This window comes from Pocillopora damicornis, chromosome 4, assembly GCF_964200805.1.
Source record: "Pocillopora damicornis chromosome 4, jaPocDami1.2, whole genome shotgun sequence".
Lineage (NCBI taxonomy): Eukaryota > Metazoa > Cnidaria > Anthozoa > Scleractinia > Pocilloporidae > Pocillopora > Pocillopora damicornis.
In genome coordinates, this window is record NC_142673.1 from 14625307 (window position 1) to 14883612 (window position 258306).

Below are 258306 nucleotides of genomic sequence, written 5' to 3' on the forward strand. Positions count from 1 at the left end.
AAGAAGATCACTTGAAACTGAAAGAAGTAGGAGTCAGTTTGTCACGAGGAATAGACAAACTGAATTCAAAAGAGGAGACTGTCCCTCCCGACAAGTCTGCGAGCGGTAATTAGGCTTCAATTGGAGTTTAAAGCCCTTTTCGATAGGGTAGTAAAACCAAAGCTGAACAAAGGTTGATACTCTGATAGCTAGATTATGACGATTATAACGACCAATCATAACGCGTGTAGTATTCGGTTCACAACGCTATAGAAGATGGCTTAATTAGCAGCTTGAAAAGCATTGTCTGATGCTGTTTCTATAATTACTAAAAACGTAATAACATGGGTTGTACTTATAATCGTTTGTTTTCATCTTCAGGACTCCACTGGAAATTGCCCGTAGCTGTTCTGCTTCTTGCAGCTGTATTGTTCCTTTATGAACAATCTTTTGGAGAATGCGGCATGTTCCATTATTGGTACTCCAGAGCAGGTAGATGCAAACACTGAGATACTTTTCACCTGTTTCATGGCACGCCATTGCTATCCACTTGTCAGTGTTTTAATCCACCCTTATTATGAAAAGTTAATGGCTCCTTGATTTTACGAAATTGTAACATAAATTAAGAAGCAAAGAGAGATAGAAGAAAGAACAAAAATAGCTTGTGGAAAAGAAAAGGGAAATAGTTTGGCACCAAAATCCACACATTGACAAACGTCGTTTAGGAAACAAGTTGTTGTCAATATGTCAGTCTACACAAACTTCGTTAAGTTAAAGGGTGTGGAGTCTACAATTGAGAGTTGCGAGGAGTGACCTAGGTTCAGAACTCCAGGGCCCAGTCGTTCAAAGTGTGGATAACGCTATCCAACGGATAAATCGCGATCCAGAGGATAACTGCCAAGAAAACGTACTGCGCTATCCAACGGGTACCGATTTATCCAGTGAATAGCATTATCCAAACTTTCAACAACCGGGGTCAGATAAGAAACGGAAATTGGAAATTCCTATAATCATCGTCATTACAGTCATGACCATTAGAATCTAATTGCACCTGTACAAGGTTGCGATTCTGTCGGTTCTGATTTGTTTTCATTGTGTGGCTCTCGTTTTATCCGTGTGGGAGACGCGGTTCCCCAACAGTTAGTCTGCTGGAGTCAGGGTAGAGAGGTCTGGGTTCGAGACCTAACTGAGTCAATGTTGTGTTCTTGTTCAAGACACTTTACTCTCACAGTGCCTCTCTCCACCCAGCTGGAGTATACATGGGTACCGGGAAGGGAGGGGAGGGGAGGTTGAGGGGGGTCGAACACCTTACAAATGTACTAGAAGTAACTAGACACTTTGTAAGAAAATCGTCAGGGAAGCCTGATGAAACGCTGGGGGTACCCTTGCGATGGACTGGCACCCCGTCCATGGGGGTGTGGTGATACTCTTAGTCGCTTCATGACAAGGGAACTGGGATAAGTTCCGGCTGGTGGGGTCACTTGGCTCGAGTTCAGACTTTGTTGTTGTTTTGATAGATGCATTGCAACAGGTAATGAATGTTGTTTTATGATTTTTTTTTGTCTCAGCACTCTTTTGGAAAATTGTGGTGGTTATTCTCCTCGTTGGGATTGTGATCTTTCTGTATCAGCACTTCACCCGCGGAACTAAGCTTCGCTACTGGTATTGTAACTGTGGCTGTATACCAGGCCATAAGCTTTCGTTTGTTTACAAGACATTTGACAGACAGGTACGATACGTGCAGTTAATCTTTGAATAAATGCCTCGCGGCACGATAATTTTGCAGAGCAAAGATATTTTTGTTCGGTAAAGATGACAACAGATCATTAATACAGAAAAAAACGCGATGTTGCCTCATCTTTGAAGACAATTTTCAAATTGTTAGGTTAGTCTTAGGAATCTCTAGACGCAAAAAGTGGTAAATTTTTAGATACGCTTTTTAATGGTGGGGATGAAAATGTTTTTGGTTTCCGAAGCGTAATTCTCCTTTAAGTTCTGGGAATAGTGTACCATTCAACGGTAGGTGAAGCCATATTTGCGGCACAGGATTGGCCATTTCGGCACCCTCGTGGAATCCCAAACAAAGGAAGGGATCTGAAAAAGAGTCTTCTTGGGTATCAGGGCGTTTTGGGGGATACAGTTTTGTAGTTCATCACCTCTTAACCCATTAGATTCTGATTCTTAATTCTCTCTCTTAACTGCTACATATTTCCTTGTAAATTAAGTAAGAGAATTTGGTGTTAGATCAAGATAACTACTTCTATCTGATAAGTTTGAGTATTCTCATTACCTTTTTTGCTGAATAATGTATGGATATCGTTTGGAGAAGTTATATGCTCATCACTTCTGGGAAATAAAGGGTTAAATGATGGCAGATCAGGAATCTGAAGCTGCTTTATTCGATGATTAACAGTGTTATCTACATCATAATTCCATTGCTTTAGACGCCAAAGGTAAATGGAATAGAGTTTGATTGGGAGAAGTTAAGAAACAAACTGGGTTTGACATTTGAAGCCATGGATCGTCCAGGTATTTTATAATTTAATCTCGACTAATTCGTTCTTTAAGACCCAGAACAACAAAAAACGAACAGAAAATAAAATAGAATAGTGTATTCTGAGGTTATAAAACAAAAATCATCAAAAGGGAGATTTCTCACAATGGCACACATTACAATGCCTTAAGTTGTGATCAGAGCACTGCTGCTGATCATGCGTACATGAAATTACCTAACCACATTTCAAGGAACGAAATATCATTCGCTTTTGTTCAGTTGTACCGACCTGTGCTCAGGACTGAGCCAAGTTAAGATAACAAAGAAGTTATAGGGAATCTGATTGCTCTTTTTCTGTAATCGGATTCATCTGCTTTGTGAGGGTGAACCTCGAAAAAAATAATCGCATTGTAATGTGGAAGTCACCAAAATGGGATCCCCTTAGTTGATGGAACTGTCTAGACCAGCAGTGTTTTGAAATGTTCTCTATAAGACAGTTAACTTCACAGTAAGGCGAATGCACCATATGGATGATTAGGATAAAGCTATGGTGCTAAGATGTGAACTCTATGTCAGGGGCTATCTCGCCCACTTATCAGTCATTCAGTGACTTGTTTAGGTTAAAACAAAAGCTAGAAAATCGATCTTTCCAACAAAAGGTGCCTTGCGGTCCACGTTTTTCTAAGTGGGCACACGTGTTTTTATAGACGAAGCGAGAGGAAGAGTCAAGTTGTTATTCTTAAACAATTTTAAGGCTTCCTTAATCAGGATGGATGGGGAAGGAAACTCTTTCTATATTTAAAGTAATCGCTGCACTGACTCATTTCCTTTCCTCTTTTCTTTAAGGGATGCACTACTACCTCAACATAGACCGCTGTGCTTACGGAGGCGTTGTTCAAGTGGCCTCTTGGTTAGATAACATTCCTCAAGTAAGAGGTCCAGAGATCTTTGCGGTAAACTCTGAGTACACTCAAGTGTACTATCACGACGACGGCGAGTGGCATCCCTATATAAGTGCAAGAGACATCCGTTATACTACCGAACATAGATAGATTAATCAGCAGATTTATTTGAAGGGGACAGAATCCTCATGAAGAAAGCATTAATGTGTGACAGCTTAGAAAACTTTTCTTCAACTGAAATGTTGGAGGAAATTTATCGCGGGCGTGGGTTAAAAGGAAAAATCTCTAATTTGTAATGCAGATTTGAGTCCTCACCCTTTGAATACTGTGAGATTGTCCACTACTAGGCAACACAGTGAGGCAAGTGAGACAAAGCTACTTCTCAAAGGAGGATGTGGAGTTGTAGGCGCTGTAGTTATGGAAATGCAAATGTTGCAACTAGTTAAAGAACTGAGTCTTTAGAACGTTTTGATAAATTTAGGATTTTCAGGTCGTCATTAATGATTAATGCACAAATTCAGTCCTGGGGCCTTCTCTTCTTCTCTCTGACATCGTCGCCTACCTCCCATTACTAAGGTTGTTGCGTGGTCCTTGCTGCTATAAATAGTTAAAAACTATTCACCCTTGCGGAATTAGCTAGTGAGATAATATAGCACACAAAGACGATTTAAACTCATTTATTCCTGTAACGATTGCAATATTTTTGGCACAAGTCCCACACGAGTTGCTTGGAAATGGATAGCAAAGAACATTCGGAGTTTTAGTAGCCAATCAGAATGCATCTTTTTACGTTATCCACTGTTTTATCATATACTGATTTGACTTACACCTGGAAGGTATATCATCTTATCCTAAGAGATATCGGTTTCCAGCGAAAGCCACTTTTCTAAAGAAAAGCAAAAAGCATTCTCGAATAAACAACGTTTTTTGCACAGTGCAACTACTTTCGTAAGTGACTTCAATTTTTTCGTAGAAATCCCGTTGGGAGTGGGGGCACTAGCTCATTTAACCTGAATAAGTATATATGTAAAAACATGGTATAAAATTTCACTGTTTCATCTCTTGTACAGAGTGCCTTTCTAGACTATAAGTCTTGGTGAGGAGCCGGTGGCTTGCGGCCTGGAGTCGATACGCCACAACAGGAGCCCTTTACTATATAATGGGCACGAGTTAAGGGCCTTGGCGACCCACCCTCCCCAACCAAACTTCACCAGTCCATGAAAGAACTCTTGTACACTGTTAGAGTGATGTTTCCTTCCGAGAGATGTTCATAATAATCATGACCATTTTCATAATCATTTTCCTTCCAAGAGATGTTCATAATGACCATGATCTCTTGTTCCTTCCTACAACAGCGAGACGAAAGCGAAAATTGAAAAAGACAAATAAACAAAGAAACACAGAAATAAATATCTAACGAATTTATACTCATTGGTAAAATGCGGTCTAAAGAAATTACATTGACTGTTACTTGCAATCATTCACAGGTCAAAAATATGACGTATTTCTCTTAAAGGCCAGCTGTTTGTAAAGGAAACATTCGGTCGGGGTTTCCTAGTCTTTCCGAGAGCCAACCCAAGCCCTCGCTTTCATACATCAAGCAAGAAACTAGAACTGAGGACCTGTTGAACTGAGGTCCTGTTGAACTGAGGTCGATAGGTTTACCATAGCACTTATGTTCCCTCATTGTAAATATATTCCCTGACGTAATGTGATACAGTGGCCAATCATATCCTGTGATCTCTCAAGCGACACGCGGCTTGGGACTGGTTAAGAGACTCCGTTGTAGTTCTGTCTTCAAGCAAAGGTACTCATTCAAGGGGGGTCGGGATAAGTGGGAAATTCGACCAGTATTTTCCGGTAACAACGGATGAGCAACCTCCAACTTATTTCAAGAAAACTTACTATCTGTATGGTCATTACGAACCGGATCATTGGCCTCTCTCAAAATTCGAGGTAAAGATAGGATATGGGAACTCCGGGTATTATTCACTCGTTGCATGAATGCTCAGAATTTACCATGTTTTTCTCGAATTCACTGATCAAATGGAAAATCGGGCTAAAGATGGCATATGGGAACTTAGCGCATTGCTATCACTCGCGGGATAAGTTAGCAGAATTTACCCCGTTTATCTAGAATTCATTGAAAAAAAAACATGGAAAATCGGGTTGAAGATTGGATATGACAACTTAGGATCTATTTCATCGGGAGGATGAATTTTCAGATTTTACTCCGTTTTTCTGGAATTCTCTGAAAAAATGCAAAATCGGGGTAAAGATAGCATATGGGAACTTAGGGTATTATCCACTTACTCTTGTTTTATTTTTACCTTTGCCTTGCTCAAAAATATGAAATTGTGCTCTGGACAACGTTGGATTTTGGGGCACGGTGCTGTGATTTCTAACAGTATATTTATTGCGATTACTGATGGTGAAGGAGTTAATTAGTACTTCAATGATAAATGTAAAGAACAAAGGGAATCACTGAAACAATCAATGTCTAATCATGAACTAGCTCTTTGTCAGTGACAAGTTCACAAAATTAATATCAGTGAAGGTTTCTTCATACAACAGTTACTGTAAACCACCATACCAAAAAACATGGCGACTGGTACATTCAACCAGAACTCTTTGCACAAGAAAATCCTGGAACCGCTCATAAAAACAAGCAGAAAAGTTCTGAAAAATTTAAACCTTGCATACATAATGTTGTTGTTTTGTGAAATATTGCTTTCTACTTGTGCCTTACCCTAAGAATAATGGTAAAATGTAGGGGCGCCATCTTTGTCTGTAAGTGGATTGAATCTATTGGGCAAACACCCGAAAAAATAATAATATTGATACAAATAGACTGAGGGTTTAGTATAGGTATGCTGTGGTTTAGTATAGGTATGCTGTCGTTTAGTTTTATCCTTAGTTAAATTCTTTTAATTTTAATAGAGGCCAAATTGATAGTGACATATCATCTCACCATAACTTAGCTAGGAGCTAAATTTTACCTTTCTTTACACAAAATGCATTTTTCATTCACATCATCAACAAAACCAAAGGAAAATGATGTGACGTAACATAGTCTTGATCCTCTTTCCACTTTTCCTCAGCCAGCAATCTATTTGAATAATTGATAGCAATAAAAAGTCACTCTCGACTCAAATAGTGATGTTTTTTCCCATCACCAAAGCCGCAACTACTTCTGGTCCACGCAGCTGTAAATTAGTGTGTCATTTTTTTGGAGGAATAAAATTTTTTTATTTTCCCAGACACAGAAAAAAAACCAAGAAGCATTCATTTCTGTCTCCTTTTCAGCGTTTTTTTACGTAAATACAGCAGACTGCTTCAAAGGCAGCCGTAAATTAATTCATTAAGTGTGTAAGTTAAGTTGTTCTTAAAGTAAAGAACAAAGAACATGTTCCACTTGATCTAAACGAAGACCAAGTAGTTGCTGCTGACAAAGTTACACTCTCCATTTACAATGTTCTCATTCTGGGTGGTTTTTGACTCGTATTCGATCAAGTCAGGAAGCTTTTGCATAAATGCTGATTGCATGCTTCGACAAGGCTATTTTTACTTTGATAGCAGCGACCAAATTTTCTTAACAGCTGTCCTGTGATCTTCACTAGCGACAACACCATGCTAATGCAGGAAACCGTAATTAGTTTTGAAGATATTGTGCTTACGAAACTGAAAGTAAGACTTTGCATTTCTCGATCTTCTACGCAGTCTTTAACTATTGTAAAAGAGACTTGCTTTTCAAGCAAAGGTTTTCTTCTCTAACTCTTGATTTATCGTTAGGTTTCGTAGTCTTCGACGCTTACTTTTAGTATTTTACTTTTAGGTACATAACAAACTACGCATTTTGTGGGTAATCAGCCGAATTATATTTAAAAAGCATTGTCAGATAGTTTTAAAATAATGTCGCGCCAATTAATTCATCCTAAACGCGAAGGATAAAACAAAGTAAATTATTAGAGAGATGAGAAAATATAAGACAGAGAATAATGGATTTCAGATGATCTCTTCAAGGATTCATCTTTGAGATTATAAAATGCAAACTCATGTGAAGTTATTTTTCTGTGGTTCTGCCCAAATGATCATGAAAAATGACCTCCGGCGGATAATAATCTTCTAGAATACCAAGCAAAATTTAACGATAAAACTATCTGGTTTGAAAAGCAGGATCCTTTTGTGAGAAACAGCTACTTTCCCTATGAAAAAAGTAGATACTTTGGTTCACTTTGGCTCTGGTAAACCAAATGTAGGAAAACTTAAGTTATTATTCTAAATTCTTTACTTCGTGCGGTCATCGTCCAACTTAAACTGGAGTTTTATACGCTTATGATCGTACTGCACATTTAATTTAAGCTCGTTTATTTTAGGTTCATCAATTGCAACCAGTGATTAATTGAGATCTAATTAACTTGATACGACCATTAGAGAGCACTTCGAGAAGGTAAAAGCAAAATTTTGTCTCTCTGATTCGTTCGGACCAATGAACGTATGTTAGTTCTAAAAATGAGTTCATATACAAAAGAAATTTCCTCGTGGCTTCCATTAATTTGGCAGTGCCTGTCTCACTCTGTTGTCAACTGGCCTCGCTCTGAGTCTCTAAGTTTTCTCATCACTTTCAAGTTGATTGAGTAGTTCATTAAAACTCTTATAGTTCATTTGAAACAAAGCTAGAAGAAAAATTTAAGTGGTATTTGCGTTTTGATCGTGAACACAGCTGGATTGAAGTTTTCGTATTCAACTTCCCCGCAAAGTTGTTTGTTTTGAGATTATTACATCAGTAAAATTTTAACTTTCTTTTCAGCAAGTGAAATCGTTTATGTGTTACCTTTACGGTCAAACAAAATTCCTCTCTTAGTCTTCTTTATTGTTATTGGATGTCTTTGAATCATTTCGCAACAAGGAAAACTTTTGGAAAGTTTGTAAGTCAGTTAGCCATGAATGACTCTGTGGTTATTTAATTAGTTGACTTGAGCGACGCATTATTTTTATATTGCAATTGAGACTTGCTTTCAAGCAAAATTCTTTTTCTCTGACTCTTGATTTATCGAAAGACTTCGTAGTCTTTGTCAGTTACCTTAAATGCTTTGCTTTTGGGTACATAAGAAACTACGCATTTTGTGGGCAATCAGCTGAATTATATTTAAAACGCAATGTCACATAGTTTTAACATGGTGCCGCGCCAACTGATCCTAAACGTAAAGGATACAACTAAATAAATTATCAGAAAGATATAAAAATATAGGAGAGAAAGTATTCAACTAAAATATATGCGTGGATGGCAGATGAACTGCTTCAAGGATTCATCTTTGAGTTAAGAATGTGCAAACTCATGTGAAGTTATTTTGCTGTGGTTCTGCCCCGATAATCTTGAAAAATGACTGTTAGCAGATAATTATCTTCCAGAATACTAAACAAAATTTGAGGATAAAAATCTCTGGTTTGAAAAACAGGATCCTTTCTTGAGAAACGGCTGCTTTCCCTGTGAAATTAGTTTCCACTTTAAGTCAAGCGTTTGGAAGAAGGAATTTAATTTTTCATACAACAGAGTTAACTCGGTAAGATGCAAATTGTTATTTTTTTATTTATTCTCACTGTTATGCACCGACCGTTCAACTATCACGCGATAGAAATCTCGAGCTTCTAATCTAACTGTTTTAAACAGAGTTACATCTAAGAGTTAATAAAGCTTCTTAGGAAGAACCCAATCAAAAATGAAAAAGAAAGAAAGGAGGCATGGAGATCTGACTCGGGTATTTCATCATTAAATATCATTATTGTAGTCTGTAATGTTTTTCGTCTGTGAGACATTATACCTTGAACAAATTAGCGGAAAGACCAAACTTGAAGGATTCAATAAAATATATTTGATAAGAAAGCTGGTAAAATACAAGGGAGAGAATAATCAACAAAAATATTGACATGGATTAAAGATGAAATGTGTGAAGGATTGATCTTAAAGCTTTACGATATGCAAAAACTGTAATGTTCTCATTTTTTTAGCTTTGTGGGGTTCTTCCCAAATGGTCATGCAAAAATATTTTCCGCAGTACTGATCTTTTACAATGCCAAATACAGTTCAACTATAATAATATCTGGTTTGAAAAACAGGATCCTTTTGCGAGAGATGGCTGATTTCTCAAGCAAAAGTCATTTTCTGCTTTAAGTCGTACATTCAAAAGGAAGACTTAAATTGTACAGACACCACAGTTGAATGAGTTCGATGCAAATTTTTATTGTTTCATTTATTCTCACTGTTACGCACCGACCGTTGTTTGGAAAGAAAAAGATCCTGAAGAACTTCTGTCTGATTGTAGATTGTTTGCTGGTTTCAGGAAAATTTTGACAGGTGTGACTCACATACAAGTACACAGGTACAGACAAAATAGTAAAGTTATTCACTCCGTAACTTTAACTTAAATAACCCGTTGTTGACTTACGGTATTTCTCTCGCGTAAATGCGTATGATTACGAATACTTTAACACAAGCCTTTGAAAATAAGTGTATGGTGAAGATATACTTGATACATAAGCTACTTTTTTTCTTTTTTCAGGACGATTGCGTCGCCTCTTCACGAGCTCCGGGTGTAATTATTTCGTTTGAAGGACCGTTCTCGAGAAGATCATGTGAAGGGTAAGAAGATTCATGAAATATGAATTGATGCGCACTAAAAGGTCACTTTATTTAAATTTCATACTTTAGTAAGAGTCTGTTTTGTACTCAGACCAGTTGTTTTACTACCAGCAGTCGTTACTGATCTAGATTAAAGGGACAGGGAAATGCTTTAGTTAAGATTGGAACACGTAATGCGTATCAGTGAGGGCGGAAATTGCTGTTTTCGTAGGCGACAGGAAACTGAAAGCGAAACCCTTTCTTCGCAGTTCGATTTCCGTCGCTAAAGAATGACTTGCCTTCTCCAATTCAATATGTTTTCCGAGAACTCGAGTTAGGCATTATTTATCGATGATATTTTTTCGACAAAATTATTGTGCCTTTAAATTCAATCTGATAAACCATAGGACAATTGTGATCACAAGTAATGTTTGGGACAAATCGTCCAGTCTTAGTTATAGTTAACTAATTTTCCAAAAAATGTGGCTCTTATTTGGTGCATATAAGCAGATAAATCTAACAGTGCTAAAACATAATATTAACAGAGAGGCTTTCTCATACAGAAAACCCAAAAAGATAGGGAATATTTCCATAATAAATAACCATGGAAGAGGGTGGGATGGAAAGAAAATGGCGACTGAGGTTCAGTGTGCACTGAAGAGGCTATTGAGCATTTGTGCTTCAGCATATAGCTTTACTTCACTAGTAACAGGAACCACTGAATAGTCTGCAGATGTTAAATTTATGCAACAGCCAATTCGAAGCTAAGTTTCCCAAAGACTATCAATATTTTCCTTCGCAGTTTGTCGAATGACATATTTACATATTAGCTTTCCTCAGTTTCCAGTTTCAACGTGCTGACTGAAGTTAGCAGACACATGCAGTATCCATGAATTGATATATCTGAAGGTTTTACCATTATAGGATTCCTCTTGAGTTCAATTATTTTCCAACAACCCCTTTTGAGCATGATCGAGTGAAACAGCCTTATGTTGTTTATGTCTTTCAGATTATCCTAAAGCTTTCTTCAGTTCATTACACTGTTCAATAGCAACAATTACTGCCTTAACCCTTTAACTCCCAGATCCAATTTGTAATTCTCCTTACTGTCAGTCATACAATTCTTATAATGTTAGTTCATCGAATTTAGCATTGGATCAACTAATTATCCCCGAATTGATATTTTTCTTAAATCTTGTCACTTATTTGGTTGATAACATATTTATATTGTAAGGTGAAATTTGGTCTTGGTCACTCATGGGAGTTAAAGGAATAAATATAGCATCTTCAATGGAATTTTTGTGACTGTCAATATCTCTCACATTTGATTAACATTTACCGTAGTTATTCGGTTATAAGGCGCACCGTTTTTTTCAAGAAATTCCTAATTTCTACTAAAAATTACCGCCAAAGTTTGGGTGCGTCTTATAGGCGAATATTTTCCCGAAACAACTTTTTTTGATCACAGTTACTGGTACGATTTCAAGCAAATAAAATGACACACACACATTGACTTTTATGAATATGGTGGTTCTGAAAAGACAAGCGAAGTCAAATTTGCATAGATGTGATACGTACTCGAGAGCACGTGCCTAGTAATTTGATACGTCACAAAACGAAACGAAAATAAACAAGCGAAGAGGTAAATACCTTCTTCATCCTTTCAGCCTTTTTAGTGCACTGAGACCTGCATTCTCGGCGGTACATCTTGTTTAATCAAGGCTTTTGTTTGTGTGCGTGGTCGCGTGTGCGACAATTCTGCTTTTGTTGATTAACGGTGAACTAAAATCAATACGCGACTTTTTCGCTTTTTTGTAAGTTTATGAAAGAATTTACAATAAACTTGACCGATCTTTACTCCCCAAACAACGGTGCGCCTTATAACCAAGTATTTTAGCGATTTTCTCAGTTTGAAAACATGCAATAATGAAGTTACCGAATTGGGGGTGCGTCTTATAGCCGAGTGCGCCTTATAACCGAATAACTACGGTTTTTATGTTTTTCTTTTCCAGTAATTATTACATGTCCATCATTTTCTGACTGCTCATGTTGTGATTTTTTGAAGGCAGGTAATCTAAACAGGGTAGGTATATATGTTTTTTTTTTTCCATTTTTTCCCTCTTTAAATATGATACATATATGTAAGGATTTTTTGTGTCTTATTCTCATGAGAATGAAAAATGTTCATGTTATTATTTTCTATTCTCTTTTTTTCATGAATAGTATTTTGCTTTGAATATGAAACATAGTGGTAAAGTAGCAAGATGGGTCACTAATTAAATTTGCATCAATCTTTACCCAGTGGTTCAATCCTTTGAATTTATGCTCAGGAGTATAAATTGGATGTTGTCATCCTTCACTAGTGCTTGACACCATGTCTTATTATGTTGCACCTGGCAGCTGAAATGCATCTAATGATTAAAAAGTTGCTTTGGTCGTTACAGGTGTAATGACCAATGTAGGATGCAACTGGTCGCTGTAATGCAAGGTTCTGTATTTGTGACCCTTTATATGGACCCTTTATATGATTTTTGGGAGAAGGGTGATAGCAAGCTCACAACATGCTTCAACTTAAAAATATTTGTGTTAATAATTATCAACTTCCTGATTAACAAAAACAAAAACAAAGTTGGAACATGTGGCTGCGAATGAGTTCCATTAGGATTTAAAGCAGACACTTTAATTACTTTTTTCATGTGGAGGTTACTTTTGATGATGTTTGTAGCATGTTGAAGCACAAAATCTTACTCAGTGCTGGAAAAATTGTGACGATTGTGTAAACAATTCAACATGTTCAAGATATTCATAAATTGCCATTACATATAGCTATTAATTATAACAGCCAATTTGTTCAGTTTCTGTAAAAGTATATCTCATCAGATGACCAGATTGACTTTTAGGGGATGATAAAAATAATGAAAACCATCATGGCCCACATCATTTTACAACTGCTTAAATGGTGAAATTTAAAATTTTTCATATCCGTCCCAATCATGGATTTTTGGAATAAGAAGACCCTAAATTGTTTAAAAAATTGTAATCTGAAAGTTGACTTTGTGGGAAATGGCTAAAAGAGACTGTTTATTTTCGTCCAATGAAAAGTGTGTGCTTATTTAAACGTTGAAAATGAATGGAAATAATACACTATCATAAGCCATTCAGTAAAAATTATAATAAGCTAGTTGATTCAGCTGTAAATAAGCGTATCATTGGGTGGTCTTTTCTTATAGGTAGAATTTCGGTCACCTTTTCCTCAGTGTGATCGTGAATTCGACATGGAGACAGATGTTTTTACGTCTGCACTCACAGTGTTTTGTCATTTAGAATCGAAGAAACTGAATTTCAGTGTTTTGACTGCCTCTTACAGTATGTATCAATATTCTTTAAAAATTATACATGAGTATTATAGTTCTGCATCTTTTTAGTGATCATATTGAGCCAAGCCAGGGTCAAGTAAGTCCCCATTAGGGAAATGACTCAAAATTTTTGACAAGTATCTTTGTTCTTTGAATAGGGAGCTTTATATTCTGATAACATATGAATTGATGTGTAGGGGTTGAATTAGTGCTGCTCATACATCTATCAAGGAAAGTTTCCTTTAAAATTTGAGAATGCAAGAATCTGATTGAAAAAAAACTTAAATTTAATCAGATCTGCTTTAATTGTTTCCAGCAGTTTGTCCTAAGTTGGCAAACCATGGATGAGCTAAATCCTGAGGAAACGCGATGGCTTGTGGTTGGAATTTGCATTTTAAAGGTTCTTACACCTGCAATTAGGAGTGTCATTGGGAAAGAAATACGTCAATTGTATCAGAAAATGGTTCTTGAACCAACTTACATTCATTTACAAACATCCTCTTATTATCATGAAAGATTTCCACCTTCTACTGTGGACCTTGAATATAAGAACATCAACAACAACGCAAAACATCCATCTGATTGCAACTATGATCGCCGTGTTAAAGATGAACTGTCATTAGCTAAACTGTTTGTGACGCCATCCTCGTCGGGTTTCACAGGTTTTGATGAAACAATGGATTCATCTGCAGCACTCTCGATTCTATGTGCAGCACCAAACTATGTTTGTAATGGAACTAGTGTTATCGCAAGGGATGTACGTAAATTGGTTCGTAATGAATGGGGCCATTGTAAGATTGCAATTTGGACTGAAGCTTATTACCAGAAGTGTTTTCAGCTTATGAAAAAACTGATCTCAAAACTGAACCTTCCTGAAGCATCGAAAAAAGATTTTTTGAAAGACTTGCAAGAGTGGAGACAGAAAGGTGAGTGACATTAAGGAACATTTTAGTTGGGTATCTTTTGTAAAGTACGTTTTGGTGAATAATTAACACGTAGCGGACTGTGTTTGACAAAATGTTGGGATTTGTCCAACGAATATCTCTCCTTATTATTTAAGGGATCGAGATGTGTGGCGGACAACAGATCAGCAGTGAGGTGTTAAAGCTTCTTCACGAGGAAATGGCAGCATTATGGACATCTGTTGACGAAAATAAAGAATCCTGGGGAAAAAGCCACAAGGGACTGAGGGACAATCTTAGCAATTTGAAAGGGCGAGTCAAAGAACTTGAAGCGAAACATGCTGATTTGAAGAGAGGTCTAAACTTCGTTAAAGAAGATTGCTTGAAACTGAAAAAAGAAGGAGTGATTTTGTCACAAAAAATCGACAGGCTGAATTCAAGAGAGGAGACTGTCCCTGCGGACATGTCTGCGAGCGGTAATTAAGTTTTAATTGGAGTTTCAAGTCCTTTACGATGAAGAGTTGTAAAACCAAAGCTGAACAAAGTCTGATACTCCGATAGCTAGATTATGACGATTATAACGACCAATCATAACGCGTGTAGTATTCAGTTCACAACGCTATAGAAGATGGCTTAATTAGCAGCTTGAAGAGCATTGTCTGGTGCTGTTTCTTTAACTACTAAAAATGTAATAACATGGGTTGTACTTATAATTGTTCCTTTTTCATCTTCAGGACTCCACTGGAAATTGCTCGTATTCGTTCTTCTTCTCGCATTTGTATTGATCCTTTATGAACAATCTTTCGGAGAATGCGGCATGTTCCATTATTGGTACTCCAGGGCAGGTAGATTCAAACACCGAGATACTTTTCACCTGTTTCATGGCACGCCATTGCTATCCACTTGTCAGTGTATTAATCCACCCTTATTATGAAAAATTTAAGGGCTCCTTGATCTAATGAAATTATCACATAAATTAAGAAGCAAAGAGAGATAGAAGAAAGAACAAGAATAGCTGGTGAAAAGAGAAAACATGAAATAGTTTGGCATCAAAATTCACACTTTGACAAACGTCGTTTAGGAAACAAGTTGTTGTCAATATGTCAGTCTACAAAAACTTCGTGAAGTTAAAGGATGTGGAGTCTATATTTGCGAGTCTAACGCCTTACAAATATACCAGAAGTAACTAAGCACTTTGTAAGTAAATTGTCAGGGGAGCCTGTTGAAACGCTGGGAATAAGCTTGCGATGGACTGGCACTCCGTCAAGGGGGGAGTAGTAATACTCCTAGTCTGGGATAACTTCCGGCTGGTGGGGTCACTTGGCTCGAGCTCAGACTTTGTCGTTGTTTCAATAGATGCATTGCGACTGGTAATTAATTTTTTTTAATTATTATTATTATTATTATTTTTGTCTCAGCACTGTTTTGGAAAATCTTAGTGGTTATTCTCCTCGTTGGGGTTGTGATCTTTCTGTATCAGCACTTCGCCCGTGGAACTACGCTTCGCTACATATCAAACTCATGGGGTACAAATAGTCTTAACATGAATATAGCGACCACGCCCAGTTCAACGCCCCACTCAAATCGAGTGTAATTTTCGAATATTTTACCATCGTGCGAATTCTCTACGGAAAAAGCACTCAATGTACCTCTGAAATTTTAAACTATAATATTTTGGCTTTCTATTTCGCTAATTTTCTAACTTGAAGGTAAAGTTTTTCCCCCGTCATTTTTACCTTTTCTCCGAGCGGTTGCGTGAAATTAACAAGGCGTTTTTGATCAAAACACAACCAAGCGAAGGGTTTCAAACGATATCTCTTTTACGCAGGCGCAAATTAAAAATGTACCGCCAGAATCAAAAAGAATAACAAATTTCCTTTGTTTTGATATGTAAAGTGTCGAACAAAAAGCAGATTTACCCCCGTCATTTTTACCTTTTCTCCGAGCGGTTGCGTGAAATTAACAAGGCGTTTTTGATCAAAACACAACCAAGAGAAGGGTTTCAAACGATACCTCTTTTACGCAGGCGCAAATTAAAAATGTACCGCCAGAATCAAAAAGAGTAACAAATTTCCTTTGTTTTGATATGTAAAGTGTCGAACAAAAAGCAGATTTACCCTCGTCAAATGGCGTTTCAAAACAGCTGTATCTTCCTCCTTTTGATTTTTTCCTGTTTTGTAAGCGTGAAAGCAGTAGGAGAGGGATCTGGAAAATCAGAGAGCGCTTCGGGAATTAATCTGCCATCGTTTACTTACGAGATAAACAAGTAAGATTTGTGAAGTTTGTCGCAGTATGAAGTCTAAATAAATGCCTTTTCTAAGCTTGTTGGCTGTATTTTTCGTAAACTTCCCCGATTAATTTTTCGTTTCAGCTTACTAATCTATACTATTTCAAAGCAATATAAAGACGAAGACGGAGAAAACCATGAGTCGGTCCTTTCAACAATCGTAAACAAAGTGTTTGAGCAATCAGGTATACGAGGTGTAATAATCAATAGCCGCATTTCAGAAGTCTTCAGAAAGAAAATATTCAGCCTTCAGAAAGCTGTCAAGAAAGCTAGTAATCGTGGCGGAAGGCAATTAAATGCACTTCTTAGCAATTTGGAAGCGGGCCCTCGGTATCGATTTAAGGTGTATTACAACGAGGTTGATGTGCATCAGCTTAAAGATGAGAACAGCCAGTTAAGGGGAGAAAAAAGAAAATTAGAAGAATCGTTGGTACAGGAGAAGGCAAAGCGATTGCGAGTGGATGAAAAAGCCCGAGAAGCTCTCGAGAAAGCTGAGAAGAAAGGGGCCTTCTACAAGAAAAAAATTTATTCAATTGGCCAAAAAAGTGATTAAAAATGGGAAAAAAGGTAGAGGCCCTGCTAAGAAGAAGTTTTATGACTATTCTAAGCACCATCAAAAGAGAATTAAAAACCAACTGAAGGACGAGTACCAAACTACACTCTTTTCTTGGGCTGTACAATTTTGTTGCAACCAAAATTGAAGTCCTCAACACTGAGACTAATCAATATGAAACTTTCAATCTTGTTGGAGAGGGAGAGCTACCATTTACAGAGTCTGACCCAAAGGCCCTTGATAATTATGACATTGATAACATAAATATGTGGCTCTACCTCAAAGATAAATTCAATATTTCAAATGAAGCCTGGCATGAAATTGCCATTAAGGCTAATGGTCTCCCCAATACATATTCCATCAAGAAGCGAATTAATGAGCTAAATAGTAAATGGAACTTGAAACCAACACCAGGAGATGCTGAAGGTGTTCAGTTAGGATTTGCAGAAAGTTTGCAAGATCACATTGTTAGGCTTCAGAAGAATGGAGAAATCAATGATGGAGAAACTATTAAGATCAAGCTTAGCGGTGATGGTACAAATATTGGAAAGCGGCTTACAGTTGTCAACTTCACATTTACTATTCTCAATGAAAAGGATGTGGCAATGGCTGAGAAGGGAAATTATGTACTTGCTGTTATAAAAACTACAGAGACATATCATAATCTGAGAGACAGCCTAGCAGACCTTCAAATGGAAATGTCAAACTTAAAGGAGATAAGTGCAAATAATTGCACCTATAAAATTGAATACTTTTTAGGTGGAGATTTGAAATTTTTAGCACTGGTATGTGGTTTAGGCAGGGCAAATGAGGATTATGCTTGTGTGTGGTGCAAGTGTCCCAAGGAGCAATGGTGGGACACAAGCAAAACATGGTCAATTAATGACCCCAAATTTGGTGCTAGAACTGTCACCGAAATAGCAAGGTTTTCCACTGGAAGGAAATTAAACTGTAAGGCACAACCATTATTTGATTTTATACCTATGGACCTTGTCATCATAGATATATTACATTTTTTTCTGAGGATTTCAGATGTTTTGATTAACTTGTTTACAAGAAAAAAAACCTCTGATAGATTCCCAAGAGATAAATATAAACACATGGCATGTTATGAAGAATTTATCAAAAGTATGGGAATCACTTTTAATTTTAGAATCAACAAAGAGAGCAAAAAGCTGGAATATAGAGATCTTACTGAACCAGAAAAGTTGAAACTCTTTCAGAATATAAAAATTCTGACCTATGCTTGTCAAAACAAAGACATACAAGTGATCTGGGCTAAATTTATGGACATAATTGGTGATTTGAGGCTAGATTTTACATCTGAAGAGGGTATTCTTGAACTGCAAAGAAATAGCAAATCATGGTTTGAGCACTTTCTCAAAGTTTACCAAGCAAAAGATGTCACTCCCTACATGCATGCACTATGTTATCATGTTCCTGAGTTCCTGTCACTTTATCAGAACATAGCATTTTACACACAGCAAGGCTTGGAAAAATACAATAATAGAGCTTCTAAAGATTTCTTCAGATCCACAATTCACAAAGGGGTTGATGCCCTCAAACAACTGTTTCTGAAGAAAAACAGGATTCAGTTCCTGGAGGCAGCAGGTTATGAAAGGGTTTAAGAACACCTACAACGATGAGCTTGTATTCAATGATTGGACTTCTTTGTCCCAGCCGATACTAAATAGTTCCTGGAATTACATAGGCAAAATCTTCAGCTACATTTAAAATTCTTTCATCCCACTTCAGCCCCAGATATGAATCAAGCACCCTATTTGACTCCGATTGGTAAACCATCTTCCCTCGTTGAAGAACACCGGGCAAAACACTCCCAACACCTTCCATGAAAACATCTTGGTCAACATTAAGGTCTATGTTTATATCAGGGTCCTCTCGCCGTCCAGACCAAAGCTTTTTCTTTATTTCACGAGCAAGTTGGCCATGGAACGATTCTTTTCTATCCTCTAGAGAGTTTTCCGAGGGAATGAACAGCTTTTCGCTGCGAACAAACGGAAAATATCCAGATCCTCTATCGGCCCTCAAGGGTGTCCATTCATCGAAGCATGTGCTATAGCCAACGTCATGAATTTTCAACCTCTCTTGTTGATTTTGTCAACCTCCCTGATCTCAATATCATACAGTTTTGTATCTTTCTATTGTGGATTCGCCTTTCTAACGGGGGTTTATGTCAAGTATTTGTTGAAAAATCGCTTTGCTTTTTTTATTTCCCTCTTTAGCCTGTCCGCCATTTTGAAAATTCGCAACAGAGAGCATGTTTGTGCATCACGAAGGCTTAGTGGTCGCGTACACCTGGAACCGAGAAAAACAAATGTTCGTCGCGCTAGGGAAAGAGTTTGATATGTGGTACTCTAACTGTGGCTGTATACCAGGCCATAAGCTTTCGTTTGTTTACAAGACATTTGACAGACAGGTACGATACGTACAGTTAATCTTTGAATAAATACCTCGCGTCATGATAATTTTGCGGAGCAAAGATATTATTGTTCGGTATAGACGGCAGCAGAACATTAACACCGACAGAAACGTGATATTGCCACATCTTTGAAAACAATTTTCGAATTGCTAGGTTAGTCTTAGGAGTCTCCAAAGGCAGAAAGTAGAAAACTTTTAGGTACGCTTTTAGTGGCGGGGATGAAAATGTTTTCGTTTCCGAAGCGTAGTTCTCCTTTAAGTTCTATGGTTTTCTGAGAATAATGTACCATTCGGTGTCATAGGACTGGCTATTTCTGCACCCTCTTGGGATCCCAAACAAAGGAAGGGATCTGAAAAGAGCCATTTTGGGTAACAGGGCGTTTTGAGGATACAGTTTTGTAATTCATCACCTCTTAACCCATTAGATTCTGATTCCTTATTCTCCCCCCCCCCCCCCAGCTGCTACACATTTTCTCTTAAATTACGTGAGAGAATTTGGTGTTAGATCAAGATAACTACTTCTACCTGATAAGTTTGGGTGTTTTCATTGCCTTTTTGCTGGATAATGTATGGATATTGTTGGGAGAAGTTACATGCTCATCACTTCTGGGGACTAAAGGGTTAAATGATGGCAGATCAGGAATCTAAAGCTACTTTATTCGATGATTAATAGTGTTATCTACATCTCAACTCCATTGTTTTAGACTCCAAAGGTAAATGGAGTAGAGTTTGATTGGGAGAAGTTAAAAGACAAATTGAGTTTGACATTTGAAGCCATGGATCGTCAAGGTATTTTACTACTTAATCTTGACTAATTCGTCCTTTAAGACTCAGAACAATAAAAAACGAACCGGAAATAAAATAGAGTAGTGTATTCTGAGGTTACAAAACAAAAATCATCAAAAGGGAGATTTCTCACAGTTGCACACATTACAATGCCTTAAGTTGTGATCACTGAGCACAGAGCACTGTTGCTAATCCTTCGTAAATGAAATTACCTAACCATATTTTAGGGAACGAAAAATGATTCACTTTAGCTTAGTTGTACCGACCTGTGCTCAGGACTTAGCCAAGTTAAGATGACAGAGAAGTTATATAGAATCTGATTGCTCTTTTTCTGTAATAGGATTCATCTGCTTTGTGAATGTGAACCCGAAAAAAATTATCACATTGCAATATGGAAGTCACCAAAATGGGATTCCCATGGTTGATGGAGCTTTCTAGACTAGTAGTGTTTTGAAATGTTCTCTGTAAGACAGTTGACTTCACAGTAAGGCGAATGTACCATAGGGACGATTAGCATAAAGCTGTGGTGCTAAGATGTCAACTCCGTATTGGGGGCTATCTCGCCCACTTATCAGTCATTCTATGACTTGTTTGGGTATAACAAAAGCTAGAAAATCGATCTTTCTGACAAAAGGTGCCTTGCAGTCCACGTTTTTCTAAATAGACACACGTGTTCCCGAGGGTGAAGCGAGAGGAAGAGTCAAGTTGTTATTCTTAAACAATTTTAAGTCTTCCTTAATCAGGATGGATGGGGAAGGAAACTCTTTCTACATTCAAAGTAATCGCTGCACTGACTCATTTCCTTTCCTCTTGTCTTTAAGGGATGCACTACTACCTCAACATAGACCGCTATGCTTACGGGGGCGTTGTTCACGTGGCTTCTCGGTGGGATAACATTCCTCAAGTAAGAGGTCCAGAGATCTTTGCGGTTAACTCTGAATACGCTCAAGTGTATTATCACGACGACGGCAAGTGGCATCCCTATATAAGTGCAAGAGACATCCGTTATACTACCAAACATAAATAGGTTAATCAGCAGATTATTTGAAGGGGACAGAATCCTCTTAAAGAAAGCATTAATGTATGACAGCTTGGAGAACTTTTCTTCAACTGAAATGTTGGAGGAAATTTGTCGCGAGCGTGGGTTAAAGAAAAAATCTCTAATTTACAATGCAGATTCGAGTCCTGACCCTTTGAATACTGTGAGATTCTCCACTGATAAGCCACACAGTGAGGCAAGCTCAGACACAGACAACTCAACACAGACAATTGTGTAAGACAAAGCTACTTCTCAAAGGAGGATGTGGAGTTGTAGGCGCTGTGGTTATGGAAATGTAAATGTTGCAACTAGCTAAAGAATGGAGTTTTAATAAATATACTATTTTCAGGTTTTCAATAATGATTAATATACAAATTCAGTCCTTGGGTCCTCTCTTCCTCTCTCTCTGACATCGTCGCCTACCTCCCATTACTAAGGTTGTTTTGTGGTCCTTGCTGCTATAAATGATGAACAACTATTCACCTTAGCGGAAATGACTAGTGAGATAATATAGTACACGAAGACGAAGGCGCAAGTCCCACATGAGTTGCTTGGAGATGAATAGCAAAGGACATTCGGAGTTCGAGTAGTCAATCAGAATGCATCTTTTTCTTTCGTTTATCGAGTAGGCGTTGCCTCTTGTTGATAGATTTACTTAATGACAAGAATCGTGATTGACATTAATTCTATAGATTGATTTAAAAGCGTTAGATTACTATGTTTCAAGTTAGTTTTTGAGCGGAATCGAAGTGAGAAAGAAGTCATTTTGTTATCATTTTTTCTGTCTCTAAATCCGCTTACCTGGAGAATCTGCTAACCTGTAAAGTGAGACTGTTGTAACGACCCTCCACAGAAGTAAGTTTACAGTGAAGTTTTTTAATTTAGCTACGAGATTACGACTTGATTTGCGTTTTTTCTGACTGCGAATTATAAATTTATTTCTTTTGAATCGAATAATTATTAAAGCTTGGCTCGATATTATGCGGTTTGTGGTGATCACACTAAACATCAACGCACGCAAGGCCTGCGGCCACGACACCATAACTCCGCGGCTTCTTAAGGAATCCGCTTCTGTGATATCTGGTCCACTAGCAGAGTTAATGAATGAATCGATCAAACAATGTAAATATCCTTCTCGATGGAAAATGGGGCAGGTAACACCTCTTTTCAAGAAAAATGATGAATTGAGCAAAGAAAATTATCGACCAGTTACTGTTTTACCGGCCCTAAATAATGTTTTTGATAAACTCCTTGCTTCTCACCTAGACCAGTTCTACACTGAACTATTGTCTGACTACATCTCAGCGTATAGGAGACACTATAGCTGTGAAACCTCGTTAATGAGGTTAACAGAAGATTGGAAGCGTAGTCTGGATAACAAACAAATTGTTGTAGTGATATCAACGGATTTATCTAAGGCTTTTGACACCATACCGCATGGACTTTTGCTGGCGAAGCTGAAGGCTTATAGTGTCAACAGAAGAAGTTGTATGCTTTATAAAGATTACTTACACGGTAGGATGCAGCGGGTGAAAGTAGGTGATACAAGCTCTGATTGGCAAGAAGTCAGGCGAGGAGTACCTCAAGGCAGTGTTCTTGGACAAATGTTTTTTAATATTTTCCTAAATGATTTATTCCTTCAAATTAAAACTGTACAATTAAATATGTATGCAGATGATGGTCAACTCTACACTGCCGATACGGATCCGGTATCTTTGGAAAGGCGTATCTCGCGTGAGGTAAGCTCAGCAAATGCCTGGTATGAGATCAATGGAATGATAGCAAATCCCAGCAAACACTAAGGGATGATACTAGGAAAAACTGATCATCAGTTTAATTTCTCGGTAAATGACTCAGTGGAACTTTTTGGCGTTACAATTGATAAAGATCTTACGTTTAAGCAACATGTGTCCTCTAGATGTAAAAAGGTAAACAATCAGTTTAGCGTTATGACAAGGTTCGGCAAACTGATGTCTACTGAAACCATGCTACGTCTTTATAAGGCATTTATACTTCTTCACTTTCATTATTGTTCTATGGTGTGGCATTTCTCTAGTAAGCAAGATTCTGATAAATTGGATCTTTTAAACAAACGTATTCGATTTATTTTCAAGGATTTTAACTCTGAATACAATAATTTACTTAAAAGGGCAGGAACTGTAAACCTTAAGGACAAGCGTTTACAAAACATGATTCTTACTATTTTTAAATGTCTAAATTTTTCTGATTATCCAAGATATTTAAAAGATATGTTTCGCTTGCGCTTTAGCACCTATTTTTTAAGAGGACATGATATACTCTGTTTGCCTAAACCATTGACCACTTCTTATGGTATCAATTCCTTTAGTTACTTAGCAGCAATATCTTGGAATTCTCTTCCTGACCATCACCGCCCTATTTCTGATTTGACTTCTTTTCGACGACTGTTATCTACTTGGTACAATAATTTACTTAAAAGGGAAGGAACTGCAAACCTTTCTACATCAAGATAATTTGCTAGTTAGTTTTCTAGGTAGTTAGTTACCCTATTTGTTATAGAATTAATCTTTTTATTATAATTATTTATTAATGTAGTTTGCTCGAAGATATTAGCACCCGAGGGCTACACTGTAAATTCGAGGGTAAATAAAGTTTATTGATTGACTGATTGATTGATTTGATCTAACCAGTTCCGAGTAAGGAAACACTTTTTATGCTATCCACTGTTTTATCGTATACTGATTTGACTTATACCTGGAAGGTGTATCATCTTATCCTAGGAGATGCCGGTTTCCAGCGAAAGCCACTGTTCTAAAGAAAAGCAAAAAGCAATTTCAATTAAACAACGATGTTTGCACAATGCAACTATTTTCGCAAGTGACTTCAATGTTTTCGTAGAAATCTCGTGGGGAGTGGGGGCACTAAGTCATTTAACCTGAAGAAGTACGTGTGTAAAAACGTCGTTCACTGTTTCATCTCTTGTACAGGGTGCCTTTCTGGACTATAAGTCTTGGTGTGGAGCCGGTGGCTTGCGGCCTGGAGTCGATATGCCACAACAGGGGCCCTTTACTATATAATGGACATGAGTTAAGGACCTTGGCGACCCACCCATCCCAACCAAACTTCATTATTCCAAGTAAATTACTTGGAAAATGAAAGAAAACTTGCACATTGTTAGAGTGATGTTTCCTTCCAAGAGATGTTCATAATAATCATGATCATTTTCATAATAATTTTCCCTCCAAGAGATGTTCATAATGACCATAATGAACATTTCATAATGAAATGCAGTCTAAAGAAATTACATTGTCTGTTACTTGTAATCATTCACAGATCAAAAATATGACGTATTTCTCTTAAACGCCAGCTGTTTTAAAAGGAAACATTCGGTCAGGATTTCCTGGTCTTTGCAAGAGCCGACCCAAGCCCTCGCTTTCTTACATCAAGCAAGAAACTGGAATTGAAGACCTGTTGAATTGAGGTCGATAGGAGCCCAGGTTGATCCAAGAGGTAGGTATTTCCAATGAAGAGCGTAAATATTTCAATAACCTCTAACAAAAATTGAAATCACACATGGAAAGTCTGACTTTTCTGCCTGAGAAAAGCAGTCAATAACCAACTAAAGAAACACACCGAGACGCGACTCTCGAGGTTTTCGAGAGCCTGTTGGATCGAGGAACTCTATTATTAATTAAACGGATCTTTGCTGTTTGGCGATTTCTGTGTTGCGGGCGCAGGTAAACTGCCTTTATTTTTATTCTTGGAGGATAGAGAGCTTTGAGGGCTTGTTATTCAATTATCGCCAGCGTAGCCCTGTACTCAGTCTATAATGTCTACTTTGGAAAATTAACTGGAATAGGGAAGTGTGTCAGAAGGCGATGGACAACTCCAATAATGTGAGGGTCAAAAAGAGAGTCGAATGATATTCAAAGGAATAATCTGTCTGATAGAGAACACAGTAAATGAAGAAAAAAAAGGGGAAAGGGAGTCGCAGATAGAATGAACAAGGCTGTTTGGTGGCCCAGTATAAGATCCAAATCATGAACTTTCTTAGCCTACGTGTAGCCGCACCTTCTCCGCTAAGGAGTAACGGAATGCCTTGGCGGGGGAGGGTACGGCTACAGGTAGACTAGGACTTTCTTGTCACTTTGGCATCTCATCCCAGTAGGGTTGGGCTTTTTATTTAGTATGTGGAATAACCTGGAATATGCAGCAAGCAGGGTATGGCTTGGGTATCTTGAGGTTTTATCAGAGCATGCAAGTTTACCATATAACATCTTCAACAGAGGGTCCTCCTGGACTGGGAGTCACTTCAGTTAAGGTGTGATAATGGGGGTGTCCAGTATGTGCATGTGATGGGAAAAAAAATGGATTTTAATTACTGTTCAAATAAGTTAGACACAGCTTAACTTCACCTCCTGAGTTGAAAACACTATGATGGCTGGATTTTGTCTTAAACAGAGTCAAATGGTGAAACAGAGAATTAACTCTGTAAGTGTAAATTAAAGTGCTATTTAAACCCATGAATAACCCACAGGGCGTTAGCCCTAATAAAGGGAAACAGGGAACCACACGAGGCAAAGAAAAAATCTTTTGACCTCGGTGGGAATCGAACCCACGACCTCCGGATTAGATCTACCGTTACTCGGCCGACTGAGCTACGAGGTCGCACAGAGAAAGTCGGGGACGATTTAGGATGGTCAATCGCGGCGAAGAGAAAGTAAGGGTACATATGAATGTTGTGCCGCGTAGCACTGGGAACACAAATGGTGAAACAGAGTATTAACTCTGAAGTGTAAATTAAAGTGCTATTTAAACCCATGAATAACCCACAGGGCGTTAGCCCTAATAAAGGGAAACAGGGAACCACACGAGGCAAAGAAAAAATCTTTTGACCTCGGTGGGAATCGAACCCACGACTTCCGGATTAGATTTACCGTTACTCTGCCGACTGAGCTACGAGGTCGCACAGAGAAAGTCGGGGACGATTTAGGATGGTCAATCGCGGCGAAGAGAAAGTAAGGGTACATATGAATGTTGTGCCGCGTAGCACTGGGAACACAAATGGTGAAACAGAGTATTAACTCTGAAGTGTAAATTAAAGTGCTATTTAAACCCATGAATAACCCACAGGGCGTTAGCCCTAATAAAGGGAAACAGGGAACCACACGAGGCAAAGAAAAAATCTTTTGACCTCGGTGGGAATCGTGGTTTCGATTGGTTTCGCACTGTTCCCAGTGCTACGCGGCACAACATTCATTAAACAGAGTCAGGTTGGTAAGTACTAAAACATGGAACAACCTAAAACCACCTAAAACCACCTACACCTAAGTACCACCTAAGAGCTTTACAAAATAAACTATCAAGTTACAAAAAGTAATCAAGTAAAATAACAAACTTGTAGTCAAGACTGACTTGACAAGGCTTTTTCTACCCTGGGTACCAGCAGACGTTTTGACTCACGTCTAGAAAAAGTATGAGTAAGAATGATCATTAGAAATATTTCAAGCGAAAGTTGCTACGAAAATGTGAGAGTACAAGAATCTGAGGGAAAAAAACTTAAATTTAATCAGATATGCTTAAGTGTTTCTTGCAGAGAACACTGAGTTGGTAAACCATGGATATGCTGAAGGCTGAGGAAAAGCGATGGCTTGTGGTTGGAATTTGCCTTTCAAAAGTTCTTACACCTGCGATGAGGAGGGTTATTGGGAAAGAAATGCATCAGTTGTATCAGAACATGGTTCTTCCACCAACATGCATTCATTCACAAACATTGTCTTCTTATCTTAAAAGACTTCCACCTTCTACTGTGCGCCTTAATTATGTGAACATCAACAACAATGCAACACAATCATCTTATCACAGCTATGATTACTGCGTTAAAGATGAACTGTCATTAGCTAAACTGTTTGTGAAGCCATTCATGTCTAGTTTCACGGGTTTTGATGAAACATTGGATTCATCTGCAGCGCTCTCTATTTTATGTGTAGCACCAAACTTTGTTTATGATGGAATTAATATTATTGCAAGTGATGTACGTGATTTGGTTCGTAATGAATGGGGCCATTGTAAGTTTGCAACTTGGACTGAAGCTTATTACCAGAACTGTTTTCAGCTTATGGAAAAATTGATCACAAGACTGAACCTTCCTGAAGCATTGAGAAAAGATGTTTTGAAGGACTTGCAAGAGTGGAGAAACAGAGGTAAGTGACATCAAAGAACATTTTAGTTGAGTAATGTTTGTAAAGTACTCTTTGGCTAATAATTAACACTTAGCAGACTGTATTTGACAAAATTTTAGGAGTTGTTAGGGGAGGGCACACAAATTGTTTGCCTCAGCCTTTGGCTTTTAGGGATAATTTATGAACTTCAATATTTTTCAATAACAGTGTTTTATAACTATTTTTGTCATTTTGATCCTTAAGTGTTTTTAAATCTATATATTTTTTTAAAAAATTACCTTCAGTTCTGAAAGTCTAGCAAAGAAGTTAGCCCTTTTCATAAGTCAGAATAGCCCTGATACAGCTACAAATCAAAAGAATACCATTTAATAGCCTACTATTTGATGACATTTAACCATTGAATGTTATTGATACATTTGTGACTAAACCCAGACCCCCACTCAACCTTAACCCTTTAACTCCCAGATCAAATTTGTATTTCTCCTTTCTGTCGACCATACAATTCTTATCATGTTACCTCAGAGAATTTAGTATTGAATCAACCAATTATCCCCTAATTGAAATTTTTCTTAATTCTCATCATTTATCTGGTTGATATTGTATTGATAATGTTAGGAGAAATTCTGTCTTGGTCACTCAGGGGAGTTAAAGGTTTAAGCAAATTCCATAATTAGGAGTGCACTTTAGACTGTTATATGTCTTCAATTGGTTAACCCTTTACACTCTTATATCAGTCTCCATATTCTCCATAATATCCATTGTGCATTTCCTTTGGCACTGACAGCAAGAATTCATTTAACATTCAAAGCTTCACAGGGTGGTGATCATTTCCTTTATTCTCATGATTGTTATGAATGATTCAGCATTATTATTACTAAATGGAGAAATTAGATGCTGGTCAATTTTAGGGTTACTAGGGTTAACCACTAGACAATGATACTTAGTAAATAATCCCTTTCATGCAGATGGTATGTCTCCTGAGGTTGAGATATTGTCCAAGAATGTAATATTTGGCTGAGAAGTAAAGCTTTTAGGGCAAATGTGAAATTTGACTGATCAATATCAGCAAGCCAGAAGGTATGAAGAATGATAACCCTCCTATTCATTTTTGTAATTTGCAGTATTTGAGATCACTAGACTAATAGGGGGTTATAACAAGTACTATAAGACTTACTATCAAAACTCTGATCCGTTAAGAGCACCCAGTCAATGTGCAATAGCATTTGAAGTTGACATGATAACCCAAAATCTGCAGCAGATATTGGGTTATCATGTTGAGTTCAAAGTCTGCCTAGTTTCCCAACCTCTAGTCAGTGTAGAACTGTTTGTAACCTTTGGTAAACTCACAGAAAAGTGTGTTCTTTTGTAGATTGTCAAAAAAATGTATTATAGTAAAACAATTTTTGAATTAAGTTTTTGCATGATGTTATGAATTTTCAACCTCCTTTCTTTTTTATCTGCCTCAGCTTTTGGTTTTGGTAGATAACTCCAACCATGGCATTGATAATTCATGATATCATGCTCAACCTCATCCAATAATCACTTGATATTCATGAGATGGTAACACCTTATTTATCATTTCAAATACAATACTAGGAACAAACATGTGCTTTGGACAACCTGTTAATGATGATGTGCTGAAACTCGTACAAGAGGAAATGGCAACATTGGTTATATCTGTTGAAAAAAATAAGGAAACTTGGGTGCAGGATCACGAGGGACTAAGAAAGAATCTGCAAAGTTTGACACAACTTTTTGAACTTGACATCAAGCGACTTGAAGCTAGCCATGTGGCCTTAGAAAGTGGCCTCAGTGTCCTTAAAAAGGATCAGTTGAGGATGAAAGAAACTCTAGTGGAAAATGAAATGATAGCATCATCAAATGCATCTCTCATACAGCATGTTAAAGATAGTTACGAAGAGAGGCACAAAGGTCTTCAATGTCAACAAGAGGTTTTGGAAGGGAAAGTTGCTGGTTTGTCTCAAGGAATGGAAAAGTTGACTTCAGAAGGAAACAATTGGCTCACAAGTGGTAAATTTATGATTGAAAATTAGTCAATGTCATTAATAATTTTTGAAATTGTTTTAGTGTAGAAGAATAGCAAGTTTTTAAACATCCCTTTGACCTGGAGGGGTCATTGTGTTGTGCTTTTGGTCAAGACTCTTTCCACCCAGGAGTTTAAATGGGTCCTGGGGATCTGTCAGGGAAGCCTGATGAAATTCTGGGGGGTAACCTTGCAATGGCTGGTATTCATCCAAAGGGGAGTAGTAAATTTAACTCTTTGTTGCTTCATGCTACTGAAACTACGATAAAGGTCTGGTTGGATGGGCAACATGGCTTGAGTGTAGACTTCACCTTTCAGTTATGTATTTGGCTATTGAGTAATGCTATGTACTGTAGGTAATTTGGATGATCATAACGTTCTGTGAATAACAATACATGCTTCTGAAAAAATGCCAGTATTGTCATGTAATATGGTACTGTTAGAAGTGTAAGTACATGTATGTTACTATTGTAACTTATATGTGGTATTCAGTGCAAAAATAAATGTTCAAATCTTGTTGATTCACTTATTGCTATTTCAGGACTCCATTGGAAAATCCCTGTAACATTAGTGCTGAGTATTGTCATCATTCTCCTGTATGAGTATTATACTCCAGGATCTAAGCTTCGTTATTGGCATTGTAGAAGGGAAAGCATCCAAGGCCACACTTTGTCTTTTGTTTTCAAGACAAATGATCACCAGGTAAACTAAGTGTTGAGGATAAGATAATTCCTCCTCTGTTCTTAAAACTCAGCCAGCTCTTGTGTTTGGGTTTCACCCTACAAACCCTTTCCCAGGCCCACTCAGTCAGGGTAAAAGTTACTGAAACTCTTATGGTTGACTGTAAGAGTAAACTAAGGGAGAGAAACTGATTGGAAATTTTGTAGAAGATTCCACAAATAACTTATTTACTCAATAAGAACAACAGGTATTATCCTGTAACTGACTTCTTCAAAATACTAAGGTCTGATTAACCTAATTAAATTGAATTCTTTGTCAATAGACAATGATGTGAAATTCAAAGGTGAAGTTAAAATGCTATTGTTTTTCTGAAGCCTTTAGCTTGCAAACAGAGATTACTGTTATCAACTGATTAAATCAGCCAATGAAATAAATATGAATGGATTGTTATTTAAGTATAACAATTAACTGTCACGGTCAGACTTTACATTCTGTTGGTTCAGAACAGTTTCGTTACAAGACGTTTTATTTATTAAGAGGAGCTCGTTTACATAACTATTACTCTTATTGTTACATCTTAACAGACACCGTCAGTAAATGGAATTGAGTTCAGCTGGGAGGCTTTAAGAAAGAAATTGAACCTTAAGATCCGTCCTCATGATGAGCCAGGTATTTATTTTTATTAACTTCGCAGCCAACAGCATGCTAACAACCTCAGTGATTTTCAATTACGTTTTTGGCAACCTTGGAACAGTTTTCGAGTAAGCATCGAAAGTAATACGGGATAACTTTCTCAGTAAGTTGTCTTGAAAACTCGCGTCACTTTCTTAACCAATCAGATTTAAAACTAAATCACGACTTGGTCACCCGTGTTTTCCCGCGCTTCAGGATGTGTAGTTATTTTTACCTTGAGTTCTCATTGGCTCCTTGTGATTTTTCCTTTGTTGTGATTGGCCTTTTTAAATACTTTGGTTCTGGTTTTACGGCGCTCAATCGAAAAGCGCACTAATCAAAGAATTCACAACGTCTAATCAGAAAAGGGAAAATTATTGCGAAGAGCCGATAAGAATTGGAGTTAAGAGAAGTAAAAGGACTCAAACGTGGGAAAAAGTCCACTCAGTTGATTTCCATCTTTCTGATCGATAGAGACGATGGTGCAAGATTTCTAGAACAATCGCAGCACGTATTTAAACTAAACCTTTGGAATCTCAGATTATATTTGACATTCGGACAAAAATTGCTCCAGGAAACAACAACATGAAATAGATAAAGCCTCTTTTCAAAGGGCTGAATTGCACGAAAACGAATTTACTTTGTATGAAGAAAATAAAAAATGAAATAAAACAGCAGGAATAAAGTGCTCCCAGATGCATGATTTCGTTGAATTATTCTATTGACAAATATGTTACATCACATCTAATGAAAGGTTTGTAGTCCCAGTATTCAAGCGGGATTATTACCTTACCCTGAGTCAGTTGGTCTGCAGAGTATATGAAAGCTCGGAGAAATCAAATGCGTTTCGTCAACGATTAGAAGTCCAAAATTAAACACACGCACGCCATTTTGTGTAGACTGACCGACCAGAACCCCTCCTCAAAAATATCCTTGTGAAAGATTATTTCATATTTCACGTTTTCTTTATTAAAGGGGTGCATTACTACCTCAACATCGATCGCTGTGCATACGGAGGTGTCATACTTGTGCGCTCACTCCTGGACAAGACTCCTCAAGTGTGGGGGGCAGAGGTTTTAGCCGTGAACTCTGATTGTTCTCGAGTCTTTTACCATGATGACGGCGTCTGGAGTCTTTACCGAAGCGCAAGAAATATCCGTTGCATGCCTGCAAATGGATGATGCAGTTCGTTTGTTTCAGCAGTACCCGTTGTCCTGAGGCGTAAATAAAGAAAGTAATCCTAGACGATATCCCTGATTTTCCCGTTTGCACTGATTTTGCTGAAGAGTTCGGACTAAAGACGAGCAGAAATATGAAATTTATTTGAGTTATTTTAAGAAGACAGTAATTTTATTTTTCCAAAACATATTTACGACCGCTAGTTTTGATACATACATATACCTATATATATAGAAAGTAGTTGGGGTTGTTTAAGAATTCTAATGGACAAATGTACTTTACTACTTCAGTAACAATACTACTATATGTAGAGAAATACAATGTATATGAAACATTCGATTTTAACATTATCAATATGACAAATCGTTGAAAAGACAATTTTTACGTTTACCATTTTTTATTACTAACCGTTGATGTTTGTCAATTTTTACGCCTCTCGGCCAAAGTTTTGGTCGTTTTATGGCTTACGGTTATCCCCATTGAGACCCTCTTAACAAGGTGTATAACTAGGGTTAGAAAAACTTCTGCTAAGATGCCTTCCCATTAGAGTGCTCTGCTAGCAAAAGGTTGAGAACAATGCGTACAATTTGAAGCATTCAAAACCTCTATTTTTATATAAACTTACCAAAAACGTTTTTTATTTTTTGTTTTATTCTAGTGTAAACGTATTTACCTCGCATCTGATAATCTTTTCGAAGTTTTTCGATTAAAACTCAGTTTATCATGTGCGTGCATATTTGAGTTTATGTGTGAGCGATATATTTTTGTGATAATCGGTAGAGCGGATTGAAGATAGCAGCTAAGTCATGATATTCTAAGTCTATGTTTTCGACGCCCAATATTGTTAATATTACCTTCAATTTACAGGGAACTACTAAATATCGCTTTACTAAGACAAAAAAGCACCAGAAAGGTAATAATGAGGGAAGAAGAAATATAAATGATTATTGGAGAAGTATGCTATTGAAACTGTATGATTTGTCTCGATTTCAATAAATTGTTTACGATCTCTCTACGAATGTCGGCACCAAAGAGATCCATTTAGATCACTGATCACTTCAGGTGCACCTCCACCAATGTCATGTACTGCATAACTTGCGCTTATTGCAAAAAATTGTGCATTAGTGAAACAGGAAGACGACTAGGCGACAGATTCCGAGAACACCTTCGCGACGTAGAAAGAAATGACAAGGACGCATCCAAACCAGTCGCTAACCATTCTAAGCAGCATATGGCAGTTTGCGGCCTTTCCCTACATCTAAGCAGTTCGCCAAGCTGCAAAACTCTAGAACATTAATTTATCTCTCAAATCGGCGCTCTTAGTTCCCACGGTATTAACAAGCGCTTTTCATTCAAATAATTTATTCCTATTTTCTCGTCACCACATTCCCACCAATAACGTAGCTCCATTTTCTGCAGATAAACACACACACAACCCACACCCTACCAATCGCTCCCTGAAGAAGAAGAAGAAGAAGAAGAAGAAGAAGAAGAAGAAGAAGAAGAAGAAGAAGAAGAAGAAGAAGAAGAAGAAGAAGAAGAAGAAGAAGAAGAAGAAGAAGAAGAAGAAGGAGAAGAAGAAGAGAGCGAACCCTGGGATCGAGGTTGCCTCAGCCGTTTGCTTGTGACGTAATAGAGTCTTGATCCTCTTTCCACTTTTCCAGCAGCCAGCCAGTTTTTTTGAACAATGAAGAGCTACAAAAAAGTCACTCTCGACTCAAATGATGATGTTTTTTCCGAATACCAAAGCCTCAACTGCTTCTGGTTCACGCGTTGTGGTTTTGTTGGTACGGCCAAGTTACTAAGGTACTCTTCTCGATGGCAGCATCCAATTAAAGACCAATATTCAGCAAACCTGTAGACAATCCAGTCGAACGATTTATTAGTTTGGAGTTGTGAACCACGGTAAGTAGTCATTTGTCATACACTCTTTTTAGTGACAGATATAAAAGCTATGAGATTCTTCGAGCACGCGGATCGATTACGCATGCGCAACACGAACCGTGACGAAGCCCCCTCGTAGATTCGCTCTTATACAACAATACCGGTAAACACTTGAAGCAGATCCAAATCCGGAAAAACTAGCTCGTAATTATTATAAGTCGTAAGGCGCCAGTGTGGTAGATATTATGACATGCTAAGAATAATTGGTGATTCTAAAATCCGATTTTTCTGAGGACCGCGTGCACAATATGGAAGGAATTTCTTAAAAGGAAAATAATAAATCAATAGACTGCATATTTGCGGGCATCAATATGATTTGAGCACGACTCACAATCATTTCAGTTTGAGTCACAAAGCGATGGCTAGAATGAACTTTGACAGGTGCCCAGAACAGATTTATGTACAAAAACATAAATTTCTATTACTATCACTTTAGAGCGCACTGATCAAATAATAAAAAAACAAAAACAAAAACGGTTTGAACATTTACTCGAACGTGCACGCGGGCTGAAATACATTTTAGCTCGCCAAGATCTCCATTATAACCCGCAAAACGCGCCATAATGCCCGACAAAGTGATGACAGTAGATATTTACCGAAAATACATTTGCATTTTGATTTAATTATCTTATAAATTGATGCAAATTTTGACGCCTCTGTAAACAAGAAATCAAGTGAGTTAGTTGAGTGGAAGTCATGATCAGGGAAGCGATCAATTTCAGTTGCAAAAAAAATCGGAAGAAAAATATGGGGAAAGGACTACAAAACTCAATTTAAAACTATTCTTTCCTCTTCTTCTGATACGGATTGTCCCTCTTCTCAACAATAACAGAATAACAGAAAGGAAAGGACCTTTTCAGAGATGAAATCCGACGGAAATTCTCTGTTATTAGAAATTTTCTTCGCCCATATGCGACAAAGTAACAGACATTCTGAATTTCGTGAACCAAACAACATCATTGTAATTAGTAAAGTGCACACAAACGAATTAAATTTCCAGGCTGGCACTGAGATAAAGGGTACTTTCAATCTCTGAGTGGTCTTGGGCATTTTTCCAGGCTTACCATTTCATTAGTTCATCAACAAATTATGAGAATAAAGGTAAAGACAGACCGACAAGCGCTCCCCATGTGGCTTTTGTGGTCGCGTCGCATTATCGCCTTCAAATTATATTTTTGCTCTTACAAACATGTCTTTAAGGGATTTTCCCCTCTTTTTGTAGGAGATGATTGGAGGTTTTGTGAAACTTGTTTACAGCAAGGGCTTATTGTGTATCACACTCTAATGTTCCATCAATATTTGTTTTAAATTTTTAAACGGCCGAGTGGTACGTTGTGACAAATCAATAAACGTCCGTGACCTTTTGGCTTTTGTGTATGTGTAAGAGCCGATTGTCCAGAGACAAAGTTGACCCCTGACAGAGACCTTTCTATGATGTATTCTGGGTACCCTCTTGCTTTCAGGTGTTGTTTGAATTTCAAAAGGCCCTCTTCAAATGTTTTTTTGAAAAGTTAGTTCTAAGCAGTCTTATTGCTTCGCCTTTAATGAAACCACATTTTACGCCTGGTGGGTCGCACGAGGCGAAGTGCGTAAATTGGAAGGTCTCGGTCGGCTCGTAAAGAGTTTTGATGGGTTTTGATCATCATTCTCTTCATTCAAGACATTCATTTCTGTCATGGTCGTAGTTTTCGTCATTGGGAAGATAGTCTGGCGTCTTCGGTGGTGAGATATCGTTTTTATCTCTCTTGAGACAAAGGAGAGAAATCGTAAGAAGAGGCCGTGATGCTAAAAATAAGCCATAAATTACACGACGTTATCAGATATTAGGTTTGAGAACTGTTTAGATTGTTTCGCTAAGCTGACCGAAACGCAACATCATTATATGTACTATAGTTTCAATAGCAGCTTCACTAACCTCATATTGCCTGCAATATTTTTCTGTTAAATATAAAAAGGGAGATTAAAAATTTAAAAAAAAATACAAATTGCCTTTTTTTCAGGTGAAAGTCGTAGATTACAAAAAGAAACAGAACGTTTTCTCGAGACGTCACATCGGCCGTATTAGTAGGAAAGGGAGAGTCGGGGTGGGATAGAGAGTGAGAACTTCTCGATCCCTTGTCCTATACTCTTCATGCTTGCCTTCCCCAGATGTTGCCGGTACCACCCTCCTCACCTACCTCCTCCCACCTCCTCACTACCGGCCATCTTGTTAGTGCAAAGTACTCTTTGAAAGTTGAACGCTGCTTTTTGCAGGCACTTGCGTTTGCTCGAAGAGGAACAATGCTTGCTGTCTTGCTGATTCCGAGGGTGAAAATGTTCTAAGAATGCCTTCGTTGAGACCTTCCCCAGTTTCCTTTTAACGGAATAGATTTGTAAACGTAACCTCAGAACCGTTCGAATTGAACCTATCCTTGTGAAATTGCGAAAACGAACGGTAGATTTTGCGGTCGATTCGTGAGAGTTAAGCGAGTTAACGTGTACGTACACCTGTGGCTTTTACATCCGGGCCATGGTTTCTTAAAAATTCATGATCATGCGCAATGTTCCTTGGGAGAGCACGAGAAAGAACGCGGCAGTGAGGTTAGTTCTTTCGGCGTCCGATCACCGTGTGCAACCCTGTCCATGAGCAGCTCAGGCAAATTACTCTAAAGTCAACCAAAGATGATAAAGTTTGGCAGTAGGAGTAACCTAGAGGGAGAGTTTCAGTGTAAAATCAGCCTTCTAGACGATACGGAATTGACATGCGATTTTAAGGTAAGATTTTTGTCTCGAGTAAGTAATAAAAGACGAGCTGTATCAAAGTGATCTTTGCTGCTTCCTTCTGCAATTATGGCGGTCAGACTTGCATAACTTACCTGTAATCTTTCCCTGTTTTCTCTCAACAGATCCTGTAATTTAGCTTTAGTCGGGAAAGCGCTTATTGAAATTTTAGTAGGGATCATTAAGGCTTAAACCTCAGACACACTGTGCGTTTTCGAAGGACCGGAATGATAGTAAACAAATACGAATACGTTTCGTGGAATAAATTTGCAACATGGAGTGGATTCGGAGCAAATGCCTCGAAATTCGTATTCCCTTTTTATAGGGAGAGATAAATTCGAATTTTGCGTGTCTTCAAACTTTGTTTGTGTCGATCGTTCGTGGAATCTCGCCTAATTCATTTTTATTTCCCTCTACACTTCGAAAAGTTTGTTCGTGCATGAGCAAGAAACATCGAACTGCCATATATCTTTCATTGTGTAAATTTGTCATGACTAGCATATTTTTTGTAAATCGATGGGATTTACTTCTCTCCTTGCCCTCCCGATATTTGCAGAATTTCGGAAACTTTTTGTGAATAATACTTTCCCATCGCGGTCGCTTTGTAAAATGCGATTCATACAAACACACTCTGGAGTGGTTAAAACCATTTTTGTTCTAGGGAAAAACTAATTAGCATTTTCAACACGAATGCGTTTAAAGTCCGTAAGTTGTTAAAGAAAAGCTTAGAGTCACACATTCGAAGAGATGGCAATATTGGCAGTGACAGAAATTTCACGAACTATAGCGACGAAATGAACACTAGCTGAAGTTACACGCGATCGTCTTAAACTTGTTCAAGCGTGACTTAACGAGGTTGAAGATTTTTGCTCGTGGAGTTACTTTATTCGATCTTGTCTTATTTTATTCAGACTACCTGTCAGTATTTCTTACTTAGTTAGTTAAAAATTGAGTGTCAAAGGAAACATGCTAATGTACAGTGTCGGATTGTTTGCGTACGATGTTTGGGTATTGATCTTTGTATTCTGCAGTGAGCACGTGAAACCAGAGTGCTCACAAGAATTTCCACCTCGAGGAACCTTAGTTTGAAAAAATTCTGGTTTATTGACAAAAAGTCGTGGTCAATATCAAAGTAGAAACAATCTTTGTCTTGGGGAATTGCACCAAATCACAGTGTGTCTCTTTTCATTTACCTCGCCGGCAAACATCTGCATATATGTTGTCAGCTTCATCAATTTATGCAGCTCGAAGCCCCTTCGAAACTTAAATAATATGCAACGTCCAGCTGGTTTTTATCAACGGTGACATGTTGTATGTAGCTCAAGCGAGTTGATTTGGCCGGTTTGTGAAGCAGTAGTGGGTTGTATCCTGTTATCCTGAAATGTTGTATTTTTGGGCTTGGTGCTCCTGTTCACAGTTCAAATATAAAGATTAATTATCAACTCTTCTTTGTTTGTCTGTAAATACAGCGAGACGTGAAGGGCCAGGCAGTCTTTGATGAAGTTTGCAAAACCCTTGATTTGCTGGAGAAAGATTATTTTGGTCTTCGCTTTGTTGATGATGCTAAACAACGGGTACGTATTTGTGTGCAAATTACTTTGAAATCTATTAGGTGATGTATACTAGTTGCTTGTTTTATGAACTTTAAGAGGTTTGCCAGTATTGTTTACGGCATGGCGTCTTTTGCAGCTCCTAATATTTAGGTTTTTCTTTGTTTGTAATTGTGATCTTTTCATTCCCCTTTTTCCGCTAGTTTTAAATAAAAAAGTTAAAGTCCCACAGCGGTATTAATTAAAAGGGTCTTGATTTGTGTCTTACTTAAATTCAACGCCCTTTCTTGCACTAATTTCCGTGATTGCTCAGGAGATAAGCTTATCTGCACATTGATTTTTAATGACACGTGCTCAATTGAAGGACTTTGTCACACAATGAGCCTTGAAAATCATGCTCTAAATTGTCATTATTGCAAGTGGATTAGCTTTTAGTAAATAAGTTTTGATTGCAACCCATGATAACTTCACCATAATTTCTGTGTTCAACAAATGTTTTCCTGTTGTGTACTTAACAAAGTACCTTGCATCAGATTGGTAAAGAGCAAATGCACTAACTCTTTAGTCCCCAAGAGTGACTAGCTTCGAATTTCTCCTCACAGTATCACCCTTAAATCAAATGTAAAAGTCATGAGAAGAATAGAAATGATCACCAATTTATTTTGACATTTTCTTTTTGTTTGTAGCATTGGCTTGATCTTAATAAGAGTGTTATCAGACAGATGAAGAGTAAGTATTTTCTAGTCCTAATTTTTATTCAGATTACCTTCAGTATTTCTGGTTAAAGCAAAGCAGAATTCTATACTATATGGTTTTTTTTGGGCTGAAGTCGAGGTGGTTTTTTTCAACCTGTATCACCCTTGTTATGGCTAATTCAGAGCAGTTTGTTGTTCCTGGCTTTTTTAAGATCTGAACTGACGGTCTTGTTAGGATTAAAGTTGGGGCAAGTGTTGTAGAACACCAGCCACTCGTTTTTAACTTGAAATTGCAGCATTTTTTTTTTTGCACAGGATATGATCACTTCCAAATACACTTGAAAAGTTCCAAATATATTCCAGAGAGTTTGGACACAATCTTCTCTCCTCAACTCTCTCTCTTTTTTTTCTTAATCAAGGTTTTTGTGGAAATTAGGATGATTGTCATGGTGTAATGTTTTTTTTGTCTAGTTTTGAGTTTATTTAGCTTGTAATATTAAAGAAAATGTAATTTTGAAGCTGTAGTCATACAAGTTTGTTTTGTCAGTGACCAGAGATCCATTATAGATCACTTGGGGATGATGGGTTGGTGTTTGTATGCTTAATATTTAAACTTTTTGTTTGTTTTTCTTTACTTGCAGCTCTGAAGCCTCCCTACAAGTTGTTTTTCAGGGTGAAGTTTTATGCTGTTGATCCAAGTACTCTCCACGAGGAAATAACCAGGTGTGTTATACAGGTTAATGATAATTGGAATTGTATTTTCTGTAATCCTTTCCATAAAATGAAAATTTGGCAGGGGAAATTAGGAAATAAAACGGTTAAATTTTTTGGTAGATGGCCTCCAAGGACCTGAAGGTGAAAAATAATAGGAGTTTTAAGCCTCCAACTCCCACAAGTGACCAAGATAATTTTTTTCTGTACAATATCAATACCATATCAAGCAGACAAGGGGATAGGAGTGAAATGTTTGAGTGTACTGAAACACTTTCCTCATTTTCTAAGAAGTGATTTGTTGAAATAAAATAATTCTTCTATATGTTAACTTAGGTATCAGTTTTTCCTTCAAGTGAAAAGGGATATTCTGCATGGCAGGTAAGAGATGTACACCAGATTTGCTGGTTCTCTGTTAGGCTGTGCTATTGCTAACCTGGAGGGCAGGTATAATTTTGGTAAACAATGCTCTGTATTTTCTTTACAAAAACTATGGCCACTGTCTTTGATTTCAATTGTAGCGCAAGGCTAAGGAGAGAAAGCGATTTGTACCAAGAGGGCAATTGATAGTCAAAAATAAGGAGAGGGGCAGGGGATAGGGGAGTGAAGATTATGCCTGCCTGAGGTCAATGTTATTTTGCAAAACTCTGTTCACCCATGAACAGTGTTCCTGATTGGTGCAGTTAAGCTCTAGCTGTCAATCACAAGCCAAATGTGTCATTTGGACATTTTGCTCCTGCAGGAAAATGTAAATGATGGAGTTGTTAGTTTCAATTTCGCTTTGGAGGAGGCAATTGAGCATTTTTCGGAATTTAATATGTCTTGTATATCCAAATTGGAACCAAAAGAAGCAATTTTTACTCTGGTTCTGGAAAGGATCTACTGGTCTTGTTACTAACTGGCTTTGGGAAAAGCCTGATATTTCATGTGTTGGTTCATGTGAAAGAAATTATAACAAGGAAACCTTTGTGTGTAGTTGTTGTTTGTCTGCTTCAACTAACATATTGTATATGATCAAATGGAATAAGCATCTTCAATCAGATTAATGCTAGCATATAAGTATTCTAGTTGATACAATTTAGGAAGTGAATGATCCTGTCACATTGATTAATCATAGAATTCTTTCAATGAGTGGGCTGTCTTGGTGGGCTTCTTCTAATCAATAATAAGCAGAATTATTTTCAGATGACAAGATTTTTTTTGTTCACTTGAGGCGTGTCTTTGCGGATGTTTAAGTATACTCTCTCTCCACTTCTCACGCAAAATTCAATAACATCATGTTATATGCTTCACTCTATTTAAATAAGAATTTTCTCAATTTTATTTGTAACAGACTCCTTTGCTCATTTAATGATTTGGTTGAACTGGGAGCCTTCATTGTGCAAGGTAATTCAGAGAATAAAATTATCATTCTATTATCACTGTGATTTGATTTACTTAATTATATAAACTGAATTTGGCATAAGTGCAAGGGACCTAGATTTACCTGATATGTAAAGGAAACCACACAACTAGCATTGAAGGGGAAGTTTATCTTCCACTGTGCACAATAATATCTCTCACAAGTGGTTGAAATAAACAAGTATAAGATGTTATCAACAAAAGCAGATCAAATTGTATCAAAAAACAAACGTGTCATATTCTGTTTATTTTAAAGATATACATTACATATTGAGATTAAGAGTATTTAATATTCAGGAAAAAGCTACAAAAGCAGAGGTCACAGACATGTACCGTACATGTGGACTCAGCCCCCAGAAAATCCACCTTATCTTAGGAAAAATGAATTCAAACTTTGTACTGTTAGCAAATTTAAATAAAACCCTCACGAAAAGTAAAAGTGCCATGTTGATTGACCTAGCTATTATAACAACATTCAAATCTTCACACGTGAAGATATGGATGGTATGTTTGACTGAGCGCAGTTAAGATATCATGTTTTAAAAACAGTGGAAATCCTGGTATTTCATTTAAGTCTATGATATAAGTATATTTATAATTCCTTTTGAGAAGTGTGATAAAGTTCAATAAAAGTTCATTGATTCATTTCTCTGTTAATAGGTGAGATAGGGGATTATGATCCAGATGAGCATGGTGACTCCTATGTATCTGAGTTCCGCATTGTTCCAAAACAGTCAGAAAAGCTTGAGAAGAAGATTATGGAAATTCACAAGCAGCTTGCGTAAGTTTGTTAAATGCTCTTTCCTACAATGAGACTTGCATGTAGCACAACCATGCTCCTAACTTATTTCACAGGAAATAAATAGATATATGTTAACAGGTGCATCTAGTCTGTAGGACAGTAGTTTCTTTGGACATCTGAAAAAACGCAGTTGATGGGTTCATACAGTGAACCTCTTATTTGGCGCACCTCTATTCACTGTTTGAAAATATTTGTAACATTTGTTGCTTCATTTGAGGGGCACATTTGTTCACAGGAAACTTTTGCTTGTCCCAAAGCTATGATATCCCACAAGAATTCTTATACTTTGCTAACTATTTAAGAGCTGTCTTGAATAAACAGCTTTATTTGACCCTTAATTGATCAGATGTCAACGTTTTTTCTCTCACAGTGGCCAGGTACCTGCTGTAGCTGAGAAGAACTTTCTTGACAAAGTCAAGGCTCTTGATATGTATGGAGTGGATCCTCACCCATGCAAGGTATGAGACAGATTAACATCGTGATATTGATGCTGTCATCATTTCCCACCTCATCATAATCATTGAGAGAAACAAGGAGGCGTATTGATCATTGCACTGGACTTGGGACAACAGGTCAAGGTTCAAGAAAACTGGCGTTTTTGGGAAAACACTTTGCTCTCACAGTGTCCCTCTCCACCCAGGAGTCTGAGTGGGTACCAGCACGTTGTCAGGGTAGCCTGATAAAATGCTGGAGGAGGGGGGTAACCTTGAAATGGACTGGCATCCCATCCAGGGGAAGTACATGTAGTAACACTCCTAGTAATACTCACTTCATGCTCAGGAAACCAGGATAAGCTCTGGCTGGGTAAACCATTTGGCTCAAGCACAGACTACTTCTTTATTTTCCTCAACCATCATTAGATTTGCTTTCTTAGTTGAAGCTAGCTGATCTTTGAGAAAGGTAGATTCTGCAGTACTTTTGTGTTTAACTTTGATGTACACAGGGGTTTCTAGAATACTAAATATCAGAATCAATGCTTGTTTCATTCACAGGATCAAGACAATGTTCAACTCTACCTTGGTCTCACTCCAGGAGGAATTGCCATCATCAGAGAAGGAAAGAAAGTGTCAGGATTTGTTTGGTTAGTCAGTGCTCTGGCCTTGTAACATAGGGTATATCAGATCTTCCATTTTGTTGTCATGTAAATTGGAGGACAGGGCATAGCAAAGTGGTCTTTTTGGGTGGTGAATTTGATATCAGAGGTTACCAGTTTCAAATCCTTCAACTCAATAGCTCTAGTTTCATGGGAGTCTCTGTGTCTGCAGCACCTGTCCAGGGACTAGGTAATTGTGTAAAATTTCAAGCTCAAACACCTCCCACAATTTTCATTTCAATTTAATTTCATTCACTCTTTTTCTTTTTGTGCCTCCTATGCCTTCCAAAATACATTTGATGCACATTCATTTCCTGCCCTATCTACTGTACAGCCTTTCAATTAACAGGTGTACAAACTCTGTTATAAACAAGTCCTCCTTTTGTCACTAAATTGGCTTCAACATGGGCTGTTTTGTTTACCCTCTGCATTTTACACCACATTGCTTTTTTACTGCTACAACAGTAGGCACATGCAGTCATAGATTGCCTTTTGTTATACATATTCTTTATATTTAATTTGTTGTGAAAGTAACACTTACAGGGAAACTTCCAATTACAGTGAAATGACAAATTGGTCCTTTTTTTTTTCCTCTGCTGTTGTTCTTTCCCACTGCTGGAAAAAAATATTTCTGGTGGGATCTTATCAAAAGAAAGGAAAATTCAAACAGAACCAGTAAAAACCAGAAAAGATAACTTTGTTTGCCTATTTGTATGAGTGTTATTTGGAAAGTTTGCAAGTAAGCAATTAGTTCAAGTGTACGACTCAGTTTTTCTGGCTCATATCCAAACATATTAAATATAGATCATCAGCCATTGAGGTGTGAAATACCTAGACAGGTAATTGCTATATGTATATTTATCTTTCTTTCCCAAATATGCTCTTTTGAAAGAAGAATAAACTTTCCTTCTGTTCTTTTGTTTGAAGGAGTGAAGTTGTAAAGTGCACCTATGAGAACAAAGTCTTTTATGTGCAGGTTCAAAAGGATGATGTAAGTAAAATAAGAGAATAACGTCCCTTAAGTTTATTCTTGAGTTTTGAAGATTAAATTGACAGATGTTTTACGAACTATGTACAATGTTTCAACCATGAGTGACCAAGACGGAATATCTCTTTACATTATCAGTACAAATCAAGCAGACAAGTGATGAGAATGAAATAGTATATTTGTGTGTGAGAATTATGACTTGATACAGTACCAAATTCCCCAAACCAACATCTTTAATATTGTAAGGTAGACAGTAAGGAGAATTATCAATGAGGTCCTAGGAGTGAAAGGGTTATAATTTAAAGCAGATTAAGTTATGATAACAGAGTAAAAGTTAATCTTGTAATGATTGTTTTACTGTTGGGTGGCAAGTTTCTACAGGAGGGCAACTTATCTTTTTAACTGGCCTTTTGGTTGTTATTGTTGTGTTTCAGCGCAAGGCCAACTATGGCTTCAGACTCCCTGATCCTTTGGCATGCAAGCATTTATGGAAATGTGCTATAGAACATCTTGCATTTTACAGGTAATTATCAAGTGAGTGAAGTTGGAACAAACATACCAATCACATCACTGACACATACCCATCTGGGATTTCAGGGATTTCAATTATTAAAAATGATCAAACCTCTCTAAATGAACTATCCAAGAAACTTGATGAAATACTTAGGGGGAAGGGGGAGGGGGGTGACAGGTGAATATCATTCCCAGAGCACTCTTACATTCGACCTCCTGCACCTTTCTCAATTGGGCAAGGTTAACAGATGCCCTGGTTAGGATATTAGCGGTGGACTTAGATCCCGTCTTGGAAAGGGGTGGGGGCTACATTGACTCCCTTGGAGCCATTGGATTGATAGCTGGCTAATTGCACTTTAATTTTTTTTATACATAAATGTTTTTGAAAAGTCTGTGCTCGTAACTTGTTTTTGGTTCCATGAATATTTTTTGGTCTTTTTGGTCTTAATAGTCATTCAGAGACTCCAGTAGTAAAGCCCAAACGAAAGGCAATTTCACCTCAGAGGCTTTTTAGAAGATCAAAGCATAAGTACATGTAAGTATGTCTCTGCGATGATTCGTGTAAGGGGATATGTGTATGCAACAAGAACACTGTGCGGGAGCGGGGCATCTAAAATTCGGCAAGGGTAACTTCATGGGAACATTCACTCGTGGTGGGGACCTAAAAGAGGGACACACAATGGGGACAGGTGAAGGGCACCGAACCGAGAGGTGCGGTAGGGATATGGAACAATGACTCGCGACAGGGACAGGTAAAAGGAACCTATTAGGGGCATGTTTTGGGAGCGCACAATATGGAAAAAGGGGAAAGGAACTTATTGAGGGGCGCGTTGTAGAAACATGTAGTAGGAACAGGGGAAAGGAACTTCACAGGGATCCTTGACAGGAACATGTATAGGGAACACGTAACAGAGATACGTAACACAGCCTCATTCCCGCAGAAAGTTGTAAATTTTCTTATGAAAGTGTTTACTTCTCACTGTCGCAATCGAGGCAATTCGTTATTTTCAAAAGTATTTCCCTTTGGAATGCTCATGCAATCAAAACTATTCTGAGGTATTAAGGGCGTTATTTTGTGTACGCCTCGATCGACTCTAAGCTGTGCAATCTGTGTTCGCGCGGTGTGAATGTGAAATCATTGTTTGTACCTCTGGAGGGGAAAACTGTTTTTGTATTTGTAAAAACCTCTTTAATTGCACTCGCAGTGGCTTCAATATTTTTTTCCATAAGCGGCCGTCGATGGCATATTAAGCAGCTGTTCCGTCAGGCGAAACCCAAACACAGAGCCTGCTCGCAGCCTAAACAGAGGGCGGTGAGGTCTCAAAGGCAGCGGTAGACCGCTAGTGTACTAAGAGGGCGATCTGCATAGAAATAGATGTATTTGATTGGACGCTTGTTTTCCATATTAAGACATGCGTGTAAATACGGCTGAAGTAGGTTTTCTGTTTTGAATTTACTGCTGTGTTGGGTTCTAAAACCAGTTCAGCGCAAAAGGCAGCGAGCAGTTCTCGCTTTTAGAGTTGAGTTTACGTGGAGAAATAAGAGTGGATTCTTCTGTTGAATTATTGAACTTTTAGCGGGCCTACTCAAGACCAGCTGATCGCAGAAAGTGAGAAGATCAGTCGTCCAGAGCCACTGATCAAGAGGTGAGTTCCTTTTAGCGTTATACATTTATTTACTTAGTTATTTATACGTACAGTTGTATACTTTGACTTGCATCACCGTACTGCATTGTTTGCCATATATATCGCGCTGATGGGCAGTTACCTGTGACCAGTGCAGCCCCCAGTGACGTCCATTCGGTTTTTAAAATCGAATGCATCCCCTCAACCTGATTCCATTTCCTGAGCAGCTGTTCCAGTTCCGTTCCAACTTTCAACATTTCCGTTTCTTTCAAGTAAAGACTGCAGTTCTGTTTTGTTCCAAAGAAACACATTTCAAGTCCAAGGATATCTAGATTCATATTTATATCCTCTGATGAAGGCAGATTACGTCTGTTCCCGTTTGGTCGACAGATGTTTTTGCAAATTGTGCCCATGTCTTTTAATATTCCTCTTGTCGTTGTCATTTTATATTTCGATGGTATATTTTGGATTGTTTGTTTTATGTGAAGACGTTGATCCCACCTTGAAAACAATTCACAGAGTTTTGCTTTCAAAGACAAGGTGCGCAAATTAAGACGTTTTTACGCGTGAAAACAATAGATCGTTTGAAAAGCAGCTATAAATTTGCATATTTCTTTTTTGGAGTTCTTTTTATTTTCCCAGACTCAGAAAAAAAAAAAACCAAGAGGCGTTCATTTCTGTCTCGTTTTCACGAAAATACAGCAGACTGCTTCAAAGACAGCCGTAAATTAATTCATTATTTTTTCGAGACGTAAAATCTCATTATTCTCTCAGACTCTGAGAAAAAAAGAAAGGGGGCATTCATTTCATAGCATTGTGTTGGGCGAAAGTTTTTACACGTAAATACAACACACTGCTTCAAAGGCAGTCGTAAATGTATTTTTTGTTTTTCAATGCGCGAAATTTTTTCATTCTCAGTCCCAGACTCAGAAAAAACAATTGGCATTCATTTCTCGGTCGCTTTTCCGGTCAGAAAATGAGCTGAGATGAATCATTGAATCTGACTTCGACATGGACTATTCCTAAGTGTGCGTTGTGCAATAAGAATTTGTACCTTGCGATGGTTGAGAATATTTATGCACTCAGGTTTCGATTTGTGGACAGCTTAATTGCGTGTGGTTAAAAGCTTATTGGTATATGTTTTTTCCGGAAGAGCGCTCGTTTGTCGTTTAAGTATGCGAGAGGAGTGTTCATTGCAAAACAACAGCTGAACAATGAAAAATATCATGGACGTATTTAGAAATAGCTGTGGTTCTTTTCTGGACCAGTCAGAATTCGAAACCTCTTCTGTGTGTTCGTCATTTATTCGGAATGTGTTCGGCTCCTTCGGTTTTTCTTGGCTCGATTTCCGCTGTTATCTCGAGTGTTGTCTTCCTTTTCCGAACATCGGCCAGTTATCCAACCTACTGATGTTCTAGATTTATTTTGAAATCTATTGCTGTGATGTTAGGATCAAATGAGATCCATATTGGTTTTTATCAGATGAATTATTAACAGAAATAATGCAAGGAAGTCTTCTTTTTCACCAATTTTTTTAACGCGGAAAACGTCGGACAATCTTTAACAGTTTTTTAAACGATTAATAGGTGGCAGGTGATCAGCCATAAGAATATGTGCCCTCTGATTGGTTGATGACTATGTTATATCTCTTGGTATAATCTGTACCCTACGTGATGGCGACATTTCAAATGGCCGCTGCGTAATTTATCAATTTATTTGTGGCAGGGAATAATAAAATGTAGCTCTAATAATCACCAGTTAAGATTTCGAGCCTTTGTTCGACGGTGATTAGAACGTCCACACAATCCCTATTTTACCCTTGCAGAACAACGTCATTCGAGAATTATAACTACTTTGACATTTTGTGGCGGTTTTGCGGATTAGTTGTGGCACAGCGTCACCCAAGATCCATACATTTCAGTTTTTAAAAGCTAAGTTTTTCGTTTGTCTCACGATGTAGTCACGTGTGATGTAGATCGCGACGTTTCGACTGCATACTGCTAGACTTCTTCAGGCGATGAGGTCGACTGGTCATGCATGATCATGAGATCATAAGATCATGGATGACCAGTCGACCTCATCGCTTGAAGAAGACTAGCAGTATGCAGTCGAAACGTCGCGATCTACATCACACTTGACTACATTTTGAGACAAACGAAAAACTTATCTTTTATTGTTATTCACCACGATGAATAACCACAACCTTTTCTACGAAATATTTCAGGTTTTCTTAACGCGTCTCACAATAACTGACGACTTGCGTCGTTCTGAAGAAATTATTATGTGGTGAATGAAATCTGGTCGAGATGGTCTCTTTAGAAATATTTAGTCGTCGCTAGAATTAAGTTTGGCGCAAAATGTAGTAGGACTCAGTTAAGATGGTCCTTGTTTTATCCGGTTTTCAAACTACTAGCCGTTGACTGCATCGTTCGACGCCTTTCTCTGGGTTAAAAATTACACTTACACGATTTTTTTCGGTTTGTTAGGGCACCAAGTGTAAGGATCTCCCGGCGGATAAAAGTTCCCTCGGATAGCATCTCGGAAAGTACCGGAGTACTGAATATCCCTAACTCTCCCAACGGCCAAGTTGGTGGAGACATCACTCCGAATGAAGAGACTGAATTAAAGAGGTTCGAAACTTCAGTTTTTCCCCCCAGTCCTCCGCCTGACGAGAGTATTACGTCTTTTGAGATGCCTGACGGTCCGCCAGCAACGAATCACGTGGGCCCTGACGTCAGCCCTTCTAATGAGGTGGGTCGAAATTCCCGACCCAAAATAACATTTTTCAGGCTGTCAGTTTATTGGGACAAAAGAAAATGGCGGGTAGAGCTTGGGAATTAATGAGGGAGACCCCAATCGTCTTCATCGTCACTCATCTCTAGGCCCACGCTGGTCATGAACTTCATTGGTTGAGAGAATTGCCCGTGATTTCTAGACCAATCCATGAGCAAAGTTGTCTCGGATGACTCTCGACACCCATTCTAACAATGCTCTAAATGACTTTCAAATTACGTAACTCAAAACCACGAAAACTGGGCTTTGACCTGTGCAGATCCTTAAATCCTTTACACCTGAACATCAGTATGCAAATTCTCTCTACCTTTCCCACGGTAATTACAAGGGGAATTTGCGTAATGATTCAAGGCTGATGCTGTTGGGAGAAATTAGGTACTTATCACTCTTAGGGAGATGATGGTTAAATACTCAATTCTAGTGAACCTTTGTACAAAGAAAACCAATTGTATCTATCCTACGTTGTGTTGCAGGCCAACAATAAGAGTGCACCTCCAAGTCCCGCAGAAGTGGAGAATTATGGCTTTAAGATGTTTATTTTCATTATGTTCATTCTAGCGTTGATAATGATTCCCATTGCCATCGTTTGGGAAACTAGAAAGAGCTACATCAAGTCTACAGATGCATATAAGGGACTTGCTAAATGGGTCTTCAGATCTTTTGGTTACAAAATCTAACGGGTAACTAGATACTGAGAATTTTTAATCAATAGCCAAGGTACAATTCTAGCAATTCATCGTCAAGCATTGTCGTTGAAAAGTTCTTCGTATTAGTTAGTCAACCATTCATCCATTTTGTGTTTTATTAGTTAGATGGGTTTTTTTCTTGACTTGGTGAAGTCGGTCAGTTGAAATTCCGTTCGTAAAAGAGAAAATTAAGATTTTTTGGGAGGTGGCAGTTTTTCCACTTTGTTCGGGAAGAGATTCGAAGTTAATTCATAATTATATGCAGCAACAATCTGATCGGAATGAAAAAGTGTTTCCATAACTCTTGGGGTGGGGCTGGAGGATTTTAAATTTGTCGATAAAATTTACTTGATCCCCCCCTTAGACTCTGTAGTATTCTGATGACCCCCCACCTTAATTGGTATTCTATTAGAGAATTAATGATATTTCTTTGAGTGACCTGGATAACAAAAACTCATTTGTAGGAAGTTTTCATAAACAACCCTGCTCTGTGAAAGAAACAGAGGATCTTAAGCTTAAAAGATAGTTCGGTAAAAAGACAAAGCAGGAACTCTGTATTCCTTCAATAAGCAAGCACGTGACTGGCTAGGGATGGTAGAATCAGAAAACGAGACTGTTAAGCGTTTGCGTGACTCGTGCATCGGAGACAACATTTTCCCTCTAAATGCTTTATTGGCTTATCAGCGGTTATCATAACAACTGTCGTCATGTTTTCTGGTTGTAATCTATCCCCTGGGGGGTGGGGCTGGAGGATTTTAAATTTGTCGATAAAATTTACTTGATCCCCCCCTTAGACTCTGTAGTATTCTGATGACCCCCCCACCTTAATTGGTATTCAATTCTCTATAGGCCTTCCCTTATGCTCTGTTAGCGACGACTGATCCACGCCTGTCCCCCCTGAAAACCATGTGATCTCCAAGTAACTCCGACTAAACCTCCTTCCCCCCCCCCCCCCCACCCTTAGCGAAGAATCATTGATTGGTCCCACGGACAACATTTGCTGGCTCATGTAATATTTTGGCGTCATACGTGATATGGGAACATAATTCAAACGTGGTCGAGGTGTCTTAACTTAAATATCATCAGTTGTAATTATTATTTGTAATGTGATAGATTTGTTAGGTTGAGGGGATTGCACCTCTGCAAGGGGTATTTAAGACATAAATTTTGAATGTTTTCTAGTTCAATAAGTAGAGCGAAGCGCTAATGTAAAATAAGTAGAGGCCAGGTATGTAATATTGTTGTGTAGGTATGAATTTGTCGTAAAGTCATAGGTTTCTCAGTGTATTGGCCAATTTAAGCCACACGGTCACTTATTTGCAGAAGCAAGTGTGTCGGTAAATTTTTGTCGAAATTTACGGAAAAGGTTATTTTTGTTTCTAGCCAATCAAGAAGTAGAATAACCATTCGACATATTTCCAGAGGACGTTTCTCAGTGGTGGTGCCACAGGAATACCACGCGATTCCGAGTAACATGTCTATTAGTGACTGTAAGCCCAGTCCATTTTCGGAGACAAAGCCCAATTGATTTCTTGTTCCTCCGACTTGACTTGAATAGACAGGAATCCTGTTTGCATCGATGTAGAAGCACCTCACGTTTTCTTTTACATGTGACGTGGCCGATACACGGTTTAAAACAAAAAACTTTGAACAGTCGTATGAGCCTTATGATTTTTTTTAGGTAGGCAAACGTACACAGGCTCGCTGAAATGTATTTTCTTAGCATTGTCTGTCATTTGCTTATTAAAAATGTTAATGTGATCGTGAGGGAATTCTTTGGTGGAAACATTCCATAAGGGGTCAGTCTTAGAAAGGTTAGGTTGTTCAAGCTCTATATTGCTGTAGGATTTTGAAATAAACTTCGCCAACTTTCATTGTAAAGCATGTGGTTGACATTAAAACTTCAGTTGTGAGTCAAAAATGTCTTCGATTTTGATCCTACTACGTTCTATGGCTGGAAAGGCTAGATGTAGGAGCTAACCTAGCAAACTGAACATTTTAAAGAAAATTAATTTATGAATTGCCCTTCCTCAGACTTTTCTTGACTCTTTCACTCCGAAGATCTCATTAGTAACCCTCTCTACTGTCTACCATACAACCCTTACGATGTGAGCTTGGAGAATTTGGTATTGGATCAACTAATACTCCCCTAAATGATATTTTTCTTTATTCTTATCACTTTTCTGCTTGTTATTGGGTCGATATTGTAGGACGATATTCTGTTATGGTCACTCGTAAGAATTTAAAGTTAATGAGAGGTATTTAAGACATTTTTCTTATAATTTCCTTGTGATATTCGCCCGCGATCTGATCGGTCGTTGGTACACTCCGTCGGAAATTGCCCTAACCACAAGCAGAGTTTTTTTGGACTAGATCCCATCGGAAACCTAATTCCCTAACCTCCCAATAATCTCCTCTTTAACGGAATGCTAAAAATTTGGAGAGGTTTTCGTGGAATCACAACCGTGAAGCCACGCAGCGAATTGGGCCTCACTGCCCAAGAAAACCTTAAATACCTTTCCTCACCGCCCCCACTCACCACACCCTCAAATATTTCCAACTTGTTAAGTACGTGTCCCCCCCCCCCCACCCCTTTAGGAAACTCACTTGTCAGCTTCCAATATCCCAGTCCTTCCTTTCCTTACAGAAGATCAGATGTTTGATAACATTGCGCTCAAGAGATTTAATTACTGCACACCTTGAGCTCTTTTCTCTGCGATATTCGCCTTCGTTTTATTACGCTGTGATGTTGGTTCTCACATTAGAATTATCGAATGCCCAGCTAAGAATGCTAAGAATGTCACGGGAAACCATTGTAAGGAAATGATTCATTTTTCTTAATGACATCCATGATTATCAATATTTGGAAATCTGCTCGGCTTTTTCCTTAAAGAGAATGGCTTACCAATATGTATAAATAAAATGTATTAAATGTTCCCGGCGGCGTCCCCTCTCCCGATGTTACAACCTTTTTTTCCATCAAACGAAAACACCTAACTCCGCTGTGAGATAGGAACAATCTTCTTGATATCGTTAGTTCTTGTATTTTAAGGCAAAGACTGTCTCAAGAAACCTTTAAAGTTTGACAGTAGTGGGAAAGCGGGTAGAGGCTACGGAAGCAGTTGCTGAGGCATGAATTGCATTTTTGGTTGTTGTGGACGTGCGCTCACGCCAAGTCCTGGGGTCGAACTAGTGCAGAGAGAAACTCGATTCGAAGATTCTTGCCATTATTTGCCTTAATTTTATACTTAGTTAAGGTGAAAGACGCAGGAGTGTCCCATATTTTGATATCGCGGAGTTGTAGGACCGTGAAGTTAAATGTTGCTATTTTTACCATCCAATTGGAGTTGAGCAGGACTCTTTTGGTTTCTTTATGGACCTAATGTCGAACATTCAATACTCATCACGGTCTACGCGGAGATTGTACCGATGAGGTACAGTATGTTTTTGGGTTACTGTTGACAAGTTTCTTTACAGGTAAAGTTCAAATTTAAGTTGATATGTGTATTTTTTTAAAAGAGGTAATAGAGAGCTTACTCGAAAAAAATATGTATTGGTTTCTGTGCGCGGTGAATGCATGAATGCTTAAGCTCTTTTGAATAGGAAACCGATTAAGTTAAGATATCACAACAACAAGGTACTGTAAAGTAACTAGTTATTATTTTGTGGGTTCATTTTAGAGATGAATTGAGGCTGGTTAGAAGAATAATCATATCGTGTTATCGACAACTTTAATAATTTTACTAAATTTTTACGCGAGGCGCCAAAACGTGCCAGAAATTGTACACCGCAACTCTCTAACAATCTCGATATCGACCCCCATGTTCGTGTTCTGTTTGTCGTTTCGTCACATATCTCGGAGTTTTCGTTACTTTGAGTAGATTCAGGAGAAAATCGCAATGTCCTACGTGGTAAGGAATTTAAAATCTCTGCTTTCAATTATGTCTTGATCACAAAAGAATGATGGCGCTTTTGGTTGATAGGAATTGAAACAAATCCAAGTCAATACTGTATCACGTTGGCAGTGTTATGAAGAATATTTTCAACATTTTTTCCTTGTAGATGTAGGTTCAATCATTAAGCCTATATTGCGATAATTTTACAAAGTGTAATTTTGTGCTGACCAGCTTCACTTTGTAAAACTTAGTTTCTCTTTAAATATGCCCTGTGGATATTATTGAGTTGTGTTAACCTTTTGTCGATATAAATATTTTGAATCATTGATGACTTTTTGAAGGTGTATAGAATAACATGTGACAAATACATTGGTCTTTGCTTTCACTTTAAAGTGGGCCTATTTGGTTTGAATTTGGTGAAAAAACTGAAATTTCCCTATGATAGGAGGTGGCATAAATAGTAAACTGCTTGGAGGTCTAACGTTAATTTAGGTTTTGTTTGCTTCTAAATGTTTTTAGAAGGGGGGGGGATGAGTGGTAAAAAATAGTCTCTCTTCATTGATGCCATATAGCTTTTTACCTGATTACTTCTCTCTTGATCTATCAGCTCATATGGATAAGCTATTAACAAAAGATCTTTCTGGCTTTAATTTTTAGTATTGCATAAGAACCACTGGGTCCAGACAACCAGACCTTTCCTCTTACCTCTGCTACTCCTTTTAATTATCAAAACAACCAGGATTATTAATACTCCCCCCTTATGCATAGTTAGTTTAATTGCTCCAGTGATTGAAGAGATGCACATGCTCTAATTAGTCAGAGATTGCCTCGTATCTCACTATAATCACTCTGTGTGAGGTGATTATAGCAGGGGCACTGAATTTCAAAGTGTTTGCTTTGCATTTTGTCAATGTTACTTAGGAAGTGATAAATGTAATAGAAGAAAATTCAATTCGGAACACCAAAAAAAGATATAACTCTTGACTCCCCATAATCCACAATCTGCCAAATTCAATACTTCATTATTGAGCATAATATGAAGCACAAGGGGTAACATGCAAGATGACTGACATCACATAAAAGTAGATTGTACACTGATTCTGGTTAATAGGTAAACATTGAGGGAAATAACTCGTCCCATAATCCACAATCTACAAAATTCATCTGTAAGATCAGGCATAAGATGAAGTACAAGGGGAAAAAAGCAAGAAGACTAACAATTCCCATAAAAGGGGTCATGTACTGATTCTAGTTAGGTTAAACTCCACAATCTATCAAATTCATCGCAAAGATCAGTTATATGATGAAGTAATAGGAGTAACCTGAAAGGAGACTCTTAGTCTCTCTTAGTGTTTACCTAACTAAAATAAGTGCATGACTCTTTGGTGTAGAATGCTAGTTCTTTGCATTTTACCCCTTACTATTTCATCAAATACCCAATCTTTGTTATGAATTTGGTAGATTGTGGCTCATGGGAAGTCAAGAGTATTTTCCTTCAGTGTTTACCTACCAGAATCAGAGTGCAATCCCCTTATATAGGATGTTAGTCCTCTTGCAGCCATTAATTCATTATATGCACCATGGATGATTTCGGTAGATTATGAAATATGAAAAGTGTCATTCCTCTCATGTATGAGAAGAGTGCTCCACAAATAAGGTAGCACCTTTGCGATAATTGATAGTGTGAATGTCCCCATGGTTTGTGTTTATATGCACCAAGGCCTCTGCTAGAAAACATGCCATTATTTCTGCCAGTTGCCAGTCAGTCAAGCTGTCTCCCCTTGAATTGAACTGAATTTTAGAGATGCTCAATTCATTCTGGCCTTTCTGATTGATCACTAAGGTTTGGTGTGCTCTGTATACTTGTTTGTATACAACTGGTTTCAAGAAAGGTTGTTGGAAAAAAAAAGGATGAAAGTGCATACAACAATCTTAAAAGGTAATCTGAGCATCCAGTAATCAATGAATTTCAACAAGTCAAATAAAAAATAAATAACTATCAAACCTGTGATCCCTGTTCATGCAGTGATACTTTCTCAGATTTCCCTACAAATCCTGTGGTCAAGGAACCATGACCTGAAAACTACCCACAATACCTTTGGGGTTTGTTTCATGCACTTTTCCACTTTTTTTGACAACCCTTCTCAAACAGCTGTATACAAAAAAAAAATGTACTCCAAGTACTTTAATAAGAAGCGTATGATTATTTTAGGTTTGAAAAAGAGAGAAATTGTAGCTGTTGTGCATCAAGTAAGATTTATTTAGGCAAGAAAGTTAAAAAAAGTTAATTTTGGTGGTTAAGTTGTCCCAGGTGCTATCATGACCCAGCTGACAGATGCTGTGGTGGATCTTTTTTCCCTATCTATTAATGTCTCAAAATGATGCAGACAAAAACCTTTTGTCTAAGTAGGAAGGAAGTCTGGGCTGTGTAATGCCTGTTTTTTGAATTTCAAATGTGGAAGAGTTAAATGTTCCACTTTAATCAGATGCAGACAACTTCTCTTGTATTTGAATCTTGCAAGATCCTTATTGATATTTTCAGGATTGGTTTTTTTTACCTGAATATATTCCCTGGGTAAAATGTCATGTGTAATTTTCTCTACTTTTAATCATTAAGTTCAAAGTCTTAACTGTATTAAGATCACTTTTCATATCATAAATTAAACTAATTTTGCATATTACAACATGCTGAGAAATAGACTTTTAAGCAAGTTTTAAATCCATAATTGCTTATATATCCATCACTTGGGTTTTTTATAGCAGGAACTGGGAAAATACTCTAAGGTAAAGAATTGATTGAAGATATGCATTTTTATTTTCAAAGGTTTGATTCAGCATACATCTCAGCCTAGGAATCAGATTGGAACATCTCCCATTATGGTTGTTGTGTTGATAACTGGAGTGTGTGGAAGTGGAAAGTAAGTTTTAACCAATTTTGTATTTTTTAAGTGATGGATGTCAATAGATTTTAAGGACTTACAGTGACTTTCCCTATCCTAAAATACATAAAAAGCAGGACAACAAACATCGAGGCTAATGTTACTGGCATTTTGCTGCAGCTCATAAAGAGAATATATTACGCAGTGGTCACAAGATATGAATTTTATTGTCAAGTGGCAAGAAGGATATCTCATGATTGATCTTAGTGAACAAGTGACATATTTTTCTTGCCACAAGAACGAAAAATTAATATATTTCTCTTTATCTTATGGACAGACCAAGGGTCATAACAAAACAAGTTCATTCAGAAAAGTTTAAAAGGCAGGAATCATGGTGTTGCTTCTCAATGTGACCACTTGTGTTGCAGATGAAAAAAAAGCCACTGGCAGACAGTCATGAAAATTGATCAAAATCCATGTTTTTCTTTTTGTTGTAAACATGTCAGAGTAACGGTGTTGTCACAGCCACAGTTGGTGCTTTTTTAAATGCTTTCATTTTACCTACTGTATCATAAAAATACAGAATGTTATATGACTGCAGAATGGCACAGACAGCAAAAACTGATCTTCTTGCCACCTGCTTTCAGTCATTTGTACATGTCTCCGAACTGGTCTATTTTTTCAAGTTTTCTTCAGAGCTGATGTGAGGATTAGAGGAAAAGATTTTACCTTTAGTTAGTTTGCTTTTCTATTAGAGTAAACATTATTTTTTAAACTTGCTAATGAATAGAACAGTGCAAGGATGTTTGGGGATACAAATCTTGTACCAGTAATATTTTCACTTGTTCACTGAGTTCAACTGTAGGAAATTGCACAACTCACTCAAAAAAATCATTACAGAATCGCGCCCATTGAAAAATGTCGCACAGGAAAATGCAAATAAGCTAGAAAAGAGAAAGAGAGCATGCGTAACTTCACGCAGGCCTGTCAATCCGACTGTCAATCATGTAATCCCCCGTGTACGCAGTGTTCGAAAGTATTGTTTCTTGTGCAGACAACCGAAACGTAGCGCTTTTCATCGAAGAAGAATAGACGTAATTAGTGGCGTTATCTTGATTAGGTTATATTGTTTAAAAATCGGTCAGATGTAAAATTAAATTACCTTTCAAATGCCGGGTTTTCAATTTGTGTTAAGACTCAAATGCGGCAGATTTGCGAGGTTCGACCATCAACTTCGCCAAGAAAGCAAAACATCACAGAAATATTCCTTTTAGTAAAATTTCCATACTGCCCCATACTATCGTAAAACAAATCTGTTTTCCCAATGGTAAAGTATTGTTTTTGTCACTCTATCCAAGAACTGAACGTATAATGTAGTGTGGGGCTGTGCGGAATTTTACCTTCCTTTTTGGCCCGTTATTGCCGTCAGTTTCAGATAACACGTCGGTAGTCTAATTACTTTTCGAAAAGCTTAAGTATACGTTGTAGATTCCCGCTCCACGTAGGTGCACGCTCACGCTCATAAGCTTACGGATGAACACTTCACGCTCTTTTGATATGCAAACGCGGCCCTCGCTCTTTACCGACGAAAAGAGCATTTCGTCACTTTGAAACAATGCTAATTGCTCCAATTGTATCTCCATTGTCTCTAAACGGACGCAAAGCGAAATTTTACAACTCCCATTTGGGAATTTGTCAATTCAGATCTAAAGCGACCGAAGTTGGCGGTGAGCGTTTGCAACCTCATTCCTAGGTCATTGCGCCCGCAAAGCATCATGGGTACCCCACTTTTCTCGGGCGACGCTTTTCAATGGGCGCGATTCCGTAATGTATTCAAGGGTTTTCCACTTTATCCTCTGCTAAGACACTGTTAGTCAAGACAAGCTCTCATACTTTTATGCTCTGGTCAGTTTGTTTCACTGGCAGTGGGGAGGAGGGATGTTGCAGTGGTAATAGTACTTGCCTCTCACTGCTGTGACTTGGGTTGGATTCCAAGACCTTGCGTCACATGTGGGTCAAGTTTGTCAGGGATTTTCATTCTTGCTCAGTGGGTTTTTCTCCAAGTCCTCGAGTTTTCCTCCCTCTACAAAAACCAACATTCTAAATTCCAAGTCAGCCTTGAAGCATGAACAAGAAGATCCACCTTGTGGAATGTCCACTGCTTAATTTCTGTTATTATTATGAGGCTTTTCATAAAATTTACACCACAGATATCATAGAATGTCTTCTTTATTTTCTTTAATAGAACAACAGTAGCACGTGCTTTGGCGAAGAAGGTGGGTCTTAGGAATGTTCATCGCATGACTCTGTCATGTGAGGTTTCATTAAATTTATTAAACCTTTAGCTCTCATGAGTGATGAAGACATAATTTCTCCTTACAATATCAATACAATATCAAGCAGAAATGTAAAGAAAAATATCAATCAGGGGATTATTTGTTGTTCCAATACCAAATTCTCCAAACTAACATCATAACAACTGTATGACAGACAATAAGGAGAACTATTCATGAGACCTTGGGAGTGAAAAGGTGAACCAACTAAGCTTCAGAGTGATATTTGGCTGAAGATGAGCAGTCAAGGTTTAATATGCTTGTGCTATTTGTGTTGTAATACCTAAGAGAGCCATTCAGCTACATTGCAGCATACTATCATCAGAGGTGTGACTTGTCTTATGGTAGTTGGTACTTTGGTGTCGTGTTTTTAAGTGTGATTTTTTTTAATCTCCTCTCTAACTGAAAGTACTCTAAACCCTTTACACCCTAACATCAGAATGTACATTCTCCATACTGTTCTCCATAATTTTTATAAGGCACTGACGAGGAGTATTTGTTGAACAATCAAGAACTTCTTTTGTTGGTGATCATTTCCTTTATTCCCATGGCCTTAATGTGTGATTCAGGAGTGATATTGTATGGAGGAATTAGGTGCTAGTCTCTCTTAGGGGTTAAAGGGTTTAAGAGACACCAGGATGTAAAAAACGTAGCATATTATTGCAGATGAAAATTGATTAGTGCTTATTCAAAGAGATTTTCTTGGGGAATCAGGGTACTCTTTTAGTTCCTTCATGAAGTTGATTATTTTTTTGGACAGTTGTCTTGCCCTTATGTGGATGCAGACACTTTCCATTCAGAGGAAAATATTGCAAAAATGAAGCAAGGGATTGCACTTACAGATGAGGTAAATGTTTTTTTAAAGTACACTGTCTTGCTTCTCATGATAGGTAGTCTTCTCCTAATGAATAGGTTCCATGTTGCTGTGCATCTGTTCAATAAAAGACCACAGATGATGTCAAAGTGCAGTAAGAACAAAAAAGTGGTACATGAGGCACAGGAGAGTTAGTCAGTAATGTTCTTATTACATTTTCACCTCTTCTGCAATCTTTTACTGTACAGCTCCACAGAAACTTGGAATTTGTTTGTTTAATATGATAATTAAAGAAACACAAAATGTTGTTAACCCTTCAACTCCCACAAGTTACCAAGGCAGAGTTTCTCCTTACAGTGTCAGCATAATATTAACCAGATAAGTGATGAGAACAAAGATAAATATCAATTTGGGGATAATTAGTTGATCCAATTACTAAATTCTCTGAACTAACATTATAAGAATTATATGGTTGAAAGTAAGGAGAATTACAAAGTTGATCTGGGAGTTTAAGGGTTAATGGTGTTGTCATCTATGCATCTGTCCTCCAAGAGATCATAAGTAAGAACACATCAAAATTTGTGTATAATTCAGCTTGTTATATAACAATTTTTAAGTGTACTTTCTTCCTTAAGTACTGGTATTATGATTATTTACCAATTTATATATTATAGGACAGACAACCATGGCTTCTTGCTTTGCACAAAGTTATTGAAAGGTATGTGAGATTTATTTGATAATTGACTCATCTATTTGATATTTTTAAGCAATTGTTAATAGGGAAGCTAGCTTAAAGATGGCATTGTAGAACACCATAATGAGAAAACTCAGTTGGATTAATTACTGTTGATTGATCTTTGCTTGCAATAACATTGATCAAACCCACAGATTTAGGACTTTCCATCTAAGAGATCTCTGCTGAACTGCATGTATCTTTTTGTTCCTTTTCCTGGTTTAAAAAGTAACTCCTCAGTTAAATTTGCTTTGTTCTGTAGATGGAGCAAGCGTTCTGAATCTGGAGTGCTTGCTTGTTCAGCTCTCAAAGAACAATACAGACAAACAATCCTTTTTGGAGCAGAAGCCAGCTCTAACAACACACCTTATTGCTCAAATGGTGACAAGCGGCAAAAACTGTCAAAGCCATCACCTTTTTATTGCCTGGTTGTACTACTTAAAGGGTCTAAGGATGTGGTAAGGGAGAGAATGGAAAAAAGGCAAGAACATCATATGCCCTTAAGTTTACTTGCCTCTCAGTTTGAAACTCTGGAGGAACCTGTCACTTGTGATGAGTACTCTGCTCTTCACATCTCTGTGGATCAAACTGTGGAAGAAATAATTAATGATATTTTGAGAACTTTGAAGGCTAAATGTGGCATGAAAGTATCAATACATAGTACTGTATAATATGAAATTTGAAAATTTATAGTAATTTTTGTAACAAAATAGATTTTGTAACATGTATTGAAGTAAGTAGATTGGTGAGAGATGAACTCTAATTTACATTTTCCAATTCAACAACTTTAAAAATATTTTGGATTTAACCCATAAATTACACTCATACCAAAGTGGAAAATGCAAGTATTGTTTTATATTTATGTTAATTAGCCCTCTTTGCCATGATAAGGATTTTTACATTTGAAACAAGGCATTAAGGTTTACATGTATGTAACAAGGAGGCAGAAGGAGAAATCTATCTTTCATCACCTTGAGATAAGGTATATGTACAGAATCACGGGGTGCATGAAGGCTCTTGTCTCAGAAATCTTGGTTTCTTAGCACTTTCCAGCTTTCATAAAAGCATATTTACACACATTGCCCACAAGCAAAAGATAGTTGCCTGTGGCAATGGTCCTCTGCCAGAGTACAGCCTTTGTTTTATCATTTCTTTTAAAATTTAGAATCAGGCAAAATATTTTTTCCAAATTTTATATATGTATCCAGTGTTGCAGTAATGTTCTCATTTAAAAAAGCAAAACAAAAAAGGTAAACTGTGGCAACAGAAATCAGCATATTAAGTTTTGCTTTTGTTACATGCCTGACAGCCAAACAGTTCTTCCAGAATTTTTATTGAAAAATTTTTTTTTCATACTTCTTGAGGGTATCAGCTATTTGTAAACAGATGTCAAGGGGTCCCAAAAATTATGTAAATTTTGTACTTGACAAGATATCTGAAATTGAACTTGAGCTTACCATTTAATTACTATGTTACAGTGACACAAAAAAAAATTGTATTTTCTTGGTGTACACAAGTATGGAAAATCCATCCACCAAAACTAAAATAATTATTAGTATCACCTTTCATGTCTAAAGAAACATTGTAGACTCTCATCAGGTCTGCATGAGATTTTCTGTGGGACTTTGGTGAACATGTTTGACTGCCAGGTATTAGTGTATTGGAACTTAGCTTGGCAATCTGATTACAAAATGTTACTCTACCGTGTAGATGTTGCAACCTATAGGTTTGTATAATAATGTACATGCTTGCAAAGTTAATTAGTTCAAAACCAAAGTATTTCTTAGACTTGCTTGGCATTTCCCATCAAATATCTAATACTCTTTTCAGGTTTTTTTGGTTGATATTTCTGAATATTCAGCTAAGCCAAATCTTGATAACTTAGGGATTTTTTAGTATGCATGCTAAGTTTGGATATTTTACTGACTAGGACTGTAAGGTTACTTCTTGGTAAAGTCATGTGAAACCAAAAAAAAACAGAAAAGGAAAACTGGCCACAAGTCACCGTGAAACCTGCCTTGCTAATGGTGTGATCCAGCTCAGTGCAAGGGGAACTTTCCTGTCAGTATTTTACCCTTTAAAATCAATATGTGTTGTATCTGTACTGTCATCTATACATTTTCTATGGTAATGACACAGAATTTGTGTAACAATCCAGAGCTTCTTTAGTTGGTGATTGCTAGAGGTTTAATGGTCAAATCCAATTGTTTCAATAAACAAATACAACTACTGATCACATTGATGACAATATTCTATAAAATAATGTAACTAAGAAGAAAAAAACATACACCACCCTGTGCTTATAATCATATCATCATCTGGACCTGGAGATTCACCATCATTTATGTTCTGATACATTTAAAACTTCCTAAGAATTTTACTCAGAAACTCACAAGACTGACAAGAAGTTTGGCTTGTGATAGAATACTTAAACAGTACTTTTATTAGATTATTTACATTTTTTTTTTTTTCTTTCACTACTTTGATGTTGCTTGATATTCTGGGGACAAAGTTGAGGGCATATCATTGGATGTTGTTCACTGAGCTTTTGTATTTATTAAATAATCTTAACCCTTTACAACCTAACATTAGTATCCTTATTCTTCATGATCATACTCTTTTATATGCATTTCCTTAAGTACTAACAAAGAGAATTTAGTTAACAATCAAAGCTCCTTAGGTTGCCGATCATTTCCTTTATTCACATGATGTTACTGAATAACTCGTCAGTATTACTGTGATGAAAAATTAGCTGCTGATCACTCTAAGGGTTTTAAGAGTTAAATGAAAAGGTGATTATCAAAACAAGATATTTCCTTTTGTCAAAGGTGTTTTTTTTTAAGAAACAGTACAGATCATACAACAGCTGTCTCAAACTGAAGCTAATGCAAGGTGATAATGATAGAAAGTACATTGTTTTCTTTCTCCTGCAACCAATCAGGGTGTTCCTACGATTCTAATTTGATGAAAAGTATACATATAAACAATGAAAGCTATACAGTATTTGTGATATTTGTTAATTGAATTTTTAAATAAAAATCAATGATTATTACAACAATATCTGGTTTTAAAATGTCCAATTTTTTTACTCAGCAGGATGATAGACTCCAACCCACTTTCCCACATTCAACCTCTGTTTACAAAAATGGTTCTTGAACTACACTGATCTACATTAATTTTGTAAACAGAACTAGCATAAAGTCCATGAAATCTTTCATCCTAAAATAATTTATTCCAAGGAAATTCTTGGCAACAGTTGGATTGAATTATATTTTGTGTGTAAAGACACTCTGAATCCAAGAAAGGAAAATTCAAGAGTATATGACAAAAGCAATTTGTGGAATAGGGACATTCATGCTAGGATATTTGTAGTAAGATAAAATTTATTTTAGGAACCCATTCCATGATGAATTTTGAATATATTGCTTCTAACAAGAGGGGTCAAATAATGAAAAGCAATGTAACAGCCAATTGAACTTCAGGTATAGTAAAGTAAAAATGTAAAGTCTGCACTCAAATAAAGTGGCCCAGAAGGCACTGGAACTCACCCCAGACTCTCTGGCATAAGCAACTTAAAGTACTGTCCCCCGCCCGACATACACACATACAAACCCAGATGGAAAGATGTTTGGCAAAAGTTAACATTCAATGTTGCAAAATTACAGCATTTTTATTACAACACACTACCAACACAAACTGGTAATGAACTATGGCCATAATATGCATACTTTGTATCAACCTGTAACAACTTACAAAATACCAAATATTGAATCCTACTAACTAAATGTGTACTTCTATGATTGCTCTATAATTGTAATAAAGTCAGTAAAAAGAAGCATTGTTTATAGAAATGCTTCAACCTAAAAAGGTTGGACTTCATTTATTATGGACTAGGTGGTTGCCATTCTGTTGTGAATTAAGTCTCTACACATGTATAGATCTTTCCTTTTAGGCAGGTACCTTTAGTTTATTAAAATCAAATTACTCTCCTGCCACAAGACGGCTTTGTTTTTCAACTGTCATCCTTCCATGAAGTATTCTAACTAAATGATGCCATTCCTGAGTCACATCTATAACAGAGTCGAATTTGGACCCTGGTCAAATGACTCTGCCTCCAAGGACTTCCATGACAATGTACACTGTCAATGTGTTCTGGTATATATAGAATCTGTGCTATGTTACAAGGCATTTTGTGTTGATTGTGCTCATATTTAGCATTTATTTATTATTTTTAGTAGCAGATCTAGATTAATCATTTCATATGTCACTTCATACAAGAAAATCATAGTGTATAATTTTCCTTCTATTTTCTGCATCTGGTATGTAACTTTCTCTAAGGTTAACTTGCTGGTCACTTGAATCCAGCTCAGATGCAACTCTTATACTTCAATTAGACTGGATCAGTCAATAAATTTGTACCCCGTCCTTCCAAAGGCATACCCAAATAAGGAGAGTAATGTATATGTACTCCCTTGCTACTTTGTTGCAAAAAAGTGATAACTTAAAAAAATGTAAGTAAGATTCTAAAGAAGGTCTTTTCATACATTCAGTAGAGTTCATGACTGTATAATTTGGTAATGTAAGTAACATCAAAAGTTGTCGGATTTTCAAATTTTACAGAATTTTCTCTTAAATATCCCCACAATTGCACATATTCCAGGAGAGAAAACACCACTTCAAATCAATGATAGAATTCTTCATCATACCGTTTTTACTTACTTGAATGTTTAGCATTTTAATACCTGGTTTTCTCAAGGGCTATTCCAAATCATGTAGAGTAAATCACCGATATTACCTATCCCTTAATTGTGAAATGTGTAAAGTTCAAATGCATTGCTCTTTTGATAAAAATTTCTAGATATGGGAGATTTTATGAAATATGAAATGAAATGTGTAAAGTTTGAATGCATTGATATTTGGATGAAAATTTCTAAGTACAGTGTATGGTGTTAAATGCCAAATTGTAAATTTTTTCTCAAGAATACTCTAACATAATATGCTGTCCAGCCATTGTTTAAATTTTTCTCCCATTATCGGTGTTTAATCAGGGACAATGTTTAAGACAGGGGAGTGTGGAAATAATTCGTTATCTCAGTAGTTCCAAGAAATTTGATCAGACTAGTATTTATTATTGCTCAAATACTTTCAATATTTGATATTATCTACACTTAAAAGCAGTGTCCACACTGTAAAAATTCAGTAAGAAGCAGGATTATTTAACAACTGACACTTCACTCCTTTTGATAATTAGCCTTGTAAAATGCCGCAGCGATTCCAAATTCTTTGAAATTGAACACCTCAACCCTGTGCTTTGTTCGTTCTTCACCAGATCCCTTCAGGATGTACTTAATAATCAATGTCAAAGCAAGTGGTTCCTGTTAGTAAGAAAAGAATCAGTTTTGAAACCAAACAGAATTTAATGGCAAACACACTATTAAAAATAATACAGCGTCAAATCAATTCATTGTATACACTCTAGAAAACAGAATTCAGGACTGTGGTATTTGGTGAAATATTCCCAAGTCAACCAAAATAATTTTTCAGACTTGACTCCTTTCCCCTTATTCCCAGGTTGAGTTCTCGGTCATATCTCTCAAGTGTGGAACACCTACAATGAATCTGACCTAAGACCTAGGATATGGGGTAAGAGTTTCCAGATTTTGCACTAGGGAAGGAAAGAAACCAATAAGTACAATCATATTTGATCAAACAGCAAGTTTTAAATGAATGTAATTCACCTTGAGTCTCTGAATGTTGTAGATCTCACTAATCTTTTCCACAGCAAGACTTGAAGAGGGTCCATTGCGCTGTTGAGGCAGGCTGCGAGCAACTGTGTCAGGAGGCTGTTTAGAAAGAGTGAAACTTCCTGTAAATAGTTAGCTTGAGAACTCAGATAATAGGTGTAAAACAGGGGTTTTATTACCTTTTTACAAGTTGAACTACTGCCAATGGTGTAAGAGGCAGCTGTGCTCAGAAAAGGGGCTGTCAGGCAAAACCCAAACATGGCTAAAGAGAGGGCTGTTAGGGGCCTGCAAAAGAGGGCTGTGGGGGGTCTGCAAGAGAGGGCTGTAAGAGGTCTGCAGAGGAACACCTGTGAGGGTTGGCAAGAGAGGGCTGTGAGGGGTCTGTCAGAGAAGGCTGTGAGGGTCTGTAAGAGACAGTTGTGAGGGATCTGCAAGAACGGCTGTAAGGGGTCTGTAAGAGATGGCTGTGATGGGTTTGTAAGAGATGGCTGTGAGGGGTTTGCAAGAGAGGGCTGTAAGAGGTCTGCAAGAGAGGGCTGTAAGAGAGTCTGCAAGAGATAGCTGTAAGGGGTATGTGAGAGACAGCTGTGAGGGATTTGTAATAGAAGGCTGTGAGGGGTCTGAAAGAGAGGGCTGTAAGAGGTCTGTAAGAGAGGGCTGTGAGGGGTGTGCAAGAGAGGGCTGTAAGGGATCTGCAAGAGATGGCTGTAAGGTGTTTGTAAGAGAAGGCTGTGAGGGGTCTGTAAGAGATGGCTGTGAGGGGTCTGCAAGAGACGACTGTAAGGGGTCTGCAAGAGAGGGCTGTGAAGGGTCTGTAAGAGATGGTTGTGGGGGGTCTCCAGAGAAGGCTGTGAGGGGTCTGCATGAGAGGGCTGTGAGGGTTTGCAAGAGATGGCTGTGGGGGGTCTTTCAGAGAAGGCTGTGAGGGTCTGTAAGAGACGAATGTAAGGGGTCTTTAATTAAGAGAGGCCTGTGAGGGGTCTGTAAGAGAGGGCTGTGAGGTGTCTGTCAGAGAAGGCTGTGAGGTATCTGTCAGAGAAGGCTGTGAGGGGTTGTAACCTGCTTTTCTTGATACCTTAGTGTTAAAGGGTTGAAAGGGTTTAAAGTATATCTCAAATTTAATTGGTTCATAACCATTGCTAAAAATAAGAGAACCTCAAGGACTACATGTCAGACGTATTTTAGGTAAGGTTAGTCAGCAAGTGTTTCACAAGCCACTCAAATGGTGGGACAATAGTTAATCTATAACATCAGCTGATAATCAGCCAATAGAGTGTCACGATGGTCTGCAAATAGTTGAATGATGGTTGGCCTTAGGTCATTCCACACAATACAGAAGTCTGCTGATTTCTTAATGAGATGATAGTCAGCAGATAAATGTCTTGGCAGGGACATCTGCTGACTATTGGTCAACTGGTAGCTGATCATGACCATCAGCCAACCACCAGTTGAATGCTGGTCAACTATCAAACAACTGCTGACTAGCATATTAATCAACTATGTTGACCTATATATCCACCAGTATGTTGATTAAGGCCACTTGAATTTATCCTGATCTCCTACCTGAACAACCTGCCTCATTCTGTTGGTTGAAGTTGGATGGAAGTAAAGACTCTGGCAATCCTGAAAATCATTGTTCACAAATAATTTGTGAATTAAATTAATATGGAAACCAGGATGTCATTATGGTATTACAAAATTGATTATTGCTCTAATCACAACATAGGGTTCTAATTTTCACCTAATTTGGAGTAGTTCCCTAGTGGTATCTAAGGGGCATGTTTCTAAACAAAATTGAAGCCCTAATTTAATTAAAAGCTTTCATTCTGTGAATTTTTTTTAACTTCAATTGATTAGTGAGGGTCAATCAGGGTTTGTACAGGTCTTGGAAAGTCCTGGAATTTTATTATAACATTTTCCAGTGCTGGAAGATCCTAGCAAAAGACCACAAGTCCTGGAAATATGCTTAACTTAAGCAATAAAGTTTTCAGAATTCACTTTATAAGAAATGTATGTAGACCATGAGGAGACTTGATATTGAAATCTTGAGAATGAAAGGTGAAATTTGGATGATGGATGAAATTAAATGATGAAATTATGGAGAAATTTGGAGTCCTGGAAAGGGTACAAACCCTTTCAATTCATTTATGCATTACATCACAAAATAATGCAATAGAGTCAATCATGCATACGAAAACTGTTGCCAAAAATTTGAGGAGCAAAGTTATGCAAAGTGAAAATAAAATTTTGTCTGACAATGTTAATTATTAATGGTTAAAATACAGAACATTCAATTGGAGTTCAATATTCACGGTAAGGATGGCATTACTGAAAGATACTAACAACATGTACCTGAAATGCCTAAAACTTATAGGGCAGAATGGACTCGAGTAGGAGTTGATAAAAAAAATGTTTGTCTTAAACAGGATTGTCAAAAGGATTTTGAGTAACTGGTTTGTTATATATAGAAGGGGGCACAATTTTATGCTTCCATGCTATGAATGTGACAGAATTAAGAGAATCTCAGTTGTCCCTAGGCTTCAGTAAAATAAAAATGATAATTTAAAAATCATTTCACTCTCAATACATTTGAGCAATAATTGTGTACACTGACAACAGAGAGAAAATTGAAATGTACCACTTTACCTGTGGAAGACATTCCAACATCAAGCCTACATCACAGAATTTTGCCTCTCCGAGGTCAATAACTCTTAGGCACAAAACGATTGCATTTGACAGCCAGTTCTGGTGTTCAAAGCGAATTTCTATCTTAATCCCAGCTTCACATTCTATCTCTCGCTTCTGAGGGAGATCTGTAAAAATTTCAAAGAGAGAATATAGGTCTTAATATCCTGCATGACACAATAAAGGCACCAACATTACGATGACTAAACACACTCTACCTACAGGGTGTCAAACCATTTATGGCAATCGCACAGAACTGAACAAGATATACAAATTATGAAAACTTTAGTTTCATATTGCCTTTCATTTCCAGCCAAAATTGGTCATTATCCAAACACATTTGTTATAGTTTAAAATGACTGCAGTTTAAAATGATAGTTTTTTTTAAATTAGCTGCTTAAAGAAGCCAAGGCAACCTTAAACTGGTTAAAGGTCTAAGCTCTTAATGAAGACTGAGTTTAACACTCAACAGCAAGAAATATAAGCTTATACTTATAAACAAAGCTTGCAGCTTTTAGGAACCACCAGGCTTGCAAAATTAATGAAAAATTTTTATCTTTGTTTCTTTTTGTGAAGTTCTAGTTAGTTTACAAAGAAAGACTTATGAATTTTCATAAAAAAGAATGGAAAAAGGAATGGTTTACATGCTGGTGTTTATGGTAGTTTATTTGGTGTTGTTTGTTTCAGGACTATAGAGATGTAACTAGAACACAAATCATATGTTTGTAAATCTGACAAAAAAGTATTTAAACTTAAGTAAATCTTCAACAGCTATGCAACAGCTCCTCCAAGTCAGGAGTGCTCTGGCCTGCTAACATTTCACTTTCATCAATGATTAAACTTACGGTGTATTTCAAGCCAGGACTTTTCTCTTTCAGAGTATAATTTGTCTCTTTGAATTGGGTCACGCAAGCTGTATTGTCTGGTGGTGGTAGAGTGAAACTGTGGACGCTGTCTCTCAACCAACTCATTTGTCTCTACCTCTGCACTGACATCTGAAAAATTTCAGTCAAGTTTAGAGAGAAATCAAGTTGTACAGTTGCTGTATGTTCCATTTGTCTTCTTGGCCACATTTTGAATTCAGCACTGAAGTAGCTGAGGAACCTAACAAAGTATCTGTCAAAGTTTAGAAGCCGTGCTTGTCATTTATTGGTTTCTACTGACTTCAGATATCCAATGTCACTGAACACATGTTTTATCATTCTTGATTACAAACCATCTTATGCAGTTTTCAGCTCATACCTCCTGCCACTTGATGCAAGACATCCTCGACTTTGGCGTCATTCATGACATACTTTAGCAGGTGTTTCATGTACATGCCATTGGGGTCTTGTCTTCTCTCATAAGCCTCAGATTGAGGACATCTGTTGATCAGTAAGGGACACCATTTATATAACAGTACAAGCACCTGGGTATTAATGTCTAAGATAGTTTAAGGTCATGTAAATAATGAAAATTACAGAGAGCAAAATAGAGCAATTTTCAATTGAGTGTTGAAAGTATTTCAAGATTGCATTGGTTTTCGTTTACTTTGCTCTGTGATTGGTCCCTCACCCCTTAAGGTAGTTTGGTTGATTTTATGTCGAGTTCTTATTGGCTCTTATGGGTATTTTCCTTTCCTCTGATTGGTTGTTGTTATTACTTTGGTTTTGGTTTTACAACAATTAATTGAAAACATGCCTCAATATGGATGGAAATTGATGGCCTGGATTAATAAAATGTAATTACAATATTTTCTGCTATGGCTGGCTTTAAAACCTCAGACACAGTTTCACCATATATTTACCACCTCACATCAGGCAAATACCGTAACATATAATTAGTAATGTCAGTCAAGAGATTTCTGTATTCTTCAGTAGATTGGTTTTACTTACGTAGCAAACCCCATTACTGCTTGGGCATTGTATGGAAATTCATAGCTCTTCATTACAAAATTTTTCTCAGCATTAGCCCTGAAGAAAAAAAAAATGATCATATTTTCAAGACAATATCATTACCTCAAGATGGGCTTGTTCATGCCATTGATATCAAGCAAGGAGGATCAAGATGGAAATTCTGCTACTGTCAACCACTCCATTGTTCTTAAAACTAACCTCATGACTGCTATAGAAAATGACGTTTTTAAATGCATTTATAAATGCTTTCCCTCCAATTACTTTTCTTTTTTAATTGCTTTGTTCTCTTCCTTCCACACTTTTGACATTGCTAACAAGTTATTAATTGACCACTTTACAGTTGTGTACTTAGTTGCCAAGCCTTTGATTTGGAGTGAGGCTGAAGGTGACCTTGTGGGGTTAGAGACCAGAATCTAGTTAGCATGATAACAAATTAATTTGCATTTCAAAAGCAGCAAGGTTTGTATCATAACAAGGTCACCCTTAGCCTCACTCCTGTTCAAAGGCTTGGCAACCAAGCACACAACTGTAAAATGGACTATTCCACACACTGGTTTTAATTATCAGTGTTGCCTTGAGAAGTGTCTGGAGAAGTGCTGTGGCTTAGTTGCCATGGTGAGCTCCTTACCATCAAGGAAGTTTTTGTCCCCCTAAGTTCCTACCCATCCCCCAACAGCAGTGACTCTTGACCAATCAAGTGTTTTAATATATGAAAAAATATGGTGGAAGTGCATTACACCCATCTAGAAGTCTGTGTACTAAGTAATTGAAAAATATGTATCTTGCATGGGCAACGGCAGGCTGCAATACCACTATGAACAACTCACCTCTTGCGGCAGATGTCCAAAAGAAACACTATCAACTCTGTGTGGTATCTGTTCATTTCATCTAAAATTCTTTGGGCACAAACAGCTTCCTCTGGTACCCAATCCCCCACTGAATCAACAGGGACCAGGTAGTTTTGCCCTCCTTCTTCAAACCCGTGACCAGCGAAATAAACCAATCCATACACCCCGCTTCCAAGAAGACTGTAAAAAATATTGAGTGCTTGATTCATCTCATCTAGTGTCAGGTTCATGAGGGAGATGACCTTGAAACCCATTTCACGAGTGCGTAAAATTGAGGCAAGCATCTTTGCATCATTGCAAGTATGAACCAGTGGGCTTTCATTGAGAGGTAAGCGCACATAGTCGCGGTTTCCAATGACCAAGGCTATTTTGTCAGCAGCTGAAGGAAATCAAGCAAAACAACTGCGGTGAATACACCAGTATTTTTAATTTCTGAAAGTAGTGTCCCAATCTATAACTCCACCAATTTATGATATGGTGACTCTGGCTTGCTCTCTTCCTCTGCGAAAGAAAGCTAAAGGTGTAGCAATCAAAACATCCAGTCAATGCAATTGATTAGCCCGACTCTTACATTGTGAGACAAATGATTAATCAATCATCTATCTATAGAACCATGATTATCAACAACATGCTCTATAACAAAATTTCTATTTGTTTCTGCTTTAGCATGAAAATTGCACAGAACTGGTTAGTCTCTATATTTGTAAAAAATGAAAGGATTCTATTAAGTTTCTAAATAATTGTACTTGTTATTGTTTATTTACTAAAAATTTAACATGATATTAACGTCAAAAAAAGTGTTGCTTTTGAGCACTTGCAAAGAGAAGAAAAGAAAGGTTTAATAGCCTATTACAATATAACTATAGCACATCGATACAGTCATCAAAAAAATTAGTACAACTACATACTAACTACATGTTAATAGTTTACTCACCTTTCTGTGTGAGCTCAGCAGATCTGGGAACCACTGTGACATTATAAATAGCCAAAAATATTTTTAGTTAATCATATGAAACACATTCAAAAATGAGAAACTTAATAGCACAATACTACATGTACTTCTTCACATAAATCTTATGTGAACTGCCTGGGTGGTGTGTAGTATAAGTGACATTAACACCTGAACCACCTTAAACAGCCAGTGCAGCTCTCTCACATGAGAGACACTTTCCTCCCTTACTACTCCTATTAAATGTAGTTTTGTTCCAAAACTTCCTCTGTTGTTCAAGGAGCAATAATTAATTATAAACCAATCAGAATCTGTCTTTTTTGCATATTTTTTTGTGCCTGTCAGGTCTAACTTAGACAAGAGGTGAGGGGTGTTGCCCATAGTTAATAAAATGACACCGTTTTTATTTGCTGAATTGTTGGTTGGCCATTAGGTTAATCACTTGAGTTACAAATGACAGGCTTGTTACAAACAACAACAAACAACAGTGCAGCTTAAACTTCCAAAAGAAATTAAAACAAAGAGTTATCACAAATGGGTGTTTAGAAAATATTGATATAATCAATGCCAAATTCTGTTGAGTAATATCATATCCAGGACATGTGTTGCCGTTAGGTGGGAGTAGTAAAAAGTATTATCAGTTTTCTCTATACTAGGTAAGTTATCCTGGGAGGTCCCCACTGGATTTTTTGTTAAAATAATGAAGTAAACCTTTATAACATAAAATAAAATACACTTGTAATCATACCACTTTGAGCTAGGTGAAGATCGTCAGGCCTTCCTGTAATTTATTAGAAAAAAATACAAGTAAAAAAAAGTTAATTCATTCAACAAAATCATTAACTTATCAATCTATGCACTTGTTAAAAATAATATTATACAAGATAAAAGCTTTTGGAGGTTCTATTAAGAAAATCTTACAACAAAAAAAAAGACTGTTTACTCCCAAATTTTTAACCAGTCAATTGCTTACTTGTCAATTTTTTTTTTGTAATCATTAAAGATTGAAGAGATAGGCAACTGTTGATCAAGAGGAGACACATAAGTCAAAATAATACTTTGTGAGCAACCAGATGAGGGTTTTTTTTTTTTTTTTTAATCAAAAAGCCCCTTACTCTACCTTGGAAGTGAATGTGTAAAAGACTTTCAGTCTAAGGTGAAATTTTCCATACCTTATGAGAACAGACATGAGGAAAATCATATTTGGAGACTAAATATCAATGAAAATATGGGATCGAGTAAGTATGACCTACCTGCTTGTAACAATGCTGTGTTACTGAGGGCATCACCAGCACTGTTTTCCACCCTACAGCAATAGCTGCCTTCATGTCGATAATAAAATGGCTGAAAAAGTAATTCTGTTCTTGTCTGCCCCACAAGTATAAAGCCATCTTTAAACCACTGGCATTTCACTGGTCCTTCCTTCACCTCAACGACCAGCCTGAATTCCACACCATCAGGTAAGATGCAGGATTGTGGTTGACGTGTGATTTCAGGAGGATGTTTGGCTGGAGAAAAATGGACCTGAATTAACGTCGACCTTGGTATTTAAGTTTGGGAAAGCAGGAAGCTTAAATGTAGTCTATGGTAATATGCATCTCATCCAAAACACTTAACCCTCTACACCCTAACATCATAATTTGATTTGGTAATCTTGTTCCAATAAGTGCTACCTCTCTAATAAGCACCCCCTCCAAAACTTGTTTTTGTCAATAGGTGCGTCTGTTGTATAACCATCTTCATTCCAATGGCACACCTATTCTGTTTTAGTGGTAGTACTGCTTCAAAACATTCCCAACCATTATCATGCAAATATTCACAGGATATTTGTTACTTTTAATTTTTTTACTATTACAATAATGGTTGTTAAGTTTTGAATTTATATCAAAGCTTTGTTTTGCATATTGTGCTGTTGATAGAAATAAGACAAAAGAGGGGCCCCTTGTACCTAATGATTAAGTGCCATCCCTAGAGGTATCATATGTGAGTAAGTGCCCAAGGCACTAGATTGAATCATCACATACATGTGTGTGGAAGACTGATAATTTTAAGCCACTTTGTGCTGCTTTTGTTTGCGATAATCAATTACATCTGGAAATAATACAGTCTCAGCTGACCTCCAAAGTGACTACCTCAAAATTTTTTTCTTCAGGTGCATATTGTAACATATTGTTTGTAAATGAATAAGAGAGATGGTAAGTTTTGAGCTCAGTAAAGAAATAGAGAAAGATGTTTTTTGTCTTGTCATGAGTGTGGGACAAAGGAAAAACTGTGAGTCCCTCTGAGGAATCAAACCTCAGACCTTTGGATTTTGCACTCCAATGCTCTACCACTGAGCCACAGAGACTCTACAGTGAATAAGGTCTATTATGAAGCTCATATGATGCACATCCCTCATACTGCTAGGATTATAGCAATGTTGATAGCATCATGTTTGTAAATAGAATAAAGGAGAAGGTAATGTCTCTTCTCATGCGCAAGGTTTCAGGAAATCTTAAGGTTTTCCTGAAATAGACGAAAAAATTCAAGGCTTGTGTATATTTCAGGAGGCAAATCACACTCGCTTTTTTGTAAAATACACACATTGCATTTTAATTTTGTGCTTTTGATCATTTCAGTGTTAAAAGGTGCTAATATTAGTGAATCATTATTATTAATTATTAAGTTTTGAGTTATTGATTTTTATCCCTTCCCAAATTCGAATGATGTCACGTCCTCAAGTAAAACATTGTTCAAGATTTGAGACACACCTTCTGGAGTTTGTTCTTGTCCAGTATAACCACTCACTGCAGAAGGTTAAAAAATAAGAGCAGGATATTAGCATTGTACAATAATGTAATTGAATCTTCTATCGGCAGTAAATGTAACATTAAGAAGGGTAGCAAAAGGAGGGTCCTGAGCCTGTTTCAGGCATGAATTTTGGAAAAATCCATGTATCACATTAATAAATTAAAGGGAAAAAATCAGATGTCTCTTCTTATGCACAAGGTTTCAGGAAATCATAGGGTTTTCCTGAAACAGAAGAAAAAATTCAAAGGCTTGTGTATATGTCAGGAGGCAAATCACACTTGCTTTTCTGTAAAATACAACAATACTTTATTTACCCACACTACATCTAGGAGTGATGAAAACTCATTAAAACATGTGCGTGAAATGGAAAAAAAGGTTAAAAAGAAAAGAAATAATTTAAAGTTACCATCCTTAATCTATCCAAAAACTTGCTTCTTTAAAAGACATTTAAAATTAGAAATATCCTTGGCGTTTCTAACATATGTAGGTAACAAATTCCAAAGTTTTGCTGCCAAAAATGAGAATGACTAATGGCACCATTCTAGATTGAAACTGGGTAATGTTAAAAGTGTCCCTGACTCTCTTAAATTATAATTGCAGATTTTAATCTGAAAAAATTCTTCTATATACCTTGGGGCTTCTTTATGAATACATTTATAAACCAAAACAAGGGCCTGGAATTTTCTTCTTTCTTTCAGCGTTCTTATACCAGCCATATTTAATAAATAATTGTATGGTGTATGTCCATACCCTAAAAGAGATCTAAGAATATAATTATTGGTGTCTTCTAGTTTTTTTAACTTGACCTCTTCCAACTCCAAGTAATAGCGAACAACAATATTCTAAATGAGGCAAAATATGTGCTTTATAGAGGCAGCACACGTAGCATTTTAATTTTGGCCTTTATAATCATGCGTCCTCACTAAATGTTAACAGGATGAAGTTACCATTCCGCATAATTATTAAAAACAGGCTAGCATACTTCCCATATGTCTATCAAACAAGATCTGGTTCCTTACTCTCATGAGGAGTGGAAGGATTTCTTACTAAAAGCTAGGGAGAAGTTTGTAGTTGTTATTAGGGCTCATAACAATCATCAAAGGCATACCAGGTGATGGAAGAACTTGTAACTCTACTTCATGACTTCTCTGCATGTTCAATCGATTGGACACAATGCACACATAATTTCCACTATCTTCCAGTCTAGCACAATCTAATGTTAGTTCTTCATTTATTCCATCAGGAACCTCAACACTGTCCTTCACCCATAAATACTCTGGGGCTGGGTAACCTGTAGCTTTACATCTGAATGTCACACTTGCACCAGCGCGAACTGGCTTTGATGACGGATGTTCAAGGATCCTCACCTCTTCTGCATTGGGAAAAATTTTTCAGGTTGTTGAGTACTTTCTGCTTTAAGTAGCCTTTTGCAGATTTTATTTTCACTTATTCAGTTTATTTGTTTTTTGAAAGCTTGATCAACAAACAAACTGTCATAAATCCCCTTGCATTTAATTTGTATCAGTCAGAGGTTAAAGATTTGCTCATTCATTTATTTTTAAATCAATCATTCTTTCATTCTTCATTTATTCATTTGTTTGTTCCAAAATTCCCTTCATTTGCAGAATTGTTCATTTGTTTATTTTGTTACTCATTCATTCATTCATGTTTGAATTTTTATTACCTTCATATTCCAAGATGTCCAGGGCTTGGGCATTTTCAATTTTTTTCAACCAGACTATAAGTTCTTTGACATTTTTGCATTTCCGTCCCAAGTCAGTCAGCAAACTCATTGATGGGCTGCCACTAAATCTCATTCCTTCCATCTCAAATGCTGACACCTACCAAGAGACAAAGTTGACATTTTAAAAAAGGCATACTCAAAGAAAGAGATTTACTAAAAAAGCGCCAGAGTGCAAAATTAATTCTTGTGCCAGGGCATTGCTCATTTAGGGGTGTTAATTGTTCAAAAAACAGATGCAACAGAGAAATATTCTCTTTTAATGTAATGGTATATTTTCTATCTGTGCAACAATTTTACAGTCACTTACAGAGGCATCTTAATTGTCACCACCCATCCCTACTGGCACTTTTCAATTGCTCTACCTATCTTGTCTTCACTCAACTTTGACGATGAATCTACAAACTCCAACATGGGGGGTGTATGCCGTCTCTGTATCTGAATCTGTACTTTTAAAATTGCCTTTCTCTTTTTTCCCATTGATTTAACTATACAAATAAGTACAAATACCTTTTTTGAGTACCCCCTGTCTTAGGCTCCTTTCTTGACAAAGGACTCCCCATAGATTTCTAAGATAAACCCTGCTTACCTCTTCAGGTTTATATAAATTACTTGGCATAGCACAGATAAGTGCTTTCCAGTTTCTTTGTCCAGGTATGTCAAGCAGTTGGGCCAGTTTGTGAAGAGTGCCATACGGCAAATGTCTTATTTGCTTGTTGTTGGTCGCCATTGTCAGTCAAAATCAATTACCTATGAGATAAGTAATAAACAATTACCAGATCTAGAGTTTTGATTTTCCTGATTCCTACTTGTGAATAATTGAGCAGCCTTAAGCATGGCATAAAATATAATAATAATTAATTAAAATAATTCAGTAATTAAACATAACCCTAAACCTCACTATCTCAAGTGTTCGCTGTATATCAAAGAGAAAAAGATACCATCATGTGCATACTGAGGTAAACTGATAGCTCTTGGTAAATAGTCGTGGAGATTCTAACACATTCACTGCAAGTGGATTACAAGAGATATAGAGAGCCTAATTGATGCTTTCTTCACACTGTTAAAATGACATCATCAAATTAAATTTACACGTAGATATCATCAAGTAATAACAACAGATCTTTCCTTTTCTTTAGCTAACAAAACAGGAATTTCATGTGTTAGTCAAATTTCTAATAAACGGTCATGACACACTGAGTTTGTCTCTTAGGAATTTGCATGTAATACACTTTTCAATGTTTTTGTCCACGCATACCGTATTCTTTGTCATTTTAAACAGAATCTATAGTCATAAGTTTTCCAGGTTTTTTCTTAAGTGGAACATGAACTCTTTAGAAAATCAGTTTAAAATTCAATTCAACCAAAGGAACGCAGTCACCTCAAGATCGCGCTCTATATTTACGATAGCATGTTCTTCATGAAAGATGTCTTATCGTGTTTGAGAAGTGTTCTAAGATTTGATTTTAAGGCTTGACCCATGCATTACACTCTCTATCCAGTATTAACTCAAAAACACTCCAAAGAAGTGAACTGCATTACGATGGCGATGTAACACTTAACAGACGAACTATGAGTTGCGTGTTTCGGACGAAGCCGAGCACTAAGCTGTAGGAAAGAAGGCTTTTAAAACAATACATATGCATCCTCATTTCGTGACAGATTTCGATTCTCTATCGACTTGCAGCTCACCTTAAAGAAACTCCAAGCTATAACGTTGTTTTGAAAGTTGATGGGTCGTAATGACGGCGAGTAAAGCGGGAAATTTGTACACAGGAAGACGTAAGTGCCTTCTTCCTCAGTTTGCTGAATAAAACGTCACTTGGAATCAATCACCCACGTTCATATGGAAGGCGAGTTAGATCGCTCTAAATGGAAGCCTAAAGACTTGATTGTCTTTTTAAACGGTAAAACGACGTTATTATTCCACGAGGAGGAGTATGAAGTAATGGTAAAGACCCCTTTGATTTTGTTTCTGTTTCGAGCCTTCCCGGAAAAGCCGGAAGTCGAAAAAGTCCACTGGGGGTATTTGGGAATATGAAGTCTTGGCCTAAAACAGCAACGACATCAAAAAAAAAGTTGTGCCTCATTTTGTCCACCTATATTAACCTAAAGGACATATCAGATACCTAAGTTTTTATTAAAGAAAAGTGAAATTTTGAGAAATTTGGCTTTATTTCTTTTAATCAAAAAAGGCGGGAAGAAGCAATGTCTTCCCCTACCCTCCCCTCGCGGAGGAAAAAATATAGGGAAAAGTACAGCGGGCTCATGTAGACCGGGAGAGATTGGGAAGAACAATCGAGAACAGGAAATGATTACTTTTGTCCGGGAAATCTGATTTAGTCAAGTGTAATGGTTCTAAAATTATCTTCATCTTTATCGAAACAACCTTCAAGGTATTACTTGAAATATTGCCAGGTTTTTTTCCCTCTGAGGTTATTTGCAAGATATTGAAGCACATAGTGAATCGACCGTTAAACGACGGCGTACAGCCAGCACATAACGAATATTTCGTTTTGGTTCCAAGTAAGCTTAAACTTGTGATAGTAATACAACGAATCCGGAAGAAAGTGCGTCTTTAAATAGTGGACTCAGTGAGGTTCTTCAGAAATTTCAGCTTCAAGATCTGGTGAGTTTTTGTCAGCGTATGATCCGTTTTGTCGTTAAAATTTTCCCTAAATCGATTGATTCGTGCAAATTCTATCATCTATGAAACAAGAGTTGGACGCGAGATTGTTGGTTAGGTCACGTTTATGATTTCTAAATACCTTATGAAGCAATTTTCCTGCTAGAAGGTGAGAAAAATTTCAAGTGGAAAGTTAAGTTGTTTACAGCCTCAGATGTGATTGTCAGACTATGTGTTGTGTAATAAACCGTATTGTGTATTGACATAGTAGACGTATAAAGGTAGCTTAGGGTATTTTGATGCCGCGTTTCAGACAATAAGATGATCACTCTAGTGGATCGTGACTCAGTATTTTATGAATGAATGATTTTTGCGGATATTTTGGGAACAATTGTTAGAGATAATTACCAAGTGTAAGACAGCGTTTTAGAATAAGCTCACTCAGAAGGTCCCTTATTGTTGTGATTACAAAGTCACCTAGGGGAGGAGAGAAGGAGAATTTGAAAATTTACCCTATCGATGAGATGCCTGGGAAAGGGTTTCAAAGGGAAGTTATAAATGGGGTTCACTTCCAAGGCATTACTGACCCTGACCCTGTTTAACCCTTTAAGTCCCATGATCCAATTAGCATTTTTCCTTACATACTGCCATACACTTCTTTGTAAATTAGACAGGGGAATTTAATTTTAAAACAGCATTACATCTGCTAGTTGATAAGGTTGTGTCTTCTCATAACCTGTTTGTGAGATAATGTATTGGAACTGCAGGGAGTAGTTATAAGTTGATCACTTTTGGGCAAAAAAGAGTTGAGAAATTGTGGTATGTTGATCCAAGGTAGCCATATCTAGCAAACTGTGACAGAATTGTTTAAATAAGACTGTGAGCAAAGTCATTAGTATCACATAGGAACTACCAGCAATATAATGAGAAATTAACATTGTATGAATTAAAACAAAATTCTCAGAGCTGAAACACTAGCAGATGTATGGCAGACAGTGAGGAGAATTGATATTTAGAAATTGTGATGGAAACTGTGACAGAAATTGACATTCTTAATGTTCTCTCCCACTTTGTATTGGACTGCTCAAACAGTTTTTGAAGAATTATGTAATCACTCAAGAGAGCTTAAATGTACTTTAAGAGCTCTCTTAATCCTTAAACTCCCATGAGTACCCAAGACAGAATTTTGTCTCAGAATATCAATACAATATCAAGCAGACAGCTGAAGGTAATAAAAGTTGATCCATACTAAATTCTCCAAACTTGCATCATAGGTATCATAGGTATTGCATGGCAAATAGTGAGAGAATTATGCACTAATCAATTTGGGTAAAGCTTATCAACATCCCCCCTCTCCCCTCCCACCTGCAACCCGCTGGCATTGGACTGTTGTCCATGCCTGCAGTGGAGGTGGAAGGGGGGGGGGGGGAATTTGATCCTTTAATATGGAGGTGCTTGGCAAGCAAATGGCTTAGAAAGGAAGGTTTACAAGAAAGTCACAGTTGCTTATCATGCCTTTCACAAAAAAGAATTTGACAGTCAAATGTGGTACTTCAGTGGAGCTTTGAACACAATATTCTCTTGTGGAAGGGTGTGGGAATTTGAACAAACCAATCTTTGAAAGTTTAAATGCCCGAGGGTTATCCAGTACGGGGATGTTGAAGCTTCAAATTGATTGATGCATACTAATGAGATTGATGTAGAGAAAGGTAAAGCTATGCCTTTGATATGCCGAAATCACAGCATACTTTTGGGTTGGTGCAGAAGGGGGGAGGTTATTCTTTCCTTTTCTTTGGTGGGACCCCTCCTCCACCCTGCCATGGCCAACGAGTAAGAGCATGAAAATTTACATTTGTCCTTTCAATCTGACAGATCATCAAGCCTACAAAGCATAGATAGATTAACCAACAACACTGCCTTGCAATGGATTCAAGGTGCATTACAGATTTGCCTGATGATATAAAAAAGCAGATAGCAGCAATACTGGATGCATCTGAACAGCCCAACTGGAAATCACTTGTCCATGAGGTTATAAGGCACAAGATACCATCATATAAGGATCCATGTCAAGTTTATGCAATTGGAATGGCAACTTTGTCACCAGGAGGAAGCCCAACTCTTAAACTATTGCAAGACTTGGGACAGTCACAAATAACTGTGAAAGTCTTTAAAAGCTGGATCAGTTCCATGAGTGAAGGGTCACCAGGCTTACAGAAAGTAACTAGTTTACTAAGTAAGTTTGCAAATTTTTCATATAGTAACATGCTAATTTCAAGTAGAATGAAATATTGTTAATGTTACCTTTAATACCTAAAAAATGCTCTTTTAATCTCTTCGTTACCTGATATCTGCTTGTGGCCAAAGTAATCGTGATACCTAGACTGGCTTTCACAATTATGGATATTTTTGTCTCTTAAATTGCATTGTTGTGTCTGTTGTATGATAACTATTTGTAACAGCTTTAACAAAGTTGCTAGAGACATCTGAATAGAGGAGAATACTTATTTACCTTCATTCCCCTTAAGCTGAAAGAATTATTATAATGGTAATCCAGTGAGACTCATACCCTACACCTCTCACATCACATTGTGGCAGTCTCCCAGTTGAGCTAACAAAGCAACTGATTGTGGAGCTCATATCCCCCATCTCATAGGTGACATTGTGGCAGTCTCCTATTTGAGTTAACCAAGGTGCAGTTGGGTAAGCATGGATGTGCATGCACAAATAGAGAGTGCAACAACAACAAAAATCACCAACAATTGGTATCCATAATTATAACTGCAAACAAATAACTTGGGTTCTCTAGTGGATAATTTTCTTTTGATTTTACATCAATCATTTAGCATTTTCTCCAACTATAACTCAAGATGTTAAAAAAGAAATACGAGGAATTCCAGGACAGAATGTTTACATACACTGTGAAGCATTAGGACACAAACCACTTCAATTTCAATGGTTTAAAAAAAGAGAACTTCTTCAAGGGGAAACAGGAAATAAGCTAGAGCTCAAGAGTGTCAGTGAAAGTGACGGAGGATATTATACATGCCGCATCGCAAATTGTCATGGTTGTATTTTCACCAGCTGGGCCAAATTGATAATTGATGAAGACAGTGGTGCTCACAGCTCTTCACCCTTTGGTAAGTGAGTCATACTATGGGTTGCTGATGAAAGTTCTCAATTGATCATTAAGTCACAGAGATGTATAGTGATCATTGTCAGCATCTGAGTAGCTGTGCACCTACCCCTCCCCTGATCCAACAACAATCAACTGATAACAAATTAGGGTTTAATTTTGGTTAAGGGGGGTAGGTGCATAGTTGCTTCGGCACTGACATTGATCCACCTACAGTGTACTTACTTTGTGATTAGTGCACTGAATTTTGTGTTGAAAAGCCGGTGTTCAATTTCTGGTCTGAGGTAACAATACTGTCCTCTAATTGTGTCTCTCTCCCCTCAGGAGTATAATTAAAACCTGAAAAAATGGTGATTAGTAACCTTAGGATGTAACATTATCCTATCCAGGGAGGAAGAAGCAAGACATTCAGTTGCTTCCTGCTACTAAGGCTAGGATAAGCAAGGACAGTATGGGCTGTCTGTCTCATAACCTAACTTTGCCGACCATGTCAATGAGTTCTGTGATTGCCCTGCAGTTCCCTCAGTATTTGTGGCTTTCTCTATGGGCACCTAAGTTTTTAAGTTGTGTCAAAACACCCTGTGCTAATGGTATCAGTTGTAAATTAAATGATGATCATTCAGAATGACAAACCTCATACTCTTTTTTGTGGCAGTGGTGTTGTACAAAAACAGCAAAATCACATCTTCAAGTCTTTGTGGCAAGGGAAAATATTTCACTTTTTTTCTTAGCTGTAATTGCCAATTTCAATATTAAATTTAGTTGATGGCCCCTTGGAGTTCAGTGCACTGTCCATTAGGAGACAGTGTTTACAACTCTTTTTATTCATAATTTACTTGGAAAGAGTGACAAGGTTCTAATTTTGCCTTACAATATCACCCCTGAATCAAATGTGTAAGTCACAAGAATAAAGGAAATGATCAGCAACTAACATAGCTCTTGACGGTTTTACAAATTCTCCTTGTTAAAACCTAGGTTACGTATAGAGAACCGTATGGAGAATATGCATAATGATGTTAGGGTGTAAAGAGCTGAAAATTAACAGAACTTACTGGAACTAAGGAGAACCTCTTTGTTTCAGATTTGCCAATCATTACTTCTCAATCAGACCCTGATGTTCACATACTTCTGGGTTCACGGCTAAGCTTATACTGTGATGGTGTTGGCAGACCAGCTCCAAGCTATCAATGGTTTCATGATGATTCTCCCATCCCGGAAGCAACACACAGATGGTTGATAAAAAACAATGTTTCTGCAGAAGATCATGGATTTTATCATTGTAAAGTGTACAACACTGCTGGGGAAATGCATTCGCACAATTTTAAAGTGACTATTGAAAGTTTGCAAGTTAATATTGACAATCTTACCACAGGTAAAATAGAGATAATTGGTTAAATTTAAATGATTGAATTCATGGGTTTATTTAATTTTCAAAGGGGAAGGATTTTTCCGAATAGGTAGTACTTGGTATGGAGTTTTGCAGGAGATCTACTTCATTTTTGTGGCCATGTCTTGAGTTTTTGGCAGAGGCACCCTGCAAAACTCAGCAGTGGAAACCTATAAAGTTTGCCAGCAATCTGCACTTTAGTGCAACTCTGTGACAGGGTATTAAGTTGTATATTGCCGATTCTCTCACCCTGTCATAGTAGAACTGTTTGTCAACCTTTTGTTTATTTATGATGTAACTTTCAATGGTTTTTCTTACAGCCAGAGATTCCTATACACGTGGTCCGCGTGATCGAGGTGATAACATGATTTGTTCTTAATTGTTAAATGATTTAAAAGTCAAGAGAGTTCCAAGCATTCCAAAACAACAACAAACAAAGTGTTTCTTCCATGAGTGACCAAGACAGAATTTATCCTTACAATTTCAATACAATAGCAAACAGATAAGTGATGAAAGTAACGAAAATATATCTCAGTTAGAGGAATTAGTTTATCCAATACCATATTATCCAAAATAACATGATAAGATTTGTGAAGCAGACAATTAGGAAAATCACTGAAATGAGATCTTGGGAGTGAAACAGTTATTAAGTGTATTGGGAAGTTTCTGTCCTTGGGAAATGACTATTTAAGGGAAGTGTTCACTGGATGGAAATCTCTCCCAATACATGTAGTCTTTTCCCAGGGATAGTGTCTAATAAATAGCTGTCTGGTTAAAGAAATATTTTGTTTCATGCAAAGGCTGGTTGGTCAGGTAATCTTTAGGCTTTTATTAGAGTGGATATCTTTTTGTTGATGGCATTTATTTTTTAATTAGTTCTGTCAGTGTTGTTATTGTTGTTATATTTTTCATTTTATGTTCTTTTCTTTTCTTTCTAGTCGCAAATAAAGTTGCCCTGTTAATTGGAAATAAAGATTACAGCAATCAACAACTCGGAAAGCTTTTTCATCCAATCAATGATGTTTTTGACTTTACAGGCAGACTTATCAATATGGGTTTCAAAGTAAGTAATAAAACCACTCTGTTCTTGAAATTGTGACTGAGAAATCTTTTGCTTTTAAGGGTGGGGCATTCCTGAATTTTCTTATTCATGAAATAACCTAGATACTACATGTATGAGTATCCTGATTTGTCAAAACCTATCATTTATTGCACAAGTAAACCCATAGTTATATATATATATTGCTATGGAAGCAATAGGCCACACTTTATATCAATTTAACAGTGTAGTGACCCACTTGGGAAATCATGAGCTAGAAGTGTATGGTTTACAAACTTTTTGAGTGTTCTCCCAACATTCCAAGTGGGTTATTACACTAGTAAATGTGTTGTCTATTGCCTAGCTAGAGAATTCCCTCCTTTGTGCTTGCTGTTTCTGAGCTAATGGTATACTTTGAACCCTGTGAGTTCTATAAAAGAGTTATTGACTTCTTTGTAAAAGACTGCTGCCTTAGCCAAATATCATTTCACTATTTACAGGTGGTTTCATTAGTAAACCTAACACTGGAGGAGATGAGAGTAGCTCTTGCGGAGTTCTGCAAGCTTCTTGTCGAAGATACCTATGCTGTTTTCTACTTTGCTGGCCATGGTTTTGAACGCGGTGGATTAAGCTATCTAATGCCAGTCGATGCCACGCCTTTATATCATTGGCAAGAGAACATGGCTTCAGCTGAAGTACTTAAGGCCATGCAAGAAACTAAGGCAAAGTTAAAGCTTGTGTTGCTGGACTGCTGCAGAACAGAGTAAGTTGAGAAAGAGAGTAAGAAGCAGAGAAAGTTGAGAAAGGGCAGCATTGGTTGAAGTTCGTAGAAGAGACGCTAAGACTCCACAATTTTAGAGTTTTGCGGAGAGCGTTACCTCCCAGTACTTACGATTTACTAGCAATTCGCGTTCGTGTTGGAGGTTTCATCAAGCTCAGTAAACGGTTTTTTGTAAAGAGGATTCAGTGTTCAAACTTCTGTTTGTTTTCATTAACTTTGATTTTCTAGACCGGATTACGTAGCGCAGAACAGTCCATTACTTAGTGGGGATTTACAAGATATAAAAGAACCAAATGTGGTAGTAGCATTTGGCTGGTAAGCACGCTTTTTTCTTTGTTCCAGATGGTTGTCTAATGCGTCTTTTAAGTTAATGCGTATCATCATAAATCAGATCTGCGCCAAAAGTCCAGCAAAAGTCTTATGAGATTTAAGCAAATTCAGGTATTAACTCTAAATGGCACATGCGTAATTGTCGCGATTATAGGCACAATTCGTGACTCTGCTTCCCTGACCTTCTTTCTTCCTGTGACTTGTCTCCGTCTCTTGTTCTTTAGCAATCTCAAGAGGTTTTGTTTACTAACAATCGTTGGGGATATTCTGCTTATTTTATTCATTTGTTTAGTTTTAGTATTTGCTGATATTTAGTTATTTTCACACCTTAAAAAAACGTAACATGCTCTTCTTTTCTACCATCTAAAGTAAGTTTTTGTTGTTGTAAGCATTACTGGTAGTAGACTCAGGTTCTTTTTCTCACAACAAAGGCGTCATCATTTTTTTACGCGCGCTGCATGACCATTTACTTTGCTAGTCGGAGCAGTTAAATATTCATAACCTTAGTCAAGGAGTTTCTTTTAAATTGTGCAAGAAATTATTGGTTCATTTGTACATGGAAGTCCTAACTGATATCCCACAGTTATTGTATAACTTACCTAGGAGGTCATCAAATGCCGAGTTTGTGTTAAGTTAGTCGATCTATTTTCAGTTGCCCGCGTTCAAGTGTGTTTGAATGTGAGCAGGAGAAGAATGGCTTTTTCGCGAAGCACCTCCTGAAAGCTATTTCAGATGAACACAGGAATAAATCCGTCGAAGAAGTTTTGTTACATGTTAGTCGTGGTAAGAGTTGTATTGAACTACTTAACTCCAAGAATAGGGCCATTTCCAATTGACTGTCGAAAAACCAAAACCGAAGTAAACATAACTATCTATAAGAACAAAGGTTAACATCATCATTCATTCACCAATGAGAGCTCACAGTAACAGCAGGCAACCTGTTTAAAGCGCGGAAAACGCGAGTGACCAAGTTGAGATTGGGTTTAGTTTTGCATTTGATTGGTTGAGATGGTGGCACGAGTTTTCTAGACCAATCACAAAGAGAAGTAAAGCTAGGTCAGAGTAGTACAGAATTGCTGTCGATACTTAATTGAAACCTGATATATCGAGCGCATTAAGATAGTGCTATAATTTCAAAACCTACGTAATCACAACGACAGCTGTCACAAAAAAGGAAAATAATGCAAAGAGCTCTACAAAAATAAGTTTGAGATATTAAAGCTTTGAAGTAGCTTGAAATTGTGCTATGTAATTACCAGCTGGGCGCTTTTATAACCTTTGCTACGAAGTTACACGTTGGCAGGCAAGCGGTTCAATAGCTACTGAGGCCGGAATTTTTTTCAACCCATTTTCTGCAAAGGAGCGATTTACGAAACGATTGCCTTGGTTTGCGTCGTTTCGCTCTTTAATTGGTTCAGAAAACTCGTGCCTCTCTCTCAACAGATCAGATTCAAAACTTGTCTTCGCAACTCAAACTGACATTTTAGTATACAGTTTTTAGGACCTTCATCGAATTATCGAATCGCTTTGTTAATTCTGTATTTATAGGGAACCTTTCTCCACTTATCTATTTTGTCAGGTATACACGAAGAGAACCTCGTGGACTATCTTACAAATCAAAAACAGATTGTGAACAGGATAACCACTTCAGTCAAACCTATGAGTCTCTGGACCCCTGTGGACAACATCTCATTGAATCCGTCCGCTGAAGAAGCAACTGCAAAGTGGAAATCAGCTCATGGTAAGTGAGAAATCATGGTCTGAAGTACTTGAGTCGTCGTTCGCCTCCCATGAGAGCGCTTTCCGATTGAGTGTGGTAAAACCAAAGCCAAATTTATCACAACAGCCAATCAGAAGAAAGGAAGATGCCTTTAAGAGCCAATGAGAATTCAAAGTAAAAATAACCAAACTGCCTAAAGCGCGGGAAAACCCGCGCGGGCGACTAAGTCGTGACTGGTTTTAGTTTTGCATCTGATTGTTGAGAAAGTGGCGTGAGTTTTCTGGACCAATCACAGATGGAGGCGAAGCTGAGTGGATCATGCCAATTATTATGGACAAATCACCGACCGAAGAAATTTGGAACAAACTGCTTTTCCAAATTGTCCTTGACACGCATCTAGAAATAACTTTACCTCTGGACTGGTGGAATCTCTTTTTAATTCTTTTTGAAACCCAGGCGCTCTTCCTAATAGAGTATCATGCAAACTAAACCAATACCAAGAAAAAAGGAAAGAAAAAAGTTTAGCTGATCATTCCATGCTGGGCTTTACAAACAAACAGGGAAACAAATGTTATAAATTATATTTAAGGCGTAACAAATCCCTGCCTGCACGGAGTTAGACCAGTAGCTATTAGAGAGTTTTAGATCCACGTCTGAGGGCCTTCATTTCAAACACAAAATGTGGCTAAAACATTGCCTTCCCCGAAGTTCAAAAGTGGACGGTAAACGGCGAACGTGACCGCTGGAGTCTGGTCACGTGACTTCCAGGCGTCTGCGGTCACACATGTTCTGAAACAAACATGGATTTAAACTCCCTATTAACAACGCCTAGCTAAACACAGTTAAGAGATTCTCATGTGAGGCACTATTATTTATTTATTGTCTTGCTCTTTTGTTAGAAATTCCAAATGATCCAGTTACCGTCTATCAAGATGATAAAGTGAGGGTTGAGTTGATTTTTAACGCAGAAGTGTCAAATGTCTTGATAGTGAATGCACGAGCGCTGGGAGAGGACAGCTTGGACTTAAATGTCACGTTTGAGATGTCGAATGTAAGTGAGATGGCTTATAAGTTATCATAACGCTTTTAGATCGAATGTCATACAGCCAAACCCGTCGTGATAAAGATAATTAACCAAAACTAAGGAAATTGTTACAAAAAGTCAACGAGAACTCGAATGAAAACTTTAAAGCTAACCGACTGAGAGCGCGGGAAAACGTGCTTAACGTGATTAGTTCTCGTTTTGAATGTGAGGGGATCAGAGGTTGACGGAATTATTCTTCACCAATCAAGGAGTATTGGAGAGAATAATGCTAAGTAATTTCTCATTTCAACATTTAATGGAAAATTGGAAAATTTCTCTCAAGAAAAACTGCTATGGGCGTATGAAGAAGAAAGATTTGGAAATACTACGTGAAGATTTGAACCTTAAACTTTCCGAACGACGCATTACCTCATCCTTCTTTCGATCATAATTAGCTCAGATTGTCACGTGGGCATGACGTTACCACCACGTATGTCATAGTAACTTAGCAACTAGTTTGAAGCTCACTTATTCGATTTGGAATACTTTCTGGTTAGTGAAACCGCTGTACTCAATATCTTATGTAAAATTTTTTGTCATCTTCAGGTTGTGAGTGGATGCTGTGTCGCGCGAGGTGACATGTTGGGAAAAAAATGCCGGCCATCAGAAGCGACGTTAAAAGTCAAAGACCTTCAACGGCTTACGGTAAAGAACTCTTAGAAAAGAAACGGACATTTTTATAAGAGCAACTATTCAGTTCAATTGGGAAGGTGAACCCTTTACACCCTGACTTTGGTGTTCATATTCTCCTCACTGTTCTACCTACATTTCCTATGGTACTGGCAAAGAGAATTTGTTTTAATATCAGGAGCCCCTTAAATTGGTGATCATTCCCTTTAATCTCACGACCTTTACATTTAATTCAAGGGTTATACTGTGACAAGAAATTATTCGTCAATCAGTCTTGGGGGTTTAAGGGTTAATGTCTAGTCGTCTTTTCCTTTATACTGGCGTAAATTTCCGTGATAAATATGCGGCAGGTAGTATTTAACTGATCTTTACGTGTCACAGCTCCTCCCCTCAAGATGAAGAAGCTGTGGAGTAAATGAGCCTACCAGCTTGGGGGGGGGGGGGGGGGTGGGGGGTGGTGGTTAGAATAACGTAGCACCAGAGAGGTCCTTTCCTCGGCATCTACACAAATTCTTCACTTTTATATCTTGTAGTATTATCGCAGTAGGGTACAGGAGTGCATTCACTGATTCTTTAGCGAATTTGGGTCCTAAATTTTACTGGTCTGTCTTTCCTAACACGAACACAGAACACGGCCTTAGACAGTATGAAGCACCAGTTACGATAGGGCGAGTAACTGGACGACAAGAGTTGCTGGACAATGGTTTTGGAATTTCAGCCTTGAGTTAATTTATACTTATTTTTACCCTTTTTTTCCAGGGACTGTTAGTCTTTAAACTGACTTGTATATATACAGTCAACGGAGAAAGACAGCTAAAGTCGATTAGTTACACAATGGAAGAAAAACCTCTCTATGCTAAGCTGGTAACACGTTGGTGACAAATCGAAAGATCGAAGACATCACTCTGGTCTCCCACGAGTTCAAGGAGAAGTAGGCTCCTGAAATAATATATATAATTTTTGCCTTCGAAATTAAAAAGTAGACATGAAATTAGGACTTGAACCGCATTTGAGATTCACGAGAGTAACCTAATGTTTCCAAAATTGTTTTCTTAACAGAGTGTTACTCCTCTTGTTTCAGCTCTATTGGTGATCTGTGTAGAATTAGGATCTGAACGAAAGAACATTCATTACTAAGTTAAGAACTTTTTTTTTGTGTATGACGTAATGTTCAGAACATGTCACCGGCCATGCCATGCCATGCTATGCCAGTACCATTTCAACCGCTTCGTGCTCTGATATAAGTTCATAACGGAGTATATTTGTATAACGAATATATTTGTCTACTTGATATATTTAAAGAAATATGTTTTTTTTTTCGTCATGTCATGAGCGTGGAATCAAGAAAAAAAATTGAGTTCCCGCGAGGAATCGAACGTCAGACGTTCAGATTCCGGACCGCGGTGCTCCACTACTGAGCCATTGCTAAGTTCATATGTGATACGCGTTCTGATACACACTATAAGATACTTTGCTGATCAACAGTGTCGAAAGCTCCACGTGAGTTAATAGAAAATAATCGTTAAGAAAGATAACTTAAGTCTGAGCTCGGTTGTGATGAAGAAATATTATTTAATTAGCAAAATTAGGCTACTTTGGAAAATGATCTCTTAAAGGGATTATGATACACTGAGTTTCTTTTGCGTTCTAGAGATTAGATCCTCAATTTAAATGAACCTTGAAAAGATATTTTACTGCTATAAACGAACTACTTAGGGGCGAGAATGAGCCGAAAACTTATGTAAATGTTGAACGATGGAGAAGACTCAAAAGGATTTCAATTCACAGAGTTGAAAAATTGGCATCAACATTGACGCACCGTCATTCAGCAGCATCGACGTTTCTTGCAATATCCATTTAACCCTTTAACTACCAAGATCTCATGGATTGTCAATTCTCCACTCCAGCTGCTACACATTTCTATGTAAATCAGTGATAAGAATTTGGTGTTAGATCAAGATAACAACTTCTACCGGATAAGTTTGCGTATTCTCGTCACCTGTTTCCTAGAGATTGCAGTAATATGAAAGGGAGAATTTACATGTCAATCACCTCTGGGAGTTAAAGGGTTGGAAAGTGCACAGCGTTAAACCATTTTAGTTTGGATCTCTTGAGACGATATTTAAAATAAAGGCTATGTTTTTCAGTATTTCAGACAAATTAACAATATCATGGTGAAAAGTACTTTCTGAAATAGTTCGTTATGTAATAATAAACAAAGCTATAAGCGAAATTGTTTCAGATATAGTCCAACCATATTTAAATCTTAATTAATACATTTTATTGCTTTGAACGTTGTAAATTCTGCAACCTTTAAATAGTACTTTTTAGAGACTATTGTAGATAAGAAATTTTGCTGTGAATTTAGTTTGCTGACTCAAGCCGGCGTCAAGAAGATATTGGATAGTTTTTTCAAAGCTCTATTTGTTTTTGTCACAGACATAAACATTTATTGTATCTAGGTTATTTGAGGTATTAGAATAAAACAAATTCCTATCAATTAGCAATAAATTGAATTAATTTTGATGTTGCACGTTCCTCTTAATCTCATTATGCACTCAACATTGCGGTTTGATGGTGCAAGAAAGTGTATTCAATTAACTGAAGATCCTTATTTCGCCACAATTTATACTAAGGGAATTTCAGTAGACACGCGCTAAAAAACCCGTCCTTTTCTATCCCAATTTTTTCCTAATACCAATATTATATTTCTGGAATTTAGAGTCTAACATAGGGAAGAAAGAAAGCGACTCTACTGTGACATTTCTTTGTATTGGTACTAAGCTTTCGGCAGTCTATTAATATACCACTCGAAAGCCTATCGCGAGTCTTAATGGAGGTTAAAGACTTCACAAGCAACTTCTCAATTGGATCAAAGTTTTCACAATTTGGCGCTAACTTTGGCTATGCTGTGTGGTTTTGCCATGTTCTTTTTCTGGATGAAAGCGAACTCCCATTCGAAATTCGAGTGAGTACAAAAAACTTGTTGAGTAGGGCACTAGAAGAAATACTACAATGCTTTATCTAGATGTTGTTTACTTCGGCTACCGGACCAACGTTATCTTCAGAAGATATGAAGATTGTCCAGTATGTATTGAATTTTGTGGCTAGTCCGACGGAAGTATGTTTCGTCCCTGCACGACAGTGATAGCGCTGTCTAAAATCAAGAGGAAAGTAAATTCACTTGCGTGAGATGCCATTCGAAACTTGGTCGGAAACGGAATAGGGTCAGATATGCCAGCATGATGCTATAGTCAGGGCATAGTACCGGCATAATGACTGAATTTTAAAAATTCCCATGATGTTACAGTTCAACAAGAGACAATTCTGTAAACAGAGGGCATGCTTTCCTTGCTTGCTTTTTACGAATTTTATCCAGTAAAATGTTGTATTCTGAACTTCGGTGAGCCTTCATTCTTAATAAGTTTCAGGGGAGAGAAAGCTTGAGGGGCTCATAAAAGCTGTCATCTCAAATTGATTAAATTGAGCCAAATGAAAAATTTCGAGCGTAACTAATGAGCATAATGCCGTATTTTCAGGGGTGACGCTTATCAGCATGTTGCTCAAATTTCTTGGCGCAATTTGTGTGACCCTTGAACGAAACATGTTCGTCATGCTGGCCACATGGTCTTGTAAAACTTTCTACGCAATGTGGCACGTAATTAAGGGAGATTGCCATCCGGATTTTAGGCGACAGAACTCGGCTGAAAAATCTCTCATGAGTCACTTTGCATGTTAGGCTAGCTCAATAATTTTGCGTCAGCTTTTTGAAAGAAAGAAAGGTTTCTTCTGCGATCTCTTCAGCCTTTTGATCTGAAAAAAAATGACACAAACAAAATCAGAAATACATTGAAGTTTTCTCAAACATGACTTCTTGATGAGAAAGAGCCAAATTGGAGTGACTCTGGTATTTGAAGGTGTCTTTCGCAGTTATCACTATTCTCCGTCTTGTGAATTGAGGGGGCAAGATCGAAACAACACAGTTTTGTGAAATAGTGTCAAAATCTGACTGCTTCCCGAAATAGTATTTTACAATTGTGATATCTTTAGTTGTGTGAACTGAGTTGACGGGCGTCAGGCGCCTCCTCAGTACCGCGGTAACTTATTTCAAGAACAATGGATTACCTCCAACAAACAAGGCTTTTATAACACAGTAGAACCCCGCTTACTCGACAACAGTTAACTCGAATCCCCCCGGTAACTCGAATTATTTTTTTGTTTTCCTTGGGATTTCATGTTTGCGGGGTTCTACTATGCATAAAATCATGTTGAGTTGAATTAATTTTTCTTCCCCTCTCTAGATGAATAACGACCAGTCACTTTTCATCGCCTGTGGGGGGATTACATGGTTTTCGGGGGGAAAGGGAGGAAGGGTCAGTAGTCGGTAGCATAGTATACGGGGGGGGGGGGAACTATAGAAATTGACTGCCAATGAGGGGGTTCATTAATCAACGAAGACTACAGAGCAGTAGGGAGGATTGGGTAAATTTTATTGTCACAGCGAAACTCCACAACCTGCCGCAGGCGATAAATAGTAATCGGTCCCTAAATCTTTCATTTCTCCCTCCTAGTTCCATTTTAGATTACTAATCTTCTCCTCATTTTATTGACAAGTTCTTCATCGATATCGTCCTCCTCAATTGTATAATTATCATTTGCTTGCAACCATTGTTCAGTTTTAAAATTTCACTTGAAATAATGAATTATTGAATCACTCTATACCATACGCATTGAACTTTGAAAAAGATGCTATGGGGAAAAAAATTCTGAAAACCTTCTTTGTAGAAAATGGCTCCTAGAAATTGTTCTTTCCTTCATTTTACTCAGATGAAATCTGGTTAACACCTGCAAGCTATCGAGTATCTTTGTGGGTAAGCTAAACTCTGCTGCTTGTCTTAGTAAGTCTATGGCATGCAGTTAATTATCTGTGCATCTGTCTGTGTGTGTGGGATCTACGCCTACTACTTTAGGAAACGGCTAATATCCGTCATGTAAAACGAGAACAAAAGATGTAAAATGTCTCGTTTTCACGTGCGCCCACACATCTTGCTTCTCTAATAACTCTTGGAAGCTTTGCAAAGACAAAAAACACCTTAATATTAATTGTGTGGTTTTCAGTTTTAGCTCTTCGTCCGGTATACAGCCTTTTCCCGAAAAAGTGCTTTAAAACGTGTAATATTCACTCGCTGTGAATCGTCTACCGGCTTGGAATGCGGAGTTTGTGGCTGCTGCGAAACCCACTTCCTGTTTTGTACACTGATCGTTTCAGGATGATAGTAAAAATGCAAATCTCAAGAGATTATCATTCTAAGTGTCCCTCGGAATTTGAAATAAATGATGAATAATGGGAGAAATATCTATGTTTTAGAATGCAGCAAATCGACTCTATCAAAGGGTATCGTTTTTATCTTTTGATTGCTCTTCTCCAGCCTTTGTGTTCGTAACGGAAGTTGCGTTAATCCATTTTCCAAATAAGGAGGTGTCAGGGTTATATTATGAAGGATAGAGTTTTTGAGAGCTTCACTCGAAAGCTGCATGATTAGTAACAGAGAAGTTCTTTACTTGGTACTTGAAATGCGCTGTTAATGTGTGTGAACGGACATGACATCATAAACACTGCAGCAGTTAAGGGACCCATTTGTAGGTGATGAGGTGAAGGTTAAGTGCATTGGAATATGTCTTGCCTTGGAGGCAATGCCGAATGGTTTTGCCATGTTCTTCTTTTGGATGAGAGTGAGCACCCGGTCGAAATTCAAGTGAGTATAAAAACTTGTTGTGGTAGAACACTGGAGGAGATTCTAAATTGTTTTGACTAGATGCTGTTTACTTTATTGTACACGCGTTATCTTTAAAAGCGCAATTCTCTGGAGAAAGTGCAACGGGTTTGCGGTTTATCGAAGCTTCAATCGAATATACCATTGGTTTTGCGTGCAATTACCTGGTTCAGGAGTTGGATTAGCCTACACGCAAAAGGTCTCTTGGAGAACACTCTGCCTCAATTACGGGGGTGAAAAGTCTGAATCAAGCTGTATTCGGGGAATAGATGATCAGAGAGTTACTTAGGCATGTATTCTTGTCAGCATGTGGGAATGATTTTCACAAATGTTTACTCGAATGAATTTATTGTAAGAGCTTGCGATATACAAAATACTTAACTTTGACATCATCAAGGGTTTCTACTGAGTCCTGTTAATCCTTTCACACTGTTCGAATTCTGTTCGCTTTATCTCATCTCGTGCGTTATTGTAAGTTTAGAACTAAAAGATTTCATTTCGCTGCTCGTTCGATAAGATCAGATGTGATAAGAAGATTTGTGTTCCTTAGGGAACATCCTAATTACAGCAAAATTGGTTGCTTTATTTGTTTCAGTGAATGCTTTAGCTTCGCATCTGTTATTATCGTCACCATTTTACCCGAAGCTATAAGTTCAGCTTTGGTGGAGCAACATTCTCGAGAATAATTAATTAAACTCTCCTCGTTTACCAATAAATAAGCCTACTTCTTGTCGTTTCAAAAAGATACTTAAAGATATTAGGCCTTCCATTCGCTTTTAAACAACACTTTGATATTGCTGCATCAATTTTATTCTCAGATATAATATCTCAGACATCGAGATCGACCGGTTCTTTGGCTCGTAAACTTCTTTCTAACTGCGATCAACTATAATTCGTTGACCTGTTGATAATTTTTTTTCCTGCGTGGATTATTTAAAATTCATGAATAAATCAAACAAGCGGTGAGATCAAGTGGACTGAAAATAAAAAATTCAGCATCACGCTAATTATCACCGAGTGATCCCTAAATGGTTTGAATAATTTACGATTGTTCGCTTTGTATTTGAAAATCGACTGTTTAGTATTTTTTTTGCGTGGTTAATTGCAGCTGTTCTTTTTGTTCCCGGCCAGAAAATTTACGAAGTAAATTAGACATTTCGGTTTTCAAGAGTTTGTAAAAACTCAATGTACCTGCTGCAGCACCGAGAAAAAAGTTTTAGCAACATGCTTATTTTGTTCTCTCTTGATTAAATATATGGTTATGTAGTTATAAATACACATATTAAGATATGTTTAGATCTTCACAAGATCATTTTCTCTTCTGGGAAATTTTTATTCTTTGCTGTAATTTCTTAATGTAAATAGCCATGACTGTAATGTCACATACATACAAGGAAAATAATCTGCGGCTAACATAGGACACAAATTCACCATACAAACCTTGTTTTTTTCACTTTTACAAGCCACAGCTTACGTAAGACAAGGTTACTGAGCATTTCCTATATTAATGGCAGCTCAAATAAGATGCAAAACATTGTGTAAAATGGCGTCCCAGCTTGTTTGTGGCCTATGTAAGATGCAAACTTACACTGAGCAAACATAATTTTTTCCCACACCTGTATTGTGCTTGTATGCTTTTGCCACCTTTATGGCTGCTTGCACAACTCCATGAGACATGATATGTGAACCATTTATACAAGCCCTCGGCAGCTTACTAAGTGGTGCCCATATAAGTGTTCCAGTTTGAGTTATGCATAAGCTGACTGTATAAATGGTCCTAATCTGGACCAGACAATTTGGAATCCATGTCCTGTGGTGGAGGGAGGGTTATGGAGTTTGGTATGAGTGTGGTAAGGTTTTACTGCATCCTGCCACTATCAATGAGTTTCATATTCAATATTTTAAATTAAATTTAATAATTTAGTATTTGGACCTTCCTGCCAGGGAGAAGTGGTGTGGTGCAGTGGTTAGCAATCTTGCCTCTAGCTTAAGAGGTTTGCACAAGACACATTACTTTTGCTGAATTTTCCTCACACAGGAATGTAAATGGACATTAGTGGACTGTTAAGAAAACCTGAAAAAATGCAGAGTTACCTGCATGTGGGTCCCAAGGCATAACCCTTTATACCTTAACATCAGTTGGCATATTTTCCGTCCCTTTTTTCTACACATTGCCCATGATATTGACAAGGAGAATTTGTTTAACAATCAAAAGCTTCTTTAGTTGGTGATCATTTCTTTTATTCTTGTGGCCTTAATGTGTGGTTCAGGGGTGATATTGTAAGGAGAAATTAGATGCTAGTCATTCGTAGGGGTAAAGGGTTAACTTTTAGCTCCCATGAGTGACCAAGACAGAATTTCTCCTTACAATATCAATACAATATCAAGTAGACAAGTGATGAGAACAAAGAAAAATATGAATTAGGGGATTATGAGTTTATCCAATACCAAATTCTCCAAACTAACATCTAAAGAACTGTATGGAAGACAGTAAGGAGAATTACTGATGAGATCTTGGGAGTTAAAGGGTTAAGAGGGTCTTGACCCTTTCTCACCTTTCTCTGTCTGCTCAGGGAGTTTGGTCACGTCAACTTGAAGTAATATCTTTGGATGATAAGTCTCAGGAGTAGTATCCTACATATGTCTTGCCTTGTTCTGCAACTTGGGAATTCCAGTTTGGATAGAGGAAGCCACTGAGGATGATATTATCTTTTGGTTACTATAAAATTAAAGGATGCAATTGAGCCCTTGTTGTAATTGATTATATTTCAGTTCTGAAAGAAAAAGTTTTTTATTAAAATGTATTAACTAAACTTTTTTTTTTTTTTTTTTTTTTCAGAAAAAGACTAAAGGAGAGGAAGTCTTAGAAAAGGTCTTTATACATCTCAATGTACTGGAAAAAGACTATTTTGGACTGCGCTATATTGACCGGGACAGCCAGTCGGTATGTTCTTTCTTTGTTGGAATGAACTTTTTCAGCCATGGATCTATAATAAGAGCCACAGAAAAGAACTCTCAACTTTTGGCTGCTCCCCTCATTTTTAAAGCTATTATGTGAAGGGCTGTTGTCCTTCCTCCTCTTGCTAGAGTAGAGTACTACTAAAATTGACCATTAAAAAACAATTTCTATGAGATGTTCAAAAACATGGTGAAAAATTGATAAAAGTTGTTTTGTTTTTATTTCAAACTTATTTCAGAGATGGTTAGATCCTTTGAAACCAGTGGTAAAACAGTTAACAGGTAAGTGTAAAGCATCATGTATGTGTACTAATAATGTGCCTGTTTGGGGTGTTTGTTATACATCAGAGATCGAAAAATTAATTCTCACTGTATACCCTGCCTGTTATTCAGTTCATGCTTCTTCTTTTGATGCAGTGGTCTCATCATTGTAATAATAATAATAATAATAATAATAATAATGATAATAATGATAATAATGATTATTGTAACAACTATAATGGTATTGATAACAATCTTAAAGTCAGGGTTTGAGCCAGGCCGCGCCATTGCGCCAATCCCGCACTGCAATTGAAATTGTCCCTTAAAAAAACGGTCAAGGCGACAATTTGTCCCCTTCAAAATTTAGGGAAAAAACTCGAAAGGAAGCACACACGAAGAGTTTTATCTCGGTTCAGAAATTGCAAGCTAAAACAGAACGTGGAAAGTATATTTTCTTGCACGTTTAAAGTTCATTTTAAAGTCACGTTTCAGTCACACTTTACTGAACACATATGTCTCATGCTCAACCAAGCGTGGTGAACGCACGTGGCAATCTTTACTACGCTTTTCACAAACATGCGAACTCAAAAGTTCAAAAGCCGCCTTCACAATTACGTTTTTCGCTGCCCTCAATCATAATTACGATCACAAGCAACGAACCTTGAAACACAGAAACACACGAAACGGATTGAAATCCACCAATGACAAATCACAAACCATGATCTTTTGAACCTGTGAAAGTAAAATTTTGTTTCCTAAGAGTTCCGTTAAGATGATTGACGGCAGCGACAAAACCCAATTGTCAGTTGGCTTTTGAACTTCAAAATTCGCATGTTTGTGAAAAGCGCAGTAACATGTCACATCGAAAACGTGTTCGAACATTAGAAAGCTTTTTCGCTCGGAATCAAAGCCAGAGTGAATCAGAGAAAAATGATACAGAAGAAGAACAGTGTATTAATCAGGAAGAAACGAATGAGGATCGAAGGAAACCAAAAAAATCACGAACTTTCCTGAAAACTTGGTCGCGAGATCACACATGGTTGCGCTATGAAAAAGAGGCAATGTTCTGCTATTTCTGTCGGAAATCTAAGAAGACAAACCCCTTTGCAATGGCAGAAGGGTGTACAAATTTTAGAACCTCAACTCTGCAGCAACTCTTTTCTACAGCCCTTGATGTTTGGGCCAGAACCAACTGAAGAATTGTACATTTACGTTTACCAGTGATTAAGAAAGGAATTGAAGTTTACAAGGCGATGCCGGAACGAGATTCTGCTGTGTAATGTTTTGAAGTATAAAGCATAGTCATTGATCCTCTGTTTAAATATGACGAGAAAAAGAAATTTGACATCAATAACATAACTTTTCTTTTTTGTATCACTTTTCTTGTATTACAAGTCTTACAAGGATCAGTTAAAAAAAATGTTTTTGTCGGCTTGCCTGTATGAATGTAAAAAAAGAAAATGTCAAATAAAAATTAATTTATCTGTCCCCCTAAAGATGAAAATTTCCTCCAAAATTTTTTCTAAGGGGACAAATTGTCCCCCAGTGATCAAATACTAGCTCAAACCCTGTTAAAGTAATGATACATAGTTATTATAATTTTCTAAATCTAGTATTATCATTTTTGGTATTATTTTTGTTTGCTACCCCACAGGAAAAAAAATCAATCCTGTTGGCATCATGCTGTTCATGGTGTAATATGTATCATACTCTAATTTTGTGTGTGTTTTTTTGTTCAGCTGGTCCTCCTTATTTGCTGTATTTTTGTGTCAAGTTCTATGCAGCTGATCCTTGTAGACTTCATGAAGAACTGACCCGGTTAGTTCTGGTTTTACCAGTTTATTCCTTGTTACAGTTTTGATAACAGGTCTAGATTCAAGCTTTCACGTTGGTAAGAAAAAACATAGGTATTTCACTGACTAGCAGTATGGCGATGCCTGGGCAGATATCATTCATGGGGTTTTTATGATTCATAAATTATATACTTTGCTACTGGATGCACTTCTTGGCTCTTCCAGTCTCTTAGAAATCTCCTCCACTCTCATCTAAAGCTGATCAGGGTAAGGAAGGTTCATCACAGAGTTACAGCATAGGTGTATCACCCCACTAGACTGATTTCAAAATTTACTGCAAAAAGTTGAAGGAGCTAGATGTACTAGTCACAAGTTTCTTACAACATAGTTACTTACAAGCCTGATAATATTTTTCTCATTTTCCTTACAATTTTCAGGTACTTGTTCTTCCTGCAAGTCAAGAAAGACATCTACCAGGGAAGGTATGAAAATTACAACACAACATGTAGGCCACTTCTTTCAAATGTTTTTCTCAGTTTGATGTATGTTGTGATGATAATAATGTGTAGCAGAGTTCCTTATCTTGAACATTCATGGGACCCAATAATTGATTAGCTTGAAAGATCCCGTAGGTTTGGATATCTGGACTATACTTTTATAGCAGTGCACTCTGAGAATGAAGTGAAGGGCAAAAGAATTTTCATAATCGGTTTTAAATTGTTTTCCTAGGACTCTTCCATTTTTGAAACATGATATGTCAGGTGTCTCCTTGTTTTGCGTCCTCTTTCTCCCTTGCGTACCCATTGGTTCTGCACAGATAGACATGTTATTCAAGTCAGGCCTAGAGTTTGAGATGATGTAAAAGTAGAGATCACAGTGAACTTCTCTGCAAGATCCTGATATGATGTTCAATTCTCTTGCATTGTTGGTTTTGTTGTCTCTTTAGGTTGCCATGTTCAACAAACATTCTTGCTGAAGTGTCAGCATACAGTCTTCAGTGTGAGTACCTTAAATCAACAGTACATGTAGTAGATTAAGTATAATTTTTTCTTTTATTTTTGGTAGGGTATAAATGTAAGCTATTTCTTCTTTCCTGTAGCTGAACTTGGAGAGTATGACCCCATAGAACACACCATAGGCTATGTATCGGAGTTTAGATTTCTTCCTAATCAGGCAAGTACTGATACTTAACAAAAGACTGCTGTTTCTTGTGTTGACCTCTTTGCATATTAGGATATACAACACCAAGAGTGAATTCTCACAAGTTATGCCTTCTTTTTGGTTTCTTTTTAGACTGAGGAGCTGGAGAGCAAGATTTACCACAGACATAAGAAGCTTGGGTAAGATTAAAAAATTGTTTTGATTGAATGATGCAAAATATTTGGTTCATGAATTTTATTCTTGGAATTTATACTGGTGAATGATTTGATAAATGGTTACCTCTCTAACTTCTAAAAGAGATCAAGATGTAACTTCTCCATACAATATCAATTCATTATCCAGCTACCTGGTGATGAGAATATGCATTTAAAATAATAGCATGAAGGTTTGTCTTCGGTTGATGTAACTCTTCATTCTTGTGGCTTATTTTTTGATAAATAAAAACAGTTAGAAGAGAGAATTCCTTATCAAATACAATTATTTTCTTTCACTCCAGAAATATGGTTCCATCTGTAGCAGAGTTTATGTATCTTGATAAAATCAAGTGGTTGGAAATGTATGGAGTTGACTTGCATCCAGTGAAGGTAAGTGATATATTTAAACACATGTTGATTCTAAAAGTATGCAGAATTACAGAAGAACTTTGTAATGGTTCAGCTCATAGTAGAGTCTCTGAGTCTCATTGGTAGAGTTTCAGTGTACAGAATCCAACAGTCTGAGGATTGATTCCTTATGGAGACAAATCTTTCCACATTTGTGTCACAACAAAAGAAACATTTTCTTTTAACTTGTACATGTAGTTTTCAACTTTTGAAAATGTGATTAACTTCTTCTCTCCAAGGGGGAGGACTTTGTAGAATATTTTATTGCCCTCAAACCTTCTGGAGTGGCTGTTTACAAGAACAAGACTCGAGTTGGGTCCTACCTTTGGTAAGTGGAATGTGTCTACTTTAATCTGCAGATTTATTGCAGTTTAATTCTGGTTTGCAGGATTTTGGGTATTCAACAGAAATCTCTGGGCAGTATGTTTTTTTTTCTCTCTGACTTTTAGTTTGATGATGCATTTGTAGAAATATTCAACCTTCCCCTTCTAGTGAAGGTTACTAATTCAGAAAGCTTTTAAGAAAAGGGGTGATTTAAGTACCTTCATTTAAGAAACTGGAAGTGCAAAGCAAAACTGGAATTTTAGAGGGTTGGGTGGTAGTGGAGGGGGGGGGGAGTGGGGTGGTTTGCATACTCTGTCACTGATATTTTTGTCTTTTCTATTGTAGGTCGAAAATAGAAAAAGTTGATTTTAAAGGAAAGAAGTTCTACTTGACAGTTAAGGGGAAAGAGGTGATAAACTTCTTCAAAGTTACAAATATTTTATGAAGTGATTCTATCAGTTTAGTTAGATTTCTTGGTAGATGTTTAACCCAAAGACTATATGAGAAATAAACTTGTTGGTTACCAAGTAAAAAGATAAGACTTTGAATTCTTGAACAGCTTGAATGATGTTCATTCTTTCAAAAGTTAAGATAAATATGTTTACACCTCCATACCGGAATGGTGTAATCACAGTGGAGTTCCATGAAGCCATTACACAAATTAACTATTTTGTTTATTGAAAGGTCAAAAAGGTTGTTAAATGGTTAAATTTGATTATGCTGTGTACATTAGCAAAGAAATTAGATGACATGTCTATGGAATCCTCGATTATAATTCTGAACTCTTTTAATGGAAACTTCTACTTCTCTGATCCTGCTCGTAATAATAACCCAGTGCGCATACTCGTAGTGCAATATAAGACACTACATCTCTCCCTTCCTCTAAGAATGAGAAGGGTAACTGTCACTATGAAAATGTCACTGTGAACAAAAACAAACTCAACATATTGTTCCTTAGACTATCTGTCCAAATAATGTTCAAGTTACACAGTTCTTGAAATGTTCCAGGCAAATGTTCAAGTTACTTAGTCCTTGAAATGTTCAGGCACCCTTCTTGTTCTTTCCGATCTGCGAAGTGCAGGTGGTGCTTCTGGTTCATCCTCAACTGCTTCATCTGCTTCATGATATCCTTCAGCTACATCAGCTGCTTCAGCTGTCTCAATGCTGGGTGTAAATTTTTCTTCCTCGTCACTTGGAGTGAGTTGTACTGGTACGCTGGAAGGCAGCTTTTTGAAGAATGACGCATTTCTGGTTACAGTGCGTTCTGCGTTTTGGGCCGTAATCATGCTTCCTTTCTTGTCTTTTATCTCAAGTGGCTCAGGTTTAAATGGTGTGGACATCTTGTTCTGCTTGGGTTGTTTTAGCAATACTTTGTCACCAACGCTTAGGTCTGTGTTTTTGGCATGGCTGTACCTATCCGCATATTCTTTCATCTCTGTCTTTCTCTTGGCATCGGTTTGTCTAACCTCTTGAGGTGCCAGATCGTGTTGTATCTGAGGTAATGTGGACTTGAGTTTTCGTCCATTCAACAATTCAGATGGAGACTTTCCTGTGGTGCTGTGGGGGGTTGCCCTGTACTGCCGAAGAAAGGTGAACAGCTCTTGCCTCCAGCTCTTGCCTTCTATGACGGCTGTCCTAATTGCCTTCTCTAGTGTTCTCATCAGTCTCTCCGCCTCCCCATTTGCTCTGGGCCACATAGGAGTTATTCTGCGATGAGTGAAACCAAAGTGAGTGGCAAACTTTTGGAAATCTTCGCTGTTAAAAGGTGGACCATTGTCAGTTCTTACTATGTTGGGAATTCCTTGTCTAGCAAAGATACTGTCAAGGTGTGGAATTACTGCTTTTGCTGATGTTGACCTCAGGATCTCAACTTCTGGAAATCTGCTGAAGTCATCAGTCACGACTAACAAGTAGTCTCCATTTGGAAAAGGACCACAGAAATCCATGGATAGCTCTTGCCACGGACCTTGTGGTAGTGGGGACATTTGTAGAGGCTCAGAAGCCGGCTTTGCATCATGGTTTGCAGCTTGACATGGTAGACACTCTCTTACCATTTCTTCAACCATTTTATCTATCCCTGGAAACCAGACTGAATCTCGCAGAAAACGCTTCGTCTTGACGATGCCTTGATGTCCACTGTGGGCTAACATAATCACTCGCTGTCGTAGTCTTCCAGGAACTATTATGCGGGTTCCTCTCAGAATTACACCATTTGATACTGACAGCTCCTGTTTGATCTGTTGGTACTGACCGACATCCTTTCCGACTTCGTGCCACTTTTGAGTTGTTATCACCCTTGCCAGGTTCTGCAATGTTTCATCTGTTGCTGTCGCATCTTTGATCTCTTGAAGGGTAACGGCAGATGGCATAGCATTAGTGATCACAAAGTTGACATAGGCATCAACTCTCGATAAATGACGGGGGGTCTGTGACCGCTTGGGATCAGGATGACGACTCATGTAATCGGCTGGGTTGTCTGCTCCTGGCTTGTAAACAACTGTAGTTTCATATGGCTGTAGGCGCAGCTGTAGTCTTTCAAGTCTCGCAGTTGCCTTGCAGGTGGGGTTGTTGAAAATTGTTTCTAATGGCTTGTGATCTGTGATGACGCGAAAAGATGATCCATACAGGTATAGGTGAAAGTGTTCAACTCCCCAGATCACTGCAAGGGCCTCTCTTTCGGTTTGACTGTAACGGCTTTCGCAATCAGTGAGTGAGCGACTTGCATAAGCTATAATGTTCATTCCTCTATCTGCTGTTAATTGTGTGAGAATTGCTCCCAGTCCAACAGGGCTGGCATCAACGATCAGCTCTGTTTCCAACGAGGGGTTGAAGTATTTCATGACTTCTGGAGTTGCCATGCGAGCCTTAAGACAAACAAATGCATGTTGTTCTTCTGGGCCCCACACCCATTTGGCATTTTTGTGTGTGAGTTGACGGATTGGAGCGGAAATGGATGCAAAGTCCTTGATAAAGCGTGCAAGGTACTGGGCCAAACCAAGAAAACTGCGTGCCTCAGTTGCATTCTTGGGAGCACTGGCATTGATGAGGGATGAAATTTTCTTGTCGTCTACACTGATGCCGTCTGCAGAGAAGTGATGGCCAAAGAAGTCAATGGATGATTGGTTGAACAGACACTTGTCAGGGTTCGCAGTTAGATTGTTCTCTCTCATTCTCTGAAGAACAGTTCGTAGAGCCTCGTCATGATCAACTTGGTTCTTGCCAAACACTATTATGTCGTCAGATATGTTTCTTGCACCTTCAACTCCCTGTAATACCTCTTCTATAGACTTCTGAAATATTTCAGCTGCTGAGTTGACTCCAAAGGTGAGTCGCTTGTATCGAAATAAACCAATGTGCGTGGCAAAAGTAGTAATGCCTCGAGAATTTTCTTCCAGCTCAAGTTGGTGATAGCCTTGGTTTAAGTCTATCTTGCTGAACACAGTGGATCCATTCAGATCAACGATCAGGTCTTCTACAGTAGGTACTGGGTGTCGTTCCCGTTCTATAGCCTGATTGGCCGCTCTCATATCGACGCATATGCGTATTCCTGTCTTCTTTGGAACTACCACTATCGGGGACACCCAGGGAGTCGGTCCTTCAGCTCGTTCTATTATGTCAAGTTCCTCTAGATTCTTGAGCTCAGCCTCGACTTGTTCGCGAACGTGAAATGGTAGTCTACGGAACTTCTGAGCAAGTGGTCTTGCACTACTATTGACATGTAATTTCGCAGCTTTATCTTTCATCTTCCCCAGCCCCTCAAAGCAATCTTTGTATTCCCCCACGACGTCATCTACCTGAGGTGCTGATACACTGTTTACTATGCGCAGCAGTCCGAGATCAGTTGCCGTCTCATAGCCTATCAGGTTTCCATCCTGTCCGTCAACGACACAGAATTGTGCGACCTTGAATTTGTTGGTCACTCCCGACTTGATGTTGGCTTCGAACGTTCCAACGACTGGCAAAGGCTCGGAAGATCTGTAGCCATAGATCTTCTTTAAAGTAGGTGAAATGTGAATATTCTCCATCTGATTGAAAGTATACGTGTCAATAACATTCACTCCCGCTCCTGAGTCGATAAGACATTTCACTGTCTTTTCTCCAATGATAACTTCAGTTAATGGTTGTGCCTTGTCACGCACGGAGTGGAGAGTGATACGGTAGGTGTATTCTTCATCAGTGGACTCATCACTATCTCCTTCACCCACAGTGTTGACTTTCTTGGCAGTTAATCTACTTCTGCACACTGTAGCGAAATGACCCTTTTTGTGACAGTGCTTGCACGTTTCTTTCAGGGCTGGACAAGGTCGCCCTTTATGAGGGTAGTGTTCGCCACATCTGTAGCATTTCTTGTTTTCGGACGTTCGCTTTTCTGTCTGGACTGGCGATACTTTGGCTAACTTTTCGTGCTCCTCAATACCTTTCGCTTGCTTGTCAGACATTTCTAGACCCCGGCCATAGGCAAGTAAGTCTTTGAGATTCATATCTTCTCGTAGAGCTCTTCGCCGCAGTCGTGAAGATGAACAAGAGACGACTATGTGTGATTTGATTTCTTCGTCTTCATTGGCAAACTCACAGGTTTGAGCCAGGCGTCTGAGCCGTGTGCAGTAGGAATCTAGTAGTTCACCAGGATTCTGGGTAGCATTTCTGAACATGTAAATTTCGTACGTCTTGTTTACTTTGGGCTGGAAGTAAGCATTCAAAGCGGTTACGGCTTTGTCGTATTCTTTCTCTTCGCCCTGGTCTGGAAGTGTTTCGAAAATGTCAGCGACTTCCTCACCAGCGGAGTATAGTAGCAGCGCTCTCTTGCGTGTCGGATCTTTCACCACATGAGCAGCGAGGTACATTTCAAAACGCTTCAACCATTTTTTCCAACGCGGACCGACTGAAGCGTCGTCTTCATGTACGGCGAATGGAGGAAATGGAGGTAAAATATTCGCCATTTCGCTTCAGCAGTTGTGTAATCGTTCGGTGTAATCTTGTGATGCAATTTTCCGGGGAATCTTCTGTGGCGAGCGTATATTATTGTTCAACTGAGTCGAGAAGTCTGGATTTTCACCTCAAAACAGTTTCAAGATGGCGGCCAGCGCACGTGGTGGTGAGAAGAATGTTGTTTTTTCCATTGTTTATCCGATGTAGTTGTTTCGAAATGACTGTAAATTGAGTTGTAGTTGTAGGTGAACTCGTTTGGGATATCCTCGTCGCCAGTTATGGAATCCTCGATTATAATTCTGAACTCTTTTAATGGAAACTTCTACTTCTCTGATCCTGCTCGTAATAATAACCCAGTGCGCATACTCGTAGTGCAATATAAGACACTACAATGTCAAGGTTTCTCCTTCCAAAAAATCTTACTGGCAGGAGTAGTTTTCCTTTAAATTCCACACAATTTCCTTGGCAGTTGTTCAAGTCTCTTTATGCACAACTCAGAGGTCAGCTGTGGGAACACAAAGCTCACAAAGGAACTATTGTCTGTGAAAGTTTCCCAGCAAGTGTAAACTTAGGTCATTGCTTGGAATTACAAGACCATCTCCTTTAGATCCCGAGACACCAAAAGTTGTGCAAAAGTGGCCCTTTTTACTCAGCATAATGTTAAACATGAAAGAATTATGAGATCAAAATTTCACAGATTGCATGATAATTTGCTACAGTTGGCACCCTTGCAGTTTAATCTCTAATGGAAAGAATAGCTAACAACAGCTTAATTAATAATGTAAGGTGACAACTTACTAATGTAAGGGTTGTTCTATTATAGGAAAGGGAGTATACCTTTAAGTTTTATCTTCCAACCAAGACAGCATGCAAACATCTTTGGAAATGCTGTGTGGAGCATCATGCATTTTTTCGGTGAGTTTTCTCTTTATCAGTAAATTTACTAATCTTGAACAAATAAGTATTTTATTAAAAGTAATAAAAGCAGTGAAAGAGCAAGGAATGCATAATTTTTTTTTAGGAAAAAATGACTATTTGTAGAGGGGAACTGATCAATCACAGCTGTTGAGAGCCATTTAGTTGCACCAGAGAATAATGATTTATGTTGTTAATAGCAGCTAGTCAACCTTATTCACTAAGGAATTCCCCTACCGTATGCACGGAAATCACCACAATCCACATCCAAAGTGACCACACCTTGAGTCAAACAATAATTACCTGTAATCAAACTGTAACTAAAATTTCCTATTTCTGACATGTTAACTCATTTCAAAGTGGTTTACTTTGTGAGATGTGATTTTTTTTCCCTAGGTTAGACAAAGCTAATACCTCCCATCGTCGCAATAGTGGTTTGTTTAGGATAAGTTCTTCATACAGATACAGGTACAATTGTCTATGTCTCTACAATATTACATTCATAACTGATGACTTTGGAAGTTTTATGAGTTTTCATTTAAGGCCCAATCTGCACCATGCCAGATAGACTAGAAAGGCTGTTTTCACTCAGAAAATGCAACAGAAGTTGCATATACAGATATACAGAGATACCTGGACTTCAAGTCAAGATGTATCCAGGTCATTTTGTTTTTCTTGGGCAAGACACTTTACCCTCACAGTGTCTCTCCACCCAGGAGTATAAATGAGTATGAGTGAAATTTCAAGGAAAGCTGAGGAAATGCCTGGGGTTAACCTGTGTTGGACAAGCATCCCATCTAGGGGGGAGTCGTAATACTTCTAGTAACTTCATGCTATAGCAACTGGGATAAACTATGGCTGAATTGGCTATTTGACTTGAGTGCAGACTGTACCCTCTTACCTTTAATTATGTTTTGGTGGTTAACAACTTTTTGTGATGCTTATTTTTTTAGTGGTAGGACACAGAAAGAAGCATTGGAAGATGGTAAGAAGATTCAAAGGCCTGATCTGCAAGTGAAACGGTATGAGTTACCACTAAGGTGATGCTTTGGTGCATTTCACTACTTCTAAGTGCTTGAAGAAGTTCACTTAATGTTAGTCAAATTATCATGAACTTGAAGATTTGATTAAAAGGAATACAGATAGTCTTTCATTTCACCAACCCATTCATTAAGTTCCACAGCAAGCTTGCTTTCCCTTTACTGACTTTTAAATAGGTATATCACAGTTCAGGTTGGTGAAAGAAAAATATCAGCTAGGAAATACTCCTTGATATGACGACAAATTCTTTTAGCCACAACTACAGTATAAGAAATTTAGGGCACACAGTAAGGTGAATGTAAGTTTAGATCTTCGGAGTGAAGAAGTTAAGTTCCCATAGGATTGGCTCAAAAATTTTGTTCAATTCTCCTCATTTGAAGAGGTTCATTTGTCGATATTTAAAAAAAATCAACTTTTAATTGAAATGACTTCTTTTTGCGTTTCAGAAAACCCAGCAAACGATACGAAAGACGGATCAGTCAATCGGGAGAAAAAAGTATGTTGTCTTCATTTGATCCCAGAAATGATTCTGTAAGGAAACAAGAAGTAGAGCAAATGACTATTTCACTGAATTTCTGTTCGCAGCCATATGTGAATTTCAATTCTCTGTCTTGACATCTGCTCAGTGCAAATGTTGTTCAAGAACTTTGTTTGAAGACGGCAAGTGATTGCAGAAGCGATACAAAGGCATGGTTGTCATTCATATGAAAAGAAGATTAACTTTCAAACCTTTTCACCCTAACATCAGTATGCACATTCTCCATACTGTTCTCCTTACATCTCCTAAAATACCGACAAGGAGAATCCGTGTGTCAATCAAGAGATTCTTTAGGTAGTAATAATTTCCTTTACTCTCATGACCCCAATGTGTGATTCTGGGGTGATATTGTAAGGAGATGTTAGGTGCTAGTCACTCGAAAATGGTTTTAGGGTTAAGTGTGTGGATAAAACCTAAAGCGGGATTGTTTTGATTTGTTTCAGTTCAAACTAATGTCTCAGTAGCTACACCAACTAGTGCATCCCAGGTTCAGATTCGACGTTTCAGTCAAACAGACAACCAAGCTGAAGTTATAACTGTCCCAGTTACGGGTTCTAATGGCACTGGGTAAGAACTGCTTCTATTAAACTGCTCTCAATGTAAAAGTAAAAGGGTACGATTCTAAAGAAACTGTGGTGCTTTGGTGAAAAAGTGTAACAAGGTGATTTAGTATTATAAACTTAGTTGGTAACTACATCTCGGTAGTTTGGAAGGCTGCAAAAATTAAAACTCAAGAACAAAAATTTACCTTTTAAAATCGGCACTCTTAATCCCCACGGTACCAACGAGCGCTTTCATTCAACTAACTTATTCTTGTTTTCTAGTCACCACATTCTCACCAGTAACGTAGCTCCATTTTCTGCATATAAACACACACACAACCTACAGTTCCTCCATTCGCTCGAATTCGCTTGAAGCTCTTTACGGTGGCCAATTTACGTCAATAGTTCGGTTTATAATACTAAATCCCCTCAATATAAAAACACTTCTATGTAGTACGCAAAACATTTATTTATCTCTTTATTTTTAGGGTTAAAACTGAAGGTGATCCAAGCTCATTAAATGGTAATACAACAGCTGTAGATGGACATCAAGGTCCGGCCCTTCCGTGGGAACAATCCGCTCAAATGCAGGGGTAAGGGAACTTTTTCTCTCTCTTCTTATCTCAACTTTTGACTTTCCGTTTGGTTGAATAAGCTGGGTCGGTTGTAATATTGAGTGTACATTTGAAATTCTTCTTTTCAAAAATTCACATTAAAAAAAAGAGATCTGAAACATATGTCACTGGCGTTTGATGAAGAAATATCGGGTTCTCGGAGGATTCTACTTGCAGACGGATCATCGCCATCTTAGAAGTCTTTGGCACGACCAAGTTCGCACTTGAACTAAGTTTATTTGCAAGAAGCGTCCTACATATTGCCAGGATCAGCAACTTCGAAAGAGTGGTGTCTTGAGAGAGATTGTGATTGGTCCAGAAAACTGACGCCGACATCATAACCAATCACATGCCAGATTCATCTCAACTGTGACAATCGTTTTCCCGCGCCTCAAACATTTTTGTTTTGCTTATGTTTAGAGTTCTAATCGACTCCGTGTAGTACTGTCTTTTCTTTTGATTGGCCTTTGTGATTTCTTTGGTTTTGGTTTTTTTGACACCCAATCGAAAAACGCTCTTAAGTTCAATCGTTAGAGGCTTTAAGACGAAAGTGAAGGCACGCTGCTGAGTAATACTTCTTGTAGCAGTTTTTTGTTAGGTATGATGACAAGTTCAGGTAGCTTAAACTGTAATTGTTTTCCTTGTTTGCCTTTGATATAAAAGTTGTTGAACCTAACAGTCATACGGTGTTGTTAAAAGGGAAATTCTGAGTTAAAATTCTGACGAAAACCACACAGTGTAGTTTGTCGGCATTGTGACAATTATTGAGCTCGGGAAAACAGTTTTAACTCTTATTGTTCATCTACAGCGGCTTGTACACGCCAGCCCCCGACTCCCCTCGGTCTCTGAAGAGCTCAGGATCTGGCCGAGTGAAGAGGTCACCCAAATTTCCAAGGTAACCATTTTTAAGTGCTTGAGTTGTTATACAACTTACCCGATACACTCTCTCGTCACGTAGTATTTTACATCTTGTACTAAATAACTCTCTGCAAGTTTACCAATGACGATTTGTTCGTTAACCATTGTTCTTCTTGGTGTTTAATGCCGTCAGGCCTCACCGTCGATCAGCAGGACAAAGTAGCGGCAGTGAAACAGACACACCCAGGAGAAGGTACTTCGTGATGATTTTCTGTATTTATTTTATTTCTACTTATTTTTTCAATTTCCTTTTTAGCCAGCCTCGTTACTCTTACTGTTTGCTTTGTTCTCATTTGACGTTCTGTTTTCAGGAGTCGGCGAGCGTATTCTTCTGATGACGACACAGGCAGACGGAGAAGAAGAAGGTGTCGGAATTGAATTTTTGCTTTGAATTTTGTATCATGATACTCGTAGAGAGAATATGATTGTAGTGAATATTAAAATACTTTTTTTAAAGGGCGTCTAAGACTATTTTAATTGTTATCCATGAAAGAAAAACACGTAAGAAACATTTTAGAAATTTTGTACAAATAACGACCTGGACGATTACAGCAGATTTCAATGAGGGAACTTTCTGCAATTTTTTTTTCTTGCTCTTAGCAATCAATCTAATACTGAAGGCAGCGGAGGGGGAGGGGGTGGTTTTAGAGAAAGGTGAGCCCATCCTTCCTGACCCCTTCCTCAAAGTTGTCTGCTTGACAACGCATTGTGTATCATATATAACAGCCAGATTTTTGGTAGGTCAATTTTGATTTGAATTCCTCTTCTCTCAGATGTCGCCATCACCATCATAGAGGCCATCATTCAGCTGAGTCAGGAAGCGATCGTGATTCGTCCTACAGTCGAGAGGAAAGGAGACGGCACAGGTCAGTGGTTTACATGTATGGCGCATATTCACTGAGTATCCTTAAACCACTTACAAAGTTATCACAAAAGCCAATCAGAACAAAGGAAAATACCACGAGGTTTATTGCGCGAAGCGCGGGAAAACGCAAGTGAGCAAGTACCAAGTTACTTCAGTTTTGCTGTGATTGGTTGAGAGGGTGGCACGAGTTTTCTGGACCAATCGTAGAGCGTAGCGTGGCTTAGCTAAACCAGTCTCCAGATTCATTTTCGACGCCAAATTGAAAATTTGACCAAAAAAATTGGGGGTAAGATATGTGAGGGCTTCGTTGGAAGACAAACATTGATGTAAAAAATATAAACAATATTGTTTATTTCTAAACTTAACGTTCTGTGATTATTTGTGCTGGGGTCATTTCCTATTGCTAGTTTGTTTTCAGCCAGTGTTGTGATACTTGCAAGTCTCCTCAAAGTAGGAAGCTTGTCAGACGAAGTGCAAATCCTAGAAACCTGTCTTTGTCAGTTATTATTTGCAGTGATTGTCGTAGCGTAGTGATTGGTCCATGGACTGAGCCAAATGTTTAAGTATCGTTAACACTCTGATGTATTGAAAAGTAGGCAAGACACGGGTTGATTTACCTCGAAATTATTGAGATTAAGGTTTTTTTCATGGTTGTTGCACTTTGATTGAAAGTTAAGGTGGATCCAATGACTCCGTCCCAAATTCTCACCAGGTTTTTGCTCCTTTGTTAGGTTGTCTCAAGAAAATATTGATTTTAGCAAGATGTCGGATTCAGCTCCATATCATATGGGTGACAGCGGTAGAAGAGACCGAGGAAGCGGCTCCGAGGCGGAAAGGTCAGCTTGATCACCAATAGTTCTTTCTCAATCGAAATCAGGATTACTATTATTTTAAGAAAAATTGGCGAGTGACTTCTGTTCTTGGCACAGCAGCTGTCAAAAGTGTTTTTTTGGCTTTGATAGGTTCATAGTCTACTTTGCAGCCGTTCTTTGGAATATCACACAACGCTCCAACCAAGAAAGAGGGGCTGCCTCCAACCGAACAACATTCCTTTTTACGAATAGAGCACTCACAGAGAGCTTTCCAGTTCTTGGAAAGCTCTCGCACCAATTTCGTCCAGCGAGACTCGTCCAATCAGACAGAGTATTTTATGATAGTTCTCTCGGGAGGGCATCGCGTGACTCTCCAAAGAATGGCTGCTAGGGAGACTGATGGATTCAAGGTTGTCCTGCATTCATTTGTACACCTTTGACCTCCCTGTTTAGCCTTATTCGTCATCCTTCGGGTGCTCTTCAATGACTGTCATCATACCATTACTAGAGTTATCACTACGGCAAATCAGAATTAAGGTCGCTTTATTCCATGTCTATATCCCATTGGCTGAAAGAACGACGGAAGACTAATCACAGAGCAAAGTGGTGCAAAACCATTAAATCCTTATCCTAAGAGGGAGGATTTTTCGTTTCAGATCACATCATCATCACCGGCATAGACATCGGACATCAGAGGGAGACGCCCGAAGTGACGGGTCGGCGTCCAGACATCGCCATAGTAAAGTTACAAGCGACGATGCTGACTCGTAAGTACTCAACACCAATTGCCTAAAGGTAAACGAAAAAGAAAGTAAATCTGTGTTCGAGACTGACTCGCGTTGCTGCATGGTGACGCTTGTTTCGGTTCTGTAGAAGGAAGTGACTGCCCGCTTGGCTGCTCTTCCAGACGGATCTTACATGGTTCATCGCAGTTCCCTCCCCCTTCCCACTGCCTTTTCGTCAGATTTTTCCGGCAGTTTTACTGGAACCGATTTCTACAACTGGATGGAGACAGGGGTGTCTTGTCCTAGTGGAATGTAGCGAATCCAGTGTCGGAAATCTATGTGTAGATTAAAGAGTAGGTTAAAATGTGCGTACGAAGTTGATGGAACTCATGCCCTTTCACTCGGCTGCAACATGCAATTCCGCCTGTGCTGTCAAAGTTTCTTTGAAGAAGTCGATTTTCACACCTATTGCCGCGTAATAATATTCAGAGACTTCCATTTTAGTAAGTTCACACGAAATCGGTTAGTCGACATTTTCTAAGAATCCACTTTGGAGACCGTTGGACACCTTTAATTTCAGTTTTCTCTCAAAAATGTCATTTACTTGTGAACAGATTTCGTGGTAACGGGTCGTTAATTTAATCACTCATACGAGCTTAATGCGATTTTGTTTGTCTACTTGCAGGGAGATGGTTCCAGCGCTGGACGTAATCCGCTCGCGAGTGGCGGTAGCCCGAGTCAAGGAAGGAAGTGGTGGAAAACATCGCCATCATCGGCAACACCGGCATAGTCACTTAGGATATCAGTCCAGTGAATCAGGGTATTCAGCCATGTCAGCTCCTCCAGCTCCTAAGGGCTCACAGGTGTTGTTAGAATTAGGTCCGGATTCAGTGTCACCTCCAAAACATGGCCCAGGTAAGTAAGGTGCTTCATTTTGAACAGTCGTAAGGACCCTCAGTGCATTTTGCTACTTTTCATCCCGTTTCGAAGAGGAGGTTAAACGTAGAAGAGTTTGCATTTTACTATTATCCAAGACTTAATGGGGGAATGAGGTTGCAGGTAACAATTTTGTAGGTTTTAGGACACGATTTCACGTTTAAAGTATCTCCAACAAATTTTTCCAGAGTTATAGATTGAAAATGTATCGAGTGTAAGGAGAGGTGTACATCTCTTATTCTGTGTAGTCGTCTCTTTTGGGATAATCTGTATGATAGTCTTGCCACGTCAAAGGATAGAATACTAGTTTGCGATTACGCCTAAGATAAGCTTGTTGATAAAAGCTAAGTTTTTCGTTTGTGTCACGATGTAGTCACGTGTGGTGTAGATCGCGACGTTTTGACTGCATACTGCTAGTCTTCTTCAGGCCTGAAGAAGACTAGTAGTATGCAGTCGAAACGTCACGATCTACATCACACGTGACTACATCGTGAGACAGAAAGACTTAGCTTTTATAGTTATTCACTACGATGAATAACCACAACCTTTCCTACGAGATAAGCTTGTTGTTGGCTAATTGACCACAACAGGGGTTTAGTCAGTTAAAGTTCTCCAGCCAAATGTCGGCAACATGTTATAAAAGGACTCTATGTTGCCGTGCGTCCTGTTCAGTAGTAGATGAAAGATGCGCTTCATTGGCAAATGTGGTACTGACGTTTTTACCACATTTTGACGTCTTTTCTGATCTATGAATGAATAGACCCACAGCAACATGAAATCAGTTTCAGTTTATATAATGAAAAAGAAAAAAAACGTTTTATGGTAACGTCATCGGTACGGCTTTCCTCCAGTAGATCATAACAAAGAACCAGTCAAAATGTGTTTATAATTCAGCTTATAATTGAATGTTGTTGAATTTGCGCTCACCTATGATCAATTAAGTAGTAAGCGCGTATATAACGTCATCATCTAATACGTTCAGTAGTAGATGGCAGATGACGACAAAATGTGATAGAAGCAAATAGGTGGCTCACGAAGCGCAGTTGAGTGTGTCATTGGTGTTATAACTACAATTTGACATCCTCTTTACAGACCCACAGAAACATGAAATCTATTTGTTTTATATTATTTTTAAAAAAAAAACAGAATGTTGTTTAAGGTGACGTCATCCATGCGTTTGTCTTCCAATAGATCGTAGGTAAGAACCAATCAAAACGTGTGTAAACTTAAACTTATCTAATAATTAAGAAAAGATGTCAAGGTATTCAATGTTTCGTTTTTTCAGGCGGCCCTCAAACTGGACCAGGGTCTGCTACAGGTGCAAACAGCCACCACTCCTCACCAAGGCGACCCTCGTTTGGCCAAGAACAGCAGGGAATGTTTTCAAGTCGAAAGGCTCCCTTACCCAGGGATGGAAACCCTGATGGTCAGTACGTGAAAGTGGAGTACCCAAACGGAGTGATCATACACGACACGAGGAATCAAGGACGTATCCCTAAGTAAGATTTTTATTGTTTAGAGTGGAGAGAGCAACTGGAGCAACGTTTAATAGGCCATTTTACAGTTGTGTACCTAGTTGCCAAGCCTTTGATTTGGAGTGAGGCTGAAGGTGACCTTATTGTGATAGAGACCAATATCTAGTTAGCATGACAACAAAGTAATTTACATTTGAAAACCAGCAAGGTTTGTATCACAACAAGGTCACCCTTAGCCTCACTCCTGTTCAAAGGCTTGGCAACCAAGCACACAACTGTGAAATGGACTATTGAGTGCCGAAAGTAATCCGGGATTGCTCTGATTTTGCTTTACTTTGCTCTGTGATTGGTCTAGAAAACTTGCGCCACTTTCTCAACCAATCAGATGCAAAACTTACACTAATCACGACTTGGTCACCTGCGTTTTCCCGCGCTTTAGGCAGTTTGGTAATTTTTCTTTTAGTTCTCATTGGCTCTTGAAGGTATTTTCCTTTCTCCTGATTGGCCGTTGGGATTATTTTGGTTTTGGTTTCCGACACTCCATCGAAAAGTGTTACATTATTTGAGTTTCACAATTGGTCTAAAGATCTCGCGCAACACTCTCAGCCAACCAGATGCAAAATTAGAACCAAACCCAGTCTCCCGCCTTTCGCGCTTCAGACAGACAAGTTTTTTTCCTTTACATTCTTTTTGTCTCCTTTACGTCGTACTTTGAATTTTTCAAAAATGGAAAGAAACTCCTCCTAGAGTTGATCAAATTTAAAACTGCTTTTTTTTCGGCGTCGTGTACATCGAGCAAAGCCTCTCTTTTGTAAGTTCGTAATTTTTATATGTGTATTTGCCTGTTTCAGCCATGTCATGTATCAGGCGGCGTTGCAGCTGAATGGAACAAGTCGAAATCATCACAATTCACCGGTAAAGTACTCAGCTACGGATTACATCGAGGTGGTGAGCGCTATAATCATATCAACTGCAATATCTGAAATAAAATTCTCTCAACTGATGGCCTTACAGTCCACTGTGATAGAGTAGTCTGATCGTCCGGATGGGTGTAGTCCTGAGAAGGACTGCTGCCGGGAGTAGTGACTAACTTTACGAAAACCTGTCATCATCAGAGTCAAGAGAATAGTCGGGTTCTTCCACCCACAGCGGTCCTTCTTAGAACAACACTCAGACGATCAGACTTCTCCATTACGTTACCCCCGTGTTCAAACCATTTATTGTAATATAGTTCTTTTCAGGCTGTTTAAATCAAGGCTTTTTCTTGGATGATAATTTTCCTTCATTTGCTCACCTGTTTACCTGACAGTGTATTCAAACGATATGGAAATTTTATCGTTTGGTGAAAATGATTTGAAATGGATGTGATACAAAACTTGCCTTGAAACGCAGGCATGCTAATGTTTAGTAAAAGGAAAATAATTTTAAGTTGGCACTGTGTTACTGAAATGTTTGTTAATCGTTTTAGTGAAGCTCTGTAGGGATCTTAACCCTTAACCCCTTTTACTACCAAGATTTTATTCATAATTCTCCTTACTGTCTACCAAACAGTTCCTATGATGCTAGTTCGGAGAATGTGGTGTAACATCAACCAATTATCCCCTAATTGTCATTTTCTTTATTCTCATCACTTGTCCGCCTAACATTTTACTGGTATTGTGAGGAGATATGTCTTGGTCACTCACGGAAGTTAAAGGGTTAAATGCTTGATATTAGTGAAATATTTGGGAAACAGGTGACGAGAATAGACAGACTTATTAGTTGTGGGATATTGTCTCAATGAAACACCAAATTCACTCTACATACTTACAAAGAAATATAGAGAAGCTATACGGAACAATTACGCACCACACCAACCTACAGAGTAGGCCACAGTACCTGGTAGTGTTAGCGTGTATCTCTATTTCAACGTTGTCCCATATTTTCCTTTCAAGGTGTCCGGTCCTTCAAAGAGAGGAGACCCTCCTTCGTATTACTACCCCAGCCCGTCTCATATTATGCCCAGCAGTAAGTCGACGGTCCTTTAGCTAGCCCGAGAGAGCCTGGAAACAGAGCCTGGAAACAGAGCCTGGAAATAAGGTTACGCTTCAGCATGGGTTCGAGCAGAGGCCCGTCGGGAAGAAATTTGTTTTTAACTTTCTTTTAACGCGTCGAATTTTTAGTTCCTCAGTTACCTGTCTGGGGCAATACATTTTATTGGCAAGGATCTCCAGACACATTTTTGTAGAAACAGAACTATTCGAACCTAGGGTACTGAATGTTTACAAAGGGCAGTTAAAGCTTTCTTTCATTCGGTTTATACTTAAATGCAAGTGTTAGTTTAAGGGTACAGAATTGAAGCAAGGTTTTCAATGCTGCGACACCTTTTCCTGATGTCGAATTCTGACCAAAGAACTATTGTATCAACGACAATTCAGACAGCGAGGCGAAGTTTTGACCTTTGTCTGAACATTAGGATCTGCGACGAGATCGTTGCTTAAGATCATAACCACTGGAGATTCGCCAAAGAGACTTTGCCCTACTTTTAAAAAAATATCTCATGTTTTGATATTCCTCTGTCAACTGACACTTCCCTAATTTAATATCTATGGTCAGTCTTAACGAAATCTGTTCATAATCTTTTACAGTGTGCTTACTTATAAGCTTACGAGCGAAAAATCAATCGTGCGCCTGAAATGTTTGCGAATCATGGCTGCTCGAACACCATTGAAATTCTTTTTATATTTTTTATGTTGTGCGCAGATTTTGTTTTCGAGATGTGTTATTTGAAGGTAAAGCATGGAGCTATTAGATTTACACGAAACATCAACAGAAAGCTTTTTTCAAAATTCGATATTTTATAATTTTCTACTTTGGGTTTATGAATTGCCTATATTTAAACAAATCTTTGCGTTTTAAATTGAATAGTCTCCTGTGTCAGTTCATGAGACGCTTTTGTAGAATTCTTCGTCGGCATGTTGTCCCGCTCGATGCATTGATATATTTTTTTAAATTATTTTATTTGGAGATATCCTTCTAAATGTACATATGTACAAGAAAATGTTTTTATTGTGTTATTTAAGTGTTATCTCCCTCGTCTTTATGGACATCAAATAAGATGTATTTTTCGACTACCTGTCTTTGTACAATTTGTAAAGACTGTCTCATACGAGATGCTCGCATTTGGAGCATGTTTACGAATGCAAACTTCTGATGGGTTATTGAATGCCGCTCATTTTGCCCTCACCGATGAGTTTTAGGTATTGTGTTTTTAGCCAACTAGATGGCAACTTTGTTCAACTTAAACTGTGTTTTCCCGCTCTTTCCGCACCCTGAGACAATATGTCCTACAGCGTCTCAGGATTGTCGGTGTATTTTCATTGGCTGTGTTTAATTTAGTCAAACTCCTTCAATTTGGCTTGAGACTGAGTAGCGTGCTACGTGGTTTCTATTTAGTCTTCAGTATTTGTACAGTTTGCTTCTAACGACTAGCGATCGCCGTGCTCGTATGATAGAGTGGAGAATGGTATCCACGATCTGGAAGACTATAGAATAGTTTTGAAAGGTGTCGGGCGAGGAAAGCCGGGAAAATCAAATTTGAAAAACGGTGCTCCAGTTTCAATCGAGAGTTCCTCGACTGTACGCAATCTTTTCGTGTGGATTCACCCTTTGTTGCTTTCTACAATAATATTATTTGGTTGCTTGGTCTAGAATGATTTGAATGCTTTATGAACGCTGTGTACAATGAGTTCGATAATAGAAAAAACTTAAAAATTAAGCGAAAGCACACAGAAGGGCTCGGCTTTCCTAACCTCACATCTCCATGAATGTTATGCCTATCCACTTGTAATCAAAACTTAGTCACGCATTGCTTGTAAATATACTTTTTACTGAGTGGTAAGTGCGCACACGTGTATACAAGTAACAGAGAAGATTGTGATATATATTTTGAGTTCCCCTCAGGATGTAGTATGGCCTCATATTTTTTTAATAGCATTTTACTTTTTAAGCGTAATGCAACGAAATAGTTTTAAGTCACATTTTATTGATCATGATATTAAGTGACTGTACTGATAGAAACGTGGCTGGGGTTAACGAGAGTTCTTTTTCTGTACCAGTCTTGTTACAAACTCGTAGCGATCGACGCAAACCTCCATTTCAAGTGGATGCACGCCGAGTTTTTTTTTTTTTGTTTTGTTTTGTTTTTTTTGTCATTTACAATTAATTTATCTCCATCCAATCCTCATTCCAGTTACTCCCTCTTGTTCGTTGTCTCCCTTGCAGAACCAATAGTTTCAAGTCAGTAGGTGTTCGGAAATTCTGCTCCATGCAAAAAAATATTTCCCCAAATATTATGGGTACTTAGCTCCCTAAACACTGGTAATTGAATCGTATGCGTTCATACAAGTCATTGACGTTTAGTTTTCCATTTTAATATTTATTTTTATCCTGCCAACTTTTAACTTCGTTACGATCGAATCATTTCAAGCGTAATATTTGCATATGGTGTTCCTTAGTTGTCGCTCTAATCAAATTTAATTCGGTCTTCACAGCGCAGCACTTACGGTTGATTCCGTTCGTAGTTTATCCATTCTTAAGTCTGAAAGATTTTTCAATCGCAAGCAATTGCAGTCTGAAAATGAATGGTCCACTACGCATCAAGGAGTGCTGAGTTTGATAAAACTAGTGGACCATTTAAGTTATAACCGATACATGTATGGAATCTGTACGCTTACAATTGACTTGGTTCGACTCTAACTGAAATTTTCAAAACGTTGTGTTCAGCATGAAGTGTTTTTCTGTTTTAAAACTTCTTTTCAGAAGAAGAAAAGTTACTTAAAAAGTTCTAAATGGCAGTAAATAAATTGGAATTGAGAAATGAGCCTTAGTTATTCCAGTTGTATTTGTTAAAGGTATACTCAGATAACATGTCACTCTTTCTCGAGGTGGTGACTTATGAAACTCCTTACTTAAAAAAAAACCCCACATGGAGCTATTTTAGTGGTGAGTCATAATCCTGCCGTGGTTTTCTAAGTTGTATGCTCGGCGGCACACTGATGGAATTCACGCCAACACGGCCCAATTTACTTCGCCAGCGTTTCCTTCGTCTCTTTGCATCGAAAAGTATGCCTCAGAAACTACGGATTCATATCTCCGAAGGTTCTAAAGAGTAAACCAACCTTTTAAAAGTTTTCAATGAGTATAAATCTTGACTAGGGACGCCCCCATTTTAAACCTTTCTTAGTGGCCTAGCTGCTTGCATGTGACGTAACATAGCCTCAATCCCATTTTTTCCTATATCCTTGCTGTTTGTTTAACAGTGATGAGGTCCAAAACATCATTCTTGCCCCTGATCCGTCCAGGATTAGTTATCTGAATTTTCAAAACGGCGAGTTGTGTGCATTTTAAGGCTAATTTTGATCGCAGACATGAAGGTTACCCTATAGCTAGGCCTTTATTAGGGATCTTTAGCAAATCACGACGGCGACGGCAACGAGGACATGGCAAAACAAAGGATCTAATGGGCAAAACAATGGTTCAGTTCGTGTGTTTTCAACTTTGTACATTTTTCAGCCGTCTTCTACAAAAAACAACATGAAATCACCAAAATTTTCGTCGTCTACGAATGGAAACCACGACGGCAAATTATTTTAATTTCTATCTGAAACTCAACGCTGCTCAAAGACGTTATACTGAAGTTGAGATGTGGCGCCGTAAGAGACGGTAAACACATACAGCCATCTTCGAAATTCTAACTGAAAATAGACACTCATTTTTCAATCGATATCTTCCTTGGTGTTGCCCCCCTGACTATTAAAGGTCCCTATTATTAGCGCTGCACGATGCACTTTTCTTCACCCGCGGGAAGACTTGAGACGAGTCGGGAGAGGCTTGGCGGGGATATGGCACCAGACACCTTACAAAAAACCCTCCTACTTTCCTACGGGTGAAGAAATCCTTGTGCTGAGGCGCTAATGTTAAGGAGTTTAACCCTTTAACCCCTGAGAGTGAGTATTATCTAATTTCTCCTTACAATATCTCCCCCAAAATCATACGTAGAGGTCATAAGAAAAAAGGAAATGATCACCAATGATAGAGGCTCTAGATTGTTAAATTCTCCTTTGCAGCACCTTTGGAAATATATTGAGAACGGTATGGAGAATATGCATACTGATGTTAGGGTGTAAAGGGTTAAGAAAACCACAACGGAAACAGGAACGTCATTAAACAAAAGGTTTCATGAGCAGAACAATGGCTGTGCACGTGTATTGTAAATCTTTGTAAATTTCTTCGCTTCTTCTGCAAAACAACAACGCGAAATGACCAAACTTTGCGTTGTCTGGAGAACGAGAACAACGACGGCTAATTTTTTAAATTTCTATTTCCGATTTAACGCTGTGTTCCATATTCAGTTTCGAGATAGTTTTGACAGTAATAAACAAAATAAATTACTTTAGAGTATTGGGAGATTCGTAGGTAGAATATAAGTTTATTTTTTAACCAACGTTGTCCACGGCGTCCCGTTTTCGTTTCTGAAACTCCCTAACGACTTATTTCTGTGGGCCTGGTCGTTGACTATCCTTTGGAGACTCAAAACGTAAGAAATAATGAATAATATCTAGACTTCCCAAAGGAGATAACTGTTGTTTGTTGCCTGGGGCCATTTCTTCTTGCCACGGAAGAAACGGGTCAGACTACACTGTATATCAGGAACTCATTAGAAAAAAAATAGTTATAAGTTTGCGCGGAAAAAATCTCGTGAAACCACACATCAAAGATATGCAAAGGCTGTGCATCTTGTATCCTTGGTGTTCGAGCTCACTCGAAACATCCATCCACGAATCATCTATCGACTAAATAGCTTCCCTTAGTATGACTCGATTGGTCACACATTCTAGAAGAAATATATGTTTTTCTTATTGGTGATTTCCTGCCGCTTAATGTACATGCAAATGTTCTTTTCTCTAGAAATTACAACTACCCCTCAACGTGACAAAGAGATAGTTCCCCCCAAAAGATAAATCACGTAAAACTTTCATGGGGGAACAAAGTTACTTAATTTAACCGCAGGCAGTCCGGTATGGGTTTGACGAACGTCACTTCCGGATCGAATGCTTAGATGTAAAATAGTCGTAGTGACAAGGTTATCGAAAAAAATCTACAATAATCACGCCCTAAATTTTGTATCCACTAGAGTACGTGCATGATTCTGTTGTTGTGTCCTATTTACAATGACGAATAACTGAGAGGACGTGAAGAACTAAATTCTTCTTTCAAGATGTAAGATTTATAGAAAGCTCTATGGAACAAACTTTGTACGTGAGGCTGTTTCAACGGAAGAATTTAGTCGTCATGACTAACGATTAAGACAAGTCATACCTCAACGATACCAGATGAATTAATCAGTTTTGTGGGGTGAGGTTGCAGAAGTGTAAATCGTCAGTACTGAAGTCTTGAAGTGGAGCCTGCTTGAGAATAGAATTTTGGATACCTAAAGTAATCGTTGAGAATCTATTAAGGAGAATCTTTTCCTTAAACAACCTTATGAGATGGAAGTCGGGAAGAAGGAAATGAGGATTGTCAAACTTTTCAGCTCATGGATTTTTTCTTGTTTCATATTTTCATAGCAATGGCAGCAGCTAAAGCACAGAATTACTTATCAGAATGTTTGGGAAAGCCTTCCTCGCTAAAATTTTTAGTCCCGAAGCCCAAACCCAGTCCACCATTAATATGAACGCGCTCAGGGAAATTTCTCTTTCAGCCAAAACTCGTTTTTAATACAAATCCCTTCAGACTCTCACGCGTCCGAGTATCTTATTATTTATTCCATGTATTTTAGTTAAAGATTTGAAATTCCAGAACGTATTTGCACTATTATTTTTGGGTTGAATTACAAATTTCATCGCCTGTGGAGAAGAGCTATCAAATGGAAGTATTAGATTTCGTAATGATGTCAGAATCTCCTGATATGTTCCCTTTCTCTTTGAACGGAAGCCGTGGGTGCGAAAGTTCTTAATTTCAAATTTGCGCAACCGTTTAAGCCTCCCCCAATATATAAGAAACAACTTCTCTGGGTCACTCACACGTAAAGATATCGTTGCTCTTTAGACAAGCAAGATAAAGATGAAGGCAGCAGTTGTGTTGGTCTTTGCTGCAGTTTTAGCTCAATCCGGGAGTCTTGTTGAGAGGTAAGTCTAACCATGTACTGTCTTCTTACTTCGGGCAATTTTCCAGATACCATCGCTCGTGAAAAAAGATTTCTCTCGCAAATGCGCTATCAGACGACGTGCTTGGAGATCTTACGCGCTATGCCTCCTTCAAAATCGTCTGAGCGCTTTAATATTTTTCTATGTCAACGTAACTTAAGATTCAGTACAAAGCCGTGATAATTTTAGCCGCGGAGTGTATGTACTATGACCTCGATGACAGTCCATTAAAGATAGAGGGTGAAAGTCTGTTAAAGATAGAAGGTGGATAAATGGTATACCTGTGTAACATTTGATTTATTACAGTCTTAAATTGTTTCCTAGACAGACCGGTCGCTTGAAATGAAACTGCATAGTAAAGAGTGACATATGCCTCAATGAAAAAATTGTAGCCAGAACGATCAACCTTGAAGAAAGGTGAAGCTTTTCAGCTTTTCAGGAAGTCTGTTTTAGGAATCACAAGATCTTGAGAAATTAATCGCACGTTCCAAATCGTATAAAATCAAATATCACGCAAATTATCCTTTAAATCAGACAAACAATAGAATACAGTTTACGCAAAAATATGTACGGATATATGTCCCCGGACATTATATATTCCGAAAAGCAAAACAGTTTTCCGAGAGCGAAGTGCGAAAAAAACCGTGACTCGGCAAAATATATTTTTGTGCCGGGAAGTAAATACGCACTCTTAACTCGCTGTCAAAACGTTATCTACCCTGGTTCTGGGATGTTCACTTTAATATGACGTTATAAACAAACACGGCACCCTTGCCAGAGCAAGCTCGATACATGATCTCCGTCTGCTACACAAATTGTGCTATGATATAGAATTTAATTTCTCCTGTAATCTTGTTGGTGAGCTGATGTCATTGGTTACTTTTTTACCTGTTTGAAACCCCGTGCCTCTTCTCAATTTAAGCACGATTTTACGCACACTGTTTATTATTTTTTTTATAAATATGAAAAATCTAAGGTATATTGTAAAACCTTTTGAAGTGTACATTGGGTCACACAAGGGTTCAGTTAAAAGTCCACTGAACAGAGTTTTGGAACATAGAGCGCTGGCTGAATTGCCATCAATACAGGTTTCACCGTATACCTCTTCTTCTGTAAGAACACCAAAACGCTTTTCAATCTCCAATCAATTTTCAAACGAATACCTTCGTTATAATGGATGTAAGAAATCGCGCGCGAGCAGAATATTTGACCTATTCAAGGGGTCACGAATTTGATCAGCGATATTTGTATCTACTATTGTTCTGTTGAAACCAAATCACAGCAGGCGTTGATTCAAGTCACAGCAGGCGTTTCATCTTGCTGTGCATTTTCAAGATGATTAGGGTGTTCTGTCGGAAACGTATTTTCTCATCACTTCATAACCTCTTAAATCAGCTAATACCGGCACATTTACGCAGTTTAGTCGAAGTTTAACCTCGTTTTCAGGCTGAGTCGAAAGTCCTCACTCAATGTCTTCGCTATGTCTAAAATCTACTCTAGCTTCATCTGGTAGAAGTTTTCTCCCAAGATTCAAATAGGTCGGTTTAGTGCTCAAAAAGGGTACTCTTATGTTTTGAACGAATTAAACAAATATTGATGTACAACAACGAACTTAAATGAGAAAAAAATGAAGAATGTTGAAAGAGCCGAGTGACCTATTTGTCGAATGTAGCAATTTAAGTTTACTTCCTTCGTCACGTTTTATTCCTTCGTAAAGCCAGTATTAAAATGTATCTCATTTTCTTTGCTTCACGTAGAAAGAGAAGCAAAAGAAATACTAGACATCGGTGTGCAGGCAATTTTTTAAAGTTCGGATGTTTATGAGTTTGTTCTAACTATTGATTTGCACGTGTGCAAAATTTTGTCTCTGAAATTTTGTCTTTTTTGTGATCGAGTTATGATTGTGGTCTTTGTGTGAAAGGCTGTGGTATAATATTTTTAGCAAGACCTTGAAGTCATGAAAAATTACGCTTCCATGGAACTTTAGTGCTCAAATTGATAACTTCTAATTTCCAAGCTTCCTGTATTAAGTTAATTTTCTTAAAACCTTTTGATTATAAGTATGATTTGGTTATCAACTTATTTCTCCAAATTTTGACAAGAGATTTTCCCAAAGGAAGTTTAAAGTTCAGTTGATTGTTTTAAATAGAATGAATGGGAGACTGTGAAGACTCCAGTACATGTAATATGTAAAATATTTTTACCTCATTCCAGAGGTGGCAAAATTAAAACCCTAATTAGATCTTTTGGAAAATTGTTTTCTTATGTATAGCTGTGTTCTATATTGGCTCTCAGCTAACACAAGAAACTTGATAGGTGAAGTTTTTCTTCTGAAAGGAAAATATTTGTATACTATGTTAATGGTGGTCAGAGTATTAACAACTTTTTCCATAAGTGGCTACCAATGCTGCAACAGTGTTATGAGGTGACAACCAAACATAAGATCCTGCTCACAGACTTAACCCTTTAACTCCCATGTGTGACTAGGACATAATTTCTCCTTACAATATCAATACAATACCCACCAGATTAGTGATGAGAATAAAGAAAAATGTAAATTTTGGGATAATTAGTTGATCCAATACTAAATTCTCTGAACTAACATTACAAAAATTGTATGGTTGACAGTATAGAGAATGGCAAATTTGATGTGGAAGTTAGAGGGTTAACAGATAGCACTAAGATGTCTTGCAGATGGAGGTAGACCACTAGTAACCGGCTTTCATTGAAACCCCTGGATAATAGTGCATAATGGTGGACTTGATCCTTGCAATCCATCCCCTTAAAAATATTAAAAAGAGAAAACATTCAAACAACATACAAATAAAAATAGTGAGGACAAATTTCCATGGACCTTACCACTTTATAAGTCTCTAACATTCTACAATGCAGATGCAGAACATATTGAGATCCTCAATCTTCCCTTATTAACAATTGTTGGTTTTTACAATTTTGTTTTCATTCTTCTCTTTATTTGCAGTGGCTACCTTATAACATGCCCAAGACTTTTCCGTGCTGGCAGCACCCAAGAATTATCTGTCAGTCTCATTGATGTCAATGAAACATGGTTCATCCATGCTTCACTGACCTACAGGTCAGGACCTGGTGAAGAAATAGCTAGTGATGGAGCACAGTTCACTAGTGACTCTGAAGGAACCCTTAAACTCAATGTAAGTGTATCAAAGGTTCAAGATATTCTTGGAAAAAGTGCAATTTTTTTCTCACGTCAGAATAACTCTACCAATCTTTTCCTTTTATAACCTTTTTGAAGGCAGAGGATATCTTTACATTACTCTTTGAACTTTGGTAGAACAAATTATCCAAATTTATTTTTAACTAGGTTAAGCGATTTGTATGGGATTGTGGAAAATTTTAATATATATTTAGGAGAGTAATGTATTACTGCTTATGTGTAATGCAGCATCCCACACACACGTCAAGGGCATGTAATTGGTGTTAGTTACAAAGGGTTTAGTAACAAACACGCAATAAAAAATTTCCATATGTGCAGTGGTGTACTTGCAAATGCATATATATTAATTCCTCTTTTGTCATTCATTGCTCACATCTATGTGTACTCCTTCACACAAATGCTATGTTATGGGAATTTGTATATCACTCAAGGTGATGACTCTTAAATGCCTTCCTGCAACAGAAAAAATGCAAAGTTGTTGATTCAAACATTATTGGCATAGATGTGTGTACCTTACATTGCATATTATTTGTTTTATTCAAGATACCACGAAATTTGAGAACCAACAAGAGGGACAGCATTCGAGCAAAGCTCAATGTCTTTGGAGGACCAGTTCATGGAGGGCTCGTTTTTGAGAAGAGTGAAATAATAACGATTAAAATTCCAAAGATTTCTGTTTTCATTCAAACAGACAAGCCAATCTACAAACCAGGCCAGACAGGTAATTTCAATAAATTTCTATTAAGAGATTGACCCGTGCATGGCGAAATTTTGAGAAAGAGGCATAATCTTCACCAGAAGGGCATTAACCCCTTAAACCTGCAGAAGTGATTAAGAAGTGACTTCCCTTCATTACTCAAATATGTTATCCTGCAAACAGGTAAGGAGAATAGACAAGCTTATGTGTGCAGTTTCATCAATTAAGTTTTATTTAACTCTTTAAACCCTAAGAGTGCATAGCATCTAATTTCTCCCTTCAAACAAAACCTTCTTTTCAGCACTTAGGAAATATGTAAAGAACAGGGTTAATTTTTCTTTCTTTTAGTGAACATGCGTATTGTTGGTGTTGATGAAAACCTCAAGCCCTTAACAGGACAGGTAAACTCTGACAAATACAAATTTTTGTTGACTTTTTAGGCAAATCATGCAGCAAAATGCTATTGTAACAGAACGCTTCTTTTGAGTGGTTGACTTATTACACAGCAGTATATTAAAATATATGTCTCTTGCATTTTAGAATCATTAATAATTACACCTCTTGTGATGTTTCTTCACAGGTCAAAAGAGTTTCCATTACTGTAAGTAGAACTGTTTTGTTTTCAATAGCTATTTTCTTTAGAGGGAAAGATTCCATCACCTAAAGGTCTTTGGATGTGGCATCTTTTTTCAAACTAATGAAAAGGAGGTGCTGTAAACACAGGTGTATTAGTGGTGTCTTTTTCCCAAAATTTTTTGCAGCAGTTCAGGGGTGTAGTTTATCTGCAAGAGCATCTGAAAAATGTGCCGTAACTTTGCATAAATTAACACTGATCATTAAAATTTACAAGTCTGTAGAGTGAAGTAACATGAACTTCGTAAAGATATTTGCATGGATAGAAATTGATCATTGTTCTTGCAAGTTTGGTGGCTCCTAAACAAAGATGATTCAATTTATAAGTGTAAACTTATAAATAAAAACAGCTGTCCTGCAGTTGAGTGGCATAAACCCTCATCTTCAAGAGACCTTTTAACCAGTTAAAGGTTGCCTTAACTTCCTTGAGTAGCTAAACATTACTGAATAAGGAACATTGTCATGCACTGTGATGCAAATTAATTCTTCAAAAGCTACCTGTGCCCAGTACCCTTTCTACTGATCAACTACCTGTCTGCTACACTACAAATCACCTTTTGCTCAAAGTAATAATTCCTATTTGTTTTTTGTGTAAAACCTCTCTGAAAATCTGTCAGGAATGAAAAAATACTGGTTGAACAATACCAGAGTAAGATCAAATATAAGTCTAAGTAGGTGGTTATATGCGGGTCTCTATGGCACTCAACTGCTGGGTATTGATTATTTCTTGTAGAGTCCTGGTAAAGTACGTACAATGCAATGGGACAATGTGGATTTCATTGGTGGTGAGTCATTAACGAAGTGCTCTTTTTGTCTTTTATACAGAATAATCCCAAAGTTCTATGTATTATCCAAACATACTTACAGAGCATAGATACATGGCATATCCTTGTCACTCATGTAGGCTTTTTGTTCACACATCAATTGCTTCAGATAGGACCTCAGTTTCCTTTAACTCTAACCCATTGATTTTTATTCATACTTTAGGAATTGTTAGTTTAAAGTTTCCTTTATCAAGCCAGCCTCTTCTGGGCGACTGGAAGATTGAAGCAGAAGTTAAGGTATTTTCAGAACCCACATGGGTCTGCAAAAAATTTGTAAAGTTATTGAATTTTCATGATCTTGTTTTCCAGACATGGAAAGTCATGTAATTTAATTGTATTGAATTTTTGTAAGATCAGTTAAGAAAGAAATACCGTGATTTAATTATCAGTTTACCCATTATAGGTCTTGGAAAAATTCTATTGTAGGTCATGAAAATAATAGTTATGTCCCAGAAAATATTAAAAAACAAAAATGTTCAACTGTTACTTGTCCGTGCATGACTTTCCCTCTCAATGCTTAGTAAAGCAAAACAAAACGGTAAAAAATGAGAACAAAAACACTGGGTTATATCCCAATTGTTTAGTGGCCAAAGATTGGACCTATAAAGGGTTTACTCAAGATAATTTGTGATGGGGTGCTGAGAACTACATGTTTTCAATTAAGTTTAAGGAAAGGGACCAGTGAGGTTTTTTCTAAGTACATGCATTGAACAGTACATGGCTTATTTTTCTTTGCTTGTGCCTCTTGGTCTGCGAACCACAGCTGTAGTAAATTTAAAGTGATTTGTCCTGGCTGACCAGTTATAGAGCTTTTTCTGCCTAGAGTCTGTCTATTTGAAACTGATAGTAATTCAAACTTTCTAACAATTTCTTCCTTCCATTTAAGGGTGAAAAAGGAAAACTTGTCTTTTCAGTGGATAAGTATGGTATGTCTTCTCATGAACAAATATCTTAATGAGATTGTACTGTCTAATTTTGTAATGTGAATGCTAAGTTCTGATTGGCTAACCTACATGTATGCCATCTTTCAGTTCACGCACAGAACATAAATTAAAAACCATAGTTTTGTAAGCATTTCACCCATGGTTTGTTTTACACAAAACATTAGTGTCTGTATGAAAGACAATGATATCAATATTATAAATTTCGATACCTTAATGATTCTATTTGGCACCTGGGGTCCTTGATATTTACTTTTGGTACCTCAAGGAAGGGAGCCTATTTGAACCAGAGTGTTAATTGGGGGCAGGATGCATATTCCTTTTTTTTTTTTTCTTTTAAAAGGATCAAAATGACCTGAAAACAGACTTGTTTTCCTTGGATCCTTCCTTGCTAGAACAATCAGCCAAGTAATCACCACAAAATAAGATCATTTGTGTAAAGGAACTGTGCGTAAACTGCTATTTTGAATGAGAAATTAATGGAAGATGAAGCACGGTTGATCTTGTTATGATATGCAAAAAAACCTTCCGGACATCAACGTTTGCTTTTTCTTTCTTATGTAACTCTCAACTGTTATGTAACTTTCTGGACTGGTTATGTAATCACTTCGGACTACTCACGTGTCAGTTCTCGGGTTACACGGAAAAAACATATTTTATAATAAGAGAGTCGCTATCGCGTTGTTGTTGTTTCGTTAGCTCTAAAGGTAACCTGCCTCTCAAGTGATTAAAGTTTGTGTTCAAAGAAGCTTACTGGACTCAGACTCACTATCTTGCTCTCTCGCGTCATAAAGGACAAAACTTGGTGTCAGAAGTGGGATCACGTTTCACGAGCTTTGTTGTTGTTGGTGGAAGTTATTTTATATTGGTCATGACCTCGACCTCTGCTAGTCAGCAACCTTCTGGTTCATCGGCTGCTACACCGATCTATACCACCACAGTACCGCTAGCCAAACCTCCAGATCCTCTTAATCTCGAAGACAGGTCACGTAGAGGCGATAACTGGTTACACTTTAAGAGAGCATGGCAAATCTATGAACGGGCGGCTGGGATAAGTCAAAAGGACGGCCCAGTCCGTGTTGCTCATTTTCTTAACATCGTTGGAAGAGAAGGAGTCCAATTGTTTGACACCTTTACCTTCGCTGAAGACGAAAGCGCTGACAATATTGATGACGTCCTGGCTAAATTTGAATCTCGTTGTTTGCCGCAGCGAAATCAGACGTATGAACGGTACCTCTTCAACAAGAGAGAGCAAGAACCAGGAGAAAGTGTCGATCAATATTGCACAGCACTGATGCGCCTTTCTGAACACTGTGGGTTCCTAACCCTAAGAGACAGCTTGATAAGAGACCGCCTCATCCTTGGAGTCAAGAATGATCGGTCACGCAAGAAACTTTTAGAGAAGAAAGATCTCACTTTGGATAACGCGTTGGATATCCTGCGAACACAAGAGCTAACTGATATACGCGCTTTAGACATGACAACTGAAGAAGCCAATGTGAATAGGGTAAAAGCCAAGAAAACGAAACCGCCTAAGACCCAGACTGAGGATACAACACCGCATAAACACACTTCAGGTAAGAAGCGGACTCCTCCGTGGAAGTCAAGAGGGAAAAGTTCTGGTAACCCCGACAATGTATACACACGAGAATGCAAGTTTTGTGGTACTGTTCACGAGATGAAAAAGTCAGCTTGTCCAGCAGTTGGCAAGAAATGCACCAAATGTGGCAGAGACGGACACTTTGCAAAAAAATGCCACTCTCGCTCTGTCAATCACGTACAAGATTGTGAAATCTACAGCCACAAACCCTCCCCCACATCAGCTTATGTAACGGCGTGCCTTAACAATAATGCCCAAGTACAACTTCAGATTGATACAGGTGCTTCATGTAATATTCTCCCCAAAAGTGCCTACATCCGGGCTACAGGAGACAAACAGTGTACAAACCTTGAACAGTCGTTTACAAGGCTCATCATGCACAACAAGACTGTAGTCTGGCCACTTGGTCAAATCCGCCTACTAACTGAACGGAAAGGAAGAAAATATGGAGTTCTTTATCACATTGTGAAGCAAGATTTGACACCCCTCCTCTGTCGAACGACGTGTGAAAAGATGAACCTGGTCAAAATCTTGGATGCTGACGTAAATGCGATTCACGACGAAAGAATTGACGTCTCGTCAAATGTTAGAAGTGATCCTATCCTATATGAATTTACCGATATCTTCACTGGAATTGGCTGCCTTGAAGGAACCTACTCCATTCAAGTGGACGAAGGTTTCCGCCCGGTGGTACATCCCCCTCGTAAAGTGCCAGTCCCACTTCGAGATACCCTCAAGTTAGAGCTGGATAACATGGTGAAGAGTGGTATCCTCGCCAAGGTAGTTGAACCGACATCATGGGTCTCTAGCCTTGTCATAGTGAAGAAATCTAACGGGAAAATACGAGTATGTCTGGATCCTCGAGATCTCAACCGCGCAGTGAAACGCTCACATTATCCACTTCCAACTATTGAGGAAGTAGCAACTCGCCTTAGTGGTGCTAAAGTCTTTAGCGTGTTAGATGCCAAATGTGGATTCTGGCAGGTACAACTTGATGGAAAGAGTAGTTACTTGACAACCATGAACACACCTTTTGGTCGCTATCGATGGCTCAGAATGCCATTCGGAATAAACTCAGCCCCAGAAGTATGGCAACAACGAATGCACGAGCTAGTAGAAGGACTCGCAGGTGTTGAAGTCATCGCCGATGATTTCCTAGTTTGCGGTTTTGGAGACTCTAATGAAGCTGCAATTGCCAACCATGATCAGAATCTCAAGGCTTTCCTCAGTCGCGCAAGAGAAAGAAACCTCACTCTCAACAGCGAGAAGTTGAAACTTCGACAGTCACAAGTTCCTTTCATAGGACACCTCCTTACAGCGGAAGGTCTAAAACCTGACCCGTTAAAGGTACAAGCTACAGTGGACTATCCGGTGCCTACCAATCTCGCTGAACTCAGAACGTTTCTGGGAATGGTGCAGTATCTGGCGAAATTCTGCCAACATCTGTCTACAGCATCACAGCCCTTAAGACAGTTGGAAAAGAAGGAAATAGAATGGCATTGGCAACACCCCCAAGATAAAGCCTTTAAGGAGATAAAAGAGCTCATCACTAAAGCCCCAGTCCTACAGTACTTTGACGTGAGTAAGAATGTCACTATACAGTGCGATGCCTCACAGTATGGCATTGGCGCAACTCTACTTCAGGAAGGACAGCCAGTTCACTACGCCAACAGGGCACTGACGTCGACAGAGCAAAATTACGCACAGATTGAGAAGGAGCTCTTAGCTGTTGTATTCTCTTGTGAGCACTTCGAGCATTACATTTATGGCAAGCACGTCACAGTCGAAACAGATCACAAGCCACTGATTGCTATACAGAAGAAGCCAATCAATACAGCTTCTAAGAGATTACAGCGTATGATGCTACGTCTTCAAAGATTTGACCTGAATCTCACTTACAAGCCAGGCAAAGAGATGTACATCGCTGACGCACTTTCTCGCGTTCTACCTAAGCAGTCAAAGGTACCAAATGCTAGCACCTCATCCTGCTATAAAGATCTAGAAACTGTCAACTTTGTTGAAGACTTATCGATATCAGAGTCGACACTTGCCAAGTTTCAAGTGGAAACGGCCAAGGATGAATCTTTACTAGCGTTGTCACAAGTCATACGCGCTGGCTGGCCTACAAAAACTTCCATGGTACCTACAAGCGCACAGCTTTTCTTCAAATACCGAGATGAAATGACGCTCCAAGATGGCCTAGTTTTCAAAGGAACGAAGATCGTTGTCCCAGAGAGCCTTCGCCGTGACATGATAGAGGAAACACACAAGTCCCATCAGGGACTCCAAGCATGCCTTCGAAGGGCCAGAGAGGTTTTCTTCTGGCCAGGAATGTCTGCACAACTCAAGAATCGTATTGATAAATGCTCTATATGCCAAAGTGTGAGACCTGAACAAGCCAGTGAACCTCTTCAGCCTCACCCAGTTCCTGACAGGCCATGGCAACGAGTTGGAACAGATTTGTTTACCTTCGAGAACCGAAACTACCTCGTATTAGTTGATTACTACAGCAACTTTATCGAGCTGGATCATCTTGCCGATACTACGTCCCAGACAGTCGTTCACAAGCTGAAGATGCATTTTTCGCGACATGGGGTACCCGATTACGTAGTTTCTGACAACGGTCCTCAGTACTCATCCTCAGAGTTCCGAAGATTTGCAGTAACGTGGAAGTTCACTCATATCACCACCTCACCACACTATCCACAAGCTAATGGGATGGCCGAAAGCGCAGTCAAAACCTGCAAGACTTTAATGAAGAAAGCTCTTCTGTCTCAATCCGATCCATATCTTGGTTTATTGGATCACCACAACACCCCCACTGCTGCGACAGGTATGTCTCCGTGCCAACGACTTTTTGGTCGCCGAACTAAGACACTTCTACCCTTCTCAGAGTCTTTACTCAAGACTGACCAAACAGTTAGTGATCTTCTCAAAAGGGATCGTGTCAAGCAAGCGAAACATTTCGACCAACATGCTAAACAACTCTCAGAACTCAAATCAGGTGACATAGTGCGCATGAAGATGCCTGGAGAAACAAAGTGGTCAAAAGCAGTTGTTTCTTCTAAAGTGGCATCTCGCAGTTACAAGGTTGAAGTCAATGGTAGATCCTACAGGCGTAATCGCAAGCAGTTGCGTTCTACCATGGAACCACTTCAAGAAACCCCCTTCAAAATGGACGAAGATGACCTGACCGTTCCAGACAATCTGCAGGAACAGGACCAACCCCCTCCAGCAAGTTCTCAAGTAGGAACATCCATGTCCCCTCCAAGATCTCAACTACCCCCAACACCTCAAACAGAGCTGAGTGCAAGACCACCTCACGAAGCTACTACAACTGAAATACGGACAAGACATGGACGATTGATCAAGCCACCTAAAAAGTTTGACATTGAGTTATAGTTAAAAAAAAAAAAAAAAGAAAAATAGGAAAAAGGGAAAGATGTTATGATATGCAAAAAAACCTTCCGGACATCAACGTTTGCTTTTTCTTTCTTATGTAACTCTCAACTGTTATGTAACTTTCTGGACTGGTTATGTAATCACTTCGGACTACTCACGTGTCAGTTCTCGGGTTACACGGAAAAAACATATTTTATAATAAGAGAGTCGCTATCGCGTTGTTGTTGTTTCGTTAGCTCTAAAGGTAACCTGCCTCTCAAGTGATTAAAGTTTGTGTTCAAAGAAGCTTACTGGACTCAGACTCACTATCTTGCTCTCTCGCGTCATAAAGGACAAAACTGATCTCAATGTACATGTACCCTAGCTTATTGGAAGGAGGGTGCTAAATGGAATCCTTACTGTACTTGTTAGGTTGCAGATGGATATGCCAAACATAAATGTTTGCACTGCTGTCTGTTGTATCTGTTTTATGAACTGAAAGGTTGCTATTGTACAGACAACCTCCTTCTTACTCAGTGTGGGATGCAAACAGCTATGTTGTTCAACTTGTAACGTGTTGTAACTTTTTTTAACTTACAGTGCTGCCAAAGTTTGAAGTGACCATTGAGCCTCCATCATTTGTAGCAGTGAAAAGCAAAGATATTAAAGCCACGGTTTGCGCTCAGTAAGTCAGACATCTTGTCTTGTCTTGAGAGCATTCTCAACATTTTTGTTATAAACATGTATATTTCTGTTCATAATAAAGTTCGGATATAATGCATGATGTCATTGGTTGAAAGCATGTGCTCTACCAGACAATAGAACATAGAGCAAGAGCTGAACTAAAGCTGTCGCACCATCTGCCAAATATTACTATGTCCGACCACCTCCTGGACTTCTCTTTCTTTTTTTTGTTAACTGAAAGTGAAATTTTGGAACAGGAGAATGAAACAAAGGCTTGCAAACATGCCAGGCACTGTAATTTACATTATTTTAATGTGAGCAGAGAACCGCACAGTTAGCTGGATTGCAAGCTTATGTACAGTAATGAAAATCAAATACAGCTAATACTCATATAGTATATATAGTTTCATGTTCAAAAAGAAAACCAAACAAACCGGACTGATGAAAAATAAAAACTGGCATAACTGTTAAAATTCACACTAATCATGACGGTGTCCAAGTGACTGCAATCATGCTGAAGCCCATCTAAGCTGGCTCATCATGGCTCAAGAATTGGGGAGAGACACGTATGAGACTACGTCTTGTGTTTCTCCCTACACTTCTTGAGTGCTCTAGCCACTTCCTGCCTGCTTTACAACAGAACAGAGCACAGTCAAGGCTTCTCTATTTGTTAAGTATAATGCAGTGTTTTGATAAGTGTTTCAGTTAAGTGAAAGGATCTGTGGTTAAAATTTCAGCAGACTTCTAGCCTTCTGTTTTTCTCTGAATAATGAGCAAAAGCTTTGGACGAAAGAGACTGGAATAAAAGAAGGGTAAGACAGGGTGTGTTGCCGGTAAAATGGAAACCAGACATCACTCACCCTATTGCTACACAGACAGGTTCTTAGATATTGTAATAAGTCAGTTTACAGATTCAAGACTCGTGTTATTAATGATTCCATAGATACACCTATGGAAAGCCAGTGAAAGGAACTGTTTCAGTGCTCTTTCAAACGAAATTGCCTGACTGGTACTGGAGAGGGAAGTCTTTGGAAACACAAATAACAACAGAAAAAGAGGTAACAATTTATAGAAAGGCTTGTAGTGAAATCATTCCATTGATGTTTTAGTCAATTCAAAGTAGCTGCAAAGTTGCGAAGATTTTGCACATAGCTTTTGCTTTAGAGGAAAAACATGTTCTGGAACCTTTTTGTTGACTTGCTTCAATGGAAAGCTTGGAGCAAAAACATTCCATTGATGTTTTAGTCATTTTGAAAGAGCTGCAAAGTTGTTGAATTTTTCCATGTGACTTTTATTTTAGATGACAAAGATATTATAATGAAATTTCTTTGGTGACCTGCTCCTAGACAAGTTTTCATCCTGTTTCAAAGAGCTTTTTTAATTGAAAATGTTGTACCTGTCTATTGCTGTTGTTTCACAAACTTGTTTAATTAAACATTTAGGTGTCAGGGATCTAAATTTACTTTTTTCTCACGAACTATTAGTTACATGTAAAATTGGCATTGTTGTCTTTTTCAGATTAACGGCTGCACGGATGTGACTATCAAGACAGAGGATATGTTGAAAAAATTTAAGCAGTACAACAGTTACTATTGCTATGGTTGTGAACATTCAAAGATTGCCATCAATGCCACTGTAAAGGAAACAGCAACAGGAATCTCTCAAAATGCTACGGGAACAGAAAGTCAGATCTTCAGAAGAACAGCAAAACTGAAGTTTCTTCCAAGTACACCAAAAGAATTTAAGCCAGGCATGGCTTATAGTGGGCAGGTTTGTATTACTTCTACTAATACAACAAACAAAAAGAAAACAGTAAATTTTGATCTCAGTTGTTACACAGAAGAATGTATAATTAAACTTGTCTGTGTTGCCAAAATGCCTGTTACTGTGAAGTGAATTACCAGTTAAAATGTTCAGTGGTATGTATCCATTAATTTGGCGAGCAATTACGAGTAAAAAGTAAGAGTCTGTTGTTTTTTCTTACTTAAAGTTTGTATTAAACAGAGCAGTTGATTCCTTCTTACTTCAACCCTTGATGACTTAAAACTTGCACTTACTCAAACTAAAACCTATTCCCACCTTAATTTTAACCTAACAGTAGTCATTTCTTTTGATTACGTGAACAATATATATAGAATAATACATGGCGCCCGTAGATATGGAATTCCTCTTCGAGTGTTTATTATATAATAAATACATAGCCCTTCACTGACAAGAAAAAACGTTATTAATGAATAAAAATGAAAGGATTGAGAAAATTGTTACAAACAACCACAGATTGAGAATGATAAAGGCTTTGCTGTTCATTCATCAACCTGACTGAGTGGCGTGAAAGGCGAGTGAAGTGTCAGCAGCTGATTAGTGATATCAAACACACGTAAAAAGATATTGTGTTTTTTCACATGCATTGTTATGGCTTTTCTCAGGGCTGGAAATCCTTGTATAACACCGTAGTTTAGTATTGCAGTCAGACCCTCTGCTTTGTTTTAAGTCTCATTAATTCATTTTCTTTACCTAAAGTGTATAATTAATTGAATTAATCTGTTTACTGGTAAATACATTTTTTAAACAGAAAGGAAACATGTATAGGGAATATGATGTGTTCCCCCTCATTTCACATCATGTTGTTCAATTCTTTTCATCCTTTGATAGCTTCGACTCTTATCAAAAAAATCATGATTTCTCATGACAGTTCAAAGTATTATGAGTCAACTGAATTGGATACTTGTATCTTTTGAATCTCATTTCTCTTTTATTGTTACCTTTTCTTATACAGGTAAAAGCCACCAAGCCTGATGGAAGTCCAATGAAAGGGGCACAAATTAAGATTGTTATACGTGGAAGAGGGCGGAGATTGCTTGATAAATATTTCATTGTACCAGAAAGTGGACTTGTTGAGTTTTCGATTAATGGTTCAGCAATTCCCTCTGATGCCAAATCACTTAATCTTCAGGTTAGTAAGTCTTGAGAGACTTAAACCTTTTATTCATGTTCTCATCCTGTGACAGGATGTTTTTAAAACATAACAAAGTCCAAGTTTGTTTATGTGCTGGTAATCAGGTGGATCAGTGTGTAGTGTACCAGGGCTTGTTCCTTGCATGCCCTGTTTATTGCTGTTCTCCAAAAGTTGATTTTTGATGTTTGAGTTGACATTTGAGATTGACATATATCAACAGCTTTGAAATTTAATAATTAAACTTAAGATATCAGCATATGAAACAGATTGTAAGTTTTTTAAGTAAGCAAGACTCCTGCTATTTAGATTAACATTTAAGTTATGTTATGAGAAAAGTTTAAAAGTTGATTTGTCTTAAATAGTTTTCTGTTTTTCTTAAATACTCCTAAGGCCAAGCACCAGTGGCAGACATTAGCATATTATAACGCTAAGCGTTGGTATTCCCCAAGTAACAGCTACATATCAATGAAAAGAATTCCATCTCCACTGAAGGTTGGTTTTGCATGTTCTTTTTTTAAGTTGTAAATTAAAGAAAGCAAACTCGTGAGCATCAGACTATCTCTTAGTGGGATTGTCTGGGTTAGTGAAATGAGGACTGGTGTTATTAATAACAACAGACCATTTCACAACATGAGCAGAAGTTGCCAGAGTGGAGAGGGGTTGTTTGACTGTCAAATATTGTAAGTCAGGTTTATAAAGAATTGTTTCTCAGTATTGAAAGGTCTTTTTTTTTCTCTTAATTTTAAGGCTCAAGTAGCATACATGTATGTATGTTGTGAGGAGCCAGTGTTGATCCCCAGACCATCTATGGTTGTATTTGTTCAGTTTGTTAGGTGTGTGATTATCATGATGAACAAGTTGTTCACATGGTCCTAGTTGTTGAATATATTATTACCTCGGTGGTATGACACAAGTAACACATGTCACGCTGCAACCTCATTGAATTTACAATGGTTTAACAGTTCATTTACATTATTGTCAGTAATACTCCGTGTTGAGTTTAACCCTGTAACTCCCATGAGTGACTAAGACAGAATTTCTCCCTACTATATATATGCAATATTACGCAGACAAGTGATGAGAATAAAGAAAAATATCATTTATGGGACTACTATTTAATCTGATACCGAATTCTCCAAACTAACTCAATAAGAATCATTTGGCAGTCAGTAAGGAGAAGTAATGAAATCTTGGGAGTTAAAGGGTGAAACATAATTTATTTAAGGCCATTACAAGTCAAACTCACGATACAAACCAATTCAAATAAAGTAGTACAGGTCATAGTTGTATTATGTGTGCATGCTAGGGACACATTTGATGAGCCGTGACATTACAATAACTCTCCTGCCTTTACACATTAGTAATAATTATCACGTTTATATCACACTGTAATAAAAGTCATTACTTTTTAAAACAGGTTGGATCAACTGCAAAAGTTAAGTTTGACTTCACCACCATAGCTGATGCAAAGAACATTACTTTCTATTACCAAGTGAGTGTTTTTCAAATTAGCTAGACCACCATTAGGGTGATGAACTCTAGATTAGCAAGGGGTACCTTGAGAGCTAAGTACACCATATTGGGTTGTCTCGGGGCACAACACAATGATCCTTCCAAGGCTCCAATTGGCCCTCTTGACTGTGAGTTTAGCATTCCAACCAAAATACTTCCAATGTCTTTTCCACAATGAGCAGTATACTTTATGAAAAATCGGAAGAAATAACAGTCAATGTGTATGTTGTTTTGCTGCTAAAAACCATTTTGGGATGAATTTAAACCAATACAGTTGCATGCTGTTGTAACTATGAAACAATGATAGACCATTTCCAAGTTTCATAAGCCCTCACTTTCAAAACCAGGCCAAATGCAAACTTTTGACGTGAGAACAAGTTTTATTTGCGCGATAAGAATGCAGATAGATTTCTGTCTAAGTCTGTGCATTTACCCTTATTTTTAAAGCAAAGAAATTAGACATCTCAGAAATGCCTTGTTACTGAAAAAATCTTTTGTTTGTAAAGAGATCTAGTACAGGTAATGGTGGCAAACAAGAAACTTCACTAAAAACTTTCCAAGTGAAGTATTGGTTGACTCAAACTGCCTACTTTAAGACCTTTTAAGGATCCTTGGATTAAAAATGTTTTGCTTTCTAATCTTCAGATATTCAGCCGTGGAGTTCTCGTAGCTCAAGGAAGGAATCTCCATGAAATGAAGAATTATAAAGGGAAAGGGATGTTTACCACCAGTGGATTTGTTCAGTTTGTTGTTACTCAGAGGATGGTACCGTCATCCCGACTGTTATTGTTCTATGTGCGCGGTGACTTGGAAACTGTTGCAGATAATTTGCAAATTGATGTGGAAGACAAATTGGAAAATGAGGTAATCCGGCATTTGAGAAGGGATTCTCAATAACTTCATTATACCGCTATTAAAAAAAAAGAACACATTTTACAGAGGATCAAAACAAATTTTAAACTCACGATAATGCTTTCTAAAAACATGTCTTGGTATGACTCTTGTCATCATTAATTTTACTGTGGTGTATCCGTTTGCTTTGCTTTTACTTGTTAAATTTACTGTCTGTCTAAAATTTCAAAATTTTATCGTTTTTCTCTTCATTTAGAGAAAGAAGTTAAGTCTAATTTGCGGTAAAAGTAATTGTAAAATCAAAAAAAAAAACGGGAGATACGGCTGAAAAGATGTTTTAAAGGGAACCTGTTCTAAAGAGAAAAAGTTGTCATAATAGGAAAGGCCTCCAACAGAGTGTTGACGTTTTCCGCGGGCTTTTTGTCTGGATCTCGATTTGCATATTGTGTTTACATCGCATCTTGCACTGCATAAACTAAAGGGAATGTCTGGCACATTTCGCAAAACGCTGAGAAGTAAGAGTCTTCATCAAATGGCCAAAGAGAGGACGAAATCGAAGTTAGAGTTTCTTTTATCTTAGCTTGAAATCCCAATTGCCCACTGACAATATAGGAGTATCGTAAATGCCTCACACTCTTTGTTAGCCTATTATCTGCTGAGTGACACTGTCCAGTTTGTTTGGAGGTCTGCGGTAAGGCAGAGGCTGGTAATTCAGTAAAGCAAACACCGTCAGCTCACGCGTGCAAAGCAAAAACTGTGAAAATATTTTGTAGTTTCGTCATCTATACGTTCTAAGTTTTACTGTGATTTGACGTTTTCTATGGTTTCTTTGTTGGAAGTAACCCTAAATGAAATTATATATTGATTTAAGTCATATGACAATATCTGAAATCACAGTTACTGTATCATTACAAGTTTAACTAATCGTGTCACACACAAGTGTAACATTTGGAGAATTAATCTATGCAAATAAATAATTACAGAATGATGTTTTACATCTGAGCATTCAATTCAGGTTGCGAGTGGCCAATGTATAATGCCTCCTTTAATTTAAGACATTATGGAGAAAACATGTTTGAGAAGAGACAAGTGATAACTGTTTTGATAAGAAAGCAACAACATGGTTTACATCAAGAGTGTTTGTCTGACATGCAGGTAAAGATTCGTTTTAGTGATAGCATCAGAAAACCAGGGGAAGCTACCAGTTTGATCATAACAGCTGAGCCGGGATCTCAAGTAGCTGTGACCGCTGTCGACAAAAGTGTTCATCTCTTGAAAGGAGGAAATGAGCTCTCTCAGGATGATGTAAGATTATTACTATTATTACTATTTTTTTGCTAGTGTTTCCTCAAACTCTGTTTACCAGGGTACATCTATTAAGGTGTTAATTCCTTAAAAATGTACATAAATTCTCCTTACCAGTTTTCGAGTCCTAGGAAAAGTTTGTAGTCAGAAATGAAACTTAAAACACTTTAGCTGGCTCAAGATTTTTTCCAGGCGGCAGCAAGTGCCTAATTACAATATGTAATGTTCGTAAGGAGCAACCCTACAGCAAAAATCCATAAAAGTCACTTTGGTCAATATATCAGTATCATTTATTGTTAACATACGATGCTTTGTGGTTACTTTGAGTTTCTCATGGCTTTTGGTTTTTTTAGCTCATACTAAGATCATGCAATTGCAACCATAACCTCAAATTTGGTAAATTAAAATATCAATTTTGAAAAGGCTTGTAAAACCATTTGCGAGAATATGCATGGACTCTATACTAACAAGAAAGATAGTAATGATTGAACCATTTTGTGATGTAATTAAAGGCATCTTAAAACATTACCTTATCAGGCAATCCAAGTACTCAGTTCTCAGGATGTTGGGCCCTCTGGAGGTAGTGATCATTCTGGTTGCTATAATCCATATTGGTGGGGAGGCCCATGGCAGCGACGCAGACGATCATTTTTCCCTGGATACTCAAAAGATTTGGATGCTTCAAGTGCTTTTGAGGTTAGTTATCACATCTTGGAACAAATCTCTACAAAATTTACACTAAAAATTTATTTAAATGGAGTTTGTTGGTGAAGAGAAGGATGGTTGTTCCACTGATTTTTTTTACATAATGAATTGAAGTTCAACAATTATTCCTTCTTATCTTGCAGAATAGTGGAATCTTATACTTCTCTGATCTGACAATTAAAACTGCCAAATGCGAGACGCCTTTTCGTCCGCCTTGTAAGTTTTCTTTTCTTTTCTCGTTGTTGTCATTGAGGATTTTAAGGTCTAGTACTTGTCAGTGTAGCAGATGCTATGACATCTGGACGATGGAATCTTTGAGTTCAGTGGAATCCTGCCTAATGACCATCTTGTTGCTACCACTTATTCATTATTCCTACCATTTAACTGTCATCCTAGAAGAATTTGCAAGTTCATTGCTTCTGGTTCATTATCTGGGATCATTAATTAAATGGGACAGGAGGAGTGTGAGAGGGGAATACATGGGCCAAGGAGAATGGAGGGGTTTAAGGGTTAAGGGACACAGGACAGGAAAAGGAAGCTAAAGGGAAATGCAGAAATTCAGAATTGGAAATATTCGGCATATTGCAGTGGTTTGTTATAAATGGGGGAAACAGGTGTTTTCCTAACTTGCTAACAGTGCAGTTAAACCTCACTTACTGACTTTGTCGTTAACTTCATTTTAATTTTGTGTGCTTAGGCTTCCAGTGATAATAATTGTGATTCTGACGTGTGCTTTTAAAGAAGTTTTAGCTCAATATTTGCTTTAATCTCTCTCCTCTTTCACTGTTTAATACTTTTCCTTATATTTTTTTTTCCAAGATTTCCTTGTAATCCCTTAAATTACACATAACAGTTATACATACATTACCTAAGTATTGTTGCACAAAACTCCATGCCATACGTGAAATTGAAGATATCCAAATAATTCTGACACTAGTGATGATCATGTTAGAAAAAAAGTACCATTTAGCGGTTATTCAACACGCTGTAAAAATGTGAGTTGATATTTTGATAAATGCTAATCATCCCTGCAAATGTCAACGTTTGCCCACAAGCTTTAGTTTTCACATGTATTGGTAAGCTGCTACATGATTACATAGTTTGACAGACATGTTATACAGTATCTAGATAGGACACATCTTTATCACAGAGCTCATTTGGTCAGGTTGCACTTCCACTATTACGTTGTAAGAACATATTAGGGTTGGAGATCATACTAAATATGAGACATTATTACACTGTACATCAGGGCAAAAAAGTGGATGGATAGTGGAGCAACGAGGTGGTAGCACTACACGATCAGGCTTAAATAGGAGTATATCCTCTAAGCTTGCCTTTTTAAGTGACAAACTTTGAAGTGAATGAGATTTTGTTGTTGTCATAAAGGGCACTCAACCTTATAACTCCTACAAGTGACCAAGACGAATTGAGTTTGTAAGATACATGGAAAAGACTCGATCCTTCCTAAGGAAGTGCATCCGACGCGAACCTTCATTTTTGTACATATTTAATGATAACAGTATTTAATACATACATGTACACATGCGATATTAACATTTCAACAATCAAAGTACATTTAATAATTAAGTTTGTGAGATACATGGAAAAGACTCCATCCTTCCCGTAGAGGTGCATCAGATCTGTGTCTACCCATGTTCCTGTTTTGTGATAGTTACACTCGTAATAACCATTTCTGAGACATGTTGACAACCATTGACACTAAATTGATATACTGATTTTGATATCTCTCTTATGGCGCACTATAATTGAGTTGATCACATAACAGTTTGTTTTCACTGTAATTATGAAAAAAAGGAGTGACTCATGTTTGGGCACTACGTTTAAAGAATCCATCGAGTGAAGCTCTAAAGAAGAAATTCCTCTTCCTAGATGAGGTGAACATTATTTTCCGAGACTGTATGGAGAGACATGGTATGCACAGTGTGTCTCTCTACTTTTGGTGTATAGTGGATACCAGCAAATTGTCAGGGAAACCTGATGAAATACTGGGGGAACTCGCATGATTCCTGTTGGGAGAAAGTGGCAATACTAAATCCCAGTTGCATGTTACTGAGGAAGTCGGGATTGGCCATCAAGTTAAGATAATTTCCTGCAGAGGAAAAAAGAACTTTGAACTTACGCAAAACGCAGCCCAAAGGACTTCTAGCATTTTGGTATGTAAATATCCATGCCTCTTTCAGATTTCTTTGTTGACCACCCTACGTTCAGGAATGGCCCTCCTCAAGAGAGAGCTGAGTTGTCACCCATGTTGTTGTCACCTATTGCTGCCACTGACACTCCCATACTGAAGAAAGGAAAACAAAAAAAAACAAAGTCCGTCAAAGTCCGTAAAGAATTTCCAGAGACTTGGCTCTGGACTGAGGAACTTATCAAGTAAGACTTCACTACCTGTCCTTGTGTTGCTTGTATCATGGATCTGAAGGACTGCTAGAAGTGTTCTAATCTGTGTTTTATTCAGGCACACATCAACCTTTTGATGTAAAAATTTGTTTAAATATGTCACTAAATTGTCATAACAGGCTGAACACAACATATCAAATGAGAGCAAATTGATATGTTTGTGCATTTTTCACAAGAACAGCTTAGTATCCAAGCCTCTCTTTTTTTTTTTTACCTAAAACGGACAGGAACTGACTAAGGCCTGCATATGTAGCACTTGCTGGTTTCTTCTAATTACCAGCAAACACTTTTGCAAGTGACATTGTTCAAATTCTGACAGCATCAGTTTTCTTCGGGACTACATGCAACTCTCTAGCTAAGATTTAATTTCAGTTTTGGTCGGCTCAAGGCAAGAGCAATTACCTGTTCATGCTACGCACTTTGCATCCAATGTTTGATTCCTTTTTAGACAAATCAGTTTTCAATTACTTTCAGAGCTACCTGGTGTTGGAAAAATGTGTAAGTTTAAAAAATGATGCACGTTCAGTTCAATTTTGATTGTAAGGGATGTTTACAGGGTTACTTCAAAACGTATTCGTTTTGAATCGAGCCTGCACAGAGCGTTTTTTTTAAGTGTTATCCTCAATATATGAACAAAGGAAAAGGGTTACAAATATATCAAGAGGTGAACACAAGTACCAAACTGGCTCCCTCAAAGGACAGTGAAGTGCTTTTATGAATTCAATCAAGATCCACGTGGCTTTTTCAAGAGAGAGAGCAATGCAAGAAATAACCATGTGTGTACAGGGGTTTGGCATTTGCTAGGCCACAGCTCCTTGTGCTGAAGAGGAAGATTTTTTTTTACCCAAGAAGAAGTACATTTTTACCCCATCAAGGAAGAAGCAGATCGTCAAAGATGGAGGACACTAGTCCATAACTTCATTGTTCAGTCCTTTGTTTTTTTGGTTTTTTGTTTTAATTCTTTGCACACTCAACGTACTCCTCAAAAGGAAAATAGACTCCCATCAAAGATGGATAGAGAAGTGACTCTGTAGAGTGGATTTTACGCAATTGAATTTAGAGCACATGTTTCTGATATGCTATTCAATTCTAAGATCTAGATAGCATTGAAATCAACTTTAGTATGAGGAAGGCTGTGCTTTGCACTTTGCACTGAGAATCAATGAAGGCACACATGGTTAAATAATGCTGTTTTATTTGTTGTACAACCCAATCAATCATTCAGCCTGAACAATGTACCAAACTCTTTGTTAGTCCTCTTTTGATGATTATATTCATCTTTTTATTTTCGTTATCACTCAGACCTCATACAGTACAGTCAAACCTGTATTAAGGGTTCACCCATGGGGAATGGCAGGGTGACCGTTTGACCCTTTACACCTCAACATCAGTATGCAAACTCTCCATACTAATCTATGATTCGGGGATGATATTGTAAGGAGAAGTTAGGTGCTAATCGCTCTTAGGGGTTACAGGGTTAACACAGGTTAACTGCTTAAATCAGGTTCTACAGAATAGGGGTATTGTAAAAAAATGGTGAAAAGCGCCATTTTATGCCATAGTTGATAAAAACTCGCTCAAAAACAGCTGATACGAGTGGCATTGGTTTCAGGATTTAAACGTGGATTTAGGATACTGGAAAGTTTGTTAGTTTTATCTGATTGGTTCCACCTCACGTGACTGTCCAATACAGGTGGAAGACAACAGAAACATGCCGTTGGGACTAGGCGAAGGGTGAACTCAACGGCTTAATAGAGGTGACTTCGTAATAGTGGTGAAAATTACAGTGTTTTGGGGTAAATAACTACAGGAGTTTGACAACTGACTACTAAGTACAGGGTGGCCTCTTTCTACAGTACTGCTTACTACACGTTCAACTGTAGTTTTCACTCTTCTTTCTTACACAAGCTTGAGAGAGCTTTCTGGAGAGTTAGACCTGTATAGGTTCATCTGTGATATGTATCCTGCATACTCAATTTTTCTCTCACTTTTCCTAATTCCATCACTGAGCTCAAAGTCTGCCATATTTCCTAATGTGCATAGTAATTTAGAACTAATATGCCTTTACGCATTTCACTGAATGCGAGAGCCAAACACACGCTTTGTCACACTCCTTTTGGCAGCTTTGCCAAATAATATTACATCTCGGGTGAGTTGATGATAAGAAACCCTGCACTCTGATCAAAAGGGTTCGTTTAGACTTTGGCTAGGGTCATTGTGATGTGTTCCGGAGCCAAGCCCCCGACCTCCACAATTCCTCTCTCCACCCTGCAGTATAAATGGGTAGCAATGAATGAAAAGGTATGCCAGGTAGCATCCCATTTAGGAGGATTAGTGGTACCCCTATCTCTGTTGTTGCTTGACAAGGTTGAAACTTGGATAAGATCAAGCTAATTTCCTAGAAAGGAAAAAAAACTTTGAACTTACCCTAAACACAGTTCAACCTATTCAGTTTTTGGCATGTAAACATCAATAACTCTTTCAGATCTTTATTCAGGGTTTGGCCCAATTGCGCCATTGATGAGAAACGCGGGGCCTGACCCCGTTATGGAGGAGGAGGAGGACGCATTGATGGAAGGTGACACTGACACTCCCAAAGTGCAGAAAGGAAGTGGAACAAAGTCCGTCAAAGTCCGTAAAGAATTTCCAGAGACTTGGCTCTGGACTGAGGAAGTAGTCAAGTAAGACTTCACCATCTGTCCTTGCGTTACTTGTGTCTAAGAACCGTTAGTGTTCTAATCTGTATTTTCTTCAAGAACTCATCAGGGTTTTCGTGTACATTTTTGTTTAAACATGTCAATGAAATGTCATAACAGGCTGAACACAGAGCTAATTGGAGTGTTGTTTGCATTTTGGTTAGGAACAGGTCTGTTTATTAGGCTCTCATTTTTACCTAAAATGGACAGAAATTGACCAAGGCCTCAGCATTGTTAGTTTCTGCTGATTACTGGCAAACTCGTTTTTCAAATGATATTCTTTGAAATCTGACAACGTCAGTTCCTTTTAGCACTATTTACAATTCGCTCACCAAAATTTTAATTCAATTACCTGTTCGTGCTACCCAGTTTGCATCTAATAATTTGATTCCTATAAGTCTAAATTAGTTGTTAATTACTGGGAGGGAACTTCTTGGTGTGGTAAAAGTGTGAAAGTGCTAGAAAGGAAGGGATGGAAGTACAGGGTTACTTTGTAACTTGTTCGTTTTGGATCGAGCCTGTGCGGAGAAAAATATTTTTGTAAGATTTGTTCTCAGTTACTGGCTGGACGAAAGGAGGTGCAAATAAATGAAGTTTTGTACCCAGTGCCGGCTATACATAAGTACCAAACTAGTTCTTTAAAAGGACAGTAAAGTGCTTTTGTGAAGTTTCCGAAGATCATTTGGCTTTTCAAGAGAGAACAATGGAATGAATAACCGTGTGTCTACAAGAGTTTAGCATTTGCCACACCATAGCTCCTTTGAAGAGGAAGATATTTTTTCATCGTGGAAGAAGTATATTTTTTACATCAAGGAGGGGGCACATCATCAAAGATAGAGGACACCACCCCATGAGTTCATTGTACATTCATGGAATCTTTTTTTAAAACTATGTACATACTCAACCTGCTCTTCAAGGGGAAATAGACTCTCAGTGACCAATCACGGATGGTTTTTAGAGCAAATGTCTTTAAGATGTTTTCACGTTTGACATACTATTCAGTCCTATGAGCCATGAACAATTATATATATACTTTTCATGAGGAGTGCTGTACTTTGTACAGACTGGTAATCAAGAGGCTACACATGGTTGGATAAGAGAAGAGAAGACGCTCCTTTAGGGGGAGAGGGAGAAAGGGGGGGGGGGAGAGAAGGAAAGAGAGGGAGAGAGAGACTGGCCATTACGAGGTTCACATGTGATAGGTATCCTTCATTAATCTCAATTTTTCTCTCGTTTTTCTTCATTCTGCTTTGCTCAGAATTTGCCATATATCCTGATCTGCATAGCAATTAAACACAATTCTGAATTTATGCATCTAACCCTTACCCCTTAACGTCAGTAGGCATTTTCTTCATATTGGTATCATATCCTAACCAGGAGAATTTTCTCAACAATGACTGGGTGAGAGTTTGCCCTTAATAAGCAATGGGTGGAAAGGTTATATCGTATAAATTGTTACAGTTTGTCATCGTGGTCAACACACTTTCTGTTCCAAGTATAATCATTTGTCTCACAACGAAGTCACTTTGGATGTGGATTGTGCAAATACATCAGAAAGAGCACACAACACTGGTTTCGAACAATTGACCCAAATGGCGCTGCTAAAGGAGAGTGAACTTCCTTCATGAATTTGATTATTACTTGGTTGCTTTGTCAAGAGAGGCTAATGTAAGACATTACCAATCAACCACAAGATTTTTTGCTTTTGGCAGACCATGGCTCCCTCTGTTGATAAGGACGAATTTGTGTTTAAGAGGGGAATGGCACAATCGACACAGGTTATCAAAGAAGGAGTACATTAAAGATAGAAGACACTTTTTCACAAGTTTATGATTTGATCTTGGATATGTATTATTATTATTATTATTATTATTATTATAACATTGTGCGCACTCAATTTGCCCCGTGAAAAGAATTATTTCTCTCATCCAAGACTCCAACTTAATTGAGTGGAATTTATGCAAGTTCAGAGTATATGTCTACAGGATTATTTTTTTAACATTTGTTGAACTCTTCTGTCCCATGAGCTGGAAAGTAGTGATCTCAAGTTTTGATGAAGCGTACTGTCCTGTCCACCGTGTGATAATCAAGGAAATTTCACTTGGTTAAGTAAGGGAAAAGGAGAGACTTTCATTTAAGTCTATTGCTTAATCATGCATTCTGCCACAACGATGTTCTTAACCCATTCTCTGTTATCTTATTGTCACTGTCATTATTTCATGAATTCACTCTTCGTGTAATGCATTAGAAAAATTTATATTGAGGGTGGTTTATAGCATAAATTTAATGCAAAATTTTTGTCAACTCTAACTGGCAAAATCAAGAAACTGAAAAGTAGCTTTTGTTAGAAATAACATAATTTTACGATGTAAGCTATGCATTTTAACTCACTATGGTAACAAACCATTTGCTCTGTCGAATTGCTATTTTTGTGGCTTTGCAGAATAATGATGTTATTTGGGAAAGGTGGGGTGGTTTGGTGACAAACTAGCGGAACTCCAACTGAAAGGACTGGTTCAAAGTGTGTTAAAGATCATATGATTATGCTGAGAAAGTAACCTTACTCTCGGAATAGCTTTGTCCTCCCTGGAGTGTAAATGGATAGCAATGAACTATTTGGTAAACCTTAAGGGATGCTACCTGAGTGCATCACTTAGTTGGTATGGTGTATGAAGTATAAGATAACATGTTCATATTTTAGGGCGCCATCATCTTCGAACAATAGCTCGAAGAAGGGGGTCATTTGGTCTATGGTTGAACTTTCGTCAGTCAGTCAGGCCGACAACATACCACAGAAACAAACCAAAGAAACAACCAAATATTGAGAAAAAGGAAAGAAAAGAAGAAAGAACAGGAAAGCTTGTTCGTAAGAACTTTCCTGAGACATGGCTCTGGACGGAGGAAGTAATCAAGTAAGATAGGAATAACGTAGCTTAGAAATCTTTGGTGGAGATTCATTTTGACATTTTCCCGGACTGCGCTGGAAAAAGACTACAAGTCTTGGAAAGTCCGGAATTCTGCCTAACTTAAGCAATAAAGTTTTCAGAATTTACGTTATAAAAATGTGTGCAGATGGTAAGGAGAATTTAATTTTGATATGTTGGTAGTGAAAGGGTTTAAGGTGAAATTTGGAGACCTGAAAAATCAATCTGAGTCCTGGAAAAATCCTGAAAAAGTCCTGAAATTTGTTTCGGAAAAAGGGAACGAAGCCTGGAAACAAGTTTCATTTACAAAAGTCACAGCATTTAAAACACTGCATGCATGTAAGGTCGTCCAGGTAGATTTTTTTGTGTGTCAAAATCATCGTCTTTCAGGTTTTTTGACAACCAGGTAGTTGCACGGTGCACGTTTGTGAGTCAAACAAAGGCCAAGGGTTACTCCGTGATAGTAACAAACTCTAGAAAATCTTTACAAATTTCTTAATGTTCCTATTGCTGTTTGTTTGAAGTAATGTGGAAGGAAACAATGAAAAACATGAGTACTGGTAAAATTCTTTTTAATGTGTGTTAAATGCCGTCAATCACTAAACCAATGTGTTGATTGACAATTTTTCAAAATTAAGCTCAAAACACTTAGATTTCGTTTTTTCTTGTGCGGATAGTTTGGAGTTTATTTGTGATAACTGAGTTTGCAAAGGACATATTTTAAGTTGTAGTAGTAAAAGAAGCGTGAAATTGTGCTATTGTTGTAACGATATAATTTTATTTGTGTAAGAAGTTATATACTTCTGGTAATGTATGAACTATGGATCAGTTCAGTGTTCCATAGCTGCGAACTTAATGATGTGGCCCGTCCTGCTTTAAGAAGTAAAATGTTCGTTTTTGATCATGTGATGTGACTGGTTGAGTGTGAGTAATTTTGAAAGGAACTGTCATTGTTGACTGTCAGTAGCATCTCGACAACCCGAGTGCAAGTCAACATTATAGTCAAGGGAAGAGTTGCTAGTCAGTTGAATTTAACAATTCTGGTCGGTGGAGACTGATTGGTCAATTTCACCATAATGGCATAAGCCTGAAAACAGGCACTTTTTTTTGACATATTTAGGGAGATCAAGATGAGGGAAAAGGTCAAGCCATAACTCCTGATTTGCATCTGCCGAGCACTCACCTCTGATTAGGCTAAAACTGAAGGCCTGTTTTGCAGGCTATGATCATTTTAGGCGTAAGGCGTAAGACTTGATATTAAATCTCACTTGCTTACTGAGTGACTAAACTATTGGTTACTGTTGAAAATTGCGTGTCTTTGAATGAATGCAATTTGTGTCATTGCTTGCTAACATAATTTTAGAAACAATTAAAGACAGCAATTTCCTGAATTGGAATTGGACAGTGAAGAGTTGCCCTGTGGTGTATTACAGGGGACCTATAAATTTTCTGGAGCAGTTACCCAGAAAGTTGATGTTATTGTATTTATCTGTATACATATATTACAGATTGTATTTTATTTATTTCTTTCGTAGAACGAGAGGGGTAACCATAAAAAAATTTGAAACAACCATCTCGCTAAAACAAACAAAACACCAGCATCTCTGTAACGTGAGGAGGACTTTAATTGAAGAAACAGTAAAGTGTAAAGTCATGACAATTACTGTTTTTTTTTTAAATTATTTTTTAATTGAACAGCCCTGATACTGGAAAGAAAGTTATCATGGCCAAGGTACCTGACACAATCACTACCTGGGTAGCAAGTGCTTTCGCTATGTCTGATTCAGCTGGACTTGGTATTTCACAGCCCACCTCGCTCAAGGTTTTCCAGCCTTTCTTTGTTTCCATAACCCTGCCTTACTCTGTTATCCGTGGCGAGGAAGTGTTCATTATAGCAACAGTCTTCAACTATGAGAACAAGTGTCTTACGGTAAGTGCTACCAACTGCAGGAATAACTATGGTTCTTAATTTCTTTGATTTCTGATAGAATGTGTTGAATCAAAATGGGACGTATCCCTGCTTGAATTACGAAATCCCTAACTTAGAAGTGTATACAGATTATGTAGTTATGTATTTGCCGATCCACATGCATTTGTGCAGCAAATTATGGACAAATGAGGATGCAAAAAATTTCTTGATACTCAACTGAGGTTTTGTTTCAATAAATTACTCAGAATTGAAGACACATTCTGACATCATCCATAGTTTTTTTACCTTTTTATACATAATTCACATTCCCGTTTGAGAGTGAACAAGACGCGTGGTTGCCCCATTTTGAGTCATAACATTCACTTGGAACTTATTTGGGTACGGTGGGATAAATTCTTTATTTAGCACGTTAACTGTTTGAATCCTGAAAGTGACCAGCTTCTAATTTCTCCTCACAGTAATATTCACTACTCAGTCTGAATATTTACAGTAATACTTCGGAATCATGCATTATTAGAGATCATGAGAATAAAGGAAATGATCATCAATCTAAGAAGCTTTGATTGTTAAAACGAATTCTCCTTGACAGTGTCAGAGGAAATAGAGAAGAGCATGGAAAAGATAGATACTGAAGGGTTGACAAACTTTACTCTCATGGAATAGTGTCAATTATAACAGCAATTTGCACTCTAAGGAAAACGTAATAGATATTTTTAACAAATAAAGAAACACATTTTAGCCCTTTTGTCGGAACGAGATTTTTTTAAAAACCTCGCTAAACATGTCTCTCTCTCTCTGTTTTCTTCTGTTGTAGATTCGCCTGACTCTCGAAGAGTCTCTTTACTACAGGATAGTGTCCAATAAGTCTCGCTCTGTCTGTGTATGCAGCAATGAAGCCATCTCTGTTCGCTTCAACATAGTTCCAAAGAAATTGGGTGAAATCCCTCTGACTGTTGTGGCTAAAGATATCAATTCATCAATGTGTGATGAAGGAGTAGAACAGTTTGCTCTTGGTGTCACTGATGCTGTCACAAGGAAATTACTTGTTGAGGTGCAATTAGTGATTTTTCTTTACCCTATTATTACACTGTGTTCATGAACTACACTGAAGTTGCGGTTATCAAATGAAAATCGAGGTGGTGTTCAGGTGAATCTTTTCTAACTCGAGGTGCTGGTTTAAGTAACAATATCACCTTGCCTGCTCTTAAGGTGATCGGCACACTGTCGTGGTCTCTAATTTCTGGCTATATTATGGAATATTCTTTAGTATTCACATTTTAAGACCAGTGATTACCACCGTTTTATTCGGTGCTGTGGAGAACTTTAGGTTTTGTGAAAGGTCGTCTTTATTGTAGTTTCTCACTCCTACATTTGTACTTTTCTTGATCATTTAGCCTGAAGGAATCCGACAGGAGTACACGTACAACAGCTTTGTATGCCTCAAAGGTATGAAGGGCTTTCTCTGTTTACCTTCAGTTCCTATCGAGATTTCAATTTATCAAGCTGATGAACTTTAGACTGCTTTTCGATTGAATGTCGTAAAATCAAAAGCGAAGTAATCACAGCAGCTAATCAGAAGAAAGGAAAATACCTTTCAGAGCCAATGAGAATTCAAAGTAAAAACAACCAAACTGCCTAAAGCGCGGGAAAACCCGCACGGGCGACTAAGTCGCGGTTGGTTTGGCTTTGCGTCTGATTGGTTTAGAGAATGGTGCGAGTTTTTTGACCAATAACATAGCGAAGTCTAGCAAAACAAAAGCAATCGCAGATTACTTTCGACACTCAATTGAAAATGCTCTTCGTACAATTAGTTTCAAAGACCCAACTAGTTACATAACTACCCACAGGTTATCGTGGCCGTGAATAAGGCGTGGCTGCGTGTCAAAGGAGCACTGCTAGAAGACGAAAAAATGAATGAGAAAAGGCCTTAACTTCATCTTTGTTGTGTCTGTAGGAGAGTTTTAACAAAGTGTGTATATTCAGGAATAACGTATCATGGTTTATTCTTGTAAATTTCAGTCAATGATTCACAGTTTAACGATTCCATGGAAATCTCTCTGCCCAAGAATTATGTTCCAGGTTCTGTTTATGCAGTTGTGTCAACAGTTGGTAAGTAGTGGGCTAACGTCCTGTATCTAATTAGTTTGAGGTGCTAATGGTTGCTGGTGTGAATTTTCTTAATTTCCCTCTGTAAGATTTATTCTACTAAGTTAGAACAGGAATTTGTTTTTTTCACCATCTGTCTTGATGCAAGTCTAATGTTTGATCATCTCATGATTTGTCTATGGTTAAGGTGATCTTATGGGACCAACCTTGAATGTAGCAGGCCTGTTGAGGCTTCCTTATGGATGTGGTGAACAAAACATGGTTAACTTTGCTCCTAGCATTTACATCATGCAATACCTGGCAGCTGTCGGGCAGATGACAACCTCTGTGGAAAACAAAGCCAAGAACATCATGACAACAGGTAGTCAAAGTGACACTATGGTGAACTTGTGGATAAACTATGTAGGATATAATTAGAATATACAATAAGTGTAGTAAAAGCCAAGGATCCTGTGACTTCAAGTAACAGAATTGAGCCGTCATTCCTTCAAAAATCCTCCCCAACAATTGATCCGGAAACTTTAATAAGATAGGTGTTCTCTCCAGACTCCTAAAGCCGCGTTAACACCACGAAATTTGCCCATCGAACTCCCATATTACTCGTTCCTGGTTCACATATCCACGAGTTAAAACGGAATTCTTTTTAGTTATATTTGTTGAAACATAACAATCTCTGTATTTTCCATGTAACGAAGGGTAACCCAAAGTGACTCAAAGATTCAAAGATTTCCTGTATGGTATTTTGAACCGTGTGACCTCTAAGATAAGAAAATAACGATAAAATAGTCATTTACACAGCGCTGTATGCAAAGGCTCTGAAGCACTCTACAATAAAAGCAAAGCATAAAGTTGAGTGAAAACTAAGAGTGACTAACATCTAATTTCTCCTTACAATATCCCACTGGATCACAAATAAAGAAGCTCTTCGTCGCTTACCAAATTCTCCTTGCCAACAGCTTAGGAAATGTGTAGAGTACAGTACAGAGAATATACACATTGATATTAGGGTGTAAAAGGCTAGTGAGCCATTACGTTTGCGCTGGTGTTAAGTAGAGGTTCAGCATATTCTTGCCGTCTGTGTTAGGTTACCAGAGAGAGTTGACCTATAAACGAACTGATGGATCCTACAGCGCTTTTGGAAACCGAGATGGTGAAGGCAACATGTGGTACGTATCGGTGCTTTGAACCATTCTGTGTTTCTTTTAAAATTTTTTTTTTTTGGCAGGGTCTCCTTGTTTTCCCAACTAAAATTGCGAGAGGGGTGTTCGTTATATTTATCAAGATACCTTTAGATTTTTGCAGAGGTTGTTCTCTTTAAAAGGAGAAGCTTACATTACGCGCTAGCTTTTTTAAACAGTCTTTGATCGTGTTGTCTGATCGTCTGGATGCGGGTGGTCCTAAAAAAGGAGTGTTTTTCGTTGCACAGGGTGATTTCCGTCCCGAAAACCTGAGCACATGTCATCATCAGACTTCATAGGGAAACTTTTCTACCTCTTTAAATTATTTAAGTCGGTAACTTTCAGACTATGGATAGCTTTTTTTTGGATCAATATCAGTATCTGGGCAACTGCCCACTTATCCTTCCCCTAACCCAACATTAACCTAGCTTGTTATCAATTGACTGGTGTTGAGTTAGGGGAGGGGTAGGTGGGCAGTAGCCCAGATACTGATATTGATCCTTTTTTTTTTTTTGATGCAGTTAAAGTACATTACCTTTTGAACCCTAAGTGGAACTCGATTCTAATTTCTCCCTTAAATATCATCCCTTTATAAAACATTAAGGTCATGAGAATAAAGGGAACGATCTTCAACTAGGAAACTCTTGATTGTTAAACAAATTCTGCTTGTCAGCGCCTCAGGAAATGTATAGAGAACAGTATGGAGAATATACATACTGACGTTAAGATGATTGGTATATTTTTACCATTTGATATTAATATTTGGGTTACTCATCTGTCGCCATTTATGTTTGTTTGTGTTCCTGTAGGTTAACAGCGTTTGTACTGCGCTCCTTTGCCCAGGCACAAAAGTTTATCTTTGTCGATTCAGAGGAGCTTAAACAGACCGCGAACTGGATAACCAGCAAGCAACTTGCAAATGGATGCTTTCCCAAGTATGGGAGACTCTTTAACAAGCGCCTTAAGGTAAACAACGACTAAACCACAACAACAACTCGATAAGCTAAAGGGTCATCTTGCTAATCCAGAAAAAGGTTCGAAAGTTCAAAAACGTAACTGGTCAGCCGGGTAATAAACAGAAATGCAATCGTGATATCGCTCTTATTCCATAACTTTAATGGCGATTCTCTTCCAAGGGGAGAAATGTTGATGCCCCGATGTAAAATTTTTATTTGTTTGTTTATTTATTTATTAGGGAGGTGTATCAACAGAAGCTACTCTCACGGCATTTGTGACAGTTTCTCTCATGGAATCTGGGATATCACCTCAGGTTGGTTCTGATCCTTTCTTTTAACCCTTTAAACTCGTAGGAGTGACCAGCAGCTAATTTCTCCCAACAGTGTCACACCTGAATCAAACATGAAGTTCATTAGAATGAAGGAAATGATCAGGAGGTTACGAAAATCTTGATTCTTAAGCAAATTCTTCTTGTAAAAATCATAGGAAACGTATAGAAAACGGTGTGGAGAACTTGCAAACTGATATAAGGGTGTAAAAGGTTAAGCGTTTTAGTGTTACTATATTCTTTGTCAACAAGTCAAGCTTACTAATGCATCAGATACGTTTTATTCTTAATTATGTAGCATATGCTCCATGGTAGATTTCAAGCTAACATTGGTTTCTTGAGTATGGAAACATGTTTTCAGCCTGACAGAGAAGGTTCTTTTTTAACTTGACATTTGCTTGCTGCCTGATGTTTTTCCTCGTAACTGAAGAGAAGTACCTTTGGGACATACAAAGCGCTTAGGTCCAAAATGCGTCCAAAAGCAAGGTGTACAAAGTAGAATGAATAACAAACCAGGATTGTGGTATATTTATTTACATTCATCACTCAACTTTTTTTTTACAGGACGTTGTCATTCAAAAGGCGCTTAATTGTTTAAGAGGTTTCATTTCAAACGTGACTGATTCATACAGCTTGGCTTTGTTCAGTTACACCTTCAACTTGGCGAAGGATAAATATGGTGCAGATTTATTTGGAGCACTGCAAAGCAAAGCCATCGTAGAAGGTCAGTTCCAGGTAGTTCAGGTCTTGTACGTGTTTGAGCAATTTTCGATTGATTTTCACGTACTCCGGTATTGCTTTGATTTTACTAACTTTGCCCTGTGATTGGTCCGGAAAACTCCCCTCTCATCCTATCAATCAATCAGGCGCAAAAGTTAAAACAATCGCTGCTTGTTCATTAGCATTCATTCGCTTCATGTAGTTTGCTTATTTTCACTTTGAGTTCTCATTGGCTAATGGTGATGATGTATACCTTCGTTCTGATTGGTCGATATGATTACTTTGGTTTTCGGACATTTAATTAATGATATATTGATAACTTGTCTTAGATCGTACTTGCATTTATTTTGTCACTCGCTATGGAGGAAATTTTTTGATGAATAGATTTTTATGGAGACTTTTCCCATTTTGTAAACCGTTTACTCCCTTTCTTCGCTAAACAGTTTTCCTCCTTTACCAGGAATCTGGGGCCATTTCTGTTTTTTACTTATTAACGTTTTACGATAAATCATAACTCACGCCACCCTGTTAACATATCAGTTAACCAATCGCGTCTTGGATATCCGTGTTTTCACGCGGTTAAGGTCGTTTACATGTACTTACTTCGAATCCGTTTAGGCTTCTTATGATGTCGGTCGATGCTTTTATGACAAGCTGAATAGTAAACGCATTTTGAATGGCTCTTACGCATGATATATTGGAGAACAGACGCATGTATGACGTCAAAACTAACAAATTTTTGCTTTTTTAACATTTAAAGCAAATAGATTCCGTGTTGAAGCGGAACTTGTTCAGCAACAGATCAGAACAGATGTCAAAATATGTTTAGAACATTAATCACATACTCGGCTGCGCCTGGTGCTCTTACAACATTTTGATGTCATCTGTGATCTTTACTGTACAAACGCACGACAACGCGGAATCTAGTTGCGATGTATTTGCTTCCTTCCACGTCTTACGACGCTCATACTGGTACGCTGTAGTTAAAGCAGCATTCGCTGTAGTTTACTTATATATTTTTCAAAACAGATGGAATGACTCACTGGGAAAAGGAGAAGTTGAAGAAAACCCCTCCTACAGACGATTTTTGGTGGAGTCCGTATTACCGTGCTCCTGCTGCGGACATCGAGATGACCGCATATGCCCTGATGACTTACATCCTTCGAGCTGAAGATGACTTATCTCTAATTGGCGACGCCATGTCGATTGTTAGATGGCTCTCTAAACAAAGGAATGCTCTGGGAGGATTTTCATCCACACAGGTTATAGGCAATTCTATGAATTATAACCAAGCCTCTTCATGGAAGCGAGGATAAACAGGGGAAGTAAACGCTATAGGTCAAAGAAAGGTGTCGGTGGTTTGTCTTCTATGACAATTACCTTGAAAGTCTTTTTGGATTAAAAAGGGAGAAGTTTAAGATGTGAATACAGCGAAACCTGGGGAAACGTTGCCCCCCAAAAAACCGCTTTCTTTCATCCTAAGAATTTCGCCAGTTTTTTATATTTACGATTCCTGAGTGTGTAACATCTTCGGCATGTCATTTGAATGTAGTGCTGGGTTTAAATTAACAACGTGACTGAAATGTTGTCGAGATTTCCGTTTTAAGAGGACGCAAAAGTTTGTGATTTCATGCTGTTGTTCTGTAAGAACCGAACTACGTATGTACAAAGTTCTTAAACGCACATGCTGCGCTATTCTTCTGTTCATCCGATATTTTGTTTCGTTCTCGTTGCTGTCGCCGTCGTGGTCTTCTCTAAGTCCCTATTCCCACGAAAAAGGCGATGTTTGAAAAGAATGAACTCGGTAGTAACGTTGTTTTCATGTTTGTCAGGATACATGTGTAGCCCTACAAGCCCTTAGCGAGTATGCAAGGGAGACGTTTACAAACTCCTCAGACCTTACTGTTCAGTTTGGAGGAGAGAACGAGCAGTTTAGCCACACATTCCGCATCACAGACAACAACAGGCTGGTGACACAAAAGGCTGCGGTAAGTAATTCTTCGCCCTTCGGTTCTTCAACATTTTGGTGGGCTGAACCTCTTCAGTCTCACGATGTTAACTTTGTATGAAATCTTGTGAAAATTTTGAGCTATTCAGCGGAATGGTCTTTTCACTGTTCGATTTAGAATTGTTTTTATTTTTTGCGCGAAGAAAAATAATGTTGTTATCCCTTAGGTTCCATCAAGTATTCTTCCCCTGAAGAGCATGCTCGTGAAGGCTGACGGACAGGGCTGTGCTTTAATGCAGGTTGGTCTGATAAGCTGTTTCATCAGACCTTTTAATCCAGTGTGAATGAAGTTCTTTTATATGACTGAGTCCATATATAAGTAAAGCTGAGAGGGAGCAGGTATGATGCAGTGTAGCGAGCTCTTGGTGCCAACCACTGTGGCCTGGGTTCGATTCTCGAATTCCGTCACCTGTGGGGTGATTTGTTTCGGGTTCACGTCCTTGTTTCGAGGATTTCTCCGAGTCCGCCGCTATTTCTTTTGTTCGTAAAAACCAATGTTCCAATTCCACCTCTAAATATGTATAAATAATTTTCACCTTACAAGTCGTTAAATTGTTGTTATCATTGTGATAAGTATTTTATCAGCACAGTTATCGTGGTTGCTATCGTTGTCATTACTGTTATTATTATTATTATTATTATTATTATTATTACTATTATTATCTTTATCATTACCATCACTCTGATCATTATTATCTTTATTTTTATCGTTATTCTTATGAATCAAATTCTCAAAAAAAAAAAAAAAATCCCTCAAACTCTCCTATGTCTTGGCCTAGTTTTCAAGCTGGTAACTGATAGGCATTAAATCCATCAAGTAAGAATTTTTGCAGAAATATATCAAAATCTATAGGGAGACATTACAACTGATGTTGTTGATATCTGTTTAGGCGGACGTATCGTACAACATCCCAGATGTGAAGGAGAAACCAGCATTTGACCTTAAAGTCACCTTGTTACCATCGGATGATATATTCGCTCCACTGTCAACAGAAACCGGTGATCCTCTGTGTTTGCCTTTGGATTTTTCGATCAGTGCCAAGTAAGAGTCGAGACCAAATCTTTAGCCTTTTGGCAAGCTTTCATCGGCGTTGCCGTACGGGCGTTTCTCGCAGTGCCAGTTATAGTCTGCTTGAAGGCTAAGCAGTTTTCGGTTGAGTTTCGAAACTAATCCGAGATTGCAGATCAAATGGACGCCAGGGGACTCTTATCATAGTTCTAAGGGGACCCTTTGAATTATGGTTCTACTATCCCTGGTTCATATCTGCCACCCGTCTCACCTACTATAAGGATCAATAAGTTAGAAAGCATCCTCAGGTAGGACAGATAAGTCAGTAATTTTTGAGTTAAGGCAAGTTTGTGATGGTGTTCAAGGCATTGTTTATTGTTTGGTTAAGGTGGCTGAGAGAAGATACATCCAACATGGCGGTCATTGATGTCAAACTAGTATCCGGTTATCAGGTTGATGAAGAAAGCTTAGACAGAGTAAGTTTACACTTTCTAACTAATGTGGAATTTTAGTCTCTCCAGTGGTGTGATTTCTTGTTTCTAGGTAAAGAAAGCAAGCGCCTGAAGCGAGCGCGTAAGAACGAGCGCATAGAGCGTGAGCTTCCTTACTTTCTCGTGATCCAAAAGATGATTCAAGAGACAACAGTAGGTCTGGGAACAGACTATGGAAATATTGGCTTTAAAAAGAGCAATACCTTGTGAAAATCTTGAGAACGTGGAAATGATAATCAACCACTGATTGAGAAGTTAAATTTTATGGAAAGAAATTCACACCGAGTAGTTTAAGCCTTTAGTTGTGACGATCTGACTTTTAGTTCCCTCTTTTAGCTGCCAGCTTTTGCTTTTTTTGTGTTTTTTTTTTTATAGTAAAGTTAAATGAATTTGATGTTATATCGAGGCAGCATTTTTTGGCTGGTAGGTTGGTCTATTCTCGTCGCGAATAATCATGCTAATCGCATGACGAGGCTAGAGGATCAACTTTATCCTAATTGCATTACAGCCTAATTGTGCTGTGTTCCTAGGCTATAAGTAGGTACTTGCGAGATTTAACATGAAAATTGCTGGCTTTTGTAATGTTTGTTTCCCATATAATTTTAGCTCACGAACCAACCCAAGCTTGGCCTGAAGCGATACGAGATGGAAGGTCAACACGTGATCATGTACTTTGACGAGGTATGTGAAATTGATACGTATCAGCAAAGTGATCTTAAGAAATAAAACTCTTTTAGCCAGTCTGCGTAGCTTTGAATCTCTTATGACCTCAGTTTAGTATATGTGGATAGGCATTTTGAATGGTTTCGTTGCTAATAGCCGTCGAGAAGCTGGCGTCAACGCTTTTGAAAGACAACGCCAACGAATTAATGAACCATTTGTAATGAAAACAAAGAAATAAAGATTGCTTTTCTTGACTTCAGCGGACAATATTTGCGGACGATATAGTTCTTCTGTAGGCCCTCTCCTCTCGAATGGGTTTTAGTTACACGCAAGATTTATGAGGTGTTTGTGTCTACTATACATCGACTTAAGCACCTGAAAAAGTTGATGAAAACGGCGCTTTTCGAAAATGGTTTCTAAAGGATTGTCCTTTGAAAACGCTCCTCTTTTAACTCCTCACATCCTAACATCAGTATGCACATTCTCCCTACGGTTCTTTTTACATTTCTTATGGTACTGACAAGGAGAATTTGTTAAACAATAAAGAGTTCTTTAAGTTGGTGGTCATTTCCTGTATTCTGATAACTTTAATGTTTTTATTTATTGGTGATAATATCCAGAGAAATTAGATGCTAGTCACCCTTAGGGTTTTAAAGGGTTAGGTATGGAAAGAAGACCACAACGGCTTCGAAAAACAACGAAGAAAATAACCTATCCTTGTAAACTTAAACCGGTCGGAATTTGTTTTAGAGAGAATTCGTCAGTCAAGCTCAATAGGATTTAAGCGTTACTAACGTTGTTTCGTTTGGTTTAGATTGACAAAGTTAATTTCTCGTTCAAAATCTTCCAATCGTCTGTGGTGAAGAATACCAAACCAGCTTCCGTCACAGTGTATGACTACTACGAGACCGGTGAGTGATCGGCTTTAGTTATCCATGCTTGAAACACGCAAGGGGCAGGGTCACAACTCTAAAATTGATTTGGTTTAAAAAGTGTTGTTCAGTTCAGACTCTAAAAGTTTAGCTTCTGAAGTCAATGGCAGGCCTTATAGTATTTCTCAAACAAAACATGATAGCTTAGTATGGACTAGAGGGACGTCCGTGTCTTCTAGAATTGAAATTTCACTAGATTTACTTATATACGATAAAGTGTTATGCACAGTAGATTGTAGAGCCCAGGAGTAAGAGTTCATCTTGAAGTGTGGTCATCCATTCAAAGAAAGGTCTAATGCACGAACTCCTTTCAACGATTGCTTTTAGAAAGCTACTTAATTAATTCAGAACGGACGTTTCACGAAAGATTTTTCTGCAACTACCAGCACCTCAAAAAAAACTTTCTCACTACTCTTACATAACCAGAGGTGCCAGAACGACTTCACCTTACCAACAGATCGAACTGACCAACCCACAGTGATTGGTTTAAGTATCATAGCGCACTGACCAATTCGTTTTCAAGAACCACACTTTTAAAGTTCTAGGAATGAGCAACTCGTCACTAGACTCTGATGAGAACTTCCAACCAGCCTATCGAAACGACAGTCGAATTTAGTAAGGGTTTATTTGGAACCAGCATAATGACCAGCTCCCACTTGTCATGTTAGCTCAGTTGGTAGAGCGCTACACCGATATTGTAGAGGTCATGGGTTTAAATCCCGTTCAGGCCTAAATACTTTTTCAGGCCTCATTTTCACTACCGCTTAAGTAGTGTTCATTACCGCGAAGATCGCTTTCATGTTCACTTTTTCTCATATACAGTCATTTAATTCAGTTCAGTTGGCTACTTTCAGTCCTGATTCTCTTTTCTCTTACAGATCTTTCCGCTACAGTGATGTATAAGATCACAAAGGACATGTGTGGGTTGAATCCTGTCGGTGAGTGGTAGTGGTCAGATGACCATGTGTTAATATTCTTTGTAGTATCCATCAGCGAGAATTACAATTGAATTGCCACACCAAATTTTAACTAACATCGTAAATTGTTTTGAATTGTTTAACATCAAAGTATCAGCTGTTCTTTTAGGCTGTTCAATTTGTATAGATACTAGAGAAATTTCTTTGGCAATTTGGTGTTAATAAGCACGAGTAAATTTTTCAAAGACAACAAAATTGCACGAGCCCGTAGGGCAAGTGCAATTTGTAGTCTTTAAAAAATGTACAAGTGCTTATTGCACCAAATTACAAGAGAAATCATGTTATAACTTGTTAATAATGTACATTAAAAAACATCACAGAAAGTCAAGACAGACGAAATTGTCGAAATTTCGAAAGCGTGTGCGCGCTATTTGTAATTTGGTCTTGTGTTACAATTTTGCACTCCTGTTACATGAGAATGCACTCGTTTTCAGCCAATCAGAAGCACGTCATTTTTTTTTCATGTACATTGTTAACATGGTACCTTGAAACACACCTAAAACACCCTTACTAATGTTAGGAACGAAGATTAATTTAGTAGCTGTCTAAGTTAAGTCGTCTTACTTCAACCCTATTTCAATCAAAGAGCTCTTCATGGGCCATATTCCATTGAAATTTGGACCCACCCAAATTAACAATTGTACCCCGGCTGGTTCATAAGTCAAACTTGATCAGACGTTCCATAGCCAATTACGATACAGTTCCAGGATGTTTAGTGTTTTCACCTGAAGAACTAAATATTCACCCCAGGACTAGTACTTAAAGTATGGTATCTTTTATCTGTATTTCTGTAGAACAACCTTGAACTCAAATGATGTGGACTTGAAGTGCTTGTAGAGCGGTTGTGGACTTATTAAGATTTATTTGACGATAATTTGTAGTAGAAGTATTCTCCTATTCACGTTAACAAATTATTCTTAAAAAAGGTAACCAGAAATCGGTATAACTTTAACCAAATTATACCGATTACTTAAATCAGAAATTATATTTTATCATCTACAATGTTAAAGTTTTCCTTAAAGTATCACAAGTTTTTTTAATGATTTGATAGAAAAACATGAGCGTCAGAAAAAGTGTATTTGGTGAAGCTGAATAAAATTTTTGGCCTTGGTTTGCAGCCTCTTTGGTTTGTTTTTGTAATAAAGATGAAAAGAGAGTTCATAAATGGTACCAATCCAAACGCGCTAACATTTTCGGTTTCACAGTGAACTCTGTCGAGGTGTGTTCATAAATGGTACCAATCCAAACACGCTAAAATTTTCGGTTTCACAGTAAACTTTGTTGACTGTGTATTTTCGTGAAATATTGACTGTCGTTAACTTTAGTCGTTGGCAAGGTTTTAATTATGTATTTGGGACACCCAAGGCAGTATCATATCAAATACTTAGAAACTCGTCGGAATTATTCCTCTGCCTTTGTTATTTCGCTTTCTCGTTCGTGTCTGAAAAGATGGTACAGAACACATTTTCTCGCCTTTTAAATTTTAAATTGGGAAGTGTTTATCAAAAAAGAACAATGCTGCTGATTACAAACAACGGAACAATTTAGCTTTCTCTCCCCTGTGTAACTTTTATGTTCGCTGCGTTATTTTGCAAGACAATGAAACTTAACATTCACATCCGAATTTGAATGTTGATTTGCAGCCATTGGAGCAAAATAAAAGAGCTAAAAAAATGCCTTCGCGAAGGAAACTTAGACGAGTGCTTTATTAAAACGTTGCAAAAGCTATCTTTGTGGAGGCCAAGACGCCTTTAAAGGGATGAATATAACAGTTCTCCATCATAAAAAGACTTCGGCAGGCCATCATGCCTCTGGTAAGAGGTAAGGACACCATTCCGTGTAAGCGCATTTGAACAATATGTTTGAGGCTCGCTTTCCTAAAACTCTTTCTTGCTTTAAGCGCTTCGCGAAAAATGCTCTTCAACAATTAATTGTTACATCTTTGTTCATGAATTCCACATAGAACCTTGGATCCAGAAGATTTGACGTTAGTTAAGAACTGGTAAAATTGCAGAGACAAGTTTTTTAAAAAAAATTTAATTTGTTGAAAAATAAGATCATTTTATTCATGTCCCATTTGGTTGATCTGCTCTGTCTGGTCTAAAAAATTTGAATTCGGCGAGCAATTACTGCATTTGAATAGTTGATTGCAGAACACAAGAAGGGTCTGTATGCATAAGTTAGCACTGTCTAGACCAATAGAACAAGAATCTTATTTTATTTGCACAGTGTTGTACCGAATAAAATTTGCCCTGGTAATTGACTGGAATTTTCACGAATTTATTCGGTTCAGAAATTTTGTGCAAGTATAATTTGAGGAATTTTATCGGTTCAAAACAGAACGTTTAGTAGTAAGACATGAGACAAGTTTTTCCTTTAACTCTTATCCTGTCCAATAAGTGCGTGCCGTGATAAGGAAAGACGGTGTATCGTCTAATAGCGATTGTTTATTTATTATGCATGAACGAAACGTGTTTTGAGCAATAAGCGTAAGACGATCGCCAACCACTTTGATTATTTTTATAACAATATGTTTTCTGTTTTTCAGCTTAAAATGATAAAGCTTAAAACAACTCAAGCGACCCATTTACAAATTGCGCTGAGATATTTCATTTCCTAATCGTTTCTAGACAAAAGCCGAAGCATATGTGATTTAAAACCGATAATATAGTAAGCGAAGTAATTAAAACAAAATGGATAGAGAAATAAATCAATTTAAATCTTCAAAGATAGTCCAAACTCGCTCTTTATCAGATACCGACTATTTAAATGGAACAAAATTACATTGAGCATTCATTTGTTACTTTTTATGCATTTCTTCCAAGTTTGCAAAAAAAAGGCTAAATTTACCAAATCGAATTTCGACTAAGAACACCGATTCAAACAATTTATCTTATCTAAAGCTTAAATTGCTAAGTTTGATTTAACTATTCCTGCCTCAGTATTATTTGGACAGACCTTCAAACTTCTAGATTTCACACTGTGAAATTTGAACTTCGGGACTCACTAAGAGTAAATAGATTGAACTGAATTCAATTGAAGAAAACTGTAGTAGGACTAAATTCATATTATAAACAAGGGAATTAGTTTGGACCCATGGAATATTTGAAAATTCTGTTTTTTTGTCCGTGTTAGCGCTTACCTTTATGTTTGTTTTAATGTTTGCTTTTCGAGCAGCGGATATGAAAAATGGTTATAACCAGAATTTTATCATCGGACAAAAGATCTTCACTGCAGATGTTTTATTTTCTCGTTAAATTTTTAATTTGTAAGGCACATTTGCTACGTAAAAACGTTTTCAAAAAGACGTCAAACTGAGTTTCATATTTTCATATTTCTCTCTTGATTCATCGTGGAAATTCTAGTCAGGATTCGTGGATTTGCTTTAAATTTATACTTGAGATTATTGAGGATCAAAACAATTTGGATAAATTGTTTGTTTCAACGCAAGACCGTTTACTCTGTTATACTGTCAAGGTTTAAAATTCAACTAATAATTTTAAATGTGTTTTGTTTCGTGGTGCGTCGTTGTTCGCGGCAAGAAATGCCATTTGTTCGTGTTGTGTCAGTGAGGAACTTTGTCGCCGGTTATTAAAATCGCCACCATTCTTTTCTTGAATGGCTGCCAAATTGGACAAGCCCATCGAAAGGAAATCCATTCTCATTATTAATCATCTTCACCTGTCGGCTGTGAATAAATATATTTCCCTGTCTCGGTTGGTGTGAAAGCCTTTCTGTTTGGAATAAATTACTTCGCCGCAGGATAAATAGTCGAAACTTTGGGATCTGTTACGCCGTCACGGAAAACTTTCAAGGTACATTTTCTTTTAGAGACATTCTCGAAAAGGGAAAAACTTATAATTCAGCTAACCATCGTCGTGAGTTGAGGATCGAGTCGATTCGGTAGCTCTAGCTGAAGAGGAAGGGGAGTTTTCCGTTATTTGGAATCGTTTGAAAACACTTTCCAATACTTACGGTTACTTCTCATTATCAGCAGTTGGAAATTCTTCAAACCACCAATTCTTTCCTTTAGACGATCGATAACACCAGCGGTTTCAAGTTCATTTGACAGAATTTCTTCCGTGAAAATGAGGTAGAAACTTAACACTTGCGGCCAGGAAAGTTTGATTTCGTATGCGTCAAAGCCAGTTGGTGGTGTGAAGCACCCTGAAAGGATAATCAAACTTTAAATAACCAGACTCCTGTGACTTAACACCTCAGATACCAACCACCGGGTCAATATCATTCATCTTGGTGGGAGACGATCGAGAAGCTTTTCATGAGTTGCATGTCCCATGCATGATCTGAACACTATTAGCTGTCAGTGTATGTGGAAGTTGAAATTCTACGCGCCTTACTCGCTGGCAACGTTTGCGCAGGCTGAGATCACTGTTTCGTGCAGACAGCGGACATTGACTCAACCAAAACAAATCCCCTTTTGATCTGTCCTCGACGCCTGGAAGAACAGGCGTTTGATGCAAAACAGCCCTGGCGAAGCAAACACCGCAAACACCGTACGCACCAGTCATGACGGACAATCTGGCCCTCGTCATAACGTTCGTGTTTTTGTCAGCTCTAATCGTCGCTGCTAACTTGACAGTTTGTGTTATTGTTTATCTACGAAAGAGCATGCGGACTTACACCAACGGGTTCGTGGTATCGCTTGCGTTCAGCGATCTTTTGATTGGAAGTGTGTTAATTCCTGCCGCGCTGGTCTCTCCTCATTCAGTCGAGATGGGTTACTTGATTTCTATCACGCTTCTGTCAGGTGTTTTTAATCTTGTTTCTGTGACCTTCGATCGCTACGTCTCTGTTTTAAAAGCATTGCAGTACGAGAATATCATGAGGAGCGCTTTTAAAGGAATACTCGTCGCAAGCTGGTTATTTTCCTTCATTATCTCTTTAATCCCTCTAATTTGGGGAACGAACACGACCGTGCTTGCGCATAAGATCTACGTTGTCAGCGAAATTGGACTGTGCGTGTTACTACCCTACGTGTTCATTTTTGTAGGATACGTACGAATCTTCACGCAGGTGAAAAGAAGTGTCGAACGTGAGAGAGCCATCACTGCCTCGGTGAGGAAAAATTTACAACGGAAGAGCAAGATTTCTTCAGAGGGAAAGCTCGCTCAGGTCTTTATAATAGTAGCCGTTATGTTTGTTGTAAGTTGGCTTCCTATCCAATATATGACAGTCGTGCACGAAATAGGACGTCCTGAGCTCATCCCGAACGATCTCGAAATCGTTTCGTTATTTACGATCGCTCTTGGCTCGCTTATAAATCCACTGGTATACTCCTTTCTTAAGCCGGACTTTCGTAAAGCCATCCGACATGTCTTAAATTACCGAAGAGATCTCCGCCGAGGACGTTTGAGAGGAAGTTTATCAACGCCGGCCAGTTGCAAATCACAAACCATAAATTCGAGTTGTAAATCGCGTCTTTCCCAGAAAAACGATACTACTTTTGTGTAGTCATCTTGTAAATCCACAGAAGACCGGTTGCATGTTGGTGATATTCGTTTTGGACATTGTGCACAATATTGGTTGGTAAACATAAATTTAGGATAACAACTTCCTTTCATTCATTCTTAAATCTTAAAGCTCGGAAAACAACAGTTATAGACTTTGGGGTTCTGCAAGAGGATCAGTTACCTTAGAAATTTATACCCCTAATTGAATTATTTTTCCCTCTCCCCTCTTAATACTTTATAATTCGCCAAAACAATTTCGTTCCAAGAAATTTACGGAGTTTTGTTTGTGTACGTTGGAGGCTAGATTGAGAAAAACCTTATTTATTCAATTATGTTTCGGTTTCACCTCAAACATTCAGGCTTCAAAAAAAAAAAGAAAAAAAAAGAAAAAAAGTCATTGCGTAGGGGTCAGAAGCAGGGATTATTTCCTTATAAATTTATGCCTTAATTGAATTATATTTCCCTCTTAATAATTTATTATTTGTCAACTTTGCGTGAAGTCCACGATATTGTACGCTTTCTTATTTATACTGAGTTTCCTCGGGCTTTTGGCCAAGAAACAAGAGCTAAAAGCTTTTTTTTTCCCTTTTAAGAAACGCTTAACGTGGTGATTTGGGGATCAAAATTAGTCGCCGAAGGAAGTTCACTGGCGTTAATAACTTTACTCGCCCTAAAATTTAAATAAACTTCTTTCAGGTGATGACAATTTCGGGGCTATTTCTATTATGCTCGTCTATTCATCATTTTTTTCAATTATTATGTTTGCCACTGAGAGGACTTATTCACCAAGGCTACTGGCAAGTTGTTTGTAATATACCAGCCACAAATCGATGATAATTTGCTCATTACAAAGATCAAGTATGATCTATATCAAAGTGTTTTGAAAAACATTTCCGGATATACCCCGAGCAAAGACTGTGAAAAACAAGAAACATCAACTACTTTGTTTTGATGGTGCAGTTCATCCAGTTTATCTTATCCTCGTTTTGTCTATCGCAGTAAGCTCCTTTTTTTCCTTTTTTTTCTGAAAATGAATAGCATGCTGTACGTTAAGTCAATGTATGCTATCTAAATTGAAAATGCCAATCACAACTGGATGATACAATATTTTCTTCAGAAGAGAGGGATATATCATCCGTATCTTCTGCTCTGGCGTAACGATACTACCACTTATAGTCTAGCAAGGACAGTGTTTTTGTTTTGTTACTAGTTTATCTTTATTTGTTTCAAGAATATTTAATTTCAACTAGGGTCCTATTGTAATTTTTTCATTCGGTGCGTAATTTTCTCCGTTCTAGACGTCGCAAGTTTTTTTTCTTACAAATCACTTTTTGTTGTAATAACCACATACTTGTAATAAAGGAAATTTGATAAACGAATTTTTTTTTTTTAATAAACTAACACCCCATTCACACTAAAGGTTAAACATGTTTTCTTTAAAAGCTATTTTGTCAAACAGTTTGAGTTTGTTTTTGTTTTAGAAGCTTTTTAAAGTAATGTTTGTCGCCGACTAATTTAGCAAATTGAAATAACAAGTTAGGGCCTGTTTAGATAGAGGTGGGGAACCCCAGGAAAGTGAGGTAACCCGCTCAGCTGTGGTCAAAAAATAGCCCGCCTTTACATACAATCTAACAACCCTAGGATTCCGGAGTGAAGTTTCTCGAGGTTGTTGTCGCACTTACAATTAAGGAGTTTAAGATGTCACCACGGCGACGTGTTGTAAAACGTTGCCGAAAAAACGTAATTTATTTTCCTCTAAGATTTTCGCCAATAACCGTTAACCATTTTAGACGGTACAACGTCTTCACTTCCGCTTCCGCTCAGTGTTGAGTTCAAAATAAAAACGTGACTAAATCGCTATCGAGGTTTTATCACACTCGTGTTTCGCAAATTTTCACCCCGGCTGACATGTTTACCATCTACCCATCAGACCTAGCAAGCCACCTTGTTCACGTATAAATGTGAACAAGGTAAAATAAGCGATCATATATGGACAAGCGAGTTACCTCACCTACCCCCCCCCCCCCGAGGTCCCCCAGCACCATGTACACAGGCCCTTAGAGGAAATGTGAATCCTATGGAAAATTCAGGATGTCTGTTCTCTTTTGTTAATTTTCCTTCAGTTCAACTTGACCTGACTGAACATGGTTTGGTGGTGTGAATGGGTTTTTTAAAACTCCTTATGAAATATTGCCTCGTACTTAATGCTCAACCCATGAACAGATAACAGTAGGTATTATTCCAAATATTTTAATCAGTTTCTGGCTTTGGTTAATTTGCCTATGGTTGCAGGTTGTCTAAGTTGACTTATAGAATATTTAGTGTTTTTTATTTTCCATTTAAGCCATTTTGGTATTACATAACATCGCTGCACACGTGTTTTTAGTGTTTTGGCTGATTCACAAAAAATGTAGTTTTGTTACGCAACAAAATTTATACGTATTGTGACCTGAACACATAAAATATGCATCAAACGTTCACCCTCTGACCCTGTAAGTGACTTGAGGGACCTGTCATCATTTTTCGCCAGGGTGTGAGAGAGAGGGGGGTGGGGGGTAGTGGTCGGAGGATTTTGGTCGTGTCACAATAAAATTTACCTAATCCCTCTGTGGCATCCTAATGATCCCCCTCATTGGCAGTCAATTTTCTCTGATCCCCCTCAAGCTCCGTTCCCCCTAGAAACCTTTCTTTTTCACTTTTTTTTGGCCTTCGAAAATTCCCACGTAGTCTCTAAAATAAAGAAATTTCAATCCGAACTTCTTATATCAGTTAACCCTTTAACTTCCATGAGTGACCAGGACAGAATTTCTCCTTACAATATCAATACAAAACCAACCAGATGAGTGACGAGAATTAAGAAAAATATCAAATTGGGGATAATTAGTTCATCCAATAACAAATTCTCTGCATTAACATTATACAAATTGTATAGCTGACAGTAAGGAGAATGACAAATTTGATCTGGGATTTAAAGGGTAAATATTTATGATTGATGCGCCTCCTTTAGTCTGTAAAGTAGAAGGTAGTTCCCAATACTCCCGACGTGTGGCTTCGAAGCTCACGTGGTGGCAGTAATTGCTAAAATTACAGATTGCCTGTGGGATCATTTCTTTGCTTGATATTTATTTTGTAGGTCAAATGAAAGTTTTTTTTTATGACAAGCTACTGATTAAAGTAGATAGTCTCGATAGAAATTTTGTCCTCCACAGGCACCTCAGTTTTTTTGGGTAACTATATTTAAGATCATGATTTGGGCTAAAGCACGTGTTTTTTTTTTAAGGCAATGAGTATGGACAGTGTGGGTTGAGTTTTAGTCCATACATATGTACTGACGATGAAAATTATTAATTTCAAAAGTATACCTCAAACACTCGATGTACCAACTCAGCTGACATACGAATATTAAAATAACAGCATCTGCAAATACTTAATTAAAAAAATAAAAAAACAAGTATTTGTGAAACGAAAGAATCGGTGCTTAAAGAATGGTATAGACAATTTCAGTTTGCAACGAGATACATGCCTTCTCATGCTTTGCGCTATAACGCCTTAGGGTGTCATCTTTCAATCTCGTCATGATTTCCCCTCATGACTGTCACGTGCACCTCTGGCTCCAAAGGTCTTTAAATATTTAGCTAGTTGGAAAGCTTTGAGACCTCAGTGTAGCCGGGCGAATGGAAGTCAAGTTTTCCGTGAACATGTCTACGTTTACAGTTCTGGTTCATCTCCTAATCTGTTTCACGTACAGTGCAGCAGACGGCAACAAACCGGAACAAATTCACATCGCTTACACCGGTATTTCCAGCGAGAGAATTGTGAATTACGTGACGCCGTCGCCGGAATTACAACCAGGGACAGTCGTGGCTTATGGAACTAGCCCAGATAAGTTAACCAGAAAGGAAACTGGAACATCGTTTAAGTTCGGCACCCACGGACATTATTTTAGAATTCATAACGTGAAGGTAAGAAGAACTATGTTAAATATTATTAGGAGTTCATCTCTAAGAGACCTTGGATCAACCCCGCAGTTTTAGTAAAATCGTCTAAATTAAAGAGTAGAGAAATTGTTTTGCAAGTTTGCTACTAGATGAATACACAGAGAGAAGGAGTCTACTCAAATATTTATAAACACGACTTGAAACAGAAGGTACTCGATTTTTAGGATTTCCGGTCGGAAGTGATTTCGATTCCACAAAGCCACACAAACAGTTGTAAAGCAAACTGTTAGTTTTACTGAAACCTACGATGGTCTACCATCTATACTTTAAGAATGAACTAATTGTATCCATTCCCTTCTTGAAAAATCCGTCAATGGAACCAAAGCTCACATGTTACAATTTTTCAGATATGTCATCATTTTTAATGGAACGTCACGCAATTTTCTATTTCATTAAATGTTACGTCATGTTATAAAGTTAACAGGTCTTGAGCCTAACACGCGTTACTACTACCAAGTTGGTGTACCAGACAATGGAACCAGTGAGGTCATGTCTTTCTTTACTAAAGAAGGTAACCCAGTTTTCGCGGTGAGTTCAACTGATGTAATGTCTCTCGTGTAAATGTCACGAGAGCGATTCATAATTCAGTTACCTTATCCCGAAACAAATTCAAGGTGGCAAGGGGTTAGCAAAAAAATCTGTTTATGAATAAATAGGTACATTACTAGTTAAAAAAATATATGAGTCTTTACCTTTCCGCCGTAACTTCAATGATACGAGGTGTATTTTTTTTTCACGGACTCTCCCTTTAAAACTTTAAACGTAATAATATGCATCGTTTTGCTCATCTTCAGATGAAATGAAAAAATTACATCGTTGTAACAGGTCCTACAGAAATAAGTGATGATTACGTAATACTCCCAAAAGGATTTTCCAGGATAAATCTTCTAAACGACGCATCTTTTGAGCCTTGCAAAAGTTTTTTTTCTCTTAAAAGTAATATTATGCCGTAATTAGACCCTTTCCTGACCTTATCGGACGCGGGATCGTGTCAAGACTTTCTCCACTGAAATTAGAAAAGTATGTCTCCAACCATCAAACTCGCCTCGTCTGAGTGAAAAACCGTTGTGGCTAGTCCTCTCCCGTAAAACAGTGAACGAACAACTCCATATTAATGCTATTGTCATTATTGTTTGATAGATATATGGAGATATGGGCTACACAAATGCTGTAAGCCTGAATCGACTTATCAAGGAAGCAAGCGATGGAGATTTTGACGCTGTAATTCACGCTGGAGGTACGGGCAACTATTCTGCATCACTTAAGCACCCTATTTTGTTACTGTAGTTTCTGACCTTCAATATAAGTTTGCCTGTACAAGTTGAAATCATGATTTAGTTCAGATTTCACGTAGCATGTGACAAACTTTCTCCGACAGAGGCGGATGAGTTTTTGTGTAATTTTAGAGTTGATATAATTTCACCTTTTATACTCTGATGCATTCGGGGTTTCACTTGCTCTAACGACGATTTTCATTGGCTAATTGGTAATTACGTACCTTAGCATAGATTCCAATGTATCCTGCTTGGAATGAATTTTTTTAAGGGAACATCAGGTGTTTTCCACGCGAGATACATTTACCTAAAGGCGATCAGATTCCCCGAAAATTTTGTATCTGCGAACATTATTAGATCTTTTCGAAAACAAGCCTCAGTGTTTTCTTCGTGACCAGACGTAAAATGTATACTGTTTATTACTTCTAGACTTTGCTTATGATATGTATGAAAAAGACGGAACCACTGGAGATGAGTAAGTATGGAAGATGTTTCCTTTTAGAGGGGTGTTTCATCGTCAGATGATATCCGCTGACCCAATGCAGCGAAACCCAGGGTACAGTCCTTAAGCGCGGGAAAACGCGAGTGATGGATTCGCGCTGTTTATTTGATCTTGCTTTTCATTGGTCAAGAGTGTAGTGTGACCCTTTTACAATAAGGACAGAGACTTGTTTGGGAAACCAATGTAATCCTGGAGTTTCTCCAACAAGCACTCTGCTCATAGCCCAATACCGGTTTCTTTTTCCATTCCTCTAGGTTTATGAACTCTATACAACCCATAGCCACTAAAGTCCCCTACATGGCTCTACCAGGAAATCACGAGGTACATTTGAAATAAGAAGATGTCACAACCATGCGGTTTTTCATTTTCATTTTTTAATGGTCGCACTTTCATTCTTACAGCAAATGTATAACTTCACTCACTTCGTTCACCGCTTCTCTAATATGGAGCTAGGCGTTGGAGAGACGAGCGGAAGTGGAACCAGTCTTTGGTAAATGAATTTTCTGACCTACTACAAATGTTCAATTCACATATTCACCAGCTTCACAGAGCTGTTGTGGCTGAATCGGGGAACTCTTTTGCGTTTTTTTTTTTTTTTCGGTTTGTTAGTTTCCAGCTTTTAAACAAACGTACATTTGGTTCTTTCCTCAAGAAAGCATTCGAGATAGCAAATTTTAGTCTATACAGTGCATAACATGGTTTCCGTTTTCACCAGCTTCGGTGATTTTTATTCTTTAGTTTAGCTTCACCGGCCTCACTGATTTCTATTCTTCTAAGGTGGAGTATGGACATAGGACTTATTCATTTCGTGGCATTCGACTCGGAGGTTTACCACTATTATTCCAATAAGGTACCATCTACTTTCTTTGGTCCACAATTATTTAAACTGAAGAATTTCACAAATCACAGCTGAACGATTAACTTCTTTTCCAAACATTACTACCATCACTTGATAGAGAGAACGTCCTGAAGTATACATTTCAACAGATTTGAGACTGCTCGACCAACTACCTAACGCTCTTGTGTTCCACGATGATTGCCGTTTGTCATCAAGTGTTTCTTCTTTTCTTTTATGATGTCATATCAGTGCTTGTCAATTTGGGAGTGTCAGGACGTCATTGACTCTATTTCATTATTTGCAGGGTCAAATTCAAAGACAACTTAATTGGCTCGAGGCTGACTTAATCAAGGTAATGTTCGCTCCCCAAAATTGAAACTTCCTCGTGAATCGAAAAATCTTCGCCTTCTCCTAATGTATTTGTTTGTTTTTTTGTCTAAAACTTGATCAAGTTTTTATCAAGTTTTAAACAAAGTTTTGGCAATTTTCTTTTTAAAGGCAAACCAAAACAGAGAAAGGACACCATGGATAGTTTCCCTTGCCCACAAGGTACTGGTTGAGTTGTGAACTGTTAAATTTGTTTGCGTCACAGAATAAGTTCACAACAGTGATTATAATTCAGCTACGGAGAAGACTTTTTTTTCTTTTTTCTTTGTGGCGCTCGATGAAAAGAAAGGTAACCAGGGCGAGAATGCGAAAGCAACGGAAAATTGACAGGTTTCTTCCTTTTTTCCTTCCTACGTGCTCCAGCGCTTCGCCGATCGTTTTCTCAGCTTTGCCATTTATCACTGCAATAACTTTTCATAATTGCTTTTTGATACGGAAATAACAAATCATAAGGCATCTGGAACATGCATGCTTCTGCCTTAACTTGCGCCTTCTTTGTTTGACCCATTTTGTTCCATATTATTCCCCAGGCATGGTTCATGGAGAAGACGGATTTTTCTGTTTTTGGTCCACTTTTACATAAGTATGGTGTGGACTTACATCTATGCGGCCACGCACACAATTATCAGCGGCTCTACCCAAGTAAGTGACCATGTAAGATTCCTTTCACGCTCCGTGAGTATCTTGATTGAAAAAAACAAACAACAAAACAACACTAAAAGGTGTTATTTCTTTTGACAAGCGACAAAATAAAATCTAAGTTACTGCAATTTGCATTTCGCAAAGGAACCGATCTGAATTGATGAAAATGTGACAAAGGACAAGACTAATAGTACACTTTTCTTACTATAGTACCTGTGAACTCTTTCGAAGCCTATGACTTGTGAACCATGCATTTAAAACTCAGGAATTACAATATGCTATGGTTGGTTTTACGTAATACAGGAGATTTTACAGTCATATTACATGGAATTTTGAAATTTTCACACGACTTCCGAAGATTTTCTTAAGAGTTCGGGTGCCATTTTGTTGAAAATAAAATTGTGAAAGAGGTAAATGAGGTAAAACTGGCCATCAAAATACCAATACCGTTTGAAGTTTTAAAACTTGGAGATGACTTGTAAACAAGTAATGTGAAAAAGCAGTCGAAACTCGTGATTTGGACTCAAACGATAGTTCTGTATATGTGTGAGATCGATGTTTTTCGACTAGCACGCGTGAGACTCCTGTGACATTCACGTGAAAATCACATGCGTGAGGGTTGGCAGGTACAACTTGCGCCTGAGAAGGTTCTACCCCAGTCCATAGATACGTTATATTCAGTTTTCCGTGAAGCGATTTCAGACGATTTCTCCATTAACAATGTTGTTGTTCTGAAACAGCTTACAACGACAGTGTGGAGTATCCAACAGACAATCATGTTTATGTAAATCCTAAGTTCAAGACAGTCATTGTCGCCGGATCTGCTGGATCTCACGAAAAACTCTCCAACTGGACTCGTGCGCCTGATAGAATGTCGGCAAAATACATCTACGACTATGGGTAGGTCGGTAGGGAGGCATATATTTAAGATCGTCATGGATAGGCTGGGGAAGTGGAACTTGTATAACTAGAACATCGATCACGAATCCTTGCGGATACATGACACAGTAATATGATTATCAATAATTGGAAGTTTGTCGCTGAACTGGAAAGGTGGAATATTTGAGATGTAACTCAAAAAAGGGTTGTACTCTCTCCCATTTAAAATTTACGATTTAAGGGTTTTTTTTAGTTGTATGAATTATACTGTAATGTGAATTCATGGTCCATTTCGGTCGTTTAATTCATTAACAAAATCTTCTATCAAATGGCAGCAATTTATATCGTTGCTATGCGGAGGATAGAATTTTCGGGTTTCGGTCGGAAATTTTTTGTTTCTAAAAGTTTTGCCTCTTTTGCACCACCCTGTCATTTTTGAACGATTAGTACCACCTGTGCGTCTAATAAATTAGCAACGTTTTAGTAGAGCGATAGAAAAACTGTTTTTTCGAATATAATTTGTGTGTGAGAGAGCTTAACCTTCATTTTCCCCCCCCTCCCCCTTCACGCCTCCTTTGTGGTTCCTGCCAGAGGTCAGATGGATGTATTTTGCCAGATCATTCAAACGCCGAAGCAGAGATCTTTCCTTGCGAATTTACCATCGTCAGGAATATTTACTATTTCTAACAGAACTTAATTGTTGATTCCAGCTTACGGCGGCAAAGTGGATATTCAAACAGAAGAACATGTATATACTAACCCTGATTACATAACGATCATTGTGGCCGGATCTGCGGGTTCAAGGGAAAAGCTGTCCGGTGGTACAGCTCCCCCAAAAGATCTGGCAAAATACATCGAAGATTATGGGTTAGTAGTATTCTCGTCCAGAGGAGGGGGACTATTGAAGGCGGCAGGGAGGGGAAAGTGTGAAATTCTCATGTTTCAGTACCAAGTTCGTCTCAATGGGGTTAACTGTTAATTGTAAAACGGCCGTAAGATTTAACCGTCAGGCGTAAAAATTTGTCAAGTTTTAACTGTTAGTCGTGAAAAAGTAGTTAAACGTAAAAAATCTTTCTGTTGACCGCAGTGGAAAGTAGTAACCTTTAGCCGTAAACTGGCCAAAATTTTATCTGTTGGCCATAAAATCCATCACCCCATTGAGACCCTCGTCTTACAATGATCCTGTGGCAGAACTGGGATGATTAATTTACTCGGGTGCTTTTTGACTAAGTATCATAAAACTTAAATTTTAGTTGTTATGACGGGCAAGCACAATGCTCCAGAATTTCAGGAACAGCTTGATGTGCGAATAAATGGGGAAGGGGGGACTTTTTTCCTGTAGCATGTTAATCAGCATATGAAGATTCTTCTCCTTGCAAAGTTCCTAACCCTTTGTGAATTACATTCAGGGCCACTTAAATTTATCGATGATGTATATATATATAAATTTTTTAAATTATGGTAGCTCTGCGCTTGATCAAAAATCCTATTATCTCATGGTCTACTGAGCAGATTAAACCAGCTGTACTAATATAATGTCGTCGTTGTCTTCTCTCTTCAGCTATGGTCACCTACAGGCAATCAACAAGACCCATTTGTACTGGAGCTGGGAGAACACACACGAAAACGTCCGGCCTGTAATGCAAGACTACCTTTGGATCGTACAGGAGCATCATGGCCCTCGGCCAAGCTTCTTTAACGAGGAGCAACATCAAGTTCTAAAAGAATTGAACGACTTCAAGTCAAAAAGCATTAAAGTTTAATTGTTTTGGTCAAATGAAGGAGAGGGCAACTGAAAAATTAATATAACGCAAAAATCAAAACCTGGTGAAACATCTGCTTCTTAGAGTGTTTTCCTTAAAAATATGTATTTTCTTAATTTATTCGAGATTTATTTAGTACCAAATGATTTCGGGAATGCATGAATCAAATGCATCATTGCTCGGTCAATTGTTACTCTTTGTTTTTAGCTAAAAAATGAATCTTCCCGATATAATAAACGCCATATATCCGCACTTTAATCAGCAATATATAATGCAAATTCAAATAAAGAATTGATAAAATCATTTTGCAAGCGTGCTAGGGTGGCTTGAAAAATCCTGTCCTAAAAAACCTCTAAGGGAAAAAAGGAAGGAAATCTGAGACGGGCCAGACACAACTCACGTCCCCCGATATGACTACTAAGTTAAATATAGACTGTATTAACACACTACGACTAAGTAGCGCTAAGAACAATAAAGTACGTGAACAACTAAATTGCAGCAAAAGTGCTTTTGACGCACTTAAACGCTCATCAACTGAGTGCTTAATATATCTACTCTTTAAAGAAGGGCGCTTCCATCCCGTGTGTATATCCAATAGGTCACCTGGAATACACCTATAAGCGGAGTTGAACGCGGCACCAGACTTAATACTATGCATACCGAACTTGGAAACGTCGTCCACGAAAGGTTCTATGTACTTTTTAGAATCATATCTCAGCGTATTTACGGAAACCCTTTTGCTAGAGTGGAAATACTCGCGAGACTTACCCTTAACCATACGACGAACAAGCCGATATTCGGAATCGCTTGACTGCGGCAAGAGCTTAATTAATTTTTGGGTTATGGCAACCGGACAAGGAGACTTCGCTGATTTAGCAAGATCGGAAGTATGACCTTCTCGGTATTAGTCATTTTTGCGCTTAGCAACATAAATTGTCATGTGATCACCCTTGATAGCAACGTCTTTAAGGCTTAAACTGTCCAGCAAAATAAAAAAAAAGCGGACGTCAGAGAGAGGATTACTCGTAACCGAAACTTCGGCAATTGCTTGCACTGTATGAGCGGACAAAGGCTTTTTAGGCTGCACTGGACGAGCCAGCTTCCTTTTCGCTCCTTCGACAGTGACTTCACGAGTTGATAACCAGTCAGGGAAACGATTTCATCCCGGCCATAGTATGACACTTTCTAATACGATAGAGCGCAGCTTCAATGGGTGACGCACCCATATTGTTTTCCACACAAATTTTTGTAAGCTCAGTGATGAACAAGGCGATGTGCAAGGGCTTGGCCGGAATTAAAGGTATACCAATCTTCGAAGAAGCCTACTTCCACCATCTTAACCAGCCTGACTTATACATAGTCACAATGGAAAGAGCCCTCGATCTTGGCTGCAAATGTAGAAGGCCTGGAACCAAACGAAGTAATGATTGGTCCTGTAATTCGGATGCTTCATGCCAGATCCTAGAAAGAAGAACGTCTGAAAAAAAAACAAGGAGTCATGTCAAAACCATTTAATTTGAACAGGTGATTGGTATTAAAACCAAATTATAATAACTAATACATGTAGCGGATCAAACATTTAGAAAAAAAACGCGCTTAATTAAAAGAAAATCCTGTCACAATAAAACGCAACGCAAGGGAAAAAAATCCCCTAACAGCGCTCACAAAACATGCCAGGTAAGCTAGCAAAGTCGCCGACACCATGCCAGATTGATCTTCGGCCAAATCAGGCCAAAAACACGGGCGAAATCAGATCACGACACATGTGCCAAATCAGGTCACAACTACAGGTCAAATATGGCCAAACACATGGGCCAGATCAGGCCAAAAACACAGGCCAAATCAGGCCAAAATCATGGGCTAAACCAGGTAACAACTACGGGCAAAATCAGGCCAAACACATAGGCCAGATCATGCCAAAAACACGGACCAAATCAGGCCAAACATATGAGCCAATTAAGGCCAAAATCACGTGCCAAATCAAGCCACGCATACGGCCAAATCAGGCCTAAACATGGACCAGATTAGGCCAAAAACACTGTCCAAACCAAAAATATGGGCCAACTCAGGCCAAAAACACGGACCAAATGAGCACAAACACACGCATCAAAAAATTCAAATAATAAACTATGCAAGCCAATTAAGGCTCGCTCACACGCTACGCGGATATAGAAAAGAAAACTCACCGAAAATCTAAGCGTAAAGCTAAGGGACCGGTCATTATTTATCGCCTGGGGGGGGGGGGGGGGTCGGAGTATTTTTGTTGTCACATCGGAGCATTTACCTGATCCCCCCGTAGAGTATCTAGTTTTTTAGAGATCCCCCCTTATCGGTAGTGGAAAGTTTCATGATCCCCCCCCTTTTCTCCCAGCCACCGCCAAATAACTTTTTGAATATGCAAGTGATATTTTAATAGTGGTACTTACGTCTCATGGACCTTGAACCACAACGGTAAATATTTGCTCGTCAGATACGAACTGAATTGTCGAGGAAGTGCCAATCTCAGGCTGTTCATCCAAATCCACGAAAACATAGTCATCGTCGCTCTCTGCCTCTCCACTTTCGGATTCTTCATCCTCGGATTCCACGTCATCTTCATCACTCGACAGTTCTTCTGTTATCACAGTCTCTTTATTCTGTCGGTAATAGTGACATCGAATGGCCTTCACTTTGTCAAGTTTCCGACCCACAGTCGTCAAACCATGCTTGTTGAGATACAGGTCTAGTTCTCTTACCCGCAACTTTTCAACTTTGCCACCCTCGATGAGGTTATCCCATTGAAAGTCCTTGTACGTTCGTTCGGCCTCTTGCCTTCTTCGCTCCTGAGCTGCTCTTGTTCTGATGTCCTTTCGGATCTCAATATCCTTCAAATGATTAACATATGCAATGACGTGCTTCTCTTCCACATTATATTTTGAGCAGAAGCTCTTCATGGTATCCTGATCGTTTCTGATACTGTCAGAATGTTCCTCGTACAGATCTTTAATACATTTTCTTGGAAGGTAATCATCTGGTGTCCTACCCGTCGATTCCGTCTGATAGATATCCATGAAATGTCCAGGATTGTTTGAATCTGGTCCAGGTTGCGGAATTCTTTCCGTTTCTGGACCGACCCATCTATTGTTAGAACACCAGGAACAGAGATTGGAACTTTCTTCTCTTGACTCTTTACAGGCATCACGACAGAATTCCATAAAAAGTTCTCCACGAATATAGTGGTCTTCCATAAACGATTCGATCTTTCGGAAGTATGCTGCACCGGGCGCTTGCTCTTTGTTTCGTTCTGATGCACCCCGATAGTTGTCGAGGTAAACAGAATTGAAAAATAATAATTCATCAGGGGACTCGCTTACTTAAGGGCAGTGGTGATGTCGCGAAGTGTGAATCCTCCTTGACCACTGTCAATGAGGCCTTTAATTCAGCATCCGATTTGCTCTCATTTATCGACAACAGACGAAAGAACCTTTATACAGAAGAGCATACCTTAAGGTCGTTTGCAAGTGATGAGCTCAAATATTTCCAGGAAGCTCAAGAGCGAGTGAAGGCCATACACCAAGAGCTGCAGAAAGCCTCCAATGCGCTCACGACCACCCTCATGAGCTTGAAGAGAAAGTTCCCATCTCCCATGGGGAACAACGGCCAATCCCGAAGAAAAAAAGAAAACAAGAGAAAAGTGAAAAAAATCAAGGAGAATAGGTTGCATCAGCGAGCAGCAATTCTCCTAGAAAAACTTACCTCAAAAGAGGTAGCTAAAGAGGTTTTTGATTCACTCGAAAAGAGTACTTACAAATGTGTCTCAAATATTAATGTAGGATTCACTGCGAGATTTGTCAAGCGTCTCCACCTGGATCCTCTGCTATGGCTTTTGGAAAGAGGCGTGTTTGAAACAGAGCTGGCACGCAATTTGAAAGTGGTAGTGGCCAGAATGAACGAAGAGAATAGCAGTAATGGTGCTGAAAAAGGGTCAAGTTCGGGCGAGGATTCAGATGAATCTGACGAGGAGACTGTGCAAGAGCCAGTGGAGAGGGCTGCCGAAGATTCTGACACGGAAGCGGAACAAGATACAGCCTCACCAAAATAAACACTTTTTTATTTGTTGTTTTCATTCGGCCGCGTATTAAAATAATGAAAGTTTATGATTTTAGATTACGATTCTCTATAAAACAAACTGAAACGTTATGAAACAATTTTGAGCAATTGTAAGTATTCCATTCTCAAAATCTTGATTACCTTTCTAATTTAGATCGTGCCTGAATAAAAACGTGTATGTTAGACTACGATAGTGATTCTTTTTTACAAAATGGAGGGTCTGTAAAAGGGTTTGGGTTTTGTGTCTGGGCTAGAATAGAGTTTATATAATACAAAATACAACTGAACGTGGTCTTGAATATATGGTTGGGCTTTAGAGTCCCAGCGGCAAATCCTACCAAAGTATTTACAAATGCAATCACCCGGGGTCCCGGCGCGACCTAAAATTCCTTTTTTTTTGGTCTGATCCCCCCCATTATGCTTGTCAATTACGGCTGATCCCCCCTAAAGGTCTTCAAAAAACCATGTGATCCCCCCCTAAATACTCCGACCCCCCCCCAGGCGATAAATAATGACCGGTCCCTAACATGAATTTTGGGCAGCAGTGAAAGACTGAAGCACGTGATTTATAAATTTGCTTCTATCCTGGCCCTTCTAGTAGAAGGTTGCTTATCGCCGGGAGGGCAAAAACTTCTACCACGAACGGCTTAAACTGCATCCCTGGTGTAGAAAAGGCCAAAAATACGACGAGGGCCATTCTGGAATGATCAAGGTTCCGCGACTAGCACGTGACGTCAGATGATGGACGGAATCGACCACGAGGCTGACTGGGGGAAAAATCCAGTTGCTCTCACCGCTCCTGTCTTGCACCAAGGGGTTTACCTCACTGGAACGAGGGGAAGCGAACTTCGAGTTAAATCTCGGGAGCTGAGCATTGTCATAGGCTGCGAAACGGTCGATTGTGGGGGACCCCACTTGGCATCCACTAACTGAAAAACAGATGGATTCAGAGACCAGTCATCTTTATCGACAAACCTACTGAGCTGACCAGCTTTCTCATTCAGCGATCTGGGGATCCACTGCGACTTAAGGGATATATCCCGTGCAAAACAAAACTGAAATGCAGATAATGCAACTGACTGAGGGTGAGCTTTAGATCTACCTATGGACACTATTCTGGCAGCACTCTGACTATCGGTGAAAACTTTTACCTGTTATAGCGCTATTCAAATATTTTAACTCATAAGAAACATACCGAAACACTCACTGATTAACATAAAATGCCATTCAGAACGTGCAGTAAACAAATATCTGCTAAACTTCGTAACGCAGATATTTTGATATTCTGTTTAGTGAGCGAATTAGGTTATGGGAAGTTTATATTGGTCAGTTGAGGATCTCAGTACAGTTAAAGTTTAGCCGTGAAAGGGCAAAAAATCATCCATTAGGCGTAAAAATGGACTAAATTTAACCATCTGTTTACCATAAAAGTTTTTCTGGTACAGTTCCGGAGAGCTATCACAAAGAGAAGCAAAACCGACGCACCCCCAAAATTTAAAAAACTTTATTTTGTAGATTTTTTTTTTATTGCCAACAAAAGATACTCATTCGCAAAAACTTATCTTGCGGTGTAATGCTTTAATATGAAAAATTTAACACTTTATCGCTTTGAAAAGCTTGTACGTAAATACCGTAGGGACATTTTTCCGTCCTAGTCGCGCTAAGAATAGATCCCGCTCGGGGCCATCTCGAGATCGCGCCGGGACTTAGCCCGTATCCCGTGTGAGACCCTGCAGGAATTCCTATCGAAACTCCAGATTCATTATTAGGGGAAACACAATGCTCGTTGCAACCCTTGCTTACTTCTCTTAGTAGGAAACAATTTGTAGAGAAAAGCATGAAGAAACATGGAGGTGTTTTTTCCTAGACAATAAAGCAAACATGATCCTAACCCCACCCCCAAGAAAGGAATAATCATGTTTGACGCGGTTCCTAAGCAACTAATTCAGAGTGCATGTATTTGTACGTGAAGGAATTATCCAAACAACTGACACAAATCTTCAGATATGGATTAGTTTCCCTTCCAGCGACATTTTTATGGGTAAACAGGAACACTTGTGATAAATGTCAAGGATCGATGTAAAAACGTCGTTTGATAACGGGAGAACTGGTGCGAAGTGAAAAGCAAACACAAGATTGAAAAGGCAACACTCGAAAAATGGAGGAGAAAAAGATGTTTGGAATAAATGGAATGGAACAAAATGACGTTGGAGCATTGACGCCAGAACAACAACAAAAACTTAACGAGTTTAAGGTAACTTTTCGTTTGAGATGAGAGGAAAATAAACGGAGAAGGTCAGGTGTAACTATAATTTTAAAATCATATCATTATTTTTTGTTCATGACCAGATAAAAACAAGATTTGAAAATGAAAGATATTTGCGAGAACATCCAGAGGTATCTTGTCTTCTTACTGGATTTTTAGGGTGAGTATCCATTAAATTAATTGGAGATATTCATAATAAAGAAGCGTCCTCATTCCACTTGGAAGAACTACTGCTTGACACTCACGCATACACAACATGAGCTTATGTGTTCACTAAAATCTTTAGTGTTTTTGGTTTTAAATCTTTCAAACTGCTCAAAATTATAAATTTGTTTTTTCTGTAGCCTGAAATGTAGACTGTCTGATTTTTTTCCCAACATTCAGCTATCTTGTTTTATATGAACATTCACTGAAATGCAACTTTGTATCACATGTTATATGACCAAGACAGAGTTTCTCCTCACAATATCAATACAATATCAAGCAGACAAGAGATGAGAATAAAGAAAACCATCAATTAGGGGATTAGTAGTTGATCCAATACCAAATTCTCTAAACTAGCACCAAAAGAATTGTGTTGCAGGAAGTACGAGATCTGGGATGTAAGGGTTTATTTCTGTTAAAAAGTCTAGCTCAGTGCTTTCTCATTAATTGATCTGACCAATAATTGTTTAGTATATAACAATGTACATGAAAAAATTATGCACTTCTGATTGGCTGAAAACAAGTGCATTTTCATGTAATACAAGAGCAAAGTTGTAACACAAATGTAAAGTTGTAACGCTAGAGCAAAATTACAAAAAGCATGGGAACGCTTTCAAAATTTTGTTTGTCTTGACTTTCTGCAATGTTTTTTTATGTAAATTTTCAACAAGTACTAACATGATTTCCCTTGCAATTTGGTGCAGAAAGCACTTGTAAATTTTTCAAATAATACAAATTACACTTGCCCAACCGGCTCATGCAATTTTGTTGCCTTTGAAAAATTTATCCATGCTTATTAACACCAAATTGCACTTGAAATCATGCTATTACCTATACTAATTTCTGATAAGTCATTATGCTCCACTGATTTTTACTGATTTTGATTTGTAGGAGTATCTTGCAAAAAAGACCTGAGAATGTCAGAGAATTTGCTTCAAGTAAGTTCCTCAACACATAGCATGTACATGTACATGTACTACTGGGATTTTGTCCCAGAGATTAGTTGTTGTATTGGCAATTTTTTGTTTTCTAGAGTTAATACATACTTTAGGTTTGTACAAAGTTTGTTTGGAAGCATAATTATCTGGTGTTGTATCCATGAATGCTACTCACATGTTGAAAATTATTTTGGAATAGATCCATTAGCAGGCCTTTGTTTCCATTGAGTTGATGCACAATATTTACTGTGAGAATGTCTCGCAGAGAGAGGGCACTATTTGCTCAGTTACTGTATATATGTGCAAAAAAAATAGAAGCCTTATGGAATGGTTTTATTTTGTCTGTGCTTTCAATGTATGAGAGTTATACAACCTGAGTGGATTGCCCCACAATTACCCAAGCAAGCAAGGAATTGCTGTACTTAAATGGCTTCACTAGAGAGAAGAACAAGAAATTATACATTTCAAAATTTTTTGCTCTTTTTCCTGGTGATGCCATAAAAAACAACTCTTTATCAACATTTTCAGATGGTGTCAAATAATTACACTGTACTATTTTTTCCTTTTCTTAGAATACTTTTCAGACCCTGAGTTACCTGACAGAGTGGAAGCACAGGTTGCAGAATTAAACAGCAGACTGAAGAGAACAAAACCATAATAAGAATCATCTGGTGCATTTAGAATTAGTTATGATAATCATTTACCATCTGGAATAGTTTGTGCTCATAACAGTGAGAAATGATGCAATGATAAAAAGTTAGTGATAGTTGATACTACAGCCTGGCTGTTTGAAACTTGTTTGCATATGTTGTGCTTTGTAAAACAAAATGCAAAATAACTTATTTGTCATGATTCAGTTTGTTGTACATTTTCCTTTGTCTATTTATTTTTATTTGTCTACTCTTGCTCATAGGATTCTCCTTCTGTAGTGAATGAATATAAATCTTGCTTCTTAAGCTTTGTTCCTCTTTGTTTGTTAGTGATTTTGAAATTGTTCAAACATCCACACATAAGGTTTAATATCTATGTTATATTTTGCCTGGTGCATACATGTTGGTTGAAATTGTCCTCAGGCTGTTATATAGTCACTGTGGATAGATAAGGCATAGTGTGTTCAGTTGACCTTTCCATTTTGCCATTATTTAGTACTGTGCTCCGAGCTGATTTTCAACTTGCAATATATAATTTCTATGGTCAACCATCTTATATTAGTAGAGAATGTTGGCAGTTATTAGGAATGATTATTAGGAACCTAGGGTGCATTTTCATGGAACATTCCCCCATTTTGTAAATTTTCATGTAATTATATTAAACCCTGGAAAATTTCCAGTATTTCAGAAAACTTCCTTTACAATGTTTCAAGACGGAATATGGTCTGATTAGTCAAAACAGCTTGCTTTAAGATACTGAAAAAGTTTGGCCAGCTGAGTTGTGTCAGTTTTGGGGGAATGAATTTCTTACTTTTTCTGTAGCTTTTCAATGATATTTAAACCCAGTGGTTCTGACAAACTCACAGTGAAGGTGGACTTCACCTTGATCACAGGGCCTGCCTTCTTTCTCAGGGGTACATGTAGATCTAGGAATTCATTTCAATAAGGAGGGACCTGAAGTTTGATGCAGAAAACACAAATGTTTTATTTGTTAACTACAGCTAGACAAGCTAAGAAAAACTCTCAAAATTATACACTCTAAGTAGTTCATTTTGTGTAGTCACAAGAGATCCTGATGCTGCCAGAATTTTGGTGTCAGTCAAATAGCGAAAAAAAAAACCCTGATGGGGGGAGTGGTGGAGCCCCTGGGCCCTCCCCTAAGATCACCACAAGCTGCCTCTCATGATTACATGGAGGCCATAACTAGCCACTGCGATGTTACCATGGCATGAAGTTTTGTAAGATTTGCTACGTCTGGAGTTTTACCCTACGCTTCGTGTTCATGCTATTTCCTAAGTATTTAACACTGGGAAAGAGCACACAAGAGGGTTGTTATTTGTTTAGCTCCCAATCTCTTGACAATTTAACAGGTAACCGTTAACTTCAGGAGTCTGGGTCTGGTTAGATAACCGCTTACACGTAACACCACGTGTTCGCTTAAGAAGCGTCCGAGATTTCGTGAGCGGGTTTGTCAAATACTTCGGGCAGCAATATACTTCAGTAGTTTGTTTTCGCTAATATTTCGTGATAAAAATGTGGGAGAACGTACCGGATTTTCTGGAGCTATTCAGGAACTTTCCTGTTTCCATATCAGTTCTGTTTGTGGTACCAATAGTTCTACTGAGTGGCCCCGCTTCACCTGTCATGGCCGCGCACGAGTTTCCAGTATTCAGAATGCAACAATTTGACCTTCACCAAACTCAAAGCGGTAAGTCTTCACCGATGAATAAACCATTAATACAAAAATAATGCTGAATCTTCCATCCTAAAGTAATACAATAGAAGAACATTCATGGATTTATTCACAGAGTATTCTTCAACGGTCCCATTTACCGTATGCATGTACATGATGCACACTCCCTGTTTCACGCTTTCTCGATGAAAATCTCAAATAAATTTAGTGCAAAAATTGTATTATATACAGTATTATATATTTTTTTACGGTGAGTACATAGAGTTCTCTCCATTTTCAGTATTTGGACGACAATTTTATGGTCCATACGACCCGAGCAAATCATCACCAAGGTCATATGATTCACTTTAGTTTCTTATTAAATAATTGTCAATCTTTTAAAATAGATTTCAGTAGAAAAGACCACCAACTTCACTTACATATCTTTCGTTGTGTTGATACTAAACGAGGATATTTCTTTGTGATGGGTTGGAGAGATTTTCAGCAGAAAAATAAATCGAATTCTAGCACCATAAAGGGCAGAAGGATAGTGCTTGTGAGCAATCTTTTGTGTATTCAGATGGTAGGGATGGGATTATCTCTGTGGAATGAGGATGTGCCTTTGTGAAGCACCATATCAGTGTTCATTTGTTCCTGAAATATTAATCTTCATAGAAGGCTGGAACAAAAGAAACATTACTTATGAGACTATTTCTACTTGTAGGTAATTAATTACAGGTCACACAGTGTACTCTCTGTTCATGAAAAAGGAGAAAAATTATATCAAATGAGTAAAGGGTAGACAAAACTCATGAACTTTTTTACATCATAGGATCTCGCAGCTCACTGGTAAACATGGAAGCACGACCCCTGACCTCTGATATGTTGACAAGACGCTGTGTGGTAACAAGGCTATCAGATCTCACCATTGATAAATTTAAGGATGCTGTACAAACCCTTGGGGCAGGGGCAGTACTGATTCTGCTCCCAAAAAATACATCTGTGGCTTCCCTTGAACAATTGGAGGTAGAAATTCTTATAAAAGAGTTTAATTGATGGCCTGCTTAGCTGTTAAAATCTGCTACTTAACTACCCTCTAAGATGGAGTCAGGAAGAACATCTTGGCAAACTAACTTGACTCCTCCTTCTGAATTCCATTTTCATTCTCGCAGTGCTATGCTGAGCATAGTATTGATACTTTGTAATACTCTTAATTGGATGGCTTTTCACTGAGGTTATTGTTTCTGTCCATTTTGTTAAAGAAGTATTCAACATGTACCTGATGATTTGTTCTTTGTTTGAAATTTAAATCAATTCTATGCGATGTTTCAAGGTTTTTTTTTCTCCAAGAATATGAGGCAAGAGGAGATAGATGAACAATAGCCAGTAATTGGCAGTTTATTACTTTACAAGTTTAGGTGAAAGGAGACTACAAAATTTCATTTTTGTGGTTATTTCAGACATGCAAATATACTTGTTCAAGGAAAAGGAGTTGACTCTGAATTCCTTTTTGAGCAGTGAAGTGTTTAAAATCATTTCAGTTTCTTAATGAAGTTATCTAAGAAAGTTGTCTTCATAGTAATAGTTACCTTCATAGTATATAGAGAACTAAGAGCTATTTAAACAATTTATATACACTGTATGTATATGTATACCCTGGAAATTTTATGCAGGTCAAATTTTTTTAAGAGTGCATGTACATGTATCTCGGACATGTAGAGTTGCTGATGCCCTCAAAATGTTGAACAGAGTAACCTGCATGTATTTTGAACATTCCCCTTTTTTCTTAGGAGTGGCAGCAACTGGAGAGAGATCTAATGACTGTTGAAGTTCCAGTGGCTGTATATTTTACTTATGAAGACAAAGAGTTATCAAAAATTTATGATGATATCAAAACAGCTGTGACCAGTGACCAGGCTGGTTCAGCATTTGAAGGTATGTAACAAATTCTGTATTTTTAGATCAGGTAAGGAAAGGCAAAAGATGCGCAATAAGAGTTGTTGGTAAAAAGACAAAACCACTTGTAGCCTATGAGTCAGAAGGTTAGTCCTTCCAAGCTACAATAGTTTTCAGGAGCCTGGAATAAGAAGTATGTAGCATTCTGTCAATATTCAAGGGGTTTAGTTCTCCATAGAGACTCTTTGGCAAGACAAACAACATCTTTCTCAGTTTCTCAGACTTTTTGCTGCAAGCATTTTGTACTCCTGGATAGAGAGAGGTACTGTGAAAGTTTAAGTGTCTTGTTCGAGGACACAACAAGGGCTTTAGCTCAAAGTCCAGCTCATTGGTTCTGGGGACACCCAGGCCTTATCAGTCTTTACTAATACTTGTAGACCCTTTTATTACTGGTGAAACATTAAGGTGAATTCCTAATGTACCCATAACTGAGTTGTATTACATTTTTATACATGTAGCTACTGTATGATCAAGTTTATAGAGCAATGATCTTGGTAGTACTTGAGTTTAGTTAGTTGATATTTCTTGACTATGTGATTTTAGCTTTACTTGGAGTTGCATCAGCTAGTGGATACCAAATGGTCGTGAATGTTGGAGAAGCCAAACAGATTAAAGATGCTGCTATTACAAGTTTACAGGTATCATTCAGAATAATTTTTGATTTACCATTTAATACATAATTACTGTATACACCAGTTTATAAGCTGCACTCGCAGCTACAAACAGATTTTTGCAACTCAAATTTGGAGAAAATGTTTTTGAAAAACAAATTTTGAATGGACTCTGGATTGAAAAAATTATCAATATTTTTTTGATTTGAAAATCCTTTCTCCATGAATCGCACTCAGTTTGGTTATATACCATGCCTTATCTGAGCCGAGAGGGGAAAGGAGAACAAAAGCTTTGTTAAAAGCCACTCTTGTGCAGATGAATTGCCTTGAGTGGAAGAGAACTTTGCAACATTTTGAACATTTTTATGAATGAAGTGCATTTATTTTGTTAGAACACACTATGATTTGATTTCTATTTAAAGGTGATTTTATTTTGATTTGATTAGACGAGAGTTACATGAACTTTTAACCTGACTTTCAAACCATTAACTTGCTTATTTTAGTCTGCTGCTCTAGCCTCTAGCAGCAGGAGATTCATGCGTAGTTTTGTGAGTTTTTTTTCTGTTGTTGATTTTAGGGGAAGTTGTCAGGAATGGGAATTGATGAACAACTACCCACTATTGCTGTTGTAGCTCACTATGATGCCTTTGGCATAGCACCGGTAAGGCAATTGTTAACTCGCAGTGAATGTTAAGACTTGCTCTTAAACTTTATAGTTTACATGTAGCTGTCCAGAGGAATGACCCTAGTAAGGATTTATGAGTCCTGAGTTTTTGTATCAAGGTGATACTTTGTATGCTGGTAGAAAGGAAACGATTAATATTATAATAATAGGTGTTTTTCAACCAATAATTGATGAAATCTGAAGTGCAATGATAGTTAGTGCATGAACAATTGTATGCAATATTTTAAAATGTATGCAATATTTTATCTCGTGTTTATATAATCTCTTTTCTTTTTAGAGTATTTCTTTTGGATCAGATGATAATGGTAGTGGAGTTGTGGCTCTTTTGGAATTGGCAAGATTGTTTTCAAGGTTAGTAAGAAATTTGATTCATACTTTACTTCGTTTAAAAAATATCAAAATAACAGGATGCAACATGGCACATCCTTTCATTGCAAAACACACAGCATCATGATACAGCTTTGAAGACTGAATTTGAGGAATTGACTTTCACACTTGCTACCAAATGCTGATGAAATTTAACTTATTGTACATCTGCAGACATGTACAGTCTGTGCCTCAAATATGTAATAAAACCTCATAATGGCTACAGTTGTACATGTATGTAAAACAAAAACCCTTTTAGGCTGATTTTTACATGCCTCAAGTAGAAGAGAAAGTAAAGCCTGCAGCAAAAATTTTAAATTCAGACAACAGGATGCTAGAACATTTCAAACAACAGCAATCAATATAATTTCCATTTGTTGGGTAAACTTTGATGCATTCTCTGTGATTTTTTCAGATTGTATGCAGATCCTAGAATGCAAGCAAGGTATCCTTTTAATTACTGAATACTCTTTTGAAGTAGCACACTTACTGTTTGATAGTTTGATGTAGAAACAAGTCTTCTAACCTACTGGTTTACCTGATAATGTAAATTTTCTTAACATTATAAAGATATAATTTGGTGTTCTTTCTGTCTGGTGGAGGAAAATTCAATTATCAAGGGACAAAAAGATGGCTTGAAGACAATCTGGATAACCCAGGTAGATACTTGTAGATATGTGTACACAAGAGTCAGGGGTGGTGAAAAGAAAATTGAGTGTTCAAAAAATCAGAATTGAACTGTATGCACTAAATGTATCAAGAATTTACCCTTCTCGCCCAACCATTAGTATTGGTATTCTCCATATTGTTCACCATATATCCTAAGGAGCTAATTAGGAAAATTTTTTTTAACAATCAAGAGTTTCTTTAGTTAGTGGTCATTTCCTTTCTTCTGGTGACTTAAATGTGCGAATCAAGGGTGATGTTGTGAGGGGAAATTAAACACTTATCACTTTTAGGTTCCAAGGATCAAATCATCAATTTCTGACACTACTGAACTTCTTTTGGACCATTGTTTCATGAGTTGTTGATTTGCATGTCCCAACAGAAACAAGTGTACTCAGTGATGTGGACTATGTGTTATGTCTGGATAGCATTGGGAAGACAGATCATATGTTTTTACATGTTTCCAAACCTCCTAAAGAAGGAACTCCTGCATTTTCTTTAGTAGAGGTGAGTTCAATATATCTTATTACACTTGTTGGTGTGTAGTATCGCTGAGCACTTTTGAGTCATACCGCATTTTGATGAGCCCTCAGGGTGAGTCAAATACAAACTTAAAGTGTTTGCAGTAGTGGTCAGGAAAACAAGGATGACTATAATAGCCATGCAGACCATAGCAAATTTCTATCTTATCAAACCATCTGAAAACCAGTTCAAATGATTGGACTTGTAAGGTAAAAGTTACTCAGAGTCAACAACCATGATGAATTGGACTAAGACAACACCCAGAATATGTCCAAAGTTTCAGATTGAATGAACTCCACTGCAGAAAGTCATCATCAGCTCTATAATTGTATATCTACATGTAGGCTCTACTTTTTGTGAGTTAAGACACTGTTCATTAATTTAAGTATCTTATTCTTCAATCCAACAGGAATTTAAAATGGTAAGTCAATTTCCAACTTATTGCGATGAATATAACTACTCAGGGCTCCAATGTATTTAACAGCTAATGTTGTAAAAAGATTGCAATTAAAAAGGTAAAAATAATCGTAACCACAATACCTAATGATCAGGGTTCTCAGTTGAACCCGTAACCCGTAACACCTGTCACGGGTGTCACAGGTAAGTGTTACGGCTGTCAAAGTGCTTCAACCAGTAGATCAATTCGTCTATCAAATGCAAATAAAAGAACGGCTTTTTGAGTAAATTGCTGGGTAAACTATTGACTGTTAGTTGCTTTCGCAATGTACCTTTCTTCGGTTTTAGTTGTCAAAGTGAATAGCCTTTTTGCAGACCATAGAATAACCGAACAATCGCTTCACGTCTCTGCAACGTTGAATATGGCCGCCATATTGAATTTGTAAATTTGAACCCAGGCCTCTCGCAGATGTCGTCTTTCCACGTGCAAAAACATGGCCGATTCATTCATTAACAAATATTTGCGCTATCTTATACTCTTTCTCATTTAGATGTATAGCAGTTACTGGGTCAGTGTGGCCTTGAGAATTAGTTTTTGTAAGTGGGTGCCCCCATTTGGAGAGGACTGGTTACCTAATAATTATTTTTGTATAAAATGAATGCCATTAACTCAGAAAGCAAAGCATTGTTATTGCAGGTTAATATTTCATTGAATATTGCAGTGTAGTTTTCAGTTTGATAAGAGATAATTTCAACTTTCCGTAGTTCAAAGCCACTGAACAGATTACAAAATGTACTTAAACTTGTTTGGAGAAAGTGAGAAAATATGCCCCCAAAATGAAGGAAAAAGCATTTCTGAGCATCTTAAATAAAAAATTTCCCGGGGGAGCATGCCCCCGGACCCCCCTAGCAGCTTGGGCCCTATGGGCCCAAGTTACACGCCCAAAGGGCGTGTATATTAGGGTTACGTCTGTAACTACCAAAGCAACGGCTGTACAAAATTCCACTGAAAACCCTGATGATGTTTTGTGCAAATGTTTATCTCAGTCAAGCTGTAGACAAAAAACACAACACTTCATCATGTTGCTACATAACCACTTAGTGCAGAGGTGCCAGTTGGTAGCATTTGCTTTAAAATTTGTCACTTGATTTTTTTTCACATTCCATAGCAACCAAAATAGTGATGGGGCGGTTGCATTACTACCTCTAAGCAATTGTACTGTCCTGTAGGTGTAGATGCTAACTGATGTTAGCAATTCTTGATTCTCTTATTTTCTCATTTATTGTTAAATCAAGTTATCAATTAATTTGAATTATGTTCCATCACTCTTTTAGGTCGCAAAAGAAATATTCAAGGAACTCAACTTTACTATGGTCCACAAGAAAATTAACTTGGCAGAGGAGACATTGTCATGGGAACATGAAAGATTTTCTCTGCACACACAGCGTCTTCCAGCTGGTACATTATCTCATTTGGAGGACCCACAAGTTTTAGGAAGGTCATCAATCTTTGATGTTAGGTGAGATTACTTCATCATTTTCTTGTCTTTTGTTTGTATTTTTTTATTGGCCTTTTTTGTTTTGTTTTAGCTGCCAAAAATTAGCCCACATAAACCAAAACACGTACATGTACATGTATTTTATATTTGACACTAGTTGCTTATATTACTTAAGCTGTCAACATCACATGTTGTCTCCAGCTTCTGAAAAACTAGGTAGAATTAGAACTTTTTGGGAGGAAACTCTTTATTTACATACAAAAGAAGTGAGTTGTTTATGTCCTTGTATGAAATGAATGGTTTGCCCGTTGAATGTTGATTGCATCTCCACTTAGGAGGAAATGTTAATATGGCTGCAAGTTAGGGGTTAAGCTCTGCTCTGACCCGCTAGCATAGTAAAATACTATAATAATATACAATGTTTTCAAGTGTTGAAGAACAAATATAAACTTAGACGTAAATTGAACTCACAAAGTGTGCAAAGTGTTTCAAATAATAACTTTGTGGTTAAAATCCTTTTGTAATTATAAGTTGGGTCAGTTCTCTAAACTATGGTAGAGTTTGCAGTCTGAAAACTGCAATTTCATAATGTATTCCTAAATAGTGCTGCAGTAAAGTTTCTCTTATTAGACATTCATTAATCATTGAAGATAAGCAACTATTTTTTAGGAAGTAAATTCTCTTTGACTGGTCTCGTGCTCTAATAAACCCCAGTTCTTGGACATACATGATTGCTTCAAGGTTTTGAGCTTCTGATAGAGGACAATACTCACTTATTACATGTACATTTTACTTTTAATAGTACATCACAAAAATATAAATACTTATATTTATTTAGTTTTAACATGTAAGATGATGCTGATTTGCAGTATGCATATTTTTTTTCAAAAAAGAACCACATGTTATAATGTATGATAATGACAGCACTTTTTGTTTAAAACTTTTGATTTTGTGGTCATCTTTGGTTTTTATTGGCGATGTGAATGTTGACATACATGTGACCTTTTCCCCCTTTTTTATTTTCAGATCTTCTGAGAATGATGGGAAATTAGAGCGCAATGTAGAGTATATTGCTGAAGTTCTGGCCAGACATGTTTTTAATTTAACAACAAAGGTGAGCTCTAAATCGGCAAATTGTGATCACAAAAAGGTTGGGATTGTGTACAGAACCAGGTTCACTTGCATACATGTACTTTTACATGTACATTTAGCTGCCATGGTTGATATTAATTTCTGTTGCATGGAGGGACTGGGAGTTATATTGTATTCATTTTTCTTGGGTTGGCTAGGAGTTGATTAAAGACTGCCCCTAAGCATTTTTTCAGGTTTTGTTAGCCTCTTTCCTTTTACATATTTATACTTAAGTGGCAATAGGCCATTTCAGAGTCCTTGCGGTTCAGAGATCTGGTACCAAAACTACAGCATAAGAACATTTAATGTTTTGTTTCATTGCTCTCTTATTTTCAATAACTTGGCAAGTGGTGACTATTATTTGTTTTGAGTGATCATATTTGTGTTTCTTGGCTGCTGCTTCTTCCCAGTTTAAATATGCTTTTTGTATTTATCTTTTTTAAGAGGATTGTGGTCAACAATTATGGGGACCCAACCTTTTACCTGCATTTTGCAAGAGTACTTGTATTCTTAAGGCAATGAAGTTGAATGTTCATGTATAGCCTTAGGAAGGATAATGCTATATACTGTGAGTGGTTAGTTTCAACAGTTGCATTTTGTATTCTTTTTGGCAGGGTTATCCAGAGAATATGAGAGTGTTCAGTGCTTCATTGGTGAGTTGGCAATAAGTTTAAAGTCAGTAAAGTTCCAGTTTGAAAAACCTAATAAAATATCCTCATTGTTTTGGTACAAAACAAAATACAATTTACATGTAGTTACAAGCTCACCACTTTTATCACTTGTTTCAGAACCTTGTTGACCAGCTTATTATTTTGATGAATGATTCCTTGATCAGTGATGTTTTTCTCCTGATTTGGAGCTACATTGTACATGTACTTGCATTAACCTAAGGCTCTGAAGCTGATAGGATTTTTAAAATTATTGATGTATGTTTGTTTTTCTTCAAACCAAAATATATGAATTTCATGTCTTAATTTCACCAGGCTGTAGATTCACATTTTGTGAAAACGTGGATGGATTATCTTGGATCCCAAGCACGGGCAGCTCAGCTTTTTCATAAAGACCATCCATTTCTTACTGGATTAGAGCAGGTAAAAATGATCTTGACTCTTGCTATTGTCTATTTTGCTAAAAGAACTTGGGAAATAAAGTCATCAATAAGCTCTTTGGTGAGGAGATGGAAAATGATCAATTTGGGTCCCAGATGTAGTTTCTTTTTTATGAAATGTGGTATTAGATTAGAGCGGGTAAATTAGTGTAATTTTGTAATAAAACCCTTGAATATAATTTGTATACATGTAATGGAAAAGTGTTTACTTACATTCACAGACTTTCTCAAAATTTGTCAAAGATGTTAAGAGATTCTCAGCAAAAGCTGATAAAAGGTGAGATGCTTTATAAAAGTCAATGAAAATTTGATGTGAAATTTTTGCACATTGCATACTGAGATTGAAACACCAAACTTTTTTGTGCAGAACTTCACCATTTTTACCTTGTCAACAGTATGCATGTGTGATTGAGGTCACAGTTCTCTTCACTGCACTTCTTTGTTTGCTGTACATGTAACATTTTAGAAATCTCTCAAACATTTAAGACTTTCTAAACCAGTTTTATTTATATTGTTTTATGTGCATGTTTTTAGGGACCCCGAGTTTGTCTTTTATGACCGGCCTGATGCAATGATGTTTGCATACAGGTAAGAAATGGGAATTGAAAGATAGTCCTTGTTTAGTGTTGATTTACCCAATGCATATCTATGAAAGATCTTTTATGGGAAAAAAACTTCTTGAGGAAATATTTATTGAAAAAGTTGATTGGTGGTTTTCTTGTAGGTTTAAAACATGACAACTACATTGCACTCCAAATAAGGTTGAAACAATTACTTCAGAAGTTTTGTTCCACTAGAGTAGAACTTTCTGAATTTTATTATTTAAAAATGGTGTTTCTCATTTAATTTTGTTTAAGGAATTGCTGCATTTTGACCAAGTCAATTGGATTTACATGTCACATGTATTTTTATAAATGCAGCTTGTGGAATTTGTATGTTTTTTTTTTTTTTTGTTTTTTTTTTTCAGGGTGAAACCAGCCGTCTTTGATTTGTTTCTAGCACTTGGCATTGCATCATATCTGGGAATGTTCTATCTTGCTCTTGTGGTATGTAATTAATTATGAAAAATTTTCGTAACTTAAAGCTACGTGGTCTGTAATTGCACAGTCTGATCAGTGCGTTTCAGCTTGTCATGCAGAATGATTATTTAAGGAACGATAGGAGAGAAAGTTTTGGCAACTGTGATTGTCAGAAGCTCGCCTCTGGGCACTGATACCCTCCATTTAGGCTGTCGCAGCATCATCATGAACATTATTACATATATTTCAATTCATAGATCACTTTTATGATCAAGGTGTGCACGTACTAATCGACCTTAAAACTACCCCACTCAGGTCTTTCAAACTTAGTATCTATTGATAAAAGATTTACCTACACTTTTGCTTTTTTATAAACAGAACTTCAACATTTTAACTGAAATCCTTCCAAGACCTGTGTCAAACATGAAGGCAAAACAACCTTGATCAAAGTAAGCAGGACTGGAGATATTAGAGCCTTTTTTTTTTCATGAGTGGATTATTTCAGACACGTGATGTTTCATAATATTGATCAGAGGTCAAGAAATGTTGTTGAATTGTATTGTATCGTATTTTACTATTTTATAACTTAGGAAAGACATTAAATCATTCCGATCAGTCTTACCTATATTCTCTTTTCAAACTGGCATATGGGCATATTGAGCATTGCCATGGACAGTAAAAGAGTCACGTCATATCCATTTGGTGGTAGACATGCCAAGCAAAGCAAAATAAAATACAAATTGGAAAAGCTTTTTACCTTCAAAAAGTATCGGTTTACTTTGGAGTGTGAAGGAAGCAGGATATCGAGGGAAATGTTCTTTCCTGAGGCTTATTCTCAGTGATATGAAAGATTTACTTGGTGGTTTGATTCACAAGCTTGTGTTTGATGCCCAGTCATTCCAGGGGACTTTTAGTATGGGAAAGCAAAATAATGGCCACTTCTCCCTTTTTTGTGGTTTTGGTTTTGTTCTTGATTATTTTGCTTTTTGTACAATATCCAAGTAATACAATGGTTCGTGCACAGCTGGATTCAAAAGGCCCTATTTTGACAATTAAGTGCGGCAAGGATCATTGTGTAGGACTTGAAGCAAGACACTTTTCTCACCTTGCTTCTTTCTACTCAAGGCTAGGTTTTACCAAACCTCGTTTCACTAATTTGGGATTTGACACGCAAGGGGACGAGTATGGTCAGGGTGGGGCACTGGCATGCCATCTTGGTATGTCTTGTGTCTATGGAAACTGAAAATAAGCCCCCGTAGTATATGAGCTACTTGGCACATATGCAATATGAATTTTCTTTCTTTAAGCAATCTACCCTCATCTCAGATGGTAACAAGGTTTAAAGACTTGGTGACAAACATCGATGAATCTGAAATTTCTAGCTTGTTGTTTTAGACATGTTCTCCCTATGTCCACTTCCTGTTTTCTTCACCTCCCTCCATACAATGAAAGAAATAGTAAGTTTGTTTACTTACCATTGAGCTACTATTCATGTACACATTTATGATTTGGTTTATGCGGCTTTATTAAATTATAACAAATCGATGAAACTACGACTAAACTACATGAAATGACATTGTTTGATTTACACTCAGTAACATGGTGACTTCTCTGTACAAGTTGAGTCATAACTAACTCCAGATACGCATTGCATACATAAATATCTTGTTTTATGATTCCCATAACCTGGTACAAACATAAGTTTTCTACCCTAAGGAATGCTTTTGCACCCACCGATAATTGGAGATACGAAGCTCTCAGACTCGTCTCTTAAAATGCCTCTTATCTAAAATCGTTCCTCGTCATTTTATTTTAAATGGTTTCCCACTGTATGTTCTTTAGGTCAATTTAAATTTTACCCCCTTCCCCCTTAAAAAAAGTTACTTACTGACTTTGTGAGATATTTGGTTTCTAACTGACTAGACCTCATTCGCTTATTGTTTTGGAAGACTGGGAGCTAATTTCGAACAGCAAGCTCTTCATTGAACTTGTTCCCTGGAGGGTTTGGGCGACAGATTGCACGACGTGGTCGAATTGTCCTCTTGATTTCTTGCCTGAAAGGCTCACTTTTTAAAGCGTAAATTAACGGGTTCAAACTTATTGCTAACAAGTACAGAATTTTTAGACTTGGAAAGAGTCTGAACTTAACAATCCTTTCACCAGCGTTCAGTGAGTTACCGCTGGGCGGCTCAAATGTTGTGATGAGAGTCACAGCGAGAACAGGTGCGAAACAAGCCAACGCTGAAAACACGATGACAGCTACGGTCTTTGCGGCGCGCAATTCAGTGACATGCCTTCGCGAGAAAGCGTCCTCCAGTGTTCTTATTCGTCTGTACTGTCTAAAGGAGATCATGAAAATCCACGCATGTGAAACTAGCATGATACCGCTGGGCACCAAGATAACTATTGCCAAGAGAGTAAGGTAATGAGGCATTATGGGTTGTATGCGAGCTTCCCGTGGGATAAGGCTGCTTCGGGGGCAACCATACGCTAGCTCCAGAAGTGCGTGGCCTTCCTTTCCTGTAATTTCTTTGATTAGGTTCGGCGTTACGCCTTCTAAGATGCCCACGACCCACAGGGCAGTAATTGTAGCGAGCGAACGTTTTGTAGTCACCAAGACAGGGTATCTGTTGAGAAAAGGAGAAATAACCATGAAAGACATAGTTTGCAGTTCCAGTTTGTTCCTCCAATAAGCAATCATTTTGGTTCGGAGTGGCTTTGTTGAATTGTCGTTCAATCGTAGCCTCCAAACCAGATTTCACTTGCTTGCTTGTTGTCGCATTTTGGCCAGGAAGGGTTGTGAAGTTAATCTTAGAAAATTAAGTTAACTAACAAGGATATCAGACATAGTTTGAAGCTACACTGGTTTGCAGATTTAATGAATGTAACCGAAGAAGTTACAATTCATAGACCCATTAATTCATTAAATCTGCAAACCAGTGTAGCTTCAAACTATGTCTGATTGTCCACCTGGTTGCCGTGTGAACTTTAATATAACAAGGATATTTTCCACTGGTGCGTTCTATCACTAAAATAAGCTGTTCTAGAAATGGAAGAAATGGATCCACCATCGTCAATGCCACGCCGGCGTATCTACTCGGTTACCGGTCGTTTCGCACCCAAACTAGTAAAGTATATTTTCGACGTTCACAAACGGAAAAAAACATTAGTTTGACACGAGTTGTTCGTGTTAAGAACAAGTCAAATATGAAAAATAGACTTTCCTGTTAAAAATATCACACTCACCTTGCGCCAGGAAATAATTAAGTTGTTTTTGTTAAGAATATCAAGGCTATACACAAAAATTTTTTTTGTTTTGTATCTTACTCGCTTGACTCTACTTAATTGTCGTAGACATAGATGGGCGTCTGTTCACGCGCTTGTGCGTGGAGTATTTCGATTTAATGTATGAATCGATCAGTGATTTGGGTACGAACCGACTCGAATTTGGGTACGAATCTACTGTATTTGGGTGCGAAACGACTGGATACGAAACAACCGTGGGGGCTTAATTTGATGGTTAAATTATGATCAAAGGGTGAGAATGTGCGCAAAATTCTATTTTAACTACTCCTATCCCGGAAAATTTGAAGTAAATACGAAAAGAGATTTTACACAGTGGGGACAAGAATGCATTCACGTAATTATCATAGAATAGAATGTAGAGTGTGCCCCCTTCTGTCAGTGCCTAAGCTGGAAGGCTGTTTTTGAGTCGCCGACTCGAGTTACCCGGTTGGACCGGTGGGAATAAAAGTACTCTCTGGCGTGCTAAGGCAAAGTAGCAATCCAAACAACAATATTTGAATTTCTTCTTGCACCACAGACCTCATGGGTTGTTTTATGGCTAACAATCGATCCAACGATATGAACAGCAAGTGAAGCATAACAATACAGAATAAAATCCAATCCATTTTCGAAGACCACGTGCACAAGGTTTTAGCCCTCGGATCGCATTCTTTGATGGTGAAAGAAAAGGAGTAACCCCCCAACACGGGAACAAACAAAAGGCTTGCTACAGAGAGGCTGACAAGAAGATAGTTGGCGGGTGTTCTTAGGGTTTTGGTTTTATACACAGCCATACAGATGAGTATGTTCCCCACTATGGCTGATAGTGCAGCAGATACAGTAAGAGTTAAAAATATTGTGTTCGAGATGGGCTCTGGCGCATCACAGGTTTTGCTTTCTTTGGGTAACGTGTTCCGCGTCCTCCTACCGTCCATGTCTTGGTTTTTTTGTTGTTGCAATATTGCAGCGTGTTCTGAGGAAAGAAACGTGGGCAAAGGTCAATCCTCTATTTAGTTTGGCTGATGGCGTTATCCAGTTGCTGAATCATTTATTAGAGCCTATGGAATACGTCAACATTTAAAAGCTGTGAGCTTACAGATATGTGAAGTTAAAACCTCTTAATGATTATTGTAGCGGCTTGTTTAACGATAAATTTACTCCAAAACCAAAAAAAATAATAGTTTTACTTTTTTCTCCCATATGCTTGAATAACCAAAGTCCTCTTAAATCGCAGTCTGTCGATATTCCATCGCTTTTGACGAACTAAAATATAACCTATCGAGGTAAGCTGTCGTAAGAGGAGAATGATCGCGGCTAAGCTGTTTGGAGCATCGAATTAGACCTTCCAATTGGAGTACACCTGCTCAATTTCTGCGTAATCAACACCTTTTTCCTCGACGGAAAATATTGCCCTTTCGCAATGACTCATCTTAAAAGTTGTAGTTGAAGTTGCCTTATCATTCTTAGACTGGTGAGGAGCTGGCCGAACCAAAAAAGTGCGGTGTAAAAATTTCAAAGCTCAGTTTTTCAGAATCTAGTCAATACTTATCCACAAGATTTCACGAAGAACACAGCTAGTGACGTCAAGTATTCTTGCGTAGAACAATAGTTCTGTTGTAGATGGAATTGACCTGAAGTCTCGCCTTTTCTTAGATAAATTACCGAGGTACCTGCTGTAATAATAATGACGCTAATTACGATACCAGGGCAGGAAATGTGCAGCACTCGTTTGGTTACTGTAACGAACACCTTGGATTTTATAGGTGTTAAAATCTAAAATTTCGTCAAATAAAAAACGCTTCTAATTCTAATGAATTCGGCTCAAAACTCGTTAATGTCAACTAACTGTGCTTTAAAATACGAATAATCCAGCTAAATAAAGCGTACAACCACTAAATATAAAGCAGAAATTATTACTGAAGGAAGCGTTTTTATCAAAATAAAATAGAGAATAATACATAGGCGAAATCGGTGTAGCGTGGTCTGGTATCGACGACGGTATTCGTCATCACGGTAGTCAAATTTACTGCGGATTCACTCGGCTGCGTCTCGTGAGTCCACGGCATTTTGACCACTGTGATGTCAATTTAAATAAATATGATTCTTTCTTATGTTAGAATCAGGAAGCGTTTAATCAAAATAAAATAGAGAATAATACATGGGCGAAAGTGGTGTAGCGTGGTCTGTACTCTAATCGACTACGATATTCGTCATCACAGTGGTCAAATTTACTGCGGACTCACCAGGCGCAACCTCGTGAGTCCGCGACATTTTTACCACTGATGTAAATAGAAATAAATATGAATCTTTCTTATGTTACATGCGGGAACATTTTTCAATTAAAGAACAGAGGTCCGTGGCAACTTAAAGAAATATGACATTGAGGAAACATACATAAACCTTTCTTTTCGGCCTTTATCAAATTTCAAAACATTACAGTAGGAGCGTCTAGCAACGAGAAGTGCGTCAGAATTTCTGCCAACCACTGACATAGTCTTATAATAGGGCCAGGCTATACCTGTCCTTGCCTTAAAGGGACTTTATCCGCTGAATTTCTGAGAAAAGCGTGTAGCTTCAGCGGAAATTTAATACATTCTTGGAAAGGAAAAACCCTCAGATCTAAGATACCAAAATTTGGACGAACAAAAATTGCTGAGAAGTGGGTGAAATCCTAGGCAGCCCGATTTCACCTCTTCTCAGGTGTTCTACCTCACCAAATTGATACTGTCTTCACATGATGCGAGGGAATCATTAGGTTAAGTACCTGGTAAGTAAAGCTTCATGAGTTAAACTTTATAGTGTTCAAACAGAATTGTTACCTCGGGTATATAAGGATGACACTTGATATTTTACTCGTAATGTCCACTATCAAGAGGCAACTTTGTCCCTTATGAAAGTTCTATGATTTGGCTAACGGTAATTCCTTCATTAAAAGCAGCACTTCTATGTTCTGTTTCCTCAGATGAAACTTGATATTTTATTCGTAATTTCCACTATCAGGGGGAAACTTTGTCCTGCATGAGAGATTTTATGATTCGGTTTAAGTAGTTACGCTGCAGCTAGAAGATCTGGTGATGGCTGAGTACATTGACAGTTTAACGACAAATATTTAATTTATTATTTACATGACAATTTCAAGGTAATCACGGTTTTTTTGAGGTGTATTAGTGCTTTTTGAAAAGATAAATTTTAGTTGTACCCGCAATCAAGTAAACTCGATACTAAGGTAACAAGGAAGGCAAGCTGTTCAAACAAAATTTGATCGTTCCTAGGATACGATGACCGCTTTTTTAATTATTCTTTTTATAAAAAAAAAGATAACGTTTGCGTGGAGAGTGGTATGTTGCACGCACCAATCAGACCACCGCATTAGGGTATGTATCTCGCACCAATCAGATTGCCGCATTAGGGTATGTATCTCGCACCAATCAGATTGCCGCATTAGGGTATGTATCTCGCACTAATTAGATTGCTGTATTAGGGTATGAATGCTTCTCTTCACCCGGGCCATGTTGTATTACTGGTCGTCGACCGTTTGCGGACGAGGGAAACTGGCATCCTATCAAAAATGCCTTTTCACTTAGCTCTACTGATAGAAACGGTTATAAGTGCGGACGGTGCGGAGCTTTATTCTCATATGAAAGAAAATTAACCTCCCAGAATAGTTGCCATATCTTAAAACATAGGCATGCATAGCATGCAAGAGTTATTTTTTTAATTGGGTAGGTCCAGGTGAGACACTTTGTGTTCCTAATGTTTTCATAATTTATTTTTGCAAAAGTCTAAGGAAATTAAACGGCGAGGAGAATGGAAACTAGGAAAACTTTGATCAGTATCGATAAATCAGAGTTTTTATTGTAAGTCTAATGTACAATAAACAATTATTCTATGAGTGCGCTTTGGATATGAAATGATAGATAATCATCTCATATCTAACAAGCGAAGTGGAAAAATTGTTTTATTAAAAACGCCTCAAAATCTAAATTTTATGTAAATCATTTAGCTCCGTTTTAATTTTGAGTTGACACGTACACTTACCATATTTGTGTATGCCGATAAAAAACTCTTGAATTGCACTATCTAATAATCCAGATTCTAATAATAATCATATACATTAGTATTACTTTGAAAACTCTGATTGATCAAGAGCATTCAGTCAATGAGGTTGCCTTCAGACAACTCGCTCCTGCTTGAAATTACTTTTCTGTTGCCTTTTGAGTAGAGTTCAATTCAGTCAAGACCTCCTCATATTCCTTTATTAATTTGCAGTTCATAGATATGAATTTTTTATATCCACAGTCATTTAGAAGTTGTAATTGTCTAAAAAGGAAGTTTTAGTTACAAATGAGCATTTGAAATGAGGAAACGGAAGGGAAATTTTTTAGTTCAATTTGAATAGACTTAAGGGACGTTTTAATAAAAAGCGTGTTTTTAACATTAGACCCAATTCCCACGGAAGCTCAAAGCGGCATTTTTAAAAACGATTGAAAATTATTTTCTTCATAAAAGCTGCTTAAACCGATGTTGGTCAACTTCAAATCAAGCATATTGAAAATAAAAGGTAATGGCTACTTGAAACTTACGGAAAATTCAGTTCTTCAGTTCCCTGTTTCGGATTTTCATTCAATTAAACCTAGTTTTACTGAACATTTTTTGCTGTTGTAGCCAATGGAGTATTGGTTGTTTTCAACTCCTTCATTATCGCACTTCAAACTTCTCGAGCCTTGACCCGGTTCAGAGAGCCCAGGAGTGGACCCCTTCCTAAAGTTAGCTTCTGTTGGTTACTCACGCCAGTGATCCACTTTTTCTATCTGCACGGGGGGACTGGAAGTTACATTTGAACATCAAATTTATTCATTTATCTAGTTATTTAATCATTATTTATACACGGTAAAAACTTATCGGGTGCAAAAAATTCCAATACAATGGCTATTATCCTAAGAACCTAAAAATCCTAATCTCAAAATTATATTAACTTACAACAATGTGCCACTTAAAAACCTGATTTCCGTGAATGCCGTTTTTAAAAATTACGATAGAGAAGGTATTTAAATTGGTAAAATGAACCAGACTCTCTAATTTTACAGGGTAAGCTATTCCATGGGGTTGCGCCGCTATAACTAAAACTATTTTTCAAGTGGTTAGTCCTTGGAAAGGGGACAACAAGTTTGTTTACCGAGTCCCTCAGAGAATAGTTTGATTCATCATTTTACCTTATAAATTTACACGTGAGTTATTGGGTAACCGAGGATTCGACATCTACGTCATAGTTTGATGAATTTTTTTACACGTGCAGCTCGGTTTTGTAGTTTTAGTAGCTTGTTAGATAATTTTTTGCCACAATTACCCCAGACTAGACTAGATTTCTTTATAAAATTTGGGTTTAACACATTCATCGTGAAGAGCATCACATACGTCACAGGCTGTATGTGGAAATCCAGTCATCAGTCTAGCGACGAATTCATTTTTCCATGTGAAGTATTCATTATAAGCAGTGTCATTTTTGTCGAGGTACAACAGGTATTCCGCTAAAGCCTTAATAGATGGAAAGTCTTGCACACTTATAAACGAGCCTGGAGGGACTATATCTGGTGTATAGAAATCTCTTGTCAGTGTTATAGGCACTGAATTCCAACCAAATGTGCGCCAAAATTTCTCAGTAATGTAATCAGGACACACGCTGTTTTCAAAAGCCAGATAAAACTTATATGTGCTGAAAATATCATCGCAATTTCTTGATCGCGGGCAATTATTGTTTTGGCCAAATCTTCCCGAACAGCCGCCATATATATCAACTTTAATGTATTTCAAAAGTTTTTTTACGTACTTATCTCGAGCTCTCCCACAATTTGAAACAGCCCATGACACAGATTTGGTTTTCCCAGCTGCATAGTTAGGAATTTTCGTTGGTCTCTCAGCTGACGGCAAGGGAAAATAAGCTCCATAAGGAAAGTAAATATCTGACTCCCTTTTGTAAGATATTGTCCAATTAAAGAACCCCTCCGGCCAAGAAAGACGGTTCTTTAAATCTGCCTCATTGACAATGGATTCATGGGTAAGAAACGCCATTCTTTGCTGTGGGGACCGGTTCTTGTGAATCTGTTGAATTTTTTCCGATGTAACAGAACGTAGTATATCACGAACATGAAAAATAACTAGATCACTTTTTCCTATATCGCGTACATCATAGGTTATTTTGCATTTTTTGGTCGGACATTTCGAAAGATACTCTTCCGTGGATTTGGCTGTGGGCCATGGTTTGTCACCGAAAAAAGGAGTGTAGAACAAAATGATTTTGGTGTCATTACTGAAGCAAGTTCGATCGGATGCGATTTCTGTCCTGTTGCTCGTTTCATTCCAAGGGCTTGAATCGTGGATGGCTTGTTTTGTTCCAAGGCTTGAATCGTGGATAGCTTGTTTCATTCCACAGTGTTATGATCAAGAAAAACGATGAAATAAAAATCGTGCCCACCAGTAGAGTCGAACGCTCCATGAAGCAAAGTGGTAATATTCTTCCACCGATTCTTGTTAGGCACGTTCTTAAAAAGGTCCAATAGCAAAAACGCAGACTTACATGGGAGGATTTTGCTTATCACTTGCAAGCTTTTGGCTGGCACGTCTACGTCTGTCACGAGCCTGAAAGACAAATTAGAGAGAGTTTTCATTGAGTGCATCATCTTTTTTGACTGAAATGCTCTCTTGGAAACATTTAGGCGCTAGGAATTTGTTAAAAGAAAAAACTTGTATCAGCAGGAATTTTATATATTTGTCATTCTAGCTCAAACAGGTTTTAGGAATACGAATGGAAATAATATGTGAGTGAGTGGGAAACCTTGTTTTATATTATATTGCGATGGCTAAAACACGGAAATCCAAAATGAACAAAAGTATTTATTTTCATACACTTTATGGGGGGTAACATTGCAAATTGACAAGTTATGGTTTCAACAACTTGCGCATCGTTAAGGGTGTGATCGCATTTTTCCTCCAATCTCTGGCACAACTTAGACATCGCAGAGGTTTCGTCAAATGATTCTTGAGCTTGGATTACTGTGACCTGGCTTCAGTTGCTGACAACTAATTATTGGGAAAACGATATGGAATTAATTCTTGGAAAAACTATATATCATTTAACAATTGGTTCATACGTCAGCGTGCGTTCATCAAGATATGAAGCACGCGGGAAATTTAGAGAGCACGAAAGATGCGTAAGAGTTGCTCTCGGCTACGCCTCGAGCAACTCTAGCTTCTTGAGTGCTACCCAAACTTCCCCTGTGCTTCATATCTCGACGAACGCACAGCTGACGCATGAACCAATTGTTTTATAACATTTTCAACCCGATGGAAAATTTTTTTTTCGAGGGATTTGTTTGCTGAGCATCATGAGCGTCCACAATAGGAATATGAAGCACGCTCGCGCAATTGAATTTGATTAGACAAATTTATTGGCTATGTTATAACATTTCTTGAATTTCAAATTGAATTCAACGCATTTTTCCATCTTCAGTGCGGTTAAGGGCTATTGTGTTTATATAATAAACAAAATAGTACGTGGTTGCTTGTAGATATGAAATTTCTCTTCTCATGTTCAACTCGATATCTCGCTATCGAGTTAAACACTCGAACTGAGAGAAATTCATTATCGATACACGCACATGTATCATTCTCTATATATCTTCTCTATTGAAGAGATTGTGATTGTGTTACTTGTAAGATATGGGTCGACACAGCTGTGTCGTGGCGTTCTAACTACTTTGGATTTTGGTTTGTTAATGGATCGTGACGTCATATCCTTTTGAGTTTACCATGAGATTTCTTCTATTTCCTAGTGACATTACATTTTATACACATTAATTAACAATTTATAATTGTATGTACTTATCTATTGCCTTTTTTATCGGCAGTAATATTGCTTGTTACTTTATTGTCTTCTAGTATTGAAACCTCAAACAGTGTTTTACATAATAAGTAGCTTTATTATCTCGGTACTGTGTTTTGAACCATTCAGTGTCGATGTAGTCTTTTTTTCCTCTGCCTACTTTTTTATCCTGTTGTTGATATCAATTAATTTTTTTGAGTGAAATGTAATTTTACTGACGATTTTTTTAGAGAAATTAATTTTTCTTTCGAATCTTAAAGACTTGTACGATTTTAAGGTCTCTTTTTCTTCTTAGAGCGATCCACATAAAAAAACATCTATCAACATAATTTTTATGGTATATTGCAAACAAAAAATCGTATTTTTTTTTACTTCAGCTCAGACCTTGTACACTATCGCATGTATTCGCGTATGGCAGTTTGAAATGTTTTATTAATTTATCTATTGTTATTGTCATGCTTCTATTTTGTACTGGTTCTAAAATTGAAACCTTGAACCTTCAATTGATTCTTTAATTTAATGATAATTTACGTACAGTCTTATATTTGATGTTTTATAGTATAATTTACAAACTGATATTGAACTCAATAAGAAATATTTTTCTTAAATCCATATCTAAATATTGCTTATAAACACCATATTCTTTTTTAGACATGAATAATTCTTTTTTAGACATGAATAATTCTTCTTCTAGTAAATCAACATCCTCTTTCTTTTGTTCCAATTTGATACCCGATTTAATGATTATACAATTTATATTGGTATCAAAGTTTAATTGTTGCTTTTGAAAATTTTCCCATGACTTTAGGACATTGACTAGATGATTAAAATCACCCTTGCTTTTAGGGTAATCATAATCTTTTTTACCAATACATTTTTTCACCTAATGATGTAATAATCTTTAAATGCAATTTTATCGTTATTATCGCTTAGTCGTTTGAAAGAATCTTTCAGTGGAAATTCTGTCTATTTTAGACCGTGCCCGGTTGGCGGGCATTCAGTCATAGCGTTTCTCAAAACCTTCATCTGGGTATCCTCTATTCGTTAAGCGTATTTTGAAGCTCCGCATGTTTTTGAGTTATTTCTTTTTTCATTTATTTCATGTTGCTCGCACCAGCAATCAGATCGCCGCATTAGGGTAGGTATCTCGCACCAATCTAATGCCGCATAAGGGTATGTGTCTCTCACCAATTATATCACAGCATTTGGATAACTTGTATCAATCACAGCGTTTGGGTATTGATTTCTTGTAAATGATGCCGTGGATCAGGGGGCTGTGCGCAAAAGATGACATTAAACAGAAATTTTGGGCTCCTTTGATAAGTGTGATGGTTTTTGGCCTTCGCGAGAGGCTCGTCGACTAAGGTCAAATTTTATCAGGATGCGAAAGATTCGCATTTAACTTTTTGTACCATTAAAGTTAAAACGTGTTTTTTCCGCTTCTTTACCTCACAACGCTCCTCTACTCACATGGCACACGCCAAACTTATATTCCTTCACGTACCATGAAAATAACGTCCAAAGTCCAATCAGAACATACCCAATCATTGTAATAAAATATGTGGTTTTTGTTCATCGTGGTGAAAGATAGAAGATGAACTTTATTCGTTTGTCTCACGATGGAGTCACCTTGGATGTTAATCGCGACGTTTAGATTGCAATACTGTTAGTCTTCATCAGGCGATGAAGTCGATTGTTTACGTGTCGCTATTTGTAGCACGTTTGGTTCGCTGCTGTTAGTGCATTTCAATCCTCATTATCATTCCGGTTGTTAGGTGGTATTCCCTCATAGGTCCGCAATGATCGGCTGTTGTGTTGTTTGATCTTGGGTACTCAAGCCTCGGGAATTTCGATTCCATTATCCCTATTGATGTTGTTAGGATGAAGTCTTATATGGATAGCCTCTTTGACCCTACGTGTATATTACTGAGGGTTACGATCAACAAACTTAACCTTGCTCCAAGTAGGAATATGCCCCGTTTCGTTAGCGTGCTCCGAAACCACAGAGGTCTCAGTTGGAGCAAACCGTTTATCTCTGTCATGTTGTTTTATCCTTTCTCGCATTGATCTCCCCTGTTTCACCGATATACACTTTTCTGCATTCACATGGGATCTTGCAAACGACACCGTTTTATTTTGTTCGTTCTAGGGCGTCTTTAGGTTGCACTAAGTGAGACCTAAGCGGTCCGTATGCCTTGATGTTCAAAAACCATTTACTTCATGAACAGAGGTAAATCTTCGTACATGAATTTCCCTGTTTCACTGACATACACTTTGCCGCATTCACATGGGATCTTGTAAACGGCACCGTTTTGTTTTAGTATAGCCGCCAGAAATGTATTATCAAAATATCTACTCAATCGTTTCAAGTGTCAAATGATACTCCTGTATCTTCAGAACATAATACAGTGGAATTCTCTCTCGAAAACAAGGACCTTGCTGACTCATGCTGTCACAATTGAAGGCTACTTCCCACCTTAAGAGACCGAAAAAATCGTTTTTTCTTTTCATGGATTAAACTGAATTCAAACATTTTACCAAACGTTTCCATAAAAAATTCTGAAATCTTCAAAAGCAGCCGAGTTATTTGGAAAAAAGCTTTTTTTCAAATAAAAGTTAATAAATCAGGAAGGTGTCATAGTCTCGTACAGGGGCGAATCCCCTAAGGGAATGTTCGCGGCAACCGCTAATCTTTCATGTTATTTGCATATTTTGTTTAATGCAAATTGCCAATTAATCCAATGTACTCATATCACAGATTTGCTTTCTAACCTCAAAGGACTCTTGGAGCCCAAGATCATAAAAGTTTTTATTGCAATGCAAAATGTCTTGTGTCCACAGATGTGCCAAAATAAAAAAAAATTCATCAGCTGTTCCTTGGTACACAACTTCTACATGTGTAACAATAATTGCATTGAAGTGAATGAAAGTATATATATATATATTATATATACATATATTCTTAACAGTTTGATAATTACATTGTTAATCTTCCCCAAAAGAACTTTGTTAGATATTAACATAAGTTACTTCCCTAGTCTACACTACTGGTTGCCTTTGTTAGAAAACCTTGGATCAGTCAAGCTCAGTTGCCTCAAGCACTGTCAGAGACTTTTTGTTCTGATTATTCTTAGTAGGAATTTTATGCCTTAGACTAACAAATTCAGCACCTAATCAATCTTTCTTTTTTCATGATTGTTGTTGCTTTTTTCTGTCTTTTGCTCTGTTTTCATGACTGATTGCTGTTAATTGTTTGGCTGCTTTTATTCTCACAAAACATTTTTGTAAGAGTTCCAATACTCATGGATCATCCACACACTCTGCAAATATTTGGCATGCAGATAAGACAGAGGTGGTCACTGTTCCCTTCAAGAAATAACACCTTTTAAATGACTTCTTCAATTTGCTTTATTTGAAACTCTGATCTAAAATATTTTTAAAACAAGACTTGTTAGTAGTGAGAAGTATAAACTGAGTTTCTTTGCATAACTTATTTTCTTAAATGTCCCAATCACTGGACCTTCTAACTTATATTTTTGGTGCAAAATACAAGTCCTTCTTTATATACCAATGAAAAGTGCAAGTCACACTTCAATAATGACTGCCATAAAGTTTACTTGTTGTTCTTCTCTGAGTCTGCTATCAAAAAATTGTTTTATACTTTGTAGGTCAGGTATAAAATTTTACTTGTAGTAAAAAAAATGACAACCTTGTATCTTCGTTCTCTACACCACTTTCCAAGCTCGGGAACGCTTCGGACTGTGCATAACCATTTGTAGACGAGAATTCCAATGCACCTCTGTAATCGCATATAGTTGCTTCTGTCTCTCGTGCAAATGTTTCTTTGTTATAAGACGCACTTGATTCTGGTGGCACCATTGCTAGTTCAGTGGAAAGACCGACTGAGGAATCGAGATGGCTAGCTGTGTTGGAACGTGTTGCTGAACGCTTGTTAAGGTCAAGTATTATTGATTTGGGTACTGGTACATTGGGATTATCTAGGTATCTCTTATACTTCGTAATGTGGTATCTTTCTTATAAAAAAATGAGGGTACAATTTGTAATCACATTCAAAATTGTGATTGGCTTGTGTTGTTTCTCACCTTTGCCGTGAACATAACTCAAGTGGGTTCGAGTCTTTGTTTCCTCGACAACTTTCGGCCACAAATCGTGCATTCTTGTTCGATTATTTCAATATAGAGTGAATTCACATCATTATTTATATCATCGTCAGAACTTGGATCCAAGGTATCCATCACCCAAGAGAACAGCACCGGTCAGGAAAGACAGAATAGTTTTGCGCGCTTCTCTTGAGACCGCAAAGGGCAAGCCAGTGGATTTTCTTTGCTAGCCAGTGATAATTCCCAAACCATCTACGTGATCATGCCCGTGTCGGAAACAAAAAAGACTCTATTTGGCGCTCATCTTTGAATGTACTTTTAATCGCTTGATCGCTCGGGCTTTACGTTATTTCTTTCTTTTTTTTGTTTAATTTAACATTTCTAAAGATGGGTTTATTGTGATTCAATGGGAAAACGAGAACAGCGTGAGTGTTGTAAATGAAAGGAAGTCGTTGGCGCCGTGAAGTTAAAAGAAGGGACGACAGTTGACATATATCGACTGGTACAAACAACGATCGAGTGGCCATTGAGAAAGCTAGGATTTAGAAAGTTTGTGGTGAGTACAAGTTGCGATATTCGTTACGTGATCAAAATCTTATCAAAGAGTATAACGGCTTGAATTAAGCTTACCTAACGCTCGGCGCAACTGGAACTTGAATAATTCTGAGAATCGAATCGGTCACTTGCATGCTGCAGTTTCTTAAGCTTACACTTTACAATGAAGTAAATCTATCAGTAAGGTTTCAAGATTACTTTGGTCACGTTTGGGAACATTCTGACCCTGCTTTGGGTAACATTTCCGCACAACCCCATACTGTTGTAAAACAAATCTGTTTTCTCAAGGGCAAAGTATTGTTTTTGTCATTGTTTTGTCTACCCAAGAACTGAATGCATAATATAGTACGGGGGCTGTGTGGAAATTTTACCCTGCTTTGCTTTGAAAAATTTGACTGAAGAGAGAGCAGAATTTAAATCGTTACCTTCTTCGTCAAATATTTTATAACATGAATTATTGAGGTTTTGTCTTTCTTCTATTCTTTCATATACAACAGCCAAAGTTTTTTAAACGTGAGCCATATTACACTGTAAAGGGACTGCATAAATTATGTAGAAAAAGTAAAATGCTGGGTTGAGCAGTTCTTCTTTAAAACTGTTCGGTTAAGTAATTTGTAATTGAAACAACATCAAACACCACAGGACGAAATTGCAAGAATCCGTAAACGGAAACGTGGCAGAAACATGTTAAACCGTTCTGGAAACACGACGGATAACCTGTGTTTCCGTTACCGGTTTCGTGACGTTTTCTCGCGTTTCCGTTGCTGCGTATACAACGGAACCGGACCACTTTTTGTGCATGTTAAACATAACGGAAACATGGAGTTGCATGTTTCCGCCACGTTTCAGAAATACGGAAACATGTGATTTCGTCCTGTGCACAGTCGAGGCTGTGCTCTAGCGGCTCCCGGCCGCCTCAGGCGACTAACATTTGGTCCCGGGCGACAGAAAAAGTATTCCGGTTGCCCAGCCGGGCACTCGGCTTGTGCAGCATTCGCCTCTGTGGTAAATCTAGCGAGTGATTGCTACATTTTTACTTGATTGATTTATATGCGTTACTAGCAGAAAAGTATTATTTTACGCGACACGTAGTCGAATTGTTCACGTTCGAAGATCTCGAAATTACTGTAACGTTTCGTTCCACATGATTTCACACGAACCCAAATTCCAATAATTATTGAAACAGTAGTTCCTTTCACTTCACACGTGATAAACTGCACAGATATTGCAAAAATATGTGTTGAACACCGCGATTTTCCTTGAGATGATCAATGTCTGATTTATTTCAGTGTTTCGATGGACTTGGAAAGTGTAGCGCGTTTATCTTTATATCAAACTGAGCTTCTTTGTATATGCAAATTTCCCGCAAGCCAACTTTGTTTGTAGGTGTTTAAGCGACTTGCAATTACTTTATGAAGATTTGGCGAGAACTGAGGTTATAACGATTTCATATTTACACTTGTTTATTTTGGCGCTTTCGAATGAAAGTTCTTAAGCGGTTTTAAAATATCCAAAGAAGCACAATTTCCATTTTGAAAAATAACACAAGCTCACCGCTAAAAATAGCATCACACTCTGTCGCGCGGTGTGAAAGTTTTCATTTTCAGAGAACGATTTAAAATGTAGCTTTTCCACAATCCCACAGTTTTCCTACAAGTGTATGAAAAAAATTAAAAAACTGAGAGTTATGAAAATGAAAAAGACGAATGGCCCAAGACTACAACATTTCCTGCAGCAGATAGAAGGAACGGATTCTTTTAATGAGATCAGCATTGTCAAACATGATAATGATCTTGAAGAGTTTGAAGTAAAAAAGCGGAGAGTGTTGGATGATGTTGTCCAGAATGTGTAAGAAAGGCTCGACTACTTAGAGAATGACCCTGTCCTGAAAGCTGCAGCAGTACTGGATCCAGACATTGGCCAAAAGATGAGATGGAACTGTCTGCATATGGTGAAGAAGAAGTTCAAGTGTTGGCAGATTACTTTAAGGATCATTTGTTGAGAGCTGGATGTGAGCTTCTAAAGATTGATAGAAAATGGTCATTTGTGAAAAGCCATGTCAGCCTTCACTTGACTGGCTGAAGTACAGAAGAAGTGTTTACCTCTCTCTTTAGAAGTTACACAGATCAGTACTTCAATTTCCTGCTCCTGGTTGAAACAGTTCTTATGTGGAATGGTTGGGAGCCGGAAGGGCTCCCTTAAAATTTTCTTAGAGCATAGCCTTGCACATGCTGGTTCATTGCAAATAAATTGTGAAATCTTTATCACATATAGTCAGTGTATTCATGTACTGTTTGAATCATGTATGATCAACAGCTTGGGTAAGATAATGGGGTCCCACTGGAGGTGTCAGTATGTTCTATAGCTAGTTGGAAAGTTTTGGACCCTTAGTGGATTGATGGGGTCTCTAGCTCACCTAGAAAGTTTTATCCTCTTAATTTGAAGGATCGGGTTACAAAAGAGATTGATAAATTATCTCATCTGGCACATTTAATAAATCTGTGGTCTTCAGTGATAGGCAGGATCCCTCCAAGGATTTTTCTTAAAATCCCAAGTGGGAAGCCATCTGAAATTTTTAGTATGTAGGGTTCAATCTGGGATTGGCAGGATCCCAGGTGTGATCCCACCTGGGATATGATTTCCCAGGTGGGAAACTATCTGAAATTTGAGGCAGGATCCCAGGAGGGAATTGGTGGGATTTTAGGTTTAATCCTGCCTGGGATGTGATTTCCCAGGTGGGATGCTATCAGGAATCTATGGCAGGATCCCAACTTCAATTGGTGGGATCCCATGCAGGATGTTCCATAATCCCAGGTGGGATCACTTGGGATCCCACCTAAAAAAGGTGGGATTCCTAATGGGACACACCTGGGATTTTTTACCTGGGTTCTACTGGCAAAATTTGATGTTTTCATATCATATTATCATAAAATGAATATAGTATATTGACTAAGGATGTCCGATGTTACCATGTCACATCAATAAAAAATGCGTTCATAATATAATAAAAGAGAAAGAATTCTGAGAAAACTGAAGAGAGTTGTATTCCAAGAAATAGGCTCATATTTTTGGTTTTTTATGTAATATATTAATATAAATGGATTCAGAAGAAATATATTCAGACAGTGATTACAGTGGTTATTCAGATGATTGTTCTAAAAGCAGTTTTAAAGATAATAGTGAACTAGACCATGATGCTCATTACTTTGATGAGCAGGACAATATAAGACATTTTACAGACAGTAATATATTGGAAGCAGAAGAGGAGTAACAAAATATAAAATACGACTTAAGGAAACCAAGGACAAACTGCAAATAATTTCAAAAATAATCTCTTATAATATTATGGTATAATGCATTGTAATAAAATAATTCATGCCAAATTGGAGGATATAATGTGTCCCTTCTGTAACAAACAAATAAAGGAACAATCAGTCATTACATAAAAATTTTGTGATGATCAATGCCTAGAGAATAAAGATCATGTGATTGTTTGCATCAATTGCGGACAAATTGATGGTTATGATTCAATACAAGAATTCTGTAGCTTTCATGATAACATAAAATAGAAAGAATATCAATACACCACAGAAAATACTACCTTGAATAGGGAATCTTTAACTTAACCAAAAAGTATGACAGCTATAAAACGGCAAATAACAGAAATAAGATAAACAATGTCTTAGCACAGATCAAAGGTGATAGAAAACGCATGATTAACATCAATTTTATCATGAAACAGATGTTAAATGATATGCAAATTACTACAGTACATAAAAATAACCAAATCAAAGAAAACCCTTGAATACTATCACAACTATTGGATCAATATTTTGAAACTAATTGGTAATGACTGCAATTTTATCATGAAACAGATGTTAAATGATATGCAAATTCATACAGATTACGTAAAAGTAACCAAATCAAAGAAAACCCTTGAATACTATCGCAGCTACTGAAGCAATATTTTGAAACTAATTAGTAATGACTGCAACACACTAATTAATCACAAGTAAACTTCTCTTTATACTTTTCTTCAAAAGAATCAACTAATGGACACAGGTCTATGATAATATTATCAACAATTTTTAATTGGTTCAAGTAAATCTCTTTATCAAATCACACTCCTCACATAAAGGATCTTAATGCAATAAGTGTTTTTTCATGGGTAGTAAAAGGACATCAACATAATTTGATCTTTTTCTTTTAAAGTCTTTCATTTTACAGTATGTTTTCAATATCAACCCACTGCCTGCTATAATGCCAAGTACAATGGGATTCATTGTTACTCCTCCAGCTATAATACCAGCAATTATTAAATAGGTTGATGATAAATTATATAACATATTCAGTTTTTTTTAATCTCTTAAAGAGTTTTCTGTATAGCCAGAACTTCAAATGGTAAAAATTTGCTCAGTGATGTTATTTCATCTATCTTATCCTTACCATAGGATTTGTCTATATGGTTGAAGTTTATAACACTCCTCTGTTTGCAGCTCATGTGTAATATATGTTTATACTAATTTAACCAGTTTTTTAGATAAGAGGTTAACCATAAACTAACCCATATAATTGTTCAGAATTGTTTTGTGAACTCATTCTTCTTGTATCACCTTTTGCCACATTGGTTAACTAAAAAATACTTATATCTAACCATTTATTGTTTGTGTTTTCAATATTATTGATGTCTTGGGTTGTATATTATAAACGTTTGGTCAACCAGCTCTGATAAGAGCTCCTGATCCCAAACCCTTACCCTAACCCTAAAACCCTTCCCAACGAACGACACCCTGGAAATTGTCTCAACACTACTTGTGGATGATATGTCAACTGATGAGTAGTCAATAGCTGCAGAGAAGAAGTATAATTCAAATACCACTTTATATTCACCAGTTGTAAGTTCATACGTATTTCACCCAACATGAGATAAATAATACCCTTTGCTGGAATCCAAATGGAGTTTCATTTCATATTTTTTTATTGCATTGATGAAAGTTTTGATCAATAAATTTAACCCTGGTGATGTCATCCTCGTCACTGAACTGCCCACTTTTATTCATGATGTATGCAAATATGTTTTTCTGATCTGTAATGCCAATAGAATGATTTAATCTGTCATTAACACACTACTGATAATTGGTGGTAATGATTGCATTACTGTTACTGATAATTGTATTGACAAAATTAACATTCGCAGCATGTCTGCTTTCATGTGATTGTGCCTCTTTGACATTAATTATATTGATTCATTAACATTTTTCGTGATGAATTTTCTTGGTTTATAAGTATAAAGGAATGAAAATGGCTCTTCAGTGGCTTTTGCATACTGTTGTTTGGATATGTTATTTTCACGGCAAATGAGTGATTTTTCATTGTTGCATGGGAAATGAAACAAACAAAAATGCGAGCAATTAAGTCAAATTGTTTAGCGTTTTATAATATGACTGACTCTGATACATCATACTATAGTTTTCATGTCTGCCTCTGATGAAATAATCGATTATATCCTTTTGGTTTTTTTCACAAATGTAATCATCAAATATTACCAATTTTTGACTGTCATTGGTCAACCCAGACACTGGAATTATTTTGTCATTACTTGATTCAATGACCTCGTAACCAGCTTCATCACTTATTGGTTGAAATGTTCTTACAAGGCTTTGGTATTTTGACTGTTTAGCATACCAGGGCTCGAACTTAACTTTTTTGTCTACTAGCAAAGTTTTGCTAGTAAGATTTTTTTTACTAGCAAAAGAAGGAACCTAACTAGCAAATGTTTGCTAGAGGATATTTTTTAGACTCGCAACTTCGAAAAACCACTCGCATTTCGCGAGTTTGCGAGTGCTAATTTCGAGCCCTGCATACAAAAATATTTTATCATAATATAACAATTGATAGATCATATAGAGAAGAAGGTTTGTTTTACCAGCAACACAAGGAGCATATGTAAGCATTCTAAAACATCGATCTGGCATAAAGTCCTACATTTGTATATAATTCGTGACAGCATCATCTCTTATGTCGAAATTTGGTATTTTTATTATACAATAAGATTACATGAATTCATTTTAACTATGAGTACACCTGTCAGTTCATCTCAAATTTTTACTTGTCATTTGTGGAATTATGTAATCTAATTGCATACGAGTTTGCTTCAATGGCGAGCACTTGCAAAACGGAAAAACCGATTTAGGCAAAAAAATTAATTTTGTAAATGACACAATTTTAAAAAATCAATCGGGAGAGAGAACAAGTCAAACATCTTTTCAGAAAATGTTCCAAACAATAACCGCAAAATTGGATGACATATCGGATAATGCAGTTATTGGTGATAATAAATTAACAAAAAGAAAGTGAAAAAGGAAAGGTGAAGCTCCTAACTATAATATATCAGTTGAGGATAAAATTCCAGATTATGAATTCGAAGGCTTATTTGATTAAGCCAATGATGGTGTTCCAGAGTTACCACCAGAATATGAAGAAAATGAAGAGATTGACCATGTTTTTAATGGAGAAGATCGTTAATATGGCATTAGATGAGATGGATATTAAAAATTATGATGATACAGAGAAACAACAAAAAAGGGATGATATGACAGATACTCCCACTGAGAAATTCTCACAAAAATTATAAATCAAGCAAAATTTAAAAGTAATCAATTAAAAGATGTTAAATCCCAGATTATTCAATCGTATAAAAATGGAAATATAAATGAAGGATAACGAAATATGAAAATCAAACGATCAAACGAGTAGATGAAGCCAGAGTTCCGACGGTGGTTCAACCTTCAGTGAGATGATATTTGCACCTGGAGTGTGGAATTATTTAAGGATTAACGAATTTATTCATTATAAAACAAAATCGAGAAATCTGATGGTACTATTGAATATCCAATTATCATTAGATTTGAGAGGTTCTGATTACTCTATATATAATGTATATAGTAATGACACAGCTTTATATAATTTATTTAAAACTATCGGAAAGCAAGAAATGAATCTCAGTGGTGCTTATTGAGACTGCATAAACATGCATTGAATTGACCTGATACATTGTGTGCCAAAAAATATTGTCAATAAACTGAATAAGAACCGCAATTTAAATAAAAGTATGGATATCTGACTCGCAAAAACAAACATGAAAACAAGTTAGTAGATTAATGTTAATAACAATTCTATCACTTGGAGGAACATAAGTTCTGACTATCGGTAAAACAGTTGGCCTTTCTGCTTTAGCTGGATTGGCTTCTGGAGATGCTTCTCGAATAGTTAAAAAGATTTCCGGAAATGGTATACAAAATGGTGGGTTTATCATCCCCCAAAATAAAATTGATCAGTTGATAGCATATTAACAATTACTGAAAAATAAACAGAAGCAAGACATGTTGAACAGTCTTAAGACGGGTGGGGCATTTGTGATAAACCATCTAAGACACATTCAGGTAGATTTTTGGGATCTCTTTTAGCAAGTATGGCGGAGGTTCACCTAAAACAGGTTTATTTGGAAGCATTAGAATGTCACAAAGAAAAGTTCTGAGAAGTACAACAAAATCAAAATCAAGCACAAGCAATAGCACTAAAAATAAAAGTGGGACTGGAGCACCAAGATTAGGTATGCATCAAGCAACTCCACCGTTTCTTGGATCAAGACCGAAAGACACTATTGGTATGAATACAAAAAGATGTTTGGTATAACTAGAACCAAATTTGTAAAGCAGGGAAACTAAATGAGCCCTCACAACCTGGGGGTGGATTTTTAGATGTTGCTAACAACTATAGCCTTGGTAAAATAGCATTAAAAGCTGGTATGAAAGGTTTGTTTAATCTTGGTAGGATTGGTGCTTCAGAGGCTATCGAATCTGATTTTTCAAAAAAGAAGATAAAAGGAATGGCTGACAAATACATTGATCAAGTCCTTGATATTTCCACTTCTAATGTATCAAAAAAAAAAACAAATCATGGTGGCAGTCTTTATATCCACAAAGCAATTGCTAAATTGCCAAAACCAAAATCAGGTTTCACACTTCCTGGACATAAATACACAAGACCATACAACCCTCTTGACAAAAAGCTGAGATATGATAAAGATACTGTTGAAATACTTGAGATCCATGATAAACCAACTGGAAAAACAGATCCTATCGCATTGCAACATGATGTTGACTATTCTGTGAGCAAAGATGACAAAAAATGTAAGAATAAAGCAAATAGAAAAATGGTGAAAGCACTTGATGCAGTACCTTATAATGAAAGACAGTGGGGTCATTGGTTGGCAAGAAATATGATATGGAGGGATTTCACTCGACGGCGTGTTATTGTTAATGATGTTGATGAGATGTGGAGTGCAGATGTGGTTGACATGCAGAAATTTAGTAAATGGAACAAGAGGTATAAATATATGCTTCTGGTTATTGATGTTTTCAGTAAATATGGATGGATAAAACGTTTAAAAGATAAGAAAGGTGAAACTGTGGCTGAGGCATTCAACAACCTGTTCAAAGAAGGAAGGCAGCTGGAATATCTGTGGGTTGATAAAAGTAAAGAGTTCTATTACAAGCATCTCAAGGATTTATTAAACAAATACAGCATAGGAATGTCCTCAACAGAAAATGAAGAAAAATCCAGTGTTATTGAATGATAGAATAGACCAATAATACAGAGAATGTGGAAACAGTTCACAGTTCAAGGGAACACACAGGATCTTAACAAACTTCCACAAATACAAAATACAACAACACGACAAAATACAACAACACAAAAAAATTCAAGCATTGAAATGACACCAACAGAAGCAAGCAAAAAGAAGAACATGGGAACTGTTTATTTAAACACTTTTGGTGATATGCATACAACTAAGAAACCAAAATTCAAAGTTTGTGATAAGGTGAGAACATAAAAATACAAGATAAAGACATTTGACAAGGAATATACTCCATATTGGACAGAAGAGATGTTTATGGTTCACAAAGTTTCGTATGCTAAAAATATAAAATAAAAGGCTAGAATAATGAAGAAATAAAAGGAAGTTGCTATGAGCTGAAATTATTGAAAGCCACACAAGAAGTTTTCAGAATTAATAAAGTCAAAAGAAGGGATTACAAGAAGAAACAAGCTCTTGTGAAATGGAAGGGATATGATTATGATTTCTATAGTTGGATACCAATTAAGGATTTGATCAATATATCATAAAAAAATATAAAGATATGTTACTAATAGATAGTATTCGGCGACCACAGCTTCAGCTGTTCTTTTGCCATTCTGTGGATTTTAAAAAATAACAATATGATAACTTTCATTGAAAAGGTGTACAATAACAATGAATTGACTCTTGAATTAACAGCTTATGTTGATGAAAAACAATATATGATTCAAGGGTATAGAAGTGGCTGAGATACTTGGTTATGCTAACACAAGACAAGCTATTTTGGCTCATGTTAATGATAAGGAGAAAATCTCACGGAGTCTGATAGTCGGATGGCGTGCTAAGACTAATGAAAATAAAAAATCGTGTACACTTCATACCATATTCATCAATGAAAATGGTTTTCATTCTCTTATATAATCAAGTAAACTAGAATCAGCTAAAAAGTTCAAACACTGGGTTACAAGTAAGGTTTTACTAAATATCAAAAAATATGGTCAGTACAAGTTATTTGAATATGTAACAAAACATATTTCTTTCACTTTTTCATCACATCTTAGACAAACATATTCAAGTTATTTGATGATATGTTTAAAATAGAGAAACAGACTGATTTACATCACGAGGTGGTTGCATTCATCAGAAAAAAATATATCTTGACACTATCATTATTGCTCAATGTGGCAAGAATAAAGATACTAAATACAAGAGAAGAAGCTACTAGAAAAAGGGATAGGATACATGGCTGAGTAACCAGATATTAAAAATATAGGAAGATTGGTTATAAATGTATGATATCCAATGGTTATGACGACATCATATGTTCCATTGTTGAATTCATGATAGGTGCTAGAATAAGGTATGATCATTGTAATTGCCAATTTAAAACAGATAAAATATTAAACAATTATGTAAAGTATTTTCATAAGATTATTGAAGAATAAAGCCATCAGACATAAAATCATTTCTGATGACCGGAAGCTTAAATCCCGTACAGTGTACGGGAAAACGTTATAAACGTGATTTTCGCAATATCTAACTGCTAATGAATAATGGTAAGTTCATTTGCAAGATTTACTATGATTGTACTTATTTCTTTCACTTTTTCATCACATCTTAGGCAAACATATTCATTTTTTTCCCCATTCCAATGAAAGTTTTTTCTTTTCTTTCTCTGATAATAATTTAGTCCTCTGAGAAACTGTGTTACTACGTCTTGTAGTCATCAGGCATATCTTCAGCTTTTACGTATTCGAACTTATACTTACAACCGTCTTTCTTTGATAAGATGAAAGAATCACGAAAGAAAAGAAAAACAATCTGAAAAGACCAGTTGCAGCGGCACCACGCAAGAGTGTCAAACAGATTCAAGAATGTTGCGTAAACAAAATTTGGGGCTTTTATTTATCTTTTAATTTCTACTAACGTGACATGGTTATATCTGTCTTCAATATATCATGAGCGCATTCCTGTCGATTGCATCTCCACTAAGTTAATAATGTAAAATGACCACCGTAAAGAGATTTTGAAGCTCGCGTTCGAGCAGCAGCCTTTCTTCAGAGCGGGTGAAGAGGGGCTCACGCTTGACACGTCGGCTTTAGAGTCAAAGTATCATTGGAGAAATGACTCGCCAGACATGCATCATAATTCATAAAAGTTAGATAAAATGAATGCGTTTGACTTATCGAATTATTTTACCTTGGAGGAGGCAGTGGAGGCTTCAAAGTAAACTCTTCAATTCTGCTTCTTTATCATGAACACTATGAAGTCATCCGAAAAAGCACTTCCTAGCCGCAGTATTGACTAGAATGATTTAGCATAAGTACAAAATACAATATCTCACCCGTGAGTTCTGGAGAGGGTGTGAATATTATCATCTTAAACGATTAATTTGAACGATTCTCTTGTCACGCCATTGGGGTGTTTCCGGTGTACCTATTGTTTTTGAGAGATGAATATAAACAAGTACCAAAACGAAGTACAATAAAAAATTATTATGCCAGTTCCTGCACCAAGAACTAAAATAGAAGAGAAAACCAAAGCTTTGAAAAGATACACAAAATAATTTGAAATAGCCATCAGAAACGATTCAGATTCTTTAAAACGTAATACTGAAACAAGAAAAGCCATTGCATACAGACTAAAACAGGCGATGCAACAGATGAAAAGTTTTAAATTTGTTGAAATACTAAGCTGTTTAAGCTCTAAGAAAAGATGACACAAGATGGTCCAACAACCAAAACAGCTTATTTGAACAGCTCACCAAAAACGGTCCTCGATGTGTTTGATCTAGAAGACGATTTGAAAAGTTCCAGCGAAGAGATAAACAACAAGATAGCCATATATGAAATATCTTGATTTCCATTACAATTACATCAAAGGCAAATACCATGACGAGGCAAAATTATTATTTACAGACACCAACATTTTGTCATAGCAAATACAAACAGACGATGTTCATAAGGATTTTATAACAGCGCGTAAAGTTGTCTAATCAAATTCAATTGCGTGAGCGTGCTTCATATTCCTCTTGTGCACGCTCACGACGTCAGCAAACAAATCCTTCGAGAATTGTATATTCAATCAGAAAATTAAGTTCATTTACACGCATGAATTCACCTGTCAGTTTTTTGACCAATCTAAGACAAGATCGTGAACAAAATTATCATCGCGCTGAGGCGTAGCAAAGGGAATATTAACCCTTTTACAACATTTAAACCATCGGGTTGAAAATGTTATAAAATAACTGGTTCATACGTCACCTCTGCTTTCATCGAGATATGAAGCATTTGGGAAATTTGGAGAGCACTCAAGAAGCTAGAGTTGCTCGAGGCGTAGCCGAAACAACCTTAGGCATTTAAAAAAATGTTATTAAACACAACGACTATAAAAATACACTGTTCAACGACGAACAGATGTATCATAAATAAAAACTATGAAAAGCAAAATCCATCAGCTTGGCAGTTACGAGCTGAAAAAAGTGTCATTATCTTGCTTTGATGACAAGCGTTACACTACTAAACACCGAAAGAAACTTTTTAAGAAAAATTTACTTTACAAATATATTTTTTAAATGGAAAATATTTTTCCCATTGTGTAGACAAAATTTGAAGCTTATAATTAGTTAAAAAAGACAGACCAACAATGACTCATTTCCTTGGGAAAGTTCCTGTTTGAAGGACACCAACGCGTGAGCAGTATGCCAATTTCTACTGGCGTTACGTGGTTGAATCTTCCTTCAATATATTATGAGGGAATTTTATATAAACGTGAAATGGTAACATCGAACATATTTTTTCAATATATTATAAAAATTGTACGATAATATTATATGAAAACATCGAATGTCGGCAGTAGGATAGGAGTTGGGTGGTTAGCGCTCCTACCCCCATTTGGTATACTACTTTTTTCGTTTAAGTTTCGTTCCATACGACATACTTTTCAAGTGAGTCTCTAAGAACTGCTTCGAACGCTCTTCTGCTCATTGCATCTTGACTGAGTTAATGATGTAAAATGACCACCGTAGAGAGATTTTGAAGCTGACGTTTCGAGCAACAGCCCTTCTTCAGAGTGAGTGAAGAGGGGCTCACGCTTTACACGTCAGCTTTAGAGTCAGACATGCATCATAATTCATAAAAGTTAGATAAAATGAACATGTTTGACTTATCGAATTCTTTTACCTTGGAGGAGGCTGTGGAGGCTTCAAAGTAAACTCTTCAATTCTGCGTCTTTGTCAAGAACACTACAAAGTGACCCGAAAAAGCACTTCCTACCCTCAACAGTGACTAGACTGATTTAGCACAAGGACGAAAGACAATATCTCACTCGTGAGTTCTGGATAGAGTGAATATTATAATCTTAAACGACTCTCTTGAATGATTCTCTTCTCACGCAATTGGGGTGAAGGAGATCACGAAGATCCACGCATGTGAAATCAGTATGATACCGCTGGGCAGAAAGACAGTAACTGTCATGAGAATTAGGAAGAGGGGGATTATGGGTTGTAAGTCTCTTTCGTTTGGGATAAGGTTACTTCGGAGAGTGCGCGGAGTACGCGGGCGTCTTTTCCTATAATTTCCCTAATAATGTTTCGCAAAAAGCCTTCCACGATGCTAACGATCCACAGGACAGTTATGGTTATAAGTGTGGGGGTATATGTTAACGGACGGAGCAAGAACGATGAGGGAAGAGAAACGCTCTTTGTATCAAAAGGGGTGGTCTGTTAAGTTTAAACTATAGAATTCCATAAATGGTTTGAACCTGGGGGTAACATTTAAAATTGCGTAGTCTAGTCGTCCTAGTGAGAGTAGTCCTGAGGGAGACTACTGTTGTTAGCTGTGACTTCCGCTGAGGTTTTCCAACCATCATTCACTACTTACAATAGAAGTCCTTCTCAGGAGTACTCTTAAAAAGACGCTATTAACTCTTATGAATTTGGCTCAAAACTCGTTAAAGTCGACTAACTGCGCTTCAAAATACGAATAATCCAGTTAAATAAAGCGTACAATCACCAAATATAAAGCAGAAATTATTACTGAAGGAAGCGTTTTTAAAAATATAAAATATAAAAATGAAATCACATTGGCAATTACGTAACTAAGGTGAGACATTAAACGAAGTGAAAACCTATTGCTGGTGTGCGTCGTCTATACAACTTAAAAGATCCTGATTTCAGCTTGCAAAACTATCTTTTCAGTATTTCAAATCGAAGCAAACACAAACAGGGTTGGATAATTATGAAGGCCACACAAGGAAATGTATATGGTACAACTTGTTTATCGATGGAAATGCTTCGGAGATGAAGGAAAGCAATACATAAATATCTCATAAAGAACGGGCACAACCTCCAGTGCTGTAAGACATAAATAACTAAGATCTGCATTAACATATAACTTTGTTTCTCTCAAAGGTTTGGCGGTTTTAATCCAGTGTAAGGCGATCCAAAATCCGCTGGAAAAATGTTTCGGATATTGTTTAACGCACAAGATGGCACAGCGACCCTGAAGTGTTTGCCGAGATATTCCCAACACTAACGAACAAGCTATCTGTAAGCAATTAAGCGAAATTTCCTGCCAGGAAAGAAGCGGAAAACAACTAGCTCTTGTACTGTATTATTAAATCAATGGCAGAAACAACCCAAGCAAATCGATCTCAAAATGTAACAAAACAGATGAAACAGAAAACATTTAGCTTACTCGTTTCCGGTGTGATTATCTGTGCCTTGCTGCTGCCTGTACGCGTAATTGGCCGTCTTCAGCACCCAGAAATCAAGGCAAATTGACTGAAAACCTGGATGCTAAGTGATACAACTTATCTGGGTTTCAGGCCCTTGCTCCTCTACTTTTTGCCACAATTTCCCGATTTCCGTACAACAAACACTTTCATGAGTTGTCGGCATTAGTTGACAAGTTCCACACTCGCACCTTTGATAATTTTATGTCAAACACTCTCAGAAGCTCAAGTTTAAAAAATTTCTGTTGCATTCTTTTAGATTGTACCCTCGCTTTATTGGATTTTCGTGTCAAATACAAATAAATCACACAGTAAATTAAATACCAGTCTGAGTTTCCGAGACGGTCGCATCGCTGTCGACATGTTCTGTACTGTCTTCGTGCGGATCGCTTGGGTGAGCCCTACGCGGCTCATATTGTTAAGGACGTGGCCCAGACTCTCCTGAAGATTCTGGATTATCCCCATCGCTGTCATGTACTTAGCTTAAGGCATTCGAGTCGCTATCTTCTGAAAAAACATCTTCCAAACTACCGCTGCTTACACGAACTCCCACACCAGTTCTACTGGGGAATATGTGTTGCGCAATATTTTAGTTCCACCGCTTACGTCACGACTTCTCGCTATTGTTTTTACCGGAAATGGAATTTCAGTTGAGAATGCCCATTTTCTCCTAAAATAAGTCGAATAGGACAAAACGAATTTCAAATTCGTTTTTTACGCCACTTTTTACATAGTATATGAAAAACATGTATTTTTGGGTTTACATGCCCTTTAAAGGGACTTCATCCGTTGAAAATTAGAAAAACGTGTAACTTCATCGGAAACGTAATGCATGCTTAGAAAGGAAAAAAAACCCTCATGGATCTAAGATACCAAAATTTGGATGAGCAAAAATTACTAAAACGTGGGTGAAATACTAGGCAGCCCGATTTCACTTCAACCTCAGGTGTTCTACCTCACCAAATTGATACTGTCCTCACATGATGCGAGGGAATCATGAGGTTAAGCACCTGATAAGTAAAGCTTCATGACTGAAACTTTATAGGGTTTAAAGAGAATTGTTACCTTAGATATACAAGGATGACAGTTGATCTTTTGCTTGTAGTCTCCACTATCAAGAGGTAACTTTGTCCCTTATGAAAGTTCTATGATTTGCCTAACGGTAATTCCTTCAATAAAAGCAGCTCTTTTCTATGTTCTGTTTCCTCATATGAAGCTTGATATTTTACTCGTAATCTCCACAATCAGGAAGAAACTTTGTCCTCTATGAGAGATTTTGTGATTTGCTTAAAGGTTATTCCTTCCAAAAATGAGACAGTCCTTCTCTATGTTACGCAGCAGCTAGAAGATCTGGCGGTGGCTGAGTATACTGACTGTTTAACGACAAATATGTGACGCTATTTACGTGACAATTTTTAAGGTAATTACGGCTTCTTTGAGGTGTATTAGGGCTTTTTTAAACGGTTCATTCTAGTTGTACCCACAATCAGGTGAACTCGGTATTAAAATAACAAAGATGGCAAGCTGTTCAAACAAAATTTGATCGGTTCTAGGCTACGATGACCGCTTTTTGAGTTATTTTTTTTTCATAAAAAAAGATAAGTCTATGTTGGCGTAGAGAGTGGCATGTTGCTCGCACCAATCAGATCGCCGCATTAGGGTAGCTATCTCGCACCAATCAGATTGCTACAGTAGGGTATTTATACTCCTTTTCACCCGGGCCATGTTGTATTACTGGTCTTCGACCGTTTGCCGGCTGACTAGAGAAACTGGCATCCTATCCAAAAATGCCTTTTCACTTAGCTTTACCGATGGAAATGGGGATAAATGCTTGCGGTGTGGGGCTCTATTCTCATATCCAAGAATGGATGGGACACTTTGTGTTCCTTATATTTTCATAATTTATTTTTGCAAGAGTTTAAGAACTGATGTCAGCATGCATCAGACAAACAGCAGCAAGTCACTCAAAATTTGTGGTGTAGTTTTTGGTGGAAATATATTTTACTTTTCGAGAAATGATTTTTTTTCGTTCGACCGCTCAAATATGCAAATTTTCACCGCGAATATTACCTAAGTTGTGTGACCTCGTGTAACGAATATACTTGTCCTCCGGTATTTCTGTCAACAGAATCCTTTGTTTTATCATCTAAACTATCTAAAATTAAACCCATGTCATTATTGAAGCTGGAAAAGTAATATTTTTTTTAAGTGAATATTTTTGTCCGACATACTTTTTCTACGTCGAATAGTAGCATCAAAACAAAGACAGTTTTAACAATGACTGATACGACAGAATCTACTGAGCTTCAAGCTTTTAAAAGACAAAAAGATGCTTAAAAAGTTGCTGTAAAAATTTCTTTGTGTATTTCTGTTGTTCTATCTTGAGACGAACTCAAAGTCCAGCAAAATTTACTTGCTAGCGACTACGAAGTATACATGGTGTGCCTACTTGTCAGCACCGTTTACTGGCATAAATCACTACAATTTGTAAAAAAATCTAACATAACACTCCAACCTTGTTTATTTATGATTTTATGAGCTGTTTCGATGATCGCGTTATGTTCTACCACATTCTAGCCATATTTGAGTATCAGTTTTTATATCTCCATCTTTTTATATCAGTTGCATGGCAAGCGTGACATATATAAATTCAAAGATGTATCAATCTCCGAAATACCAGGAGTTAGTTTTTTTTTCCTCTTTGCATGATATCTAGAAAAACCTTTCAGGAACTACCGCATTTAGAAAACTAAAGATCCATCAATGATTCCTTTGCCGGCCGAGGTCAAAGAATTGTTACAAAAGTCAATTTGATTGACAAGCTTCATACTGACTTAGGTAATTATCTGTTGAATAAGCGTCTCATCTTACATGCTAACATGGAAATTTGCTGTTCATTTAAATCGTTCGCGTGGAACTTGAGGGTTTAGTTATCGAGAAGACCGAAGTTGCATATCTCAAGTCGTTTCCTTGCATAGTTGTAAAAAAGAGCATTTGAAGTCAATCGCGGAGTTGCAAGTTTTCAGATCCAGAAAATGAAGTTAATCTTATTTTGTCGCTTGCCGGCATCTTCGAGACGCTAGCAGATATCGATTATTTTACAATTTGCGCCACACATAAATGTTGGGTAGAGTTGTGGTTCCTATAGTAGATTTAGAGTGCCCAAAGAGGTGTCCGGCCATTGCAATGGTAAGGTTAAGTCGATTCCAAAAGCCGATAGGGGAATTGGCGAGCGTGTATCACAGGTAGTACTCAAGATGTCTGGAAAATTCATACAGCCTGGCTCCGGTAAGTACGCTACTTACCACCGTGAGAAAAATTACGCTTCCCGTCAGACCTAAGTCTCGATTGGGAATTAGTCAATAGGCTACCAAAAATCCAGACAGAAGCGGAGTTTTCTATACTAATGTCTGAAAACTTTTTTGGCTTCCCGCCGTTTGGCGGGACGCGTAAGTATGCACACGGTGGTAAAGGGCCCTTCAGCACAAGCCACTAAAGGCTGACAAAAATTGTTTCTCTTCACCCAAAATCACGTCAAAATTTGTCCTTCGTAAATTTCAAGTGTGCAGCGCGTATCATCACTCCCGGGGGACACATTTACATAAGAGGGCGGGGTGCGCGCTGGGAAATTTTGGGGCGTTTTAATCAAAAGCTTGCTTTTAACTTTAAGCCCAATTTACACGGAAGCTTAAACCTGTATTGTTAAAAACGATTGAAACTTCAGATTAAGCATATTGAAGATAAAAGCAAGTGGGTGCTTGAAACTTATGGAAAATTCAGTTCTTTAGTTCTCTGTTTCTGATTTTCATGCAGTTAAACTCAGTTTCACTAAACATTTTTTGCTGGTGTAGTTAATTGAATATTAGTTGTTTTCAACTCCTTCATTATCGCACTTCAAACTTCTCGCGCCTTGACTCAGTTCAGAGAGCCCAGGAGTGGACCCCTTCATAAAGTCAGTTTCTGTTTGTTACTCACGATCCACTTTGTCTATCTGCATGGGGGAACTGGAAGTAACGTTTGAAAATCAAATTTATTTATTTAAAAAAAATTCATCAGGTTAAATGATTCTAATACAATGACTAATATCCTAAGAACTTAAAAATCCTAATCCTAAATTTATATTAACTTACAGCAATGCGCCACTTGAAAACCTGATTTCTTTGAATGCCGTGTTTAAAAATTATGATAGAGAAGGCGTTTAAATTGGTTTCATGCACCAGACTCTCTACTGTTACCGAGTAAGCTATTCCAAAGGGTTGCGCCGCTATAACTAAAACTATATTTCGTGTACTTAGTTCTTGGAAAGGGAACAACAAGTTTGTTTACGGAGTCCCTCAGAGAATAGTTTGATTCATTTCGCTGTATAAATTTAGACGTGAGATATTCGCGAACCAGACCGTAAAAAGACTTGAAAACCATTTAGGTGTTCTTAATTTGACGTTGAGGTTTCAAGTCTTTCTAGCTAAGTTTGTGAAACAAGGAATCGACATCTACGTCATAGATTCATGAAGTTATTACACGTGCAGCTCGGTTTTGTAGTTTTTGTAGCTTGTTAGATAATGTTTTGCCACAATTACCCCAGACTAGGCTGCATGGATATTCGACATACATGGATCACTCTTCCTCACTATCTATAAGTTGTAAAAGTTTCCTCTCGTTTTCTTTGCAACGAACATCATCGTTCCAAAAAGTCTTGAATATATCTTTATAGAATTTGGGTTTAGCACATTCATTGTAAAGAGCATCACATATGTAACAGGCTGCATCTCTTGATCCAAGGGCGTATTCTTTTTTCCATGTGAAGTATTCATTATAAGCAGTGTCATTTTTGTCGAGGTACAACAGGTATTCCGCCAAAGCCTTAACAGATGGAAAATCTTGCACACTTATAAACGAGCCCGGAGGGACAACCTCTGGTGTGTAGAAATCTCTTGTCAGTGTTATAGGCACTGAATTTCAACCAAGTGTACGCCAAAATTTCTCAGTAATGTAATCAGGACACACGCTGTTTTCAAATGCCATATAAAATCTATATGAGCGGAAAATATCGTAGAAATTGCTTTATTGCGGGCAGTTATTGTTTTTACCAAATTTTTTCGAACAGTGGCCATATATATCAACTTTAATGAATTTCAGAAGTTTTTTTTACGTACTTATCTCGAGCTCTTCCACGATTGGAAACAGCCCATAACACAGATTGGTTTTTCTCAGCTGCATAGTCAGGAATTTTCGCTGGTCTCTCAGCTGACGGCAAGGGAACATAACTTCCATAAGAATAGAAAATATCTGACTCTCTTCTGTAAGTTACTGTCCAATTAAAGAACCCCTCCGACCAAGAAAGACGGTTCTTTAAATCTGCCTCATTGTCAATGGATTCATGGGTAAGAAACGCCATTCTTTGCCCTGGGGACGGGTACTTGTGAATCTGTTGAATTTTTTCCAATGTAACAGAACGTAATATATCACGAACATGAAAAATAACTAGATCACTTTTTCCTTTATAGTGTAATCATAGGTTATTTTGCATTTTTTTGTCGGACATCTCGAGAGATACTCTTCCGTGGATTTGGTTGCGGGCCATGGCTTCTCCCCGAAAAAAGGAGTGTGGAACAAAATGATTTTGGTGTCATTACTAAAGCAAGTTCGTTCGGAAGCGATTTCTGTCCTGTTGCTCCGAAACCAAGGCTTGAATCGTGGATAGCTTGTTTCATTCCAAGGCTTGAATCGTGGATAGCTTGTTTCATTCCACAGCATTATGATCAAGAAAAACGATGAAATAAAAAGCGTGCCCATCAGTAGAGTCGAACGCTCCATGAAGCAAAGTGGTAATATTCTTCCACCGATTCTTGTTATGCACATTCCCAAAAGATCTAATCGCAAAAACACAGAATTACACGGGCGGATTTTGCTGTTCACCTTGCAAGGTTTTGGCTGGCACATCTAGGTGAAAGACAAAAAATTTCAGTAGAGAGTTTTCATGAGTGTATCATCCTTTAGGACTGAAATGCTCTCTCGGAAACATTTAGGCGCTAGGAATTTGTTAAAAGAAAAAACTTGTATGAGCAGGAATTTTATAAATTTGCCATTCTAGCTCAAACAGGTTTTAGGAATATGAATGGAAATAATATGTGAGTGAGTGGGAAACCTTGTTTTATATTATATTGCGATGGCTAAAAACACGGAAGTCCAAAATGAACAAAACTATCCATTTATACATTTAATGGGGGATAACATTGCAAATTGACAAGTTATGGTTTCAAAAACTTGAGCATCGTTAAGGGTGCAATCGCGTTTTTCCAATCTCTGGCACGGTTTAGACATCGCAGAATTTTCGTTAAATGATTCTTGGGTTTGGATTACTGTGGCCTGGCTTTAATTGCTGAATTAATTCTTAAGGAAACGATATGGAATTAATTCTTGGAAAAACTATATGTCATCACTTCTTGGATTCCTCAGTAAATTTAGCTTGCGAAAGCGCAGAAACGAAGCTTCGCGCAGGAGATGACGAGCGTTAAAAATTTCGACGAGCCTGGTAGAAAGAGTCAATTGAAAATCGACGATGGGCCCGTCTCCAAATAATGTCAGATCTCAGGCGCGGAATCGTCGCCGAAGAGCGACTAATACACGCTATCATGGAATTCTATCACCAGATTGTTAAAAAAAAAGTTCAGCTTATGATTCTCTCATTTGATCACCACAGTTGTGGTTCTATATCATAAATATGATTTTATCACAGGATTTATATTATACAAGGATTTCCAGCCAAATACGAAAAGAAAAACCGAAAGTTACGTTTTCAGTAGCTTTGGACATGGCATTTCTCGCAGCTTAGAACGAAAATCACCAGACAACTGGAAGATTTACCACAGGCTGATTTTGGCTTTGTACCCAAAAGATTTCTTTTGTCGTTGAGGGTCAATTCAATAACTGAGAATATTGTTTATTGAAAATTAGGCCCATTGTTTGTTTTTATAGTGATTCAACGCATGTTTTCATCTTAAGTGCGCCAACGCACGTTACGATTTTTATTCGGGAATTGTCGATTTTTTTTATTTTCATTCATTAATAAAGTCGACTTTTCTTGTCAGTTAAGGGCTATTGTGTTTATATGATAAACAAAATAATACATGGTTGCTTGTAGATATGCAATTTCTCTTCTGCGCTCACTCGTGTGCTATCGAGTTAACAATATATTCTATATCTACGCGCGCCCATCTATTATGCTCTATTTATCTTTTTTATTGAATAGATTGTGATTGTGTCACTTGTAAGATATGGGTCTACACAGCTGTGTCGTGACGCTATAACTTCTTTGGATTTTGGTTCGTTAATGGGTCGTAATATCATATCCTCTTGAGTTTACCATGAGATTTCTTCTATTTCCTGGTGACATTATATTTTATACACATTAATTGAGAAATTTTAATTGCATGTGCTTGTCCGTTATCTTTTTTATCGTTATTAATATCGCTTGTTACTTTATTGTCTTCTAGTATTGAAACCTCATCAAACAGTGTTTTACATAATAAGCAGCTTTTATTATCTCGATACTGTTTTGAACAATTTAGCGTCGATCTAGTCTCTTTTTTCTCTGCCTGCTTTTTAATCCTGTTGTTGACATCAGTTAATTTTTTGGATGAAAAGTAATTTTAACTACGATGTTTTTAGTGACATTATTTTTTCTTTCGAATCTTTCAAAGCTTATACGCTTTTAATGTCTGTTGCTCTTTTTACAGCAGTCCATATGAAGCATCTATCAACTGAGCATAATTTTTATGGAGAGTTTCAATCAAAAATCGTAGTTTTTCTACTTACCTCAGACCTTGAAAACTATCACATGTATTCGCGTATGGTTGTAATAGTTATAGTGTAATTTACAAACTTTTATTGAACTCGTTTATGCACAGGCGGCCCAAGCTCCAGCTGTGAGATGATCATCTTGCGCAATAACAGTCATGACAGAATTATAAGAGTTTGTATGGGCATATTTACGACCGCTCTAAGGAATAAAAAATACGTCAAATTCTAAAAAAAAAAAAGACCTCACCTTACTTCCACAGTGTGTCGCTTGTTATCTGACCGCTTACTTTGATGACAAGAGCCCATTTAAGCGAGTTGTTTATTTCGAGGTTTTCAACGTACATAAGAAAAGCCCAAGGCTGAACACTCCATTTCCGAACGCCTGATCCGAGAAGCGAAAAATCCAAGCTCAAAATGATCGGGCGCCCACAAATCCAACGCAGAATCCAAGCACATATACTGTAGTTTCATTAGAATTCACTAAAAACTCAATCTTCCCCGTGCAACCGACACTAAGTCGCAGTTTGCTTCAAAAATTTCCAGTTTAGAGGTTCCTAACAGCCCGCGGCCACATCAACCTTGACACACGACCGTTGAAAACCAGCTCGGTAACCCTACCTCCTTTTTGAACTAAGCCTCGCCGGGGACCATACCGTCAGTTATCGTCTATAAATTGTTTTAGAACCACGGGTCCCCTCAGTAGAAATCGATCAAGAGGCTATTGTTTCGATCGGCCAATCGGCCAATGATTATTTTCGGAGTCAGAGGAAAACCTTGGAAGGATTTGTTCCAGTATTCAATTTAGCTCTATCTGGACATACTTAGTTTAATGTTGCTAACAAGACAGCTGTTATTTCGTTTCGTCCGCACGGATATCCAGCAACAATATTTACCACGATTTCCATTTCAGATACGAGTTCGAATTGATTACGTCCCTGCTGCAACCGTGGAATAGACTATTTTTTACCGAGGACATTTTTTCTTTTTGAAATTGAAAGGAAATTATCGAGATTTACGAGATCAGCTGTGCGGTTTGCAACTATGCCTGTAAATTATTTTGAATTTGTAAACATTTCCGGAGGCGAATTCGATTGGCCGATCGAAACAATAGCCTCTTGATCGATTTCTACTGAGGGGACCCGTGGTTCTAAAACAATTTATTGACGATAACTGACGGTATGGTCCCCGGCAAAGCTCAGTTTGAAAAGGAGGTAGGGTTACCGAGCTGGTTTTCAACGGTCGTGTGTCAAGGTTGATGTGGCCGCGGGCTGTTAGAAACCTCTAAACTGGAAATTTTTGAAGCAAACTGCGACTTAGTGTCGGTTGCACGGGGAAGATTGAGTTTTTAGTGAATTGGAATGAAACTACAGTATATGTGCTTGGATTCTGCGTTGGATTTGTGGGCGCCCGGTCATTTTGAGCTTGGATTTTTCGCTTCTCGGAACAGGCGTTCGGAAATGGAGTGTTCAGCCTTGGGCTTTTCTTATGAACGTTGAAAACCTCGAAATGGACAACTCGCTAAAATGCGTTCTTTTCATCAAAGTAAGCGGTCATATAACAAGCGATACGCTGTGAAAGTAAGGTGAGGTATTTTTTTAGAGAATTTGACGTATTATTTTATACCTTAGAGCGGTCGTAAATATTCCCATACAAACTCTTATAATTCCGCCATGACTGTTATTGCGCAAGATGATCATCTCACAACTGGAGCTTGGGCCGCCTGTGGTTTATGAAGTTATTAAGCATCAAATTAATAAAAAACGATTTGGCTTTTCATCAATGAAAAATGTTTTCCTAAAATCCATATCTTAACATTGATTTTAAACTCAATATTCTTTTTTAAAAAGAAAAATTCTTCGTCCAGTAAATCAATATCCTCCATCTTTTGTTCAGAATTTGATACCGATTCGATGATTATACAATGTACATTTTTGTCAAAGTTTAATTGTTGCTTTTGAAAGTTTTGCGATGATTTCAATGTATTGAATAGGTGATTAAAATCATCCTTGCTTTCAGGGTAATCATACACTTTTTAACCAATACATTTTTCCACACAGTAATGTTTATCAATGATAAAGTACCTCTTGATTCGTAGCAAGTAGCTTTTGCTCTTATGGTCTTTAAATACTATCTTATCGTTATTATCGCCTAATCTTTTGAAAGAACCTTTCGGTGGAAATTCTGTAAAAATTTTGACTGCCGGGCATTTTGTCTATTTGAGACCGTGCCCAGCTGGCGGGCATTTCGTCACAGCGTTTCTCAAAACTTTCATCCAGGTATCCTCTATTCGTTAAGCGTATTTTGAAACTCGTACGTTTTAAGTTCTTTTGCACATAGAAAAAATAACTCTACGTTAGCGTGTAGAGTGGCATGTTGGTCCCACCAATCAGATCGCCGCATTAGGGCAGGTATCTAGCTCGCTAGATACCCGATTTTATCGGAATATGAAAGATTCGCATTTAAGAGTGATTGTCAGTAAAAATCAAAGAAATCGTGGCCACGGTCAAAAAATCGATTTCGCTCATACTTTGTCAGTTTGAAGGCCTAGGTAAGTAACTAAAGGATATGAGGTTAGTTTTTTGAAATATTCCATATAACGGCAGAAAACCACGAAAAACGGTCACCCTACCGGAAGCTCGGATTTCACCTGGCGGAAACTCGAAATTTTACACTTTTCAGCTTCTCGCTACACAGACGTTTACATAGCTGTGAATCTTTCTTGAGTATAATTGAATACATTGATTCTTCCTTAGTCAAACCATGGGGATTATTTTTATCTCTGCTTATTTGTGAGCGAACTGAGACCCGATTAAGAAGACACTTTTCTCATTTACGCGAAGGTGTAAAATAATCCAAACTTAGCGACGAAAAAAGCTGACCGGTAGTTCTTCAAATCCTCTGATATTATAACCAAAGACAGTTCAGTCATTGATTTTTAGGTCTACGGTTTTAAATCTTTAGGATCTAGTAGCACTTTTGCATGAACGCCGATCAAAATTCGATAAAATACCAATTGAGCGCCTTTGAAATCTACAACTCTACAACTCTATAACAACGCACTATTGAATAAATTAACTCCTCGGCCAAAGTTTGTACATAAAACATGAGGGTTTTACTTTCTTAGCGGTTTGAACCTTTTAAAAGTATATATTGATGTTAAATATTGTCTACACAGGTAAAACAAACTATGAAACACCAAAACTACCACGAGCTGAAATTAAATCTCGCAGGCTCGCTCCCTAATCTGTGTCACGCACGAGCGACTTCGCCACAATTAGTACAGTAACAAACAGATATTTACATCTGTTAATTTACAATAAGTCTTATTTTAAAATATCTTACTCAACGATGTGCCAGGTTCCCCAGTTAACTTGCTGAAGTAAAAATAAAAGAAAATATCATAATAGCAATTCAAACTGAAACGATAAGAATTGATTTTATTAAGAATGAGAAGCTTTATGCCGTCGATAGCCAATCAGAAGTACCTGTTCTCACGAAAATTGCATCGTTCTTTAGATAAATAAATCGAATTATCTTTATCTGTAAAACATTGCATCTAAAACCAGAGTTTATTGTCGGGGAACTTCATAGAACAGCGATGTCTTGCTCGTTCTTGAATATTGTTGGTAGGATTTGCGGCGCAGACGAACGCACAAGTTCTTCAACTTCCGTCACGCCTCTCACGCGGTGTAACAGGGATATCAAAAATCACAAAAAGTCGTTGAAATTTTCCGGAATTGAAACGGAGGTAGAATTAATTTTGGCGAGATGTGGATGTTTTCAAAAGCCGGCGAATTTATCGGATATGACTATCTGTCCGGTTCATCGTGCCAAGTTAGGTTTAGGTTGGCGAAGGACGGGTAATCTTCGCACCATCCCAGAAGTTGTTTCTGATCACTGCAGGGAGCTGAGGAAGGCACCCGCACTGGAAAAAGGAATAAATTTATTCCAATCCATGAAGATATTTGAGCTTTCAAAACAGCTCGTCCCTGCTCAGGTAAGCAACCAACTGCTTGATGTTCTACCAAACAGAAACTGTCTCCAATGAATTATTTTTAGTCTATTCATTCTGATGACTTGAGATTATATGAAAGAATCATTTGTTTAAACGACGGAGAGAAATAAGTAAGGTTGATGAAGAACATTTCGTTACTTATCTCTTCATTCAGTTGTCCAATCCAATTTTTTTTATAACAACCTTTATTTCATGCCTCTCATTTTTTTATGGATTGCGCTTATATTAGTGTGTGCACTGTATAGTGCCCTACCCACTTTGTTGCCAGGTATGTGAGTGAGTGAGTGAGTGAGTGCCGGTGTCCGTAAACAAACAGGTCCGCAGCGCGTGCACAGCACTACCCACATGTATACAATGAGTTCCTATTCTTTATCAGTATCTCTCAGTTCGTACGCGGGGTGTCATTGGTCAATTTTGCGCGGCCCACTAAACTTTAACTAGTTTCCATTCCCGCGCGCCCGATTGACCTCAGAGACATAATGAATATCTTACTAACCTCGTTTCACGGTCTGTAACTTACAGTACGCACCTGGAATTCGGTTAGTAGGGGTTAATTTACTTTGTTTAAAACATTTCAATTTCGTTTCGCAAAAAGCCACTTGAGAAAGATATAAACAATAAACAAAAAAAAGGATAGTCTAATCACAATGCTACTCCCCCCCCCCCCTTCTTCTCACCTCTTATCGCGCAGTCAACTTTCGATTGTTATTTCATTCTGTGGGTCGACAAAACTTCAGACTTTTGTGTTTAAAAAATACGCACCTTTCGGTAATTTCGGAGTTTTGACGGGAATGCTTTTCGCCCCTTACAATGGGATGGGCACTTAAGACAATCACAAAGAAGACACGTTTTACGCAAAAACAAAATGAATTTTTGAAACAACAATTTGAAATTGGCGAGCAGAGTGGAAGGAAAGCAGATCCGAATGAACTGTACCTCATAAGCAGGTTAATAAACTGTTTTCTGTTAACTAATTATGCCTTGCGCATAATTGTATACAAGATAACATCATTTATTTTCTTTCGAAAAAATCGTTTCATTTGATCGTTATCTTTTTTTAAAAGTGTGTTCAGTGAAGAGGTAGATACACTAATGGTATGGCGACCACCTCAAGGCTGCCACCGACTTAAACCAGCCAACCAGTCACGTAATGTAAGCTAATTAAAAGTGTATATCCATTCAAAGTTTTAGGGCTAAAAAGTTTGAAATTGTCTCCGCAAGAAGCCAAGAAAAATTCAAAGTAACAAAGCTTGACGTACAAGATTGATCAAAGATCTACTTAAATATAGTTTTGTGGGGAAATGGCCATATTGGAGTGGTGCAACGACCGTAATTGTGCTATTAAACGTAAACATATAAATGTTGATGTGACGTTTCCACTAGTATACTGTGCAAACTGTGCACTTTGTGGGTGGTTGGGGAGAGAGAGTAGTATGGTTGTTAAATCCTTTCCCCCACCCCCTTCCCTCCTTTTTAAATGTCGTAAAAATGACAGTGCACATTATTTATTCTTCGGTGCCCTCTTTGGAAAATTCTTAGTATTTTTCATCCAATATTGTCAAAATTAAACTTTCTTTTCTCTATCAATGACAGACTGTAGTGTTGTTTGACAAGTGCAATCAATAAAACATGCAAGTCGTAAAACTCATAGTGTTTTTAATAGTCGCATTGGACAACAGAATGAAGAGGATACAAAACTCATTGGAGACAGTTCCTGCTTGGTAGTACATTTTTTAGTTGTTATTTACCTGAGCCCATAGGGACGAGCTATTTTGAAAGGTCAAATATCTTCATGGATTGGAAAAAACATATTCCTATTCCAGTGCGGCTACTTTTCACAGCTCTTGCTGAGTGACCCGAAACAACTTCCTGTATGGTGCAAAATTAATACTTTTGAACATGATGTATTACTTACTAAGTGACACAGGCATAATCGGAAAAAAAATCCGAGTGCTTCATGGGACAAACATCCTGCATACTGCTAGGATTGGAATGTCATGTGTGGCATACGCGCAATGGAATAAATGTGATGGAATATTTTTAAGCCTGGTGAATAAATGAGAATGATGTATTATTCAGTAAGTGACACAGGCCTACTCGGAAAAAAAGAAATCCGAGTGCTCTCGGCCATCAGGAGTCGAAACTATCGACATTGTGTCAGGTTATGCCTAAGTGACACGATGAGACGGTACGGGTAGTCATCTCCAATAAACTCGTTGGCTTTTAAAAACACGCAATCTTGCTAAAATCGATTCTAGTTCAAGTCCGGAGAGTTTTTTAGGACTTCGTGCGATGTTTTATATCCTTGTTACACAGCGCGAGCAGTGTGACGAAAGCAGAGTAAGGGTAGAAATTATCCATTGGAAGTTACTTGGCAAGTGCGTTCGTCTGCGCCGCAAATCCCACCGACAATATTCAAGAACGAGCAAGACGTCGTTGTTATATATGTATGTCTATTAACTTCGCCAACAACATACTCTGGTTATATGGTTAAGTAGATTTGTTTATTTAGAGAACGATGCAATATTTGCTTTTCGTGGAAACAGCTACTTCCGATTGGTTTTCGACGGCACAAAACTTCTCATACTAAATAAAATCAATTCTAATTGAGCTAGAATTACTATTAAGGTTTTCTTTTTTTTTCAGCAAGTTAACTGGGAAACCTGGCACATCTTTGAGTAAGATATTTAAAAATACGACTTATTTAAAATAAACGGATGTAAATATCTGTTTGTTACTGTACTAATTGTAGCTAAGTCGCTCGTGCGTGACGCAGATTAGGGAGCGAGCCTGTGAGATTTAATTTCAGCTCGTGGTAATTTTGGTGTTTCATAGTTTGTTTTACCTGTATAGACAATATTTAACATTAATATATATTTTTAAAACGCTTCGAACCGCTAAGAAAGCAAAACCTTTATGTTTTATGTACAAACTTTGGCCGAGGAGTTAATTTATTCAATAGTGCTTTGCTGTGTAGAGTTGTAGATTTCAAAGGCGCTCAATTGGAATTTTATCGAATTTTGATCGGCGTTCATGCAAAAGTGCTACTAGATCCTAAAGATTTAAAACCGTAGACCTAAAAATCAATGACTGAACTGTCTTTGGTTATAATATCAGAGGATTTGAAGAACTACCGGTCAGCTTTTTTCGTCGCTGAGTTTGGATTATTTTACACCTTCGCGTAAACGAGAAAAGTGTGTCTTCTTAATCGGGTCTCAGTTCGCTCACAAATAAGCAGAGATAAAAATAATTCCCATGGTTTGACTAAGGAAGAATCAATGTATTCAATTATACTCAAGAAAGATTCACAGCTATGTAAACGTCTGTGTAGCGAGAAGCTGAAAAGTGTAAAATTTCGAGTTTCCGCCAGGTGAAATCCGAGCTTCTGGTAGGGTGACCGTTTTTCGTGGTTTACTGCCGTTATATGGAATATTTCAAAAAACTAACCTCATAACCTTCAGTTACTTACCTAGGCCTTCAAACTGACAAAGTATGAGCGAAATCGATTTTTTGACCGTGGCCACATTTTTTTAATTTTCCTTGATTTTTACTGACATTTACTCTTAACTTCTTGTACCATTTAAGTTAAATCGTGTTTTTTCTACTCCTTTATCCCACAACGCCCCTTTACTCACAAGGCACACGCAAAACAACTTACATTCCTTCACTTACCGTAAAAACAACGTTCAAAGTTAAGTCAGAGCATACCCAATCATTGTAATAAAATATGTGACTATTGTTCATCGTGGTGTAAGATAGATGAACTTTATTCATTTGTCTCACGATAGAGTCACTTTGGATATTGATCGCGACATTTCGACCGCACTACTGCTAGTCTTCATCGGGCGATGAGATCGATTGTTTACCCGTCGCTATTTGTAGCACATTTGGCTCGCTGCTGTCGGTGCATTTCGATCCTCATTACTGTTCCGGTTGTCAGATGGTTCCCTCATAGGTCCGCAATGATCGGCTGTTGTGTTATATGATCGTGGGTATCCAAGCTTCGGGAATTTTGATTCCTCCATCCCAACTGATGTTCTTAGGGTGAAATCTTATATGGATAGCCTCTTTGACCCTATGTTTATATCACTGAGGGTCACGATCAATAAACTTAACCTTGCTCCAAATAGGAATATGCCCCGTTTCGTTACGATGGAAATTTGCTGACCTGTTGTATTGATACAATTCGATAGTGGTTATGAGTTGAAAAGGATAAAGTTTTTCACCAAAACCATATATTTTTTTATTTTTAAACGCTAACTAACGGTATGTTTACTCCGGAAGATAATATGACAAACAAAAGCAAGCTCTAACCGCGATGAGAACGCCCATGGATCAGCGCTGCAGAACTCGTTTTTTTCCCGATCATATTAGCCTGTAAAGAAATATATAACCGAGTTTTTCATACCGCGTGATTTAAGGCCAGAAACGCCTTTAGAATGCTCAACAACGTATGGAGGTCCTCTCAGTACAGCACCAGGACCAAGCTGAAGATCTACCAAAGCTGTGTGATGTCCACCCGACTATACGGCTCTGAATGCTGGAGGATGACAGAGAGCGACATCACCAAGCTGTCAGTCTTCCACACAAAGAACCTCAGGAGAATCCTACAAATCTTTTGGTCTGACACCATCTCCAATCAACAGCTACTTGCAAGCTGCAATCAAGACAGCATGAAGACCATCATCATGCGAAGGCGATGAAGATGGATTGGGCCCGTCATGAGGAGAGAGCAGGACAACATCACTCGCACAGCCCTTCACTGGACACCTGAAGGAAAGCGCAAGAGGGGAAGACCAAGAAACACGTGGCGCCGAACTGTGGAGGCAGAGCTCAAGACCATGCAACACACTTGGGGTACCATCCAGAAGCTGGCCCAGGACTGACAGACGTGGCGATTCTTCGTAGTCGCCCTACGTGCCCTACGTCATAATGGGCATGAGTGAGTTAGTGAGTGAGTGTTATTTAAAGCATCTAACTACCACAGAAATGATTGTTTTTCATGCTTCAAAGGCAGAGAAGCAAAGGTGAACCTTGCTTTGCTGATAAAACGGTCTAAGCATTGTCGTGTAAAACGCTTCCAACACAAAGATAAGTACTGTATTTCACAACTCAACTATTTCTTAAGAACAAGTTCGCGTAAAGTCACATGATCTTAACGTCACTGATTCAATGACACGCAATGCGTGCAAACAAGATGAAATACAAAGAGGAAAAATGGTATTTCTGACGATTGAGTCTGCGAATAAGGCAGAAATAACTATTTTGTCGGCACCAGATACAAACACGCCTGGGCCTTAGGCCCGAGCATTATGGGTCATTGGGCCATGGTACCTACCCAGATTTCTTATCATATTTTTTCCCCAAAGGGGTTTTTTCTGGTAGGTTTTTTTTCTGACCTCCGTATAACCGTAGTGATGTCCTTGTAAGCGGTTGCCCATCTCTGTCAATCCCGATTTGGTGAAGTTTACACGTTAGTGATGGCTACTTTTGAATGTATAAGGAATTTACTGTATATCAGGATTGCATATGGTATATCAGTTGCGAATGTATGAATGTATGTATGCCTCGGGCAATATATGCCTTGGGCTGGTTCTCAGCAGGCGTCCCTAAATAAACTTATTTGGTTTACTCTACTGTGTTATTTTTTGTGTAGTGGAGACTAAATCTAAACAAATAATCAATGTTCAGTCGCAACAGGCATCATCATTTTCGGCTTAAACGTTAATAATCAGCGAGATTATCGCGTGTCATCATATAGGTCTGGACAGAAATCATCAGGCGAGGGTTGTCCAATACACCCAAACTGAGTCCGATGGACGAAGGCCATGAACAACCAGACTCACCGGAAGTCAGTTCGCGAGAGGCTTAGTAGATATACAGCAAAGTAAAGAGTTGCGGACAGGGTGGAGATACATGTCAGCAAACAGCCGGACTCCATCGGATCCGTAGCGCGCTTGTTTCACCTCATGGCTCAAAGAACGACAAATGTTACATGTGTAGCGCACTTGTTTCGCGTCATGGCTGAGAGATATTTTCTCTATCTCTCGCGAACTGACCTCCAGAGAGTCCGATCGACGCTTGCCAGGACGAACTGTCTCCATCGGACCTGATCGAGTCCGTTTGCCAACATTTTTAACCCCCCTCACTCCTGTGAACCTCTTACTTCCGGTACCACTGATCAAGCGCCTTGCGCCCATTCCGGGTTCCGGTCGTAATCGGACTTAATCCACATGCTGGTGAAGACAACCCGACTCAGGTCGGGTGTATTGGACATGTGTGGTTTTTGTTTTCGACAACATTGACCTGTAAAGAAATATAGAGCGGAGTTTATTTGCACCTTTCGCCGGCAGCAAATAACTGGCTAAATGCTAAGGAAGTAATGTACTTTAAGAGATCATTAATGGAGTAAAATTTTATTTTTTTCCCTCCCGGGGTTTCCTAGCGCGTTGCTGCGAACACAGCTAACTAAATATATTTGGCTTTGAGAAAATAAACAAATGCAAGTTGAAAAAGTATTTTAATCACAATCCTCTTTAGCAATCTATCACCGATTTCACATCTCGTGTCTCAAGTTGATTTTTAGGCAAGGGAAGCTGTCACAGTAGAAAGTAGTGTTGGAAATGTTAATGCGTTACAAGAAGAGGTATTTCCCTCGTTGGTAGTTTCATTCCTAAATTAATTATTTATTTTTAAGTGAAACATCGACGAGATCTGAGGGCAGATACCACCAAGACAAAGACAACATCGACGTAGTTTAGGCGTGCATTTCCGTGGTAAAATACTTCCACCATAATGATAAGTACTGTATTTCACAACTTAGCCATTTATTATTTTTCCTCAACCAAATTGTCGCGTAAAATCACATGACCTTACCTTAAAAAAAGAATTATAACTCCTTTTCTCAGATACCGCCGAATGCACCCTTACCTTCGCACAGAAATTTTGCGGGATTAAGTTCCCGCACTTACCTGATATTTGGGACTTACTTCATATTTCATACTTAAAGTCCTTCTTAGCATAGAAGCCAGAAATGTATTATCATAATGTCTACCCAATCGTTTCAAGGGTAAATTGGTACTCCTGTATTTCAAGGACATAATGCAGTCGAAATCTCTCTCGAAAACATGGTCCTTGCTTGCTCACTGGCCTCCATGCTGACTGAGAGTCAAAGATCTGATCAGAGTCGATTACTAGCTAACTGTCACAATTTAACACTGGCATTGTCGCTCTTTGTGTCACAAACCATGCAATAAATCTGTAGATCGCGGACAGAACATGCCGGGTACAACAACTGTTACATGATAGTCACGTCACGCAGTATTAACAGGCTATCCTCAAATGTCATGACACGTTTGGGCTAAGCTAAGCGGTTCTTCTTGCTGAATCATCCTGCAATCATGAAAATTGCCATTCATGCTACGAGTGCGTAGTTATTTCCAAAGAGATAATTGTGCGAAAGAGTCCTAAATTTACGTAGCACTCGCTAACGCACAAGCTGCGCAGATCCTCGCGCCTGTTTTCATTTTAATCGTCAACTTTTATCAATTTCATATTTGAAGTCTCTCGCTTTACACTGACAAGTCTATGGATCATTTTACGCTACTCTGGGGAGAAGTTTTTCTTTAGCACAGCTCGTCATGCCGTCAACACTTTTTAACCTTTGAAGAAACGACAACTGACGGTGAATCTCTATTACATTCTGTAACCTCAAATGGTTACCTTAGTGGGTGAGCAAACAATTCGAAGGCACCTAGAATGTCAAGTGATCTTTAATAATTTTAGAAGATAGCGCTAAGATGTATTTGTGCTTGATCGAAGTAGCGATTGAGGCACAGGCGGCCCAAGCTCCAGCTGTGAGACGATCATCTTACGCAATAACGGTCATGGCGGAATTATAAGAGTTTGTATAGGAATATTTACGAGCGCTCTAAGGAATAAAAAAATACGTCAAATTCTCAAAAAAAATACCTCACCTCGCTTCCACAGCGTATTGCTTGTTATCTGACCGCTTACTTTTATGAAAAGAGCCTATTTGAGCGAGTTGTTAATTTCGAGGTTTTCAACGTACATAAGAAAAGCCCAAGGCTGAACACTCCATTTCCGAACGCCTGATCCGAGAAGCGAAAAATCCAAGCTCAAAATGACCGGGCGGCCGCAAATCTAACACAGAATCCAAGCACACATACTGTAGTTTCATTTCAATCGACTACAAACTCAATCTTCCCCGTGCAACCGACGCTAAGCCGCAGTTTGCTTCAAAAATTTCTAGTCTAGAGGTTTCTAACAGCCCGCGACCACATCAACCTTGACACACGACCGTTGAAACCCTACCTCCTTTTCAAACTGAGCCTCGCCGGGGACCACACCGTCAGTTATTATCAATAAATTGTTTTAGAACCACGGGTCCCCTCAGGTCGAAATCGATCGAGAGGCTATTGTTTTATCCTAAAGTAAAAGAAATAAGTATCTACAAGGGCACTTGGCAAGAAACACATAGACGAAGTGCGAAATTTAGCGTAGCCGGCAACTAAGAGTCAAGTGAATACTTACATGGCTGAGCGACTTGTTCTATTGTGACTCACATTCTCGTGCGGACGAAGCGAAATAACTGTTGTCTTGTTGGCAGAATTAAAATAGGTATGTCCAGATAGAACTAAATTGAATACTGGTATAAATCCTTGCCAGGTTTTCCTCTGACTACGAAAATAATCACACATTTGTAAACATTTCCGAAGGCGAATTCGATTGGCCGATTGAAACAATAGCCTCTTGATCGATTTCGACCGGAGGGGACCCGTGGTTCTAAAACAATTTATTGATAATAACTGACGGTGTGGTCCCCGGCGAGGCTCAGTTTGAAAAGGAGGTAGGGTTTCAACGGTCGTGTGTCAAGGTTGATGTGGTCGCGGGCTGTTAGAAACCTCTAAACTAGAAATTTTTGAAGCAAACTGCGGCTTAGCGTCGGTTGCACGGGGAAGATTGAGTTTGTAGTCAATTGAAATGAAACTACAGTATATGTGCTTGGATTCTGCGTTGGATTTGCGGCCGCCCGGTCATTTTGAGCTTGGATTTTTCGCTTCTCGGATCAGGCGTTCGGAAATGGAGTGTTCAGCCTTGGGCTTTTCTTATGTACGTTGAAAACCTCGAAATTAACAACTCGCTCAAATGGGCTCTTTTCATCCAAGTAAGCGGTCAGATAACAAGCAATACGCTGTGGAAGCGAGGTGAGGTATTTTTTTTTTGAGAATTTGACGTATTTTTTTATTCCTTAGAGCGCTCGTAAATATTCCTATACAAACTCTTATAATTCCGCCATGACCGTTATTGCGTAAGATGATCATCTCACAGCTGGAGCTTGGGCCGCCTGTGATTGAGGTTGTGTGGTTCAAACTAAAAGAAAATACTAGAAAGTAATTTAGTAGCAAGGTTATCGAAAGCGAAGCACAACAACATGGCATGTTGTGTAACTCGACATGTTGCTCTTGCTCTAAATAAGAGTGCAAGCGTGAATGAGTTGAAGCTCGAAGCAGCACGGTCTAACATTGATGTGAACACAAGCATGAATTAAAATAAGGTACTGAAACTAATTAGACTGCGGAAATGATTTATTACCAATTACCACGCTGACTCGAAGTTGATGATTGACTGAAAAATACTACATGTAAGTTACGAAGGCACGTTCAATGCAAATATTTACATAACAGTGCTATCAGTAGAACTCATTCAAAATAGGAAAGTAGCTACAGATTGGTCCTGTTGGTAAAATTTACCTGGCTTAAGGAATTCTTCAAAATGCTCATACATGCATATATGGGAACATTCTAACAGATTATTTTGGTGTCGATTCCCAGGATCTTCTACCCTTTTTTTGGTAACATACACACAGGTGATGTATGTATTGTGATGATTAATGTTCTTGAAAGATTTTCTTTAATCTGCATACCTGTATTTGGGTGCAAAGATACACTGAGACATTGTTTATATGGGCATTTTCAAGTGGCAGAACAATGTAAATATTCTTCTTCAAACTGAATTGTGTTTAAACTATGTAACGTAGTGCTGATCATTTTTGCAAAATAGTATCCATGATATGTGGAATGAAAATAATTAAATACATGTTGCCATGGTTTTCATTCAATGCAGCACTATGAGGATTAAAAAAAAACATCCTCTAAGGTCGAGCAAAAGCCTAGCATGCAGCTGATTTTTAATAGCAATTTTACCAGAGGACTTTTATTTTACTTATAAAAGGAGTCAAAGTTCTCTATTAGGGGGAAAGATGGTCTAAAAATGGTACCATATGTATGATTTGACGCCAAGGTACAATAGCACACAATCTACACGTCCAAACTTCTCTTCTCACAATATTCATAAGAGAAAATTCCTTTTTGGTGCTAGCTGTATAATTTTTTGGCCCAATTAGTAAAAGGGCTAATATTGGATTGCCTAGCTCACCGTGACCCATGCATTAATAGCAGTAATAATACACATGACAAAAAATTTCATTATTGCGATTGGCTAAACAAAATGCAGTTTTTAGATAACACAATGCAAAAGAGAGCAATTAAGTGCAGAAAATAGTTAATTTAGACCAAAAAAAAATTAAAGTTATGCAGCTGGGCTTCAAAACCAAAAAAAAATTTTAATTGTTGTTGAGTCCCAATGAATGTCGTTGGTCTGACCGAACACCAAATAATATTTGCAGGGTTTGAATGAATTTACGGTTAATCACACAATTCTTCCTATATAATTTGGAATAAATGAGCACTTACTAGATTCAAGTTAGTTATGGTGAAACTGTAAACCACTTAAATTACATGTAAACTACTTAAATTTCATTCAGTGACAAATTATGTACTTCTTTGTGCAAACGAAGGCACGAATTGAAATTCAGATGTTCATTGCAAATATTTATATCTTAGCTTATAAATGTCTTATGGTATTATTTGCAGAACCAAGTAAAAACAACGTCGTTTTGGACTCTATTGAGAAACAAAACAACCCCTAACCTAATGGGGTTAATTTCCACTTAACTAGTTTTTTCACCTGCTGTTTTCTGAATCGAATCTGATTGTAACAAAAAGATATTCGGCTTCTAACTGACTCGTCCATAGTCTTATTTTTGTAAAAGACAGGGAGCTAATTGAAATGATTATAGCAAAACGTTGTGAGGTACATTATGATATTTGGTTTCTTAACGACTTCTACACAGTCTTTTTGTTTTGGAAGACGTTGAGCTAATTTTAAACTGTAAGCTCTCCATTGTGAACGCTCCGGGGGGTTTTGGACGGCAGTTTGCCCAGCAAGGTCGAAGCATCCTCTTGAATGCCACCTTGAAAGGCTCACTTTTCAAAGCGTAAATCAAAGGGTTGAAGCTTATTGCTAGTAAGTACAGAATTTTAAGGATCGGAAAGAGCCTGTACTTCACAATCGCTTCACTTCCGTTCTGTGGATTACTGCTGGGCGGCTCAAATGTTGAGATGAGAGTCACAGCGAGCACAGGTGCGAAACAAGCCAACGCTGAAAACACGATGACAGCTACCGTCTTGGCGGCGCGCATTTCAGTGACACGCCTCTGCGAGAAAGCGTCCTCCAGTGTTCTTATCTGTCTGTATTGTTTAAAGGAGATTATGAAAATCCACGCATGTGAAATCAGCATGATACCGCTTGGCAGTAAGACGCTAACTGTCATGAGAGTTAAGAAGAGGGGGATTATGGGTTGTAAGTCTCTTTCGTTTGGGATAAAGTTATTTCGGAGACAACCATATATCAGCTGCAGAAGTGGGCGGGCGTCTTTTCCTATAATTTCCTTAATAATGTTTGGCAAAAAGCCTTCCACAATGCCAATGATCCAAAGGACAGTTATTGTTATGAGAGTGCGTTTTGTGGTCACCAACACTGGGTATCTGTTGAGAGACGGAACAAGAACGATGAGAGAAGTGAAACATACTTTGTATTAAATGGGGTTGTCTGTCTGGTAGTCCGAGAGAGCGTAGTGGTGAGAAGGACTGCTGTTGTTAGCTGTGACTTCAGCTAAGGTTTTCCAAACGTCAATCACTATTAACCACAGAAGTCCTTCTTAGGATTACTCTTAGATGGACGATCAAATTACACAATTCAGTGTATTAATAAACTCAAGTTCAAACGAGTTTCAAGATACCGGTTTCACTACGTACCTCATTGGTAGTTTTATGGCCAACAGTCGATCCAACGATATGCACAGCAAATGAAGCATAACAACGTAGAATAAAATCCAATCCAGTTTTGAAGACCACTTGCACAAGGTTTGAGCTCTCGGATCGCATTCTTTGATGGTGAGAGAGAACGAGTAACCCCCCAACACTGGAACAAACAAAAGGCTTGCTACAGAGAGGCTGACAAGGAGATGGTTGGCGGGTGTTCTAAGGGTTTTGGTTTTGTACACAGCCATACATATGAGCGTGTTCCCCACTGTGGCGGATATTGCAGAAGTGATAGTAAGTGTTAAGAATATTGCGGTCGACAAAGTCTCATGCGGATCGCAGGTGATATTTTTTTTGGGACGTATGTTCTGCTCCATCGTTCCTTTTCTATATCCGTTTCTTTTGAGACACAACAGCGTTTTCTGAGGATAGAAAAGATAGCAAGGATGAATGCTCTGTTTTTTTACTGATTTGTGACAATAATTATAGCTTCTCTCCTGTATGCGTAGGTAACATGAGCTCTCACTTAAGTCGCCATCCGTCTGTAAATTAGCGCCCTGACGAAGCAAACGTTTTCTAAAGCAAACTGAGGAAAATGATGAGAAGGACCTTGGGAAATACACCTGCTCGATATCTGCATTATTAACATTTTCCTTCAAAGTAACCACTTTTCACAACGAGTTCCTTTAAAAATTTCTTTATTTTTCGTTGACTTCAGAAGAAATTGTTTTAAAGAATAAAACCAATATTAATCTGAAAAAATCTAAGAAAACTATCCCAGAGAAATAATGCCTAAAGTACCTACTTTGATGACAATGATGCTAATTAACATGTGGTACATCATTTTGGTCAGTAAACAAAAACTTGAATTAGGAAGGTGTCGCGATCAAAACGATTGAGAAATTTAGTCACACAAAGGAAGCTTTAACTCGTAATTAGTCAAAGCATTATCAAAATAACCTAGAAAAGGTATGAAATACGAGTAAATGTTATTTTATAAGTGATTTCTACTTTAGTAGAGCATGCGGAATTAAATGCGGATTACAGAAATTGTTACCGATGGGAACTAGTTTTGTGTGATTAACATTTAAACACAAGTTTTTCTTGGAAAGAACAAATGTGTCATAAAAAGTCCTCGTTTAAATTTTCGATTCTTTTTCGCAGGCAAAAAGCCAGAATTACAAGTAGGTGCTGATTTCATACGTCTGCGATAAGTTAGTGCATCATTGATGATTCTCGTGTGCGCCTTGTTACCTTTTACTGGTTTAAAATAATGTTTTGGGTGACGATATCGATTTTAAAATCAAATTTACATATTGGCGTGAGAAGCATTACCTGAGCTTAATGTAGAAGTAAAATGAAAAAATTTTCCATGTGTTTAAATTACAGGACAATTTCTTTGGGGTTTTTATTTTTAAGTCTTTTCCATGATACCTAGTGCGTAAAGAGCTGCAGATAAGATAATTTAAGTGATTTCTTGGAGAATTATTAAATCCAGTTTAGTAGAGCATGCGGAATTAAATGGGAAGTACAAAAATTGTTACCGATGAAAATTAGTTTTGTGCGATTAACGTCACAACACAAGTTGTTCTTGGAAAGAAAAGATGTGTCACAAAAGGTCTTTGTTGAAATTTTCGATCCTTGTTCGCAGGCAAGAAGCCAAATTACAAATAAGAGCCGATTTCTTTCGTCTGTATTAAGTTAGCGGATCATTGACGATCATCGTGTGCGCCCTGTCACCTTTTACTGGTTTAAAATAATGTTTTGGGTGACGACAACGAGTTTAAATCGAACTTAAAAATTGGCTTGTGAAACATCACCCCAGCTTTATTTAGGAGTAAACTTTTCCTTTTTTCAAATTAAAGGACAATTTCTTCGAGGTTTTTAGTTTAAGTCTCTTCCATGATACCTAGTGTGTAAAGAACTGAAGATAAGATAATTTGGACGTTTCAAAAATTTGAAATATCAGTTTCCCGAAGCCCTCCGACAAAATACGCTCGCCAAAGAAAAAATAACGAAAATGGCTCCGGGAAAGAGTTTTAGGATTTCCAACTTTGCAAGTCAAAATTTGATCTCAATTACTTACATGTCACAAACTTTTTCTGTTCTAAGGAATCTTCCCTTTTTTTTGTTGCTTTTCGAATTCGAAATATCTGACTGAGGACGAATTTTCTGTAATTTCTTCTATCTTCTCCATATGAGATTTTTTTCTGATTGGCTCTGCGTCACAAAAGTTTGTTAAGCTGGCAACACCTTGATTCTGCTTCAAATGACATGAGACTTTCTCCGCATGCGATAAACTCATTTTAAGCGTGGAATAAAATTTAATGATTTCCGTAGAATAGAAGGTTAGCAATTTAAATAAGAAACGATGCTTTTCTATAATTCCTCCTCCTTAGTTTGAAAAAAAAATAGCCACCGTTAAGCATATAGAAGTTGGCTTTTATTTCAACTAATGGACACGTATGTTGTCGAGGATCTACTCTGTTTTTTTCGATCAGTTTGGCTCAGTAGTATTTGCATCCTTAGGTCATTCATCTTTAAGTAATTTATCAAATAAGACAAGGAAATAAGTTATTAGCTGTGCCATCTGAAAAAAATCCTACAGGCAAAAATAAAAAAACAACATCCAAAGCTACAACTGTCTTCAATCTAAATACATTCAAAAAAGAAATGGAATTTGTGTAAACAGTGCAGCAACGGGTGACGTCTGTTAATCTAAAGCAGTAATTGGAAAAAAAGGAATTGTATTATGCGTGCAAATTTCATCAAAATTACCCATATCAGTCAGTATGTTGTTAGTACGACAATTTTTCTTCGCCTGGTGAAAAAGTCATGTGTTTTTAACAAAATTATCCGCGGAATTATGACCCGACA

General features: G+C 37.8%; 16 protein-coding genes, 1 non-coding gene and 2 pseudogenes across 34 annotated transcripts in view; 12 read left to right on the plus strand and 7 right to left on the minus strand.

Annotated features, from left to right (window-relative positions):
* The window catches only part of LOC149046930 (uncharacterized), a 7456-nt gene extending 3141 nt beyond the window's left edge, over nucleotides 1-4315 (plus strand). For both annotated transcript variants that reach the window (XM_089202900.1, XM_089202901.1), the window contains exons 3-7: nucleotides 1-105; nucleotides 361-471; nucleotides 1548-1708; nucleotides 2424-2508; nucleotides 3320-4315. The exon at nucleotides 1-105 is cut by the window's left edge and continues 225 nt beyond it. In XM_089202900.1, coding sequence (XP_089059026.1) covers nucleotides 1-105; nucleotides 361-471; nucleotides 1548-1708; nucleotides 2424-2508; nucleotides 3320-3525 — 668 coding nt within the window. In that variant the 3' untranslated portion in view covers nucleotides 3526-4315. The remainder of the gene's footprint in view (nucleotides 106-360; nucleotides 472-1547; nucleotides 1709-2423; nucleotides 2509-3319) is intronic.
* A 5313-nt stretch (nucleotides 4316-9628) lies between these two features.
* On the plus strand, nucleotides 9629-21713 carry LOC149046931 (uncharacterized). Of its 2 annotated transcripts, none has more exons than XM_089202903.1 (10): nucleotides 9629-9755; nucleotides 9936-10015; nucleotides 12007-12077; nucleotides 13667-14276; nucleotides 14411-14728; nucleotides 14987-15097; nucleotides 15671-15762; nucleotides 19461-19529; nucleotides 20236-20320; nucleotides 21139-21713. In XM_089202903.1, exons 4-10 carry the CDS (start codon nucleotides 13691-13693, stop codon nucleotides 21342-21344), a joined length of 1467 nt encoding a protein of 488 aa, XP_089059029.1. In that variant the 5' UTR covers nucleotides 9629-9755; nucleotides 9936-10015; nucleotides 12007-12077; nucleotides 13667-13690; the 3' UTR covers nucleotides 21345-21713. The 2 variants fall into 2 exon arrangements, with proteins under 2 accessions (XP_089059029.1, XP_089059031.1); XM_089202905.1 differs by having other exon boundaries at nucleotides 9632-9755; nucleotides 13670-14276.
* Nucleotides 21714-26856: 5143 nt separating this feature from the next.
* LOC113675677 (uncharacterized) lies at nucleotides 26857-33108 on the plus strand. 2 transcript variants are annotated; one of them, XM_027192274.2, is made up of 5 exons: nucleotides 26857-27538; nucleotides 29114-29548; nucleotides 30103-30263; nucleotides 30827-30911; nucleotides 31890-33108. In XM_027192274.2, the coding sequence occupies exons 1-5, from the start codon at nucleotides 26953-26955 to the stop codon at nucleotides 32093-32095; spliced, it is 1473 nt and encodes a 490-aa protein (XP_027048075.2). In that variant the 5' UTR covers nucleotides 26857-26952; the 3' UTR covers nucleotides 32096-33108. The 2 variants fall into 2 exon arrangements, with proteins under 2 accessions (XP_027048075.2, XP_089059028.1); XM_089202902.1 differs by having other exon boundaries at nucleotides 26858-27538; nucleotides 29114-29545.
* A 3478-nt stretch (nucleotides 33109-36586) lies between these two features.
* On the plus strand, nucleotides 36587-51575 carry LOC113675667 (FERM domain-containing protein 5). 2 transcript variants are annotated; one of them, XM_027192265.2, is made up of 15 exons: nucleotides 36587-36791; nucleotides 38267-38371; nucleotides 39034-39076; nucleotides 39684-39765; nucleotides 40090-40134; nucleotides 41087-41139; nucleotides 41815-41935; nucleotides 42327-42414; nucleotides 42949-43037; nucleotides 43977-44040; nucleotides 44472-44560; nucleotides 45002-45085; nucleotides 46128-46196; nucleotides 48662-48926; nucleotides 49442-51575. In XM_027192265.2, the coding sequence occupies exons 1-15, from the start codon at nucleotides 36699-36701 to the stop codon at nucleotides 49643-49645; spliced, it is 1494 nt and encodes a 497-aa protein (XP_027048066.2). In that variant the 5' UTR covers nucleotides 36587-36698; the 3' UTR covers nucleotides 49646-51575. The 2 variants fall into 2 exon arrangements, with proteins under 2 accessions (XP_027048066.2, XP_089059025.1); XM_089202899.1 differs by having other exon boundaries at nucleotides 36593-36791; nucleotides 36923-38371.
* A 994-nt stretch (nucleotides 51576-52569) lies between these two features.
* On the plus strand, nucleotides 52570-63367 carry LOC113675663 (gluconokinase). 2 transcript variants are annotated; one of them, XM_089205027.1, is made up of 7 exons: nucleotides 53005-53131; nucleotides 55394-55489; nucleotides 56375-56468; nucleotides 58675-58705; nucleotides 59523-59609; nucleotides 60251-60294; nucleotides 60572-63367. In XM_089205027.1, the coding sequence occupies exons 2-7, from the start codon at nucleotides 55462-55464 to the stop codon at nucleotides 60978-60980; spliced, it is 693 nt and encodes a 230-aa protein (XP_089061153.1). In that variant the 5' UTR covers nucleotides 53005-53131; nucleotides 55394-55461; the 3' UTR covers nucleotides 60981-63367. The 2 variants fall into 2 exon arrangements, with proteins under 2 accessions (XP_027048063.2, XP_089061153.1); XM_027192262.2 differs by lacking the exon at nucleotides 55394-55489 and having other exon boundaries at nucleotides 52570-53131.
* A 593-nt stretch (nucleotides 63368-63960) lies between these two features.
* Nucleotides 63961-78988, minus strand: LOC113675664 (mucosa-associated lymphoid tissue lymphoma translocation protein 1). The gene is made up of 16 exons (XM_027192263.2): nucleotides 78654-78988; nucleotides 77551-77711; nucleotides 76905-77061; nucleotides 76329-76592; nucleotides 75181-75216; nucleotides 73684-73938; nucleotides 73179-73211; nucleotides 72416-72448; nucleotides 71461-71860; nucleotides 70613-70690; nucleotides 69981-70102; nucleotides 69584-69733; nucleotides 68700-68866; nucleotides 67617-67676; nucleotides 66048-66152; nucleotides 63961-65684 (listed from the first exon to the last, which is right to left on the minus strand). The coding sequence occupies exons 2-16, from the start codon at nucleotides 77689-77691 to the stop codon at nucleotides 65541-65543; spliced, it is 2145 nt and encodes a 714-aa protein (XP_027048064.2). The 5' UTR covers nucleotides 77692-77711; nucleotides 78654-78988; the 3' UTR covers nucleotides 63961-65540.
* Trnac-gca (transfer RNA cysteine (anticodon GCA)) lies at nucleotides 74705-74777 on the minus strand. The gene has a single exon. It is a non-coding gene; the product is annotated as a tRNA-Cys (tRNA).
* Nucleotides 78989-79238: 250 nt separating the features above from the next.
* Nucleotides 79239-92215, plus strand: LOC113675681 (mucosa-associated lymphoid tissue lymphoma translocation protein 1 homolog). Its single transcript, XM_027192277.2, has 13 exons — nucleotides 79239-79590; nucleotides 81460-81820; nucleotides 82431-82724; nucleotides 83802-84092; nucleotides 84428-84463; nucleotides 85046-85170; nucleotides 85647-85909; nucleotides 86156-86242; nucleotides 86910-87040; nucleotides 87837-87998; nucleotides 88877-89028; nucleotides 89608-89706; nucleotides 90451-92215. The coding sequence occupies exons 2-13, from the start codon at nucleotides 81511-81513 to the stop codon at nucleotides 90568-90570; spliced, it is 2070 nt and encodes a 689-aa protein (XP_027048078.2). The 5' UTR covers nucleotides 79239-79590; nucleotides 81460-81510; the 3' UTR covers nucleotides 90571-92215.
* Nucleotides 92216-95108: 2893 nt separating this feature from the next.
* LOC113675675 (band 4.1-like protein 4) lies at nucleotides 95109-121732 on the plus strand. Of its 2 annotated transcripts, none has more exons than XM_027192273.2 (27): nucleotides 95109-95447; nucleotides 98305-98409; nucleotides 98663-98705; nucleotides 100424-100502; nucleotides 100915-100959; nucleotides 101424-101476; nucleotides 101577-101650; nucleotides 101771-101817; nucleotides 102135-102222; nucleotides 102480-102568; nucleotides 102910-102973; nucleotides 108317-108408; nucleotides 108805-108876; nucleotides 109362-109430; nucleotides 109896-109945; nucleotides 110431-110554; nucleotides 111018-111122; nucleotides 111952-112038; nucleotides 112195-112254; nucleotides 112373-112426; nucleotides 112835-112927; nucleotides 113658-113762; nucleotides 114395-114505; nucleotides 115149-115378; nucleotides 116685-116898; nucleotides 117726-117822; nucleotides 118809-121732. In XM_027192273.2, the coding sequence occupies exons 1-27, from the start codon at nucleotides 95367-95369 to the stop codon at nucleotides 118899-118901; spliced, it is 2424 nt and encodes an 807-aa protein (XP_027048074.2). In that variant the 5' UTR covers nucleotides 95109-95366; the 3' UTR covers nucleotides 118902-121732. The 2 variants fall into 2 exon arrangements, with proteins under 2 accessions (XP_027048074.2, XP_089059035.1); XM_089202909.1 differs by having other exon boundaries at nucleotides 95187-95447; nucleotides 117726-117789.
* A 3205-nt stretch (nucleotides 121733-124937) lies between these two features.
* On the plus strand, nucleotides 124938-166794 carry LOC113675685 (pregnancy zone protein). 4 transcript variants are annotated; one of them, XM_027192281.2, is made up of 37 exons: nucleotides 124938-125042; nucleotides 128041-128230; nucleotides 128797-128974; nucleotides 129299-129351; nucleotides 129531-129551; nucleotides 130317-130368; nucleotides 130571-130644; nucleotides 131294-131333; nucleotides 136930-137014; nucleotides 137957-138071; nucleotides 138532-138783; nucleotides 139790-139966; nucleotides 140360-140461; nucleotides 141387-141461; nucleotides 142127-142345; nucleotides 143489-143638; nucleotides 144176-144334; nucleotides 144487-144559; nucleotides 146545-146737; nucleotides 154083-154314; nucleotides 155129-155365; nucleotides 155709-155760; nucleotides 156334-156423; nucleotides 156608-156781; nucleotides 157505-157586; nucleotides 158408-158564; nucleotides 158794-158868; nucleotides 159448-159607; nucleotides 160633-160865; nucleotides 161436-161591; nucleotides 161779-161850; nucleotides 162502-162653; nucleotides 163009-163096; nucleotides 163718-163792; nucleotides 164589-164685; nucleotides 165585-165644; nucleotides 166478-166794. In XM_027192281.2, exons 1-37 carry the CDS (start codon nucleotides 124978-124980, stop codon nucleotides 166486-166488), a joined length of 4476 nt encoding a protein of 1491 aa, XP_027048082.2. In that variant the 5' UTR covers nucleotides 124938-124977; the 3' UTR covers nucleotides 166489-166794. The 4 variants fall into 4 exon arrangements, with proteins under 4 accessions (XP_027048082.2, XP_089059033.1, XP_089059034.1 ...); XM_089202907.1 differs by lacking the exon at nucleotides 146545-146737 and adding an exon at nucleotides 149250-149445; XM_089202908.1 differs by lacking the exon at nucleotides 146545-146737 and adding an exon at nucleotides 149262-149445.
* A 256-nt stretch (nucleotides 166795-167050) lies between these two features.
* Nucleotides 167051-172529, plus strand: LOC113675693 (adenosine receptor A2a). The gene has a single exon (XM_027192287.2). The coding sequence runs from the start codon at nucleotides 170211-170213 to the stop codon at nucleotides 171153-171155; it is 945 nt and encodes a 314-aa protein (XP_027048088.2). The 5' UTR covers nucleotides 167051-170210; the 3' UTR covers nucleotides 171156-172529.
* Nucleotides 172530-174421: 1892 nt separating this feature from the next.
* Nucleotides 174422-181740, plus strand: LOC113675684 (acid phosphatase type 7). 3 transcript variants are annotated; one of them, XM_027192280.2, is made up of 12 exons: nucleotides 174422-175116; nucleotides 175570-175680; nucleotides 176293-176389; nucleotides 176856-176901; nucleotides 177183-177249; nucleotides 177330-177418; nucleotides 177706-177778; nucleotides 178071-178118; nucleotides 178265-178315; nucleotides 178684-178795; nucleotides 180385-180541; nucleotides 181236-181740. In XM_027192280.2, exons 1-12 carry the CDS (start codon nucleotides 174829-174831, stop codon nucleotides 181435-181437), a joined length of 1341 nt encoding a protein of 446 aa, XP_027048081.2. In that variant the 5' UTR covers nucleotides 174422-174828; the 3' UTR covers nucleotides 181438-181740. The 3 variants fall into 3 exon arrangements, 2 of the variants coding, with proteins under 2 accessions (XP_027048081.2, XP_027048080.2); XM_027192279.2 differs by lacking the exon at nucleotides 180385-180541 and adding an exon at nucleotides 179536-179695 and having other exon boundaries at nucleotides 174427-175116; XR_016185578.1 differs by having other exon boundaries at nucleotides 174726-175116; nucleotides 179536-180541.
* LOC113675691 (uncharacterized) lies at nucleotides 181235-182596 on the minus strand (annotated as a pseudogene). The gene has a single exon (XR_016185924.1). The product of XR_016185924.1 is annotated as an uncharacterized LOC113675691 (transcript).
* Nucleotides 182597-187461: 4865 nt separating this feature from the next.
* LOC113675671 (RIIa domain-containing protein 1) lies at nucleotides 187462-190276 on the plus strand. The gene is made up of 4 exons (XM_027192268.2): nucleotides 187462-187780; nucleotides 187876-187952; nucleotides 188888-188934; nucleotides 189507-190276. The coding sequence occupies exons 1-4, from the start codon at nucleotides 187685-187687 to the stop codon at nucleotides 189590-189592; spliced, it is 306 nt and encodes a 101-aa protein (XP_027048069.2). The 5' UTR covers nucleotides 187462-187684; the 3' UTR covers nucleotides 189593-190276.
* Nucleotides 190277-190605: 329 nt separating this feature from the next.
* Nucleotides 190606-201981, plus strand: LOC113675670 (BOS complex subunit ncln). The gene is made up of 18 exons (XM_027192267.2): nucleotides 190606-191292; nucleotides 192089-192282; nucleotides 193047-193191; nucleotides 193756-193850; nucleotides 194401-194484; nucleotides 194786-194859; nucleotides 195290-195319; nucleotides 195445-195533; nucleotides 195923-196047; nucleotides 196472-196483; nucleotides 197794-197978; nucleotides 198984-199071; nucleotides 199703-199741; nucleotides 200072-200179; nucleotides 200418-200473; nucleotides 200731-200784; nucleotides 201164-201242; nucleotides 201594-201981. The coding sequence occupies exons 1-18, from the start codon at nucleotides 191118-191120 to the stop codon at nucleotides 201657-201659; spliced, it is 1698 nt and encodes a 565-aa protein (XP_027048068.2). The 5' UTR covers nucleotides 190606-191117; the 3' UTR covers nucleotides 201660-201981.
* Nucleotides 201593-208739, minus strand: LOC113675665 (adenosine receptor A2b). The gene is made up of 3 exons (XM_089202913.1): nucleotides 207320-208739; nucleotides 205041-205473; nucleotides 201593-203842 (listed from the first exon to the last, which is right to left on the minus strand). Exons 2-3 carry the CDS (start codon nucleotides 205433-205435, stop codon nucleotides 203173-203175), a joined length of 1065 nt encoding a protein of 354 aa, XP_089059039.1. The 5' UTR covers nucleotides 205436-205473; nucleotides 207320-208739; the 3' UTR covers nucleotides 201593-203172.
* A 592-nt stretch (nucleotides 208740-209331) lies between these two features.
* On the minus strand, nucleotides 209332-230178 carry LOC113675673 (core alpha-(1,3)-fucosyltransferase). 4 transcript variants are annotated; one of them, XM_089202912.1, is made up of 3 exons: nucleotides 229878-230102; nucleotides 211404-211577; nucleotides 209332-211136 (listed from the first exon to the last, which is right to left on the minus strand). In XM_089202912.1, the coding sequence occupies exon 3, from the start codon at nucleotides 210921-210923 to the stop codon at nucleotides 209859-209861; it is 1065 nt and encodes a 354-aa protein (XP_089059038.1). In that variant the 5' UTR covers nucleotides 210924-211136; nucleotides 211404-211577; nucleotides 229878-230102; the 3' UTR covers nucleotides 209332-209858. The 4 variants fall into 4 exon arrangements, 3 of the variants coding, with proteins under 3 accessions (XP_089059038.1, XP_089059037.1, XP_089059036.1); XM_089202911.1 differs by lacking the exon at nucleotides 211404-211577 and adding an exon at nucleotides 227896-228000; XM_089202910.1 differs by lacking the exon at nucleotides 211404-211577 and having other exon boundaries at nucleotides 229878-230128.
* Nucleotides 230179-235946: 5768 nt separating this feature from the next.
* On the minus strand, nucleotides 235947-237301 carry LOC149046933 (4-galactosyl-N-acetylglucosaminide 3-alpha-L-fucosyltransferase FUT6-like; annotated as a pseudogene).
* A 16161-nt stretch (nucleotides 237302-253462) lies between these two features.
* Nucleotides 253463-258306, minus strand: part of LOC113675683 (adenosine receptor A2b-like) — a 6265-nt gene continuing 1421 nt past the window's right edge. For 2 of the 3 annotated variants that reach the window (XM_089202887.1, XM_089202886.1), the window contains exons 2-3: nucleotides 255424-255851; nucleotides 253463-255153 (exon numbers count right to left, since the gene is read on the minus strand). In XM_089202887.1, coding sequence (XP_089059013.1) covers nucleotides 254442-255153; nucleotides 255424-255806 — 1095 coding nt within the window. In that variant the 5' untranslated portion in view covers nucleotides 255807-255851 and the 3' untranslated portion in view covers nucleotides 253463-254441. Of the gene's footprint in view, nucleotides 255154-255423; nucleotides 255852-257515 lie in introns of all 3 variants that reach the window. The other variant, XM_089202888.1, reaches the window with a different exon arrangement.

Coding starts and splice junctions, on each gene's coding strand:
- LOC149046931 (XM_089202903.1), top strand. CDS start 13,691: ATGGATGAGCTAAATCCTGAGGAAACGCGATGGCTTGTGGTTGGAATT. Junction 14,277..14,410: donor GCAAGAGTGGAGACAGAAAG/GTGAGTGACATT, acceptor TTATTATTTAAG/GGATCGAGATGTGTGGCGGA. Junction 15,763..19,460: donor GTGGAACTACGCTTCGCTAC/ATATCAAACTCA, acceptor GAGTTTGATATG/TGGTACTCTAACTGTGGCTG.
- LOC113675677 (XM_027192274.2), top strand. CDS start 26,953: ATGGATATGCTGAAGGCTGAGGAAAAGCGATGGCTTGTGGTTGGAATT. Junction 29,549..30,102: donor AAACAATTGGCTCACAAGTG/GTAAATTTATGA, acceptor TTGCTATTTCAG/GACTCCATTGGAAAATCCCT. Junction 30,912..31,889: donor CCGTCCTCATGATGAGCCAG/GTATTTATTTTT, acceptor TCTTTATTAAAG/GGGTGCATTACTACCTCAAC.
- LOC113675667 (XM_027192265.2), top strand. CDS start 36,699: ATGATAAAGTTTGGCAGTAGGAGTAACCTAGAGGGAGAGTTTCAGTGT. Junction 40,135..41,086: donor AGGGATATTCTGCATGGCAG/GTAAGAGATGTA, acceptor TATTTGTAACAG/ACTCCTTTGCTCATTTAATG. Junction 46,197..48,661: donor CCAGAGCCACTGATCAAGAG/GTGAGTTCCTTT, acceptor TCGGTTTGTTAG/GGCACCAAGTGTAAGGATCT.
- LOC113675663 (XM_089205027.1), top strand. CDS start 55,462: ATGAAAGTGCATACAACAATCTTAAAAG. Junction 59,610..60,250: donor GGATTGCACTTACAGATGAG/GTAAATGTTTTT, acceptor TATATATTATAG/GACAGACAACCATGGCTTCT. Junction 60,295..60,571: donor TTGCACAAAGTTATTGAAAG/GTATGTGAGATT, acceptor TTTGTTCTGTAG/ATGGAGCAAGCGTTCTGAAT.
- LOC113675664 (XM_027192263.2), bottom strand. CDS start 77,691: ATGGCGACCAACAACAAGCAAATAAGACATTTGCCGTATGGCACTCTT. Junction 69,734..69,980: donor CTTGCATCAAGTGGCAGGAG/GTATGAGCTGAA, acceptor GAAATTTTTCAG/ATGTCAGTGCAGAGGTAGAG. Junction 65,685..66,047: donor ACAACATTCAGAGACTCAAG/GTGAATTACATT, acceptor TCTTACTAACAG/GAACCACTTGCTTTGACATT.
- LOC113675681 (XM_027192277.2), top strand. CDS start 81,511: ATGGATTCAAGGTGCATTACAGATTTGCCTGATGATATAAAAAAGCAG. Junction 81,821..82,430: donor GAAAGTAACTAGTTTACTAA/GTAAGTTTGCAA, acceptor TCAATCATTTAG/CATTTTCTCCAACTATAACT. Junction 84,093..84,427: donor TATTGACAATCTTACCACAG/GTAAAATAGAGA, acceptor TTTTTCTTACAG/CCAGAGATTCCTATACACGT.
- LOC113675675 (XM_027192273.2), top strand. CDS start 95,367: ATGTCTTGCCTTGGAGGCAATGCCGAATGGTTTTGCCATGTTCTTCTT. Junction 101,651..101,770: donor TTAGATTTCTTCCTAATCAG/GCAAGTACTGAT, acceptor GTTTCTTTTTAG/ACTGAGGAGCTGGAGAGCAA. Junction 116,899..117,725: donor AATCAAGGACGTATCCCTAA/GTAAGATTTTTA, acceptor TGCCTGTTTCAG/CCATGTCATGTATCAGGCGG.
- LOC113675685 (XM_089202906.1), top strand. CDS start 124,978: ATGAAGGCAGCAGTTGTGTTGGTCTTTGCTGCAGTTTTAGCTCAATCC. Junction 144,560..152,161: donor GACGCCTTTTCGTCCGCCTT/GTAAGTTTTCTT, acceptor TTCATATTTTAG/GGCGCCATCATCTTCGAACA. Junction 154,315..155,128: donor ATGAGAACAAGTGTCTTACG/GTAAGTGCTACC, acceptor CTTCTGTTGTAG/ATTCGCCTGACTCTCGAAGA.
- LOC113675693 (XM_027192287.2), top strand. CDS start 170,211: ATGACGGACAATCTGGCCCTCGTCATAACGTTCGTGTTTTTGTCAGCT.
- LOC113675684 (XM_027192279.2), top strand. CDS start 174,829: ATGGAAGTCAAGTTTTCCGTGAACATGTCTACGTTTACAGTTCTGGTT. Junction 175,681..176,292: donor AAGGTAACCCAGTTTTCGCG/GTGAGTTCAACT, acceptor ATTGTTTGATAG/ATATATGGAGATATGGGCTA. Junction 178,796..179,535: donor TTATCAGCGGCTCTACCCAA/GTAAGTGACCAT, acceptor GTTCTGAAACAG/CTTACAACGACAGTGTGGAG.
- LOC113675671 (XM_027192268.2), top strand. CDS start 187,685: ATGGAGGAGAAAAAGATGTTTGGAATAAATGGAATGGAACAAAATGAC. Junction 187,781..187,875: donor AAAAACTTAACGAGTTTAAG/GTAACTTTTCGT, acceptor GTTCATGACCAG/ATAAAAACAAGATTTGAAAA. Junction 187,953..188,887: donor CTTCTTACTGGATTTTTAGG/GTGAGTATCCAT, acceptor TTTGATTTGTAG/GAGTATCTTGCAAAAAAGAC.
- LOC113675670 (XM_027192267.2), top strand. CDS start 191,118: ATGTGGGAGAACGTACCGGATTTTCTGGAGCTATTCAGGAACTTTCCT. Junction 194,485..194,785: donor ATGCCTTTGGCATAGCACCG/GTAAGGCAATTG, acceptor TTTTCTTTTTAG/AGTATTTCTTTTGGATCAGA. Junction 195,320..195,444: donor GATCCTAGAATGCAAGCAAG/GTATCCTTTTAA, acceptor AACATTATAAAG/ATATAATTTGGTGTTCTTTC.
- LOC113675665 (XM_089202913.1), bottom strand. CDS start 205,435: ATGGACGGTAGGAGGACGCGGAACACGTTACCCAAAGAAAGCAAAACC. Junction 203,843..205,040: donor GCCATAAAACAACCCATGAG/GTCTGTGGTGCA, acceptor TTTTCTCAACAG/ATACCCTGTCTTGGTGACTA.
- LOC113675673 (XM_089202910.1), bottom strand. CDS start 210,923: ATGAAACAAGCTATCCACGATTCAAGCCTTGGAACAAAACAAGCCATC.